We start from the raw sequence: 288,358 nt of genomic DNA on the forward strand, positions 1-288,358 counted from the left end.
AAAGAAATCTACACCACTGCTTCAAACACAAAATTGGTGGCACATGAAGTTTACCCAATGCATGCAATAAACTTTGGAAATGACTACATTTTGTTGGACCCTGAGGTACAGTCTACATGACTGAATGTCACTTGCATCCTTACTTGCTTACTTACTCAAAGGGGGATCCGATTTCTGGCATCTGGGCTAATTTTGGCCCTAAACTGGCCATAATTGCCATCCCAGAGGTCAAAGGTCATACGAAACAACATAATAAATATCAGGGGTCACCTTGGTGGTTGAGAACTGTCCTTGTATCACAGCAATGTGCTATTCTAGTTGAAATCATACACACTTGAATCGATGTAAGACATGAACTTAATTCTCCACACAGGGGGTGTAGATTTCAAATGGAGTCACTTTAATTTAAAGGAGGATTTCGTGCCGGATTTCGTGATCCTAGCATCCTCTTTTTATGACATTTTTTAGTAGATATCCTCAAAAAAAGATTATTCCCAAAATTTCAGTTGATTCCAATTTTGCGTTTGTGAGTTATGCATGATAATGTGTGTTACACTGCTCCCTAGGCCACTGTTGTAATTTCGTTCTGGTACACCAGAACGTAATTCAAATTTGACGATATTTTGACAAAACGAATTAATCTGCACGAAATTTTGGGCACATAAACATTATGTAGCCAGAGGTTTCCAGTGGTATAAAAATCTTAACTTTTTTGGGAAAAGTGGGGGGCAATATAAACTATCGGTCCATTTTTCCTATTCCACTCCGTATTAAACCAGATGACCTCTACAAACCCCTGCATGCTACGCTATAGGACCAGCAACAGCCGTCGGCGGTTTAGTGTTAAAATCGGGAAAATTGTAACAGTCACTATTTATGCAGAGGTCTATATGGATTTCATATATATTTGTACACTTCGTGTATTTTTTTCGTGAATTTTGATGGCTGTTATACACACCGACCGATTTTTTTTTGTACTAAAAATACTACAAAATCACCCATACCACAAAACACGCGACCTTGCATAGGACTGAGCTAGTCTCACAGTGCACCAGCAGCTCTCTGCAGAAAAACTGCCCTGGAAAAGGATTGCAGTGTCGCAGCAAATATGCTAAGGTGTCTGAACCTAGTTAACGGTTTATATTAACTAAATTTACCCTTTTTTACTTCAACAAGTATAAGCTCCGCCCATCAGTTTCAATTTGATAACGGTAAGATATTTCAGTAAGTTTTCAGGTCAAAATATCTCTGCTTGTCAGGTCACGTAAACTCAAGGTTATTGAACGCTGTTCTCCACATAGGATATTTTGGTTGATTCCAGTTTTCAGCGGGTATGATTTTATAATATTTTTACTACGTGGCATGATTATATATGCTGCTTTTTTGTTTATTTTAACAAATAGTGATTACTGTTACTTATATTTGTCTTTGGATGAACTACAGAAAACATATCAGTTACTATACTTTACGTTTCAGCGCATAAAAACTATTATATTGTTCCACTCTTTAAATACCAACCACCTACTCGTGTGAATAATGCTACAGTCTGAACTGATATGGTAAATGGTAGCAAGGTCGTCCTTCGGATAAGTTGCTGTTGAACCTGGTATATCATGGAAGGTCGTGGTTAACCCAAATTAATAGACGTTTGTGGGACAAAGGTCGCGCCTATGCACCACACAGTAGAAAGATTGAATTGGATAAGTAACCTCATATGAAATTCACACTCCCTGTGTGGAAGATTAGCAGGGGTGTAGCTGGGAAGGACAAACTGCCCCCAGAAAATTTTCAGGGGAAAAATGGGGATGGCAAAGAGTAAAGTGTGCTTAAATGACTAAAAATCGGACAAAAAATAGACAAATGGGTACAAAAATTTGGTCTTGCCCCTTCACACTAAAATCCTGGCTACGCTACTGAAGATTAGGGTCATGTATTCCATAGGGTGTATGGATTTTAACTGGAATAGTCCATTTAAAAATGTGAGATATGTAATAGATAGAAACAGGCAGGTTGAAATGGGGGGGTGAAAAATATTCTTGAAATATAGTGAATCCAGCACATTTTGACATATTTAATGTATGGCGCAAAAGTGGAACAAATTTGCACTTTGCACTTTTCAGGCTAAAATAATAGGCTATTCCACTTGAAATCCATAAACCCCCATGGAAGACATATGTTCTTAATCTTCCACACAGGGAGGTGAATTTCATAATTATATTGAAAAAAATCCATATAATAACTTAATAAGCTTGTTTGTGTCATATTTTGTATTTCCAAATAACCTCACCCTATATCCCAGCCCTGTGTGCTTATTTGACTACATGTATTTTCCTTCCATGCCAAAATGACAATTACATGAATATTATTATTGTGTGTTGAGTTTCATATGGCATGTATGGCTGGATAAGTAAGCGCAGCGGTTTGAAAAACCGGCCTCATCTGGCCTGAGTAGCTTGTATCGTCTCTCATACAAATATGTAAAACAATACAACTCATTTTTTGTTTAAAATATTACCGGTCTATATAAATCTGCATTTAACCTAACCTAATTAAAAAGCATCATTTAATTTCAATCAATCAATCAATCTTAGCGTAATATTAATCCACCCAACACGGGCTACTTGAGTTTGAAATTAGCTTGATGCCATGGACTCAACCGCATCGGATGCGCTGAGTCAAGAGGGCCACAGGAACCGTGACACGATTTCGGAACAAGATAAAAGTGACGTGAGTTACGAGCCGCGGCATGCCCAAATGGTTACCGAGGGTACTTGACATTTATTGGTGAAAAAGGTCCCCTGTAAGTATAGCATGACATACTGGCCTCATTTACTCTGTCTTGTTATACCTAACTTCTAGTTATTTCTTACACAACATAAGCTTATCATCTAAATTTGTAGGAACACCTTCCCAAGACTTGCCATGTTTGTTCTTGCATAAATTTGTATGCCTACATTATTGGCTTAACTGCAAACATGGTTCCAAATTGAATGTAGGGTCATTTTGTACAAGATTGGTTCCTGGTGTTTGTTATTGACAACTGCACATCAAAAGGGTTAAATAAAATGTGTGTGGAATAAATAATGAGAAAATACCTGGAAACCAGCTAAATTTCACTCCCAAGATCATCATTCAAAGAAGATATCTAAGCTATCCCAGAATCCTTTGCAACAAGATATTTCATCTCATTACATCAAATGACACTCCCATTACTTTTTGGACCGGGCCAGCATGAGCTGGCCTGGTACTTATTAGTGGGAAATAAAAAATTGTTGTTTCTAGAATATGAATAAGATAGAATTCGTAAAGAAAACAGGTGGACCTGGAGCAAGTTGTTTTGATAATGTTTAAACGTGTAAACATTAAAGTTGTATGTGAAGGGAATTTTTGTGTTGAAACAATGATGAAAAATTAACAGGTTGTTTAATTTTTTTAGGAATGAAATTAAACGTTGTTAAATTAATACAAGTCAGTCGCTCTGACAGTTACAGCATTCACCTTGAGTAATCTTTCATGTGTAGTTTCACTTGGGGTTACCAAGTTAAAGAGACTGCCATAGTCAAAGGTCACCATGGTCGAGGTCGGGACACGCTATTAGTATTACATGTACTACCCCCACTGGGTCACTTGCAGCTAGCATAGCAGTATGCGACTGTGAGTGAACCTGATAGATAGTGAGGGTCTAGTCTCCTTCACTATTTATACCATCGGACTACAAACTATCTTGGCAAAATTCACTTTAAAAGGGAAAGCCAGCCTCAATGTACAAGAGGTCTTGTAATTAGTTTGGGTCACCGTAAAAGGCATTTTTAGGATCACGCTTACATCCAATTTACATGACAGTCCTCCAAACCATCAATAATGAGAACATGCACACTGAAACAGCATGTTTCATTCATTACTCCAAATTGTTTCGTCTTTTTGTCTTTTCTGCTTTTTACCTATATGCCTATTATTAATATTAAGAAATACATTGCAGTTTTTAGTTTATTCGCTATATAAACCTCACCTTACGGACATTTATATTTTATATTAATTCGCAATGTATAGTTTACTACAGAATCAGAATCAGAATCAGAATCAGAATTTATTGACATTCACCATATAACAGGTATGGTCAAAATACAAGACAACACTAAACTACAACTAACACAATTTTTAAAATTACTATTATAAACTAGCACAATAATACTGTAACACTGAAAACTAATTAATCAATTTATTGATGATCGTAGATCAAATGCAGATTTAACATATTACACTTACACTTACACTTACAGGATTGATGGGATTAATTATAGGTTTAGGCCTTTCAGTACCCCATATCCATTTTCTTTCCAGTGCTGATCAATCTTTCCTTTAAACTGATTTGTAGTATTAACTCCAACAACATCTTCAGGAAGGTTATTCCACACATCTACCACTCGCTGGGAGAAGAAGAACTTCCTCAAATCCAAACCTTTCTTCAGCTGCCTTTTGAAGAGTTTGAATTTGTGACCCCTGGTGCCTGTGTTATGAGACATGGTGAAAAGCTGATCTGGGTGTATATCTTCCAAGCCGTTGAGAATTTTGAAGACCTCGATCAAGTCACCTCTCAGTCGCCTGATCTCCAAGGGATACAGGTTCAGTTCTTCAAGTCTTTCTTGGTAGGGCTTCTCCCTCAGGCTTGGAACCAGTTTGGTAGCTCTTCTTTGGATCTTCTCAATGGCTTTGATGTCTTTTACCAGGTAGGGGTTCCATGCCTGCACACAGTATTCTACGTGTGGGCGAATGTATGCCTTATACAAGATAGGGAAGCTCTCCTTGTCAATGTGCTTGAAAGTTCTCTTAATAATCCTCAGGCTAGTCATAGCTTTGTTGGCTGCCTTTGTGCATTGCAGACTTGGTGTGCAGTCGTCTGTAATGTATACACCTAGATCTTTCTCCTCTTTAGCTGTCATGATTTCTTCTTCCCCTAGAACATAGCTTCTCTCATTGTTGTTGATTCCCATGTGCATGCACTTGCATTTGGAGGCATTAAACCGGAGGAGCCACGTATCTGACCAATCTTTGAGATGGTTTAGGTCTTCCTGGATATCATCACCTCCTTTAGAGCTGTTCTTCTGGACCCTGTTGTAAAGCTTTGTGTCATCAGCAAACATCTTTGTTTTGGACGATACCACTTCTGGCAGATCATTGACATACAGGACGAAAAGGATTGGTCCCAATACTGAGCCCTGCGGTACGCCGCTTAGGACATCAGCCCACTCTGACGGTGCAAGCCTTTCCTTACTCCAACTTGTTGTTTCCTGTCTTGTAGGAAAGCTGCAATCCATTCAAGGATTTTGCCGGAGATACCATAGGCTCTCAGCTTTGACAAAAGCCTTTTGTGAGGGACTGTGTCAAAGGCTTTTGAGTAATCAAGGTATATAACATCAACTCCAAATCCTTCATCTAAGCTGTCTGTCACATCTTCTAAGGTGGTGAGCAAATTAGACATGCATGATCTTCCACTGGTGAACCCATGTTGATCCTCTGAAAGAAGGTTGTTCTGGTTTACATGCTTGAGTATAGCATCCCTCAGTAGTGACTCCATGATCTTGCAGGGTAATTAGCAACTACATGAACTGTATCATGATCGTTAGCACTCATAATTAAATGAAATTTGTTATTAACAAACATTGAATTGAAATCAAATATATCACTAAATTTATCAAACAAATTACCACGCAAGTCATTATAAAGCGAACAACGCATAACAAAATGGAATTCATCTTCAACCGTGTGAAAAAAAAAAAAAAAAGTACAAAGACGATTTTCAGGAGGAATTTTTGGTGAGGAATAACGGCCCTTTTCAATCATGAGTTGATGAGCGCTGATACGAAGTTTACAAAAAGCAGATCTTGCAGAGCGGTTCAAAAGCATAACATAATTCTCCATTGAAAATGTATCTTTGAACTGACAGTATGTTTGCAATTTAGGCGAGTGATTTAACCATAAGTTATCATACGTTGCTTTTAAACAAGAAACAATCACCGAATCAAAGTTATTCTTAGAAATAAGAATAGGTTTGTACCATATATCTTCTTTTTTAAGCAATCCCAAAATATTTTTAATTCCAGTAGACCAAGAAAATGACTCAATACTACATATAATAACTATTAGCTAGTGTCAAGCACATAAAGGACTGATAACTCACTACCATGACTACAAATACAATCTTCACTTTTAGACTGTATTTTTCTGATTGTGTTGATTGTTAGTCCGAAACTCCTGCGAAGCTATGGACACGGCATCTTACCTACTCCGTTTAAATAATAATCTACATTGTGTGTTTTCTCTTCAATCATTTTCATCATGTTGAATGTAATTTTATGAAGTGTCATTTTATTTATAATTAATAAATTAAGACAATAATTTGTTTATTTTCTATAAGTGCATGTCAAATGGGTACATTGTTCAATACTATAGGCCTATACATTTATAAATTATGCCCATATTATAGCTAGGACCTAAAAATGTTTATCCATAAAACGATACAGGATAGCATAGATAATTACTTGAACAATACTTGTAATTGTATATTCTAATTTCAAAACAATAACATCAACTGACCGCAGGTAATTGCGCAACTTGCAGAATATTAAAGGAAGATTACCGATATGTTTGCAGAATGATTTCTTTATCATCAATTACACGTACATCATTATATTTTATGTCCCAAATATAATTTCAGACCATCTCTTGCCATCAAATACTATCAAAGAAAAGAATATATCAAAAGCATTACTCATACTTCACACGGAATCAATACTGTCCCGGTCCATCCCTTTTTAAAGGGATTTTTATTACAGCTTGCCTTGAGAATCTAGACTGGCTAAACATGGGTCAATATAGTCAAGAATAATTTTGCAAGATCTGGATGTGCTCTGTTCATTGAGGTACATTTCCTCAATATGGACCCATGTTGCACAAGATAGCAAATCAGTACAGGAAATTGAAATGAAAAAAAAATGCATTGTGGGAAGTATAAGATATTTTCTCTGAACATCGAGGGATAGAATCTAGAGCGTTTTTTAATGTTTGCACAGCAAAAAGACGTCTTAAAGACCAATCATTATTGTATTCATAGTATTGTGAACAAATATATATGACACTTGGATCCATCACTTCAAACACGGGTGTGGTCAGTCAGAAATACACATATTATTGTTTGAAAACACATTACAAACAATATTCTTAAAATGTCATCAAAATGTTACTGTAAAATTTTTTTTTTTTTGCCAACATTTTTTGCCAAATATTTTGTCAACATTTAAATAACATAATAACAATACGTAAGAATATTTTACAGTAAGTTTTCAAAAAATGTTTTTGAATGCTATGAAAATGTTTTATTCCATTTATACACCCTTTATATAACCAGACATTTAAATGTTTTCTGGCAACCTTTTCTAACCCTTCGCAAGTAATGTTGAAAACGTTTTGTGTTTGCTGGGTAGTAATGTGTGAGGTGTCATTTTAAAGCCAAAAAATCAATCTAATTTCTATCTTGCACCTTGCTGCCATATAGGCTTCAACTTAAGTCCCAAATGTTTAGATATTTTCTGAAAGAGCTAGCAAGAACCACTGAACCAATACTGGGCTTGTTTGTACTCATTTTAATGCATTTTTCATGCTGATTCCAATTACGACCATGAAAATATAAAATTCTGACATTTTTGAATTTTTAAAGAAAATTTGGAATTTGTTGTGAGCAGTCCTCACCCTCAGGCCACACCCATGTTGAGATGGTTAAGCAATCTACATGTACATTTTTAATGCCAACTCCCATGTTGTAGTGGGTAATTCTAGGTAATTTTAAGTAATTCTTTTACATGTATAAGATATCTTTTGGAATTGAACACTTTGAAACCTATATTGTGTACACAGCTACATCATGACTTCAAATAATTAAAAGAATTCAGCTGTTTTCTCAGAACCATGCACCTACATTTTTGGTGAAAACGGTTGCGATTTGTTTGTCTTGACATGAGAATCAAGAAAAAAGTTGCCATTCCATTTGAAATTCATACTCCCTCTATGGAAGACTTGTACTTCAACACAGGAGCCTGCCCCCCAACTCAACTTCAAAGTTGGCAACCATGAGAGTTACCAAATCTTTCAAAGACCCCCTTTGCAATGATTTTTCATCAAATTTACCCCCCTTTTTCATACAAAATCAAGGACAAAATTTGGCTTTGGTAACTCTCATGGTTGCCAATTTTGGGTTGAGTTGGGGGGCTGGGCACAGGAGTGTGAATTTCAAATGAGGTTACCTGAACAAGTGACTCCATTTGAAAAACACACCCCCTGTGTGGGACATTAAGATCATGTCATCCATAGTGAGTATAGGGATTTCAACTGGAATGTCCCATTTTGGAGCAGACGACACTGAATGGGTGACTCCATTTGAAATTCACACTCCCTGTGTGTCAAGTCTTCCATAGGGGGTGTAGGGATTTCAACTGGAATAGCCCAATTAGCAGGCATCTATTGATATACACTCATTGCTGTCAAATTTGCTCTCATTTTTTTTTCTAGGATTCCATCTGCTCAAGTATTTTAGGATTCTAATAGCTGAAGTGCATTATACATTATATTGATATACATGTGAACTATGTTTTGAAAATTGATATAAAATTCATTCAAAACACTAACCCGTCAAGTAAATCTGAATTAATATAAACGTACTGTAATATTAAATACAAAATATGACATGTTTTAACAGATGCTGGATTCAACACAAATAAGGTCAACAGTACTCAACATTTGTTTTCTTTCCTCAAATAAGGCTAACAGCTTTTATACATATTTGGGTCCCATAATATTCACACATTATTTTCATATTTGTATATTGAAGTCCTCGTATTTTCAAGAGTGAAAGATTTTGTAATCGACCTTTGCAAAAGGACTTTTACAAAAAACACGGATCATCAAAACATATTCTGACAATAAATTCTGGCGATTCGAGTGTGTCTTCGACCACACAGTGGACACTGCATTCAATATGATGCATCAACTAAAGAGCAATGCGATAAATGATATTTGGTGTGAAAAATCATACCACCCACATGCACATCAAACGTGCGTTCCCAGTCCAGGGAGAAGGGTACTCGGTACAAATAACCATACAGGGACGTGCTGCAAACTTGGGTTGTATTTTTGGTCCATTCCATTTGTATATCAATGACACCTTCTAGGCCAATTTTGATATATGGCATATAAGGCATTTTTTCCCCAAAATTGTCTAAACTTTTTCGGAAAATGTTTGCCTCCCTGTAACTCATATGTCAGACAATATTGATATAAAATTGGATCGGTTGAGCCCATATTTATTGGTCGAGCTATGAGTTTTAAAATATTGGACGAGACGTAGTCGAGTCCAATATTTTACAACTCATAGCGAGACCAATAAATATTGGGCGTAAAGCATCCAATTTTATCATTATTATTTTTTGGATCCAATATTATCACAACTTGTTCAATTTGGCCTAAAATGATGGGTTAACATTTCTTGACAAATTGGTATTTCAAATAATCTCAGGGGCAAACTAGCCTCTACCCAAACCAAACTTGAGTACCCCCTAACCGAGAATGAACTAATTTTCAAAGATTTCTAGGTCTATTGGACTATTAAGCACTGCTATTCTAGTTGAAATCCATACACCACCTATGGAAGACATGACCATTATAGCCACCCACAAATTTCAAATGGGGTTACCTGAATGAGTGACTCCATTTGATATATGCACCCCCTGTATGGGAGATTCTATTACCCCCACGACCCATTATTCAAAATCGCGCACTGTGATTTGTTGAAACGCGTCACGTGACAGACCATTAATTAGCGATAAAGTGTCAAGGGCAATGAACTTTATGTTCTTCTCGCATCACAGCGCACTGCAAAGCGCGATGCAGTATATTAGCGTCGTTACGCATTCTACGCGAAGCATCACGCTTAGTTACGCGGTCACTTACGCTTTGGCTACGCGTAGGAGCTCCACCTTGATTTGCAGCATTATCCTTTACACGCAAATAATGTGTCCTCTGCAGTAAAACGTTTAAATAATGGGTTCGGCTGCGCCTCACCCATTATTTACGTTTTTACTGCCTTGGACACATTATTTTCGTAAAGGATAATGCATTACCCTTTATTTCTTAATTAAAGTCATGGCTTTATACTGGAATCTACCAAAAAAACGTTGACAACGTAAGGGGCTGTGCAATAATAATCAGCCCCGGGGTAAAATTTCGAACGGCTCGCCAAAAATCGCTTGCCCCCCCTCTTGGCCCGCCAAAAATCGCCCCCCTTCGCCCGCCAAAAATTCTTTTGCCCCCCCTTGAACATGCCAAATTTTGGGATCCCAAATTCCAAAATTTAAATGGTCTAGATGTATGTTGCGAGCGCAGCGAGCAGGAAAATTTGCATATTTAAGCGTTTCCGTACCGTTTTCCTAAGCCTTTTTAAAGCATTTTATTAAAAGGTGCCCGTGAATGCGTGCCAAAATCGCTGCCCCCCCCTCTCTCGGCTTGCCAAAATTGCTTGCCCCCCCTTTCGTCTCGCCAAAAATTTCTTGCCCCCCCAATTTTACCCTCCCCAGGGCTCATAATTATTGCACAGCCCTAAAGAAAGCAGCAAGTTTAAAAAGCCCCACCTCGGCTCACTTTTTGAAACTTGGTCCCATTTGTAAAACGTACTGATTTCCTGGGACTGATTTAAACTTTATCATAATATTATCAACTTCAAACATTTCCAGATGTGTATTGTGTCTTTAATGTCCCAATGCGATATTAATTTGTAAGATCAGAAAGGTTATAATCTTGCTCTTGCATGGTAAGCCAACATCCTATTATGTTTTGTTTTATAATATTAATTTCATGATTAATGATCGAATTAAATGAATAACAAGTAGGCATATAATGCCAGTCATGCTATTATTAAAACGTTATAACTTGTTGGAAACACTGTATTTTGTTTTAAAAAATAAAATAAAACGCCGATTTTCCTGTCGATGTTCAAAATGGGACCAAGTTTCAAAAATTGAGCCGAGGTGGGGCTTTTTAAACTTGCTGCTTTCTTTACGTTGTCAACGTTTTTTTGGTAGATTTCCTTTCTTTTTATGAATGAAGCCGAGTAGCTCCAAGCTTGAAAAGTCATCAGGTTACAAAGTACTCCATAAGACAAATAAAGCGAAAAATAGAAGTTTGAATAATATTATCCTTGATTTATGACAATAAAAATACGAGTAGGTCTATATGTAGCTAGACCTATAACTAAAATGTACGTGGTTCTTTGTAGCCCTGGGGCAATCTAGTTGGATATCCAAATTTCGCTGTTTGTGGTTCTTTGTAGCCCTGCAGGCAATCTAGTTGGATATCTCTATTGAGCGGCGGTTGTTGGCGGTCTTTCGCGGTTCGTGGTATTCCTTTATTCTTCAAGCCCTGTCCTCTATCGGGCTAATTTATTGTTTAAGCTTGTTGGATATCCATATTTCATGTGTGTGGTTCTTTTATTTCTTGGGCAATCTAGTTGGATATCCAAATTTCGCCGTTTGTGGTTCTTTTTTGTAGCCCTGCAGGCAATCTAGTTGGATATCTCTATTGAGCGGCGGTTGTTGGAGGTCTTTCGCGGTTCGTGGTTATAATTTTCCTTATCCTTCAAGCCTTGCCCTCTATCGAGGGCTAATTTATAGTAAAACTTGTTGGACATCCATATTTCGCGGTGTGTGGTTCTTTATAGCCCTGCGGGGCAATCTAGTTGGATATCCAAATTTCGCGGTTTGTGGTTCTTTGTATCCCTGCGGGGCAATCTAGTTGGATATTTCTATTGAGCGGCAGTTGTTGGCGGTTTTTCACGGTTTTAATTTGTAGGATATCCATATTTCAAGATTTGTGGTTCCTGAGTCCTGCGGGGCAATCTAGCTTTCGCGGTGTGTGGTTCTTTATAGCCCTGCGGGGCAATCTAGTTGGATATCCACATTTCGCGGTTTGTGGTTCTTTGTAGCCCTGCGGGGCAATCTAGTTGGATATTTCTATTGAGCGGCAGTTGTTGGCGGTTTAAATTTGTAGGATATCCATATTTCGCGGTGTGTGGTTCTTTATAGCCTAGTTGGATATCCAAATTTCGCGGTTTGTTGTTCTTTGTAGCCCTGCGGGGCAATATGGTTGAATATTTCTATTGAGCGCCAGTGTTTCTATTGAGCGCGGTTTGTGGTTTTAATTTGTAGGATATCCATATTTCAAGATTTGTGGTTCCTGAGTCCTGCTGGGCAATCTAGCTGGATATCCAAATTTCGCGGTTTGTGGTTCTTTGTAGCCCTGCGGGGCAATCTAGTTGGATATCCCTATTGAGCGGCGGTTGTCGGCGGTCTTTTGAGATTTAATTTTCCCTTTAATTTCGGGTGCCCCCTCCTCCACATCCCGAGGATGCTTTTCAATAATTTAAATTATACGGTGTCAAAAATTACTATTCCTTGGTATGATAATTTATCTTAACATGTTGACTTATATTGTTTGTTAAGTCAACTGGACGTGACAAAATATCCTGCTATGTAGACATTAATTTGTTGCTAAATTGACTTGGCATAATAAATTATTTCGCGAAGACGACATCCATTTTTTGTATGTCGACTTAGCATGATAATTTATCTTGCCATGTGGACTTGTTTGTTCAGTTGTCTTGGCGAGATATTTTATATCGTCATGTTGACATAATGCTGATAATAAGTCGACATGGCAAGATAATTATCTTGTCAAGTTGTGTCACATAGACACTTCCGTACTATATATGCTTGATAAATGTTATTTGGATATTATTTTTTCCTGCTGGCCTTCCATACTAGCGGAACAATTTTCCACACCTACAGAGTGTTTGTAATCAACCTACCGGGACGGTATGACAATTGTCATGTTCTACGATAGCTGAAGATGACAGAGAGTCAGGTCTCTAAATCGATTCAACAACCATTCATACATATCACAATCATGTTTTATTGGCCTTATCATGCGAATTTGCCCGTGGTAGGACACAATATATTTAAATGAGAATAACAATGAGTAACGTCGTATTGCATACCCTATAATACCTGATATAGTTTCTTGTGTTATTCAGATTTCTTTTAATCCTTGATGGTGTTGTATCACACTATGCTGTGTTTTTAAATAGGCCCTTAACACAATAAACAATTTCCCTGAGAATCAAACAACTTGCTTTAATAAAAATAATAATATCACAATAGGACTTGATGTTTAAAATTATGTTATCCTTGATTAATGACAATCAATTGTTTAATAAAACATTGAAAAAAAATCAGTTGGTCACCGGGTTTCGAACTCGGGATAGCGTATCTGGAGTCAAGCGCCCTAACCACTAGGCCACGGGCCTCTGCTGTAAATTACTGTGTCGAAATACAGCATTTATTATATAAATGGATGCGTCGTCCGATAAGAACAAAAGAATTGTGAAAAACTTGATTTTTTGGCGAATGGGGCTCAGAATTTGTATGTAGGGTATCTCAGAAACTGCTAGGGTATATTTGGAAGTGAATCTGAAAAAGTAGTGTGAAGGTGATAACCAGGTAGACCTGTAGCAGTGTCCAAAAATTCTGGATCCGTATGATTTGCAACTAATTTTCGCTATGAAATACCGCGTGAAATGGAAGCAAAAATATTTGTTTATTACGAACAATGATTGACTGTAGGATTGGTGGCCCTTTTGGAATTAATGAGTTGTCAAGATATTACACCTGGGACTGTAAATAACATTTACCATGGTTTTAGATACATTTTATCCCCAGCGAAAAATAACATCGAACAATAGAAGTCAAGTGTTTTAATGTTAGGTGTAAATATAGTCTCGCGGGAGCATCTGTTATTAGTCTTCTTTATCAGTCTTTTTTTTAAAAACTTGCTGGTCACGGCTACCGCGTGACTCTAATAGCCTGTTGAAGTTGACAATAATATGAAATTGTCAAATTGATCATTTCAATTAACTTGCAAAATTGGTATACAAAACAAACAAATAAATAATTAAACAGTTGCATTGAATATATGTGACGTCCCACTCCCATGTCAAAAGGAGACACTTTTGGGCAGGATCGTTACAATCGTAAATGGAGAAATAGCCAAAAATCTGCCCAGGGGCGATTTTTTTCACAATATGGGTTTTTTGCGAATTTGTGATGTTATTAATGTTTAAAATATTGTCTGATAGTTTCAGATCGGAATATAACTGGTATCTTGTATTTTTTGAGACATTTTTCAAGGTAAACCCTACTCTCAACATTGTCAATAATATTTTTAAAGGCCGATATCTCAATTTCCAATTTTATAATACCATAACTTACGAACTCAATATCTTCACTTAGGAATGTCCGATTTCATTGGGGAAAACGGCGTTGTGGAGCAAAATATCTCTATATTTAAGATATTTTCAATGTTTTTCATTTGTGACATAATCAGATTCAACTAGGTCAATGAGCAATTCCAATTGTAATCCTTACCCCTATGGATAACATGACCCTAATCTCATACACAAGGAGTGTAGATTTCAATTGGAGTCACCCATTATTCAGGTAACCCATTTAAATTTCACACTGCCTGTGTGGAAGGTTAAGAACATGTTTTCCATCTAAGGGGTGTATGGATTTCAACTGGAATAGCCGAAATGAAGGGGATTATCATCACCTTTACGCTGGCATGAGAATCGAACCCACAACCTTCCGTTTACTAGTTGGATGCCTTTGAATGATTACATTAGTACCCAATTCTAACCATTGTTTATCAGTGGAAGCTAGTAGCCTAATGGATAAGGCATCCAACTAGTCTACAAATCATATGCCGGTGCTGCATTTGCTGTCTTTTACTTCAGTTGTGTTGTGTGTCGGCCAAGTCTAGTTTAACACTTTGGGTTGGTCAACTATTTACTCTTTCCAGAATAAAATATACAGCAATTGTTCCACATTGGGCTCTTCCAGTTGAAATCCACACTACCCCTGTGGAAGATTTTGGAAATATGTTCCACAGGGGACGTATGAATTTCAAATGGAAATAGCACATTATAGGCAGCTCAATTTGAAACTCATGTTGAATCTTTCTGTGAGGGTGTATGAATTTTATATGAATGTATTTTTCTAAAATCTTCTACAGGGGGAGTGTGGATTTTACACGGAATAGCCCAATTTGTGCTTATGCAGGATGTGCAACCCCATTACCCATTATCAATACAAATTTAAACGCTGTTTTAAACCGAGGCCTAAAAAATTATATTGCTGAAAAAATAATAATCTGAAAAAATAGGGTCACATTTTTTTTTCTAATTTGATTTTTCGTTATGTGGTATAAAGTTTGCAATTCGTACTGCACAACTCTGATATATTTAATAGAATACAAGCCTGAAAAACCATATAAATGATTGTTTAAATTGGTATTTTGTGGTGAAATTGGGTTTTTTAAAATATTGTATGTGGCAAAATAATTAAAAAGAAAAAAAGTAAACCGACCGACTGACCCAAATTTAGGAACTTTAATGCAATACAAACTTTTTTTTTTCAGTCTAGGCCTTTTACAGAATGACCACATTATTCTTAAACAAATTGGTTAACTTTTGAGACTCAGTGTCCATAAATCTTTGGTCGACAAAAACAATCTTTTTGGCGAGTTTCTCTCAAATACAAAGGATGAAATTGCTTACAAGTAGTTGTATGAGTGGACAAGTATTTGTACGAGAAGCCATGTGGGAATTCTTACTACAATTCCAGGCCTCATTAAATCCACAATAATATTATTGTATAATTTTATCATCATACATATTATATAATATAAACACCTCAAATAAAGAAAGTACACTGTCATATAACTGTCCTACATCAAAACCTGATCTTGTTATGACAATTTAATTGATAAGACTGTGTGCAGAATCTTGTTATCTCCAATTTGATACCAAATTTGCTACCAAATACTCAAAATTGACCAAGTTTCTGAAAGTTGGTGCATTTTCAAAAGTTGTAAATCAAAATGATGCACACGGTTGAAATTACTAAGCGAGATCAAGCTTGCTTGCCCGGGATGGGCTCCTGCTGACTATCCCAAGTGCGGTACAATGCGTGGTTGATTCAACTGGATTCAACATGGATGAATGAAGGTTATGCACATCAAACTTGGGATGGTCCGAAGCCGGCACATCGTGGGCAAACAAATATGACTACCCTTAGCAATTTTGACCATGTGCATCGTTTTGATTTGCAACTTTTGAAAATGCACCAACTTTCATATATCGGTATCACTCTTTGGCAATAATGAAACTGAGAAAAAAACAAAACATAAGAAAATGGACATATAAAGGTTCATAACTTTGCAACCAAGTATTTATGAGAGCTAGGGATTCAACATCAGTAAGTGTAGGTACTGAGCAAGTTAGTAATTGTAGTAACTCATTTTTCAACATTTCCGACTTTGGCCTGAGTAGATCAGATCAGGTCACATCTGTATTATAATTAACCCCATGAGAACTACCTGCCGATTGGCCAAAATGAATATTGTGTCCAATTTTGAACCAATCAAGGAGAGTATTAATAAGATTGGATCATCTGCAAATGCAAATTTGCCAATAAATAGTTTAAAGCCTAGTCATAATTGGAATAAAATGTGCATTTCAAGTTATCAACCAACCAGAAATGCTGTTAGATGACCAGTAGAGTCTAGGGAGTTAAGCCTAGGTAAAAAGCTTTTGTATTGGTTGTATTTGTTTGTCAGGCACAGACAAGCACACAGAAGAGCAAGTTTTGTTGAATCCGGTCTGTGTTGAAATTATAACTCTAATAATAATACCATAGTCAATAGATGCTTATTAAAGTAGTTTTCAAATTCTAGTTAAAATTATTAAAAATCGGAAGTAAACAATTGTGATAAATATTGTGCATTTTGATATGTTCTATTTAAAATGTGCCATATTGTGGAAGATTTGAGGCAAGTTTCCCCATATCTAATGTACGGGTTGACATTGTGCACTATAATAATAATCAAATCAGGATATCCCACTGAACCACCAGCTTATGGATCACGAGACCAAGTCCCACAGGCAGCTCCGGGGAAGGGGGGGGGGTTGAATTTATAGCATTTCTCCATTGGCATTGACAACAGGTATTCATACTGGGCTATTCCTGGTGAAATCCATACACCCCTATGGAACATATGACCTTAATTTCACACACAGGGGGTGAAGATTACTACATTTGAAATCTACACTCCCTGTGTGGGATATTAAGGGCACGTCTTCCATAGGAGGTGTATGGATTTAAACTGGAATAGTCGAATACAACTGCATTTTGATTTCCTTATTAGTTTAAGGCAATTCAAAGACCAAACACAATTGCTTGGCGGGCTGTCTATAATTGAGAACCAGTGCCCTGTGGTAAACCCACTGAAACTCTTGTGTCCTGGTATGCAGCAGGTAAAAGTTACAGGATATGGTACAGCCATGATGCACTTGTTAACAAATGCACCCTATTTATCGCATAAAAATAACTGGGTCACAGGTTTATAGCTAGGCAAATTTTAGTGCCGGGTAAATTTATATGAAATGGTACAAAATTGAAATTTTGATAAGAATTGCTCATTTTTATACTGATTGTTCATTGATTTTGAAACATTTGAGACTGGAGTGCCGGGTATTTGGGCTCAAAATTAACTTGAGTGCCGGGTGGAAATTAAGAGTGCTGGGCAGGGCCGCCCGCCACCGCCCAGCGTAGCTACAACCCTGCTGGGTCACATTATGATATGTACGTCACAACTTATATTTCATGACATAATAATCAGCCAATCAAGACCCATAGTTTTGTGGTGTAAGTGGTACATGGGCAAAAATGTAAATGGGCTACTGTATACGCCAATATTTTCGCGTACAGATATTTTCGCGGTTTTAAGTATCACTGACAATTTCGCAGTTGTTGGCAACTTATATAGTAAAATACATAAGAAATTTCTTCATTTTAACATATTCGCAGGTTATTATTTTTGCGGGCACATATTAATCCGCGAAATTAAAAAACACCACGAAAATTACAGTATTCCATTTGAAATCTGCCATACCCATGTGGAAGATTTAAGAAAAGTTTTCCACAGAGGGAGTACGTTTTATAAATGGAATTTACTAAGGTTAATTACTTTGAAATCCATACTCCCCTGTATATGGTTTTACATATATTTTCTACAACTGGAGTGAGTATTTCAAATGGAAGTTACCCAATTGTCTATTCTATTTGAAATCCATACTCCCTCTGTAGACTTTAGCTAAATCTTCCACAGGGGAGGGTGGATTTCAAATGCAATAACCCAATACTGATGAGGAGTACAGTCAAATAAAAACATACAAAATGTGACATCTGTTGTGATCAATTTAGAATGTACCATTTTATTCTCTTAAATCCTTGTTGAATAAATACACAATATCATTCTTTTGAATGTAGTTTCCACAATTCAGCAAAATAATAAAAACATTTAACACTAGTACTTAAAAGGGTATTTCGTGATCCCCAGCCTCATTGCCCACTTTTCTCAAAAAAAAGTTGAGATTTTTATACCACTGGAAACCTCTGGGTACATGATGTTTATGTACCAAAAATTTCTTGCAGATAATTCGTTTAGCAAAAATATCGTCAAATTTGAATTTCGGAGCAGTGTAATACACATAATCATGCATAACTCGCAAACAAAAAATCGGAATCAACTGAAATTTGGAGAATAATCTTTTTTATAGCTACTGAAAAATGTCATAAAATGAGGATGCTAGGATCACAAAATCCTCCTTTAATACAGACAGCAAAAGAATTGAGTTATCAATTATGTTCACCCCTGTATATCATACAAAAAGACAAATATGTCAAAAATTAAAACCAACAGCCAATACCTGAACCCTTTAGCTCTAATTTAAGATCTCATTTGTTGAAATCGATTGAGCGTTAAAGAAATGGTGATCGAAAAACCAAGGAAGGAACAAAATCAAAAGTTGCACTTTCATGTTCTAATCAATGAAAGCACGGCGCTAGTTCTCTTATTTGAGAATGCGTACAAATCAATAGGGCATCCAATGGAGAAATCGGCAACTATCGAAACATCTTCCTTGGGATTTTGGATCACCGTGTCTTAATTTTTCTGACCAATTTCAATGAATGATGTCTTAAATCCAAGCTAAAAGATTATGACATACCTGTCTTTGTTTAGGATATAGCCTACAGGAGTGAAAATAAATGGTTCCCTTACTGTTTTGCTGTCTGTATGACCACATGATGAAATAGAGATACCTTTGAATATATCTCTTTGCCTCAATGAGGCAGAATCAAAGAGTACCAACTCTGCCATATTTGACTGTCGCTCATGGAGGGTAAATTACTAAATAATGTACCTCTGGATAATTTTGTTTTGTGTCAAGCAAAGTTTGCTTCAAAGTGTGTTGATACTTGCTATAATGTGCTGTGCCAAAATGCACGCTAATTGTTGAGTGCGTAAACCTTTGGAATGCTACGCAAATTATCATTCAATATCAGGCTCTTGTCAAGAAACGCTGTCAGTACACTATTTGCCCTCCAGGAGCGACAAACTAAAATGGCTGGTTTACCATAGCATTACACACTGGGAATTTTGAGTTGGTACCCTCTGGATCTAACCTCTATGATTTGCTTACACTACAAGACCAAAAGAATAATGGTGGGGCAAATGCTTTTAGTTAAAAAAAACCAGTATATTGAAATCATGATATCACAATTACTCTGAATTCGCCCTTTTTAAAAAAAAGCAAAACACAAAGTACAATAAATACACTTTCTTATTTTTGTATGGGAAATACGAAGCTAATAAAAATTAACTTGCCATGTCAGAATCCTTTACTGAAACTAACAATGTATAATTACAATGCTTTCTAACAAGCACACCACAACAACAATATATGAGGATTTTTCAATTTGGAAAAGACCCCCCCCCCAAAAAAAAAATTTCTTCACAAGCATGTGCAGCTGACAGTATAGGGAGTTATGGGCCCGGATGCCATGTTATTCTTTTAAGTTAAAACCCAAAAGTGTCAAATTGATTCATAGGAGCTCGAAGTATCAAATGTGCTATTCCAATTGAAATCCAGAAGATATAACCTTAATCTTACACACAAGGAGTGTGAATTTCAAATGGGATTACCTGAATGTGTTACTCCATTTGAAATCTACACTCCCTGTGTGGGAGATTAAGGTTGTGTCTTCCATAGGGGGTGTATGGGTTTCAACCAGAATAGCCCAATCTGAGAATTTTGAAAAAATCTCAAAATATTTCATCAACTAAGTTTAACCCTAGCACATATATGTGCTCTACTGCCTTTCTTACAGAGCCCCTGATTGGATAATCACATGATATAATCATCTGAGTAACCAATCAAAATTGAGCTTGTAGATCTCTGGGCAATTACAAGCTTAATCCCCTTTAGCTCTACTTACCATTCTTACCCTATCTCTGATTGGCTCAATACATCATGATATAGCTTGATTTATAACCAATCAAAATAGTTCTTAGAGGCCGATAAATTGTTCCATTCCAATAGTTTAAAACACTTAACAATGTACAACATTTACAAATTGACTTCAACAGATGAACCTTTTCTAAATACAGTCCAACCTCTTTTATCTGACCAAAATGAGGTATGCACAAAACAAGTTAGACCGGGTGTAACATTGGACTCGGTCTAACCATGGAGGTTAGAATTAGGGAGGGATCCTTTTACAATTTTTTTCCTCATTTACTCCTAGCAAAGTCCAAAAGTTGAACTGCAGCCATCTAATATTAATCTATGTGAATTTAACTTTAACTGGATCTACAATGATATAGAATAAGGTATGTAAACACCAAAAAATTCCTTCTTCATAGGACTAATCTCTAAAGTTACACCTGGTCTCATTTGTTTTATGCATACAGACCCAAGTGTTTAACCCCATGAGAACTACCTGCCGATTGGCCAAAAAGAAGTTTTCATTATCAATTGGCCCAATCAGCAACATTTGTTTGAATAATTTCACCACACAATAAAATTGGGATGAATTATTTGCAAATCTGCATTCTGATTGGTGACCAATGTTAGATTGGCAGGTAGTGCTCAGGAGGTTAAGTTCAATGTATGAAATGTTACAGTAACCACATATATTTAGATTATTTTATCAAGCTTATTATACATGATTTTGGATGTTATTATAATATAAAGAATGATATTCCGACTGACCGGCCCTACTGTGGTTTTGTGGACAAGCAAGCTACAATTTTGACCTTGGTCTGACCAGCCAGCCACCATCCTTGGGAACTACAGATTTTGTCAACTGCCCCAAGAATTGACAAACTGTCCATTCTGATCCTCAACATAGCTACATTTTACATTATTTTACATTACCTTTTGAAGGTCGAGGGGTAATGCACCAAATCTTTAAAAAATCATTCCAAATCAAATTTGTGCATTTTTGTATGGAGTATAGGTGTGCTAACATATACCCTGCCAGTGATAAGAACGAACAATTCATAATCATAATTCATCAAGTCCTCCATAGAACTCCATATTAAACAGCCAAAATAGCCAGTGTGTGTTCTTTTACATTCTATTGTTATTTCGGCTTTAAGCGGACAGAAACTTTTTCTGACAAATTGATATTATTTCATCATTTTCCACTTTGAGTAGAGAATAACAAAACTAAAATTTGATGGAAATCGTACAATATGACTTTAAGCATTCCTAAACAAATCATTTGTACTCCTTTGTAGTGGCCACTGACAGTGCATTTAATAACACCTTATATATTTATGGCTCTGATAAGGGTATCAAAGCTGACAAAAACAAATTCTTGAGGACTATAAACTGACTACTGCGGTTGCTTTTATGTCACCGGGATTCCAAGTCAACAATGTTTACTCTGATCTCATGTGCAAATTATTTCCCTATCATAACTTAATAATAATCTGAACCTAGCAGTACATGTACAACTGATATATTGGGCTATTCCAGTTGAAATCCATCCACCCCTTATGGAAGACATGACCTTAATCTCCCACACAGTGAGTGTAGATTTTAAATGGAGCTACCCATTCAGGTATCCCCATTTGAAATTCACACTCCCTGTGTGGAAAAGTAAGGTCATATCATCTGCAGATGGTGTGTGGATTTCAACTGGAATAGCCCATTGCTAGAAATCTGTCCAGCAAAGTTTGTTCGGCTTTTAATAGGTGAAAAAAAAAAAAAGATTCACAAAACCGTGTATTGATATAGAATGGTGTGCACGCAATTGTGTGCAGCACTTACGCTAGTTGTGTGTTGCGTAATGCGTGACTGCTAGAATCACAAAATACCTTTAAACTAACAAAAGTGACAGACATTGGTCAGATTTCTTTCCAGGAACTAAAATATGACATTTCTTGTAATTTTGTGAGGAAAATGTGGGAAAGTAAAATTAATGTTTTTTCCTCTTTAAGCTTTAAAATTGCCCTGACATCACAAAATGGCGCTGGTCATTTTCAATTGGGTAATGATAGTTTAAAGGTGCTTAATTAGGCTACTCTGCGGGTGTCATGATACAAACCCAACATGTTCATATTTCATGATTACATAACTACCACAAGATGTTTGTTTTCCTATCTTGGTTGCCATGACGATGACATAACTACCATGGGTTGTTGTAGTTGCGTTGTTGGTTGTGGGGCGGACGCGGATAGCCCTGTTGACCTTGTTGTTCATGACTCTGAAATGATTCAAAAGAAACAAATAAATGGTAAACTTAAAATAATTGAACTGGTAAAACAAAAAGACACAACATTTATTCATTCATTTCCAATATATTTGGATTTTAGGTATTGACCTTTTCGGTAAATCCCAGATGTCGTCATTTGATGTGACACCGATACGAACATCATTTAGTGAACATTGTTACTGCGCATTGCAAGTCGATCGGCATGACATCAAATGATAACATCTGGGGTCTAATGCAAGGAATTATGGGATTTACCAAAAAGGTCAATAGGTATGTACACATGACAGGGCTTCAAGCAAGCCTATGCAAAAATATAGCAATATTACAGGGACATTTTGAATGAAAATATAGGACAAACATAGGAACGGAAGTCAAATACAGTGGGTATCAGAGACCAGTAACTATTGTTAAGGGGAAAGTTCTGAATATACTTTATGTTTGCATGATGATGTGTACATCATTTTGGACTGGTATGACCATCTACATAATATATTGGGCCAAAAATAGAGGCTAGTAAAATATACCTGCTGTCATGCTGAATGTGTGGAAATTTTCAATCTTAAATAAAATTCACTAGTGCAAGTGAACAAAATTCATGTTAATTTCCTAAATTTGGAAAAAAATCTAGGAATTATAGGACATTTTGTAATATAGGAAACTCTGCTAGATCACAGGTACAATGGTCCACTTTCAAAAATTCTCAGAAGCAACCACTTTAAAAGTTACACTAAACTCAAACTTCTAAAAAGATTAGCCAGAGATTTCACACTTGCAGTTATGTAGTTGCTATACTTTTCAAAATAATTGCACTCAAATTAAATTATGCAGCTAAAACATAATTCTTATCAATTGTATTGCTTGTAATTCATTGTGTACAACTTACTACGACTCAAGACTGTGCAGATTTTCATTTGGGAGGTGTTTAATAGTTGAGCCATCATGGTTGGTGTGAAGTTCTGGTTAACAGGACTCTCAAGGTCTAACCTTTGTCACAAACCACTTTGAGATTGTTACTGTTATGATAGGAAACTCTAAGTACTTGTTGCACTTGATTTTGAGATAATATCCATAAAAGGACCTATTCAATCCATAAAAGGACCTATTCAATCCATGTAAGGACCTATTGAAATACCTCTTGCAAAATTAAAACACTGCTAAGAGTCAAGTAGGGTTAGTGTTGACTCCGCCAAAGACAACCCGCCTCAGAAGTTTTTTGCAGTCTTTTGTCCGGAAAGTGTGGCAGTAAAATCTAAACCCTTCAGGGCAATAGAGAGTTCAAGGTACTAGGGTTTTTGTGTATGAAGTGTGGTGCGGTGTAGAGTACACAGAAAATAAGTTTGAGTATAAGTAGTAAGAGTTGCATGTCGTCAAAAAGAGAAGAACAAACTTTTTTTGAGAGAAAGAACGCGAGGACAGTCCCAAAGGACAACCACGGAGAGATTCAAGATGATCGCTTCAAAAATGAGCCCCAATTATCTTGACAAGAGGCTTGTCAACAATACGGTCGTTGGCCAGCGTACGCACGCTCTCCAATATCAGTAGGTACCTCCACGCTTCGTCGACCACTAAACGGTCGATTAAAGATTGTATTCAATATGAATGCAAACATGGGGTTGCGTGTTGGCATACTGGATAACAGGGCCCTTGGGGTTTGAGCACGATGCAGGGTGTATGGTTACAGGTGCCTTGCCTAGCCACCAGAATCAACTACTGGTTTTATTGCCAGTTTGTTTGGCCGTGTCTAATTGATACCGAGCGATGGCGATGAATTTTTTTCTTTTGGAAACTGTTGAATATAAAATGATCAATTGTTGCATACATGTACAAATTTTAAAGATTTGAACTAAGAAACAACTAATGGTTCACTTGTGATTGAATTTGATCATGCCTAGTTGATGCTGAGCAGGGTGATAGGAGTTTTTTCTGGAAACTTGAATAGAGTTGTCAAGTGTTGCATAAACATGTACACATTTTGAAGATTTAAATGAACGAAAAAAGTAATTGTTTTCCTACAATTGTGTTTGGCCCCGGGGTTTGACCATGTCTAGTTGATGCCAAGTGATGGTGATGGTATATTCTTTCTGGAAACTGTTGCATATAAAATTGTCAATTGTTGTATACATGAACAAATTTTGACGATTTGAACGACTAAACAAGTGATGGTTACTTGCGCTTGAGTTTGGTCTACTTGATGCTGAGTTTAGTCATGTCGAGTTGATACAAAGCGGCGGTGATGGATTTTTATAGAAGGAAACTTCAATATAAAATTATCAATGATTGCATCATTGTACAAATTAGGTAGAAACAAGTCATGGTTTTCTTGCGATTGAGTTTAGTCATGCCTTGTTGATACCGAGCTATAGCAATGGAATTTTTGTGGAAACTGTTGAATATATAGATTTGTCACTTGCTGAATAAAACGACTGATTTTGAACACACACCAAAATACTGCTTTCTTGCCCCTATCCGCATGTTTATGTTACCACATAAGTTAACTGTAAAACGTATATTGAAAATTTTTTGGAAAATTTGGCTCTTCACCCCCCACCAAACTTTTTGGATTCTTGAGCGGACTGGGCAAAAACAATTAGGGTAAATAATTCACAACTTCAGTCAGCAAAAAATATTTAAGTCGAACATTAACAAGTTTGTGCCCCCAGTTCCAAAAACGTAGCTACACCACTGGATGTAACTGGTACAGATAGGGACAGTCATGGGTTAACACCCTACTCTTTTTGAAACCTGCTGTGATATACATGTCTGGGTATCTCTATACACAGGACTGACAGTTTAACATACCCTCCAAAAAACTTCTTTCTTTCTGCCGACCACTACATTTGCTCTAGCACTTACATGCTTACACCGATTTTGATTGAGCCCATATTTATTGGTCGAGCTATGAGTTTTAAAATATTGGACGAGACGTAGTCGAGTCCAATATTTTAAAACTCATAGCAAGACCAATAAATATTGGGCGTAAAGCATCCAATTTTATCATTATTATGTTTTGGATCCAATATTTTCACACACTTGGATTCATCAAAGCATAATAATGACCTAACTTGGTCACAACCATCATTGACCATGCCCCTACATGTCATATGAAACTCATGGGGTCAAAGGCAGGGGTCATAGGGGTCAAAAACGTGATTTCAACTCAAAATGCTTCTCTCACAGATTACGTAGGACAGTGACACCACGTGCACACATGCATTGTTATTATCCAGTGTCTATGGGGTCCTCACAGATTTGGGGTCAAAGGTCATTAAGGGGTCACTTCCGGTATAAAACGAAAAACCTTCAAAATTTTTATTTGCTAAGAAAAACATAGGACAGTAACGGTATGTTCACACATAAATTGGCTAACAGCTATAAGCCAAGTTCAAAAATCGAACAGCTATAGCTAAACTAGCTGTTCAAAAATTGTGAAGGCTAAATTATAGCTGTTCCAAGCATGTAGCAGCAAAGCTACTGGCTGTTCAAACTTACAACTGCTGAGTAACAGCCTAGTGAAGGCTTAATTAGCTGTTCACTTTGGTAAGGCCTCTACCGTGTGATAGATGACAGGCAGGTCCAATATTTTGAGTAGTGGATGCCGGTGCATATTTCTCATTCTAAGTCAGTTAATTATTATTTTGATAACTAAAACTAGTTTTATTTAGGAAAAAATAAAGTTACAAGACTTATGGTCACAAAAACTCCCCAAATTCTAAAATGAACGAAACCTGTTTACAAATTCAGTTGCGTGTAGTGTGTGGCATATTATGCACTACACTAAAGCTAGTGCGCACCTCTGTAACAATGCAGACCATATCCTCTACCGTGTGATAGACGACATGCAGGAACTAATGAAATTCATCGCTTACAAGCTAAACTACAGCTACTGACAAAGAATTCTAAATAAACCATAGGAGAGCAGAAGTCAGAATTTAATCTAGATGTTGCTAATTAAATTTAGACTTTGAAACCAAGTAACCACAGTCAGGACTTGAATCCGGGACCTCATGCACCAGAAGCTTGTACTCTAACCACTACGCCATGCTCTCCTGCAATTTTTTTTACAATGATTTTAATAATGTGACTTGGAATTGGCTCAGTTCCTATGATCAGGATGCTCTAAATAGTGGGCTCTGTGAAACAGCCACTGAGTCTGCCAGGGTGAGGGTGACTGGAGTGTAATTGGTATAGATGGTTCATCACATCCAGCAGTAATATAGGTCTATTGCCATTTGGTCTAATACCATTTTGTCTAATTCCCGTTTAGTCTATATTCAATTGGTCTATTACCAGAAAGGCTAATTGCCACTTAGTCTAATAATCATATAGTCTAATGTCCATTTAGTCTAACATTGTTTGGTCTAATAACCGGTATGTCTACTAACCATATAGTATAATAACCATTTGGTCTAATATTTCTTTAATAACCATTTGGTCTAATAACCGTTTGGTCTAATAACTGTTAGGTCTAATACTCGTATGGTCTAATAACCAGTTAGTCTAATACCATTTCGTCTATTTATTAATAAACTAAATGCCTGTAAGACTAAATGGTGTGTAGACCAAATGGGTATTAGACCAAATCGCTATTAGACTAATTGGTTATAGACCAAATGAGTATTAGACTAAATGGTTGTTAGACCAAATGGCTTTAGACTTATTGGTTATTAGACTAAATGGTTATCGGACCAAATGGTTATCGGACCAAATGGTTAAAGGACCAAATGATTATTGGACGTAGTGGATATAGACCTAATGGGTTTAGACGAAATGGATGTAGACGAAATGGATATTAGACCAAATGGTATTAGACCAAATGGCAAATCCCCGTAATATAAACCAGTGCTGATGTGACTGTGTTTTGTGTGAGCAAGAATGGAAGATTCGATTCTCTTTATATTATTACAAAAAATAGGTCTTTTTAATTGAAGAAAATATAGAAAGCACAGAATATTTGCACAGAACGGAGGAGCACACAATCAAGACGCCCACATTTTTGGTGATGGAGGAGCAGGTGATCACACCATTATTCCTGTGGTGTGATTAAGAGAGAGCCACCCTTGACAAGATAGGAACATTAAAGGGCAGAAAAACCTAACCTAATAAAAAAGACTCACAGAATGAATACTTTGCAATAGACAAATCCAACGAGCCAAGTGATGGTCAGAATTTAGTCGGCCATGACCATGACTGGGTCCCCGGCGCACCAAACTGGTGTATTGTGTTGTAAACTTTCATCATTCTATTGTCTATGTCTAACATGGGTGATGAAATGCAGTTTAAAATCCCCACCAAGGACGCATCATTTCATATTTCAGGTGGGATATACCCGACGGGGACCCAGCTTTGGCTGCCATTGAGGTGTAGGAATGTGTGAAATTGGATTCGTCTATACCCCCTTGGCTAAATAAAGGCAGGGGGGATAAAACTCGTCTAACTTCCTAATCACACACAAAAAAACCCAACAACAAACAAACAATTCCTGTGCCACCACTGGTTAGGACTTAATACATGTAAAGGCCTTGCTTTTGTATTTTAAAGAGTTTGATGCATGTTGTGGCTTCACTTTTTTCACTTGTATGAAATAATATAAATTTAAATCATTTATTTTTGAAAGACAATTTTGCTCTCGGCAAGCAATCCTATAAACATGATAAACCTATATTACTCTTTATGATTTATTATCAACTACATCCTCAATCTGTAAACATTAAATAATACACTACAAACAATCTTATAAACCTATATATATTTTTTTTTGTAAATTTACTCATTCCTTCAAGATGATTTCTCTCTGTTTTCTTTTTTTAAATATTTACAGCTTCTACATAATTTGCCTCAAAGCTACAGAAATACTTTCCCACCCCTCAATTAGCAAAGCCCAATTTACCAAATTCTTATCCAGGGTTGCCAAACCTGCAGTTTAATAGCCCAATTGGGCGACTTTTGAAGACTTTCCTCACGACTTATGACAATTTCATGTCCCACAGAAATGAATTGTTAAGAAAATAAATGGAGCAACTTTTCAACTTTGGCTTTCATATGATTTCCGATAGTTTCCTATCCCATACAAACCAATGGTTAAGACAAAAATTGGGTGACTTAAGTATTTGACCCGCGATTTGGGATGCAAGTTTTCTGTTCTTATCTAGGTTAGTAAGTCAACACACTAGTTCAACTGTTGTTTTCTTTAATCAAACTGTAAGTGTGTAAAATTAGTCCCTCAAGGCTTGCCATAACAGCTCCAAGAAAGAAAAAGGGCGGGAAGAAAAAACAAACTTTTCCCAACCTCCTCCAAATAAAATGCTGTCTATTTTACAGTCAAAAGAACTGTTAAGAAATAACCCATAGGGTATTCCACAAGTAGTGATGGGCTATTGTTATTATTGAGGGTGAGACCAACGCCTTGTATTTGTTGTAGGCAGGAGACCTATTTTATCACAATTTCCGCTCAATATTCTTGAAATCTGTTGGGATGATGGGAGGAGGAAAACACTTTCTGGTTCATTTTTCTTGAAGATGTGAGATGAGAATAAATTATCCACTTCAAGGAGGAGTTTGTTAGTTTAAGGTTATGTTACCCTTTGTTGTGCTATTTGCAAGCTGAAAGGCATCCACACATGGTGGTTGGCTGGTGTTTTTATATCGAGTCATATTCACCAAGGCAGACAATAATGGGAGTGGCCCAGGGGGTGTTGGATGGGTGTGAAATGGGGGAGGATGACCTGGTAGCCCTAGAGTAATTTTAAGGGCTAAATTTACAGCCATGAGAATAAATTTTGATGAAAAAGCAGTATGATTATGAAAAACACACAAAATATGGCCAGAATGCCCCAAACTGGCTCAAGATATATGGACATTGGATAACAAAAAACAGGAATTGTGAAATGGGGAGGATGACCCAGTAGCCCTACAGTAACTTTAAGGGCTAATTTGACAACCATGAGAATAAAATGTTAATAAAAAAGCAGTATGATTATGAAAAACACATACAATATGGCAAAAATGCTCCCAAACGGACTAAACATATATATAAAAACATGGGACATTTGGATAGCAAAAAACAGGAATTCCTGTTTAAACAGGAAAATTCTCATGCCGATTTTAGTTGTTTAGGGACAGAGTCCTGAAGAAAGCTGTAGATCTTTGGGATTCTTTCTGAAGGTTTATAGGAGTGCTGGGAGTGTAAGCGTAACCCCCTGGACACATAACTGGTCATCTAACAGCATTTGTGAATGGTTGATAACTTGAAATGCGCACTTCAATTGCCAATTATGACTAGGCTTTAAATGATTTATAGTCAAACTTGCATTTGCAGACGTTCTTTTTAGCACCCTCCTTGATTGGTTCAAAATTGGACATAATATTATTTTGACCGATTGGCAGGTAGTTCTCCTGGGGTTAAAGGTTCTGTTTTGCCAATATGTCACTGGTAATTTTACATTTACATGTAACCCCGCAGTACCCATGGGCTCTACATGCACCATCCGAATTATTATGATTTAACAAAAGACTATAAATCACCAAAATCTGTAATTAAATTGCAATATTTTTGATCCTCTGCTGGCATTTTTCAGTCAAATAATCTATACTACTGAAACAGCTGATTTTACATGTATACAGTAATTTCTGTCTCAAACTCAATCTACTTCTGGCCAAAATACTAGCCTATTTTACATGTATGTTCTGTAAATATATTAGTAAATAAAAAATAATCCCAAAATGGAAAATCAGGGTCGGCTGGGCCTGTAGAACAGTTTTTTTTTGTCTTAACCATTTTTGTTTATTTTACCTGAGAAAGTGAAAAAAATACAACAACAACAACAACAATAACATAGGGTTCTCCCAGACTATCAATAAAAACATTCCACTTTTCAATAACCAAATCACAAAACTTCAGACTGATAAATACAACAACATACTTGAAATCAACTACCCACCTACCTACCTACCCCTCATCAAACAAACCTTGCTCACACTACAAAATATATGGATATTGCATTCATTTTACAATTTAGCACGCTCACTTTCGTTTTGAAAAGAATTCAATGAATTTTTCATGACTTTTGACCGGTCTCTTAAATTCCATGACCAACATCAAATATTCAATGACAATTCTACTATATGTACATGTATTTTACATGAAATTCAGAGACAGAGAAAAATTCAATTTCTATATTGAAGTATTTTGTAGTAGTTCTAGTTAAAACCATGTATCCCTTCTAATAACTGACACAAGTTCCAATAAAGGTATCCATTCTAATTAGTGACCAGCAAGGCATCATTTCATGCATTCAATTCAGCTTATATTGTGTACAATGGTACGATTATTGGCCATTATGGAATATTAGCCGTGGTAATTGAATTCACTCGCGGATACAATTACATACCCGATACTAAACACAAGCGGAAACTCACTATGAAATTTCAAACGTCATCTATGGCAAAGCGAGGGGGTGAGTGAACTGGTTGTAACTGCCCAAATAAACCACCAGCTAACTATGCAGGAAGTCAGCGAAAGATTATGAAATTTTATCTTAAATCAAACACGGAAGACACCGATTTGTAGGAACGAGAAACCTCGCGGGACGAGGGTACAACCGGGTATGATGACAGGGCTTGCAAATTTGCATGCGTTTTCTCTCCCGTTTTGATTTTTACCTAGCCGCGAGGCAGGGGGAAATTTAACGTCGTCATGGTACACGGCAATTTGAAGTGCCATTACATCAGTTTGCGGGGATACGTTTACTAGTCTGAAAGCCTTCAAGTAGCTCCTCTTCAAATCATGTGACCCCTGGGCCTCGCCTGTCACGACTAATGCATTACCAACCCAATAGAAAACCCTGCTTGTTTTAAAATCATTGTCTGCTTCATACAAAAATCACATGATTTTGACAGTTTTTCCCCAAAATGACAGATTTTAACAAAATACTTAACCAAAACTTGTCATGTTCATTCTTGTTTGAAGAATGTTTAATTTTACACACATTTAATAAATAAACTTTGAAAATTTATACAAAAATGTGACTTTTTTCTTTTTTTTTTTGATAGCAGCCTACAAATGGTTAGCAAAACAAGAAAATGCACAGCACACTATGCTTGGCAGTAAAGCATCATGGGATATGTTGACAATTCTCGTTCCCGCAGCAGTTAAGTGAATAGTGGATCGCGTCTTGAAAACATACGCTAATGGAGAGTACAACAGCAAAAATACATGCTATCCCATAGTGCATTGCAAGAAATTGAGCGAATACACATGTACCTCAATATTCTTTACTTTAGAAAGTGGTCATTGTTCATATACATCAACAGGCATCGGCCATACATCTTGGGAGTATTATCTAAAACAACATAGGCTAAAGAATTGCCCTCAATTTGACCAAAGGACAGATTATGTGCTGAATTAAGACTTGGAAGCAATGCATTCTGGGAGCTCTGCTATGGAAGAGTACAGTAGTAACTTCAGTAAAGAAACAAGCCAAATTGTTTGGACTGTACAGTTAGGGGAAGGTATGACAATAGATGGCCTGCATATATAGAGTCGGTCATCAGGGCGGCCATTTTCTATCCCCTGTTTCACCCCAAGGCTTACTACTAAATATCTAGTGCAGGTACCGGGTACTCGAGTCATGAAATACAATGCTAGCTGGTCCTTCTATTCAATCGCTGCGCATGCTACACATACATGTGATGGGTAAATAACCCAATCACAGCTGTGCGTCATGCACGCACCGTCTGACTTGATTGTTGTGTTCCTTCTATGATTTACTTTTAAACTCTAAACATGCAGCCACCAATATTGTATATGCCACATTATGTTTTGTTACAGAAATAAGATCAAATCTTTAAAATGTCAATATGTTAACAAAATCAAAATGATAAGATGTACCCAAAAAGTACTAACATGCCTATTATTAGATCAGTGGCTTAACCCCACAAGAACTACCTGCCGATTGGCCTAAATGAATACAGTGTCCAATTTTGAACCAATCAAGGAGGATATTTAAAATAAAATCATCTGCAAAATAATGCAAGTATGACCATAAATAGTTTAAAGCTTAGTCATAATTGGCAATTGAAATGAGCATTTCAAGTTATCAACCAATCAGGAATGCTGTTAGATGACCAGTAGTGTCCAGGGGGTTAAGAACTGTTTCCAACCACTACAGAAAGAGTCTTACAACTTATGGAGTCTATGGAGCAAATTCTTACTACACATGCAAGGCATACTGCACTATGCTAATTCTCTATTGTTCAAAGTACGGAGACCTGTTTACTTTTTTAGCTCAAATTTCATGCTACATGAAGAATGACAGAGTTCAACTAAAACCATGCTTCTTTAAGGTTGGTATTAACCCTAGAATTTATGGAACTTTTGGGCCTCATAAATTCTGGGAATGGGAAAGATATGATGAATCCATTCTGTGATGTGATATATTTAAAAAATACTGAGGGAAAACCATAAAAAGCATGATTCTAACCAAAAAAAAACAAAAACAAAAAAACAAAACTGTAACAAAGAATTGACAACCCAGTTGGATATGTCATGTCAAATGTTTCCCATTCTAAATATGTATACTTTCAACAATTTAGCAGGTATGAGCCCAAAAGTTTCCTTAATTCCAGGGTTAAGACCAACCTTAACTGCGCCAGCCAAATTTGAATTGTTGAGTGACAAAGAACTCTAAGTGTATGTCATAAAAAAGTAGCAACATTGGGCTATAGCAGTAAATCCATACACCCCCTATGGAAGACATGATCTTTACTTCCTATGGGGGGGGGGGCAGATTTCAAACGGAGTCACCCAGTCATGTAACCTCATTTGAAATTCATGCTGTCTTCCATAGATGGTACGGATTTCAACTGGAATATAGAAGAGGGTGTTTAATAGAAGTGGACATTCAATAGAGTAAATATGTAGCTGTACAGATGTACTTGGAAAGAAGTGCTAAGACAGTTGATACTTGGAAAAATTCTGAAGGGGAGGAAGGCTGGTGGGGCGGGGGCACTCAACTTAAATTTTGATAAAAGTTTTGCACTGGGAAACTACTGAGAACTGATTTTTCGGGCAAAATAGGACTTCTGAACTGAAATTTCAACATATTTTTTTGGGCTAGTGAACTAAACTTGGGCAAAGTTATATGCCTAATTTGAGCTTGAGTTGAATTTTGTGAAAGTGAAGCTGAAGACCTATAGCATGATCCCCAAATGTGGGTTTTCGGAACTGCAAGAGAGCCTGAAACAGGATCCTTGTCCGCTGCAAATACCCGTACCACCAAGCCTGGAAAAAATAGGCAATTTGGCAATCTCCTTGCTTGGAAATTTGGTCATTTGGAGGGAAATTTTGCTTTTCTGGATAAAGAAATTACTAAGAAATGATGGGAAATTCTACTAAATTGGAGGGAAATTGATCTCTCTTGCCGTGAAATAAACATATTTTCCAGGTTTGCATGTGAGTTCCCCCTCTGAGAGCAAGGCTATATAGGTTGAGTACATGTTATGAAAAATATTTACAGACTAAAATAAAATGAAAATCTATGTTTTGATTGCACAAGTATGTTTTACATCCTGTCTGCAGTACATTAATGCAACACAAAATCATCAAACAAATATAATAACCAGCGATTGGTTAGTATCTTGTAGTGTTTGCATATCACAAAGTGCCCCTTTAAGGTTGGTCTGAACCCTGGAACTTTCAGGTCTCATAACTTCTAAATTGTTGGTCTTAAGTTAAAAAAGTATACATATTTAGAATGGCAAAGACTTGATAAGTTCATCTGTGAGGTCAAATTTGGGCCAAAATGCCATTTTTGGCCCAAAATCCCCAAAACAACGGTTTTTGGCCAACTTCTTTTTCGTGCATCCTAACAAAAAAATTCTTTTTTTATTAATTTTTAAAAACGAGATCAAAATATCTAGGACCTGTTTTTTTCATTTTTTTGAATTTTGACCAATTTCACCAAAAATATTTGAAATTTGGGCCAAAATCTGGCTTTTTATGATTTTTTTGAAAAATCAGCATTTTTTGACCATTTTTGGTGCAAATTTCTCAAAGAAGTATGAAATAGTTATCTACTACTGATATCATTATTGATGAAGTAGCTATCTACTGCTGATATCAGTATCGATAGAGTAATTATCTACAGTTGATATCAGTGTTGATGAAGTATCTATCTTGATGAAGTAGGTATCTACTGCTGATATCAATATTGATGAAACAGCTATCTACAGCTGATAACAGCATTGATGAAGTAGTTATCTACTGCTGATATCAGTATTGATAAAGTAGATATCTACTGCTGATAACAACATTGAAGAAGTAGCTATCTACTGCTGATATCAGTATTGGTGAAGTTGCTGATATCAATATTGATAAAGTAGCTATCTACTGCTGATAACAACATTGATGAAGTAGCTATCTACTACTGATATCAGTATTGATGGAGTAGCTATCTACTGCTGATAACAGCATTGATGAGGTAGCTTTCTACAGCTGATAACAGCATTGATGAGGTAGCTATCTACTGCTGATATCAGTATTGATGAAGTAGCTATCTACAGCTGATAACAGCATTGATGAGGTAGCTATCTACTGCTGATATCAGTATTGATGAAGTAGCTATCTACTGCTGATAACATCATTGATGAAGCAGCTATCTACTATTGATATCAGTATTAATGAAGTAGATATTTACAACTGATATAGGTATTGATGAAGTAGCTATCTGCTGTTGAAATAAGTGTTGACGAAGTAGCTATCTTCTGCTGATATCATTATTGATGACGTAGCTATCTACTGCTGATATCAGTATCGATAGAGTAACTATCTACAGCTGATATCAGTGTTGATGAAGTATCGATCTTGATGTAGGTATCTACTGCTGATATTGAGTTTATTGACAAAAAAATTGCTCATATCCTTTTGTTTCTTACTGTTTTTAACAGTAAGAAACCATCTCCTCCTGATATCTGTATTGATGAAGTAGCTATCTATTGCTGATATCATTGGCGATGAAGTAGCTATCTACTGCTGATATCAGTGGTGATGAAGTAGCTATATACTGCTGATATCGTATTGATGAAGTAGCTATCTACTGTTGATATCAGTATTGATTGTGATGTGCCCTGAGTAATTTAATTTGATGATTTATCTTTGTTTACAAAGTTACATGAGTGATGACATTTTGGGGGAATTCCCCTCTCAAAGTGAGCAAAACAAGTTGAATCATATCTAATTTGGAATATTTGGAAATCCCCTCAGGAAGTGATGTAATGGGATTTCCCCTCAGGAAGTGATGTAATGAGAAAGGTGAATGTTAATTTTATAATTAAGGCTTGGGGAATTCCCACAATTGGCTATTAATACTTGGGATTTCCCAGGGCCTGATATATAAGAAAAGGTAAACATATTTCTTCACAGTTTATAGTGTTGATCTGGGCTAGCTAGCTAATATGCTTACAGTCCAATCCCTTCAAAGAAAGGAAATTGCAAACCAGAAATATTTTATGTAGTCAAAGTACTACTATTTGCCAGTGTTGTCGGAGAAGATCTAGAATACGCCAAAGAACGTACTTCTTCCAAGAAAGGAAAATATATTCTTCTGTCGACTTGCTGAAGTCTGGTGTTTTGATTCAACGCAACTGTCAATACAAGTGGGGACAACTGCATCGCAGTCCTGCTTCCTGAAGATATTGTGTGAAAGGTGGAAATAGCACCAAGTTGGGAGAAATCAGCGCAAGGAGTTGAGTTTGGAGCAAGCAGCGCAAGGAGTTAAGTTTGGAGGAGAAAGCAACGCAAGGAGAAAGCAACGCCATTTTTGTGTGAGGATTTCATACGCAAGGATATTCATAAACTCAAGTGTTCACTGGACTTAGCTGATTTTCGCAGGACAAGTGAATAAGGATATATTACATCAGTCGTCCAGAACATTGCAGGAACTTTATGATCGCCAAGAAGAAGAATGCTGGCTAAGTACAAACTAGATAAAGAGTGATTATATTTGATTAGTGTATATGTGCATTTGTTGTCATTATATTGTACCAAACAAAACTTGCTTTCAATTAAAGACTTGGTTTTTGTTAGCTTAAACAAACAGTGTATTTGTGTTGTGCATTCGTGTGAGTTCGGGTAAAAGGTGATTTTGGCCTTGAGTCAAGTACGACTCGTAACATGATGAAGTAGCTATCTACTGTTGATATCAGTATTGTTGAAGTAGCTATCTACTGCTGATATCTGTATTGATGAAGTAGCTATCTACTGCAGATAGCAACATAGATGAAGTAGTTATCTACAGCTGATATCAGTATTGGTGAAGTAGCTATCACCTGCTGATAACAGTATTGATGAAGTAGCCATCTACTGCTTATATCAGTATTGATGAAGCAGCTATCTACAGCTGATAACAACATTGATGAAGTAGCTATCTACTGCTGATATCAGTATTGATGAAGTAGCAATCTACTGCTAATAACAACATTGATAACGTAGCTATCTACTGCTGATATCAGTATTGGTGAAGTTGCTGATATCAATATTGATTAAGTAGCTATCTACTGCTGATAACAGCATTGATGAAGTAGCTATCTTCTACTGATATCAGTATTGACAGAGTAGCTATCTACTGCTGATATCAATATTGATGAAACAGCTATCTACAGCTGATAAGAGCATTGATGAAGTAGCTATCTACTGCTGATATCAATATTGATGAAGCAGCTATCTACATCTGATAACAGCATTGATGAAGTAGCTATCTACTGCTGATATCATTATTGATAAAGTAGCTATCTACTGATGATATCTGTATTGATGAAGTATCTATCTACTGATGATACTGATAACAGCATTGATGAAGTAGCTATCTTCTACTGATATCAGTATTGACGGAGTAGCTATCTACTGCTGATATCAATATTGATGAAACAGCTATCTACAGCTGATAACAGCATTGATAAAGTAGCTATCTACTGCTGATATCAATATTGATGAAGCAGCTATCTACAGCTGATAACAGCATTGATGAAGTAGCTATCTACTGCTGATATCATTATTGATGAAGTAGCTATCTACTGATGATATCCGTATTGATGAAGTAGCTATCTACTGATGATATCCGTATTGATGAAGTAGCTATCTACTGCTGATATCAGTATTGATGAAGTATCTGGCTACTGCTGATCTCCATATTGATGAAGTAGCAATCGTAACATCATTTCTTTATTTAGGAAAACAAAGAGGTGCCTGGTATTCTACCCAGCCATGCACAAACATGACAAAATCAGGGGAATGAATCTAATGTTACTATATTGATTTTGAGTTTATAGGCAAAAATGTTGCTCATATTCTCTAGTTAAATTATTGTTTTTTATTAACTTATCACATGTAATTGCCTATAACCTGTAAACCAGAAACTTCATGGGGTTTGCATTAAAATGTAAGCATTTTTGAAGGGCTAGTACCTGATGTAAAAGAAATTCTTGAAATATATATATTATCTTAGTTTTTAGGCCAGAAATAACACAGAATAATGTGTTTTTACCTAGTGTGACTAAAGAAAGCCGCAGAATCAGACTAGCCAATGATGACGTCCATATGTGTGTCGCTTAAGGAGCCCGCTGGGACGTCATTGGCTGTATTTATTTTCTATTGAGCATTCCATACAAAATGAGCGATTCATGTGTGTGGAATATTCAATGAAATCACCTCCTTATATGTCTGAATCTACTTGCATTAACAAGGGGGTAAGGGGTGGGGGAAGAGAGCGATATGGACATGACAAGATTAGACACGACAGAGGCAGACAAAGACACAGACAAACAATTCAAACCAACAACCTGTTCCAGGTGTACCAGGGAAAATATCTTACCCTTCCCAGAATCCTTTACAACACGATGCAACACCACAATGAATTAAATGACACTCCTATTACTTTGAACAGGTTCCATTTGTTTTCAAGTTGAGCATAGACTGGCTATATTTGCAAGATCTGGATGTGCTCTGTTCATTGGGGTCACTTTTTGTCACTATCGACCCATGTTGCACTGGATATCATATTAGTACAGAAAACTGAAATAGAAGAAATGTATTGTGGGAAGTGTAAGGTATCCTCTCTGCAGGTGCACACTCCTAATTATTTTTAAAAAGAACACAGGTTGAATTCCAAGTTAAAGTTCCTCAAACAACTGGGATTTTAACTAACTGCTAATATTGCTTAAAATGTTGTCAGTATCAAAAAGGACGAGTGGAATACATGGATCCAGGGTTTCTCGACCAAAAGTCAGTTTGACCGACATTCCGTCCCACAAGGTAATAGGTGTATTGCATAACAATAGATACAGCTCAGAGGTTGATCCATCTTCTTTTGATATGCAGGGTTATGCAATATGCTTATTGCATTGTGGGAAGGAACTTGGGTCAACATGACTTCCGGTAGGGAAATCCAGTACCCATATATTGCTAACTGGGGCATCCCGTGCATATCTCTACTTAATTAGGCATGTGTCTTACACAAACTTGCCTGATACAATTTGAATACTTCACATTATCCACAGAAAAAACACAGCAACATAGAGAATTCAGATTAAAATTAAGTATCCATGAAAAAGTTCACACAACAGGCATGATGAAAGACATACAATATTTTCCCCCTGGGAATCACAAGAGAGTGTGCTTCTCATGTTAAAAATCAGATTGTTACCAAATAAAACCGTTATAATAGTGACAATAGTTACAATATTTCTTGCGGGAAGATATATTATGACATCAATATTGTAGGACTATTTAAGTTTTACACTAAGTCACCTAGCATAGGCTGATATCTTAATTTTGCCTATTTATAGCACTTCAAATTTTGACATAAATGCACTGATAGTTAGATAAAATATTAATTAAAGGTGCTTGACAGCCTCATCCCCCATCAAAAATGTAGATTTGGGTATAAGGTGAAAGCTCATATTTTCCTTATAACCCCAGTGAAATTTTAGGCCTGCAATATGTTTTATTTAGGCAGTATAAACATATCATAGAAATAGTTTGATGGTTACCATCCATGGAAGTCATGTACCATTCTATGGGCTACTGTGATACAAGTTCTTGCTTCTACAATCCAATTCGCTGCAGCAATTTATGTCAAAACTTGAATTAAGAATATCTGAGTGATGGGCCTCAATAATACGGTAGTAAACACAAATCGGGCTATTTCATTAAAAATCCACACTACCCCTGTGGACGATTTCACTAAAGTTTTCCACAGAGGGAGTATAAGTTTCAAATAGAATAGACATTTGGGTAAATTCCATTTGAAATACTCATTCTAGTTATGGAAGATATAGGCAAAGCCATAATACAGGGTGAGTATGGGTTTCAAAATGATTAACCCTGACCAATTACATTTGAAAAACATACTCCCCCTGTATAAGACATTTCCAAAATCTTCTAGAGGGGTAGTGTGGATTTTAAATGGAATAGCCCAATCAAACAGTTTGACTCAATATTTTTCAATTTATCTGGACAAATTTTGGGGCAAGATTGCCAGAAAAATGAGAAAAAGATGTCTGGTCAGAAACAGGATATGCGAAATAACATATTGTGCACAATTTTCCATAACACACGCTCAATAGCTTGAAGTCAAACTGTTTGATTATTAAAGGTGGCATTATATTCGGACCACAATCTAGTCATGCACCTTTAATTGGTATGCCATGTTACAAGTTCTACGTTATCATCTTACGGTATTTTGCTCAAGTTTGACACAAATGCACAAAACTATCTGTAATATAGGTATATAGGTTAGCTGTAGGTACTGAAAAGATAAATTTGATATAAATTGATCAGCCTCAAATACAAGTCTTTAATCTTCATTTTACACCCTGTTACAACTTGTCAGCTCTCTAATTATCAATTTTTGTCAGTTGCCAAGAACTGATGCACATTTTATCAACCAGTCGTATTTTTTGTCAGCTTTTCAATGTCATACTGTTTTGAAGAGGAGCCACTTCAACCCAAGCCATCTTCTTGGTTTACTCCTGTTATTCTCTGCATTAATACTTTGCTACCATGAACAACTTCACTGTTCTAAAATGATGTGTTTGGGTTCAAAACTAGACATATGACATGTGCTGCCGTATGTTAACCCAATGAGTACTACCTGCTGATTGGTTACAAGAAGACTATTATGATATATTGAGCCAATCAGCAACATGGTAATGGTGGTTGGGCTAAAGAATAAGCTTAAACATTTAGAAGCTGTAATTTTGTTGGTCAATTGTATGAATATTTTGCATAATAGGCCAATCAGAAATCTTGTAAAGTTCAAATATTATTAAGGATATCACCGTTACAAAGGTATCTCTTAACCCCCCCCTAGGCACTATTGGTCATCTAACAGCATTTCTGATTGGTTGACTAGGCTTTAAACTATTTATGGTCAAACTTGCATTTGAAGATGATCTTATTAATACCCTCCTTGATTGGTTCAAAATTGGACACAATATTCATTTTGGCCAATCAGCAGGTAGTTCTCATAGGGTTAACCATAAAATAACAACATTAATACTCTGCATGCTAGCCATAGGCTTCAACATAAAAAGTCCAAGTTTGAGATATTTTCTTTAAAGTTTCAATGAGCTATCTCAAAACCCGCTAAACCAATACTACGCTTGTTTGTACTCATTTTAATGCATTTTTCATGCTGATTTCAAATATGGTCATGAAGATTTAATATTCTTAAAATTTTTAATCAAAAAAAAATTGAAACTTGTCGTCTGCAGTCAGTCGGCACTAGAAACCCACAAAACACACGGCAGCCTTGGAATGGATGGATATATATATATCAAATTTTGCATTTAAACTCTTCAAATATTCCGGTTTGTTATTGATTTAAAAAAAAATCTCAAGAAGCACTGTACCAATACTATACATGTTTGTACATCTTCAATGAAATCCTTAATAATCATTAATTTATCGTATGGTCGAAATTTGAGTTAATTACAGTTTTGATACCTGATGTTGTTTTTGGGTTTAGCAAAACCCTAAGTGAGGGTTAAAAATGACAAGCTCGCATCCACGGTCGATCAAATCCACTTCACAACATTATCATTTGCTATCAAGTAGAACTAGCAACTAAAAAAAAAAATCCCTTTACTAGGCCTCTAGTTACCATAGCAACCTCAAGTATGCAAAGAAGTACTTGAGACTGTGTCTCCGCTAGGCCAGGCCTCGGGTTTGCAGAAACTTGATGCAGCGACGCCCGTCGTTTGCCGCCGAATCTCTGCGCGGAATTATTCATAACTTTTTTTCTTTTCTAGCTTCTCCAGAACTGTTATTGCTGAGCACTTGAGTTGTCATCCAAGACATCGTCATGACGACAAGTACCCACGATACCCTGGGCTTTTGCTTCATCAGCATGCATGAGCTGTTTTCTGCTCCATTTAGTGTGGCACTTTCGTGAATTATTTTGCGTGTTTCTTTAATTTATTATTACAACGAATTTGCCGCCCTGAATGACGAGTTTAGCACCTCGTGGCTTAACAGATATCGTTGAGAATTTTAAATGCAGATCTCTTTTTTTCTTATTATTTGTCTGCTAATTTACTGTAGAATATTCAGCACTAAGTCTGTTGATGTTATCTTAGCGCATTGCACAAAGGTATGTATTTTTATCATAAAATTACGCCATTTTTTAAATTCCTGGAAACAAAATGCAAGCCAAGCAAAACCCAGTACAAGATACTGTACTTCATTATAATCAGGCCAATTGCAATGCATTTGAAATAAAGAAAACAAATCAGAAATTATTTTGACAACTGATATTTTCAAAATGACCTTTGTAATCTGTGTTCAGCATCATAGGGTTAGGACACATATGAATATATATGCAAACATATGTAAATATGAATATGCAAATATACTGTGTAAATATTTTAGTTGTAGAGCTTACTGTCATGTGTTTTTGCTATTTACACTACCATCATGCCAAATGTATTTTTTCGTTCAAAATTCACCTTCAAAAATAATGAAATTCATAGATATTATGGAAAAATCTACATTTCCTAAAGACTAATACTTGTTTGGTAGAAAGTGTTAATGGTTGAAAAGAAGATGAAAAGAAAAGAAAAAGTAGAAGAAAAAAAACAAATAACCAAAACGATAAAAAGACTACTTGTTCAGTAAATCAAATTCATAGCATGAAGGGAAGAGTACAACTGTCAATTTCTTCTGCAGGGTCCCCAATATATGTAGGTCAGAAATAACAGGACAGTGGCCCAGATAGGTCATCCGCAGATATGGGTGGTGATTCATGTGAAAATTTTTTTTTCCATTTTTGTGAAAACCCTTTTTTTTTCTCCATTTTCAGCCAATTTTACAAGTTTACCTGAAATGACCTTTTACCTGTAGTATGTGACCTTGAACACCAAGATTACATGAAAGCTTTGGCTCAAGTTTGATATAAAATTGGATCGATTGAGCCCATATTTATTGGTCTCGCTATGAGTTTGAAAATATTGGATGAGACATGTCCAATATTTTAAAACTCATAGCGAGACCAATAAATATTGGGCATAAACATCCCATTTCAGCATTATTATGTTTTGGATCCAATATTTTCACACACTTAGATTCATCAAAACATAATAATGGTTGCAATTGGATGTGAACTGTTCATGTTCTTCAAAAGCCTTACATAATTGTTGATGGACAAAAACACATGTATGGACACACAATTCATGATCCCATTTAGTCTTTGTCAAAGACTACTCGTGATTGAGTGGGGTGGGGGGTGGTGGCAGCGCAGCCGCGACATCGAGTAGTTAGAACTAGCCACTATGGTTTCCAAGAGTGTGTAGTTCCCAGTAGTTTATCTCCCTATAGGTAATAAAAGTACATGGTCTTTAACACAGACTAGATGCCATTAGGTCTTTTCCTTCGGATAACCTAATTATCCAAGTCAAGTTTTCCAAAAATGTTTTTGGAACATTATTCAAAGATTTAAGGGTAGACGAGGTATTGTTGGTCGAAGCAACCTAAAAATCGATTTTCATTATCTAGATCAATATATTAGTGAAAATTAACACCTTGATGTTTTGCAAAAGTTCATTCTACAAATCGTATACTTTGCAAACTTGCTTAATTTATTGTTGTTAATTAGTTATATACGCTTTTACAAAAGTGTTGTTGTTTCAGCCCTCTTTACAACGTAACTCAAGAACCACAGCACCTTTAAAAGTATATCTGTGATATTTTAATTCTTCTACACGCTCGCTATGAATTGAGCAATGCAGTTTTTGCCAAAGCTCGCTACCATTCGTAAGATGCTGGGAACTACCAAATCACAACAGTTTAAAATAATTAATAACCTTAATATGTTCTTTATATAATCCGACAATAAAACTGTTTCTGTAAAACATTTTGTATTTGCTGTGTAAATACAGTATCTCATTGTCAAAATCTCTATTCCATTTAAAATCAACACTCTCCCTGATCTTCCACAGGGGGCGTATGAATTTCAAATAGAATGAACACATTAATCAACTTTAAGGGGGTACTACACCCCTGTCCAATTGTGTGCCTATTTTTGCATTTTTCTCAAAATTTATAGCGCATTGGTGACAAGTAAAATATGTATATTATAGGGGCAAGGACTACAACTACTGCACTGAAAATTCAGCAACTCAAGGCAAGTACTTATTGATTTATTGATCAAATAGGGGTTTTCCCTCATTTTCGACTGTAACTCCACAATTGTTGTCCGTACTGAAATAAAATATTCAGTGCAGTAGTTGTAGTCCTTGCCCCTATAATATACATATCTTACTTGTCATCAATGCGCTATCATTTTTGAGAAAAATGCAAAAATAGGCACAAAATTGGGCAGGGGTGTAGTACCCCATTAATTGAAACTCACCCTCCCTCTGTGGAAGGTCATGGTTGAATTTTTCTCAGAGGGTGTATGAACTGCTTAATGTGTTCATTTCATTTGAAATTTATACTCCCCCTGCGGAAGATATTCCCTAAATCTTCTACAGGAGTAGTGTGGATTTTAAATGGAATAGCCGAATAATAATCTAAAATCAAATCTGCAAAACTGTGTTGGTGTTTTATCTATTTCTTTTAAAGTAGAAATGATGTTTACTTTGTTTAATACCTAAATCTGCTTTAAATCTTGCTTATCGAGTCTTTTATTTTTTATTCATGCATGGCAAGAATTCTAATTTCTCCATTAAACAACAACCCCCTACTTTTACAAACTCTTGATTTAAGCATTGAGCACACTTAGTAGTAATAATTAACATTATATTAAACTGTCTGTACTGGCCTAGTTGTTATCACACTGGCCATTGCTAATAGCCAATTACCAATGATCAGAGGAAGCTTTTTAAATTGCAAAGCAACAGAAATCAAGCAATTCTCAGTTTGTTTTGTGCATGAACATTTGCTTACAATCAGTGGGAAAAAAGGATTTGTTGGGGTGGGTGGGGCAGAGGGAGAGGGGAGGGGCAGAGGGAGAGTGGAGGGCAAAATTTTGCATGATTTGCTTCAAAAAGAGGGACTTTCTTTGATTTTCTGATGGGGCGGGTCGTGATTAAAATCAATGCCTAATTTTGGAGGTAAAATGCCACTGCCTACAATAGTTTAAGTGTCCTGCTTTGACATGGCAATGATTTTAGTTAGCTTTATGAAGAAATCCAGGTTACTGAAATACTGTATCACTTGCATTGCATTTCCAGTCCATGTGACATTGCATGATAGGTTTGCAACCATGGTTTACCTGCTACTCTGAGGCTACTGTTCACTGCCTCATCTACCCTGTGTTGATTGGGCTTGTTGGGGGCATGTGTGTAGGGTCAGAGACTGCAGCAATTAACGGAGGCTGAGCAACATATGATATGCGTAATAAGTTCTTGGGTAATGCATATTTTAGCTGTGTACTTCATCTGACATGCGGTGGTAAGAGAGGAGAAGCTGTCCGCCATAATATTTGAAATTTTCAGGCACTTTTGTAGGCAATTATTGTGAAATCATGCCCTCAAGTTTTGTTGGAATATTATGTTTTGTTGGAATCTTAAAATGGAAGAATTTCTGATCAATTTCTATAGAGTTGAACTTGCAAAAAAGTGACCTGCTAAATTTAACCCTGCAAGTCAATGTTACCCCATTTTATGGTATGTGTAGCCATTTCAAACATAAGTTGAAAAAAAAATAGATTGATTTTGGCAGCCAATCTGTGCAAGCCTGCATTTCAGAATAAACTGGCCTATAAACTGGTTAAAACTACAGTAATGGCATAACCAGAAGTATTTAGAGGGGGTAAAGGTGACTATCAAGTGTGTGTGTGTGTGTGTGTGGGGGGTGAGTTTGTAATTACCTGCAAACATGGACCTATATTAAGATACATACATCACAAATGTGGACACACCTGCAACTGTGGTTGCTGGCTATAATCAGGACAACAATGCATTGAAAAGTGGTCCACGTTGAGGGGGTTCAGGACAGGTCACGGTTCGATAGGATGCTGTCGGGTGTGTGCGGTCCATGGGGTATCGATTGAAATCAGATGTGTGTGTCCTCTAGGATTTACAAACAGAGGGTGTGTGTGTGTGTATGGGGGAGGGGTTTAACAAGAAACAAACACTGATGATGATGTTTTACACTGCCACATAATGAACATTTTTGTTGCACCAAATGACTCAATATATCGATGACTGAAAAATAAAAGTCGGTTCATTTCAAAAGCTAGTAAAAACATGAACATCACTACACCAAAAGATGGAAATTCACTAAAGCACAAGCCAGTCATATAACACGCATAGCACACTTGGTGTACGTGCTGTGCCCAACTGCATGTATGCCGTTCTATATTATTCAACGATGTAATGAGTCGTGCCTTGAGTTGAATAGAATTAGAAAGCATACGCTTGCTGCTACACGGAACATGTAAAAAAAGTTGTACGGAGAAACAGAAATGGTAGAAATTTGAAAAGTTGTCATTTGGAGAGTTGCATACAATTAGCAATGGAGTTATGTAGTTACCTTCCTAACAGAGAATTATGATAGAAGGGGATTGTTGTTAATGTATTGGAAATGTTTGTACTTTTGGAGAGTTAAAATGTAGTGAGTTGTCACATTCAGAGTATTGGCAGAGTTAATTATTTGGAACATGTTTTGGGGATAGGCATTTTGCAACTTTTAAGATGTCTACGATTTCTGTTTTTCTGTTAATTACACCTGCCGTGCTAATTTTGCGTCAGTTTCCACAAAAATAAACTATTGGATTGACAGCCTATCCTCTATGACACGATCGAGGATGGTACAAACAAAATTCATAATGTTTATTCTCATTCCTAGTCAGCTAAATATTAGTACAATAACTAAAGATTTTATTTAGCAAAATTAAATTACCGCTATGAAAACTCCTCTATTCTAAAATGAACAAAACTTGTTTACAACTTCTATTGCTCGTACTGTATCATGTGCTCATATTAGCACAAGGTCTACACCTACAACGTGCTACATATATGCGTGCTTCGGTAGATGTGTTCCGCATTGACGTGGGCACTCTCCTCTATCGCCTCATAAATGACATCCAGAAACCAATGAAATGTAGCGCTTACAAGCTAACCCACACCCACTGACAAAATTATATGCTGATTTATCTATCTTGGCTGAAATGACTGGGGTTGATAGGGTATGCATGATGCATCAGTTACAGCAAGAAATGACTGGGGCTGATAGGGTATGCATGATGCATCAGTTACAGCAAGAAATGACTGGGGCTGATAGGGTATGCATGATGCATCAGTTACAGCAAGAAATGACTGGGGCTGATAGGGTATGCATGATGCATCAGTTACAGCAAGAACGAACTGGGGAAAACACAGTGAAGACATGATCAGAGTGACAGTATAATCAAGGATTCTCGAGTAATAATTTACTATATGATAAGCCCAGGCCTGGAAATAAGTCGGTCTGAACCAGGAGCCAAACATTTGGAAAAGCGGCTCCTGGTCCTGTAATTTTCTAGTGAACCAGGAGCCATTTTCAAAGAGCCAGGAGTCATTTTTCTTAAAGTATCAAAATGCTTATTTTTGTTATTTCTACAGCTTTCGATGCTCACCTGAGACTTTTAGATCCATGTTATTTGTTATTTAACTTATTATATTATTAATTATTGTCACAAGTTAACAAATAACAAGTTATACAATGAATGTTATTATATCTGAACAGACCAGTTGAGTCTTATTTTATTATTTTTTTTACTTATCAAAATGCTTATTTTTGTTATTTCTACAGCTTTCGATGCTCACCTGAGACTTTTAGATCCATGTTATTTGTTATTTAACTTATTATATTATTAATTATTGTCACAAGTTAACAAATAACAAGTTATACAATGAATGTTATTATATCTGAACAGACCAGTTGAGTCTTATTTTATTATTTTTTTTTACTTATTTTATTTTATTTTCTAATTTTATTTTATTTTATTTTATTTTATTAATTTATTTTATTTTATTTTATTTTATTTTATTTTATTTTATTTTATTTTATTTTATTTTATTTTATTCATTTTTTTTTTAATTCATTTTTTATTTTATTCAATTTGGCCTTTTATTTCGTGATTTTAGGAAAATTTTAAATATCTAGAAACAATGTCGCCAAAATTCAAGATGGCCGCCTTCATGTTTAGCGATCGTGGTGATCACCTAACCTGAAAACAAGGCAAAATACTGCCAAAATTATGAGCCCTGAGGGCAAATATCAAGGAAAATTGGTGAAATATTAGGTAAAAGATAAGTTTTGGCACTGCATTTTGTTGAAAATACATTGGAAATGGCTAATATTTTGAGCGGAAATGAACTTGCCTGACGAAGTTTTACTGGGCCATTTCCTGAGCACTGATACCTGGCGCAAAATACAGATTTTCTCTGGCGCCTGGGCGTGTAATTTTGGTTGGATCCAGGCGTTAAAACTCAGTAACCGTAGGGTAAAAATCGCTCGGCGCCTGCTTGTTTCCAGGTTTGGATGAGCCACACGTTTGCGCAAATGAAGTCAATCACACACTCAATGTGCGATCATACATGTGGTAGTATGTCCTGTGTAAGAGATTGATCTGTAGAAGAGGTGATGCATATTTTGGTCGTTCTGCAAAAAAAATCTCAATGGCAGAAAATGACAAACATTTGGCCATTTCTTTCCATTACTACAGCTCAACTGATCATACTTTTCCTACATTCGACCTTTCATGATTTTTGAGTTGACACAGTCATGAAAATAACTATAGATACTTGACAGACCATTAGTAGCCCAGTTCTGAACCTTTACATTGATCATTCATAACAATAGGTATCTGATGGATCAGTGAAGATAAGAAGGGATTATAATATATCCGTAACCTTGATATTATAGTATATCTCGAGGAAAAAGTGCAATGGACATGTTTTCATTTTATGTTTCAAATATTCCGCGCATGAAAATTGAGTATTTAACCCAAAATGGAAAATGGAACAATTTATTGGAAATCTGTTTAACAGATTTTTTGACATCTTTTTCTGCACTGTATTATACCTAAATTAAGAAATTTTTATAAATATTCGAAGAAAATATAGGTCATCCAAAAAATTCATCAAGTCATAACAAATGGCCTACATGCTTAATTTATTGATTTTCATGTTTTTTCTTGCAAATATGCTAATAATATGCAAATTATGAAATTGCAAAATAAAGTTTCTACATAGCATACATCTTTCAAGTGTGATGTTCAAAATGACAGACATCAAAAAGAGATTAGATGAAATGTAAAGGTGTAGTAACAATTTTGGCATGGACTGTCTGGTCAGGAAAAGTACGGTAAGTTGAGCAGTATCATATTTTGAAAAACCAAGTAGCTGAGGTTTTAGCTCAATATGCTAGGAAAATATTCAAACCGATGCCCCTATGTTGACTTTGGCTAAATAAGCTGTTTTTTTTGCTGGAAAGGGTTCGAATTAATGACAGTCAATGTGCACCATCTTGGAAAAGTTTGGTATACCAAACTGCCCAGCAACTGTCAATCAAACTACAGGCTAAGTCTGTTTCAGTTTCACTATTGAAGTAGTACACACAACATTGAGTTGAACACATGTACATAAACTTTTAGGCTAAGTGTTACTAGGTGTACCAAACTCCTTAGCAACTGTCAATCAAACTGCTGTGAAGTGACTTCACTTTTTATACAGGGGTTGAATACGGGTGTCATGACCCTGGTATAATTATAGTTATAGCAGCAATTTGCAGGAAAAAGGATCTCATATGTTTGCTTTGATTAAAGGTCCATGACCCGATCATCCCCCATTTTTATTCATTTAACTGAGATTTTATTATCAGAAGAAAGCTCATATTTTTCTCATTACCCCATTTTCTCATTAACGCCAGAGAGATGCTTCGTTTAAATTGTGTGAACAAAAAGATACTGATTTGTGGTTTCCGAACCGGAAGTGTATGTACTAGCCTATGGGGCACTGTTAAACACATTTCGGCTTCTCATATCAAAACTGCTGCAGCAATGCAACTCAAAATTTGGAAACATATTGTTTTAATAGTAGGTCTCAATCTAAACAAAACATGAACAATTGGACCACGCCTCTTTGAAGGTATGATTGTTGAAAATTACAGAAAAGTCATAAAAAAGCTTAAATCTGACATAAAATCCAAAATCATTTGTTAAAAAAGAAAAAGAAAACACCTTTCCATAAAGATTGTTTCTACTGATGTCAAAAAGTCTGCATTATAGTTGTATGGGCTATTCCAGTTGAAATACATACATCCCCTATTTAAAGCCTTAATGTACGATTATTTTTAATTGTTAGATTTTTCTTTTTTTCTTCCAAAATGATAATGCAATCATTATGAAAGTTCCCAATACATTGGGACGCGAAAAACATTGGGAATTTGCAAAGAAACAACATCATAAACTTCTCTATCACTTGAAATATCTCGCAATATTTGGATTAGGACGGCGAAAGTGCGGCCTCAGAGTTAGTCTCCACGCCCTCCAAACTGGCTTCAGAGGAGACTACGATTTATGATCGTTCTGACATATTATCATAATCTATAAATTATGATAATATGTTGGACCAACAGAAAATCATCCCGTTTTACTGCAAATAGGGCGAATTTAACAGTTTGCTCATGGATTTAAGTTGGAACATGTGTAATTATTACAAATTTGCCAAAAAATCGGTTTTGAAAAAAATAAAGGTATATTCTGAAAAAAGATCGTACATTAAGGCTTTAAGACATGACCTTAATCTCCCACATACGGGATGTAGATTTCAAATGTTCGAGTTACCCATTCAGGCAACCCCCATTTTGAAGGTCGTCTCTTCCATGGGGGTGGATGAATAGCCTTCCTCTCGCATTTGCCTACTATTACCCACAAAAAGAAGAAGAATGCTGGGGGTGACCCTGATAGAAACCGACAGGATTCCACATCCGTGTGCATACCAGCAGGGTGTTAGATAAACACCCGCCCACCCTTCATTTTGGACGGGCAGATTGCTCCTGGGACTGGCATAATGAATGGCAGTGACATATGATAAATTCTAAAAATAATATTTGAATATTTAAGTTATGTGAACTCAAAACAAGACAAAATAATAAATGAAGGCTATAGTATACAAATATTGACTGCTTTATTTGGGTCATGGTTAAAATTATAGGCCCAAGGTGATCTCAAAACCATGCTATGGTCATAGCATAGTTTTGAGATCACCCTGGGCCTATAATGTTAACCATGACCCAAATAAAGCAGTCAATATTTGTTTTATATACCTCATTAATATAGATTTTTGTCATCTGATTGGTTAAAAGGCCTATTTTATTGTTCATAGGCCATGGTAAAATTTACAAAGAAAGTTTTTCGTTATGAACCGATCGCGTCACCGCAACTAGCAGGCAGCGCGTTGGCGCCGCGTGCGTAATGTGAACACGCCATCGCGCGCGTAGAGTTTGATCGGGACGCACACCGATGATGTGAAAATGACTATGCCCGGGGGATAGTCTTTTTAAAAGACTATTGCCCGAGGAATAGTTCAATTTTTACTTAATTCTTAAAAAGGAGGGCATAGCTAATTCAATGACTGCAATTTTAACTTTTATGAGGTATATAATAATAAATATTTGAACTGACTGAACCCCCAGAAGGGGCAGAGGTCAGGTTTATGTTTCAGGGTCAGATTTTGAACAGTCAGTTTTGTGCAAATGATGGGCACTTGATAAATCCTAGCTAAGACCCTGTGTACCAGTGCACAACCATACACGTAAATGTACCAGTGACCTTCCTGTAATTATGCAAATAATGTCAACAATTGTTTCATGAGCAGGGGTAAAATTTCCAAATGGTGTGAAAAAATTGCTTGCTACTCCTCTCAGTCTGCCAAAAATCGCTTGCCCCCCCCCTCTTGGCCTGCCAAAATCTTTGCCCCCCCCCCTTTTGCACATGCCAAATTATTTGGATCCCAATTTGCAAGCCTTAAATGGTCTAGATATATGTTGCGAGCAGGAATATTTACATATTTAAGCGTTTCCGTAATGTTTTCCTTTTTGAATTTTTAGAGTGTTTTATTTAAAAGGTGCCCCATGAATGTGTGCCAAAAATTGCTTGCCCCCTCACCCTATAGGCTTGCCAAAAAACCTTGCCCCCCCAATTTTACTCTCCCCTCATATCCCACAACTTAGGAAAATAAACATGATCTTTGCTTGTTTAATAGACTATTTAAAATCAAGATCGAAAAATTTCGGAAAACTATGTGCAGTATTTATTCAGCGGTATTTATTCAGTAAGCTAGGGGGTCAAAACAGCAGACAAAACACCATTAATCACAGTACCCTTGTGTGCGAAAATACAGCTAATATAGCGAATGTCCAACACATTAAATGCCATTCTAGGAGTATACAGGCACATTGTCTTCATATGTTGGGATGCATCTACCATATTGACTCTATTAAACGCTACCTTCTATTAAATGCTCCCCCATCTTTTTTCAAAGAAAACATGATCAAAATGCATAAAATTTCCAAGCCATAGCATGTAAGCATCATAAGTAAGCATCACACAATTGATGGACAACTCCTATTCTAATGACATTTCCATCCAATTCATCATCACATTATAGTAGAATGTTCATATTACATCACATTCTTGCATAAAAATACACTTACAGATCTAATTTGGTAATATTTTCCTATAACATGTGCTTCCTGTATGGGCGCCGCCATGTTGAATTTCAATTCAAGCCCCACTTTTTGAGCCCCAGGGGCGTTTATAAAAATCGGTATGTATCATAGTCCATGGAAATAGATACAATAGAAAAGTCCACGGATTATTCCCCATTAGATACATGTGACATGATCAAGGGAATGAGTCACATGTCGGCAATTTTCAATTAAAACTTTTTTACATCATTTTCTGGCAGTTTACAAATGCTACATTTTGATGCAAACCCCAACAAAATCATACATCAGATTACCGAGTTATGAGCAATTTATCAATTGCTGAAAACAATATAAAACAAAATTTGAACACTGTTTTTGCCAATATCTCAAAAACAATATTAGTGACATCCGACTCATTTTCCTTGAACATTTCACATATATAAAATTCCGCAAGTATACTTTTCAAAAATATAATTTAATTGCAAGAAAGTATGTTTTAAATTGCATAATTACGTATTTACGAATTTGTCTAAAACTTGTAAAATATGTCTTTGAACATTCATTTGGGGCATCTATGTAAAGCAGCAAATACCCTGCCATTACATATCATGGAAAAAAGGTCATGTGCATTGCACTAAATGCTATACTCTTTAGCACCCATTTACCAAGATGGTAGCCCCCATACGTATGTCAAATTTCTGATTCCCAGCAGCTTGTTTTATGCAGACTCCATAGCATGCAATTGGTAACCAGCCACACACAGTCAGAGCCCTGGTACTAATCATTTTGAGACTATAGTTTGTAGTGATATCAAGTGTTACAAATATTAGCCTGAATCGCGGGTCAAATAATCAGAAAGTCGCCCAATTTTTCTCTTAACCTTTGGTTTCTATGGGACAGGACACTAACAGTTGTCTCAGGAGCCAATGTTGAAAAGTCACCCGATTATTATTCTTACCCATTTGTTTCTATGGGACAGGAAATTTTAGAAAGTCACTGAGAAAATCTTCAAATTAGCCCAATTGGGCTACCAAATTATGGATTCAGCAACTCTTTCAGAGACAGAGAGAGATATACAGAGGTCATGGAGGTTAGAGTATTTGCCTCTGCTATTATGTGGTTCTAGGTTTGTAACCTCCAGCGGTGGCAATTTGCCGAGGTATTATTAGCTGAGGAAAGGACAAATTGTAATCGACCAAATCTATAAATTAATTTTAGACATCAGCTTCATCCCTCATGTAACATTTAGAATTGGGTAAACCATGAGAGTGCCCCTTCCTATGTAGGGGACATTCAGCCACCTATCTCATGTACAAAGAGACATGTACATCTGCCGCACAGGCAGTTTCATAGAGAGTAGGTTATAACCTTAGACCGGTCGGGCTCAAAACAGTCAATATATGAAAATTGAGGCCCTGAATCTTCAGCCTAAAATAGCACCTAATACTTTTCATATCAAAAATTGAATTTGATCAGCAACATCGCTATTCTGACAAAAATGGTGCTACTACAAATATTGTACATTGTAAAAACTTACCCTGCGTTGTTGTTGGTTTCCTCCATACTGTTGCTGTGATCTCTCATTATATCCACCGGTTCGTCTTTGCTGTCCGCCGTATGACCCCCTTGTCGGGGTGCTCTGGTAGCCCCCGCTACCTTGGTATCTATCCTGCTGGTACGAAAGCGTTGCTGCGACGAATAACCGCCTCCATATCCACCAGGAGCACTGTGACACATCAAACAGAAGAAATCATGGCATGAGAACCGAATAAAAAGAACAAGAATTCATTCAATATATATATACACTCTCAGCGACTACTTGTTCCACTCCAGACTGAGCTCAAGAAGACGAAAGAGCTTGAGAGACTAAGAGAGAGAGAAAAGAGAGACAGAAAAAAAAGTGGAGCAACAATTTGAGCTGGATAGAATGAGTGGTACTACTACTCTCCATAAGTCAAGAGTAGTATATTGAGTGTTGCTGCCTATATACTTATACACAGAAGTACCAGCTCTCCAAAAAAACCTCTACGGAGGTCTAGCTACCCTGGCCACCTCCATCTGGGTTTACTGCCTCGTAGCTAGACTTTGCTTACAGGCATCAACCCGAGACGATCTCGAGAGTTGCATTTTTTTTGATAACCTGAGCGACCGCCATCCTCAACATAAGGACTCGTAGAATAAGAGAGAGAGAGTGAGAGAAAACAAGTGGATTTTTTATTTCTCTCTTCTCTCTCTCAAGTTGAGTTGGAACAGACTGGTTTGATAGTGCTGGTTTGAGTAGCTCTTACGACTCCAGACAAGAGGTCCTTACAACAACTAGAAGGACTCACGGTTTTCGGTTTAACCATTGACATTGTCGTTGAATTTCCATGTTAAGCTTAACGTAGTGTCACACGGGGGAAAGAACGCCGGGCCCAGACGAGCTGATGAATTTTGGAGTACTTGCTGAGATCCCATAAGGATGTTGACGACTCAAGAGACTGTGAAAATTTGAGCTCAAGAGAAGTTAAGCGCAATCATAAAAATATCTGAATAAATTTTGTTTTGCTGTGTTTCAATTTTTTAATAATTTAAAGGTATGAAGGATACTTGTGTGTGAATAGGCCACTTCACCACTCCTTCAGTCTTGATACTCTATATTATGATCGGAAAAAAAGCGGCATCAGACTTTGTAATGCATGGATATAGATTAGGCTTTTTGAAATGGAAAGCCTTAAACATGTACATAAGTGTAGTTGGGATAGATATCGTAGACGACGTATGGTACTTCACTATAGGAAACTTATAAGTGATACTTTTGACGGCAATGATGTTTGCAATGCTATGCACACACACACATAATTCAAAGGATATATAGGTTTATTGGTGGATGTATTTCAAAACTGTGTGTATAAACCTGCCCATGTTACAAAAGCTGGGTGATGATGACATGAGGGGAAATGGTTTGACAGACAGACAGACACACACACACACACACCCCCACCCATTAGACACACCCACCGACAAACAGCAACTTTTTTACATACAGACTAAACCACGGGCCAACAGCAAGCCAAACAAGACTTGAGCTAATCCAGTTGAAATCCATACTTGTATTTGCCAGATTGAAGACATGAACTTAATCTCTCACACAGGGGGACTTCAAATGGAGTCACACATTCAGGTAATTGAATTGAAATTAACACTCCGTGTGAGAGATTAAGGTCATGTCTTCCATAAAGAGTGTATGGATATCAAATGGAATAGCCACAAGTTGCATACAGCGGCCTACCAGGCAAAATTTCCAAAATGAAAAAGGCACCTTGTCATAACAAAAAGTCACAGAAAAAATCCTACTATTTTTGGGAAAAAGTCCAATATTTTCCTATTTTTGACCCCCCTCCCATTGCCCCTCTGGAGAAAATTCCTGGAGCTGCTACTACCAAGGGGGACACTGATCCACATCCAGAATGACTTCACTTGGACAAATGTGCGCTAAGTGCAAAGATTTGATGATAAAATGGGTCAAATGGGGGTTAATATCAAATGGTCTAAGACACACCAAAGAAATTTGGAAATGTTGTCCCAGTATTTCAATTTTGTCCCAGTAACTTGCTCCCTCTAGTGGCTGCAAGATATTCAGCAGGGGCAAATTTTCGATTGATTTCAAACACTTTAAATTAAAAAGCGAGAAATTGTAAAGACATGTGATGTTTAACTTGACTTATCCCAACTAGGCACTATTTTGACCTTATAACAGCCTTTACTAGAGTTAAATACCTCACTAACTCGACCTTTACCATGACCTTATCCTGACTGGGCACTATCTCAACCTTGTCACAACCTTTACTCAAGTTAAATACCTCACTAACTCGACCTTTACATGACCTTATCCCAACTGGGCACTATCTCAACCTTGTCACAACCTTTACTAGAGTTAAATACCTCACTAACTCGACCTTTATCATGACCTTATCCTGACTGGGCACTATCTCAACCTTGTCACAACCTTTACTCAAGTTAAATACCTCACTAACTCGACTTTTACCATGACCTTATCATGACTGGGCACTATCTTGACCTTGTCACAACCTTTACTAGAGTTAAATACCTCACTAACTCGACCTTTATCATGACCTTATCCTGACTGGGCACTATCTCAACCTTGTCACAACCTTTACTCGAGTTAAATACCTCACTAACTCGACCTTTACATGACCTTATCATGACTGGGCACTATCTCGACCTTGTCACAACGGTTACTAGAGTTAAATACAGGTCTCACTAACTCTACCTTTACCATGACATTATAACAGCCTTTACTAGAGTTAAATACCTCACTAACTCGACCTTTATCATGACCTTATCCTGACTGGTCACTATCTCAACCTTGTCACAACCTTTACTAGAGTTAAATACCTCACTAACTCGACCTTTACATGACCTTATCTTGACTGGGCATTATCTCGACCTTGTCACAACGGTTACTAGAGTTAAATACAGGTCTCACTAACTCGACCTTTACCATGACCTTATAACAGCCTTTACTAGAGTGAAATACCTCACTAACTCGACCTTTACATGACCTTATCCTGACTGGGCACTATCTCAACCTTGTCACAACCTTTACTAGAGTTAAATACCTCACTAACTCGACCTTTACCATATAATGACCTTATCCTGACTGGGCACTATCTTGACCTTATCACGACTGTTACTTGAGTTAAATACCTCACGTCTGAACATGGCTACTAAAACTCACAACACCCAAATAAACTTATTGATACAGTACAATATAAGTCAATTTCAACAATATTTACAGACATAAATTAACTTCAACAATATTTACACAGACTTAAACAAAAATCTGAAGTATTAATCTAGATGCATATTATGCATGCTTTTTTGAGGACACGTTTGATAGTTGGCTATTACCAGGTCACAGTTGTACACAGTGATGTCCACAGGTAGATAGATCTGTATGATTAGTGGCTTTGAATAGAACGATGTTGTATTAAACCTATGATTGCACACATACAAAGACATGACAGGTGGTAAGTGCAGCCTACTTATAGTGCAGGGCAATACATTCAAAAATTGTTTTCACCTATCCCTATGGTAATTAATCCTGTTACATCACTACATCTACAGGGAATTGAATTTGAAACTTAAGGGGGTACTACACCCATTGGATTTTTTTGCGGGTTTTCTGCATTTTGTGGAGAAATGAGAAAAAAAATTGGTCAAAGTGGTATGCAAAATGAAGGGGCAAATCTTCTCGTTCTATTGGTGGCATCGGTATCAATGTAGCTTACATGCTTTTAAAGGTAGAAGCTCGGAAGAGGTACATAGACCTCGATTCACAAAATCGAGTTTCTTTAGAATTTCAGAATTGATACCGTTAATCCAATCACTCACACTTGTTAAGCATTTGTGACAGACGTTAAAAGTATAAAAATTATTTTTTGGGGGAAATTAATTAATTATGCACAGCTTTGAAAACATTAATATGCATCAATTTCATGTTATCAATGAAATTAAACGTATTTCCCCCCCTTTTAGTTGACAATGATATGCAAAATTTGTGTTCGCAAGGCAGCATATTTGTTTCAGGTTTGATAAGGTTGAAATTAAAGAACAGTAAATGCCTTGGTTTTCAGTATTAGGTGAATTTTTGCTCAGTTTTCTGAGGAAATACGGAAGCTTACAAAACATGATTTATAATGCATTTGTAATGTGAATCGGTATGTTCACAATGATAACAGCTAAATGGGACACCCTACTAGTTCACGTGTATTAACAGTTTCGTCACTTACCTGTACCGCATGCTGAAATCATTCCACTTTAAGAAAATCCATTATAAATCCAGTATAAATCCATGAAACTCAATGTATTCGCTTGTCGAAAAGACTTGCATACATTTTTGTACAGACGCCATGATTTGGTTTTTTCTAGCGGTGGGCGATTCGATACCATTTTGGTATCGGTCAATTTCCGATACAATACTTTTATTTTTATGGAACGTAGGCCTATTGAAAACAAAAATAATTATTCGAAAATTGAAAACAAATATTAAATAAAAAATCTTTCATTCTCTATTAGCGACTTCAGGTAGCGAATAAATTGTGTGTGGTAGGCCTATAGGGACCGTCGACCGTTCACAAACACTTGCTGGAAGGAGGCTGAAGCAAAAAAAATTCATCACAAAAATTTTTCGGGGCCCCCTTTAGCCTACAGACCTCCTATCATTCACATTTAAAAGTGTATAGAAACTAGTTTACGCTAGAATCCTCATTTCATACAATTTTTAACAATGTTTCACACACCGAAGTTTTCGTGTTCTTGAGCATTGTAAAGTTGCAATGTTCGAATCCAATCAAAGTAGGCCTATTAAATTGCAAATCTTTTACAAAATATTTTACAAACACCACGGTTATATGTTATGAAAGATTTGAAACTATAGCCAATGTATTGGTTTTGTTTAATGTTTACAATTAATTTCAACACAAAAATTGCGTTAATAATGTTTTAAACTTAAATTGTCAACAGAAAGAGTCAGCTGATCATCAGGTTTTATGTCTTCTTTTAACATGAGTGGAAACAAAGGAACCCGAAGAATGTGCAAAGTTATTGACTTCGGCTAGCATCTTAAATTTAAATTCTGAGTCAAAAATATGCTTTGTTTCATTAATTAAAAAGAAAGTTGTAAAGTTGTTGTATCTTGTTGGTAAAGTGAAGTTTGCTACTGGTTTTATTATTACCTGTGTTTGCGATTGAAATCCCACAAAGAGTAAGTAAGTTCGTTATTAAATGTGGTAGGCCTCAGTACCCCCCTCCAATCCCCAACATAGGCCTACACATGGACTCAATTAAGTCGCGGATTCAGGTGGCTGGCGCCCCCCCCCAAATAAATAAATAAAGAGAAGAGAAGGGAAGAAAGGAGAAAAGAGAAGAGAAAATGGAGGAAAGGAGGAGAGAAACTAAATTGCACGTAATTGAGTAGGCCCATGTGTAAATAACCGCACAGTCGGGACGATTGGAAGTAGGTCCTATAGAGACCTGCGACTAGGCATTGGCATTGCTTGAAGGCGGGTCCTCGTCCTAAAAGCACGTGAAAAATTACTGCGGGTCCGCCGATATGCAGGGCCCCTCACATTTTGCCACCAAAGTCAAAAATTAAGACGGACTCCATAACGACTTCATCGATTTATGCATGCTTTAGTAATTGCCAATCTCAAGTTTTGCAAATTGATTTGGGCCCTTTTTCTGTTTAAAGCAATTGATTCAAATAGTAGTGTAAAAACAATGCATCGAATGGCTTCAATTCGACCTTCATTTTGCAAATTTTTCAAACTTCTCAGGGGGAACATCCCCTCAGACTCCCCCTCATGTAGTGGATAAACATATGATCATTTTCGCTCTTCTTCCAACATTTGCAAATTTAAGCCCAATTTGCGGTATAGGCTTACAGGAAAACTTGTCCAAGGAAGGTTTCATGGACCATCATTTTACAAATTTGCGGCTTTTTTCAAACTAAAATTTTACACACTAGTACCAAAATGGTCCACCAAATCACTTCAATTTAGTCTTCATTTTACCCTCCCCTGCGTAATCGATATAGGCCTACAAGTGGCCATTTTCGCTTCTGCTTTCGCCGATTTATGTTTAAAACAATTTATAGGCCTCACGATAATAGGGAATTGAAACTTGTCCACGAAAGGCTCTCACAAATTTTCGGCCCAAACTAAAATTTTACACTAGTATATAGGCCTTGGCATAATAGTGCCAAAATTGTCCACCAAATCGCTTCAATTAGATCTTCATTTTGCACACGCTTTTTTTTTTTTTTTTTTCTGAGGGGGAACACCTCCTCAGACAACCCCTCATGTCAAGCATAAGCGCGCTCCATGCCATTTTTTTTTTTCATTTTGTTTTATTTTTTCTACAAATTCGACCCAAACCCCCTGACTGCTCTAGTTCGACAATGGGTACCAAAAGCTGGTATCGCCCATCCCTATGAAGATTGACTACGTACTCTCGCTAAATAAAAAATCCCTTAAAAAGGGATGAATAAGCGTCCTTATCAACCAATCAACTTTTAAGACAAATAGGTGAAAACGATGTTTTTTCATAATTTTTAATTTCACATGATCCGTGCATATATCGCCTAGCTATAAATGAAAAAATATTTTTTTAGACCAATCAAACCAATATATGGGTGTAGTACGCCCTTAACAATAAGAGATTGACAGTGCATTTACTTAAAGATCACTGCTCTTTTCAAAAATTTTTGGGACACAACCATTTAGCATCAGTTAGAGACACAGCTTTACAAATAAGGTTTTAACCCCATGAGAACTACCTGCTGATTGGCCAAAATGACTATTGTGTCCAATTGTGAACCAATCAAGGAGGGTATTAATAAGATCATCTGCAAATTTCAGTTTGACCATAAGTAGTTTAAAGCCATTTCATAATTGGCCATTCAAGTTATCAACCAATCAAAAATGCTGTTAGATGTTCAGTAGGGTCCAGTGGGTTAAATGTGTAAACTCTCCTTTGTGTCATCTTTTACAGGTTAATGCCAACACACTGCCAATGTGCAAAGGTTTGGAATAATCTGTTAGGTAACAATTGGAAGATAATACACATAGTGTGCATCAAAGTCACCTCAATTCAAAGTGGAGAGCATTAAACAAGAGAAAATGCAGAAAATCTGATAATAGTATGCATCAAAATCACCTTGTTGAGATAACAAAGACAGGTCTCTGATCACCATAATAAGGCCTGCTATTCTCGCTCATCCAAATCAAAATATGTCTCTCACGTAATGTTATCATATGCCTCGTCTACAAATACACGCTTAAAATAAACTTGTGACCGAAATCAAAATATCGTTTACGGTAACGCGATCACTCCGAGCCATGCTAACTGGCTGCATGGGTTACGTTTCAAATCGTAGCGCTCGATGATTTAACATTTCAATCTTCTTTTCTCTACACTTATTCTAAATTTCAAGTGTGTTTGAACAAGCTACGTTATACTGTGTATTAAGATAAGTTTACTGATGTACCAGCTATGTATGAATGTTACCATACAGGGTGTCCCAATCATTACAGCTCCACACGTTTCATTTACACCACAGTACCATTTAACTCTAGACGTTGTTTCTTTCGCGAAATTGAGCATTTTTTACTATGTATTTTATCATGTTTTTTACAAATACATTACGAAAGAAATCCAGATTTGTAAACTCCAACTGCACTATTTTATGGATTTTATTTCCCTATTTCACTTGTGTTTGCAATTTAAAAGGAAAGAAAATCTTAATTGCACCAGCGGGGTACACGTGCGCAACAACACATCACGTTGCCTAGTCACGCAATTTGTTAACACACACATACGCTACGCATATGCGACCCGTATCTGCATGCGCGGCACATCCTATGGAAGCACTATAGAAGCACTGATTTCATACAAAAATAGCGGTCAAATGGCTCTGTTTTAACTGATAAAATGTGCGTTTCTTTTCCCAAGTTCTTTCCCCCGATTTAAATATCAAGTTATGAATGAATTTTGTTCAAACTTCTCAAGAACTGTGGATTTACCTGATGTTCACGTAATGTAAGGTATAAAAACGAGAACTGCCGCATTATCCTGTGAGATTTGATGAAAGTGCAAAATGTGACCACTTTAAACTTCAACAGCCATTATTTCAATGTTCATTTTCTCCAATGATTACAGCTCTAATAAATGTTCCGATGAACACCATGTGATACCATTTGTGCCTGGACACCTCGAATAAGCCGTAAAGTCCCCCTCTGGTCATTTGTACTTTTTTACATATTTGCAAAGAGCATGTTTCAGGGATTAAAATGACACCTCAATGAACTTCATATGACAATCAGAAGCGAAGTTATGGCTTGTTATAGGTTGTCATGAATCAAAACGCGAAACCAAGAAAAACGCGTTCAAAGTTAGGGAAGCAAAATGACCATTCATCAGATGGGCCTCAGAAAATGTAGATTATTTCATATTTCCACTTATTTCTTTAAAATAAAACTTTGTATGTGTTTAGAAGAAAGCTTAAACATTTCAAATCTGCAAAAATCTCAACTTCGCCAAAATACGAGATTTGCATATATTTTCACCTGTAGCTCGAAATGAAGTTTGCCGAGTTTACGGCTCATTCGCCGCGTCCAGCCACATTTGAGAAAAAATTGCCAGATACAGCCTATCATACAGGGTGTCCCAATGATTACAGCTCCCAATAAATGTTCCGCGTACACCACAATACCATTTTAGCAAAAACGCATGATATATGTACAATGCACAGGGTGTCCCAAAGATAACAGCAGCAATTAATGTTCCAACACACACCATGTAATACCATTTTAGCACAAATTGCCAGATACAGGGTGTCCCAATGAATGTTCAATAAATTTCATGTGTATACCACATAACTACTTACAGCTCCAACCAGCATCTGAAATAGGGAACAAATGGAAATTTTCCCGAGGACAACCTAAGCATATATTCTGCTTGTCCTCAAAATATTTAAGATGTCCCAAATATGCAAATATTTTTGGTATCAAAAATACAGTTTTTGATATTTTTACTCTGGAAAATCAGTGCTAGCTTCCAAATTATGATCATGCAGATCTTGGATCACAGGCACCATCAGGGAAATGGTTAATTAAAAATTAAAAAAGTGATCAAGCTGAAACAGTGGAAATCACAGCATTAGGTGTGCTGGTGGTGATCACTAGACATTTAAACATGAAAAGTAAAAAATTTATGTCCAGTTTAATCTTTAATTTGTTTTAAATTTACTTTTAAATTTTGGAGGTATTTAACATCTGGTAGTCCATCGGACAAGTGCATGGCTCATGCTTGTCCTCAGTGATTTTTGGACAAGGGGACAAGAGGACAACTCCTTATTTTGAACACTGGCTCCATTAAATATTCCACAAACACCGCAATACCATTTATGTAAAAATGGCTAGTGTCCCAAAAATCAGAGCTCAAATATCAGTTTGCATTATTTTGAACTCTTTAAATGTTAGATAAATTCTAAAAAATAATTGGCATAGTTAACACATGCTGCATTTTATTATTATTATTGTTATTATTATTACATTTCTATGATGCTAAACAATGCACAGAGCACCTAAATACAAAATCAGTTTGCTATGTACACTCGGTTTCAGAGAGGAATGGCAGTTCCTTGCTCAGATTGACACAAGCACCCTGCTAATGAGCGACATATGCAGAGCTTTGTGTTCCCTTCAAGAGCGCCGCTCTGCGTCGACCAATGTTTAAAAGCGTAATTGGCCAATCAGATTATCGATCTGTTGTTATGATTACTGGACGGTTGAATTAACCAATCAGAACCCCACTTCCGTATTTACGCTGTGCACGCTTTCATAATGTAAACAACTGCCGTACTTGGCCAGAAACTGTAAGGATAAACTTGAGCCAAGACAAACCCAACACACCACTCACTCCTATAATGTCCATTGTATAAGGTTGTGTAAAGTGAATAATATTAACAATGTACATACAGACTGCTTACATTCAACCAATAATATATGACCTACATTATACGCCAAAATTGCCCTATATTGGGCCAAATATCAACCAAAATATGGAATTTTTGCACCTCCCGAAATCTTGGCCCCATTGTTTACAGCCTGACACTATGTGATGGTCATTGAAGCAAGGTGACCAACGCTATGGCAAATTGAAGTAACATGTAAGTTTACTATATCAAATTGATTATCTGGTCAACTGGACTTACATTTTTTAACTGGCAACATTTTACATCCTATCCTAGATGTTTCTTTAATCTGTCTGTTTTTTCGGCGGCAATTGGTTAGTGACAGGGTTACAGAACCGAGTCGCTGAGGGACCTTTTGGATACCAGGACTGTAGGGCCACGCCAAGTTGTGGTGCAGACACAGAATTAGAGAAGGAGAACCAGGACACCCTATACCATCACGTACTATCGCGCCGTCAGCTATGGGGAGAACATTGGGGGTATTCGGGTCCTTGCCGACGGTGCGCGGAGAAGAACGAAAACAATTCTGCATCTCATCTAAAGCGTCTTGGTACTCGCGTGCAGGTTGCATTAAGTGCGTCTCTCAAATGCGCCCTTCATCCATGTTCCGCTTGCATGACAACGAATGCCTCGAGTGAATTACGAGGGAAATAGAATATCCCTAATTTTTGCTCCATGCCTGTATCAAGATGGCGGTCGAGTCCTGATTCTCTGTCTTTAATTCTGTGGGCGCAGACCTCCTCTATTCAGAGATGACTCCCACTGCCTCTTACAAACCACCGACTCGCCACTGTAAAATTAGATGGTTTGAAGAAACATCCATGATAGGATGGGATGTTGCCAGTTAAAAAATGTAAGTCCAGTTGACAAGATTTTATTCAATTTGATATTTTATATACATGGATGACTGAGAATATACACACTTTCTGCTGTATTAGAGCTGCCTTTTTTAGGAACAAAAATGTAATATAGGCCTATTGGTAATCATATTTTTGTATCCATCTTATTTTAATTCTAGTGCCATGATTTAAGTAAATATTGAATAATTTATGCAAAAACAGGATTATCTTACAAATACATGTATGTCTAATATACTTGAACCAAATAGTCTTATTTGATAAAAGAAATTGGTATAATTATTTTCATCAAACCTAATGCATTCATTCAACACAAATCACTATTTGGGCTATTCCATTTGAAATCCCAACACCCTCTGTGGAAGACTTAACCTTAATCTTCCACACAGGGTTTGTGAAGTTCAAATGGGGTTACCTGAACGGGTGACTCCATTTGAAATCTACACCTCCCATGTGGAAGATTGACGAGGAAGCCCTGCCAGAGCAGTTCTTCTGGGGTGAACCAAACCTGCCTGGTTATCAAATTAATCAGTTACAATTGACTATGTTTATACCATGCCAGGGTAATTTGTTTGGCAATTTTCTTAACACGATCAAAGATGTTTCACTCCCTGGAGGTTTGGAACTGGCAGGGCTTCCTCTTTAGGGTTGACTAACAATTGTTGGTCGAGGCAGCCAAAAAGATTGATTTTCATTATCTAAATCAACATATTATTGAAAAATAATACCTTGATGTTTTGCAAAAAAGTTCATTCTTCAAATCATATATCTGGAAATTCGCAAGATGCTGTGAACTACCAAATCGCAACAGTTCAAAGTATTTATTTTATTTTTATTTATAACATTCGGCCGAAGCCAGGCTAATCCCAATAGTGCTCAGAGGCTACTAAATTCAAGGGATGCCATCCGGATATGACGGGACAGGGATATGGAAAGAAGTCCGATTTTAGATGCAGGAGGAAAACCGGAGCCCCCGGAGAAAAACCTGCGAGGACGAGCATGGATCGGCAACCAAACTCACATGTGGCGCCGCGGGGAATTGAACCCCGGCCACAGCGGTGAGAAGCGAGTGAGAAGACCACTACACTAACCCGCCCTCCTAGTAGTTACTAACCTTTACACCATGTCTTCCATAGGGGTGTAAATTTCAAGTGGAATAGCCCACTTCTTTAATGCTGACAGTATAATTCCAATTAATGTACAAGAAATTCAATCCATTTTGTCTGTCATATTACAATACCGTAGAATTTATTTATGTGGAAATTATCATTTTCCCCCTTCTTCTCATACGACAAGTATATACTTGAAAACTTAGGCGTATTATAAGCGAGAAAGGTTTTAATGTTTTTGACTCATTCAGTTAGAATATGGCAGTGTATTTATCACTAAATATAGAGAAAGATATACAGTCTGTCCCAATAAAATATCACCAATAACCTTCCCTGTGTATAGAATGGAAGACCACTGTCTGCCAAACATCATTCTGTACTGCCTCAAGTCATCTCTGAAAGCCTGCAACACAGACCCCAGACACTGGTCTATCCAATGCCTGCTGACATACAATCCAGGAAGCTGTCTCTGCATGCCTTTGAAGTTACAAGAAGAACCCAGTTGGAAGACAAGAGAAAGAGACTGAAAGAGAGCAGCACCATTGATCAGGCTTTTACCTGCAACTACTGCAGTCGAACAACTGCCTTTAGATCTTCGTAAGTGAAGCCGAGAGAGACAGACTATGCTCTACCAACACATTGGAAAAATACTTCAGATTGAATTTATTCCTTGAAGCCAGAATATATCTTACACTTCCCATAATGCATTTCTTCCATTTCTGAACTGATTTGCTGTTTAGTACATCATGGGTCGAAAGTGACAACAAGTACCTCAATGAACAGAGCATCTAGAGCTTGCAAAGCATTTATTTCTTGACAATCGACCCATGCTTAGTCAGTCTACTCTAAATGAAATCAAAAGGAACCTGTATAAAGTAACAGGCATGCCATTAGATGTAATGAGGTGATGCATCATGGGAAGGGTAAGATATCTTCTCTGTCCTAAAGCAAACAAAATATGTTTAGGGGACTGCTTTTTGAGACACCCTTTAGATAAGGGAAAAAATATCTGGAAAAATTGGAAGGCACAAAATTCATAACTTGCATTCAGCAAAAACACAATATACACAAGTGATATACATAGAAGATATTGCATTATGAAAATGCTGGGATATATTATTCTGAAGTAGATAAGAAGTTGATGATTTGACAATTCAAGAGGGCTTCAATCAAGCAGTTAATAAACAAAAACTCCTCTCCTGGTGAATATATAATAGAAACACTACAAATATTTGTAATTTTAGAAAAATGAATATTGATGTTTCAGGCAAAAGGAAAAAAAAATTAAAGAAAAATATTCTGAAAGTTAAACAAAATTTCTGGTATTTTTTTCTTCCTTTTATCAATTTCCCCCAAATTGATAGCGACTGGGGCATTTCCATATTGCGCTATTCCAGCTGAAATCCATACACCCCCTATGGAAGACACAACCTTAATCTCACACACAGGGGGTGTAGATTTCAAATGGAGTCACCCATTCAAATAACCCTATTTTAAATTCCTACTCCCTGTGTGGAACATTAAAGTCATGTCTTCCATAGGGGGTGTATGGATTTCAACTGGATCATCCCACTGGGGGTACTTAAAACTTGAATGATAATTTGTGATATTTATACCAATACTTAATGCAGAATTGGCATCTCAAATGCTTCTGGATAAAATTCAGAAGCAAAAAATGCAAGTTAGAATAAAGAAAAAAATAAATACATATTATAAAACCTACATTAGCATGCCAATTTGCTTTATAATGTACATAGAGATATGTTGATTTTATATGCATACTTTCTTTAGAATAATACATGGCGTCAAGCCAGCCCTTGCAAAAATAGAGGAATAATATAGTCCTGAACATTTTTAATGAAAATGTATGACACAAGTATAAGACAGCGGAAGTCTAAAACAATGGATATCAGAGACGGAACTATTATTTTAACCTAGTCCTAGTTGCTTTTTGGCAAGGGGGAAGGAAAGAAGGAAGGAAGATTCAGAAAGAAAGAAAAAAGAAGAGGGGCTGTTTTTGAGCAACAGACCCCTCGGATGCCAGAGATGTGCACAGGCCTACTTTGCCACAGGGGTGTAGCTTGGCCTGACAAGTTTGCCGTCGCCATATGACTGTTTGCATGATGACGCTATCTCATTGCGTGGGATACCTGCCTGTGCATATGCTTTTGAAATTGAGGTTTTTTGATATTTGGTACGGTTAGGGTTAGGAAAAGTCCCACCAAAGATACTTTAGAAATTTATGAATAATATACTGGGCAAAAAAAAAAAAAAGAGCCCAGTAAAATCTACCCGCTACCCTTTACGACAATTGCACGCAAAGCGCAAAGAAATGTTCGATTCTAGATAAAATTCAAAAGTGCAAGTGAAAAAAACAAAACATGCTAATTTCCTAAATTTGGAAAAAAAAATAGAATTATTATTTTGTAACAATATAGGTAAAAAAATAGGAAGAGTTCAAAGATATAGGAAAGATTTAACTAAAAGGCTCTATGAGACCTCTTCTCACAAACTGAGTGGAAGATTTGCTGGGTAAGTAAAGGAGATATGGTTCATTGAATAAGTTTGATCAAGGCCTTATGTTCTCAGAAACTGGTGTGCTTCATTGTCATAAAGGCCGGCCAAAAAAATAAAGATGTTTGCTTGCCCCCAACCGACCGACCCTAATTTTGGAAATCAGAATTTTTTTTTCTTTTCTATTTACTGTACAAAAGAATACCGCCCTATTTTTGGAAATTCCTGAAAAAGGTTTTTTTTCTTTTCAAATTTTCGCATTCTGAAGATGTAAAAAAAAAAAGTATTTTAGAGCTTGTGTTCAACATTTTAGTTCAACATATTTTGAGCCTTAATTGATACAAACAGTAGGGTATGCTAGTAATTAAAAAAAAAAAAAAAAAAAAGAAATCCCGATCGACCGACCCAATTGTTAAAATTCATTTGAGGGCAAGCAAACAATTTTTTTCTTGGCCTAAGACCAGTTTGCAATTTGAAGACTTTTACAGTACAGCGTTTTTTTGATGGAGGCCATTACTATTTTCTTATGCTCAGGTTTCTCACCTGTTTGGGTACTGCTGTCGTCTTGTATCTTGATATGGTGTCCCTCCGTATCCACCTGAAATGACAAATTAACCAATCAAAAGCAAGATAAGAAACATGAGATAACAAATTAACCAATCACAAGCAAGATAAGAAATGAGACATGTTGCATCAAATCATAGAAGATAGCAAATATAACATAAGAAATCAAGCAAATTAAAGGTACAAATTTTATGGGGATAGTCAATTGAAATTGTTCTTTAAAAATTTTGATATCCAGCATTTTGGATTCTAGAAGCAAAAATGCATCACAATAGCCCAGAGAACAGTAGTCCAGAAATTGCTCCTGTGGTTTAAATTCTACAAGCAAACTGTATATGGCCCAGAGACCTGTAACAGAACCACCAAACTAGGTTTTTGTTCATACTGTATAAACGACACAAATTTCAAGTCTAAAATTTCACAAATCTGATTTTACCCCATTAAAATGCAGATTTTGGTATGAGATGAAAGCTTATAATATTTCTCATAAGACATGTTTGACAGTAAGGTTAGTACCAATGGATCCAATTATTAATCACTTTGCACAAACCGTTTTAAGACCCTAATACCATGACAAATAATGCTAGTCTATCCCGGGAGTCTATCTTGTTACCATGTTGCCTTAACAAAGATTAACAAATATTCAAACATATTTATACATTCTATAAAACACCAGTAATATAGGTTTACATACTAAGCGCATTTGACATCTTGCTAATATCCCGTCATATCAAACAATTACCCTCAGATTACACAACTAATCGCTCGTCTTGATCACCGCAAATTTAAACGATCGCATCTTTATTAAATTAAATCCACGGCTCATTTGTTCTCCCTAACAGGTCTAATATGCTTGCTAGTTTTAAATTACCAAGATCTGACATGTCGTACAACAAAGCCCCCCAGTGTAAACGCCATTTAATTTACTCTACCCCTTAAATCTGTAAGCTTACTACCCTGCGGAATTTGACACCCCTGTTCTGTCTCTAGGGATTACGGCGGAAAAAGTTTGACGGGTTGCCTCAGGGCGACATCAAAATGCAACATACCCTAATTGGTCACCATACATAACAACGGAATTGTGTGTTTGTATAGACGATATGCGGTGTCAGTGTAACAATAGTCTCAAGCCGTGAGTACGAGGGTAACACAAGAAATCAATAAAGCTCTTACAAAACTTGCCCCTGGGAATGTTTGATCTTGTGTAGTGTTACCGTGGCGATCTATTCAATTGTATACAATGATTTCGGACATTGAATTTGGTTGGTCAAACATGGGAAAATAAGGGGCAAAATGTGTAGAATTTATCGTGTGATTTTAAGCAAGTCCAAACAATTGGTTCCAATGTTAATGTTTTACATGCTGGACATGGGTGGGCTTCAACATAAAAAGTCCCAAGTTTTGAGATATTTTCTCAAAATATCAAGTGCTATCTCAAGAACCACTGAACCAATACTAGGCTTGTTCGTACTCATTTTCATGCAATTTTAATACTGATTTCAAATATGGTCATAAAATGTACAATTCTGAAAATTTTATGAATTCCTAAGAAATTTGTTTTCTTGTCGTCTGCAGTCTACACCCGTATGGAGAGGGTTGAGGTATAGGTAGATTCTATTTTGTCCAATATCGGAAGTTATGACAAACAAAACAAACAAATTAGTCAAAACTTTTTCCCCCAGATGTAACTGAATAAGAAGTGCTGTGGTCAGTGTTATTAGAACTGTATGTATCAGATGTCCCTTTCTTTCCATAGATTATTAGCATAACAAACAGATATTAGAATAACAAGCTCACTGATTTTGTTGAAAAAAAAATACATGTAGGCTTTGTTTCTGTAGCATGGTATTGCTAGTTCTGTTGACATTCAATGCACAGCTGACCACTGTAGACTGTTGCACTTTCAGTTGCTGATTTTTCAGTTACACCTCATTAATTCAAAGGTTCATAAGTGTGACAAACCCATCAGGGTTATTATGAATCGTAATCCTCACCCTACCCTATAAACTAAGCCCTATAAACCCTTATTCAACAACTCTTCCTATACATTGGTACAGGAGCCAAGCGTTGTTCATCTGTGATGAATCTACAGGCCAGTAGCATAATACACAAATGCAAGGTTATGCATTACGTGTGTGTGCGTAAAATTCGTCATGCCTGGAACTTATGCGTAAAACACTGTCTTATGTTGGATGTAGCAGCTAAACATTACCGCTTTATTCTTTAGCTTTATTGCTGATATCAACAGAGAAATCACCGATCTTCTTGTAAAGTTGAGTGGCAATGACAAACGGCCATTCGATTGTGAATTAGACAATCTTTAGCTTGTATTTTCCTTGTTGAAAGGGATTCAATCATGTTTCACAGTTGCTCATCACCGATTAACAACTATTCATACACTCTTAGATAGCGAGAACCAATCAGAGCAAGCGTTAGAAAAATCCAAACCATGCATTGATTGTGTCTAATTGCACTCCAGCGTACTACGTGCAGTATTTCGCTTCGCGTTCAAGCGTCGCGTAAGATTGATTCATTTTTCGGGCGGGTTGATGCATTTATATTTGGTTCTGTTTTCCAACATTTTTTAATTTGTTATATAAAAAAAGTAAAAATCATGTGTTTTTTCTTCTCGTGTATGAAATAGATTAATAAACTTGTAATTTCTCTCCCAATAAGTAATACGCGTTCATTAACCTATAAGCGTCCGGCGCGTCTAAGTGATTTACTTCACTCAGGCAGCTAAAGATGCCCTCGTGAAGTAGACGACGTACGGACGCATCATTGTTAATCGCTAATGAACAACGGTGAACCATGATTGAATTCCTAAACTTAACCTTACCCTTACACTAAGCTTAATCATAAACAAAATAATTATGATCTAAACTTTTGGGATTTAAATGACCCTTCGAACCAATGGGTGTTCCACGATATTTCAACTCAACTTTTTAAACTTTTTGAAGAATAGCAGACAAAACAGGAGCCTAGAGGGCGCCGTGCTGTTCAGATTGGGTAAAGCCTTTTGAAATTTTCCAAAATTTAAAAGGCTTTTACCCAAATATCTTAACATCACTTTGTGTTCAACATTCTTCAAAAAGGCTTATTGATATGCTTCCAAATCATCTCTGCTTCATTTGGTTCTATTGTTTTCAGTGCATGATTCTATGCTATTATTTACTTAATTTAAACTGAATGCCCTGATAATCACAGAGGGCCCACTTATGCTGGTTTCATACTACCCTGCCGCTTGCCGCTGAGCGGCGTGGCGCACGCGCATTGCAGACAAACGGACACAATAAAGGCTTGTCATTGGTTGAAACGCCCTGCCGCTTGCCGCAGCGGCAGGAAAGTATGCTGGAGGCTTTAGATGTCATACTGTGGGCCTAGAATGTTGACACTGCAGCAGACAGTGGCACATAAAAACTTGACATTCCCATTACATGTAGCAGCTGAAGGAAGGCTCACCCTAGGATCACTTTCTCATAGGCCTTTGCTCACAAAACTCATACCACATTGGAATGGCCAAATCATAATGTGCAATGACCTATTATGAAAAATGTTGAAAATGCATCAAGCAATTAAAAGAATTCTAGATACATCTACCCCATGATTTCAAACAAACTTTTAGCAGACAGAGTGGAGACTAAAACATCCAGTTATACAATACACAACAAAACATTTGCCTATTTGACTTTACCTATTTCAGGACCTCCCTTTCTTTTTAACCCATTACATACTACCCTACCACCAACCAACGGGTATGAGATACAGGCAATGGCTGCTATGTGGCAACTTTTCATTTCTTATTTATTTACTCCTTGTGTTTATATGTGACCTGATCTGATCCATGCAGGCTCAAGTCGAAAATGGTGAAAATTGAGTTTCTACCATTACTGACTTGCTCAGCACCAACACATACTGATGTTGAATTGCGTGCCAGGCCTCTTGCATACTTGGTTGCAAAATTATGAACCTTTTATATGTCCATTTTCGTATGTTTTTTATTGTTTTTCCTCCTCTCTTTTTGCCCATATCTCAGTTTCATTATTGCTGACTTTAGCCTGATTGGGTCTGATCTGGCCACATATAATTGCATCATATAGTACATCTCTTTAACAGTATAGATGCTACAATTCTTGTTGTCACATTGTTTTTTCTTACTGACACTAAGTTTAGGTTTGTATGGCATTTCTTCTACTTTACTATATGTTTTGATGTGAGGCAGCTATTACATTTAGAAAAACTTAATCCAAAGTACAGCTTCAAAATATCTATATTCTAAACAATATCACCAAACTTCAAGAAATCAATTTTAAAAAAAAAAAAAAAAAGGTTTGTCTCAAAGCTCACGAGTGTTTTGAAAACAAAGCGAAATGCATTTTTTTTTTTTTTTTTCCGACTTGGGTATTTTTATGGTATTTTGTGATTCTGATTTTTGCTAAATTTGTCCGGAAAAAATTAAAAAAACCTTTAAAAAATAATTTCTGCATTTCTTTATTTTCAAATCTTGCGATTTTACAAATGCGCGCGCAAGCTTTGAGACAAACCTTTTTTTTTTTGCCTAACTAGATTAATTTCAGTTCAGATTTGGTATATTCAATGTGAATTAAAAATATGTCATAAAAAAGTATAATAAAAAATAGCTATTACTGTAAGTTGACATATTGACTCTTGGAATTGGCTGTACAAGAATGTCTATCTTTACAGATGTGTTTTTAACATAGTCCCTCAGAGGCAATCTCAAGAACCACTGACCCAATACCAGACATGTTTAGACTCATTTTAATGCATTTTTCATGCTGATTTCAAATATAATAATAAATTTTAATAATTTTAAATTTTTGAACAATATTGTAAATTTTTTATGATCGTCGACTCCACTCGACATCTGTACACAATGGGTTAATGAATAATGGCAGTAGAAAGTTAAAAGGCAAAGTGGTCAATTGTGGGTGGACCTATAGGTTTGTTAACATACACAGCATAACAATGCCTGGCATTGTTTAGGTGACAATACACACAATAGTGGTGTGGTATTTAACCAGTGGTTTTACTCCCTTAATTTGTTGTAAAAACACTGGTTTAAGTTGCTGTCAAAATTGACTTAACCTACTGGTGAGAGACAGTGAAGAGGTCCTCCCATGTGTCAATCAAAGTGATGGACGGGGGAGTAAGCAAGGTGGCGGGGGGGGTTGGACCTAATGGGGTGGGGTACTCTATGGGTAGTGTGGGAGGAGTCCATAGAAGAAAATACACTGTAAAGCATGATTCCCAAACAAAGCAAGGAGTGTTTTTTTTTACAAATGTGTTTAGGGCCAGTCTTTGGGGTGTTAGGTCGGATTCAGATGCCACATCGCAGTGCAATGCAATCTTGCGATGCTTTTAAAATTGAAATCTGAGCCAGATTTTACAAGCTCAGCATTCTCCTCGTGCATGAAATTCAGGTTCCAAAGCATTAAAACATATTTTCCTATGAGGATCACATAGCCGGATATGTATAAAATAGGTCTAGATTTTATCTAGAGTTTGGTCTGTAGCTCAATCTTTCCACAAAAACAGACATTGATATGGCAAGATTGGAACTCATACCATCAAACACCAGAATTAAGCTAACAGGAGTAAAAAACCCAGTGATTTATAGTGCGTTATGTACTGTAGGCATAACCCACAAGCCTCTGCACACCAGTTGGGAGTACCCTAACCATTAGGCTATATACTCTCAACATCTTTTGTACAACTTAGAGGATGATTGAGTTAAATGAACTGAAAAAGCCCACTGATTTATAGTGTGCTATGCACTGTAAGCATAACCCACAGACCTCAGCACACCAGAGGCATGTATCCTAACCATTAGGCTACACTCTCAACATCTTGTGAGTACTTTGTACAACTTAGTGGTGATTAACATGAAACAATCATTCATTTGACAAGCAGCATGATAAAACACACTTGCCACTTATTAGAGTTAACAAGTACCTTCCAATTGAGGCTGACATCCTGACGTGTTTACTTTGGTACTGTGTAACACATCCAAGTGTTCAATATGGATTCTTCCTACACATAACTTAGAAATGTCAACAACATAAATTCTGCGTTGCAAGAAGGTCTATCAAACATAGAGTATACTCTAAATAAGCCAACATCTGCAAGGGGCCATTTGGGCCCTTGGGTTTCATTGAAATCCATAACTGCCAACCTTTGAAACTCAGAAATAGAAACACCTTAAGTCGGTGTCCACTTAAAGTGAAGCACCCAGTTAAAAAAGGTTACTTACCAAGTTTTGTTTTTTTGAAGCTGGATAAAGTTGTATGTTTTAATTACTATTGCTTCTTTTTAACTGACAGGGACACACTGAATTATTATGCATTGCTAGTTGTTCAATAGAAGCAAAAGTAATTCAAACATACAACTTTACCCAGCTTAAAAAATATCGTAAATAACCTCTTATTTTACCAGTATTTTTTTTCAGTTTCCGTACTTGAATAACTTCTACATATTCCAATTTTTGTGCCTCTTCCATTTTTTTGCGACTTTTGAACTTTTAAATCGGAACGGTTGGCAAACCTGGGAATGTACCGGCCCTAATCAGTTTTAGAGCATTAGGTCTGAACCCAAAGGTTACACTGGTCCGCCTTCATACAGCTTGTTCATAAGGAAACCCGACAATCTTATCTTCTCATATATACCAAGGGACAGACCAATCATCTAGAACCAAGACATGCCAAAGCACTGGGAATTTCATCTATATTCATGTATAGATCTACAAACCAGAACTGTTATTAAAGATTGTTTTACCCAAGAATTTTACCCACCTGAAATGCTTTAACCAACCATTTATGCCCAACTTAAATAACTTCAAGGACCAGCTACAGACAATCAACATTGACAAACTGCATAAACGTCCGAGTAGCAAATATTTTCCTTCCGCCTCCTTGAGATACTAAATTCTGTGTAGGATTTATCTTTACCAATATTTTATGCAGCAGCGAACAGATGCAGATGCACAAGTCATTTTATATTTTTTATGATGATGCACCCGCCATTTGAAAAGTGTATTATGATGAAAAAAATCAAACTGTAAGTGCACCGATATTTGTCACTTAAACTAATGTCTGCACAAAAAGTAACGCATGCTTAAAAGAACTAATGTTTCCACATATTTCTACATAAGAAGGATGATTTATTTACGTACATTTTGATACCCTATTTGTCAGATGTCATTCAATATTAATAACACAGCAGTATTTAGAAAGAAAAATACCCAAATTTAAAAGTTGCAGTTATTTGTATTGATTTGAAGTCAGCGCGAAGATAAATGGTGGGTTTTACGTGCCACAATGCTTGTGTAATAACCATTGATCGCTGTAAACTGCAACTGGTATTTTTCTTTAAAAGCACTAATGTGTTGTTAATATTGAACGACATTTGATAAATGGGGTATCAAAATGCACATAAATAAATCATCCTTCTTTCTATAATGTAGAAATATTGTGGAAACAATTCTTAGTTCTGAAGCTATAGGTAGGAAGGTTTTTTTTAATTTTTTTTATTTCAAACTCTAATGGTGACCCGCAGGTCAAATTGCTAGAATTGAACATTAAACACACCTAAACAGACACAATGCAATTTGCAGGCAGCAGCTTAATCAGCGCCAATATTGCAACATTGAAACATTGAAACAAACAACTATACAAACATCCAATCCAACCCAACCCAACCACATCCCCCAGTAGGCAATGAGGATAAAGTGCCTTGCCCAAGGACACAACACGTTGGCATGAGCGGGGCTCGAACTCACAACCTATGCATTATGAGTCGGGCGCCTTATCCACTCGGCCACACGTGCTCCCGCAAATTGTATCCCGCAAGGTGTATTTATAACAGCTGCGTTACTTTTTGTGCAGACTTTACAACAAAATCATACCTAGCCATTAACCTCTAAATAATGGTTATACACAAATATGAACATCAACGTCATAAACACTACTCTACAAATGGAAATCATAGAAAGTAAGGTAATTTATTTGTAGCAGATAGTGTAGATTATTTTCATGCCCCAATTTTCCCATTACATCAAGGGTAAGAGCAAGAAGGCCTAATCTGCTATAGCTGCCAGGTATCACAATATTAAATACATACACTCTTAGATTATTAAACTCCAGGTAGGAAAGTCCTGTGCCTGAGCATGCTTGAATTATGCTGACGACAGTATAGAGTGTTCAAACTGGGCGACCTTGCTCATGTGAGCATAAATAGAGTGCTCAACTTGTCAACGCTTATGCGCAAACTGCTTTTGTGTACGCTTGCGATATCTGCTCTACTTTCGAGTTCGCTAATTAACCCCACACTTATTGTTGACCCCCATTGACAGCAGGTATACCTTCCGCGGTATGTATACAATATGCAGAAGTTTCAAATGTTAATACGGCAGCTATTGCAGATAGGGTCTGCTTGCACTCCTCCATATCGTGAACAAAAATTTGTTTGTATGTAATGATCCGGATGCATTTTCATAAATGACACCAGTCTGATATTGGAGCCTATCAAGAAATGAATTCATTGTGGTGTGATTTGAGCAAACTAAAATCACTGGCAAATGTGACACGATCCGAAAAATGAGTTACCATCATCTGCATCACCTTGCAATGTAACCAAGTGTGATATTACTGAAATCATTGCATCCCTGGCGCATGGTATACTTGGTTGCATCAAAGATCCTAAAAATAAGGGATCTTTGGCTGCATAGTTATAAGATTTTACAATAACAATATACCAATTTGAGGGGTTCATTGCAAGGTCCTTTCAGTAACAGCTGCCCTATATACATTTAATAATTTCTGCATTTCAGTGTTATAGCCACACAGTGGCAACACTAGGAATTTTTTTCGGGTGAGCATGGGAGTGGGGGGGAGGGGTGGGGCAGCAAAGTGAATTTCAGGGGGGGGGGGGGACAAATCAACAAATTTTCTAACCAAGAGTTCTATTTTCTAAACAAGAGTTCTAACTGGGGGGCATTTCCCATATATATGCCCCCCAGTATATTTGGTATTATCAAATAAATATATTGGTCTCCGGCACAAAAAACCTTTGAAATCATAGAAAATTCACAAGTTACAACCAAGATGTTGTATTTTTACCTGAGAGAATAGTACAAGATGAATTTGTCTATGCAGGGAGATTAAGAGATGAAATCATCTGTGGTGTAACTATGCGTAAAGAGGGAGAACAACTACAGCACAGATGAATTCATTTCTTAATCTCCCTCCTTACACACTCAACAACTAAAATTAGCAGGCACTAAATAAAAACTGTGCTGGCTATAACTCTGCTGCATTCTATATTGTACATATCTACAATACATTACACATGGCAGCTATTGCAGACAGCACCATCTTGCACAGTCCCTCTAATTGTAGTTGATTGCATTTTACCTGTATCTCAATTTCATAACTGCTGCATTGGCCTATTTGGATCAGATTGCGTAATGGACTATTCCAGATGACATCCATACACCCCCATATGGAAGACATGACCTAAATCTTTCACACACGGGGTACAGATTTCAAATGGAGTCATCCATTCAGGTAACCCTACCTGAAATTCACACTCCCTGTGTGGCATATTAAGGTCAAGTCTTCCATAGGGAGTGTATGGATTTCAACTGGAATAGCCTAATAAATTCACAAAATAAAATCTAGTTAAAGCGAGCTGGACCTCATACATTCTCATCTGTCACTACACAGTTCTTTAACCCCAATAGACTTCTACATGCATAAAATGACCTTTGAGTGTGTTGGATACAAAAAACTCATACTCAACAAAGTGAGGTCAACTATTGAGCTATGCTTGTTAAATGGAAGTATTGAACTTTACCATTAGAGATGAGATACTTTTTGCTCAGAATGGGCTATTTAAGTAGAAAGCCATACACCCCCTATGGTAGACATGACCTCGATCTCCCACACAGGGGGTGTGAATTTCAAATGGAATCACCCAGTAACCCCAATAGAAATTCACACTCCCTGTGTGGAAGATTAAGGCCACATCTTCCATAGAGGGTGTATGGATTTTAACTAGAATGTCCCAATATGCAGCATGCATTGCTCATCTTATACAGTATCCACTCAACATGCTCAAGATGGGATAGGTTTGATTAGGCCTTTGGAGAAGCTCTCAGCTAATGCTTGAGTATGAGTGCTGTATTACCATAAATAAGAGCAAATTTGTAAAAGTAGAATTACTTTCAATGGATGAAAGATGGGTATTTTTACAGACGGTACAAAGCATGATCATTTTGCAGCACTACATCTTTGAGATATGAAAAGAACAATTATTTTGGCCATGTTAGTTTCACAAAATTGATATATTTTTTAGACGAAAAAGAAATATAGTGTGGGGTGCATTATATGCATCAACATCACGGTACAAGTGCATTATTTTGTTCAATATCTTGAGCAACAAGTATTAAATAAGCATTAACTTATTTCATGCGTAGGAGAAACAATTCTGAGCTTTTTGCTATTTTTATAATAACATTTTTACTAAAAATGTCGGAAAATTCAAGCAAAATATATATCCACCTCCAAGGAAAATTGATCAATCTTGCCGAGATGGAAAAGCACTGCGCTTAGTACAGTGATTGCGTGCAAATGCAATTACACACTATCAATCCACTTCGCATAGATCTAACAGCTTTTCTGATTGGCTGCTATTTGTAAAATTCTGTTTTTTTACACGATTGTAATGTACTTTAGTAAACTAAGATACACTACAAAAAATCAAAGACTTTAGGTGTTGTAGTTTTGTCAAAGTCCGAATAAACCATCTGAACAAGACAGTTTATTATTATGATGGAAATATTAGTCGGAATGCATATATATATATGCAATGTTCATAACACAGTACGTACATGGTGTGCGAGATGGTCATACACACACATCAAAGGGCCGTAACGTAGCACAACCGACGGAGTAACACGTATTGGCGCTGGTAGTAAATTACAATTTTCATTGCTTTACCTCAGTTGTTCGGCTCAAAATTAAAAGGAACATATCTGACAGTAAAAGCTAACATTTTATGGAAAAGAAAATACTAATTAATCTATTTTTATGGAAATGCTAAAATATGGCATTAACAGCTGAAATAGGGGAGATAACGTCAACGAAACTTCAGTCAGGCAAAATCACCTGGTGATGGGGGTTGCCATAGATGACGGGTTGGGGTATTTTTACAGGAAAGTGTAGCCGACAATCAGATGTTACCTTGATCAGAACCGTCTAACAAGGTCATCAGGGGTTATCTGCCTCAGCATATCCACATGAGTCACTGGAGCAGATTTGATATTTTCAGTGCAGATTTTGAACCGGGGACATCTCGCACCAAAGGTAAAGACCTTGATCTGTGTGCCAGTGCTCCTTCCTTTTTTTTCAATAATTCCTTTTTCTTTCTTTCTAGTGATGTAATAGAAGAATTCTTATCTTCTAAATATAATCAAACAAAATAAATAAGTCAAATTGATTTCAAAATGATAAAAACTGCGAACTAACAGTTTGAGTCCTGGATGACAAGTCCATGCATGCCCCTTTAAGCATTATTCAACCATTTCAATCTCTATCTTACTCATTTTCTAGTGTTTATTTTCATTTCTTACAGATTAAACACATTTACATCCTGTATGTCTAAATATGGTTTTAAAAGCAAAGAAAACAATCCTAATTCAATGTCTGATGTACATATTGGTGGGTCTCTCTCGCCAGGCAATGCAGACCATCATTTTTACCTCGCTAGTTCAACCAGCTGGAAACTGAAGTGCCCTCTTCAATTCATTCACTCAGAATGAGTGACATACTCAAGGAGCCTGGCTGATGATTTCAAGGGTCCATTTCACACCGCATAGTCCCCAGGAGAAGGGGCAAGAACCCCATCATGGCCTAAATTATGGGATACTGGGGATATCGCTTTACAGGTGTCTTAATTAATAACAATTAATGCCCTACTTGGTTTGAATAGACGGTATAGATTGATGAAAAGTGGGGTTTCATGTAACTATGATAACTGGATGGGGTGCTGCTACATGTACTGCAGACGATAATGAAAAATTGGCAAAATTAGGCTGATAAATTAGGGCATTATGATGGCTGATTGGTAAGACGTTTGTCAACATAGGGTTACTTTTAGTGTATAGCTTTTTTTGATTGGCTACTGGGAAAATGTAAATTTTGTAATGGTTACACATATTTTGTCATTGTTATGTCGGTTTTATCCCTTTGCAAGTTTTGTGCTGAACAAGTTTTGTATATACTAGGATATTTACTGAAGAGTTTGTAGCAAGTTAGGTGCTAGAGTGTATATACCATATCAGTGGCGTAACTAGGGGGCTCCGCGCGCAATTGTTTCAAGAATTGATATACATGTAAGAATAAGATATTTTCGGGTGGGGGGGGGGTAGGGGCACCAATTTTGTTTCTTGCCCCGGGCGCTACCAACCCTAGTTACGCCACTGTACCAAATTTGGTTTCTCTACTGGATTCTAAGTATTTTTTACAACTCCTACCAAACCAATATTCCAAGATGATTTGAATTATTCATAACACGATCTGGTCCATGGGGGCCAAAGGTGGGAAATTTGAAATTGAGATAAAGGCAAAAATATGGAATAAAAAAATAAGGAAATAGATATCACAAAACTTCAGAACTTTAGAACCAAGTATGCTAGACCTTGTTTGGATAAGGTAATGATGCTCGTAACTCAATTTTCAAAAATGCCTCATTTGGCCTCAAGGACATAGAGTTGCATTCACACAGTCTGTATTTTACTGCACACAAAAAGTACCCATTTTAAAATCAACATCTTAAACTCAGTAAACCTAAAATACCCAATGAAGTATCAATCAGTTACATTTATGTCTTTGCGTCAAAATCATTTCGAAATGTTCAATGGCGCTCATTAGACTACCCCGTAGTCCACTTGCCCATTGTGCATACTCTGGATATTGTATTTAAGCTTAAAACTCTGATTTAATTAATGTGTGCACAATTGATAGATTTTCACATCTGATCAGTCACCCTACTCCCTCTGTTTGTTAGCTTCCCAAGTGGACTACTGACATTGCCTTGCGGTTAAGATTTTTAACACGGGACTCTATGGAGAGTTAGGCCAATTTCTGGCCTAACTAAAATTGGCCATGATGTAATGCATCTTTAAATGGATCTGCCTTGTGATTGGTCGCCCATACCTCGCTATGGTTTAAATCGTCTGGGCCCGCGCCATTACCATTAACTACACCGTAAACAACTGTATGTGGTATTTGCGGCGCTTTTGAGTTGACGCGAAAGTTAATCTCTCATCAAACATCTAGCGCGTACTTGTGGTTAATGGTCTGAAAAACAAGTATGCTTGACAGTGTGTTTTTAGAGAGCAAAGTCCAGGGGGTTAAGTTCTGCTTACAATTCAAAGTTCATAGTCGAAATTTCGGGGTTCGCTATCAATAAACTGGTAGATTCCAAAATCAGAATTGTTCAGTATTAAAGTGAGCCGTTATAATTATGCAAGATAATGTTGCATTCAATTACTTTTATTGTCACTAATCGTCTGATATTTTTAACTCTTTATGACCATTTTACTATTGAATACTTTAATTTTAATAAACATCAGTATAATTTTGAGTTCAACGAAATGGGTTCATCATGACTAATAATAACATATTTTTAATAAAATTCGACTATGGCATAGTCTATGGCGCTCATTAGCTCATAAAACTAGTCAATATATTGAGAATTTTGTTCTGCATATTTTGATACCTCATTCAGCACATTGCAACTTAATTTTTCCAAATTATGCCAATTTGTATGCAAAAAGAGAGCATTTCAAAAGTGACAAAATTAACATCTGAAAACATGCTAATTATGTGCATGGAAAGTGAGTGTTGTTGGGCCTGTAAAAGTAGCGGGTGGGAATCGTCCTGAAAGAGGAAAGATCCCAAAATTGTCACTTTTGAAATGCCCTCATTTTCCATTCAAATCTGTATAACCTTGGGAAGTAAAGTTGCATTGTGTTGAATGAGGTTTCAAAATATGCATTTACAACATTCTCCATCCATCAACTTTTATTTTTAAATTTAGTTTTAGTGTGTATACTTTTTTGTATATTTGGTAAGCACATGTTGTAAACACAAACCCTTCTCCTCATGATTCCATCACTGTACCACTGTGACCACTGTACAGACTGCAATTTGCAAATTCCCTATCGTAGACATGACATCATATTGGTGACCCCGGGGTGTTACCATAGCGACTGGATCACGCTTTCATGAGAACCGTAATGGCGATATCAATGTATGGAATTTATTTATCAAATTTTTAAATTACCAGTCATATTTAAGACCTGAAACCTCATGATTTCAGAAGGAAAACATCTTGCAAAAAAGCTTACTAGGCAGTGAAACCCATAAGAAATGGCTAAAACTTGATTTTCAAACAGCAGAACATTGACGTGTACAGCGTAGATAGCGTCGTCATGCAACCGCTTGATCCATCACCACGGAAGTAGTTGTGACCTCGGCAGGAAGTGACGTCGGACTACAACAGCGAATAGCCTACTGCCAAGTCCAGTGAAGTCATTAAACTCATTCAGTGGAGACAAATTACAGATTTGCTACTGGAATCCTCATTCAAACAAACCTAGACCTACCACCCAAAATAAAGTGGCTCTGCTTTCAAATGTATCAATTGATGCGTAAATTTGATCAATTTGTGTCAATGATAAGAAAATAATTATGAATGACAGGTTAATTGGGTCATCAAGAAGTAAAATCTCCCTGATCATCCCTCTCTACTTTTAAGCTGGTTATAACACAAAACCAATTTGTTCCAAACTAATAACCTTTATCATATTGACCAAAGGTCCCTGATACCCCATGCTTTGGGAAAAAACTCCTTCAAAAGGGAGTCCATTTTGAACTTGAAAGGAATTTTGCTTCCCCCAAAAAAGTGTTTTTGGAACTTTTTGGGTTTTTGTGTTGTTGTTTAAAATTAAGCCCAATTAAGGTTACTGATAAGTTTATGTTTTAGGCCATGAACATGTTGGTTAAGTTTCAGGCATAAATTCTGAAAGACAAAACATGAAAATAACATAAAAATGCATTTGTAACATACAGCCATTTTCCTCTTACAGTAAAAAGAAAGAAATACGAAGAAACTGTAAAGGCTGTAATGTTTCTCCAGAATTGCTTGGCAAGAATTTCAGCAAAAACTTGCAAATTAATTCTTGCGAATGTGTGCGAATTGAACTTGATTCTTGTAAACGTTTGCAAGTTTGCTTCTCGCACTGTGCAACAAATTTCTACCCTTGGAACCGTACATCTGATTTGACCCGAATTTCAAAGCTTAAAGTTTGTTACATACTGCGAGAATCCATTCCGATTCTCGCTGAAGAATTTACAAGAATCAATTCATTCTCCTCAATATACAAAATTTATAAAGCAAATGTTTTTCACAAGAATTCACTTGGATCTTGCACGTCTACTCAGGTGCTTTGGTGCTAGAGGTCCTGGGTTCAATTCCCCATAAGAAAAAAAAAATCTCATCCGCTCTCCCATGGCTCATCTGGTAAAGGTGGGGCAGATGACCCATGAACCGTCTTACAGTAAGTTCTAATCAGGGTAAAAACCTGACTGTCGGTTACACTTGCCTTTCCTGTAAAAATGCCCAGAACAGCAATCTACAGCAACCCCCTTCACTGAATCACTTATGCCTGGCCAAAGTTTGGTTATCATTTATCTCTTAGAATTTCTGCAGTTAATGCCTGAATATGCTTGACTTAAAAAATCTCTGGACACAATGATGATGAGGTTATAATAAACAAAGTTTCAATCAAATTGATTTTGCTACCCACCTTAAACTAATAGTCCATGTAGGTATAACTCAAGGGTCTCAAGATATCTTAAGGACCTTCCACAGGTGTTACTGACCATTGTCTGGACAATCCTGAGGACACTTGAAGAGTGACCCTTCAGATGACCAAACCCAAACTATAGCTAATTGATCTCTATACAGGAAAAAGGTTTTATCTAATCCCAGATAATTGAATATCATACTTTCTTATACCTTTGTTTCTTTCATACATGGCTGGTAATGTTTGTATCGTTGAAGGATGTAGATTATTAAAAATTGGAAGACTAAGGACACTTATCTCTTCAGATAACTAAACCCAAACTATAGCTAATGATCTATATAGGAAAAATGTCTTATCTAATACACACTCATTGAATATCATACTTTTTTTTTATACATTAGTATGTATGTATGTTAACCCTATGGGCAACAAGTCTTTCTTACAATGCCCCTGATTGGTTAATTACGTGATATAATCATTTGAGTAACCAATAAAAATGGAGGTTTCAGATTTTATAGCAATTTTAAGCTAAAAACCTTCAGTATTTTATTCTTACCATATCTCTGATTGATGTTACGATATAGGCCTCTTTGTAACTGATCAAAATAGATTTTGGAGGCCGATTATCCGGCCTGTAGTGGCCATGGGGTTATGAGAAATTTGAAGTGCTGTACTTTCTTTTACTATTGTACAAGTAAAACAATAAATCAAAACAAATTTACAGAACACATAAATTATTTGCAATAGCCACCAATTAGTTACAACCTTCTTGTGTTCCAAGGGTAACATTCACTAGCATCTCAAACATCCTCATCTAGCAGTACACAATTCATTAACCCAAATAGGCTTCTACATGTATATAGGTGTCTTGGGTACAATAACTCATACTCCACAACTAGAGGTCAAATTTTGAGCTATGGTTATTGAATGGAGGTTAGAACTTTGCCATCAGAGATTATATCATTTTGGCTAGTATAAGTATAGATTTTTCTAGTCTATGGTAAATGGAAGTATGATACAGCAAACCTGGATGTAACATACAGCATTTTGTAACTCTCCTTTGCATGATTTCCTTCGCATGGATTTTGTGAAGTTAAAGCCAAGAACAAATAGTTGTTTTCTCCTTACAAAAGTGCACTCATGTGGTCCTCGAAAAAGTGCTTAGGTGGAATAGCCGAGGGCACAGATTTGGCTGATACAGTACATTTTTGTATGATACCTCAAAGCTTACGCTCTGGAGATGTAAAACTGCCTTTTTTACACAAAATTACACAAAATTTGGCAAATTTTCTCTAATTTATACAGCAGGGTTAATCCAAGAACCACTACACAAAACTGAACTGTTTCACTTCTCTTTAAATTTGGGACTCTAAGCTTCCGTATATTGAACTATACACAAAAGAAATATATTTGCGCATTCATATTTTCGCAGTATCGGCTTCAAACGCAAAAATAAATGTAGTCTGAAAATGTTCATTTGCTGTAAAAGTGGAAATTTGTGTGTGCAATGTTTCACACTTTGCAAGTTTTGAACAGGTTCACTTCTTTTTAAATTTGTGACTCTAAGCTTCCATACACTGAACTATACATAAAAGGAATATATTCATGTGATGTTATTTTCATGTTAGCTGCTTCAAACGCAAAAAGTACGAAAATAGACATAGCATGAAAATTATCACTTATACAGTATCTAGGAGCTCCAGGGTGTATTATAAAGACGATAAAAACTACAATTGAATATGAAAAGTAATTGATTCTTTTCAATTTAGGGTAAATAGTATCTAAGTCTTATTGTTCAACTTTGATAAAGAAATTTGTAACGCTGATAAAAAACTGTGTAAGTTATTATTTGACTACATCAATAGCCTAACCTCTTGTGGTAATTATAAGTTGTTTGGAGTGGACGGTTTCATAATGTATCTGTTTTTGGGAAACAATAAAACGCAGGTTACACAGCCACTGGCGTTAAATTAGCAGTAAAACACCAATGTGATATGATTGTTTACATTTTGAAGTGTTTTCTTGTTTTTACTCAAAATATACTGGGGCAGAAAAGTGCTTACAATTAAAGGTATAAATAGAAGAATGAAGTATATTTGGATTTATGACACCACTAAATGTATGAATGACAGCTATCAGAGAAAAAAAGTGCAGTCACCAAGACTGTTTTGTGTTGTTGTGGTGATGCAAAATAATAATAATAAAGATAATAAATATAATAATAATAATAATTTTATAAATGATCCAAAAACTAAATCAGTTAAGGGGTACTACACCCTTCGATAAATTTGTGACTATTTTTGCACTTTTCTCAAAAACTAATAACACACTGGTAACAAAAGTTATGTATATTATAGGGGCAAGGAATCCAGTTACTACACAGAAATTTCAGTGACCCAAGACAAATGGTTGGTTATTTATGATAAGAAATGAGGTACCGCTAGGATGTACCTCATTTCCTATCATATTTACTGAACCGCTTGTCTTGAGTCACTGAAATTTCAGTATAGTAATTGGATTCCTTGCCCCAATAATATACATAACTTTTGTTACCAGTGTGTTATTAGTCTTTGAGAAAAATACAAAAATAGTCATAAATTTACCACAGGGGTGTAGTACCCCCTTAAAAAGACTAATAATAAAGTAGAATTACACTTTTTTTTATAATTATGGTGGCTCCACAACAAATTTGTAAATACAAAGAATATATCTATGAAGTCATTAATATTCCAAAACATACACAAAAAATACCCCAAATTTGCTAGATGTAGACAAAATTTACAATATTTGTCAAAATTTTTTGGCAATTTGTTATTAGGCCCTTCGCACTTGATAATTAGTTTCCTGTTTACCGCCCGCGTCCAAAATTGAAAATCTCAAAATAATTAATTAATTATTTTATTTTTATTTCTAATTTTCTCCTTTAAAATAACTTTCAACTACCGGGGTACTTCTACTTGTTGACTTTAATAATATCAACAATAACGATGAATGAACAACTCCACCTTCACTTATTTATAAAATCAAATATTGTTGTGAAATAATTAAATGCCCGCTCTAGTCAAAACGAGTCAATAGTTGCTTGTAATAGTTCAAAATAAATAAAGAAAATAAAAGATAATTAATAATTAATAATTAAAAGTCACCTCGTTCCTTTTTCAAAATCTTTAACAGGAAACTAATAATCAAGTGCAAAGGGCCTTAAATTTGGTAGAAATAGCGATGGGTCAAAATTTTTTGGAAAAAGAAGTGGACGAGTCTACTTTATTCACACCCAAAGCAAACTTGAGTACCTTCCTGGTATTTAACCACAGGACTCCAGTCAAGACATCGCTGTTTTGCCTGGACATCTAAACCACATACTCTAGATAGTTCAAGCTTCATTTTCAACAGAATTATTAACATTAACCCAATTTGTTTCTTTATGCCAACATCACTTTCCTGTTCACTCCACCAGATAAGGACCAATATCAAGCCACTTACGTCAAACCGGGCATACTCACCAAAGGATTTCGCTGTAACAAATTATAACATTGTAAATACCCCATATGGGTTTATCTATTAGAAGCTGCCGCATGCAGAAAGACATGAAAATGCCCACCTTGAGATATGAAGTGTTCACTATTTTGGCTCATGATCAATTATCAATAAGCTCAATTATTTCATAAGCACAAACAGGGACTACATTAGGGCTCAAAATTGCATCACCACATGCCAATGTACCTGAGTCTAAGGCCTTTCTGATTGAACTTGACTGCTACTAAAGTTTGTTTGGCTTATAATAGGTGGAAATTATTCCTTTTTTTGTTACTGCATGTGTCAATAAAGTCTTAACTTACGCTCATATCAATTCACATAAACGCACGCCAGTCACATATTATGCAACACGCAACTAGCGTAGTGTTGCGCCCAACTGCGTGTACGCCATTCAATATCAATACATAATGTTATGAGGATAATAGCACATTAGTGTGGTTTTCTCAGTCCAAACTAGCACTAAGGATAAGGATAGGTTTTTAGTTACAGATGTCAAAATATAAATTTGGCTGAATGTCTGCTGACCATGCTATATTGCTATTATAGGCCGAACAAACTTTACATATAATGAAAGACAAAGATAAAGACAATTTATCGCGTCTGACGTCACCTGTCAATCAAACTCGAGCACGGTTTGTTTACAAGTGTCGTGATGATGACTTGCTGAACGCGGATTTATAACCGGGCGCCTTATTGTTGATTTTGCACCTTTCGACATGCAAACCATCTAAAAAGTTAGGGCTTTATAGTAAGAAACTTTCTTTGGTGAAGGCACCATGTCCACAATCCCTAGAAAAGCTGCTTTTTGCCTCGTAAAAGTACGAACTTTTTCGCCATTTGCTGCTATTCCTTTTCTCCGATCAGCACCAGATAGATCGGTCTTCCTTTTACGCGCTGATTAACCTGTGTAAACCAATCAAGGATCGTAATTGACAGTGACATCAGACGCGATAAATTGCATTTATCTCTGTCTTTAATTATAGCAACTATTTTAATTAGAGAACACCCATGTCCATAAAGCAGCTATACATCATCACCTTCTTATCAATATCAAACTAATAAACATCTTGACCTTCCCAAGCATCCCCATAGCTCCCTTGTACATATGAAGACAAGCGGTGGTATGACGAAGACTATGTCCAGAGAATATTTACACTATAAATCCTTCTTTTGAGTCAATATTGGAAGGCTGGAGGACCTGGCTTCCTCCATTCATGGTGAAGTACTCTCTCTTCCATTTACCTAACGAAAAGGATGCTAACTTGTAAGACCCTTAAGCTTACCATTCGACCGACCTAATTTTCAAATTGGCCAATTTCAATTTGAAGGTCATGAAGTGTGTGAAGGAAAATAAATGCAGTGTTTTGGCTATCACAAGCACCAACTGTTTCATAAAAATAAGTATGTCAATTTGTCAGCTTCATCTGGTTAAGAATTGGTGAGTTACCCAATTTTTATATTACAACACCCCATGGGCTACTGTGTTGTAATTTTGGGCAGTCAACAGCCCGAAAATACAAATGGATGATATCTTTGTCAAACGACTGATTTTGCAAGAAAGCTTAAATGCACACAATCATGATGTAGTCCCAGGTTTCTGATGGTATGAAAATCTTGACTTTTTTTAAGCAAGTTGGGGGATGAGGCTGTGGATTACTAAGTGCCCCTTTAAAGAACCGTGCCTTGAAATGTTTGATGTAATCAACTTGAGACGAAGTCGAGGAAAGTTCTGATGAAAATATAACTCTTGATTTTTCTGTAAATATTGGGAATCGGCATCAGTGAAGGCTAAGTGTATCAATGCAATTCACACAGGAATTTTAAGCCTCTGTAAATGCGTCACACAACAAAATAATACAAGTTAGCACTAGCATGGCCACATTTAATATTCCATTTTAATCCACCCCCACCCCCATGGAAGACATGAGGTTGACCTGAATGGTTAACTGAATGATTTGAAATCTACTGCCCCTGTGTGGGAGATTAAGGTCCTGTCTTTCATAGCAGGGTGTATAGAGATCAACAGCATTGGTGGACACTGCATCTCTAAAGTATGGTAATGGTGATGGGAGGGGCTTTCAAAAAGCACAATTTCAAGTAACGAAAATGATTTCTTTTTTCTACCGCTGTACTGGGAAAAAACACATAGTTCAACCTTACTCAGAATGAAAGGCTAAATATTTAGTCAATCAATGATGTAACTCCTTATTTTCCAGAATAAAACTTATAAAATCCGAAGAAGTTAAAACAAGAAATAGTGTTACATTTTGTAGAAATTGAGCGTAATTTGAAAACACTTCTTTGAAAATGCCGAAGCAAGACATGCTATCTTTCCAAGGCTTGACATGTCTGAACATCGCTATGTAATGCACAAGAGAGACTATCTGACAGGATGTTAGGTAATGCCATAGGCCATCATTCATGGTAAAACAACAACAGAGGGTCAAGTACACAGCTCAGTAGACTAAATTCTATAAACTAAATTGCCATAAAATCCCCATGAGCAATTGGCTGTTTTTCAAATAAGCCTCATGTTGTTGACTGTAAAATTAACTGTAACAAAAACCCACCAAACCCCAAAACCCAGATTTTCAACTAAAACTGCTACACAACAATTCCAATAAATGATGTTACAGTAGCGCTGAAGATGCTGGTGATGATGATGGTGATAATGATAACAGTGATGGCAGAGACAATATGATGATGATGATGATGATGGTGATGAAACAGCTGCTGCTGTTGACGATGATGATGATGATGGCAGTGATGGTGAAAATAATGGCAGTGAAGGTAACATGATGATGGTCATTGATGATGGTGATGACATTATAATAGAGATGATGATGATGCTGCTGCTAATAGCATTGGTGGTGACGACGATGACAATGGTCACAGTTATGGAGATGATGATGATGATGATGAAGTTAATGAAGATGGTAATAATGATGGTGTGATTGTGATGATGATGACAGTGGCAGTGAAGGCAACATGATGATGATGAAGACAATGATGATGATGATGGTGATGATGTTGATGCAAGCAGATATTTTCCACCTTAGAAACACTCATATCAAGAAAACCACAATTCCACAGAATGGACACAATGTCGTTTAAAATCAATAAGCTCTTAGGCGCAATTCAGAACGATTCAATCGCTGCACATCAAACAAAACTACGAGCGTGTTTTACTCTATTTGTGCCTACACAGACCCATCTCGAGTTTCCTACTTAAGAACTACTCAAATGCCAGGTGTTGGGCAAGTTTCAAATAAAGTAGTTGAGATTTCGTTGTCAAGGTGAATGTGGGGGTAGAAACCATGGCAACCAGTAATGGCTGCTTTCTGCTGAAATGTTGTTTACATGTTATCACATGAGTTAGCTAGATGGTTCAAACTATTTAATTTTAACACAAACCAAGGAATGATTAACAATCATACTAAAACCAATAAAAAACGGGTACAATTAACTTTGTAGAAATCTGCTGAAATGTTGTCTTCATGTCATCGTATGCGTGACATGGCCAGGACTGAAACCAGCAAATCGTAACTGGGCAGGAAAAAAATCTGAAGTAAATTGTCACTGTTATTCCATAAAATGTCCACAAAATGACAAATTTGAAGGTATTTTCATTTTGCAGGGGACATCAAACACAGTTACAGAAAACAACATCTTTGTACAGTTAGGCAGTTTATGTGTCCCTGCAAAATGAAAAATACTTTCAAATTTGACAATTTGTACTGTTCGATGTTTTGCCAACAGTAACAGTGAAAATTTACATAGGTTTTCCTGTCCAGTGACAAAATATTGTGACCACGAGTGAAAGTTGTCAAGTCCTCATAACAAGATAAAACTTGTCTGTCTGTCAGCAGACTTTGTGTTAAAGCAAGATATTCAGCAAAATAAGATTTCAATTTTGACATCTTAAAATGAAAACCAAACCTTAGTGCTTTGATGGACTGTAAGAGAAAACCACACAAATGAATGGGCTATTAGATTTGATATCCATACTCCCCCTGTGGAAGGCTTAGCTAGTCTTCCACAGAGGGAATGTGGATTTCAAATAAAATAAATAATTGGGCAACTTCCATTTGAAATACTCATTCCAGTTGTGAAATATACAGATAAAGCCATTTACAGGGGGAGGAGTATGGGTTAAAAAAAACCCTGTCCAATTCCACTTGAAAAACATACTCCCTCTGTTGAAGATTTCTCTTAAATCTTCCACAGGGGTATGACAGATTTCTAATGCAATAGCCCAAATGGGAGCTATTCACATATATCAGGACTATACGTGATACAGGAGTATGAAACAGCAACATTTCTATTATCATATTAAGAGTTTTTAGGTTGAGAATCTTGTTTGAACTTTCTAAAAACTGACATAAAAAGGATTCCTGCATCCCAACCCATTAATCTAAATAACGATATTTAGAATCAAATCATGATCTATGCTGATTTGCATAATGAGAATTAAAAAAAATCTGACTTGGGAACACTTTAAGATATCGTTGTGATCATGACATCAGCACATGAAGTGTTAAACTGCAATCAATTAAAGGCAATTAATTGTGAAATGCAGCCACCTCACCATGTGCTCCTTGACGCATCTTGAATGTGGCAGGTATCTGTCACATGGCCCATCAGTCGATACATAGACAGGGCATACTATCTGGCTTGCTTGGCTTCAAGAGGGTGAGTGAAGGAGGGAAGATGATATAGGCCTGTGTGTCTATTTCATGGGGTGATAACATATGGAAATGGACTGATGTGGAGATGGTTAGCTGATAAAATTTTCACCAGCATAAATCCCCCACCCAAACAAAGAAATCACATTATAGAGGCCCGGTGATCACACATGTGACCAAATATTTTAATAACACTCTCTATTGAGGATCACCTTGCAAGTAAAATCTATCTCCCTAACAAAGGCTTCATTCAGCCTTATAATTATTAAGTATGCCTGGATCAGGAGCTAAAATGAGCTCCTGGTCCCAAAGATGGCTACTGGACCAGGAGCTACTCCAGAGCTTAAATGAGCTCCTGGTCCCAAAGATGGCACCTGGTCCTATAGTTTGAAGTGTAAAATATTGGACACACCAGGAGCCAAAACTGAATAACCCTGGGGTAAAAAGAAAGCCTGTGTGCCTACTTAATATAAGCCTTGGGTTTCATACATTTTCATTGTAGGCACCAGGGAATCACATTCCAGCTCTCTAACAGAAGATTACATTGAAAAAAAGGCCAGTACCCCCTTGATCAGACTCTGAGCCTCTCTATCAGGACCAGAGCCCTATCACCTGATTAGAAGATTTATGCTACACCTCTAGTCAGCAACACGAATACCCACCACATTTTTAGCACAAAATGAATGCACCCTGTTAGGACACAATGTACAACTATATCATATGGGATGTGAGCAAGTCAAATGGGAACAATGTCAGGGATACTGATTTTGACTTTTATAGCCAATAATTCAGTATCGAAGTTACGTAATATCTTGGTGTACGTAATGTTACTATGCCAACGGGATCACGCGCCAGAGTAATGAACTACGATCGAAACAATCACCACACAAAGTATATGGTACTCGAAGGATATCAAAATAGCGTGATCCGGTAACCAAGAGAATTACGTAACCACTTCGATGCTGAATAGTATTCCACTTCCTTTCTATTTTATTGCTCTGAGCAACAAAATGGCCATATTTCTAGAAACTTAAGTCTAAGTATGATGGAGTTTTCAGCAAAATGAAGCTCTGAAAATGGCTCATGCAATGAAATTGAAAACCGAACTTTGATTTTAATCGACATCAGACTCATTTAGCTTGATGGTATCACATATATTCTGTCCCCCAAAAGGATGCAATTGGGCACACGGCACACGCAACGGTAAATAGCTTCACAGAAATTTAATATAATATTCAGAAAAACTTTTCCTGGTATTATGAGAAAGAAATGAGGTGTTTTCAGATTCCCAAACTACAGATTGAAGTAAGCTACCTCCCCACTCTACAGAAATTTCCCCCTCTCTGATTGGAAACTAGTTCTATATGAGATACATTTTGGGCCCTTCCTCCAAGTTCGCCAGGAATAATTGTAAAATGTCCTCAGGTCCCACTGCATGTGTGTACATACTTCAGATGGTCTTCATTTAGAATTTCCTGCACTCCATATTTGAAGTGCTACTTCCATTAACTATGCATGCATTATCAATAGTTAACTCTGGCATCACACACACACAATATTACTGTTCTCTACCATAGTTAGAGCGGGACAAAGTATACTTATAATGAATTAAAAGCTGAAATGAAGTTATTACAGAATTGGCCCTGGGGTTAATAAAACAGGGAAAGTGCTTCCAGTTTCTAATATTGAAAAAAAGGAAATCTTATACGTTTGAAAGTGAACCGAGTGAGGGCAGTATTCACTCCAACTATGTGGTCCCATACATATATCTTCATAGACTATGGGGGCAGCAGACATGGTAAGATGACGGTATAGGAAAGATTGTTGGAGATTGTGCCATGAGAAATTTAATCACCTTATACAGACGCTATTCATAATTAATTTCAGATTTCATACACTCTTAGATTTATATTATAATGAGAACCAATCAGAGCAAACGTTAGAAAGATGTCAGGAGTGCATTGATTTTGTATAAGTACTGTAAAAGTACTGTAATTTTTCACCATTTTCGGTGATTCTTTTTCGCCTATCGGCACCAGATGAATCAACCTTCCTTTTATGTACTAATAACCAATCAAGGGACACAGGGAGTTTGACTGACAGTGACATCAGTTTTAGTTCTACTGGATTTATGGGTAGACAACCAGCGTTGTATTGCACCTATCTTGTCCTCTTGAACCTAAAGGGTTGAGTGCAGATATCAGAACCGGGGATGGTCCCCCTTCTCATTTCGAATAGCTCTGACACTTTAACGTGCACAGGGATGAATCCTCCTGAACACATGACCAATGGCTTTATGTGACTTTCGAATCACGGATGTCGCACATACACTACCTATATCTGCATGTGCTAAGCAGTGTATGGGGGCGAGAAGAAATTCTACAATTAAATTCTTTGATGAAACTGGACTTAATTGAAGGATTCCCGACCATATAAGAACTTTTTGGGAGGGAAGAGAATTTTCACCTAAGGCAAGCCCAAGGCTTGAACTCTTGCCGATCGTATCTCCCGGCCGACAGCGCAACGCCTTAACCGCTCGGCTATCTGGCCCTCAGACGCAAATTAGTCTGTTTAATTTTGTCTCAGGCTATAGATGACAAAGGAGTCAGTCTACTTACCTCCCTGTGGGGTTCCTCCATAATTACTTCTTCCATAAGGTGAGGATCCTTGGGATTGTCCCCTACCGGCATATGAGCCCATGAGGCTGCCCCTGTGCATAATAAAACAATTGTTATGATTATTATTATCTCAGAGGGACTAGAAGACAAACACCAAAACACAAACAACAAGCAAACAAACAAAACAATAAACAATCCCTAAAAAATGTTTAAATCATTGATGTTTTTCCTACTCATATAAGTACGCAGTGGTTAAAATCCGCAGGTAGCAAGTGGCCTGATTCAAATACAGAGAAGATATCTGAAACTTCCTATAATGCATTTCTCCCATTTTAATTTCCTGTACTGATTTGCTATCTAGTGCAACATGTGTCGATGGTGACAAAATGTACCTCAATGAACAGAGCATATCCAGGTCTTGCAAAATATGTTCATTTCTTGACTATTGACCCATGCTTAGCCAGTCTACTCTCAAAATGAAAACAAAGGGAACTTGTACAAAGTAATTGAAGTGTCATTTGATGAAATGAGGTGTTATATCTTGTTGCAAAGGATTCTGGGAAGGGTAAGATATCTTCTAATTCAAATATGTATCTTTGTGATTTTTGAATGAAGGCTCAATCAAAATGATCTAAATCTAGGTATTATTTGGCTCTGATAAGGTTGTTGAATTTGGCAGCCTTGCACTAAACTTTTTCCCAAACTAGTGTCACATAAATGAAAGCAATCTGCATGTTCCTGCTGTTTTCTTAGTTTTGTGAGTTTGACACATTTTTCATTGGTTTAGCACATAAATGGGCTATTCCAGTTGCAATCCACACCCCCCCCCCCCCTATGGAAGACATGCCTGAAACCTCCCACACATGGAGTGTTAATTTCAAAGGGGTTACCTGAATGAGTGACTCTATTTAAAATCTACACCCCATGTGTGGATGATATGGCCATATGGGGGTATATGGATTTCAACTGGAATAGCCTACTGTTGTAAGGCTGTAGCAAACCACTGCCTCCAATCACTCTGGTATATTCTTCTCAGGTCGATTATATAATTGTGTACATCCATATCAAAATGAGGCACTTGTCGGCTGCTACATGTGTCTCTCTTTACATAATAGCAAGGAATAAATACCAGACTCATCTCAAGTGTAGGTCACTTCAAATCATCCCCAAGTTACATGGTTTAGGAATGTTCTCAGTATTCCTATACCATGTGATTTGGGGATGATTTTTCAGTGACCTCCACTTGAGATGAGTCTGGTATTTATTCCTAGCTATTATGTAAAAAGAGACACATGTAGAAGCCGACAAGTGCCTCATTTTGATATGAATATACACAATCATACTTGTTGCATCACTTTCATCACTTCCTTCATATACCGTCCTACCTTTCAGCAGCGTACAACTTGTGGTGCATCATGGGAAGGCATGGCAGAGTTGGGGACATGAAGCCTGACTGTTGGCAATGCATCATGGGACTATAAGGCATAGCTGGGGATATGGTATCAGGGGGGATCATGGGAGTGAGGAGCTGTGCACGCCAGCTTTTGGCTTGGAATCTTTGAGCTTGTTCCAGGCTTGAAATTGGACTAAAAGAACACACAGAATAGAAACATGGAAGCAAGTACATGCATTGGGTGAATATAACAACTATTAAATAACGCTTGAAAATATCTCTGTCGGTTGATTGGTAAATACTGAATTTCATGCCATAAAATATTCTGACTATTTCCGTCACAGTAAATAGTCAATTTTTAGTGAACTTTTTGTTCCGCTCGACATTGTGATCTCAGTGAATCAATCTGATACTGCTACTCATCAATCAGATAGTCTACTTGTTGTTAACTACTTTTTTTGAGGCTGTGATAGTTTCAAACGTTATTAAACAAATATTGGCTGCTCTTTATTTTCCGAAAATGCTCATTTCAGGAACGACCTCCAATTCACCTCTGTGCAATAGTTTGCACCATTTCCCTCATCATGAGCAGGCAACATTTGTGTACTAGTCATATTACATCACATATATTATAAACAGATTAGCATATGAAATAAAATCACATTAAAACCCAGATTTACCTGGCCACTAGTAGCTATAATACTTTAAGCTACCCTCAGATTTAGGATGTTTAGATCAAGGTTTGGTTAAGATATGGGTTAAGGAATAGGATTAGGTTTAGATTTATGGTTAACAATTCCTGCATACATCCCATCAATATTGCCAAGATGGTTGCCATGGCATGGTGGCCATCTTGCATGTGCAGTAAAGGTGAATTCAAAAACTCTTTCATGAGGAATGAGGAATAAACCTGTGAAATGTTCTAGTTTGCATATATGATGTCCTGTCAACCAGAACAAAAATGCTGTACTGCACAGGTCAGCAACAAATCAGGCCGTGCTTTTGCCTCAGACGCAAACTAGACTTTTTAATTCGGTCTTCAATTCTAATGGTAGTATAAGTTTTTCCTCACTCGCATATCCAAGATGGCTGCCATGAGCTTGTGCTATTGGTGCCTTTATGCACTGTGAGCAAGGATTGGGATCTTTCTGTTAGAGCATTTATACGGAGTGCGGAAGTGTTAAGGGTTTGGGGTTTAGTGTTCACAGTTAGTAGCTAGGATCAAGATTATGGCTAGTTTTGGGTAAGTGCTTAGCGATAAGAGATACAATTTCTTGAAATTTGTGAAATGTGACCCATCACATCGAAACAGACCACTTCGCGGCTAGCTTCATTGGCAGATAAATGAAAGAAGATGGAAAAATATAAAGAAAATAAAAAGAATTCTGAGCTTGTTTTGCCTCATAAAACATTTTTACTTTATCTGATTTCAACAAGTAAGGTGTCATTTTCAAGCTAAAAAGCAGCAGTTTATCCTATTGTTTAAATCTCCATTTTCATTACTGCCGCAAGGTGGTCTATTTCGATGTGCTGGGTCACAAATACATCTAAAAGAACCGGGGGTCCTTAAGGATTTTCTTAGTACCCATGCTAGATCTGAGGTGCCTGGAGGTAACCCCTACCAGGACTAGTAAGTAAAAATATACCTCTAACGGGCCAGATTTCTATAAAAACACCCCCCTAGCAAGACCAGATTTCTATAAAAACACACCCTAATGGGACTTGGAGACTAGAAGAGGTGAATTTGATATCCCCAGCAAGACTAGAAGAGGCTACAGTGAATTTGATACCCCTTTTGCAAGCCCCAAGAATAGTGCTAGCCTCCCTATTCTCAGATGGAGCATGGGTACCTGGCCAGAATTCAAAAATCCCCCCTCTGGAAAAGAACTGTATTTTTCATATTGCTTAGATTAGTGAGTCAGTACTCATAATAGCCCAGTGCATCCCAGTTAAATCTCCCATATTTGATTGTCGCACATGGAGACCAAAATAGCACCCTGGCATCACCCAAATCATTCTCACCTTATCATTCTGTTTGCTGAATCAGCCGACTTGTTGTCACGGTAACCACTATCAGGTGTGAAGCCCAGCTGTGGTCTCCATCCTCCTCTACCTCTATTTCCACCACGTCCACCACCACGTCCACGATAACCTCCACGACCACGACTTGCTCTTTCCATTTCCTCAAAATCTTGGGGCTTGAGAACTTTTCCTGGAGGCCTGTAAGAAGGGAAAATTGCAGTGATTTAAAGTATTCTGTAGTAAATACTAGCATGAAAAGTTCATCTGTGATGGTAGACTTCATAATTATATAAAACCAATAATCTCAGCACAAAATTAAGACGTACATCAAAATTTTTGGTCGCAACTTTGACATTCATCGGGAGACTGGCAACCCAAGTATACCGGAGGGGGAGGGGGGGGGGGGTGATACAAGTTATCAAGAGTGCACAAGCATGTTTTAGGGGTCAGGTGACTTAGCAGTCAAGTTAGCTCAATCGTTAAGGTGTTCAACTATGGTGCGAGAGGTTGCGGGCTCGAACCCTGGCGGTGCCTAGTATGCTCTCATGGAAAAATTGAGTTAGCTTGAAATTCCCCTGGACAAGGAACTTGCTGCTAATTGTCTCGTTGTAACCCGTACGAAACTCGAGGAGCTGATCCTGGTTGCGATGGTTAATTGTGGAATGTCTAGGGTGTGCGCTCTTGTAGCAGCAAAGTCCCTGATTTGTTGTTAAATGGTTTATGGAATGATGTGGGGCCGTTAGTGGTCAGTGACAACCTGTAAAGTGTGCTGAGGCTTGTGGATCAACATCTAGGCATTGTACCTGTGTGTAGCGCACTATAAATCACTGCGCTTTTTTTTTTTTTTTTGTCCAAAAAATTAAAAGGTTACTGATCCCAAACTTGGGTTGCCAGTCTCCTGACGAAGGCCAAAGTTGTGACCAAAACATTAGAGGTACATGTCTTAATATGTTGCGTTGAGATCTAAGTTTAATTAATTACTTAATATACTATAGGATATAAACACTTATTTGTGCAGCTTAAGACAACCTCTTATATGAATGACTCATGATCAGACATGTAGACGATACTAGACTTGAATTAACATGATGCTAGACTTGAATAAGGCTGATCTGAGTGTCGTAGTAATCTAAATTTACCTTGTCATGCCTAAATTAGCAAGACGCTTAACTTTTTGTGGCACTATTAACCAATTCTAAAAAGTTGTACTACACCAAATTTGTTTCGGAAAAATAACGTGATGGGCAGCATAATGTTTCAATAAATGTGAAAAAGAAAGGATTGTTATAAATATTGCTAATATTCAATTAAGAGGTGACTAACAAGGGGAATATCAAACAGTGGCTCTGCAAGAAGGGGGAAGGCATGCACCTAATGACACATATCCCATGGGATTGGGATGGAGTCACCCTATGCACAGATGGGACGGATTTCCTTCTCACTCCTAAAATATATATAACTTGACCCAAACAATTTAATAAATACACAAGAGAATCTAAGATAGAAGATTATCCTTGTGTCTTCCATAGGGTGTATGGAATTCAACTGGAATAGTCCAATTCATGGGGCTAACCACATAACAACTTACTTTGCTCCAGGGAGCTGCTTGGCTGAGAAAAGATGGTCATCACCATACTGAGGGTCCTTGTATGTCACACTGGAATAGATAAAACACATGCTTTCATTGCTTGTTGTATATTATGGAGACACAGTAATAATATAGATACCATGTGGTGCACTGTGAGGGCTTGGTGGAACAGTGGTAAAGCAACTAAACCCTACATTGAATAACCTATTTAAACTGTGTTGTCATGTCATCATTATCATCATCAGTCGGCTACAAGCTTTCTCCAACTATTGCGATCTTGGGCAAGCGAAACAACTTTGTTTGGCTTTGTTTTCATGTCATGAGACACAAATCTCAGAAAATATTGGGAATTCCCAGGGCAATATTTTGCTCCCCCAAAATTGGGAATTCTGAAAATGCTTTAAAAATTGAGAATTCCCAGCAGCATGGCAAAAACTGATAATTGTTTTTGGATTCCCACATCTTCTTTACATTTCTGAAGAAAAATCCTTTTTCTTGGAAATTCCCTCTGCAAAACTGACATTGGGGGGGTCCCATATCTTCTATAGGGGTGTACCATTAATTTTTCTGTAATAACCTAATTCCTGTGCAAATCCAATGGGGGGTATAATCTCAAGAGCAGGAGTTTTTTTGATATTTCTGAAAAGACCATGGTTCAAGGGTATTTTGCCTGACATATTGACTATTTTCAAGCGACTTTTACAGATTTTTTTGGTCCTTGACGGATCCGTAAAAGTCACTTGTTAATTAACTTACCATAATACTTGACTATCTGGAATGTCTTGACAGGCTGGCACGGGTGACCGGTGTAGTCTGTGAATAAACATATTGAGAATTAAAAACATTTAAGTAATATTGTAACATTTCCGTTTGTATTTCTGTCTCCTGTTAATTTTGTGCTGATCAAATGAGGTAAAACAAAGAGAATTGCTATATAATTCCTCCAACTCCAGTGTTGCCAATGTGTGTCATGCTGTTGGTCATGACAAGGGTCTGTTGATTTGTTGGACTGTGAACATCCCGTACACCATGTATGTACAGTGTTATGAACAAAAAGAATGCATTGAACCATTTATGCCTAATACCCAGTACAGACCACTGACTGTTGTTTTGAATCAGGGGATGGGATTTCAAATGAACTATTAGCGTAAAAGTCTTATATTTCAAGAGCAAAGTGGTCATTGGTAAAATTCAAAAAGTATATAAGCTGCTTTTTATGCAATTGCATAAATTATTCAATCTTGTTGGGGGGGGGGGGTCATGAATTAAAATACAAACAATTACAATTTCTATTGGGTACAGTTTTTTCAGGGACACTCTACTACTAAAAAATTACAGATTCAAAATTGCAATGCTATGGCAAATCCACCATCTTGGTTTGTTGCTCACGGTAGCTACTTAATGTACCTCTGGCATTCATCAGCAAGAACCCGAAATTAAACTGTAATTTGCGTCCTTTAGCGTGAGCGTTTCAAAGGTTTGGAAAAGGTGTGGACGATTTTTTGGAAATCCAAACAAAATTGTTAAATTTTAGGCCAACGTTGTACAAAAACTGGATTATAGGCATATAAATTTCAACAATTTTTAGCTAGAATTTGGATTTGGATTTACCACAAGGGGGTGATATGGTAGACAGCTTACCTTCCGGGCATTGTGACAAATTCATCTTCACCAATCAGACCTCTCATACCATGGGCTAGTTCTGCACTCATGTCTACATTCTGGGTAGTCTATGGGAGGAAAACAACAACAATGATACCTTTATTGTGGATACATGATACATGCATATATGTTGTTTCTAATGTATTATGTTCCGTGCAATACCAATTATTACCCAGCCAATTTATGTTTTATGGGGCGTGATATTTATCTCGTCGAGAGTGATGTGCTGGCAACCTCTCCTCTCCTGGGCTTTCTCAATTTTGTCGCATTTTCTCTCCTGTGCGGGTTTCGCGGAAAGGTGTGATATGCTCGATACGCTGTTTGAATGCTAGTATTATTCTGATTGTTATAATTATCTGTATATTTAAATTATATTGCTATATTGTATTTTGTGATAATAATTGCTTTGTGTATATTTAGTCAAACCCTGCCCATTTTTTTTTTCTATTTAGGGAGCAAGACATTTGAAATATTGCTGAGAGTGATGTGCTGGCAACCTCTCCTCTCTAGGGCTTTTACCAGGTTTTTCGTCTGTGCCGGTCACAGCTTTTTGATTGTTTTTATGCGGTGGTGTGCTCGAAATGCTGTTTTTTGGGTTGTAGTGCAATTCTATTTAAAACTCTGTGTATATTTACATTTATATTTGCTTATTATGTGCTTATTGATTTTATGAAATATGATGTTCTAAACTCATTCCCCTCGTCGCTTCATATGTGCCTTTTGTCGTGCCTCCTCGTTTGCTTTTTTTTTTTGGCTTATGGGAAGCGGCGTGGATTATGACACTTTCATTTTGTTTATATTGTTCTGTATAAAATTTTGTTTATTATTTAAAAAAAAAAAAAAATGTATTTGTTAGGCCCTTAAATTTTCTTTGTTTGTAGCTTAAGATATTTTAATCTGTTTCTGGTTGTGTAAAGCGCCTAGAGGCATTTGCATTAGGCGCTATATTAAATCTGTCTTTATTATTATTATTATTTATATAGATCCTAGTATGGTAAAAGAGTGCCCTAATATGATAAAATGGTGGGTAAATCTTATATTTACTTCACTGATATATTGCTTCCTTTTGCTGTAACTTTGGTCAACTTTTCTTTCAATGACCCTCACATTGTGAAAGATTAGGGTAGGTTTTAAGGTTCTTTATCATCCATCTCCATTGGAAAGCTTGGTAAGAATGTCCACGTTTAAGTGTGATTATGTATGCATCCCTACACATACACCCCACACACATACATATAACTTACCTTGTCTAAAGCTTGTGAATCGTAGAGTTCATTAAAGAAGGAAAACAATGCATTCTTCTTGCCAACAAACAACCTGTCTGGTCCTCGGCTATTTCTCTTCCCTGGGGAATAAAATAACATACACATATGTGACCTATTCTGACAAAGCCCACCATAAGTCGCACTCAGTCATTTCGAGAAACAGCGAGTCAAAGTTGAGAAAGGGGTGAAAAACCTTACAAATTTTGTTTTTCAGTTTTTATTATTTTTAGATTCCTTAATATGTTTACTTTAACCTACCACTGAAAATAAAATATTCTGTTACGTCTAAAGCACCCAAATCTAGCAATTTCTGAGCCAACATTTGCCTTTTCTTTTTGTGTGGCTTCCCCCCTTCCCATATTTGAAAGACTATAGAAAGATATAGGGGTGTATGGATTTAAACTGGAACAGCCCATGCTTTGCTTATAATACTTACTTTCTGACGGGGTTAGATTGGGGTAGACCTCAGCCAGTGTTGTTAATAACCTCTTCTCTTCTACAAAAGGTAGCAATGCTACACCTGTATATCAAATCAATAGACAAGAAATGAATTTAAAACAAAGATGTAATCATGATATGTAACTGTCCACCACTTATGGGCTGTACTGTAAGCATTTTTACTTTTCACTCAGGTATTGGAAAGGCAAATTCTCCCAAAAATAACCTTGACAATGAAATATTAGTGATAATATTACATGGTCATATTGCCTGTTTGCAAGGTAGTAAAACATCAGTAAGAGAGTTGAGAAATCCTTGTTTTCTATTATTTTTTTGAGAAGTTTAATGGACCATACCTTAATAAAAGCTCTGCCGACACTACTGGTCATTTGTGGTGGATGGTTACATATTTCAAATTTCATATTTTATTAACATTTATCAAAAGGTGACCCAAAGGTCAAATTACATGATAAAGATAAAAACAACAAACATACAAATTTTTTTTAAAGAATGACATCTATAAAACACTCAAAATGATATAAAATTTCATTTACAGAAACTAATATTACAGAAACCGGGGACATCCCCAGTTGGCGATGACTTTACAGACCTGTTAAGTACAGATCCAATTACATGTATGAAACGTCAATCGCCAAAAATTCACAAGAGTTCACACAAAAATGAACTTGTTTACAGGCCAGCTGGGGAGTTGTACACTTTCAAAGTTTTAAACACACAGAGACCAACTTGCACAGCTGTAAAGCACTAAATGGAACTGGGATATCCCCATTGACTGTGTGTCCCCAGTTACAGGCACATTACTAATGTCATTAGTGTCCCTGGTTGAACATGGGAAATAAGTGCAAACATGGTCCATATTTTACTCACCTTGCCAGGCAAATTTCTTGCCATTCAAATCAATCTTGAAATTTGACGGATAGAAGTCAATAATGGGAGAATCCTGAAAAAAGAAAAGCAAATAACAATATAATGCGATGAAAAAACATACTGTTCTGCGGGAGGATGGACCTTTCAAGTACGGCCGGTCGGTCTTTTTTTTTTAGCAAACAGTTACGTAGCTAGGGGTTGTATTTTCATAATTTATTTTTTTACTTTGGGGTTTACAGCTCCAACTGGAATGATATGAAGCATAATTTCTACCATGCACACACTCTCCTCTCATGCCACCCACCTTTCTTTCTTAATTTGTTGTGCTGAAATTTAATCTGACGCAGAGCAATTTGAAGTGCAGTTTCAGACAATTAATACATAAAGTAAGTACAATGTGGTGTCGCAATTTGCAACACACATGTAAAGTTGTATCGGAAAAGGCAAACTTTTGGGTACAAATTGCAATGCAGTAGCGCTTATTTTGAACGTTGGTTGTGGCGCCAAGGGGCAAGGATACATAATACTGCCACACCCCAATCTAGATACTTACTATGTCTGACATAAGCGTTCTCCATGATTCAGGTAGGAAATTGCCACTAGCTGCTGGAAATACACCCATCAACTGCTCAAGGGGTTCAAACTAAATGAAACAAAAAATAACATTGTTATACGCATGGCAAAGTACTCTAGCTGCTGGAAATACACCCATCAACTGCTCAAGGGGTTCAAACTAAATGAAACAAAAAATAACATTGTTATAAGCATGGCAAAGTACTCTACATGGAGCAATAACAAATTGGCAATTACAACACACTGGGCTATACCAGTTGCCATTCATCACACCTATGGAAGGGGTCTATGACCTTAATCTCCCACACAGGGAGTGGGAATTTCACGGGTGGCTCCATTTGAAATCATCACCCCCTGTTTTTTTTATAGTGGTTGCCATGAACATAAATTATACTTTGCATATTAAAAACACTGGGGCCTATTTTTCTTTTCTTTTTTTTCTTTCTTTTTTTTAAATGTCAACCAAGAATGATCCTAGCATTTTAAATTAGCTTTAGGTCCAAGGACACTCCAAAATCGAAAAAATAAATAACCAAGAATACTTACTGGCTTAGTCCCCTTAGGGAATCTATTTGGTATCCTGGCGATGTCAACAAAGTCTGATGCAAACGGTGCATAGTGGAAAGGAAAATACCAATTCCATGATGGACATCCCTGGTAATAGTACTGTAACACCCAGCATAGGCCGGTCACATAGGCTTCCACCTGAAATAGAATGGAGAAGATGGGGATTATCAACTTAGTTACCAATACAAAGTGGCCATATCAAGAAAGAATAGATATGATGGACAGTACTAGCCGTACAGCCACAAAATTAGAGAAGGAGAACCGGGACTCCCTATACCGCTACATACAATCACGCCGTTAGCTAAGGGGAGAAAATTGGGGGTATTCGGGTCTTTATCGACGGTGCGCGGAGACGAACGGAAGCAATTCTGCGTCTCAACTGAAGTGTCTTGGTACTCATGTGCAGGTCGCATCAAGTGCGTATCTCAAATGCGCCCATCATCAATGTCACACTTGCATAACAACAAATGTATCGAGCGCATTCAGAAGGAAACCGAATACCCCAATTTTTGCTCTTATACCATTCACCTTCCTTTCTTAATTTGTTCTCTCTTTGCTTTCTCTCTCCTTCCCTCCCTCTCTGGGTATACCCATAGCATGGCATTATGTTTCCATGCCTGTTTTAATCTCTCTCCTTCTATCACCTGTCCCCTTTTTGGTGGAAAATAAAACTGCATTGACATTTGTCATTTGAACATTGACAAAATGAAACATTGTCATTATAACCTCATTCAGTACTTTCCTGTTAAGAAGCTTAATATCATCCATTCAACACACAGAAATCCTCATTTATACTCTGATCAGCTAATATGCGGGACTCATAACATAATGGATTGGTACAGAATGGCGTTTACGCACCTGAGGGTGGGGGCAGCACCTACATGAACAGCTTTTTGTGTATTGTGTGACTAACACACGCTTTTGTGAATTTATGCAGGCGTAAGTTTGGACTTAATTGACTTAAGTAACAAAAACCGAATAATTCTCGCTTATTAAGAGCTCATTATAGGAGAGTAGCCGAAAATGTCTTTGCCTACCTTAGTAAAAGCCAGCTATTTTTGATTCATTACCTCGTGAATATTTTGATGTGTTTATGAATTAATTATTAGGTGTGGTTTGATACTTAGGGGTTCATTCATAGGATTGAGGGCATGATCGCTGTTTATGCCCGAGGCGAGAGCCGAGGGCATAAACAGCGATCATGCCCGCAATCCTATGAATGAACCCCGGTCATACATACCCAACATTCTTAGCAATTCAATACAGATACGGGGTTTACAAGTTTAAATTACATTTCGATACCGTTTTCCATCATAAATTGGAAGAAAATGAGTAGGCCTACTTGCAGGAAGCAGCTTGGCTCATGAGGTCAACGGCTGGGAGTCAACGCGTGATCGCGTCATCTTTTGCGCTCCGCGTGAGATGGGCGCGGTGACATGCGCGTGTCACGCAACACTAGCAAATCGTGGATCGTGTTAATTGGGTTCCAATGCTGCGTGACGCAGCTTGTTTATGCCCTGCGTACTGGTCATAAACGGTATTTATGACCAGCAAAAAAGGGCGCAAATCCAATCAGAAACGTTGTTATATCGTGAGTATGTATGAATGATATTTTATGGCTACTCACCACTTTATCTCTGAAGGTTATATCATCTGTCATCACATCAAATTTGTTCTCATAATACCTTTCCTTCCAGCCACTCTCCCATAACCTAAGAAAAAAGCATACAGCATGAAAGTTAAATTGTTCAAAAATACATAACAGATTTTGTTGGAAAGTTTTTGCGATGAAACAAAAGTGATAAATGGGCTACCAAGATCTGATACTAAGATAAGGCTTTCAAGTTACAATACTCTTACAGATTTAGGACTGAGCACAGATTTTGCTTTTAATTTTATGAGCAAGCATTCCCTTTCTAAAGAGTTCACAAGTCTCCCCTATGACTTTTTAAATAACTTGTGAAGTAAGAAATTGTAAAGAGTAAATTGGTAGCACAGTTTGTTTCACACAACTGGTCCAATTTCCGATGACACGCGTTGTTGTGTTCGATCACACAATGGCTCACATGTACGAAAAGATGCAGTTTTGAAAGGTCTACTTTGGCCCATTGGGCTATTCCACTTAAAATTCACACTACCCATGTGGAAGATTTTGGAAATATCTTCCACAGGGGGAGTATGTTTTTCAAATGTAATTGGTCAGGGTTAATCAATTTGAAACCCATACTCCCCCTGTATTATAGCTTTACCTATATTTTCCACTGGTTTGAGTATTACAAAGGGAAGTTACCCAATTGTCTATTCTATTCAAAACTCATACTCCCTCTGTAGAAGACTTTAGCTAAATCTTCCACAGAGGGATTGTGGGTTTTAAATGGAATAGCGCATTCAACTCTCAACCATACAGGCCATTGAGACTGTAGATTAATATCTGTATGTTGTGTGAGATTTGAATAAACAAGACTGCAACTTTCAAACCTGCATCTTACTTATGCAATAAGCCGTCTGTGTGAGAGATTAAGGTCACATTTTCCATAAGGGGTGTATTGACTTCATCTGGAATAGCCCATTTTGCCATCCATTAGCAATACATGGCAGAGTAGGTTCTCTTTGAATGGAACCCCTCTGGGCTGCATACAATTTCTATCAGTTTTCATGAGTGACAGTTCAACCTGCAATAGGTCTTAGTTTTATTCAGGTGCTGAGGAATTATTAAATCATAATTCTATTTACAATGCAGGTAGAGGTAATAATATGAGAATAATTTCGAATCATATTTCAATGCTACGTGTTTATTTCACTTTCCAGGAAGCGCTTTCGAGGAACTTCCTTGTCATCAGCTAATGCAGTAAGCTTTGATGTTTTCTTGGAAACAACATCCGCTGACAACAAGGAAGTTCCTTAAGGGATCTAAAACGAAGCGTTTATTGTGTTTGACAGTATTTTTTGTGGGACATGAGAGCACCTCAGACCTATCGATTGCATTCTGAATCTGAAGCATGTCTTTCTGATATCAAATAATTTTCATTTTTTGAAAATCACAATATAATACAAATTTTATGACAAATTATAAAAATTTGATATTTTTCAAATTTTGATATATAACAGTCCTCAGTAAATTATATAAATCTAATGACATATTCTTAAAGTGTATGTAGCAGGGAGGAAAATCGACGGTCAATTGAAAATTTTGACCTTTCATATTGAAGATATGGATTTTTTCCCAAAAAGACCTAATTTTTTTTTGGCGTTTTGGGAAAAAAATCCATATCTTCAATACAAAAGGTCAGAATTTTCAATTGATCGTCGGCTTTTATCCCACCTACATACACTTTAAGTATAAATCATCAGATTTATAAAGTTTACTTCAAGTACTGTTAAATATCAAAAATATCAATTTTAATGATTTGCCATAAAATGTGTATTAAATTGCGAATTTCAAAAAATCAAAATTATTTGATATCAGAATGACATTCTTCGTATTCAGAATGCAATTCGATATGTCTGATGTGCTCTAATGTCCCACAATAAATACTGTCCAAACGCTCATACCCCAGCCCTTAAAGCTCCTGGAAAGCGAAATAAACAAGTAGCGTTGAAGTATAATTTCAAATTACCTGACAGTATCAGTCTTGTCTGCTTCTTCATCTGGATCCGTCTCCTCATGCTTTCTCTTTGTGCCACGGCTTTCTTGAGATCCGAACCCAGGACCTCCCACACTGGAACGAAGGCTTGCTGCTGCATTCTATAAGGAACAATTCATAACAAAATTTAGATTGAAACAATTGAAAGAACAAATAAGGTTAACAAATAAGCTGTTTATGTTCTTGTTCTTTTTGCATTATCTGGCTGGTCATAAGTGTACCACTGATGATTTACAGTGATCGGAAACCCACGGAAGGAATGAAATTAAAAATTGCATTTTAATGTTCTAATCGATGGAAAGCACAGCGCTAGTTTGATTTTGGATCACTGTGTCTTTATTTCTTGAACGATTTCAACAAATGCGGTCTTACATTCGAGCTATAAGGTGCAGCTATTAGCTGCTGGTTCTAATTATGGCATATCTGTCTATTTAGAATATACAGGGGTTAAAATAAGTTACAAGACCTTAATTATTTTGCTGTTTGCATTTCCTCCTCCATGAGAAACATACAAACATGGATGATCCTAGACTTCTCCGTAGTGCACTTGTCATACAGTGTAGTCGATTTTTAATAAATGAAAAATGTGTTATTAATCATGTAATCATGACAAACACATTCAGTTGAACTCAAATTATTTATCACAAGTAAGTTTTCAATATATTATCATAAAAACGGTTTATATATGCCTAATTTACAGCAGCTGAAGGGAGTATTCTAGCATTCATTGCAGTCATGCTTGTGCCATAGCAAATACACACAAAAATATGTAAGAGCCGCTTAAATATTGAGAGCTATGTATGTTCTTACCATATTATCAGGTGTGCTTGAATGTCTGGCATTCCTGATATCTTGTGCACTTGATGCCGATGGTTTTTGACCTATTGCCTGTAAAGTAGATACAAAACAAACAATTCAGATCACAAATCAGGTATGTGAGTAACCAAACATAAAAAAACCCCAAGAAAACAGCATCCTACAAAAGGCTTAAATTTAAAATCTCCTATCCTTTACAACCAATTTTAATCTGTACCCAGAGCAGCCAGCTCACGTTAATGTTTTAAATAAAAGTGCATCTGGCCAGATTAGAAATGGCAACTGTCCCTCTAATCAACTGTGTAACAAAGTTTAGCTGGAAAATTGAAATCTACAGGTATTAGGATCAAATGGGCTATTCCAGTTGAAATCCACACAACCCCTGTGGAAAATTTAGCTGAAGTCTTCCAGAGAGGGAGTAAGAGTTTCAAAAGATATAAAAAAAAAAGGAAGGTTTTTATTTCAAACTCTAATCGTGACCCGCAGGTCAAATTGCTAGAATTGTACATTAAACACACCTAAACAGACACAATGCAATTTGCAGGCAGCAGCTTAATCAGCGCCAATATTGCAACATTGAAACAAACAACTATACAAACATCCAATCCAACCCAACCACATCCCCCCAAGTAGGCATTGAGGATAAAGTGCCTTGCCCAAGGACACAACACGTTGGCACGAGCGGGGCTCGAACTCACAACCTATGTATTATGAGTCGGGCGCCTTATCCACTCGGCCACACGTGCTCCCATATAGACAGTTGGGTAACTTCCATTTGAAATACTCACTCCAGTTGAGGAAGATATATATTAGTAAAACTATAATACAGGGGGACTATGGGTTTCAAGATGATCAACCCTGACCAATTACATTCAAAAAACATACTCCCCCTGTGAAAGATATTTCCAAAATCTTCCACAGGGGTAGTGTGGATTTTAAATGGAATAGCCCAATGATGTTCATCACATTCTTAATGGGAGATATCAGAACTGTATTTTTATAACAAATACACAAAGTGAATTTGTTACATTTGTAACATACAGAGAGACAGATGGATAAAACAAGGCGGTTTTCGAACCACGAGTCTCGCCTGCTTTTGTGACCGCCTGCTTTTGTGACCGCCTGCTTTTGTGACCGCCTGCTTTTGTGACCGCCTGCTTTTGCGATAACTGTTGGTAGAGAGGTAAATGAATTTGGCGGTTATTGGCTGGGCACGATTATCTGGCTGATGGTAACTGTACTGTACCCACCAAGTTTCATGCCCATGCAACAGTTTTTACTAATATGACCTCAGATGACCCCAGGTGGCCCTGAAATGACCTTCTAAAATTTTGGCTCTAAATGTTGACTGTACCCCTCGTGCTAAGTTTCATGCCCATACGACAGTTTTTACTAATTTGACCTCAGATGACCACTGGTGGCCTCGAAATGACCTTCCAAAAATTTGGCTATAAATGTTGACTGTACCCACCAAGTTTCGTGCCCATACGACAGTTTTCACTAATTTTACCTCAGTTGACCCCTGGTGACTCCGAAATTACCTTCCAAATATTTGGTTTTAAATATTGACTGTACCCTCCAAGTTTCATGCCCATACGACAGTTTTACTAATTTGACCTCAGATGACCCCTGGTGACCCCAAAATGACCTTCCAAAATTTGACTTTAAATGTTGACTGTACCCACCAAGTTTCATGCCCATACGACAGTTTTCACTAATTTGACCTCAGATGACCCTGGTGACCCCAAAATGACCTTCCAAAAATTTGGCTTTAAATGTTGACTGTACCCACCAAGTTTCATGCCCAGACGACAGTTTTTAATAATTTGACCTCAGATGACCCCTGGTGACCCCAAAATGAACTTCCAAAAATTTGGCTTGAAATGTTGACTGGACCCATCAAGTTTCATGCCCATACGACAGTTTTTAATAACTTGACCTCAGATGACCCCGTAATGACCTTCCAAAAATTTGGCAAAACCAAACAACTATTTCATCAAAGTAATAAATCAAAACAGAAAGATGCTTCCTTTACGAGTTATCACTCATTGAAAGTGCTACTTTGCTATACTTTACATGGAAAGCGACTATCTTAAAGTCGTCATATTTCGTTAATTATATGACCGATCAAGCTGTTATTTGGATATGTGATGCACAGTTGAAAGTTAATTATTAAAAGATTTGGTGACCTCAGTTGACCTTTGACCTTGTATGTGACCTTTGACCTCACGAAATTGGATAAAGTATGTTGCGCTGAAAAATCAAATTTGGCAATACCAAAGAACTATTTCATGAAATAAATCAAAACAGAAAGATGCTTCCTTTACGAGTTATCACTCATTGAAAGTGCTACTTTGCTATACTTTACATGGAAAGCGACTATCTTAAAGTCGTCATATTTCCTTAATTACATGATCGATCAAGCTGTTAGTTGGATATGTGATGCACAGTTGAAAATTAGTTATTAAAAGATTTGGTGACTTCAGTTGACCTTTGACCTTGTATGTGACCTTTGACCTCACGAAATTGGATAAAGTATGTTGCGCTGAAAATCTAATCAGGTCGAGTACCACTGGCCACGCAACTCCCCACCAAGTAACGTCACTGTACCCCCCCATACGGATCTCCAGATAATCTGTTCATAAGGTATTTTGCTTATTACGCATATATTATGCAAATTAGGTACTTAATTACCATATTTTACGCTCAAAATCTAATCAGGTCAAGAACCTCTGGCCCCACTACTCCTCACCAAGTTACGTCACTGTACCCCATACGGATCTCCAGATAAGCTGTTCACAAGGGTTTTTTGCTTGATACGCATCAAATACGCATAAATTATGCAACCGAGGTACTTAATTACCATATTTTGCGCTGAAAATCAAATCGGGTTGAGATCCTCTGGTCATACTACCCCCTACCACGTTATGTTGACCGTACCCACCAAGTTTCGTGCCCATACGACAGTTTTTAGTCATTTGACCTCAGATGACCCCTGGATGACCTCGACGCACTAACCAATACAAACTTGTTCTGTCTGAGGTGAAGATGCACCCACCCACCAAGTTTGAAGAACGTGCGACCCCTAGTCTCCGAGAAAATAGGTTTTTGCATTTTATGCATAAATTAGGTACTTAATTACCATATTTTGCGCTGAAAATCAAATCGGGTTGAGATCCTCTGGTCATACTACCCCCTACCACGTTTCATCATCATAGGGCTTATGGAACTTACGGATCCCCAGATACAGCTCCATAAGGCGGATTTCTTCAGATTTCCAACCATATTTGTAGAATCGTTCCGCATAAATTATGCAAATTAACAACTAAATGCGCATACTTTTCGCAAAAAAACTAAGCAGTTGCGCAGCAGGTGTGTATCATTCCTGTCACCAGGTTTCGTTACCATCGCCCGGACGGATCTTGAGATAGTCTGTCCACAAACTCCGCTATCAATTTGCGCTGATTTTTGCATAAATTATGCAAATTAGCTATGTTAATTTGCATATTTTTCACCGAAAACATACGATTACGGAGCAAACTTGGATACCCTTCCTCCCACCAAGTAGCGTCGCCGTAAGTCTTACGGTTCCCCAGATACAGCTCCGGACGGACACACATACATCCACACACACACCCCCTCTTGTAAATGCCGCCAAGTGTGGAGGTGTGTGTATATTCCAACTGGGGAGATTCACACACCCACATTCAAACTGGGGAGATTTTTTTACACAAATCTCACAGCAACCGCCATACTGTGGAGGTTGCTCTAATCAGAAAATGACAGGTGGTATACCCCCCTCTATGGCCCAAAAACCCCATTTTTGAGCTTATCTTCAACTGTGGAGCTCCACGGTTGTTAGCAGACTCCACAGTGTGAATGTGACAAGACACACACACCTCCACAGTTGGAGGCATTTACAAACGCACCCCCACACACACACGGACGGACGGACGGACGGACAGACAGAAATAGTGATTACTAAGTCCCATCCTGAACAAAGTTCAGGCGAGACAAAAATGGCTGTTTTCGATTTTCCTGAACCCATAGTCTATATATCGATCTCCAGTCACCGGCACTAGCTTTGCAGTTCTGTGCGTGCTACATTGGCTTAGCATGCTTCATGCAGGTACAAATGTGGCACACTGATCGTGCGCGTAAAGGAATGTACAAGCATAAGCTTACGCAGAACACGCTGAGCTTCAAAGCTAGTGGCAGTGACTTGAGGTAGATATATAGACTATATTTTTGTATGGCACACTTACCTGGGGTGACAAGAAGCCTCCTTGAACAAAAGTACCTTGCATTTGCTCCTGTGTAGAAAAAAACCCAGAACATATGGTATTTAAGTTAGCGTTGTCTCACCCTGTGTATTTATACCCGCATGCAATAGCATGCAGGGTATCTTCCCATCCTGTGGTTTCTTCTCCTCCTCCTTATATATGCCTGTGTAACAGGGCATATATATTCTCCTTATGCCCTTTAGTTATCTATGCCTGTGGAACAGGGCATAGATATTCTGCTTATGCTCTTTAGTCTTCTCCTTTTCCTTCTCCTTCTTCTCACGCTTCATATTAACAGGACTATCTCCAAAACTACAAGGGCCCCATGGCTCATATTTGGCACACTTAATGGCCCTACCCCATAGATGTGCCTTTTGCCCATTTTGGCCCCATAGGTCAAAGGTCACGGGCCCCAGGGGCCCAAATGTAAAAAATACCAATCGTGCCATTTCTCATCAAATAAAACAGCCTCATGGCCCTGAGTTGGTACACTGATAGCCCTAGGGGTACTCTATATTTACAAATATACAAGGCCCCATATGTTATATATTATGGGCCCCAGGGGCCCAAATGTTAAAATATGGTGCAACAGATTTACAAGCCCAGCTCTAAAAGTACAAGATCACTAGGGCTCATATGTGGCATATGTATGAGCCCTAAGTTGTAGATGTGCCTTTTGCCCGTTTTGGTCCCAGATGTACAGGGCTAGGGGCCCATGGGCCCAAATGTTAAAACAAAGGGCTGGCTGTTTTCTCAGTAAATAAAGCAGCTGCAATGCTCTATGTTGGTATACTGATAGCTGTTTTAGCATTAAACATATTACGGGGTGTCAGGGTGGGTTGAGAGTGTCATGGTGGGTGGGGGTGCGGGGTTGGGGGTTAGTGGGGGAAACACAGGCATAGATATTCGTGTTTGGTCAAACACAACTGTGCCATCTAGTCTTCTCCTTCTTCTTCTCCTCCTCACGCTTCATATTAACAGGGCTAGCTCCAAAACTACAAGGGCCCCAGGGCTCATACTTGGCACACTTAATGCCCCCACCCCAAAGATGTGCCTTTTAGGGGTCAAGGTCATGTCAAGGTCATCTACGTATATATTGTTGGATTGTCATTATATTTGGTGGATGTGATCACAATCGAATGCCGAAAAGGGTCAAGGTCATGTCAAGGTCATCCGAGTATAGTTTGTTGGATTATCATCAAACTTGGTGGATGAGATCACCATCGAATGCCAATTATTGTCAAGGTCATGTCAAGGTCATCAGAGCAAAAATTGTTGGATTGTCATCAAACTTGGTTGATGAGATCACCATCGAGTGCCGAAAATGGTCAAGGTCATATCAAGGTCATCCGAGAATAGATTATTAAATTGCCACCAGTCTTGGTGCATGGGATCACCATCGAATGACAAAAATGGTCAAGGTCATGTCAAGGTCATCAGAGTAAAGATTGTTAGATTGTAACCAAACTTGGTGAATAAGATCACCATCGAGCGCCATTAATGGTCAAGTTTATGTCAAGGTCATCCGACTATATATTGTTGGATTGTCACCAAACTTGGTGCATGGGATCACCATCGAATGCCAAAAATGAATACGGTCATGTCAAGGTCATCAGAGTAAAGACTGTTGGATTGTAACCAAACTTGGTGGATGATATCACCATCGAGTGCCAATAATGGTCAAGGTCATGTCAAGGTCATTGGGGGTTAGGGTGGGAATCACAGGCATATATATTCGTGTTTGCTCAAACACAACAGTGCCATCTAGTTTTCCTCCTTCTCCATCAAACACATCATTCTGTCAAGGCTAGCGCTAAAACTACAAAGGCCCTGGGGCCCATATGTGGTACACTTATGGGCCTTACCCCGTAGAAGTGCCTTTTGCCCATCTTGGCCCCAGAGGTCAAAGGTCACGGGCCCCAGGGGCCCAAATGTGAAATTACAAAGCACGCCATTTCTCAACAAATGAAGCAGCCTCAGGGCCCTGAGTTGGTACACTGATAGCCCTAGGGGTACTCTGTATTTACAAATATACAAGAGCCCCATATGTTATATATTATGGGCCCCAGGGGCCCAAATGTTAAAATATGGTGCAACAGATTGACAAGCCTAGCTCTAAAAGTACAAGATCACTAGGGCTATAATGTGGCATACGTATGGGCCCTAAGTTGTAGATGTGCCTTTTGCCCATGTTGGCCCCAGATGTACAAGTCTGGGGCCCCAGGGGCCCAAATTTTAAAACAAAGGGCCAGCCGTTTCTCAACAAATAAAGTAGCTACAGGGTTCAGATTTGGTACACAGATAGGTCTTTAGTATTATATTGTCATATATATATATAATCCCCATATGTCACATAATATGGGCCCCAGGGCCCCAAACGCTAAAACATAGGGCCGGTCGTTACTCAGTAAATAAAGCAGCTACAATGCCCAGCTTGAGTCTACTGATAGCACTTGAGAATCATACTTCAACATATGTACATGAGCCCCATAAGTCATATATATTGGGCCCCAGGGCCCAAATGTTAAAACAAAGGGCCGGCCGTTTCTCATTATTATAAAGCAGCTTTATGGCTCAGAGTTGGTACACAGTTTGCACCTGAGAACTACATTGTTATATGTACATATGAGCCCCATATATCACATAATATTGGCCCCAGGGCCCCAAACGCTAAAACATAGGGCCGGCCGTTACTCAGTAAATAAAGTAGCTACAGTGGCCAGCTTGAGTCTACTGATAGCACTAGGAAATTACACTTCAACATAATTATGTACATGGGCCTCATAAGTCAAATATTATGGGCCCCAGGGCCCCAAATGTTAAAACAAGGGCGGGCCGTTTCTCATCAAATAAGGCAGCTTCCGGGCTCAGAATTTGTACACAGATAGCACCTGAGAATTATATTGTTACTAACACCCACACACCCATCCACCCCACACACGGAGGACTAAACAGACAGATCGTATGATATCATAATTGGAAATACCAGCGTGATGCGTTAAGGCTGGTAAGGCTGTTCCATTTAATTTACATACTCCCTCTGGAATAATTTCCCCTGAATCATATTGCATAGCCTCACTGTGAGTAAGAGAGACTGACAACAGCACCCTATGGAGATAAGAGAGACGACTCCCCTGGGACTGGGAACTTTTTACAATATATTTATTTTAAGTGCCTCAGCAAAAAAGGACTGTAAGTTTGGGTACACCGATAACATGCGGGTATAGCCGTATTTGTGTACAAATATATAGCCTTCTAGTTTTTCTTCTCATTCTGTAAAAACTAAGACCAGATTATAAGCCCACCCACCATTTGATTTAAAAAAATCAGACATAGAAACAATGGATTATCCAAGTATAAATACAGGGGTCCATTTCACTAAACGTTACAAAGCTTTGAAAGTCTCAAAAATCAATCATATGACATTTCACTAAAATTACTTACGATAATGATCAGGACCTTTTGTAAGTAATAGGGATTTACTACATGGACCCCTTTTTTTTATTTCTATCTATTGATCAGATGGAATCCTTTGTGGAACTGTTTTCAACATTATTATTATCAAACTCTCATGAAAATGGCAATGTAGACCCTGGATGTCAAAAACTGGACTGCTGAAAACAACTGCTGGCGGTAGCATCATATTATGAATCGCAAGAAGTTCCTGCTGTTACTTACCCTAGCTAATCTCTGCTTCTTCTCCTTATTACGCCTTCTGAAGTTCATCTCTGTCTCTCTCCTCTTGCGGAAGATCTCATCCTCCGCCTCTCCCAGGTCTGACATCATTAGCTGTACTCTCTCCAGATTCACTATACCATTTTCTGTCAGGTAACCCTGTAAAACATTCACAGATATTGTCTTTATTAAAAGTGTATGTGGTTACATACCTCTAATTACCAGCCGTAACCCCATAAAATCTTACAAAGAAAATCACTGTGTGTGCATGCATTCCACGTGATGAGATGACGCAATCACCCGAAGTCATATATGCTCACAGAATCGCTGGTCAGGCCAGCTCCGTGGCATGAGGTGGGTGATCGTGTGCGAGACACAAGAGGGGTCCCAGGGTCAATTCCTGGGGATGCCAAGTGAAATATTTGGTCATCTTCTCTCTTTTTTCGTTCTTTCTCTGCCTTCCGATAGCAAAAAACCAGGGTCCATGTTAGGGTAAAAAGGTAAAGGAGGCAAACCTGTAAATAAACAGTTAATGGAGTGCCAATACCACTTTTATTAGCAATTGGGCTAGACAACACATGCACACAAATTGCCCATTACAAAGTTGTAAATGGGAAAATTATAATTTTGTTTAGGATTTTCTCATATATTCAGAACTCTCACAGTAAATGTCAGCAGTATCAGATACTTTACCTCAGATCCAAAAAGTCAACCTAGTGAAGTTTGATCCAAGAACTTTCTTGCTGTAAATGCCCTAAAATGGCAGTGTGCCCTTGAGACTGAAGGTTACACTTGGGCGCAAAATTGCTGATTTTACTTAATACCTATAGCAGGAATTAACACCTTCAATAACCTACCTTGGTCTTGTACACAGCCTTCTTATACAGCCTGATTAACCTGTCTATAGCGCCCTCTCTGGAAATGATACAAGGATATTGACGTAATGTTAGTAATACAGCGAGACAGATGGACAAACAACATATACCAGGGAAGGTAGAACTTAGCCCACAGTAATCAGCAATAATTCATCGCATTACACATGCATCCAGAAAAGCACATAATGGGTTGTGCCGGTAAAGCACAATAAGCACTCTATGCACAAAGCGTTGTGACATGCAGGCTTAGAGATGTCAATATCACTCTGGTTTACCGATAAATGTACACTATACGGGTTATAACATAGTATCATAGGAAGTTATAAAATAGTATTAGGCAAACATGTCACTTATTGATTGTATCAATTTATCATTATGGTAATTTCCTAAGCTACTACATAAGCTTTGTTTTAATAAAATTGGTGGTCTACAAGCAAAGATATGGCTAACGGTGTAAAGTAGTCGTAAAACAGATTGGGCTACTTCTGAGTCTTTGTGTAGCAAAAGTGACTATACTATGATCAGCTCTTAAATAGGCGGGAAATATTCAGTTTTTGTTACTGCGCGGGTCAATAAAGTTCCAACTTACACACGCGTAAATTCACAAAAGCACGCGTCATTCACGCAAAACGCAGTTCGCGTAGGTGCTGCGCCTAGCTATGTGTACGCCATTCTGTATCAATGCATGATGTTATGAGACCCGCCTATTTAGAGCTGATCAGAGTATAAATTGAGTTGAATCAGGAACCATCTGGTCGGTGTATAATATTTTTGTTATTCTGTACAGGTCTCCATGTGTGACATATCAACAGGGTAGATTTACCATAGACACAGACAAACACAAATATCATTATGACTCACCTGATTTCTAATGACGGTAAATGAGGTAAGAAATCATTGCCAACAAAGAAACACATGAACACCCAGTCATCTATGGCTCTCTGCAGTACAAAACAATCACATGTGATCCATTATAGCAAAATTAGGTCAAAGTTAAAGGAAAAAAAATCAAAAATAGATTTTAATGTTTCTATGCAGGCCTTGATATCTTTAGAGTAACTAGAGTTATGCGTAAATGATTATTAAGCTCGATATGCCCGTATGCATAACAGCAACATAGCCGGAGCCCACATGACCTGTGACCTCTGTTTGATGACCAAGCTCAATATGCGCATATGCATAACAGCAACATAGCCGGACCCACATGACCTTTGACCTGTTTGATGTCATTCATTCATTCATTCATTCATTCATTCATTCATTCATTCATTCATTCATTCATTTATTTATTTATTTATTTATTTATTTATTTATTTATTTATTTATTTATTTATTTATTTATTTATTTATTTATTTATTTAACTGACCATTTCTTACGTCAGTTAAAGAGTTAAAGGGTTAATATACAATCACCAGCATAAAGTGGTATAGTCTAATCCTGGAGACTTTTATTTACCATAGCCTGATTCCTTAGATTTATTTTACCAAGTTTAAGCCCAATCCAGCTGAGAGGGTACTGTTTCACCCGTTGACCCCTTATGACCTTTGACCCTGGATGACCTTTAGGATGACATTTGACCTCAGATGACATCACTTATTTACCGTAATTAATTAAATCAATTAATTTATATATTTTTATTGTTTTACTGACTACACTTTCTTTCTTCCTTCATTTAATGGGTTAATATAAAACCCACAGTGGAAGACATTGGCTTCATAGCAAGAGTTGGTATATTGTGCAAGGCCTATACATATATCAGCATGATCAGTGCATATGATCAGAGCTATTTATAGATTAACAGAGAGGACATTCAGGGTGCAATACCATACTGTGGATTTTGGATAAAACAAAAAAAAAAAATCACATTTTCGCCGATTTTGAGCCCAATTCTTTACCGATCTCAACCAAATGTGACCCCTGCATTCACCTCACATCCAGGATTCCACCCACCGAGTTACAGCCCAATCGGACCAAGTTTAAAATTTGACCTTTGACCTTCGACCTCCGATTTCGACCCGAAGGTAGCTTACGACACTCCCGTATTTTTCTGCATCCCCGTGCGGATTTGGCGAGGCTGGGATCAAAACTGACGGAGCCTTTTACACACATACACACATACATACACGCATACAACATTAGGCAAATTATAGTAAGATGGCAAAGGCATGTAACATTGCGTGTATGTGACTTTTTAATGGGGCGATGGAACAATCGGCCCTCATGAATATTGTCACAGACGATGGTAGCCTATGTCTGTAGAAACGTTCAACAAAGTAATCTGCATCATACTTGTTCAAGCTTTTAATTTCACTCAGCCTTGCCGAGATTCAAATCCACGTTCTCATAGTTAAAAGGTGAGCGTGCTAGTGCATAGAGCACTTCCCCTTTTGGTCTATGACGCAAATGCACTTACAGTATACCTCAGTGACATTATGTGAGCATTCTCATAGCATACAGAGCACAGAGAAATACATTGTGTTATTTTTCAAAAGTAAATCTGGTTGTTAATTTCCAGCTTATTTACAAATCTTTACATTTCCATCAAATATCAGATTTTGCATTTTGGGGAGCGGGCTGTAGCCAGCCTTTTACTGTGGATGGGCAAAGCCAAATTTTTGTTCCAATTTGTCAATTTTTCGTCCCATTTCAGTTCATTTTAATGGCACTTTGCTTGTTGCCATCCTTATTTTAACCCTGAAAATTTCCCCCAGCTCCCCTAGCAATGCACCAGGGGGGAGAGTCACAGCTAAATTGCTTAAACTAATCCTGGCATTTTTTCACATGATTTAAGCTTACTTCCATATCAAATGTGAAAGGTAGGCCTGTCATCCACAGTTCCCTTTCAAGGTATTCCCGTAGGATATTCAGACGTAAGAAGATAAACTGTGTCTCTTCTCCACTAGGTGCTGCACTTGCCATCTCATCATGCTGTTGGGTAACAAACAAGTTATGGAATTTTATTATGACAGTGTGCATGATTGGTCAATAGCCAAGCATAAACAACATTAATGTGTTGAAATATGTTTTCTACATTATGATTTAAAAAGTGATGCATACGCCATTTAGGGTTTTAAATGTTAACAGTTTCTCCCTTTAGTTACGCCATTTAGAGTAATGTTTTGAGGGTTGATTAACGAGCATGGGTAGCACTATTACATTTGAGTGACTCGCCTGGGGCAAAAGTGTTCCATTTCATGTGATGGCAGCAATATGGTGACATTATACTTTTAAATGCTAATTTGACTGACAGTGACATCTCCTAAATTCACTACTCCTTAAAACATGGTCTAAATCCATGATACAAGAAATAGCACAGCTACCACATCCTTCACAGGTCAAAGATAGCCAGAGCATGACACAGTATGTACTTGAATTGAATAATATTGCACCGTGTCATAGGTCAGAGGTTAGCTACAATCTTGGCAGAAAATCTTGGAACACTTGCATGTAAAGAACAGCAAACTGTCACTCCCTCTCCCCTGTGCAATGTTAAGGAATGCCAATGTCTTCAGCAGTTTCCCAAAGGGTAAAAAATATATTGTAGATATCATGTTTGTTCCCAAACACAATGTACGTCATTTCTATGATCATAACAAATTCTGCACAGAATTTCGACAGAGTGTGCCAAGTGTTCCAAGTACTTTTTCCAAGATTGTAGGCTTTTTTGTGGCTACAATCCACAACAATATATATTGGACCCATCTATCATCAGAACAATTATCTATTATTCTTGAATTAGTTACTCAATACTATGGTGTCACATTACCATGGAAACCTACCTCCCCTATCTTATCTCTAGGCAACCCTTCACATTCCTTCAATTCATGACCTGTACAAAATCAAACAAACAAGCAAATTATTCAATCATCTTTATTAATCACATCATAAAAAACATCAAAAATAACAATTGTATCATTTATTAATTTTTCTAATAAAACATTATAAAATGTTCAATTCTTGATCTGAATAATACCAACAGCTATTACACTAATAAACTATATACACATTATATTTTGTAGCAATTTTTAACATAAATATTTGTTTCTATCTCAAATTATTCATCTTTTCTGCATTTTTGTGGTAATTTTTATTCTATAAACTGTACAAATTGAGGGTGCTATTTACATATATTTTAAATTTAAATTAGCCAAATAGTACGATTTATACTTAACATTTCATGATAAAAAGTTTTTTTGAAAATTCCCTTTTCATTTGCTACTCTATTTGCTGATGTTCTAATATCATTATAAACACCTCAAAAGAAATAAGTCCCCCTCTGAACATGTCGTCATAACATCGTAAGGTTTCGTTTTGTACCAACAAAACTAACTTTGAAATAATTATATGACTGTTTACTAAGTGCTGTGTGAAAATGAGAGATTTCCATGACTTCAGGGCTGAATGAGCCTAAATTGAAGGCAAAAACTGCCCTTTTCAAAAGTCACAAAGTAGGCCTATGCTTGTCACAAAAGTTGATTCATGGCTTGCTACTAATGGAAAACCCCATGATGTGTTTGAGTGCAGTTTAAAATCCTCACCAAGTGAACATTTACTGTAATGTGTATCGATTCTTGATCATTCAGCCATGCAAATCCCCTTGGTGCAGAGTTCAGCACAGTGAGTTGTAAGATGATCAGTTCCATTCCTTGTCCCAATACGCCTTGCAGTTATTAAGCATAGGCCTACTTTGTGACTTTTGGGAAGGGCACTTTTTGTCTTCAATTTAGGCTCATTCAGCCCTGAAGTCATGGAAATCTCTCATTTTTACACAGCACTTAGTAAACAGTCATATAATTATTTCAAAGTTAGTTTTGTTGGTACAAAACGAAACCTTACGATGTTATGACGACATGTTCAGAGGGGACTTATTTCTTTTGAGGTGTTTACAAGTGTCTACCCCTTGTAAAGATGCAAACAAGATCTAAGATATATAGCACCATCATTGTTTAACTTTTTTTTAAATGACTCTGTTTTACATACCATCAAAGAACCGTGTTGAAGATGCTGACGGATACTTAGCTGCTGAGTCTTTCCCAACAAAAAATGCATGCCGTAATAGCTTAGCATCTACAGGTATCACACTCACTGAGGAGGAAGAAGAGTTACTTACCTATTTGATTGCACAGTTCACAAGGTCTCTTCTGGTTTGGTTTGAATTCCTCTCTGATGATTGTGAAGTAAGGCTCATGTGTGGCCAGACCTGCAAGTCATTGAATACAAATATCATGGCTTGTTAAAACACAGCAGTTAATAAGGTGCTAGACCAGCGATCCCCAAATTTTTACCCGACTTATTTGTCGCAACCCACAAACTAATATAGCACGGTTGAGACCAGTTGTCCCATTAAACTAATAAATTTATCAGTACAAGTAGATTTGTTAGTGGCGGATATAAATTGCGCCACCTAATCCTGCAGGGCGTATACAATGCATAGAAGTGCATTTTGTCTGTACGCTTGCGACACAACCGTGTAAAGACACTGATTTAAATCACTTTTTTTATTTTCATATAATTGTGACAGTTCAATGCATAATTTTACCCTGCTGTTAAACTACTTAAATACTTACCCAGCATAATCAAATCAGCTGAAAAAAAAGGAAAAAGAAACCATTTAGTGATCAAATTCAAATACTTTACAATCATAAATATAGATGTGTAATAAAAAATAATTATTGGTTCATGCCATCATATGACAAGCGACATCGCTCGGGAGTTGAGATTTCTTTAATTTGCAAAAGCAACATCGTTTTTGCCTCAGCGATTTGTGTTGATTGATCGTCTTGACGTTCTGATATACATGTACACGTATAAATTCAGCTTAATGCTGTAAGGGTTGCCTACTCCCACCTACATACACTTTAAGGTTGGTCTGAACCCTGGAAATATGGAAACTTTCGGGCCTCATCACTTCTAAATTGTTGGTCCAAAGTATATAAAAGTATACATATTTAGAATGGCAAAGACTTGATAAGTTGATCTGTGAGGTCAAATTTGGGCCAAAATGGCACTTTTGGCCCAAAATCCCAAAAATAACATTTTTTTGGTCCACTTCTTTTTCGGCCACCGTAACAAAAAAATTCTTGGGCCAAAAATTTTTTTTTATTAATTTTTAAAAACTAGATCAAAATATCTAGGACCCGTTTTTTCATTTTTTTGAATTTCGACCAACTTTGAGAAATTTGCACCAAAAATGGTAAAAAAATGCTGATTTTCAAAAAAATCATAAAAAAGCCAGATTTTGGCCCAAATTTCAAATATTTTTGGTGAAATTGGTCAAAATTCAAAAAAATGAAAAAACAGGTCCTAGATATTTTGATCTAGTTAAAAAAAAAATTAAGAACAAAATAAATTTGGCCCAAGAATTTTTTTGTTACGATGCACGAAAAAGAAGTGGGCCAAAAACCATTATTTTTGAGATTTTGGGCCAAAAGTGCCATTTTGGCCCAAATTTGACCTCACAGATGAACTTATCAAGTCTTTGCCATTCTAAATATGTATACTTTTATATACTTTAGACCAACAATTTAGAAGTTATGAGGCCCGAAAGTTTCCATGATTCCAGGGTTCAGACCAACCTTAAGTATAAATCATCAGATTTACAAAGTTTACTTTGAGTACTGTTAAATATCAAAAATATCAATTTTAATCATTTGCCATAAAATGTGTATTACATTGCGAATTTCAAAAGTCAAAATTATTTGATATCAGAAGGACATTCTTCAGTATTCAGAATGCAATTCGATATGTCTGATGTGCTCTAATGTCCCACAATAAATACTGTCCAACGTTCATACCCCACCCCTTAATTGGAACTAAATCGGGGTGTGAGTCAATATTAATGTAATTCAATTTATTTTTGAATTTTGTTTTGTCTTATTTGGGAAGAAGGGTTAGTGTTGGTTACTTATGATAATTTTCATTTGAATTACTACTTGCAAAATACTGAAATAACAACAAATAACAGTATATAGCTCTACGAAAAAGGAATACAAATCAAAACCACTAATCCCTCCAATTATCCCCTGCTGATCCCCTATTATAGAGCTTTCAACATGGTGTGAAAAGTGTGCCAACAGGTTCCATAAAGCCATTATTACATTTTCTATCTATTGGTTTGTCCACCGTGATTTATCATTGGGGTGGGCTTGGCCAGCTGGGAGTGAAATTGGCCAAAGGGGTAATTACAAGTAATTGGGCCCGGATTTATATCCTTTTTTGTAGAGCAACTGGACTATACATAAGTTTACACTGAAGTTGTAATAAATTACAAAAGCAAGTAATTGAGGCAGAGTGAATGGGCTTAAAGCCCAAACACACAGAGGTGTCCCACTCATCCTTTACATAATGAATACTAAAAAAACTTACCATCAGCTCCACACAGGCAATGATGGGTGTTGGGGTCATGGTCTGGTTGAGCTGCAAAAGAAAAACACAAAAATAGCACAATAACAACTATCAGAGGCTTTTAACTTTATTTGTTTGAGGCTAACCAAGGGGGAAAAAAGTGATTTATAATGCGTTACGCACACGCACAACGCCTAGACGTTGATCCACAAGCCTCAGCACACTTTACAGGTTGTCGCTGATCACTACGGTCCCACATCATTCCATAAATCATTTAACAACAACACAGGCACTTTGCTGCTTCAAGAGTGCACACCCTAGACATTCCTCAAATAGCCATCGCAACCAGGATCAGCTCCCCGAGTTTTGTACAGGTTACAACAAGACAATTGGCAGTAAGTTCCTTGTCCAGGGGAATTTTAAGTTAACTCAATTTTCCGCGAAAGCGTACTTTACCACCGCCAGGGTTCGAACCCGCAACCTCTTGCACCATAGTCAAACGCCTTATCGGTTGAACTAACTTGACTGCGAACACATTTAATACATACATGCTTGAGGGCCTTTTATAACCTCCAAAATCAGGGTCAATACAAGCAATACAAGTTAGCTGGTACATATAAAATTACTTACCTCTCTGCCTCCTGATGTAGTCCATGATCTTGTGTTCTCCCTCTCCTGGAGCATTTGCATCTGATAAGATAACCTGAAAAAAAAAAAAAACCATACATTTTTATTATTTCACCAAGTTTCACATGAAAATCCAATAATCTTTAATAATTTGACCATCGATGACCTCTGATGATCCTGAAAAAATTCCAAGTACATTGTAGAAGTACAAGTTTCATGAAAATCCAACAATCATTACTAATTTGACCTCGGATTTAATCCAAACTTTAATATTTAATGTCACATACAGACGACAGAAAGAAAAGTGATTACATAGCGTTGTTGGGCAGGAAAAACTTCCTATGTGTCATTGGCTCCTGAACATGTTTAAAGCAAAGCCTCCCATGTAACTGGTTGGCAGTTTTATTTTAAACATGTTCAGGGGCCACAAACACATAGGAGGTTTTTCCTGCTCAACGACGATAGTCTCCACCATTCAGACAAGACAAAAACACAATCAAATTACAAATACCAAAGATGGAAATTAAAAATTGTGATATGTGAGTGGCTTCCTACCTTAAGATTGGCCCATCCCGGGTTGTTGTTGAGTCTCTCCGTCACGTAGTAGCGAAGACAGTCAGCCAATCGGAACATAAATTCAGTTCCCTGAAAATCATAAAGAAAACATGAAATAATTGACAATTATGATGGTAATACTCTTTACTTCAGCTATTTTGATTGGGGGGAAGAACTGCTTTCTCCAAACAATAATTGCAGAAATAGAGTTTTGGAATTAAATCAAATACTGGAACTTACTTTTTGCAACTTCGCAACTGGAACCACCAGACTTCATCAGGCAACTGACCCGCTGAGCTGGTCATGTGATAGATGGCTAGGTATCGTCCCGATCCCATGTATGAGATAAGTTAAAGCGTCTATCACATCTAAGTCTGTCACATGACCTGCCCAGTAGCTCAGTTGCCTGATATAAGTTGCAAAAAATAAGTTCCAGTATTTGATTTAATTGCAAAACTCTATTTGAAACTACTGGATGACTAAGAACATTCACTCAATTGCAGAAATATTTTTTGCCAGATATGTGACATAGTCAAGGGAAATATGCTATTCCAGTTGAAATCAATCCATACTTTCCACTATGGATGGGGGAATATGAATTTCAAATGTAATTAGCACCTTAACCAACTTTATCTGCTACTCACCTTCCCTCTGTGGACGTTTCAGGTTGAACATTTCTCAGAGGGTGTAAGAAATTCAAACTGAGCCGCCTTATGTGTTCATTCCATTTGAAATTAATTATACTCCCCCTGTGGAAGATATTTCTAACATCTTCCATAGGGGTAGTGTGGATTTTAAATGGAATATTCCAACAAGTCTAATGTTATGTAATTACACTTTATAAATCTGTGTCCCCCCGCCTACTTACAGGTGTAATACAGTTGCTATCAAAGTGACTTGATGCCGGTTTGGGTGGTGGCAGGTTGCCGCCTCGAGACAAAATCTCCTCACGTATACGTGTCATAGTCTCCTTGTTTTCTCTGTAAAAGTAAAGTGAATAGTTGCTACTTTTTACATTATGTCATATATACTCAGGGATTTTTTTGAAAAAAACCAACAACACCTGAATTTGTGCAAGTGATCATGCCAGGTACTTCCTCAGGGCACATGCATGTGTATGAAACAAGGCCTGTAGCCTGCTTATTTTCACCATTGTATATGTTATTTCTTATTTTTAAAAAGGACATTGAAATAAACTAAGTCTATTTTATGAAATAATTTTATACATAAATATGCAGAGCTCATTGTAAAAATCAATGGGTTTACACATTTATGCCTGGACAAAAATAAATAGATTTCCAAGTTTTTTTAGTTAGGCCTCAAAAAATGAATGTTTGATTGGCGTATATTAAACAAAATTGGGGTAGGTAGGTCCGGATTTATATTTTTTACTTTTGCTCTGTAAACTGTGTTTCATACAGGCATTGGAACTTTTGTTCTTCTTTTTAATTTTTAAAAAAATTTCTTAATTTTTTTATTACCGTACTTCGCGAGTATAGTCACACCCCGTTTTGGGTGAACATTTTTCAAAACTGGGGGTGGGACTATACTCAATTCAAAAAAAAAAAAAATAAATAAAATTTTTATTTTTTTATAAGTTTTTATTTTTCGGTTTTGTAGTGTCCCTGGACCTAAACCTAAATGCTAGGATCATTCATGGTTGACCTAAAAAAAATTTGTATTCATGTCATACTCTATTAATGATTTCAAAATGCATTGAATTTGAATGCATTTTGATATCATTAATAGAGTATGACATGAAAACAAAGTATCAATTTTCATATTAAAAATACAAAACATCTTGAAATTTTTTATTTTTTTTAGGTCAACCATGAATGATCCTAGCATTTAGGTCTAGGTCCTGGGACACTCAAAGTCGAAAAAATAAATAACTTCAAAAAAAAGAAAAAGAAAATTTGGGGGTGGGACTTTACTCGAAGGTGGGACTATACTCGCATCAGTACGGTATTTTTTTTGCAAAAAAAAAGTCTACATGTAGGGTCGGGCATACTTTTAGGGTTGGTCAGTTACGCCAATCAGGCCTTAAGTTAAATGGCATTTAATGGTCTTGGAAATCAACTTGAAAGAATTTACTGATACAGTACCGGCTTTCTTTTGATGCTCGGAATCGTCTGGATCGCTGTTGGTTCATCTTGGCTCTGGGCGCTACACCATCGATGGCCATGTAGAGCAGCTTACGAGGGCGTACAATGGCCATGAGTCTATCGATGTACTCAAAGATGAGCACCATCATTTCATCTTCATTTTTTGGTGCAGGTCTGTTGAGATAAAACAAGTATTTGGTCAGTGTAAACATTGGGCAATTCCAGTTGAAATCCACACTACCCCTGTGGAGGATTTTGGAAATATCTTCCACAGGGGGACTATGTTTTTCAAATGTAATTGGTCAGCGTTTGAAAAGTTTTTGAAAGCCATACTCCCCCTGTATTATGGCTTTACATATATCTTCCACAACTGGAGTATTTCAAATGGAAGTTACCCAATTGTCTATTCTATTCTATTCAATACTCATACTCCCTTTGTGGAAGACTAGCTAAATCTTCCACAGGGGTAGTGTGGATATCAAATGGAATGGCCCATACCACATGAGAGAATCAATTCTCAGATTCTTGCTGAAATTCTGACCCTGAGCCGTTAGGAATATTGTCCACTGAGCGCCGGCCTTTAATTGTCCATTGAGCACTGGCCTTATTTGGCAGAGCTATGACATATTGTAACAACAGCGGAATAAATGTAAAGCGCTTTGATACGTGTGAAAGGCGCTGTATAACTGCCAACATTTATTATTATTTCATACACTCCTAGTGCGAACCAATCAGAGCAAACGTTAGTAAACTACCAGAGCCGTGCATAAATCTATACTAATAAAATAATAAGCGGGCTGTATCTGTCTGTCTGTCTGTCTATCTATCTGTCTGTCCGGCTATGCGTTTCGCCGTGCTTCGACGCATCGCGCTGAAATTTCGCATATAGATAGGTATCGGGAAAAGCATGTTGGCCATGTGGTTTTCAAGGTCATCGGAGGTCAAGGTCAAAGGTCAAATGGGGGAAAATACCCCACGTGGATACAAAGCAGCAAGTGGATAAAAAGAATCCAGTAGACAATCTACAACAAGTTTCAAGCTGCCCAAGCGTGTCATTCAGCTTTTGGCTATCTGCCCAATTTGAAATGCACTGTAATGTCTACCCAGAATGCATTGCTGCAAATGATTTGTACATTTCAAACTTTGTCCGATCGGGCCCAAACTTGCTGCCAATGAATTCTATAAGCACCCATACGCCAATAAGTGCCCACACCCCAATAAGTGCCCATACCCCAATAAGCGCCCATACCCCAATAAGCGCCCATACCCCAATAAGTGCTCTCACAGCATCAGGGCTCTCACAGCCGCAGGTGCACTAGTATTGTATAATTGCACAGGTGCGCACTCCGTGTAAATGCTTTTGGACACATTCATTTTTCTTGCAGGTGGATGCATTAAATATTTGTTTGCATTTTCCAACAATTTTGTTATAAAAATAACAAAAATCACAGGATTTTTTCGTGTATGAAATAGGTTAATAAATGCGTATAACTTGTTACTCAAGAAATTGAACAAAATAATGCACTTGTACTGAGAAGTTGATGTGTCTAATAGATGCATCAACATCTCAGTACGTGTGCATTATTTTGTACAATTTCACTCTCAACAAGTGATACGCATGTATTAAGCTATAATTATTGACAAGTTGAGTATTCTCTTACTTATTTTCTGGATGACAGCACGGGTGAATAATTCCATTCATATCTAAGTAGAGGTTGTCAAATTCCACATCATTTGGGTTTGGTTTCGAGATATCAATGGGTACGTGGGTTCCATCTATGCTCTTATCCTGCAATGTACAAAATGGAAATTATTAGTTTCGAACTGAAATGACTTTTGTCTACCGATATCCGATCTGATCCTTGATATTTTTTCTTACAAAAATTGAAAAAAAAAACAAAAGAATTTATACAGTGTAACTAGTGGTGTAATTGTAATCAGTAGACAAGGGGCGGTCTACATGTCTCATTCTTAGGTACGGTACCGTACTTCGTCCTGAAGAAGTCAGAGCTACTCCTGACGAAAGCTTGACAGTTCTAAACTTGTCCGACGGCGAACCCGCTAAAAACCCACTACCCACTGTAATTGTTATTCATATCGTGTTGCTTAGATATCAATGGATAGCTACAATACTCCCCTTTACAATGACACCCCATTTGAAACAATAACATTTTTCACGGCTGAGTACACGCCTTGTGAATGTAGTGAGGTCTCAAACAGAATTATTCTGTGCAGCAAGCTGCAATCCCATATCTTCACAATCTGGGACTTAATGCAATCCTCCAAGATGACACCGCTCGCCCCACAGAGCCACGGTAGTCAACGACTACCTACAGAATATGAGAGTAGAGCCAAAATGGCCTGCCATCAGGCCAGACATGAACATGTTCTGCCAGTGCCATTAGTTACTTGTCAACCTCATCTGACACTGCACTACCGGTACTCAACTTTAGTATTGAAAAAAAAAAATACAAAGGAAGTGAAAAAAAATTGAAAAAAAATTACAAATTCTTAAAGGATCATAGAGTTGATTAAAATTAAGTAGTACCGTAACATAAATAATATCACTTGAATTAAGTGTGCATTTTGCATTTTACCACATATGCCATGACCCGATATTCAGTTTTTGCCTGGTTTAAACCGGCAAAAATTGGCAAAAACTCACATACAGTCACTCAAATATTATAAAGTAACAAAGAAAGCTCATAAAGAGTAACACAAAACTTTTAATGAATCATTCAACATATTTTTTGTTTTATCAAGTCCTTAAAATGAAAAAGTTTTGAATTTGAAATATAATGATACATTTTGGTTAAATGCACTTGCGCTTATTATGAAAACGCATGCCTTTAATTTCTTAATATGTTACTCAGGGTTCATAGTGTCAAGACCACAGTGAAATCAATGACTTTTAATGACTTTCAAATACACTTTTCAATGACTTTTTTTTAATTAAATCTCATACCTCGGATGTGTTGAACAGTATTGTTTGTACATCTTAATATAAGTACCAGTTATGTTTGTACCTCTTAATATAAGTACCAGTTAGTTTTACCCTATACAAATATACATTGATACTACAGCCTGCCGGTTCAGCTGCTGAATTCGGAAGGGTTACTCAACTAATCTACTGTTCTAATTTATCTAACGGGAAAGTATAAAGTAATACATGTACATAATAATCACATACCTGCCAACCCCAGAAACCCCAAAAGTGGAACACATATTGCGTGGGAGCACTTGTGCGACCGAGCATATAACAGCGGGGGTTCAGGGGCAAAGCCCCGGTGGGGGTCGAGTGGATGAAGCCCCCCGAAAGCCAGAGGGTTTTTACACCATTTTTGACCTGTTTTAGACTTTTTTGAAAAAATGCTTCCTTCATCCTTTTTTTGCCTGTATAACATGGCCTACATGACCGAAATTGATATATATAATCATAATATAAAAGCGATGATTCATTAAATTTTGCCCCCACCCCCTCCTTCAGGTATGTGGGAGGGGGCACTAATGTGTATTTCAAAGCTCCTGGCTTGTTTTACACTTTTAATAAAAAGTGCTTCCTTCTTCCAGAAAACATGCTTTAAAGTTTTCAGTTTCCTATACTTTTGTACATGAGAGACATTCTTCAAAGTTTTTTTTTTTTTAATAACATGGCCTACATGACTAAAATTGATATAATGCGCAATATAAAAACAATGATTCATCAAATTTTGACCCCCCCCACATCTTCGGGTATGTGGGAGGGGGCCCAAATGGGGGGTACTAATGTGCATGAAGAATACATTGTATGATAAAAGTAATTTGTAAAATTCAGTATGTTAAACATACAGAGTGATGTCACTACAAATTGGGACTAAAATAGTAGGCCTATCCCAAGGGAAATACATACACACACTTACCCACCCCCACCCAACCTCCCCCCAAGTCCACCCCGAATGACGGCCACACAAAGCCAAAGGATACAGCTAAAAGGTTCATATCAAACCTTTGACCCAAGTTTGCTTCAATTTAATTTAGACTTAAACATGACTTGATATTAGAGTACATACATATAGGCCTACAGGACATCAGTCCAGCATCATCTCAAACGTCATCGTTCATTATTCACATTACATACTTCTTATTAAGGTAATATTCATTGAGGAAAAAGAGATGAGTTTTTGAACGCAAAACCTGATAACATGCAGGTCCGATAATCGACCAAAATGCATCAATTTTGGGAGTCTTTTGGGCATGAAAAGGTGACCACATGCATGTTAAATGAGTACCATTATCTAGCCTAGTCATCCAGTCAGGGTTATAAGGAATTTTCATTTTAAAATTGGAAATATATGTGTCCAGAAAGAATCATCATTAATATTTCTTTTTTCTTGGGAAAAGCGGAACATTCCGCTTTTTACCGACTTTGAGGTTTAAAAAGTGTAACAGTTCCGCCAAAAGCGGAACGGTTGGCAGGTATGTAATCATAAATTAAATAAAATAATTATTAAAATACATCGTATTTTTATTTTTTCCTTCATACAAATATATTTCAAAGACTTTTAATGACTTTTTTTACTTTTCTACAAAATTTAATGACTTTTAATGACCTTGCTTCAAATTCACTGACTTTTAAGGAATTTATTGACCGCTACGAACCCTGTTACTTATAATTACAAAATCTGATCTTGTTACACTCCGGAAATTATTTTTGTAACTTAATAATTTGTTTTGAGATGAAAAAACTGAACTATAAATCACTTTTTAGTTTTTCCCATTTTTGCCGGCAAAAAAGCGGTTAAAACCGCGGTTTAAACCACGTTTTTTTTACACCGGCGGCAAAAACCTGCGAACCCTGCGATATGTGCTACATCTCCCACCCCGGCGTCAGCCCGATCATGTGCACCGCCACCTCACCACTTCTCCCCGTATTGTCGTATTTTCATGGCCAATTGCAAATACAGGTCATCACAGTAATTCCTTTGCGCATCTATGCGCGATGGATTTCTGCAGAAGAATGACCACAAACATCTTCAAAATACTCTAAAATTTCATATTATATGGGTGTAATTAGAGAATAAACGATAGGAATTTTTATTTTGCCTATCCTCTACCTATGATAGGTCCAATATTTTTATCGTAGTGGATACCGGCTGCGTAGTGGATGCCGGCGCAGCCGGTATCCACTACGATAAAAATATTGGACCTGCCTGTCGTCTATCATAGGTAGAGGATAGGCAAAATAAAAATTCCTGTCGTTCTCATTCTCATTCTTAGTCGGTTAAATTTTTTTTTTAATAACTGTAAACAAATTTTTGAAGCAAAAACTAAGTTATCGTCATAAAAACTCCCCTCATTATAAAATGAACAAAACTTGTTTACAACTTCACGTATTCTGTAGCGGCGTATTGCTAGCAGCGTTCGCGATTCCGCACTAGTCTACGCATCCAGCGCGATACATACGCGCACCTCTACTCGCGTGTTACGCATTATCAAGACGCATGATGACGGGGTCATCTACGGCCTGATGGACGGCACCCAAAATCATGTGATTGTCCAATCAGAAATGTGTCTACGAACTAGACCACTCCCACTGACTAAGAATATAGGTGTAATGACCTCCTTCTGCTCCATTTCAACAACTTTTTACGCCAAAAACCATGAAAATCTTACCTAAAAAATAGACCTCAAAAAACTGAAAAATTAGGGGCTTTCCCCAAAACAAAGCCAGTCGTGTTTGGTATGAGTGCAAAGGTCACAAAATTACCCACAAAATGATGACATCATCCAGGTAAGTCTCGTGGATAAATCCTAATCGAGATTTCGTGAATTTCAAGCAGACGAAAAAATGGCGGTGGTAACTCCTGAACTTCAACAAGTTCATGACATTAAATAACATGCTTAATGTTCTTTTTTTGTGGAAAACTTTACATAATCGGAAAATTTCATCTTTAAACTCTGTAAAAATAATTTCCTATTGTACCGGGGTATTTGGAGTTTTGAAAGGATGAGAAATGGTGAGTTGTTTTCACTAAGTTTCACACACAAACAGATACAAATGCGTAAATCATCGTATGCGCCGATTTCGCTACAAGTATTGTCAAATATTGAGCTCTCATGATCGAGAAAATAGTATTTTAGCTATAAGAACTAGAGCGATAACCGCACCATAGCTGAACCATGTGGCTTCGGCAGTGTATTGTGGTAGGCCTATACCTACAAATGAAGCATTTTGAACACTTGACCTTTGACCCCTTTATTGCCCCGTAATTTACGTGAATTTTAAAATATTTGCAACATGTTTAGAATGTCATAAGAATCATTGTGTTTAAATTTCAGCTCAATCGGAACAATTGTAAAATTTGAACTTTGACCCCTTTATGACCCCTTAATGACCTTAAATGAATCTTAAAATGTTTTTAAAATGTTTAGCATGTCATAAGGATCATTGCATATACATTTCAGCTCAATTGAAGCAATTTGAAAAACTTGACCTTTGACCCCTTTATGACCCCAATGACCTTAAATGAATTTTAAAATATTTGCAACATATTTAGAATGTCACAAGGATCATTGCGTTTAAATTTCAGCTCAATTGGAGCATTTTTGGTTAAAATGACCTTTTTTGACCCCTGTGACCCCTGGATGACCTCTGACGTTTGGAAATATTTTTATTATATTCTTTATGTTTTCCTCTTTCATATGACACCACTCATGGGGTCATACCTTCGTGGCATTTAGAGATATGTCCATTTCAGACCAAATGGTTAGTTAGGGACCTAGTAACCTAGTAAGTTAGTAACATACACAGTTATAGGCTGATACCATTTCATGGTTCAGCAAAAACTGCTGATCAGCATGTGATGTCAGACATTTTGAGAGTTTCAATTTTGATTATTTCCATCCAGGGTTTGATTTACTTTGAAAAATGTGCGTAGCAAATTTTTAGCGAAAACCTTATTTAGGTGATGTTCTTATAATATTAGCATATGTTTACATTGTAAAAAATTGCTATACAAGCTGAAATTTGTGTAGCAGGTTGTCCAAAATGGGGAGCATTTTGCTCCATGACACAAGTTAAATCGAACCCTGTTTCCATCTCAATTTTTATGTAAATAATGAAGTTTTGATCAAATTGAAAAGGTGATGCTGGCGGGTGACAGGAAACTAATATAATATACTAAATTAAGCACTGGGAGAATTTGTGACCGCAAAAAACTCCAAAATTCATGAAAGTTGGTTACGTGACCCTGGAGCTATGTCACTTCCGGTCAGGAGCCATTGAAAACAAAGCATAGCGTGGCGCAAAACCCAAACAAGTGAACAACAACACAGTCACAACATCGGCATTACTATTGTTTGTTGTCAACGGCATATAACCCGGATCATGTTAACATCTTACCCGGATGTCCATGGTACCGTAACCTATACTCACAAATTTTATGTTCGGTTGCGAATTTTAAGATTTTTCAAAATATCCATTTTTAAAGTATTCATTTTCCAAAAAAAACTTCACTAAAATTGAAAGAAGTCACAGTAGGTATGCTAGGTGAATTTAAATTTGCCATCAAACTGCATCATTTTATATATCAAATTAAAGCCCTTGAGTAAACAAAGCCAAAACTGAAAACCATTTTTTCATAGCACTTTCCGTAGCAAAGTTACATCTTGTCAAAGATTGACTTTCATCAAAAAGTTTCAGCTAGCAAAATTCCCCAAAACGGCATTTCGGGGTGTTTCTAGATCTTAGTCTCATTATGATAGAAGCTTTTTTTAATGGAAATGCTATCCAAATCCCTCTAAAATTCCATGTGCGGGTGACTTATCACCATAAAAATCATATATTTGGGTCAAGTGAAGTATAGAAAACATATTTATGTAGGTTTCTTTCTTCGGGCACTTGTTTTAAATTTCTATGTAAAAATGCATTGACATTGTCGGCGAATTTGACTGACTAGCAAATGTGTTAACTAAGGTTTGCCTGGGTTACCTAGTCACAGGCTGGCGATCTGCAATACAACATGTACATTATGCAGAAAATTGATCAATTGATGCAACACGCCGGGGGAAAAATATTTAAAAAATTTTAAAGCTGAAATTTTGAACTTTTTTGGGGCAATGCGCATTTTGGCAATATTACATGACTATACTAAAATGCAGCAAACCTTTGACGAGCGCGACTACCGTGATGTTGCAAATTCGGCGCTAACAGTAAACAACGCGTACGGCGCACAGTTCATTCATAGATTTCCACTCAGCAACAACAGATCGCCTCAGCAGCCAATCAGAGACAAGTGCGTGCAACGCAGTAAATACGCGATGTATCCTTACAATACGCGCTCGTCAAAGGTTTTCTGCATTTTAGTATATTTTAGTATTTTATTTTAATAATGGACAAATCGTGCAAATCACAAATTTGACAAAAGTCAAAACTACCGTCATGACCGTGCAAAATTTGCTCTCAAATATCGCGCATTTTCCCGGTGATTATACTAAATGTGGTGATATAATTACAATACATCGTGAACTTAGTGTATGGATTATAGAGGCAGGCTGCCAAGCACCGGTACTTGCAAGGCTCAAGTACCGGTACTTGCAAGGCTCAAGTACCGGTACCAAGCCTGTACAAAAAGCATGCGAGTCTTCCAAATTCGGAAGTGTTACAAACAAATAAAATCAACCATTTACCATGTTCTCATACCTTTTCCTCGAAGCAGTGAACTACGATCGCCGCATACTTCTTACTCAACCATCGAAAGAATGCTGGAACTCCCATCCTGAAAAATTTGTAGCGTAAAAGCTACAAATACGGTCACAAAAAACAATTTTAAAACTGAGAATTTTGAAGCGTTTTTGTTTGCACGACACCGGAAGTAGACTGCAACACATTCACGAGGATAAGGTCAACTGAGGTCAATTGATAAATGACATCGGCAGAGATTTGTAAACAAACCAACAAGATCAATGTGGTGAGTGAGTGAGTTGTGCTGAGAATTTGCACATGTTATGTGATAGAATGATTAACTTGCTTACAAAAATGAAGCAACTAAGTACTAGTAAAAGTATAGGTCATGCACAAACAATACATGACATGAAATAGGCTAGTATCCGTGGCCAGCCCATGTGATGTGGGTATAAAGCATGAAAGCTTTAAAAAAACTCAATGTCATGAATTTGCTACTAAAGTCTTATTCAGATTTCCTTTGACAGCTTAACCATCGTGTATACGTGCGCGATGTTAAGCGTGTGCATTGGACCTTGTGCAAATAATACGCGCTGGTTAGCAGTACGCTTAAAGCCATATTATAACATTATCATACAAAATAGATTAGCAATGCTAGTATTAGTATTAGCATTTCTTTGCCATAAAATGTTAGTTTTACTGTCAGATGTATCCCTTTTATTTTTGAGCCGAACAACTACGGCAAAGCAAAAGAAAATTGGAATTTACTATCAGCGCAGATATGTCGCCAATACGCACCGCTCCTTCGGTCATGTTATGGTACGACCCTTTGTTGTGTAGATCACCGTCCCGCACGCCGTGTACGTACTGTGACTGTGTGTTATGAGCATCGTGTATGCGTTCGACTAATAATTCCATCGTAATAATAAGACGCTGGTTCCGGCGCTTTATTCAAAATCTCGGATTTTGACAAAACTACAGCACCCAGAGTCTTGATTTTTGCAGGGTATATTGGTTTTGTAATAATCCTTCATATAATAAGAAGTACCTGGATAGACAGTTCATACACAGTTCAGATTCGAAGGAAAATGATGTGTCAACAATTATTACCCTTAGCCTCTAGTAGCTAAGTCCACGTGCTTTCAGTGGTACTGCCCTCTCCTTAGAAAATATGCCATTCAAAAGTAGGATGCACAGACAGTAAGAGGGGAGTCGTCTGTTGCTATTCAAGTAGCGAACTAGGGAGTGAGCTAGCACCATCACTTAGAAGTGAGTTGGTAATTGGAGCTGATAGTTAACTATGTAGAATTATTGTAGATGTTAACAGGTTTCAATATGGCATGATTTTCCTTAGGCAGGAGAAGTAACACTGAGAACTCGTCTTATTAAACATTAAGGCTCGGGCCAGGATGATTTGCACATCAATCTTGAATGCCCACCGAAATAAAAGAGTGGTATCTCGACAGTCGTAACTAAAAGAATGTTGTCTTAACGTCTTTCGATCAAGTGTGTTTCTCCAGATCAAGAAGAACCGAACCCAGAAGGGATGTAGGCCCCGTTCGCGTATTCTTAATAAACATAATGAACGTACTTCCATTCTCCACAGAATAAGAGGATTCGTACAAATTCCTACAGTTTAATAAAGTACAATATAATCGTGTAAAAAAATGAATTTGAAAAAATCAGTGAGGGTGTCCTCAACAGCAAATATGTTATAATATGGCTTTAATTTGTAAAAGGAAATCTGAATAAAACTTAATAAAAAGGGCATTTCGTGATCCACAGCCTCATCCCCCCCACTTTTCTAAAAAAAAGTTGAGATTTTTATATCACTGGAAACCTCTGGCTACATAATGTTTATGTACAAAATATTTCTTGCAGATTAATTAGTTTAGCAAAGATATCGTGAAATTTGAATTTCGTTCTGGTGCACCAGAACAAAATTACAACATATTGTCTATGGAGCAGTGTAATACACATAATCATGCATAACTCGCAATTATGCAATATCGGAATCAACTGAAATTTTAGGAATATGCTTTTTTCGTGGATACCCTTACCATAAGTCGAGGCTAAATAAGCCTTACCTTAGCCTCAACTTGGCCTCGATATCTTTTGAGGCTAAAAATTAACCTCAACTTAGCCATCGAGGCTAAGAAATTAACCTTATCGGTGACAAGGCTAAGAAATTAACCTCGTCTTAGCCTGAAATGTTTTTGAGGCTAAAAATTAACCTCGTCTTGGCCTGCTTTAATTTTGAGGCTAAAATTAACCTCAACTTTTTGAGGCTATTATTAGCCTCAAAAATATGGTCACATGATAGGTCAGAGGTCACCAACTGTCAGGGAGCAGACTACTGTATGCTGCTCAGAATTGCCAATAATTTTGAAAAATTAACAGTTTAAAGGGTATTTTAGGCTTTTTTACTGGTGCCTAGTTCATGGGGAACATGGCAACCATGTCTCTGGAAGAAACATCAGCTTGTTCGTAAGTTTCAAAGTATGTATTTTATTGCTTCTTTTTCATCAGGAAATATGGCCTTTTTGAGGTTGTCGAATTCAGCAGACATGCATGTATTGTAGTCTGCAGACATGTATACTGCAGTTTGATGCTGGCTGATCCTGGTGAAAACGTGTTACTGCACTGATGTTGTTAGGGTGTTATGTTAATTGATGTTTGGGGATGTTTGTACTTTAAATTGGGGTGGGTTATTTAGAGAGTTCAAATATGGTGAGTTAATGTTGTTGGGAAAGTTCAAATAATGAAATATGATAGGTTGTCATATATTGGAAGTGTATTATGTTAAGATGGGATGAAGTGGTGCAATATATGTCAATGTATTGGAGATGTTTCTACTTTGAAGTGGGGGAGGGTCATCTGGAGAGTTCAAGTGTGGTGAGTTTTCACCTACACCCGATTTGAAAGAGTTATATCTTGGGAGTTCTATTTGGTAAAAGTTGAGATGTGGACATGTGGTATATGGGGATGTTTGTACTTTTAAGTGGGGGATGGTCATTTTGAGAGTTCTTATGGTGAGTTGTCACCTTCAGCATATTAAAAGAGTTGTTTGGTGACATTGGGATATGGTGTACGTGATAAAGATAAACTCTTCCAATACGCTAAAGGTGACAACTCTACAAATTACCCCCTCCCCACTTCAAAATACAACTGTCCCGTAACATTGACAGCACACCATATCCCAACTTTACAAATAAAACTTTCCAATACTAGTATGCTCAAGGTGACAACTTGCACCATATTGGAACTCTTACCAAATGACAACTCACCATAGTTGGATTTTCCAATTGACAACTCACCATATTGGAACTCTCCAAATGCAACTCACCAAATAACCCTACCCCCACTTCATAACACCCCAAAAATATCAGTAACACTTATCACCTAGCTGGATCAATAAATAGCCCAACCGTCCCTGCATGCATGTAATGTTTAGCCTCGTAAAATAGCCTCAAATTATTAGCCTTGTCTTAGCTTAGCCTCTAAATATTGCGAGGCTTAACTAATTTAAATAATTAGGCTAATTTTCAGGCTAAGACGAGGCAAGATAAGGCTAAGACGAGGCTAGTTATTTACGAGGCTAATATTAGGAGGCTAATTATTTGAGGCTAATTATTTGAGGCTTATCTAATTTGCATAATTAGGCTAATTTTCAGGCTAAGGTGAGGCTAAGGTAAGGCTAAGACGAGGCTAGTTATTTACTGAGGCTAATATTACGAGGCTAATAATGCGAGGCTAATGATTTGAGGCTAATTATTTGAGGCTAATTATTTGAGGCTTATCTAATTTGCATAATTAGGCTAATTTTCAGGCTAAGGTGAGGCTAAGGTAAGGCTAAGACGAGGCTAAGGATATGAGGCTATTCATGAGGCTTATTTTCTGAGGCTAAGTCGAGGCTTAGATAAGGCCTCGACCTTTGGTAAGGGTATGTACTGAAAAATGTCATAAAATGTGGATGCTAGGATCACGAAATACTCCTTTAATCGAATGCAGTAAACCTTTGACGAGCGCGTATTGTAAGTATACATCGCGTATTTACTTCGTTGGACGCACTTGTCTCTGATTGGCTGCTGAGGCAATCTGCTGTTGCCGAGTGGAAATTTATGATTGAACTGTGCGCTGTACGCGTTGTTAGCGCCGAATTTGCAACATCACGGTAGTCACACTCGTCAAAGGTTTGCTGCATTTGACTATATCATGACTATTCTGTTATTTTTAATTTTTTTTACTTCTCATGCATGTAACTGCTGATGAATCTCAACAAGCATTTGAATTTGTTTTCAAAAAAATGAAAATAAATTGGCAATTTTTGTAAATTTCATTTTTGACTACATTCTGTACTATAAAGTTTCCCAAATTTCCTTTTACAAATTAAACATATTGCTAGCCGTCCATCGAATATTATTTTGCCCAATGTCCAATGCACACACTTCACGTTGCGCATATACCCGATGGTGAATGCTGAAAAGGAACCTTGGAAAAAATTATACAGTTAAGAAAATTTGCTGAAGTGATAAGCAGTGCATGTCAGATATTTTGAGAGTTTCAATCTTGAATACAGTTTTTCTATCTCAATTTTCAGATAAATGACTTTTTCATGAAAATAATAAAAGTTTTGGGCAAAATGAAAAGGTGATGTGAGTGGGTGATTGGAAACTTGGAATCAACTTTCATTAAAGGTTTATTCAGATTTCCTTTTACAAATTAAGCGTACTGCTAGCCATCCAGCGCGTATTATTTGCACAAGGTCCAATGCACACGCTTGACGTCGCGCACGTATACCCGATGGTTAAGCTGTCAAAGGAAATCTGAATAAAACTTTAGCCTTAATTATTTCAGGCCTAAAATTGTACTTGCAGTAAATTTCTATTCATTTCTACCCTAACTATTTTGTTCCCTTTACTATTATATATTCTTGACAGGATAAGAACCACTGGCTAATAAATGAATATGCCTCGTCCAAACAGATGGAAATATAAGAACAAATCAAAATCCACACATAGTCAGTCTAGTTCTCAGGGATATGGAGACACAACAACTCACAGAGATGGTAACCATGGACACAGTAGTCAAGGATACTATTCCGGGAATGCAACTCAGGAAAGTTATGATAAAAGATATGATAATAGGTTTGGAAGAGAACGGTCTAGATGGAATGAAAGTGAGGAAAGGCCTAGTGAGTTTAGAAGAGATACATTCAGAACTAAAGGCCAATTTAGAAAAAGGCACTCGCATACATCACCCTCATCAGGACATTTGGTGCAATATCAGTCTCATTCAGAGTCATCATCCTTGACATCTGGTACTACCCAATCAGGAGGTAGAACTTTGAGTAGCAGTAGCCAATCAGGATGCAAAGCTTCAAGCAGTAGCCAATCAGGGTGTAGTACTACTTCAAGTAGCAGCCAATCACAGGATTCCACTTCCAGCAATAGCCAATCAAAAGTGAAACATATCCTTTTACTTCATGTCATGTGTATATAACCAAATTGATGTGAACATTTTATGCAAAATATATACAGGCTATCCAAATGCTTGGTACCATTCAGTGATTATAGACAATCTTAGTGCTGGTCCAGTGCTGGATGTGACCGACCCTCCCTGGCTGGGTCTTAGCTAGGATTTGACAAGTGCCCATCATTTCCACAAAACTCCCTATCCAAAATTTCACTCTGAAAACATAAACCAGACCTAACTCTTATAAATGCACATTTTGGGGGTTCGGTCAGCTCAAGTAGCTAAATTGCTATTATAAATAAATTACTTTAGGCTATAATAGCCTCAAGTAATTTATTAACCTGGTCTTATTATGAGTTAACAGAACTAATTATTCAAGCATTATTTTTAGAATTTATGCATCTGCCAGAGGCATTAATCTTGCCTGCCCTAGCGGATTTGATTCATAGCCATGCACGCTCCGTTCGTAGGGAATCACGATCAGAAGATATGAGCCAGTTCCCGGTGTTGTCACTTCCTATTCAAAGGCGTAACGCATGATCGCTCCCAAAGTCAAAATACCCCCTATTTTGCACGGTTTCAAGAACATTTTCAGCATTTGTTACCCCTATTTTACACACAAATGGGTACAAATTAGCCTTAAAAATTACCCCTATTTTTTGCATTTCAAGTACACTTTTACAAAAGCACCCCTTTTTTAACATTTCTAGAACACATACCAAAGAACACAGCGGCCAAACTGGGAAGTGAGTTCCTGAATATTACTTGGAATGCACAAAAGTTTCACAAAAGTGAAATCCGGGAGTAAATTGAGCAAGAAATGGTATAATGATTTCAACATCAGGATTCACAAAAATATACCTTACCCTATTTTTTAATTTCGAGTACACGTCGTCAAAAACAACCCTATTTTTTAAATATCGCTAACATTTTATGTTCGCGAACATAGTTTAAACATAACCCCTTTTTTCTTGAAATTGGGAACGATCATGCGTACACATAGTCAATGTTAAGTGATAACACCGGGAGCCAGTTCTAGACTGCCCATCTGAAAATGTATTATTATATGCACCTACATTGTAGTGTGTTATAAAAACTAGGTCACAAAACTATGTATAAATCTAAATTTGTACCAATCAATTTGATAGCCTGTATGGGCATTATTTCTGAGTATTTCCAAATTGTTTGTGAAACATATTTTTTTACAAAAATTAGGAAAGTACCCAGTATACAAATAGCTAGTATTTTAACTAGTAAACCATTTCTGTGTGCTGCTCTACAATGCATCTCTATACTTTACAACCATATGCTTTCCTTTCCTTAACCAAATAATACACATCTCCCAGGTTTTTATTATGATCCTGAGAAGAAGAAATATTTCCGGCTTCTGTCAGGAAATAATAACTACAATCCTCTCACTAAAGATGGCCTCCAACTCAAAGCAGCAGAAGAGACGAGGGTCAAAATGATACAAGGAAAAGAACCTACACCACCAAAGGTAAGACTAAGTTAAAGCCATATTATAACATTTGCTGAGGAAGACGCCCTCACTGAATTTTTAAAATTCCCTTTTTTACACGATTAAATTATACTTTATTAAACCAATGTACCCTGCAACAATCGAGACTCTAGGTGCTGTAGTTTTGTCAAAATATTGAGATTTTGAATAAAACGCCGGAACTGGCGTTTTATTATTACGATGGAATTATTAGTCGAACACATACACGATGTTCATAACACACAGTACGTACACGGCGTGCGGGACAGTGATATACACAACAACGGGTCATACCACAACATGACCGAATGAGTGGTACGTATTGGCAACATGTGCGCTGGTAGTAAATTCCAATTTTCTTTGCTTTGCCATGGTTGTTCGGCTCAAAAATAAAGGGGATATATCTGACAGTAAAAGCTAACATTTTATGGCAAAGAAAAGCTAATCTATTTTGTTTGCAAATGTTATAATTTAATCTGTCCTGCATCCAATGGTATAGCCGAGGGAGGGCAAAGGTGGCAGCTGCCTTCCTGTGATAATCCTTGCCCCCTGTGAGATACTGGCCACCCTGGTATGATCATTTTTATGCCTTTTTGTACTTTTTACCCCATTTGTGACCATTTTCTGTCAAATTTAACCCCTTTGCTTTCACCCCTCACCACTCCCCTCCCCTTCCTACTCCCCTCCCCCCACACAAAACATCATGGCTACGCCACTGAGTGCATCCAAAGTAAAAAGCTAACATATAGTGTTTTACCTGGGAGGTAGGTGTTATTAAAAAATCCATGTTTCCACAAAAAAAATCCATTATCAGTTTATTCCAGAAGAATAACAGTTTAATTATGTCAATGCTTGTTATATTTATGTTAAAAGCCTGCAGCACAGACAGCTGCAAACTCCAGAACTATGATGTTACTACAGAGAAATAGAGAACAAGGTCAGCTTACATATCAACAGTTTGCTAGGTAAGTCAATCACCTGAGTCAATCATGTTCATTAAGTTACATAGTCACTCACTCAATCAATCATGCTCTAATTACTGACTTGCTCACCTCCATTTTGATGAGATGATGCTAAATAAAGTAATTGAAACTTTATTAATATATATTCATGCATTTACTAAACATGCTAAATATAGGTCCGATTTTGTGGTGAAATCAATTTCACCCCTATTCCATTTTGGGGTTTGGGGCAACAGTGTTAGGCTAGTTAGGCTTGGGTGGGTTTGTATATTATGTAGTAAGGTTTGGGGGAGGGTTAGAGTTTGTTTATGGGTAGGAAAAACATCAAAAAACTTGTGAAAAAAATTTAAATTTTTTTTTTTTTAAATCGATTTTTTTTGTTTTTTTGTTTTTGAAAAACCGATTTTTCGGTTTATATCGGTTTTACACAGACGGTTTATCGGTTTTCAGTTTTTACAATACCGATTATGCCTACCTCCTAGCGTGCCCAACCACATGCACATGTCCATTCACTTTCTCACTCTTGCCCTCATTTCCTCTGATCACCAAGTATCCACCCACTCACTATCTTTCTCACACGACCACTTGCTAAGCCAGCCTCACCGATACAAATATCCACTCCATTCCCCCCTCACTCACCCGCTCACTCACTCAACCACCCACTCACTCACTCAACCATTTATTCACTCTCTCATTCACTTGCTAACTCACTCAAGCATCTGACAGATGCCCTTTTCAAATTACAAAAGCCCCAACTGCTGTCACTTTTTGGTGTATGTAGTGCATTATCACTTACCTTCAGATAAATCAACTTAAAAAATCTTCATTTTATCAATCTCAGTCCCACCCTGGCTTGTGCACCTTGTGCTGGGACTGAGACTATTCAACTTACTATTAATACATACAGTTGAGTAAAATATTTGATTTCTTGCATTTATCGTAGATTTGCCCATGAGCATTGTGTGACGATGTTACCAATGCAACCAACCCATGAGCTGACGCCATTTCCAGATACATACTTTAATGGAGAGGCAGGATCCATACAATTTTTAAAGGTACTGAATTACAGTAGGAATTTCAATTGAATGAACACGGTTTTCAACAGCTGTACTCGATCCAACGGCGATCGTATATCCCATATGTCAAACTACAACACGAACGCAAGATCTTGGATACAATACTAATCAATCAGGAGTGTGTTGGCATGGTTGGATTCACTTTGGCATTACGCAAGCACAGTCGCACACGCTAGTGTACATCTAAGTGTACGCAAAAAATCGTCATGCTGTGTCAGGTTGTGTTTGAAATTTCCACTGTAGATTATGCTGGTTGTTAACACTCTCCACACAGGTGTCGACTGCAGACAACAAGTTCCAAATTTTCATTAAAAATGTCAGAATTGTACATTTACAGGACTATATTTGGAACCAGAATAAAAAATGCATCAAAATGAGTACAAACAATCCTGGTATTGGTTCAGTGGTTCTTTAGATAGCTCTTAATAATTTTAGCAAAACTTGACCTGACCTTTTATTTTGAAGCCTATGGCCAGAAGCAGAACATTAAGTTTATTGAGCCAGTATCTCACAACATGCCCTTACAAATAATGCTTACAGAAAGAAAATAACACAATAATCTAAGCAGTCTTTAACACTACTCTCATTCCAACTATACTGTACCAAAAGTATCCTTACACTTAGAAAAAAATACCAATTTTAAAACTAAGCCATATTCTCTAATCCTGCACATTATGACATCCCATGTGACCCCAAGAAGTAAAGCCATGGTCACACAGCACTTCCCATTCCTTATTATTATTACGGTATTAAAATTTGCTGTTCATTTGCTGATGCCTTTCTTTACTCTTTATCCCTTATAGGTGGATCAACATCAAGACAGGGTACTAATGGTCATCCATGATTCATTTCTTAGCAGGTGTGTTGTTTAATATTGGGATATACCAGTTGAAATCCATGCATCCCCTATGGAAGACATGACCTTCCACACAGGGAGAGTGAATTTCAACTGGTGTTAATGAATGAGTGACTCCATTTGACTGTGTGGGAGATTATAGTCATGTCTACCTCAGGGGAGTGTGGATTTTAAATGGAATATCTCATTTTGATGTGATCAATTAAAATGAGTGACAAGTTTGAAATTCAAGTTTGCAGATACCATATCAACAATAAATGAAGCAGGATTTATCCCTGCTTTCCTGCACATTTCCTTTCTGTTAAAATCCTCCCTCTTTCCTGCTCAAATTTTGGAACAAATTCACTGATAAAACTTGGAAAAAACCAGGAAAAAACAGGATGAATAGGGAAAAAAGGGGGAAAGAAGAAAAAAACAAAACAGGTGACAAACCAGAAATCATTTGTAAGGCAATTATAATTACCGTATTCGTTCCATTAACTGCCCAGAGCGCTTAAAGAAATCAAAATCATTTTGGGTGGGCGCTTATTTTTCACATTGTTTAGGCCAACAAGGTGTTAAAAAGGCCCAAAATATTCATTTATCATCATCATCAGTGTGTCATATGTTTAAGACCATGATTCAGATTTGCATGGGGAGTTAATACACTAATATCAGTTTGCTTGTTGTAAAGTTACTGGGTGGGCGCTTATAGGGGCATGGGTGGTTAACCCTAATACGCCTGAGTACTACAAAATACTACATGATTTTAATTGAATCATCTTTTCCTTATTTTTCATTTTTATATTAGAATATGGCAAGGTTCTGTGAATCGTGATGACAACAATAATGATGCGGTTGCTATTGACAACTGGGGTACAGTTAATGTGTTAGGGACAAGGAGTAACAAGGTAATGTATATGGTGCATTACAATGAAATTAAAATGTACCTTCATAGGTTTGTGGCAGCATACAAATCATTTTGTCAGGGACACCCAAAACTATATTTTTGATCCTACAATAAATGTGTAAGGTAAGGTAAAGTCATGCTGGAGCAGTGCTCATGTGCCAAAGTGCCCATCTCATTTTTGTACTTTTTTGAACAATTTAATATGAAAAAGTGGTCCCTTTGTTGATTAGTCTAATTTGACCCTTCTTTGAAATGTTTACATTGTTTTTGGTTGCACCCCCTGCATACAGGCCTGACTTTACTAACTCTGTTAGAGGGTGTTTTATAGGCTGTTGATTTGTAGGCTGCTGGTAGGCGATACATACCGCTATATGTGTGTTGCTTACAGATACCACTGCCAAGTGATATGGAGCAGCAACTAAATGACATCATTACTTGAAATGAGATATCGCCTGGTTTAAGTATGCCCCTAACACTGTGTATACTCTCGTCCATCTGGAAATATGTTCAAATTGGTATTAATTAAATCTGGTCAACCAGTTTTTTTAGATAGAAACATTGATGTTGTGGCTAAAATCTTTGGTCATCCAAGGTTAACCAGAATTGAGCTAATCCAGTTGAAATCCATACACATTACACTCCCTGTGGAAGGTATGACCTTTATCTCCCACACACAGGGGGTGTATATTTAAAATTGAGTCATCCATTCAAGTAACTCCATTTAAAATTTATACTCCTTGTGTGGGTGATTAAGGTCATATCTTCCATTAGAGGTGTATATATGGATTTCAACTGGAATAGCCCAGTTTCCACTAACTTTGGTATAATTTTCACATTTTGTGACCTAATTTATTTAATTCATTTACTTATTTCAGATAACTAATGTGGAATGGGCCACCTCAGATAGGGATGACGGTTTACAAGTCTTGTATCCTTTTATGATTGACCAAGGCTCGCAGAATGCCTGGCCTGCATTGCTGCTTGTGGCAACTAAGATTTGATGCCGGGCAACGAAAGACACAGACTGATATGCCCAGCTAAAGTTTGTTCGGCTTATATAAGGCGGAACAAATAAGACTCATAACACGGTGTATTGATATAGAATGGCGTGTACACAGTTGGGCGCTATGCTTATGCTAGTTGTGTATTGCGAAATGTGTGATTTATTGTGCAAGGTTTACCCTTTATCTGAGATTTTCTAATTTTAGATACCTAGGGGACTTATGTACAGTACGTTCCTGAAAAAGAACATTTTCATGTCAATCTTTGGTCACACATGATACCCCCTCAATGACCAGGCCTATTAAGAATCTCTACTTTATACAGTCTGTCCACCTAGAAGTACAAAGTAAATAGACCTCGGAAACGGGAGGTACGAGAATAATTATTTCAGTGCAATGCTTCTTTGGGCGCGCCAACTGCTGCGCGATTTGTGCACCACACTCTTTACGTGTCGCGCTCGCGTGTGACGCAAAGCATCGACCCCCGATGCCACAGATTTGGTTTGTACTTCTAAGTGGACAGACTGTAGATGAGTTGGCTTTATGATGCTTCATGGATACTGTATAGCAGTGCAGCCAGGAAATATATGCCTTGAGTGCCAGCATATATGTCTGTCTCACCTGTCTTGTCATGTCTTGTCCTCACATCTCTGGTGTCTCTGTCTTTGCACCGTCTATTGTATTGTAATTATCTATTTATTTATCCAAAGGGGTGGTCATAGTTCATTCGAGCTTTGCTCTGTTATGGCCATCCTTCCATCTTATTGATAAATTTAATGAACTGTATATTGATTATGTCATGGAAAATAAAATCTGAATCTGAATCTGGAAAAACACAAGTCCATAAGTTTCAGTTTTGTTTGCTCAACCTGGATCATCGGCAACATTCACATATATATTTTTCATAATAATTTTTCCTTTGTAATACATTCTTTCCTTAACCGCATCACATTCAGATATACTGTGTCAGGAGGTCAAACCAGTAGTGCGCAATTATTTAAGATTTACAGAGGTAAAACAGTAGTAAGAATTGTTTGAAGCACCTAACATTTAGGTGGATATGATAGATGAGTATATTTTGTGCTGGGTGTACTGACACACAAAGCGCACAGACATTTTTTAAGTTCAGACTATTTTAGCAAATGATGAAAAAATGTTGGTATTTGATAGGCCAAGGCGTGTGAAGAGTGCAAAATTTTGCAATTTTTTCGTCATTCTGGCCCAAAACATGGTTTTCATGCTAAAAAAGTTATTGCACCCGTCAATTGTTGCTTTCCTTTTTGTTCTGTTAAAATTTTTCGGGGGGACATCCCCCTCATGGAAAAAGTTAGTTAGCACCCCCAATATGATAGATTAGGTCAAATCGGTATATAATTAGAAATCTCTGACAGTCCATCATTCCACATACAGCCCATATCCCAGGAAATGTGAAACAGTTTTGATGCTGAAAGCAGCTATCTAGGTGCCAACCTGCCAATTTTTACCAGAATGATAAAAGGTATTAATGCCTTGGTATGTCTTGATAAAAAAATCAGCTAGATCTGGGCGTTAGATCACAAGGCAAAATTTCTATGAAAAACAGGCAAAATGTCTGAGAAAGGGACAATTTCTGAAAATTGTCTTTCTTTTCTCAAATTGTCATCATATGTAAGGCACCAGGAACAAATTTGTTCGATCTTTGGATCGACCGTCGATGCTGCTTCGATGCTTGTTATTAATGAATTATCAACTAATTAATCAGTGTTATAGCTAAATATTTATTGGCCAATGTCACTACAGGTACAAATTACTATTTTGTCACAATTAACAACATTAAATTAACTGATTTCATAAATAACAAGGATCGATCAAGCATCGATGGTCGATCGAAAGATCGAACTAATTTGTTTCTATTGCCTAACATGATCAAGGGGAATGAGTCACATGGCGGCAATTTTCAATTAGAAGTTTTTTACATCATTTTCTTGCAGTTTACGAATACTTCATTTTGATGCAAACCCCATCAGAATCGGACATTTAGTTACTGAGTTATGAGCAATAACAATGACCGAAAACAATATAAAACAAAAGAATTTGAAGGCTGTTTTTGCCAATATCTCAAAAACAATATTAGCGACATCCGACTCATTCCCCTTGATCATGATTTGAATGAGATAATGATGAAGTGATAATGATTATGTATTTGAAAATGTATATCAGGGATCAGTTGTCAAGGGGAAGGAGCAGGCAAAGACAAAATTGTGTTGGTGTGCATCATTTAATGGCCCAGTATCTGTAGTACATATTTAATTTGAATGAATGCAGCTGCCATCATCCATGGGTCATGACTGACCTGTTGTGACCCTTTTGATGATGTTGTTCCAACTCTGCCTGTCCAATGCAAGATGATGATAGTCCAGTGGATTATTATTAAGTTGTCACCATTTCTTCTTGAGATGTGACCAAAGTATTTGTTGCGATCAATCTTCTGTCACACTGAACATTTGACATGCTCACCAAGTTGACTTCTGACAAATTCATTTGTTTTGTGATCTAAGAAATTCTAAGCATCTTTCGCCAGCACCACATTTCAAAATCTGTCTATCCTTCTGACAACCCATGTTTCAGAGCCATATATAGGAGAGGGCATTCATGATGCTTATTTTGGTTGCTCTAGAAACTCCTCTGTCTTTCCAAATGTCCAGTACACTGTGCGATGAAGGCCTGTGTGTGCGTAATGCATATAATGCGGAAGTTAAAAAAAAAAGAAAAGCGCAGTGATTTATAGTGCAATACGCACAGGCACAACGCCTAGATGTTGATCCACAAGCCTCAGCACACTTCACAGATTGTCGCTGACCACTACAGCCCCACATCATTTCATAAACCATTTAACAACAAATCAGGGACTTTGCTGCTACAAGAGCGCACACCCTAGACATTCCACAAATAACCATCACAACCAGGATCAGCTCCACGAGTTTTGTATGGGTTACAACGAGACAATTAGCAGTATGTTCCTTGTCCAGGGAAATTTCAAGCTAACTCAATTTTCCACGAGTGCATACGAGGCACCGCCAGGGTTTGAACCCGCAACCTCTCGCACCATAGTTAACCCAAATCACTTGTGATTGGTTAATATTTTCATTTAGTAGCAAGGATGTGTGTCCGCATTGTATTTTGAAACAAAGATCACATAAAGCTTTTGGCAGCTGTGTTCATTCAAATGAAATTTTTAATGCAAATGCAAAATTCTTAAATGGTGATGTCTTATTTGTCTCTTTCTCATTTTTTAAAGATTCATCTGGACGTTGGAAGAAAGAATTTGTCTTCAGTACGGAATCAATGGAAAAAATGTGTTGGACTTGTGCATGGAATCACAACCCACTGATGCAGCCACAGATTAGCATTGGTAAGTATTGTGCTGTTCCATGTGTGGGAGATTAAGGTCATATCTGCCATAGAGGGTGTATGGATTTCAACTGGAATAGCCCATTATTAAAGTACTTACCTGTTACCTCACTCCAGGGAGAGCATGTCATGTCATTTGGTGCATGAGGTCTTGGTTTCAATTGGTAACATCACCCTCTATTATAGAATTATGATAACACAAAGGAATTGTTTATATTGCTGTCTGGTCAAATTTTGACTCAAAGTACATACATGTATATTGTTTGCAGTCTGCATGTAATGTGTTGTGGCTATAACAGGCTGTTGTAAGGCTGAAGCATGAAGACGCGAATTATCATACGATACGGGCATTTGCGAATAAAGCCAGAGGGCGTAATATGCCTTCATGGGATACATTGGTTCAAATTACGCACATATTTTGTATGGACAGGATATAGTGTATATATCTACCTCCAGTAGTGGCACTAGCTTAGCATTACTTGTTTCATTTATATACTTTTACGCACACGATTGAAGTGATGCATATGTACACACAAGGATCAATGTTAAGCCAATGCAGCACGCGCTGAACTTCAAAGCTACTGACTGGAGGTAGATATAATAGACTATTATAGTGATCATGAAAGCAGAGAGCCACACAGTATTTGTTTGCTTACAGTACCTTCCTCCTGTTCCATTTGACACAGGTTCAAGCAGGTGTGCTGTTATCTTTGATATAGCTACAGCAAACAGAAAGGAATTATATTCTGGCCACAGTGATGTATTAGCACAGGTTTATTCTCGACATGTAAGTATAACAGTAAACAATGGAATTGTAAACTGGCCTAGGCCTCCGTGCTTATTGTATTTTCTCATCAAGAGTATGAGAAGAAAGCTCTTATTTTCCACATTACACCAGAAAATTTTAACGCCTGAGATTTGTTTTAGATGGTCTGAACAAAACGCAGAGTGTGGTAATGACCACTGGAAGTATGAACAAATTACAAACATTTACTGCTCATGAGGGATCTGGTGGAATCTATTGGTCCCTGAGGTGAACTGAAAACTGTGTACCTACTATTTTCCCAAGACTGCCAGGTTTGCTCCTCATTGTTCCAACTATGGAAAAAAATAATTTGGCCAACCTTTTCAGGCTGTTGAAGGGGGGCGGTAAAATTCACCTTTTTCTCCAGCAGCCTCCCGGGTAGGAGCGGCCTGGGTACACCACTGTTCATGGGACGTACAACTTTTCTACCAAATGCCTTGCATAAATTTGTTTCCCTTTTCTGAAATTTCCTGAATTTAGTATACCATAAAGGGAAACATGTCAGCAAGAAGAGAAGCATGGGACAAGTAACATTACAATTAGTGCTATTATTTCATAAAACAAGCACTAATTTGTAATTATTGTAAAGATAAGAGAGCTAGAAGTTGCCAATTCAGAATGTTTATCAAAGTGTCAATCAACTTTCAGCATCAATCAACTTTCTGGGTCAAACGTCCATCAAGGTTTCTTTCTTCGGATTTAAGCTTACTAAGATAGAAAACAATAAAAACTGGGAAAAAATAGGGAGACATCCGTGACGTAGGCTCAGGGCATTTCACTATTATTAAAAATTTGTTGATGTTGTTGTTGCAGAGACCAATTCTATTCAATGGCACAAGACGCGGAGAAATCTTAGGATGTGATCTACGGGTTGATCTTCGAGAGCCCCAGCTCTATCGAGAAGGGAAAACTGTTGCATGTAAATTAAAGCACAGAGTATGTGTGTGTAGTCTAAAACTACTCAAGGATGAGAACTATATATTGGCAAGCGATATTAGTGGCAAGGTATTTATATAAATGTGACCCATCATATCAAAACCGAGCAAGTCGCTGTCGTAAAGTGCATGTTAGTAACCATTGGTTACTGCTCCAAGCCTGGGCTCATACACCTGTTCTGAATTTTGATATGCCATAGGCTTTGTGTTGTGATCATTTCGATCAGTGGTTTGTAACAAAGAAAGTGTGATCCAGTTGACCTAGCAACAGTCATATTCTAACATGCACTAAGACAGCGAGTTGTCGGCTGGCTTCATTTGTGGATAATAATGAAAAAAGAGAAGAAAATATAAAGAAAATAAAAAGAAATTTGAGCTTGTTTCACCTCATAAACCATTTTTTGGTAACTGATTTCCACAAGTAAGGTGTAATTTTAAAGCTAAAAAATAGCAGTTTTTAAATCTCAATTTTCATTTCTGAAGACAACTGCTAGGTTTTGATGTGATGGATTGTATGCGTTCACTAGGTGGCTTACTGGTGTTGCAATGTCAGGCTGTTTAAACCTCCATCCATCAGTCTGGATGCCCAATTGATTTTGGATATTCTAGGATATATAGCATTATAACATTATTGTTATGGTGATGAGCTAATTTGCATATTTTGGACTGAAATTAGTCCTCTTTACATTCGAATGCTCTATCTATTGAATGGATAGGGGAATTGGTGTCAGAATTTCTAAAATAGGTAGGCCACAGTTAGAAAATTGGCTACTTTTATTGGGGCTTAATTTACACAGTATTCATTATTATATGATAATTTTTTTCAAAATTGTGTTTTTCAATTTTTTTCAAAATTGTGTTTTTCAATTTTTTTCCAAATATGTATAGTGTATAGATTTCATATAGAATCGCTCATTAGATTGAAAGTTTTGTAATGTAATTTGTCATTGCAGATAAGGCTTTGGGACATGCGTATGGGTCGTCACATTTATTCTTACCAAGGACTGGCCAACAAACACTCTCAACTGACAGTCTCTGTGGATTCATCAGAAACATTAGTGTATGGAGGTGAGTGCTTAGATCTTAATCATGGTAACACTATTCTTTGGCTCACCTCAAGTTTGGTACTGAAATATGTGCATATTTTGCTGGTTGTAGTATTAAATCACACACAGAGACCAGGGGCGTAGCAAGAGCCTTGGGGGCCCATGGACCAGAAACAGTGTGGGGCCCTTTTAGCAATACAATAATGCTATAAAGTTGCAAAAAAACAACAAATTTGCTAGAAAATTTGGACATACATCTGTGTTTCCAATTTCCACTGTGCCAGAGGTCACTTTTCCAGACTTCCTGTCTACAAGCTATAATGTCAGCACCCATGTGGTCACATGGGCATTAAATTAAGTGCCTTTATTTTAACAGCCTAAGATGACTGTACACCCAATGGGCTATTCCATTTCAAATCCACACCAGCCCTATGGAAGATTTTGGAAATATATTTTGCAGGAGGAGTATTAATTTTAAATGTCACTCTGTGTGTTAGTCTTGTCCATTCACATGAGACATTCACATATTACCCCCATTAAAAGTAAGGTAAGCTTATAAATGTGTTTTTCTTACACTTCATACAGGGTGAGGTCTGCTGTAATACTAATACTTTGTAATCCTCGCTGAGTCCTCGCTTTGTAATTTTTCATATCTATCCTCTTAACTGGCTGTCTCATACTTATCTACTTTATTCATCTGGTTTCAGCTGGTATTGATAAATGCACCAAATTCTGGAGCCTTCAAGATGGCCGTCTGCTTCACACAGTACCAAGTCCACTGCCCATGAGTACCGATGGGCTACCTGTTCCTGCCTACTCTAGACAATGGCACGGGGGTGCTACACCAGGGTTAATTCTGGGAATGGAAAGACAACTCTTTTGGTATTCATTAGCTTTATGATATACATTATAAGCTGACCTAGCATTAACACAACTTACCGGCACTGGTGACAGCATGCAGCATATACATGTTTAACAGTTAGAAGATTGTAATGTTAAACTGTCCACATTCTGTGACACTTTGTAAGACTTCAGCCAAGTTAGTATTTGTCCGTGTTGGAGACTTTTGACAACACAATTTCATGGTTTCTGTGGGCCCACATAATACCGTATCAGCAGGACAGCAATAATACCTTTTAGTCCAAGGGTCTGCCATATTACTAGTAAAAATTTAAATTCAGTGTGTGCAATGGTAAATGGTAAGACTTCAGGCAAGTAAGTCAGTATTTGTCCATTTTGCAGACTTATGTAACATAATTTCATTGTATCTCTAGGCCCACACGATAGCATATTAGCAGGACAGCAATGATTTTTGAAGGCGGGTTGCTAACAATTATTTTTATGCCTCCACCAGAGGTATTATGTTTCCTGGTTGTCCATCCGTCCGTACGTTGTCCATCTGTCCGTCCATCGGCATCTGTCCGAGCTTGCAAGTGCAATTTCTCGGAACCGGTAAGGCGTATTGTGATGCAATTTGGTGGAGGGGTGGCAATTGGTGGTCTCGTCGCAAAATATGGTAATTAAGTACCTAATTTGCATAATTTATGCATATCAAGCAAAATAACCTTGTATAATGGTTGTATAGATGACGACACCTATGAATACTTAATTCCTGAGCACCCGACTGCTGGTAGATTCTATACCCTTCCTAAAATCCACAAACCTAGTGTTGACAGCTTTGGCCACATCATGCAGCATATATGTGACACTATCTGGTCCATGGGGGCCAAATGCGACAAATTTGAAGTTGAGATAAAGGCAAAAATATGGAGTAAAAAACAATAAAATACTAGGCTTGTATAAGGTAATAAGTATAGTAACTGAATTTTCAAAAATGTCTCCTTTGGCCCCCATGGAGCAGATCGTGTCACATATATGTTTAACAGTAAGAAGGCTTTAACACCCTGGACTGTTGATCTAACAGCATTTCTGATGATAGCTTGAACTGCTCATTTTAATTGCCAATTATGACTAGGCTTTAAACTATATATGGTCAAACTTGCATTTGCAGATGATCTTATTAATGCTCTCCTTGATTGGTTCAAAATTGGGCACAATTTTAATTTTGGCCAATCGGCAGGTAGTTCTCTTGGGGTTAATGTTACAATGGTCCACATTATGTGACACTTTGTAAGTCTTCAGCCAAGTTTGTATTTTTCCATTAGGCTACAGAAACAAACCCTGTTATACGGGCAGACGCACCTTTTCTAGCAGGGTCGGCCGTTTGGGCGTGATTTTTTTTTCTGGAAGCTAAAATTACCCTAAAATTTCACCGAAATCTAACAAATCTGAAAAAAAAATCTTAATTTTTTGTAAACATTATTTTCTATATATTTTACATGATTTTAGCAAAATAAAAAAAGAACTTCTCCAAAACACAAATTCTGGGTTGGTTGTTCCTGTAGAAATGGGTTTTTTTTATTGCATATCAGCAGGATAGCAATGATTTTCACTGGGCCTGCTGTATTGCTAACATGGCTAACAATTTAAACTCAGTGTGTGTAATTTTAAGTGGAGCCAGTGTGTTGTGGCCAGGCTAGATAATTTTAAAAATACCAGCCCAGTTGGTTAGTGACCAGAAGCTGCAAAAAGGAACTCCTCCCGGCATCACCAGGATGACACAGACATTGTACACATTGACGTATATGGGCTATTCCAGTTGACTTATAGAAGACATGGCCTTAATTTTCCACACAGGAAGTGTGGATTTCAAATAGAGCACACCTGAATAAGCGACTCTTTTTGGAATACACACCCTCTGTGGGGAAGATTAAGGTAATGTCTTCCATAGGGCTTAATAGATTTCAACTGGAGTAGTCCAGTATGGGATATTGCAATTTCTTATACCAAACATGCCTAAGAAATGGCGACATCATTTAATAGATTGAATATGTCACAGTCACGTTGACAGCCAGGATTTTTTTTTGGGGGGGAGGAGAGGGTGGAGTTTCCAAAATGTAGGTGTCCCCCAAAAAAGTCCCGAGTTGGATTTGAGGGAGTTGAGTTGCACCTCCCTGGCTACGGGTTTGGTCACAGTAAAGTTTTCAACTGATTTTTCATAAAATGAAGACCAACACATGCATCTACAAACTTTGTAACAAACATATGCTGCAATTTGTAATAAAATCATATCAAATGTAATGTGAAGTCTGCTTGATTGTTCAATGTTTTCATGTAAAGCCTTCACCAAAACTTAACAGCCATTACATTATTACATCTCAATATTAACAATACAGCAGTATTTTTTATGAAAAAACGTATATGTGACATCATCAAGAGGAATGATTCGGATGTTGCTAATATTGTTTTTGAGATATTGGCAAAAATAGTGTTCAAATTCTTTTGTTTTATATTGTTTTTAGCCATTGATAAATGCTCATAACTCGGTAACCAGATGTCCTTTTTTAATGGGGTTTGCATCAAAATGTAGCATTCATAAACTGCCAGAAAATGATGAAAAAAGCTTCTAATTGAAAATTGTCGACATGTGATTCATTCCCTTTGATCATGTCAAATATTTAAAAGTCTCGGTATATTGGATTGATTTGAATCCAGTGCAAAGATAATAGCAGGTTTACATGCCATGATGCTTGGGTTTATTAAGCAACCTGTAAGTGCAACTTTTAAATTCACTTTTTATTTCTTTGCAAAAACTGCTGTGTTATTAATATTGTACAACATTGGGATACGCAGTACAACAGTACAACATTCAGTATGCAGGTTGAGAACCGCGAAATTCTAGTTAAGCTCAGTTTGTGTAATGTTAAGTGGAGCCAGTGTGTGTTGTACTCAGATAGTGAACAGTGGCTTAAAGTTTCATGTCATGTGCAGCCTTGGTACTAGGCACTACATACTTGGTTGATATCCTCCTGAGAATGCCATAAACAGTCCCAGAACAACGCCAAATATGGATTAAAAGACCTTTGACCTTTGACCTTGGATGTACAACAGCATGTTATGATCTAATGGGAAACTGTGCACATCAACAAACACCATTTCTATCAAAAAGGCAACAGCCGATATAATTTGAAACCACATAAATTACTAGAGTTGGTTCTTCTCTTGGATTTGGACCAAGCTTTAGAATATCGAATGTTGCGTTTTGAAATAAAACAAACCAGAAATTTATCACCCATTGTAAAAGATATGGCGACTACATGTACATACATTGGCTGACCTTGTGGATTTCCTGGCCCAGCCATGCTAACCACATAAGGAGATTATACGATTAACCTAGTGCAGCTATTGTCATAGCAGGGTATTATTATGTAATACTCCTGATCCATATTTGGCGCTCTCTTGGACTGATAAATGTCCTCATGAGAAGGCTTGAGTGTTACATTAGCATTTATCCTACATGTAGCTGCAAAAAGACAACTCCTCCAGGCACCACCAGGATGACAAGCACAATGTACATATTGGAGTAAAGATCTGTTCATACTACGCCGCAATTGTTTTGCGATGCGATGTGTTGCCGCATTGCATCGAACTGCAAATTACTGCATTGCGGTATCACAATAAAGTTAAATACATTTTACCTTGGAAATGCGATGAGTTGCGTTCAGTTGGGGTAAAAAGTAATAGATATATCGTCAATGCACCGCAAAGCAAATGTGGCAAAATATGAACAAACCTTCAGAGGATTACTCCATTTGAAATCCATTAACCTTATGGAAGACATGACCTTAATCTTCCACATAGGGCGTGTGAATTACGAATAGGATTACCTGTGACAATGGGTGCTACACCAGGGTTAATTCTACGAATAGGAAGACAACTCTTTTGGTATTCATTAGCTTCATGATAATAATTGGCCACAACAAATGGTTATAAAAGGTTTAAATGTTGGGTTATATAAAGGGTATATTAAGGGTATAAACCGTTTTCATGACATAAAAACATTTTTGATAATCTACTGCCCAGCAAACACAAAATGTTTTACAGAAAGCGTTTAAATGTTAAGTTATTTTGGGGTTGAAAAAATATTTTGCGAAAAAATATTTGCCCATAAGTTTATATAACCTGACATTTAAATGTTATTAAAACGTTTTGAAAAAAACATCTTAAGAACATTTCTGTGTTTGCTGGGTGCAAATATTTCAACATGTTAATTAAAGGAAGTGTCCGGCAATCATAACATTATGCCTTATATGTTAGAAAAATAATTATCAAGCACGAATCACATGGTTTTATTTAAATTCATATTAACTATAAAAATGAATAAAAACAGCAATCTCTCAACACGTGATATTCAAAATTCCTAAGCCGAAATGTTCTAGAGCAATGACGTCATGGTTATTTGTGCTCATCTAGAGATTTTCGGCGCGGGAATTTTCAATATCGTGTGTTGAGAGATGGCTGTTTTTATTCGTTTTTATGGTTAATATTAGTTTGTTTTAAGTAAAACCATGTGATTCATGATTGATAATTATTTTCTAACATATAAGACATAATGTTGTGATTGCCAGACGCTTCCTTTAAGAGATCTAAAATGAGCGTTTATTGCGTTTCGACAGTATTTTTTGTGGGACATGAGAGCACCTCAGACCTATCGAATTGCATTCTGAATACTGAAGCATGTCTTTCTGATATCAAATAATTTTCATTTTTGAAAATCACAATATAATACAAATTTTATGACAAATTATAAAAATTTGATATTTGTCAAATTTTGATATATAACAGTCCTCGAAGTAAATTATATAAATCTAATGACATATTCTTAAAGTGTATGTAGCAGGGAGGAAAAGCCGACGGTCAATTGAAAATTTTGACCTTTCATATTGAAGATATCTTCAATACGAAAGGTCAAAATTTTCAATTGATCGTCGACTTTTCATCCCACCTACATACACTTTAAGTATAAATCATCAGATTTATAAAGTTTACTTCAAGTACTGTTAAATATCAAAAATATCAATTTTAATGATTTGCCATAAAATGTGTATTAAATTGCAAATTTCAAAAATCAAAATTATTTGATATCAGAATGACATTCTTCGTATTCAGAATGCAATTCGATATGTCTGATGTGCTCTAATGTCCCACAATAAATACTGTCCAAATGTTCATACCCCAGTGTTGACAAAATATTTGGCAAAAAATGTTTGCGAAAATAGTTTACAATAACATTTTGAATACATTTAAAAAATAATGTTGTAGTGTCCTCTTCATGACCTTTATATAACCCTACGTTTTAATGCTATTAAAACATTTTTACCTAAACCAAAAGCCAAAATATAACTTATTTGAAATGTTTTTGTGTTTGCTGGGGAAATGTTACACTGGTCCACATTTTGTGACACTTTGTTACACTTCAGCCAAGTTTGTTTTCCGTTAGGCAACAGAACAAAAAAAACCCTCTTCTACGGGCAAACTGACTTTTCTAATAGGGTCGGTTGGGCATTTTTGTTGTTGTTTATCTGGAGGCTAAAATTACCCTAAAATTTCACCGAAATCTGACAAATCGGAAAAACAAAATTTTAGACATATTATTTTCTAAATATTTTTCTCCAAAATCAATAAATTGTGTCCCCAGAACGGCTAATTTTACATGATTTTAGCAAAATAAAAAAAGAAATTCTCCAAAACCCAAATTCTGGGTCAGTCGGACCTGTAGATTTTTGTGTGTGTGTATCAGCAGGACAGCAATGATTTTCACTGGCTTTTAGTCAAAGGGCCTGCTGTATTGGTAACACTGTAAAGTGTGCTGAGGCTTGTGGATCAACGTCTAGATGTTGTGCCTGTGTGTAGCGCACTATAAGTCACTGCGCTTTTTAACATAGGTAATGATAAGCTCAGTGTGTGTAATGTTAAGTGGAGCCAGTGTGTTGTGGCTAGGCTAGATAATTTCAAAAATTACCAGCCCAGTTGGTCAGTGACTAGTACCTGCAAAAGGCATAAAAAGAAAAAAAAAGACATTGTGTATATTGGCTATTCCATTTGAAATTCATACACCCTTATAAAAGACATGACCTTAATTCTTCAAATAGAAGATATCTGAATGAGTGACTCTATTTGGAATACATACCCCCTGTTTGGAAGATTAAAGTCATGTCTTCAATAGAGGTTAATAGATTTTAACTGGAATAGTCCAATATGAGATATTGCAATTTCTTATACCAACATTAAAGCAATATTATAATATTTCTGTAAAAATAGATTAGTATTTATTTTTCATAAAATGTTAGCTTTTACTGTCAGATATGTCCCCTTTTAATTTTGAGCCGAACAAGTGAGGTAAAGCATAGAAAATTGGAATTTACTACTAGCGCCCATGCATGTTACTCCCGCGGTTGTTATACGGTACGATCCTCTGGGTGTGTGTGTCCCGCACGCCGTGTACGTACTGTGCATACGTGTTCGACTTATATTTCCATCGTAATAATAAAACGCCGGTTCCATCGTTATATTCAAAATTTCGAATTTAAGTCTTGATTTTTGCAGAGTATCTTTATTGACTAAAGTACATTACAATCGTGTAAAAACCAGAATTTAAAATTTTTTTGAGGGCGTTCTCCTAAGCAAATGTTATAATATGGCTTTAATTTATTTGCCAATTATATCTATTCAAAATTACTTTAGTCTACTGTGACTGGTTTTCAGTTGATTTACACGCCACATGCCTAAGAAATGGCAACATCATTTAATAGATCAAGTATGTCACATTCACGCTGATAGCCAGGATTTTTTGCGGGAAGGGAGGGAGGGGGGGGGGGGGAGTTTCCAAAATGTAGGCCTCCCCAAAAACGGTTACTGTTGGATTTGAGATTTGAGGGAGTTGAGTCGCACCTCCCTAGCTACGGGTTTGGTCACAGTGCAGCTTTTAACTGATATTTCATAATGAAGACAAAAAGACTTAAATCTACAAACTTTGTAATATTCAAACATATGCTGCATTTTTATAATAAAATCATATTAAATGTAATGAGTAGTCTACTTGATTGTTTACTTGCCCAGTAGCAAATAAGATTCTTGTCTTGCTGATTGTGATTCCACTTAAACAAGAAGAAGGAAAAATGGTGCAAAACTTATTTCACAATGCAATACATGTAAATAATGGAGGGTTCAAAATGGATAGGAAAAGTTATTGCCGAGAATTGATTCCAGGCTGCAAGAGTGGGAGTCTATTTCGTTAAACATCATACAAATTACAAAAATGCGAATAAGAGTCAAGAATTCCTTATTTTCACCACCACGATGTGAATAACCACTTCAAAGCTGACTCTTATCGCCGGAGAAATGATGTAATAAATTGGATTAACTACCATAGCAATAGGTGAAACAGTTTTGAATATATCTCGCTGCACTACAAGCAGGTTGCACTCATCACCTGTGCATATCTGCAATCATAGTATTGAATACAATACAACCGCTCTTTTCAAAGATACTATAAATCTTACAGGTGCGAGTGATCAGCATGATATGGTTCAATGTACCGTGTGAATATACTAGTGCAGCGCGGTATAATCAAAAATTGTTTTCACCTATTGCTATGGTAGTTAATCTGATTATTATGTCACTTCGCCAGCGAATTGCCTGTGCGTGTTAGCACCACATAATCTGGTCACAGTTGATCAATTCATTTTGATTACAATTTATAATGGGTCACATGGAAATTTGGTATATCCACTCCAGTCATTATTCCTTCATGCCTATGCCATGGAGTAATAATGGCTGGAAAGGACAGTTTAATTTGTATGTGAGCAATTGTTATTAAAATGGATTGATTTTGTTTTGTCCTAGCATGACTGTCACATTCAAACAGAAACTCTGAATTACACCAAAAATACCTGACACATTGGACATCATGTTACACGCCGTCAAGAATACTATATTTTCGGTATCACTTATGAACCAAAAAGTATATTTTAAATGAAAGCATTTTTTGTGGTACACCCTGTACTTCCTTTATGAACGATATTGTAACATTATGGTGCTAAAGTTATGGTGATATACCTTTAATCAAATATGTTGCAATATATCAGAAAACATAATATATTGTATAATGATACACATCTTAGAAATATAGTATAATTCGTTTCATTCCATATTTCTTTAAGAATAATAATATAATATAATAGTGTATTACAAAAGATGAAGTGAATTAGATGCAAAAACTTAACAATCTCAAAACAAAAAAAGATTCGAAATATTTTCACTTAACACACCATGATAAGATTACAGTATAGTATTAGTAATACACCATCATACAGACAGGGCAACAGTTTATATACAGGGTGTCCCAGAATGATTTATACCGTATGAACAAAATATCAAAAATATAATAGTCAACAGTGTATCTAATTTTAATAAGTGCAATACAATGACACATAATGATATGTCTCTTACTTATTGTCAAATTTTCATGGAAATAGCATGATTCGTTTTGACGTGATGTTGCTATTACTGAAAAAAGACGAAAACGGCATGTGTGAATGTACAGCGCAAAGGCTTCATAACACATGGATCCCATATCACCATCGTTCAGCCGCACTGTGCAATATATTGGAGAAATCCTACATTCTTTAAAATACACCAAATTTGGCACAGATGTTGAGCTTACGACGCTCAATAATTCTTGATATGGGATTAAGTACAACATTTCAATATGACTTTAGATTTTAAGGTTGAAAAGCATACTTTTTATGTGATTTTTACCCCAATTTTTACCCAAAAATGTCATTATTACAGAGGAATATGAACCTCCACAGTAAATGTTAATCTTCTCCGTTACGTAGCTGTGGGTTTGCCAATATACTGTGGACATAAATACATGCTGTGACACTAAGGACGAACCTTCTCTATACGATCCATCTCTGTTGGCATATCAAATGATGAAACTCACACACCTCAATAATTGTCTTCAAAACTGCCGCCAAAGAAAGAATAGTTTAGGGTCGCTTGAGCGTAACAAATCCTTTATTCCATACAAGGATTGCTTCGTAACATCATAAATAATCATATGTAGAGAGGGCGGCCTATCTGCTGTGTCCTGGCAGGGCATCAGTCAATACGAAACATTAAATATTAAATGCGAGGATCCAGAGGATGCGTGCCTGAAAAATCGTTGGCCGTGAGACATTTTCGAGAGAATAAAATCATTACATGTTCAATTTGCGGCAGATCCGCCATGAGTTGTTATGGCGTGTGGTGGTGAAACTCAACAACATGTAATCGTGGAGTCTTGGCGCTGGTTCGAATCCAAGCGGTTCGATTTTTCTCTCCTTTATTATAATGCCAGTTTGTCTGAGCTCCATTTCCTTATTTATCATAAATAATCGATAGATATCGACTATTTAGTAGAAGTAAGAACAGGACACAACAACTACTGCATAAGATTTTCCAAATAACTTGGCAACTTTTAGTACTTTTACAGGTTTTCAAAATAGGCAGTTTTGTCGAAACTTAGAATTCACCATTTTTACATAATATCCTGTAACTTCTATTAGAAACGTCCAATTTCAAAAATTCCTAAGAAAGCTAAATGTCTGTTAATTAAAAAATTTAAAACAATATTATCACCAATAGTAATGCCCTTCATACCTAAAAAATACAACTTTCCTGGTATAAATCATTTTGGGACACCCTGAATAATTTTCAATTCCAGACCTGAACAATACCAACAATAAGTACAGATACGTTGTAGCTATTTTTAACATTGATTTTTCTTTCTTTATAAATTTATGCAAATTTTTTCTGTTTTTTTTTGTGTGTGTGATAATTTTTATTCAATAAACTGTACATTTGTGTGAAAATTGTGGGCGCTATTTACAGCATAAGCAATTTCTAATGAACGATGACGTTAGATGAGTAAGCGATTTCGATAGCTATATAATTATGTATGTACATCTCCTCTGAGTCACCTTCATGCACAGTGGCGTAGCTGGTATTTTTTCCAGGGGGGGGGGGCAAGCCTGTATGGGGCGGGGCCAAAATCCACAAAACGAAAATGGGGGGTAGGTGCGAGTGGTGCGACGCACCCCATCGAAAAGAAAGTGTACACTTTCAAATATATCAAAGAAAAAAAAAAGGTTAATACGTTTAAATTTGGCAATACAGTGGCCCAAGAGAGAAAATGGTAAACCGGGTTAATACTGAGAATTAATTACTAATTTGGTCATAATAGAAATGAATTTTGGCCATAATTCTTGCTAATTTCCTGGTTAAAGTGCGCTCTCGCGCGCTAAAAGTGTCCAATTTCAGACAATTTTAGCCCAAAATGAAGGTAAATTTTACGTAAAGGCCAGTGCGAGCGAAGCGCGCAAAATTTAGCAATGTTACCATATTTCGGTCCAAAACATGGTGTTTTGGGGAACATACCTTAGGCTCTTTTAGGGGCCTGGAAATCCGGCCCCAAGTTTGAAATAGCTCAATGGTAAATGACTTAATCGGCCAATTTTGTGTCGATACTGAAAATTTTCGGTTGGGGCATGCTACAAGAAACATGTCGGACACAGCCTTCTTGACCACCTTTTTCGACTTTTCTTTTGGGTTGACCATTTTATTGTTTTAGTCAATATACTGTTCCTATAGGTGCTTTTGTGCAATTAGCATTTCAAAAGATTTATATTTCTTTGTCTTCAAGAAGTCATTACAAGTATATTGTCGAGTATAGGGATATTGATAATAATCGTATGGTCCTACATATCGTAGGCCTCTTTCTATTTCCCTTCTCTTCCCCATCTTTTTCCTCTCTCTCCATGCTTTCTCTTTTTCCCCCGCACTACGGGGGCGGGGACCCAAATAGACAGGCTTATTGACAATTATCGTATGGTATTGCATATCGTATGGATTTCCCATCTCTTTTCCCCCCTCCTCTCCCTATCTCCCCCTCTCTTTTCCCCTTCTCTCCCTCTCTTTTTCCTCTCTCTCTCCTTTTTTCCTTTGCTAGGGGGCGGGGGCCCAAATAGCGCTAGGGGGCGCAGGGTCTGAGGGGGCGGGGGCCCAAATAGGCAATTTTTGCCAGGGGAAATTGCTCCCCCCTACCCCCCGGCAGCTACGCCACTGCAGGATGCACCTGTTCATACGTTAGACTCAGCCATAGTTGACGTACCAGGAATGTTTGATCCCTTCTCGACATTGCTGTGCTGAACCCTAGAGATGGTCTGTAGTCGGGTACCTTGAGTATTTGGTACCATTTCTTGCGGGGATATCTGTGCCTGTTTACGACGCTTACCAATAAGAGCTGCGATAGTGTAAAGATATGGGTTGATTGCAGAATTTATGGGTAAAATAACCGTCACAGTCCAAGCGAATACAGAAGGGGGCAAGGTCAGTACACCAGCTTGCACCAAGATACCAAGCACAATTACTGGCGCCCAGCAAAAGAAGTCTGTCAGAACAATTGCTGCAACTTTTGTGGTCATTCTGATCTGCTCTTTGAAATCTTTGTTAAGTCCTGCGCGTTTTGATGACTTGTAAACAAATCGTATAATTTCTCCATAACTAAATATCATGAAAATGTAGCAGATGCTGTTAAGACCTAAAAAGATTGCTGATGAATAGTACAAACCAGAGAAATGACCGAGAGAGTTAGACTTGACCACGTACCTCTGATAGTACCATTTAAGATTTATATTATATCCTTCCTTTACAGTTATAGTTTCCACTGAAACGTTCTTATAGAAAAACTCAACTTGAACTAGAGGAAGTCCAATGCACACGTGAGAGTTATCATAAAATTTATAGTTTGTTCCAGCTAAAACAGACGGAATAATCGCTAATGAAAGAGAAACCAGCCATATTAATGCAACTATTACAGCCGATGCAGTTTTCCCCAACTTGTAATGAGAATAAGGAAATCGAATGTTAATGAATCTGTCAATGCTGATCAAAGTCACAAAGAACACAGAAGCTTCACTCGATAGTATTGACATTGCACCAGCAATTCTGCAGGTAATACCAGACCTCCAGGTTTCGGCTTGCATCGGAAAAAAGTCCCCGAAGTAAATATCAGCAGATGCAATGATTAACATATAGATACTGTCACGTCAGAACTCGCAATTTTTTTAAAATATTATTTCTGTAAATGTCCAGCGCCGTCTGATTCACTTGATCATTCAGTTTTCAGGCATAGCGCCACACGCGGCCAATATTTTCGTATTTCCTTTGTAGGTTAATCGGACCACCTGGATTTATACCGGGATTTTTAAATCACAATGGAAGTATTGTGACCCGATTTTAACGTGCGCATTGGAAGAGCGTTTTCATTGACTTTCGATATAATTTCTGCGGTGTAAAGTCGTGGGTTCATCGCCACCGCCTTGGTGGTTCACCTTTATTAATGGGCGCGGTCACAGTACCTCTGTGAAATTAATTACTCAGTTGGCAATTGCAGGCGTAGTATGAGCAATTGAGGTCAATTATGTATTTGACGATGAGTAAAGTTTCCTGGTTTTGAGGTTAGACCGGCGCGGGTATTTAAAGACACTTGAGACTGTGATGGCAGTCCTGGACGTGGGTGTTCTCAAGAGACTACCAGAGCGATGCATGCAACGCCGCATAAACTATATCTGAAGTCAACGTAAGTAAAATATATTGTTTTGTATATGTAATTAATTTGGGCCTAATTATGGAGAAATATTTAATTTGGAAATTTGGAAAGTTTCTTTTAGCATGTTTGATCTCAAACGTTTGTGTTGGAAAATTTTAACCAATTTTTGGAAAGGTAATTATTTGATTCATCAATTTACCAATTCTTGAACTTGAAAGAATTTCCCACGTTTAAAGAAATGAATGGCTGGGAATGTCCAAAATGTGGGTTGGAAGAAAAATTCATCTAAAGAAATTGTAATTGAATGAATTAGAAAAAACGGTTTTGTGAGAATAGTTCTTCCCGTAAAATGTTGGGAGTCTATAATATCGTTGCTGTGTTTATATTATTGTTTGTATTATTTGTATATATGTAGGCCCTAATTTACAATCGTGAAATAAGAATTTACGACATTGAGAAATATTTATATAATTTTGGTAAATTGCGAAAGCAACTGTTTTGGAAAGAAAATGTATTGTTGTGCAAATAAGGAAACAAAAGAGATGCACCTGTATGCAAATTAGATGACGTCAGTGCCACGCCCTTGTTAATTAAATGGGGTTTAAAAGTGGTCGTGTGCATCAATTTAAAAATGAAAGTGCGTATTTTATTGTTTTGATATTTTATATTAAAAATCTATTCAACTTGCGCACGTATTTTCAAATTTTGGGTTGTTTGTTTGTTTATATTCCAGTCCATATTTTCATTTGAGGAACTGGATGGGTTAAGGGGTTTTCACCATATTTTCGTTTGCTACTGGTTACCAACGACTGGAATCACTTTCACCACTTGAACTTCACCTCGCACACAACTTCCGTCAACAACAACGACCCGATCTTCAATTGGATATAGAACATCATTGTCTACCGGTTTATGAACTTTCGCGATCAGCGTTTGGCATTTTACATCGTCATTTACGCATGAACTTATCGCGAATACATTATCGGTACCAATTCTTCGGATCAGCTTCAATTGAACGGCCGTGGGTTTGTGTATACTTTTGTGAGGTTGTGTATTATATTTAATATACAGGTTTATACATATGAATTTTGATATTTCAAAACACAGCTAAATTGCAAGAACCTTAGATTATAAATCGGTCAAATCAATTTATATTAAATTTTGGATTTCACTTTCAACATGGCGCTTGGTTGAAGCGAGCATTGATTGACCGTTACATTTGGAAGCCCTTTGTGATTAATCATACACTTGGACTTTATTGAAATTTATTGTTGATTATTATTATTATTATTAAATTCAAATCTGAGTGGATGATTTTCAAATTCAAATCCAAATAGAATACTATTGTGTCATATACTTAATATAACCACTAGTGTTATAGAAATAGATTATAATATTTTTGTACTCGAATTATTTGTATTGGAGTTGGAATCAGGTTGGAAAAAAATAAAATAAATCTGATACATTTATTTATGATAGATTACGTATATACTTTGTCTGGAGTACTCATTGTATAGATCTAGTGTCTACCGCATCCCAATAACTTGCTTTTGTTTCAGTAATCCGGTCATTGTGATCTTCAATTCGGGTTTTGGTCACAATTTGTGGGGGCTCGTCCGGGAATTTACGAAAGCAGGGGTGCAAGGTTATTCTAGGTTTGTAGACACGAGTGATCCGTACGATGGGTTGGTTCAGACATTGTTATATTGGGTGAAAAATAATTGTACTCATAATTTATTTATTACATTTTCTCTCTAGGTAGCCTCTTGACACCATCCAGTATCCCGTTCTGCCAATACAGATTTCAAGGCTTGTCTTTGCGGTGTTTCGCCACGGTCTGGTGAGTCCGAATTGCTACAAACGGTAGTAATTCGATTTTAAATTGCCTCATTGTCATTTTATTTCACCGTCAAATACAATTGCCTCTTTATAAGCGTATGTTAGCTGAATCTGTTTGCTTTGTTGTGTTTTCATTGGCAGAGGTTATCAGCAGCGTTGAGAGCGCGTATGAAAATTATTCTTTTGAAATATATGATGGCGGCTAGCGTATTCAAGTTCAATTAAATTTTAGGAGTTCTCTCGTGACAAAATAGTATTTGTTTATTTAGTGTTCATGGTTATTATATTGATGTTATGATTGTATATTGTGTAGTGTAAGTCACAGGCCTAATTTTAGATAGGCCTTATTTTGTATATATATTGTATGTTTATTCATGGCCAAGTGCATGACAGTAGAAATGGAAATCGAGAAGCTTGTAGAATTGGGAAAAGAATTGGGTTTTGAAGGCGCTGAGTTAAGAGAATGGGTCAAAAGTGAAAGGGTTAATTTAAAGGAGCAGCAGGATCAGGAGCGACAAGTTAGCGCTGAAGAGAAAAAAAAAAAAAAACAGCAGCAAGAGCTACTTTTAGTGCAGCAAAAAGCAGCGCATGGAACAAGAGCAGCAGCGTATAGATCATGACCAACAAAGGGCAGATATTGAGCGTCAACGCGAACGAGAAACAGCAGATATTGAACGTCAACGCGAACGAGAAACAGCAGAAATTGAGCGCCAGCGCGAACGAGAGACAGCAGAAATGGAGCGTAAGAAGGAACACGAAATGGCAGAAATTGAGCGTCAACGCAAAGAGCAGGAAGCGTCAATTGAAGAAAAGCGCATGCAGTTTGAATTACAATGCAAAAAGGAGGAAACGGAGACGATGGGAGATGTTGACGAAAAGGCTGTGCAACGCGAAGAACGCAGAGTTACTATGGAAATTCATTTGGAAAATACCAAATTCAAGCGTTTAGAATTGCAAACGGCTAATCCTAATGGTGCGCAAGGTAAAGGTAGCGGCAAATTTGGAAATTATAAAGCGCCAAAATTGCAAAAGTTTGATGAGACTAAAGACAACATGGACGCGTTTATAGTAAGATTTGAAAGGCATGCAACTTCACAAGGTTGGGACCCACAATTTTGGGCCCTTAATTTAGGGACTTTGTTAACAGGCAAAGGTCTTGAGGCGTACTATAATCTAAATGTGGAGGAGGTTAATGACTACAAGTCACTGAAAAAGACATTGTTGAAACGTTATGACCTCACAGAGGAAGGCTTTCGTAATAAGTTCAAGGACTCAAAGCCTGAACCCAGTGAGACTGCCACTCAATATATCACTAGAGTATCAAAGTACTTACAAAGGTGGTTTGATCTTTCTGAGATTGAACAGACACTTGAAGGCCTAATTTATTTATTAGTGCAGGACCAATTTGTTCATAGCTGCCCTAAGGAGTTAGGTCTATATGTCAAGGAGCATGATCCAAAGAGTAGTAAGGAGTTGGCTAAAATTGCCGATAGGTATATTGAAGCACACCATGGTTGGTGGGCCTTTCCCAAGAAGAATCTGGACAACAGGAATAGGCCTAAGTACAATACGCAGTATGGAAACCAAGGTAATAGGCCTACTCAGCATCAAGCACAACGGACGAATACAAGGTACCAAGGTCAAGGTAATCGTAATTTCAGTAATAGGCCTACAGCGAGTCAATCATTTAGGTCTAGTATAACTTGTTACGTATGTGGTAAGCAAGGACATCGTGCACGCGACTGTACCAGCAAGAGTACTTTAGCAGCATTAGTCGACAATGCTAGCATAGCTAATGCAACTCAACCGAATTTTGGAAATAGACCTGTAACTACAGATATGCCCCGCAGTTTAAGTAGTCAGGATGGAGAGAGAGTCAACTATAATAGCCAGTGCGGTGCAGTGACCTTCGGCAACCAAAGCAATTTAGGCCTAAATTTCAACTCTCAGAGTAGGCCTACTAGTATGTCTAATGCTATGACCAGTGGTCATATTGGAGATCAAAATATTGACTCCCATGTGTTGGGTTATATAGCAACAGAGGATGATCCTCATATAGTTTGTGCATGTCAAAAAGGTTATCTAACTCTGGACTGTGGACATCATCTAAAATTGATGACAGCAGCTTGTCAGCAAAGCAAAAGTCGTAAAAGATACTTGCGTATGGGAATGATCGACAATCATCGCGTACTCTCCATGCGTGACAGTGGATGTGATGGGGTTGTCGTAAAAGCAGGGTATTTAAAACCAGAACAGTACACCGGTAGACACAGGGTTTGCATCCTCATCGATAAAACCGTTCGGGTGTATCCCATCGCAGAGGTATACATTGATACCCCTTCTTCGTCGGCAAAGTATTTGCGTCAGTTATGAAGGATCCAATCCGCGATCTCGTTGTAGGAAATATTCCCGGCGTTAAAGATCCAAAGGAAATCCAGTGTCAACCAGATGCGCGAGAGAAAGCGGAGATTGAGCGTGAACTGAACATCAATCCCTTTCTTACACCAAACCAGGTTACTACTAAGGACAGACATTCAACTGAAGTTACTACTAAAGCTGCAGTGGAAACGAGAGCGCAACTAAGAGCCAATGCGAAGCCCTTCAAACCGCTTATCGTAACTTTACCAGATGACAAAGTAGTCACACCAGAGATTTTGCGACAGAAGCAACAAAATGACCCTACACTTCGTCGAATTAGAGAACGGATGGAGTCTGGTGAACAAAGTCAAGGACGAGGAGGAAGTATACAAAGACTAGTCAAAGAAGAAGGCATTATCTACCGTGAATTTGAAGCACCTAACGTGGAGTTCGGAGACAAGTTCAAACAAGTTTTAGTGCCAAAGGACTACAGAATTCAAGTCATGAAATTAGCACACGAGTCAATACTTGGTGGACATCAAGGAGTAAAGAAAACATGCGACAAGATCCTAACCAATTTTTACTGGCCAGGTCTAGGCGCAGATGTACACCGTTACTGTCAATCCTGTGACATATGCCAAAGGACTATATCAAAAGGAAGAATCACCAAAGTTCCATTGGGAGAGACACCTCTTATTGAAGCTCCCTTTGAAAGGATAGCCGTGGATCTTGTAGGACCGATAAAGCCAGTCACTGACAGGGGACACAGATACATCATAGTGTTAGTGGATTACGCTACACGTTATCCGGAAGCAACACCGCTGAAGTCGATTGACACGGAAACAGTAGCAGAAGCATTGCTTACCATATACAGTCGTCTCGGCATACCCAAAGAAGTATTAACCGACTTGGGCACTCAATTTGTGTCAAATTTGATGAAGGAAGTGAATCGACTACTATCCATTCGTAACCTCACAACAACTCCGTACCATGCCATGGCCAATGGACTTGTGGAAAGATACAACGGTACACTTAAACAGATGCTGAAGAGAATGTGTCAGGAACGCCCAAAAGATTGGGATCGTTACATAGCACCGTTGCTGTTCGCATATCGCGAGACGCCACAAGAGAGTACCGGGTTTTCACCGTTCGAACTTCTATATGGCCGAACCGTTCGAGGACCCATGACTATACTGAAGGAATTATGGACAGGACATGGTCAAGAGCCAGAAACGAAGACAACATACCAATACATATTGGATCTTCAACAGAGACTTGAAGGAACATGCCAAGTAGCAAGAGAGGAGTTGAAAAGAGCAAAGATGAAACAGAGAATACAGTACAACCGGAAAGCGAGACACAGAAGTTTTGAGGTCGGGGATGAAGTACTTCTATTAATACCTACCGACAACAACAAGATATTGATGCAGTGGAAGGGACCATTCAAGGTGAAAGAGAAGTTAAACTCTATGAATTACCGGGTGGACTTCGGCCATCGCACTCAGACATTCCATGCAAACATGCTGAAGAAATACCACCGTAGAGAAGACACAGCAGCTTTACGCACACAAGACACCACATTCGAATTTTCAGCTTTGTGCATTCAAGAGTCAAGATTCGAACTCGCAGCAGCTGCAGTCATTGAAGAGGACGAAGATAGTTCCGATCAAGATCAACCATACTTCGGCATTGAAGACATGCACATCCCATCAATGAAAGCAAAGGAAAGTGTGAAAGATGTACACATCAGCTCAAGCTTAGATGAATTTCAGAAGACGCAGGTGAAACGCATTCTGGGTAATTTCAAGGACACTTTGACAGATGTACCAGGCAGAACAAACCTAGGGAAACACACCATAGTCGTCACTGATGAAACTCCAATTAGAAGACGTCCATACCCGATACCACATGCCCTTCGTGAAGAAGTTCAACGTGATATCGAGAGCATGCTGGAAATGGGAGTGATTTCCAAGAGCAACAGTCCGTATGCATTTCCCTTAGTGGCCATACGCAAAGGAGATGGCACACTTAGAAGTTGTGTGGACATGAGATTGCTGAATCAAGTAACCGTTTTCGATGCAGAACCGGTTCCGGATCAGGAGGAGATATTCTCCAAGTTATCGGAAGATCAGTATTTCACCAAAATCGATTTGTGCAAAGAGTATTGGCAAATACCCATGGATGAAGCGTCAAAGAAATACACTACGTTCATAACTCACAATGGATTGTACACTTTCAATTCAATGCCTTTCGGGTTAGTAAACGCTGGCGCGACATTCTCGAGGGTGATGAGAACCTTACTGAGCGGACTGAAGAAGGTCGATAATTACATCGATGACATCCTCATACATACAGTCACATGGGAAGAGCATCTCGAAAGGCTGACTCAGGTTTTCAAGAGATTGAAACAGGCGAACTTGACAGCAAAGCCATCCAAATGTTTCGTCGCTTGTCGAGAAGTAGAATTCCTTGGACACGTTGTAGGAGGTGGAAAAGTTCGACCGAAACCAGACAAGATTGAAGCAATAAGCCAAGCAAAGCAGCCGGAGACGAAGACCCAACTTCGATCATTTCTAGGACTAGCTGGTTATTACCGGAAATTCATCCCGGATTTTGCAGCAATCGCTTGCCCGCTTACCGACGGAACAAAGAAAGGAAAACCGAACAAAATAGAGTGGGGAGATAGCCAGGCAAGAGCATTTCAGACTTTGAAGACCAAGCTCACAAGATCACCTATCTTACCGCTACCGGACCTAAAGAAAGAGTTCGTCATTCGAACAGATGCATCCGACAATGGAATCGGAGCAGTCCTGATGCAAGAGTGCATGGGAATTCTATTTCCGGTCTACTATATCAGTAAGAAATTAAAGAAGTGTGAGCGCGCCTACTCTACTATGGAGAAAGAGTGCCTAGCAATAGTATGGGCCGTGCAAAAGCTCAGTACATATTTGTATGGTAAGGAATTCACCGTACAAACTGATCATCAGCCATTATCATGCATCAAACGGTCTAAGATAGCAAATGGCAGAATCATGCGCTGGGCTCTGACTCTACAGCCATATCGGTACCGTGTGGAAGTTATCAAGGGAAGTCAGAACATAGGTGCTGATTACATGAGTAGAGCAATACCGATAGCAGGATAAAATAAGAAGGTGAGTGACCGTGCATTTCAGCTTCTTACTAAAAGCTCATTAATAGGCCGTAGTGAAAATATTTAAGACGGTCAAATGTTTGACCTCAAGTTGGCCTATTATTGACATGTAGCCTTAAAATGTATGTGTACAATTTAAGATATTGTAGATTAAGTTGCATCAAGTACTTATTAACAAATGTATTAAGTGCTTGTTAGTAAATGTATTACATACATTTCCTTCGAAAGGAGGGAGTGAATTGTCACGTCAGAACTCGCAATTTTTTTAAAATATTATTTCTGTAAATGTCCAGCGCCGTCTGATTCACTTGATCATTCAGTTTTCAGGCATAGCGCCACACGCGGCCAATATTTTCGTATTTCCTTTGTAGGTTAATCGGACCACCTGGATTTATACCGGGATTTTTAAATCACAATGGAAGTATTGTGACCCGATTTTAACGTGCGCATTGGAAGAGCGTTTTCATTGACTTTCGATATAATTTCTGCGGTGTAAAGTCGTGGGTTCATCGCCACCGCCTTGGTGGTTCACCTTTATTAATGGGCGCGGTCACAGTACCTCTGTGAAATTAATTACTCAGTTGGCAATTGCAGGCGTAGTATGAGCAATTGAGGTCAATTATGTATTTGACGATGAGTAAAGTTTCCTGGTTTTGAGGTTAGACCGGCGCGGGTATTTAAAGACACTTGAGACTGTGATGGCAGTCCTGGACGTGGGTGTTCTCAAGAGACTACCAGAGCGATGCATGCAACGCCGCATAAACTATATCTGAAGTCAACGTAAGTAAAATATATTGTTTTGTATATGTAATTAATTTGGGCCTAATTATGGAGAAATATTTAATTTGGAAATTTGGAAAGTTTCTTTTAGCATGTTTGATCTCAAACGTTTGTGTTGGAAAATTTTAACCAATTTTTGGAAAGGTAATTATTTGATTCATCAATTTACCAATTCTTGAACTTGAAAGAATTTCCCACGTTTAAAGAAATGAATGGCTGGGAATGTCCAAAATGTGGGTTGGAAGAAAAATTCATCTAAAGAAATTGTAATTGAATGAATTAGAAAAAACGGTTTTGTGAGAATAGTTCTTCCCGTAAAATGTTGGGAGTCTATAATATCGTTGCTGTGTTTATATTATTGTTTGTATTATTTGTATATATGTAGGCCCTAATTTACAATCGTGAAATAAGAATTTACGACATTGAGAAATATTTATATAATTTTGGTAAATTGCGAAAGCAACTGTTTTGGAAAGAAAATGTATTGTTGTGCAAATAAGGAAACAAAAGAGATGCACCTGTATGCAAATTAGATGACGTCAGTGCCACGCCCTTGTTAATTAAATGGGGTTTAAAAGTGGTCGTGTGCATCAATTTAAAAATGAAAGTGCGTATTTTATTGTTTTGATATTTTGTATTAAAAATCTATTCAACTTGCGCACGTATTTTCAAATTTTGGGTTGTTTGTTTGTTTATATTCCAGTCCATATTTTCATTTGAGGAACTGGATGGGTTAAGGGGTTTTCACCATATTTTCGTTTGCTACTGGTTACCAACGACTGGAATCACTTTCACCACTTGAACTTCACCTCGCACACAACTTCCGTCAACAACAACGACCCGATCTTCAATTGGATATAGAACATCATTTTCTACCGGTTTATGAACTTTCGCGATCAGCGTTTGGCATTTTTACATCGTCATTTACGCATGAACTTATCGCGAATACATTATCGGTACCAATTCTTCGGATCAGCTTCAATTGAACGGCCGTGGGTTTGTGTATACTTTTGTGAGGTTGTGTATTATATTTAATATACAGGTTTATACATATGAATTTTGATATTTCAAAACACAGCTAAATTGCAAGAACCTTAGATTATAAATCGGTCAAATCAATTTATATTAAATTTTGGATTTCACTTTCAACATGGCGCTTGGTTGAAGCGAGCATTGATTGACCGTTACATTTGGAAGCCCTTTGTGATTAATCATACACTTGGACTTTATTGAAATTTATTGTTGATTATTATTATTATTATTAAATTCAAATCTGAGTGGATGATTTTCAAATTCAAATCCAAATAGAATACTATTGTGTCATATACTTAATATAACCACTAGTGTTATAGAAATAGATTATAATATTTTTGTACTCGAATTATTTGTATTGGAGTTGGAATCAGGTTGGAAAAAAATAAAATAAATCTGATACATTTATTTATGATAGATTACGTATATACTTTGTCTGGAGTACTCATTGTATAGATCTAGTGTCTACCGCATCCCAATAACTTGCTTTTGTTTCAGTAATCCGGTCATTGTGATCTTCAATTCGGGTTTTGGTCACAGATACCCATTAATAAATCAGACATTGCCAGATTATTGAGTAGGAGAGTTTGAACTTTGTTCTTTTCATTTCTTGCTTTCGTGCGGATCAACACAAACAAGTTCCCGCCCAGAGCATTTAAACCAATAAGCCACATCATAACCATCAATACTCTATCTGACAATATTCTATCGCATGTCAGATATGGGGATCGCACATCTAAAGCACTACAGTTAATATCACTTGGTACATAACATTCACAAATCTCTGTTTGGCTGACGATTATTTCGACCTGTTTTGAGACGCCAATAAATGTACGCTTATCTATCAAAGTCAATCTGTTTTCTCGTAAGCCGATAAGGGTAACTTGATTCAAGTTGTTAATATTTGGAATGTTTGTTAACTGGTTACCAGACAAATCTAGTAAACGGAGATTTATCGTATCTTTAAAATGTGAAGATCTAACTCATAAATATGGTTATAATCCAAATACAACAATTGTAAATTTTTTAATCCTTCAAATACTCTGGGATTCAACTGTGTAAGATAGTTGTAACCTAAATTAAGATATATCAAATTTCCCATTCCCCAAAATAAATCGTAATTTACATTCCTCCACTTATTTCCGTTCACCACGAGTTGCTGTAAATCAGACATTGCATTGAAAAATTGCCTTGGTAGATGTTGCAACAAGTTTGCATTCAGATGAAGTTGTTTCAACTGACTGGTTGCATTCAACAAATTCTCATCTAATGAAATAAGCTGGTTGTTATCCAGCCGCAGGACAGTCAATTTACTGGTTTCGGTCAAAACTTTCGCATCTATTGAAGAAAGCTGGTTGTTGTTGAGAGTCAGGTAAGTCAGCTCACTAGTTGCCTTCAAGAAATTCTCATCTAATGAATTAAGCTGGTTGTTATGTAGATGAAGAATAGTCAGCTTACTGGTATACTTCAAGAAATTCGCATCTAATGAAGTAAGCTGGTTGTTATCCAGACTCAGACGTTCCTGGTCATGGGTTTTCTTGAACAGATTCGCATCTAATGAAGTCAGCTGGTTGTTACTCAGAATCATCTCAGTCAGTTCACTCGTTTCATTCAATAAATTCGCATCCAATGAAGCAATCCGGTTGTTATTCAGATCCAGGAGAGTCAACTTTCTGGTTTCCTTCAACAAATTCGCATCTAACGAAGTAAGTTGGTTGTCACGCAGATTCAGGCGAGTCAGTTTACTGGTTTTCTTCAACAACTTTGCATCTATTGAAGTAAGCTGGTTGTAATCGAGTTTCAAGAGTTTCAGCTTACCGGTTTCTTTTAAAAGATTCGCATCTAAGGAAGTGATGTGGTTGTTATGCAGATACAGATAAATCAGTTCACTCGTTTCATTCAGTAAATTCGCATCTAACGAAGTAATTTGGTTTTTATTCAGATACAAGTGAGTCAGCTTACCAGTTTTCTTCAACAATTTTGCATCTATTGAAGTGAGCAGGTTGTTATTCAGATGCAGGTGTTTGAGCTTACTGGTTTCCTTGAAAAGGTTCGCATCTAATGAAGTAAGTTGGTTGTTACTTAGAAACAGGTAAGCCAGTTCACTTGTTTCATGCAGTAAATTCACACCTAATGAATTAATCTGGTTGTTACTCAGATACAGGTGAGTCAGCTTACTGGTTTTCCTCAACAATTTTGCATCTATTGAAGTAAGCTGGTTGTCATTCAGTTGCAGGATAGTCAGTTCACTCGTTTCATTCAATAAATTCGCATCTAATGAACTAATCTGGTTGTTATTCAGATACAAATGAGTCAGCTTAATGGTTTTCTTCAACAATTTTGCATCTATTGAAGTAAGCTGGTTGTCATTCAGTTGCAGACGATTCAGTTCACTCGCTTCATTAAGTAAAATCGCATCTAATGAATTTAGCTGGTTTCTTTGAATATACAAACGTTGTAGGTTTCCCAAACTGCTAAACAAACCATTTGGCAAAATTACGAACATGTTGTAACTTAGATATAAATCCATTAGACCAGATAAATCATCAAATGCATGAGAATCAATCGTGTTTAACTGATTATGATCCAGGTGCAGTTCTTTGAGAGATTGCAAACCTGTGAAAGCTTTGGAGTGTATTCTAGATATTATGTTACGACCAAAATTAACCTTTTCTAAAAGTTTCAGATATGCAAAGGCATGTTCTGCAATTTCTGCAATATTTTGCTTTTGAAAGTCCAATTCAATGACATCGTCAGGGTAGATGATAAGAGATGTACGGTCTGAATGGATAATGTCCTCATGATACTTGAAGTCCACAAATCCTTTCCCAAGTGTGCTAGTGCAATCAGTTGGAAATTTCTCAAATGAGCATTTATGACCAGGGGATGGGTAACAAGAAATAGTATGGTTGAATTGAGTCATAGGACAATGATTTATTTCAGAAACTGCTTGCGCTTGTTCATTATGGCAAACAGGCAAAGACCGATTTATTACTACATCTTTGATGAGGATACTGGTATTACCTTGCAAAAAAAGCTGCAACTTTGGGTGCGTAAATGTAGTGAAGCACGGGTTGTTCGCTGCAATAACCGCATATCTATTTTGACAATTCAGGAGATCGCCTTGTTTTTCTACGTACAAGAATGTGTCAGCAGATATTGCTTCGGGTATTTGTATTATAGTTCCTGATCCGAGAGATGTTGTTAATTGGATACTGCAAGTGTCACCACCCGAGTTACCGGTTAGAGTGGCCGAGTTATACCCATCATTGCTGTCAAATATCAGAAGGCATGAGTCTGAGGTGCTTTGAGTAGTAGTAACATTCCAAAGAGGAACAACTTCTATCTCTGCACTGGCATACCATTCCAGATTACAGAGGATTAATGGAAACACCAAAATGATAGCGGAATATTTAGAAACTCTATGGCTAAGTTCCATATTTTGGTTTCCTTTCAGTCTAAAACATGCGTTAAAAACATTTATACGGTGCCCAGTTGATCAGTTAATAATATTTTCAAGTTGCAATCTTACCAAATAAGTACGATTTAAGGCAGGCCCCCGAGACTACAGAATGTAAGCTTGTCCTTTTGGGGTAAGTATTTGAAAGTAATTCAAAATTTTACTTTCTGGATAAGGCGGTTTACACCAACATGTTAACAACGAACACAAAATGATTGGTTTATTAGGCGTGCGAGCTCGCCTTTGGTGTTCACAAAATGTCTACATATTGATATAGCATCTGCGTACAGTGTTTACGATTCTTTCTCTACATCGGTACATCTCAATTTGGCTTAAAAAAATGTATCATTCAAATTGAACCAAAATAGTATCCTTTTCTGTACCAAACACAAACACGAAGGCGATGTTCTTTGAGTTTACACGTATACTGGTGTACAAATAAACTATGTACTGATAGATGAGCATGTTGTATATTCTAGTGACTTCTCAGTCAATTAAAATGTTGGGTCCATGCTGACTGCTGAAGGGCGGCAAGGAGGATTACGATAAGTTGCCCCTTCACAGGCCACAGAAGATATCTGACGAGAAAAATGCAAAGAGGTAATGCAATTTTGACTATGTTGTACATTGTTATAGCATAGGTATTAATACTGACGAAACGGTTACAATTAAATTATGTGCGAAATGTTGAAGCCTTACATGTGTTACTTTATGAAAAATGTTTTTGATGACTGGGATGTCCGAAACGCCGGCTTCCCTAGCGATATTTTCGGTTATGTTTATTTAACCATAGATAAAAAAACAGAAGAATCCTTTAACAAAGAGCCGTCTTTAAAGCCAAATTGTAACATTTGTTGGGAAGGGCGCCCTCAACATTTGTCAAAATTCTGTTTTTACACGATTGCAATGCACTTCATTAAACTAACATACACTGCAAAAATCACTTTAGGTGCTGTAGTTTTGTCAAAATCTGAGATTTTGAATAAAGCGCAGGAATCGTCGTTTAATTACTATAATGGAAATATTAGTCAAACACGTACGCGATGTTCATAACACAGTACGTACACGGCGTGCGGGACGGTCATACACACACCAAAGGACCGTGCCGTAGCATGACCGACGATGTGATACGCATTGGTGACATTGGCGCTGGTAGTTAATTCCAATTTAATGAAGCCTACTTGCGTCGCTAAGTAGGGCCTATCGGTACAACACGGTGTTTTAAAAAAGAGTACAAAGATTCGAAATTGGGTACAAACAAAATATTTAGAAAAAGGGTGTCATTTGGTATATAATTAAAAAAAGGGGTCATCGGAGAACAAAATGTTAAAAACAATTGAGCAAAATTCTATTTCTTGTGCCAATTGTCCCAAATTTACAATCCAAATTTGCTGAAATAAGAGAATAAAAGTTTCCGCACTATTTTGTGGCATTTTGACACAATTCCTTAAAAAGGGGTCAATGGGTAGCCACACCTAAAAAAGAGGGCCATGACTATGTTTACAAGAGGGATCATCGGGTATATTTGACTTCAAAAAGGGGGCCTATTGACAGGCACATACCTTCACTTCGAAAGTTGAGTGCCCCCCGCCTAAGGGGGCTGGCATCTTCTTCGGAAGGGGGGGGGGCAAATTAACACAAAATCGCGACCCCCCCTTATTTTGGCAACAAAAAATTTATGACCCCCACAACCGATACACCTAAACAGGCTAAAATTGTATTGAAATCAGCCCATTTTTAATAAAATAAACACACTATCTGTGGTCATCTTGTGACTCCCTACATTTTAGTCATCAAAATTTTATAACCCCCCTATTTTTCTTTCCAAAAATTTATGACCAATTGTTTCCGCTTAGACTGCTGACATATTGGAAATTGTTGCCAATCAATATTCGTGAGGGGGTACATTCAACGCCCAGTTTTTGAAATTGGGTGACTTGTGTTTGGCAGGTGTGAAATACATCTGGCTATGTGTTTTAATTTCGTAACGAATAAAGGATTTGGTATCATTGAATGGCTGCCAAGTGCTGTTATGTGTTTAGTTTAGTTCACCCCCTCGACCCTCCTTCACTCCGTCACTTGCCCGTGGCTTTTAAAATGGATATTCGTGATATTATGAAACTTATTTGACTTTATTGAATAGCCCCATGATAACAACATAAACTGCGAAATAATTAATTGATAGAAAATTACTGGTAATCGATCAGCAACTCTATTCAATTTATATAAATGAAGCGCCTAAATTAAGGTGGGTGGTAAATAACTGTACATCGACGGTAAAGTGTGCTTTTGTATGCTGGCGAAGACTCAATCACACCGTGGGCTGTATGAGAAGAAAAGGTACCTTTCGCTCAAGTGAGCGCTTTCACTAATGTAAAGCGTTAATACGCTGTCAGGTCAGTTACCGATTTAATGGCGGAACCCTTTTGTCCTTTTGAATAGCTTGTCGGCAAATCAAATCGCACAAAGGAACAATGCGTTACATAACCTATTGCCTCTCCACGTTATAAATAAGCTCCTTGATTTTACCTGCCTACCTTTCAATCCGGACTTTCAATGACCTTCAATGGAACAAAGAAGAAAACAATCCCGACCCACTGTGTTCAAAATACAACAGAAACAATTTGCAATTCCAACACCAGTCTACGTCCGACGTCAGATTGGTAACATTCAGACTGATAAGTAGTACAGAGTTATGCAAACCAGAATCATCACTTAAGCTACGTCAGATTGAAGGCAGTACAGAGTTATGCAAACCAGAATCATCACTAATTCAGTTTATGGACCCATACAATAGTCATGATAGTTTAACAGTCTCACCAAATACTCTCAACATCACGAATATTTAATCTTTAAAGGCATATGTGTGATTTCCAGTTTATGTTATATTTAATTATTGTGTCTCTACGTATAATGTGTATTTTCCATTTAATGCAACCATGGCAACCGCACAGTTTTTCTCAATTATATTGCTTCGTTTTGAGCATAGATGTAGATAGAAACGTAGTAAATAGATAATATATTTTTTCCCAATATCTATAGTAACATATATTATATAACAAATATTGAATTACTTTAACCTTGATCATCAGTCTAGCATGTCTTTTTTGAATTACTTTTATCTTGATCATCAATCTAGCATGCCTTTTTGTATCCTGTCATGGTCGTGTAGCCAACTCAATTGTTCTATTTCTCAGAAAGCAGAAATAAAATATTAATCATTCAAAATGTATATTTTTGTTTTTTCTTATTACATGTACTGTTTTCATTTACTGAGCACATATCCGAGTTGTATATCAACGTCATGGGTACAGTCTTAGCTCTCAAATACCGTTTGTTCTGTTCAATTTGCTCTTTTTAATCTCGATATATGTTTAGTTAACAACGAAAGTGTAAAATCACAATTGTGCCACTTTTACTATAGGGAATAGGGCTGTACATGTAAATCAATGATAGCTGATGTTGATGCGTCTAATGCACTACCCCTTCGGGGCTCGTGCATTAGACGCATATGTCACAACGGTATTTTCTAATTGGCACAGAGGGCGCTTTTCACTTGCACAATTTTTTGAGACAGACTGTAGTACAACGGAGTCGACAGTTTACATGAGCTCAATATTTTTATTATTCGACTTCCGATTGATTTTGCTTGACATATTACGATTCACCTTAAATGATATTTTTACAATCCATTGGGAATGCATGAATTATAACACCAGAAATTTCAAATACCCATGCAGAGGAGAAAAAATACCAACAATCAGAGATTAAGAAACATTTAATTTCAGTTTTCTTTTCTTTTTTTACATTCCCAAAGTAAATATATTTAGAAATTTTACCTTGGTGCACTATCTTGAATGTTTCTTTTTATATTTACAGTGTATCCTGTTATGGTCGATTAGCCAATATATTTGTACTCTGTTCTCATACAGCAGAAATAAAATATTCACATTTACTTACTTTATTTATTTTATTATTCCTGCTTGACCATTCTTCTCAATTCTAAAATAAACAATTCTTATTTCACATCATTTGAGGTCCTTCAAACATCAAATCTAGTGATCTAGTTGTATGGATGCATACAACAAATTTGTCACTGACTTAGATAACAATCAGTACAGTGTTGGTATCTTCCTGGACCTCTTGAAGGCATTTGACACGCTAAACCATGACATTCTTCTATCTAAACTAACTCATTACGGTGTACGCGGCGTTGCCTTCAGGTGGTTCAGGAACTACCTCATGGATAGGCCACAATATGTTTCATTTAATAACGTCAAATCATCATTAATTCATTCAACTTGCGGCGTTCCTCAAGGCTCAATTTTAGGTCCTTTACTTTTCATCCTATATTTGAACGATATTGTTTACGCCTCAAAGTTTTTCAAATTTATAATTTTCGCAGATGACACTAATCTCTTGGCTTCCCATAAAGACTTCACCTATCTTATCAACACAATAAATCAAGAATTATGCAACATTTCCAACTGGCTTAAGGCAAATAAATTATCACTCAACATAAATAAAACAAAATAAATACCTAATTTTAAAAAACAGATTTAGCAATCGAAGGTATCACAATTCAGCCATATATGTTGACAATGTATCAATTTCAAAGGTTTCTTCTATTAAATTCCTTGGAATCACACTGGATGAGTCCTTACTTGGAACCACCACACAACATATATAACTAATATTGTGTCCAAATATTCTGGTATTTTATTTCGGCTCAAACATGTCCTACCTTTAAAAACATTGTTTACATTATATCGTTATGAATTCGGCAGACGGCCGAATCCGGATTCGGCTTTTGGTAAATTCATTTGATGCATTCATTACTTTTGAATTAGAGAACAAGGGATCAATCATTTACCTATAGAGGGCAGCATATCGATTTTTTAACGGTTATCGTCTTTGGCCGTACTGCGAGTCACCGTTAGCTAACCCTGTATGCCGCCCTCTTTTGAATACTTGCTATGCTGTTATCATCTGATCTCCGTTAAAAAATTGATATGCTGCCCTCTATTATGTACAGCATGCATTGATCCCTTATTCTCAAATTTAAAAGTAATGCATGCGTAAAATGAATTTACCAAATGCCGAATCCGGATTCGGCCGTCTGCCGAATTCATAACGATATATAAGTTTAGGTTTTGCCTCACATTAATTATTGTAATATTATTTGGGCTGATCAAAATAACTGTAACTTAAACAAAATTCACATTAAGCAAAAGCGAATAATTCGATTGTGTTCAAATTCTCACTTTCTTGCCCACACGCCGCCCCTTTTTACTTCATTCAATAATCTCACAGTTTATGATATCCACAAACTGCAGAAAGCAATTTTCATGTATAAATTTTATAATGATCTTCTACCAGATATTTTTGCAAATTATTTTATTAAAGCTAGTACGATCCATTCATATAATACTAGGTCATCGGAAATGTATGGAGCTCATCATTTTAAATATGATTTAGCCCGTAACACTGTTAGACGACAAGGGCCTATACTATGGAACAATATTAGTTTAAATACCAAAAATTTACTTACTCTGACAAGCTTTAAAAATAAGTACAAATCTGAGTTATTATCTCATTATAAATAATCTTGTTAGTTTGTGTAATGTTTTCATGTCATTTCAAAATTATCATTACTATTATGTATAATAGGTAAATCTTAAACCATAGCCAACATTGTCTGTCTCACGTGTCCTGTCCGGTCTTTGTCTGCACATAATTATGTCCTGATACGTCTTTTGATTGTGTTTCGTCCTGAATGGTTAACTTAATACTGTAAAGGGTGGCCAAAAATGTTCGAGCTCTGCTCTGTTTGGTCTCCTACCATATGATTTTGCTTTACTTTGTAATAATTATTTAAAGGTGAAATAAACTGAAACTAAACTGAAACTAATCAAATGTATATTACACACATATTTATTATGTCATTATATGTTTGTTTTATGTTTGTTTTATTTACCAATTCTTCAATATAAGTACACCGTTAATATCATTTAAAGCCATAACCCTGGCGCCATAACGTACGATTCGCCCTTCCATTTTAGGAGTAAGTTGGAACATGTGTTAACATTGCAAATATGCTAAAGTGGTGGTGGTGGGGGGACTTGCATCGCGTACTAAAACATTGAATTATAAATTCACATAATAGCCGGGTAAAACTGATTCTGAGTGTATTTGGGCATGACTTGCATTTTTTGTTTTTCATTTGATGTGTAAGGTGTATAGAATACTAATTTAACACTTATTGGTATTTGGGTTCAGAACATATCACCTCAACTTCAATAAATTTGATGATATCAAAATAATGTTCAGAAATTCTGAAATTTTACCCCCACAAAACTCAAATTCAGTCTCCATGAACCTGCCATTTTAGGCTAATTCATTACATTGTGAGCACCATAATGTAAACTCATAGGCAGCACATTTTCTATCAAAATTATTTTGAAAAATTTCAAAGTTTTAGGGGCTTGAGCTTTCGATCCAGCAGGATCTTTATCAAATTGCCTTTGATAAAAATCCTGTTAGGATCGAAAGCTCAGGCCCCTAAAACTTTGAAATTTTACTTAAACAGGCTATTTGTGTGGTTAAGCAGTTAACAACAGCTCACCTTTTAACCCAAAAAATTATATTGGTAACACAACAGACGAAGGTTAGTCCAATTGATGCTGACGTACATTGTATTTTCCCGCTATACCTCGGTAACAAATTGTCGTTCATAGTAAAAACTATTATTTCAGAATTATATATATATTTTATATTCATATATATATTTTCAGAATTATTTATAATATACATAATATAACAAGACAAACAATTTGAGACCATTTTTAAAATCAAAATCGGATACATTTTCTGTGTTTAACCATGTTTACCCCAAATTTTAACCGTTGACCTTTTCGCTTATAACCTCAGACTGATTGGTCGTAGGTAGGTCAAACTACTAGTATATGTTTTCTAAATCCTTGCGACCTGAAGAGCTTTTTACCAACCTGGAGCAACTTTAAGTTTTGACACCTGCATGACCTCATATTTGACCTCATATTTATTTCATTGCACAAGGGTACCCACTGGGCACCTGTGAGATTTGTACTCACAACATGTAAGGCATCAACTTTAAACAAAGAAATACGCAACTTTATACTAAAAGGGTGAAGAACAAAAGGCTACAACATGCACACTTGAACAGACCCCGGAAAAATCTTGAGAATATCACCCATGCCGCCGACAGTTTGAACCTGTGACCTTGTGCTTGCAGGGCATATGCTCTAACCAATGAGTTATTTTTGACCTCGCAATAAAACCGCATATAAACCCATCTTTATGTCAGTCAGTGTTGCCGATAAGCAGTGAAAGCACAAAGGCGTGGCGAAACAACAATCGACCTTCCAGTTAGCACACTTAATGTCCTTAGGTTAAAAAATGTTACACTTAGCCAATGAAGGAACCTCAGAAGGTAGTGTATTTTAATTTACTTCTATATAGGCCTACGCCAAAATATTTTTTTTTTTTAGTGAAAATGAAGACTGAAACGCTGTTGAAAAATCTATATAAAATTATAAATATATTTAAAAAAAAATCTGTTTGGATGTGAATTTTGGTCCAGAAAAGTGTTCCATGTCAGTGCATTTTGCTGTTGTGTCAGTTGGACAACTGCTTGGTTACTGACATGTGTTTAGAGTAGAGTATTGAAGTAATCCTGTGTGCAATTTTTGTTCATTTTTATGGAGAGGATTTTAAGATATGACCTTGTGAAAAATTATAAGTTTCTTTTTGAGGCCAGTTTTAGTAGCTAGTCGCATTTGCACTGATATTCTGTACACATTAATGTTTTTAAGCAGGTAAAGTCCCAAAATATGGCACGTTTTCTGTCTTTAATAATAATATAATATAATAATAATAATATTGATTCTATACCCGGTATGTTGAGTATATAGCTTTAAATTTCACGATGACTGCTTAAGAATCGGTGGGCGGGTGGTCTAGCGCATTGGTACTATAATATTATACTGACGTTAATTAGATAGCCATGATAGCGGCAAATTGCGGCATGGGTTTGAGACCCTCATCTTCCACACTATAGTTTCCTCCAGACATCCAAACATGGTATCTTTGATGGGACTCATAATGGATGGATAGTCGAACAGAGATTGAACACAGCTTCACCAGAATATGTTAAGTGAAATGAAATAATAAACTAAAAATCCATTACAACCTCTGCTTTAAAGTTTAATATCTGATTGAGTATTTTTACATCAATTCAATAGAGTGAAGTACACGTATGATGATGCTGAACCACCTTCTACGTCCATCGACCTACAAGACTCTTGAACTGCTAGCTTTCAAAAATTCGAACCAATCTCCAATGAGACAGTGCGTAAGATCATTATGGATTCTTCGAAATCGTCTTGTGCTCTTGATCCTATGCCAATTCGCGTGCTTGCTTCACCGGAACTTTTAGATGCCATTGTGCCTATTATCACGAAGATCATCAACGCATCTCTCTGTAATGGTGATATTCCATCTGTGCTGAAAGAAGCTCTCGTTAGACCTCTGCTGAAGAAGCCCAACCTCGATAGAGACGAACTCAATAACTATTGTCCCATTTACAACTTACCGTTCTTATTCAAGACTCTTGAACGGGTTGCTGTCCAACAACTTCAACACAATGTTGCTGAAAATGGACTTCATGCTAAGCATCAGTCGGCCTATCGCAAGCATCATAGTGTTGAAACTGCTCTTATGCGTGTTACCAACGACATTCTGCGGGCCGTGGATTCACATAAACATGTCGTCGTTGCACTCTTAGATCTATCGGCGGCATTTGACACGCTGGACCATGCAGTTCTTCTATCTCGCTTCAAAGAACGATTTGGTATAAACGGAACTGCTTTCCGTTGGTTAACATCGTACTTCTGAACTCCAAGCTCTTGGAGAATCCACTCATTTGTTTTCCTCGCAGTCCATGGAATCCTCAGGATTCGTCGATAGCACCACAGCTCAAAAGAATCCAGCCTCTCCCTGTCAGATAGTTTCATCGTCCAGGATTCAGATCCATATGATGCCACAACAAATGCTGTTGATTTTAGCAAACGAACCTTAAGGGATGAAGGAAGTTTACTTTTCCACAGTTTGGTCAGGTTTGAGACTACACCTCGAGCTATTGCCAATCTTCGTTTTATCTCCTGGGTGCCGTCACTTTTGGTGTTAATGATGGAACCAAAAAATTCAAAGCTTTTCACCTCTTCAATGAAATCACCCTCTAAGGAAAAGTTTGCATCTGTGTCATTTCTACCTACGTCTACAATCATGACTTTCGTTTTCTTTGTGTTCAAGATCAGTCCCCTCTTTTCACTTGCCGATTTTTTTGCTTCCAATAGATCCATCAATTCCTCTTTGCTACTGCAAACCAGGGTTGTGTCGTCTGCATATCTGAGATTTGTGATCCGCCGACCACCTGTGGTAACACCTCCTCCAAAGTCTTCCAAAACATCTCTCATGATGCTCTCAGCATAGATGTTGAAGAGCTGAGGAGACAAAATGCACCCTTGTCTCACACCTCTGCCAATTTGGAACCACTCTGAGTCACCTCTACTCGTCCTGACTGAAGATTCCTGATCCTGGTATCGTACTTCACCGGACGCAAACAGTGCATTGTTGTAAATGGAGTGCGTTCGATCCCACGGACAGTTATTCATGGAGCACCACAAGGCTCAGTAATAGGACCGATGAGTTTCTCGTTCTATTCGTCCCCCATTGATGATATTATTGAAGCACATGATCTTCAGAGCATGATGTACGCTGATGACACCTTACCTTCAGATCTGATGAGTCAAACGCCAGCATCGCCCGCATCGAACGTTGTATTAGTGACATCAAAAGTTGGATGATCACCAACAAGCTCATGCTTAATGACAACAAAACCGAGATCTTACACCTCACTTCTCGGTTTATTCATGATACCGACAGCGTCACAGTGTGTGCGGGTGATGCAAATGTACCTGCTTCTTCTACTGCACGGAATCTGGGCGTCATCATTGATGATCACATGACTCTGTCCCAGCATGTAAGCAACATCTGCCGTAGTGCCTCGTTTGCTCTCTACATGATGCACTTATGGTCCACGGCAAGCACGAATCGACCTTTGTGGCATTAAACCCAGTTAACAGGAAATTAATCCAGTAAATCGATTCAGTAAAGCAAATACGCTCATGCTATCGACCACTAATGGCAATCAGCTTCGATCGATTACCCCAGCTGCAGTGTGTGTAAACTCTAATTTGCATAGAGGCCGTACGTGAAATTATTGATTGGCTCCAAACAAAGGATTTGAACCGGTGCATCGTAATCATGGCGCAGTGTGCCAGTCCATTCAGTCAAATGTTGTCATCAACCTATTTGATCGCAGTGCATTGTTATGTGTGTGAGACGAACTGTCGCGGTTGATTGCAATCAAACAAACGATGTTTTATGTATTACTTTGTTCCGTGATGAAAATCGTGATGTTTTTTAATCACTCTCGAAAAATGTATTTCTTTTGTAGGCTTATTACTTTGTTTTGTGACGAAAATCGTGATGTTTTATTTCATCACGCTCTAAACAAACGATTTCTTATGTATTACTTTGTTCGTGATGAAAATCGTGATGTTTTATTTCATCACTCACGAAAAATTGATTTCTTATGTATTACTTTGTTTCGCGATGAAAACCGTGATGTTTTATTACATCATCACGCTCTAAAACAAACGGTTTCTTATGTATTATATTTGTTTTATGATGAAATTCGTGATGTTTTATTTTATCACGCTCTAAACAATAATTATAGTTACATGCATTTTAAGAAAAAAATCTTATTAAAACAGTATGTTGTTTAGAAAAAATGTAGAAAGTGATGTAGCTTGTACCGTTTTCGTGTGGTATTCTTCAGAAGTGAGCGGTCCGTTTACCAAAATTTTCGGTCAAATCTCCATTCAATTAACACGGGAGCCTTGCTAGCTATGCCTTGCCCTCACTCACTATTTAACCAAATTTCTGAACATCTAACCTAGCTGTAATTTTAGGCCATGTTAGAGAAATATATTTGCTAGAAGTTTTTGAGAGTACTTTTAATATTAGCCGGTTAATTTTTACACATTGACGTTAACTAGGCAAATGCCTATACTTCTAACATGGCACGATTTGTACAGGTCACAGCTCAATGGTGAGAGCACTGTGTATTGTGTATAGGAAAACGGACAGTAACTGCAGTATGACAACATCGGCAAGTTATGATAATACCTCGATCAGGCGTCTGTTGAAACACTTGTTCACTCATTTGTAACTTCGCGTTTAGATAGCTGCAACAGCTTGTTATATGGTCTTCCTCAATTCGAACTTGATAGGTTACAGAGAATCCAAAACGCCGCAGCTCGGCTAGTCACCTGTGTTAGGGGTCGCGTCCACATGAGTCCTATTCGTTGCCAACTCCATTGGTTGCCGGTACGCAAACGGATAAGGCCAAATTGCCAAACAAAATAAAAAAATCACCATGAAATTGGGTGAAGTAGCCATTTCTCGTCTGATATGTGAGATATTTATTGAAATGTAGAATGTAACACGTTTTCAATTTAAAATGCCTGTCATTATTCAAAATGGCCGCCATATCGACTAATTTTACCATGAAATATACATTAAAATCAGATATCAGGAATGTGCACAAGTTTGCTTACTTGCTTGCTTAAGATGAGTGGTGTCCTCGAACTACAACAGCACGCCAAACCCTTCTGTCCTGCATGGCCGTTCCCAAATCCATATCATCCAGTACAGTGTCCTGTTTCAATACATCCACGTATGTTAGAGGGGGTCTACCATGTTTTCTGTTTCCATGTTTTGGTGTCCAATGGATCAGCTTGGCTACAGGCTCATTTTTGCTTCTGTATGCATGCCCAGCGAAACGTGTCCTCCTCTCTCTGATCTTCTGTGAAAGTTTCGGTAGGTCCCCATACAGCTCTTTGTTTGTGATGTGCTGCTTCCAATTGATGTTGTAAACTGCTCTAAGCATTCTTGCGTATCAACCATCAAGTTCTTTACATAGTCTAGGAGACATGGTCCATGCTTCACATCCATAGGTTAGTACAGATTCGACGGTAGCAGAAAATAAACGAGGCTTGAATTTCCTTGGGAGAGTTGACCTCCAGATTTTGTTGAGGCTGTTACATGCTCTCCATGCAGCTGCTTTGCGTGTTTTTACGTCTTTTTCCGTGCTAGCCATCCATGCACCCAGATACTTGAAGTCGCTAACCTCTTCTAGTTTGGTGCCATTGTTTGTCTGAATAGATATCTCTTGACTATGGTTGAAAGACATGAACTTTGTTTTTTGAAGCATTCATTTTGAGGCCAACTTTTCCAACAGATGATTCAACCCTTTGCAGTAGCTCTTGTGCTTGGTGGATTTCCTCTGAAAGTAGGACTATGTCGTCTGCAAAGTCTAAATCTGTTAGCACTTCAGGTCCTATTCGTCTGCTTCTTCTCTTTTCCAACTGGAATCCAAGCTGCTCTTCTCTGCCTTAGACTGCCTCCCTCAATGCGTAGTCCAAAACCACCACAAAGAGGTATGGGGCACGGGTGTCTCCTTGTAGTACACCAGCAAGTATATCAATCAGATCAGTTTCTCCATCTGGAGAAACTACTTTTGCCTTGGTATCTTCATACATTCTTGCTATACCTTCCACAAGTTGATTAGGGATTCCATAGGCTTTGAGAATTTGCAGCATCTTTCCTCTATGAATGGTATCAAAGGCTTTCCTGAAGTCTATGAAACTTATTATTGCAGGCAGGTAGCGTGTTAATTTGTATGCCACAACATATGCAGCCCATGCATAAACCACATGCACATACACAACCCCTACACCCACCATACACATACCCCATATCACACATCCATATCAAAATGCTAATCCATTACTTATCACTATAAAATGAATTGACTTCAGTTAATATTCTAAAAGAATCAATGAACCTTAAACAGCAACAAATAGCATATCATTTAATTAAGTCATGTCAACAATAATTTTTAAGGCCCTTATGGGTATCCATGAAAATTTGGAGAACTGTCGGTGGCGCTATTTATGTGGTACAGGCTGTATTTACAACATCCTCAAGCACATGGTATTGGCAAAGGCACTAGTAGTAGAATCTGATATAACATCACCAGCAACAGCAGACTCCTTCCTCAAAGCATCGCATATGGCAAGACCTAGACATGCTCACCAGGTCACAGCTTGTAGTTTGTATATACTAATGCAGAGATCATATGAAAAGTATACAACAAGCTTATCACCGGATGAAGTACCAGAATAATTTGATACATGGCGTAGCAGACGTATGCAAGAAAGCCCACAATTCCATTACTGGTGGATCACATTGGAATTTGAGTTAGTTATCTTCAGCTTTGTGAGGTCACATCGGGACGCCAACTTCCAGCTCTACATTGAAGCTCTAGATCGGCTAATGCCTTGGTTTTTCGCCCTTGACCACCCGTATGAGCAAAATAACAGTATTGTAAAGGGTGACGGTGGAGCTATTGGACTCACAAAAAACACATCACAGCTAATGCGGTGGATGGTTGCATGACCAGAACTTGCCCGAGTCATTGGTGAGTTCAAGATCAAGGGACCTGATGTCAAACACCATGAGCAAGTGAAGTCAGTGCAGGTCACATTTGCCAAACAAGTGAAGTCTCTCTGCCATACCATAGAAGAGATGGGTACCCCTTTGATAAGGCATTCCAATGATCTGTTGGTTCTTGACACCAGGGATATTGTTGGAGAGGAAGTAGTCTCCACAGTTCGCAATATCCAAAAGCTAGGAGAGGAACAGTATACCTGCTTTGTAGAAGAGCGCCTTAACAAGAGAACAAAGTCTCTGTTTTACACATTGAAACGTAACAAGTTGCCACTGTTCAGCTGCCCTGCACCTGTAGTGAAGTCGAATTAGAAGCTGCAGATAGCGTCCCTGAAGAAGACATGCACCCTGTTCTCCAGGTTGTGTCTTGTCAAGCTCGTGATGGAAACATTGAGTAGTTTTCTGTCATGAGAATCAGAGTTATCATCCGTCATTATATCACTCATACATAAATTCTAGACAGTTCATTGGTTGATTACCATTTATCATTGTTTACCATCAGCCTCTCCATGTGATAGTTTTTACCATCATAGTGCTGCGCCGTAGTGCGCCTGCGCCAAGCCGTGCGCTGACTCTCTTTCCTAGACAGTTAATATTTGTATACTATCACGTTTAGGAGAGCTTCGCCCGGTACAAAGGCAGATCTTGTTGAATGTTTCAAGGATACATATGCCACCCCACCACAAGATGTCCCAGAGGTTGATGCTATTCTCCTTGATGGTGCTGCTGTTATTAACATACTGAAGCCTGCTGCCGCCAAAACTTTCAGCGAGTACTCAGAGCTCATATTCTTGCCCTATATTCGGTCCCAGCTCATGAAAGCCAGTAGAGTCGATATTATCTGGGACGAATACATTCCAGATAGTCTTAAAGCAGCAACACGAAAGAAGCGTGGAAAGGGAACAAGGAGACGTGTACAGCTAAACACCAAGATATCCGGTAACTGGCAGGCTTTCCTAAGAATCGATGAGAATAAGGTGGAACTCTCTGCTTTTCTGGCACAACAGTCACATTTCACACAGAAGGGAAGGTCATCTCTACATTTGGCAAATCGGTTTTGCTGAATTCCCAAGCAGAGAATATCAGTCGCCTATCACCGTGTACACATGAAGAAGCTGATACTAGTAGGCTGCTATTACATGCAGTGGATGCTGCTGCTTCTGGATACCAGCGAGTCAGGGTTCGTACCGTAGACACAGATACCATAGCCGAGACATTGGGACCAGAGAAAGCTATATGTCTCTGCTGATGTTCCATGCCTTTACTGGGTGTGATCAGACATCATATTTTCTAAACAGAGGAAAGAAAACAGCATGGGAAGCAAGCAAAGTCTTCACAGATGCAGTATAAACATTTGCAGCACTTAGTAGAGTGCCTCCTACAGAGCAGATTCAGCAGATGTTGAAGCAGTATATGGCAACAATTGAACGATTCGTTGATGTCATGTAAAACAGAACAAGCTGCTGTGATAGTGTTGACAATTGTCGTAGAGAACTTTTCACCGAGAAGGGAAGGTCAATGGAATTAATTCCACCAACCTCAGCAGCACTCTTTCCAGCATGCCAAAAGAGCATCATATCAGGCTGCATATGTCTGGGGACAAGCGTTACTGCGAGCTCCAGAATTGCCAGACCCGGCTGATTGGGGATGGACAAAGAAGAATTCATCTGTGTGGCAAACTTTGTGGATAACGCTGCCCGAAGCTTGCAGATCTTGCCAAGAACTTCTCAGGTGTGGTTGCAAAATAAACAGAGAGTGCCTTGGTTCGCTGCAAATGTGTAAAAGCTGGACTAGCATGTACAACATACTGCGCATGCCAAGGGGACTGCGAGCGCCAATAAATTGATGATCAGGCAACTGTCTGGATTCTGGAACTTATGTTCATTTGGAAGGAATTTGTGATGTCTCATGCCAAAAGGAGGGACTTTGCTGATGATTTTAATTTTGATTATCATCATTTTATATGTTAGTGCAATTTATAAGCTTTAAAATGACATCTTATTTATTGAAATTGGTCAAGGCAATCAGGTTTTATAACAGAAAATCTGTTGGAAATTCTTATATTTGTTTTACTTTTTTGCTGCTTATTTAGTTTCTTGAAAAGTGTTCTGCCACAAAGTCCCCCTTTCGACGTGCAACATCAACTCTATAACATGGACAATAAACAAAGAATCACCAATGAACAATTTAAAAGTAATGATGCATATACTTGCAGAATTAAGCGCAATTTAAGATTGTAAACGTAAAATTAAGTATTGTTTCTCTGAAATGGCGGCCATTTTGAATTTAGCGGCCATTTTGGATTCTTTTTGAGTTGAATAATTAATAACCAACCAGACATGGGCTATTTACCCGTTTTCAGCTACATACATATGCAGAAAAATACCACTACAGGTTGTTAACATGAACTTATGTTGTATTTCTATGGTTGTAGCGGCCATTTTGAATTTTGGCGGCCATCTTGGATTCTAAGCCGAAATAATTTTGGCCCTCTATCAAGATATGTTTAGTATATGATCCCCGATATCTGTTCCAATTTTTACACTTTTCACAACAATTTAACAATTTTTTTGTATTGGGCACCATTCTGCAGCACTACGAGTGAGTACAGCTAGCCTATACTACGCTGCGCTATAGTTCGGCAAATATAAAATCAGAAGTTTGGTCAGTTTTCGAGTTCAAGATGCACGTTTCTTTCTCAATACTCAAGCTAACGACTATCATATCCTTTCAACACATATATTCAATTGCAAGGAAATAAATATGGCTTCTTTAGAACAAAACAAATATGGGAGATATTCATCATTTTCTATCCCGGTATCAAAAGATTTATCGCCTGAATATCAAATTGTACATAGCACATTCACGTGTATCGATTCTGTGTCTCTGCTGTACAATGTAATTATTAACCAGGCGATGTCGGTGTGTACCATGCATTAAACACATGTTATATACATAAATTAGCCGTGGAACAGTATAGTAACTAATAATAATTATGAAAATGTAGATCTTGGCAATAGGCAAAAATACATTATAATTATATGTGACCTGTCACGGCGAATGAGCCGTAAATTCCTCCCCCGGTCAAAATTGTTTTATTTTGTGTTAAAGGAAGTGTCCGGTAATCACAACATTAAGCCTTATATATTAGAAAAATAATTATCAAGCACGAATCACATGGTTTTATTTCAAACAAACTCATATTAACCATAAAAACAAATAAAACAGCCATCTCTCAACACGCGATATTCAAAATTCTCGCGCCGAAATTGTCTAGAGCAGTGACGTCCCAATAGTTCAATGAAGCCTGTCGACAAATGAGCACAAATAACCATGACGTCACTGCTCTAGAACATTTCGGCGCGGGAATTTTGAATATCGCGTGTTGAGAGACGGCTGTTTCTATTAGTTTTTATGGTTAATATGAGTTTGATTGAAATAAAACCATGTGATTCGTGCTTGATAATTATTTTTCTAACATATAAGACCTAATGTTGTGATTGCCGGACACTTCCTTTAAGAAAATATACATCATAAACTTTAAAATGGTATATTATTTAACTTCAAACGATATCCAGTAACGGGGTTATGGTTTGTTGAACTTTGCTCCTTCAACAAAATGGTAGCTTTTTTCGTTTCTACGTGTGTCTCTTTTTCCACATTGCTGGCAATAAATATCAAACAGTCATAATTGGTGGTCATATCAAATCATCCCCAAGTCAACGAGGTTCAAGAAAGTTCTCGCATTGTTAATTGTTGGTTATACATACCTATACAAAATACAATGCCTGGTAACCCACCACTTGAACAGGATTTAGCTAAAGCAAACAAAGACCAGAGCTATTAAAAATTCTATTGCCATCTAAGGTAGAAGCTCATTATCCTCTTCAATAATAGGATTATTGATTGGTGTTTGACTATCAAAATGAGATGGATGTCGCGCCAGCTAGAGATGCCGATGAATACGACCTGCATACGCATTTTACACTCAGAATTAAAAACCCAGAATACAATTTAGGGAATTTACGGCTCATTCGAGCTGTACGGTCACATATAAAAACGATGCAGCGCCCTCAACATCAAAGCATCCTATCCATTCAAGCACGGACTATACTATAGAGAGCGCTAGATCGAGATATGTCATCCAAGCATAGCCCTGTATATTTATAGTCCATATTTCCTGTGATCTTGCGGGGCACCATATCCAGTTCATAATTGAACTATAAATCAAAGATGTCAGGGTTTACTGCTATGGTCGTGGACATGGTTTTTGGTTGTATTTTCCAAAGTAAATTGTCAATTATAATCCAATGCCATAAATGCCATAATGGGTGACCACACCCTTTGTTACATAAACTAAGTCCATTATGCACAGTTTACACAAGAACTCTATTGCTGGAAATTTATTTCCAGCAAGGGAAAGTCCTCGTGTATATTGGTAATTTTGCCAGGCAATACCCCTGGACCTCTGATCTTTCATAGTTTCCTCAAAATAGAACCGGGCTATTTTGTCAAGACAGTACTACACTCTCCAGAGAGTTTTTCTGGAATGTTGATGACTTTTGCACACTTTTGTTATATATTTACCTGGTTATGGTTTTATAGGTCACATAGGGGGCCCCAGATATAGTTGATTCAGATCATATTGCTGGAAACAAATGTCCCCATGTAAATTGCATCGCCAGGGCAAGTCATCCATCAAAATCAAATTTATGGTTATTATGTAGGCAAGGGTAAAGTCCTCATGTAAATAGGCTTTTATGAATTGGAAGGAAGTTCAGTGAGAAGAAAATCAATAATTAATATCACTGGTTCAATAGTCAGCACAAAAAGTATCACAGCTGTTGTAAATACGCCTATATCTTCAGAATTAATTTTTGGTTTCACAATATTTCAACATAGAAAGAAGGATGATTTATTTACGCGCATTTTGATACCCCATTTGTCAATGGTTGTTAAATATTCACAACACAGTAGTGCTTTTAAAGAAAAATACCCAAATTCAAAAGTGGTAGTTTCAAGCGATCAATGGTTATTACTCAATCATTGTGGCATGTAAAACCCTCCACAATCTACGCACTGACTTCAAATCAATACAAATAGCTGCAACTTTTAAATTCGGGTATTTTTCTTTCAAAACACTGCTGTATCTATTATAATAATACGCATCGTCTATCTGCGTGTGTGTCCGTCCGCCTATTTTCTCGGAGACTGTGGGTCACACGTTCCTCAAAATTGGTGGGTGGGTGCATCTTGACCCGAGACAGAACAAGTTTGTATTAGTTAGTGGGTCAATGTCACCCGAGGTCATCCAGGGGTCATCTGAGGTCAAATTAGTAAAACACTGTCATATGGCATGACACTTTGTTGGTGGGTGCGACTTAACCCGAGACGGAACAAGTTTGTCTTGGTTAGTTGGTCAAGGTCATTTGATGTCATCCAGAGGTCATCTGTCATATGGGCATTAAACTTGGTGGGTGGGTGCATCTTGACCCAAGACAGAACAAGTGTGTATTGGTTAGTGGGTCAAGGTCACCGAGGTCATTCAGGATCATCTGAGGTCATATTAGCAAAAGCTTTTTCTCAGAGACTAGCAGTGTCCAGGCGTGTCCAGGATATTTTCCTGCGTGGGGCTCAGCTCCTCTTTCAGATTTACGCGGGGGGCCTGAGGGCTAAAATCGCCAACAAACGGCTGATATATGATTATTAACAAAGTACGGGGGCTTTAACACCCAAAGCCCCCTCTGGACACGCCACTGAACTTGGTGGGTACAGTCACCATCTGCCAGGTAATCGCGACAGCCGAGAATCAAATATGGGTGACCGCCTAGTTGTTAATATTGAACAAAAATGGGACAAATTGGGTATCGAAATTCGCGTAAATAAATCATCCTTCTTTTTATGTTGAAATATTGTCAAAATAATTATTAGTTCTGAAGCCATAAGCGTATATATAGCCCAGGGGGGGGCACTTCAATTTGAAATGGATATAGGTGTAGGGCTGGCGCTTTCGCACTAAGGGGCATTCGGTGAGAGCAACATGTAAAAAATATGGGGTCATTGGGTGAGAGCATGATTTTTGGGCATTCGGTGAGAGCAAAATGTAAAAAATATGGGGTCATTGGGTGAGAACATGACCTTTTTTTTAAATGGAATCTTTGGGTGAGAACCAAAACAGCGCCACAAAAACCTCGAAAATCGAATTTCTAGTTCTAAATGGCTTCAAATTTCTTAAATTTTTTCAGAATAAGTAACAAAATCAGTGATAAATGAAAGTTGTTGTTCAAATTGGAAACAATAGGGGGTCTTCGGGTGACAGAGCGCGGAGCGAGCATGTGTTCGTAAAAAATATCGGGTCTTTGGGTGACAGCGATGCTGAAAAGGGGGTCTTAACAGCCCTACATACGCGTCTACCTCCAAAGTTGGAGTGCCCCCGGGATATATAGCAGCTGCGTTACTTTTTGTAAAGACTTTAGTTCAAAAACAACAGCAGATATTCAAATGAAATCAGGCGGCGGTTGACATGATCGAGCTGGCAACTTGTGAAACCGCCCGGCTGTATGGCATTTTCCAATATAGTCGGTTAGTTTTTTGGGGTTCATTATCGAACCCCAACGGTTTTAGCTTGTATTTATATTATTTATCAACATATGCCTATTTGTTTGTGATATTTCAAGCGTTTTAAAATTTCAAAATAATCCCATTCAATTACACGGTTGACGATGAAAATTTACTGAATTTAGAGAATGTAATGCGGCCACCACCTGAATGAAATATCACAAAATACATAAAAATGATGACGAAATCCATAAAACAAAGTAGCTCAAAATGATCCTGGCAAAACAAGGTTTTGAAGCAATATGATCACATTTCATATCAAGAAGTATAATTATTCTTTGTCGTCTAGTTCAACTTTATGCATAATAATTATTACAGTGATCAAATAATTGCATCGCCAAACACTCCTTGCCATTCAAAATAAAAACGAACTTCATAAGGAAATAGCCCTATAGTTAATATGAAGTATATTATGTATCATTGTCGATTTCTATGTTGGCGTCGTAATGTCTGATAGAAAATATCAAAATAAAGACAGAATTTAATTTTAGAGTTTTAAAAGAAGATTGAACAATGTGCCAAGTTTAAGTTCGTCACCCACGCATCAGGTACACAATATATTGAAGTAGATCGACCATTTAGTTTAGCATTTTGACATCGCGTGTCAAATGCCATTATGCCTCAATAATTGCAAATTCCAGCAAAATCTGTAATATGTATGAATGAAATAAATTCATGGTCTGCTTGCTTCAAATTAACCACTTATTCGCTCGTGAAATTATATTCATATCAAAAGTACCATTAATTATTGCTTTCTTGTTGTTGCAAAAACATGTATCATACCAGCAATCTGATACATCGATGTGTGCCCACTGCTAAGCATGAAAAAGAAAACAACAAAACAAAAACGATAAGAAACCTACAACTTAAGACACCAAGGTGTTTGGCTTTGTTGACATAGGACAGCTTCTTAGAAGCAATCATTAAGTTAGCATGAATGTGTAAGTCTTAATATTTCCCGTGCCTCGCACTTCGATGGATTTATCCGGTCAATATTCGTGTTTTCATGAAAAGTGAGGTCATCCACATACTTCCAGTATTGAGGATGGGAACGGAAAAGAGGTGTGAGGTCAGGAAACATAAAAGCGACTAGGCTGTTATAAAAATGACCTACAAGGTCATGTTTATTTTCTCAAAACCTAATGGTCTCTGACCAAAACATATCAAGTCAGCTTGTAGTGTGCAAGTAGAGCTAGATCATCGAACTTCAGGGTCCAGTACTGATCTATGCTAATTTTACTATCTCTTGGAGCAGTATATCTTTTCACATAAAATCTCATACTGTCTGTTTGCAGAGCAAAGCAATCACCTCTTGTTGTACACAAGTTTTGACATCACATGATGATGACATTTTAATTTCATGGATTGATAGTTGTGAAGAATATGACTTTGTGAATATTGTATACTTGGTTGCTTTTGTTGTTTTGTCGGCTTGTAATCAGTCATTTTCTACATCAGGTAAACATGGTAAACAAAAAGTAACCAACCCCCCTTAAATAATGACCATTATTCAAAAAGGGGCTATTGTATTACAAATCTGTAAAAGGCGTTGGAAGCAGAATTTATTTCTGCGCATTTTGACACCTCATTTGATACGATAGCCTAGAAAACAATAAATCACCGGTCAATTTAATGTAGGGAGGTCCAGATTTGAAAGTTGCACTTACATACAAATTTTACAATACAAAAACACTCGGATATCATTACACAGATGTCCTTCCATTACACTGAATGCAAAATCAATAGAATTTACTGCAACTTTTAAATCTTGGGCTACATTGATTTAAATGTACGCTGTGACGTCAATATTTAGTCAATTCCTACAAATGAGGGGTCAAAATGTGCAGAAATTAATTCTGCTTCCAACGCATTTTAAAGATTTGTAATACAATCACCCGTTTTTATTTAAGGGGGTTTGGTTACTTTTCTTGATATGTTTATATAAAGAGTAAGGCAATCACTTCTTTCTTGTTGTGGACATGTTTATACATCAAATGATGAATGACTTTAATTATGTGAATATGAACCAGGCTCAAAAAGGCTGAAAATTGAAAATGGTATATTTTGTTGCTTATTACAGTGTTTGTTTAGACAAGAAACCAAGAACATTTGGATGAGTAATAATTGGTTGATATCGTTGATATGAAAGAACGCGCAGTTTGGTCGGGAAAATGGGAGTTAAAATTTTAGCTCCCCGCATCTGCAAATGCAGGTATATATTCTTTAAAGATATATGGCCACAGCCTTGTCATATTTATATCTATATATCTAATATGTTTTCCAATGAGCATTTATTTGATGATTTACATTCATATATATGCACATATGTTTATGTTAGCAATATGTAAGCTTTTGGTAGGAATACAATTGTCATGAAAATGCAGTCTATGCATCAATCGAGAGTAGGCCTACATTATTTCATCGTTTTCACCGGTAATTTCTGTTTTTGTTTGTTTTGTTTTTAAATTTATAGTTTATGTCGCAATAGAACAAACAACAAAGTAGTCTGCTCTGTTCTTAATAAATATCATAAAAATCACATCACATTAATAATAAAAAAAACCAATTCATAACCTTCCACGATTCTAATCCAGTCATATAATTCATGACAATTTCACCACATTGTTTAGATGCATTCCTCATCGTTCAAGTGTGAAATTCTAGACCAGGTCACTGCCAACTACAATAAGATGTTCCAATTGAAATCCATACACCCCCTATGGAAGTCACGACAGTATTCCACACAAGGAGAGTGAATTTCAAATCAGGTTGCCTGAATGTTGACTCCATTTGAAATCTACACCCGTCGTGTAGATATCAAGACCGTGTCTTCTATAGGGGTGTATGGATTTCAACTGGAATAGCTTATTTTATAGGTGAAAGATACATAATAATAGTGGAATTTGGCAAACATTCAACAGGAACCAAAATTAACAAAGTAAACAAAGTTAAACTTGCTTGTTCGTTGCAGCTGAAATGCGATCTTTATCACGATTTACCATAGAGCCACATGCCCGGCAATATATTTGGCATTAAATTATTGGTGAGATGAGTCTCCAAATTATTATTCATGAGATTGATTCATTGAGTTTGTTTTTACATTTCACCACATGATTCTTTTTATTGCTACGTTCAAATTGACAAAATACGTAAATATTGTTGAAAGCAATAACATGCACTTTGTCATGGTTTACAAAAATGTAGTATTGATCTGTAATATTTCTTGACCATTCTTGTAGTTTATTGTCAGTTAATAACTATATTAATTCGTGAACTCAGTTTTTGACTTATTATTGTATTTTTTAAACACCACACCATTGTTTGTTTGCTTGTCTTTTTTTCACTATCATTGTGTATTATTTTGAATAGTTTTCGTCTATTTGGCTTTTTTGTAAGGTTCACCGCTTTGTATTTTACTATCTGAGCTTTAAAACGAAAAATTTCGGTGAAAACATACAGGAAAAACATGATAAATTATACAGATATCAGTCAAATTATTTCCCTAAAATATTTCCCTTTCTTTCATCTCCTGTTTACTGTCTACCAAATTTGCAATTACCAGTAAATGTTACCCATTTGATTTAAATGAGTGAACCTTTTTAGATTAGAATCTTATTTCAAAACCTTAATCGTCGTTATATTTTAAGATTTATATTTTTGTTACATTTTCTGCAGATCACGTAGACATAGTATTAAACTATTCAAAATCATAACAATTCATGAATTGTTCCAATAAGATAGATTGTGAAAATACTCAGTGCGTGAATGTATTGTTTGTTGCTACATTTTGGAATGTCAGGCATCGTCTGCATTTACCTTTTCGATACCTAGGCCTCATTTAATATTATTTACAGAAATTGAATTTCTATATAATTATCAATAATATGTCGATCTGCAAACTTTAGTCAAGAACAAAGCCATCGGGAGGTACCCAAGTTAACCTACATACCATTGTGGGAGAAAACACGAAAATCAAGAGATTGTTGTGTAATGTGCAAGCCATGTGAATACTCAGTCGCGCATTAGACCTGCTGAACTTCAAAATTAAACGTGCAATCGCCCGGTCAAATAATTTAGGGCAAGTCAGCAACAAAACATTCATTCATTCATTCATTCATTCATTCATTCATTCATTCATTCATTCATTCATTCATTCATTCATTCATTCATTCATTCATTCATTCATCATCCATTCATCATCATTCATTCATTCATTCATTCATTCATTCATTCATTCATTCATTCATTCATTCATTCATTCATTCATTCATTCATTCATTCATTCATTCATTCATTTCATTCATTCATTCATTCATTCATTCATTCATTCATTCATTCATTCATTCATTCATTCAATCATTCATTCATTCATTCATTCATTCATTCATTCATTCATTCATTCATTCATTCATTCATTAAATCGATCAATCAATCAATCCAACAATCAATCAATCAATCAATCAATCAATCAATTTTATTTTATCTGTTCATCTACAATATCATAATTATGATACAACAATGAGTTAACACAGGGGGTCACACTGTTTTTGATTGACAAAAAGGGGATCCATACAGCTTGAGTTCAAATGGCTTTTTGTTGAAGGGTTGCTCATGTGGACAACAAATTTGCGCACTGATAACAGGCCGTATTTGTGTGCAAATAAGTCTATGAAAGTTAGATACATTTGTCTTTAAATTTGAAATACAGAATAGCCTATTACCATTCGGTTAATAAATTTAGTTTTAAGACCATAAAGTCAATTGTTTCAGGTGTTAATGTCGTTACATTTGATGTTTTATGTTTATATCCTTGTAAATATTAGAAGAGAATTGTATTATATCTTGTGTAAATTTTCAGGCGAATAATTAAAATGCATTTAACATTTCAGACTTCGGTATATTTATTCTCCGCTGGTAATGAGCGAACGGTTTCGACGTACTATTACTGCTGATAACAGGATCATTTTTGCAATAATATCAAATGTAAGAAGTAAAAACACATTCATTCCCATTGCCAGGCGCCGATAAACAAGCTCTCAGTAATATTACACAGATATCAATGTGTAATGTTGACATTTCATGGATGATTTAGTTTAGTTAATTCGATTTTATTATCCAACGTGTTAAGATAATTTTGTATAGTACATGACACAAGTAAAGCCTGCGAGGTTATGGAGTCAAATCTGAAATGATCAATCAATATTTTTCTGAACCAGAATTATGACATTTAATTTTGACATCTAAAACCGACGTGACTTTATGTATATCAACCCGACTCAATTATACCACGCGTAATTCGAATGTCCAAAAATGGTGTCAAATAACTCCAGGACACGTGATCAATAGGTTGAAATTCGCCCAAATAACCAAGTCCAAAAACGGTCTCAAATTACTCTAGTACTAGTAGTTAGAGTTAGATGGGGCATATTTCTTATCTTGGTAGAGCTGAGTTAAGCTGGTGTTGAAGTGATAGCATCCAATGCTGCCAGTTCATTGTCAGCTATTGATCCTGGCAAAACAATGTTTGAAGCAGTAAGATCACAATAAGAATAATAATTATTATTCTTTGTCCTCTAGTTCAACTTTATGCACAATAATTATTTAAGTGATCAAATAATTACATCGCGAAACCAGTCCTTGCAATTCAAAATAAAGAAGAAATTAAGAAATAACCCTATCATCAATTGCAAAGTGTCAAACTAAGTTCATAATTCGGCATTAGGCGTCTGAAGGAAAAGATCAAACTAAAGACACAATTTATTTTTAGATGTTCAAAAGAAGATTTAACAATGTTCCAAGTTTTAGTTCGTCACGTACGTATTAGGTAGACAATAGAGAGATTGCGAAATTTACGTGAAACGTGATACGGGAACGCCAACGGCAAACTACATTGGTCAAAAATAGGTTAGTGTGCCCTCTAGAGGGTGAAATCTGTTGTGAATTGGTCAATCGTGGAATTACCGTAAGGCGATTACGTTGCGGTTGGTAGCAAAAATGACGTTCCAATATGACAAAAAAGACGCATTATAAAATGCAGAAAAATTTTATGTTTGTCTTGTTATGAAGCGAATCAAAGTATCCTAATAGAGCAAGTAGAGTCCGACATGTAATAAAATCCATTTTGGGGGTTACAATTTGACCTAGTATAGACCAGAAGAAGTGAATAAATTTCGATTTTTTTCGACGCGAATTCGAACGGAAAGATTACCTATTCATTTGTGTGTGGAAAATACCGTCCAAAAATCATCTTGCGAAGAGGCGTTTTAGGCAAGATCGAGTCGTGTTACGGCAAATTTGCCGTTGAATTTTGTTTTTGGACGGGGGACAGAAGTTCATGCAACGCCATTTTTCGCCTTGCTTTTCCATTGTTTTAAACATGTTAAACAGCTGTCAAAGTGTTTTGCTTATGGGATTGAGATTTGGCTATAGCCAGGGCCTATATAGGGTAAGCACAGATTTGAGGTCAAAGGTCATTAAGGGTGTAATTCCAGTACATAACAAAGAGCTTCAAAATGCTTCTTTTTCTGCAGATTACATGGTATACAGAGGTGCGACTGACACATAAGCATTGACATTAGCTGGTGTCTATATTGTAACAGATTTTGAGTTCAAGATCATGTAGGGTCAAACATAGTTTATTACTGAAAACAACTTTGAAATTCCCTTTTGCATATTAAGTGCTGTGATCATCAGAACAATGGCATCATGTGCATAGGGTTATAATTACAGTTGGCTTAAACACGGGGAGGGGTCTGTTTTGGGGGAAATTCTAAAAGTTTATCCAATTTGAATGAAATTAGTATTATGTGATGTTGATATGATTCAAAACACGATGGATGTCATTTTAAGGTCATCAGAGGTCAAGTCAAGATCAAATTGTTTTTATTAGATTGTCATTAAACTTAGTGCCTATATTTTTTCACAAAAAGAAAATGTTGACCAAAGCCATTTCAATGTCATCAGAGGTCATTTCAAGGTCACGACTGGACTTCGCGGTCTTACAAGACCGCAACATATCTATCTCTATGTCTTTCTTTTCGATCAGTGTTCCGGGGGAATTCATTGTGACGACGAGTCATAAACTCATAATCGATGCATGATGCACGAAGCAGTAAGCGAGCACGGAAAAGAGCAATGATGAACAGAAGAAAAAGATTCACCCGTTCACTCAATCATGAACAAACGCAATATATCATGTCTAGAGTTGAAAATGATATAAGAATAATAATAGTAGTAAATCAATAATAAATATGAAGTATAAATAAATTAAATTAAAGTAATAAAAGTATTTAATGGAGGATATTTATAGATAGAAGAGAAATATAATTGTACAAAGTGCAAATAAATTAATTGATCCATGGATAAGTAGTGTAATAATCAGCATGGTAAAAAGAAGATGGTCTCACAAACAGAGAGTTTGTCTGAAAAAAAATCAGTGAATGGATGGTACAGCTAGCAGGTGAAACGGGCAGTTAGACCAAACAAAAAGGGGTGCCATTTCCATTGTTCTTTGCCCTACAGTGTGCGTATGCATCGTAGTTTGCTCAGGGCACGTGCATTTTAAATCGCCTACCGCATTTCATATACAAGAAAGCCATTGAACAGTGTAGCGGCTCGTTCATGCATATCGATAGACGATGTCAAGTGGTCTATAAATAAAACCATGAATGAAATAAGATTGTATAACTATTTATCTATAAATAAAACCATGAATGAAATAAGATTGTATAACTATTTGCCGTCGTAGTGTGATGTCAAAATCGATCGATGCCAAGTTAACTGGTTTACTCACGGAACCACGATCAAAACGAACACAACACAAAGCCAGTGGATTTAAATTGGCACAAATTCGTACAAACTGTATAAACTCTCTTTTTTACTGATCATACTCCCTTCGCCATCCGACACCAAACTCTTGTTTTGGTTATTTAGACAACTAATGACATACACCTGTTAAAAAATACTCGTTTAAAAAAAGCCCGCAAAACATCGATGCTATGATCTAAACTGGACTGAATACAGCCAATCGTATTTCATACCAATACAAATGTGGGTTCGATACACCCAAGGGTGAAATGGTGATTCATATCTCTTTATTGAGGTTGTGTATATAACGTATCATACCGTGAATATGACGGACTACTCAAATGCATTCAACAAAAGCCTAATCCAATCTATACACAAAGCAAATGCACTACGATCATATAGGTTGATGACAACATTTGATTGAATGGACTGGACTGCGCCATGATTACGGTGAAGGACACCGGTTAAAATCCTTTGTTTGGAGCCAATCGATAAAAGCATGCAGGGCATATATAGATATATGTGACGTGTCATGTCAAAAGGAGACACTTTTGGGCAGGATCGCAAATGGAGAAATAGCCAAAAATCTGCCCGGGGAGATTTTTTTCACAATTTGGGTTTGTTGCGAATTTGTAATGTTATTAATGTAAAATATTGTCTGATAGTTTCACACCGGAATATAACTGGCATCTTGTATTTTTTGACACATTTTTCTAGGTAATGCCTACTCTTAACATTGTCAATAATATTTTTAAAGGCCGATATCTCAATTTCCAATTTTATAATACCATAACTTACGAACTCAATATCTTCGCTTAGAAATGTCCGATTTCATTGGGAAAAACGGCATTGTGGAGCAAAATATCTCTATATTTAAGATATGTAAAAACCTCAAAATTGATAACCTGCCCCAAAGTGTCTCCTTTTGACATGACACGTCACATATTTGTTTCAGCATAGCGCCACCATAAATTTATTGTAGTTAAGTTTCGAGGCGAACGGCATTATGAGGTCCGCCCGCACATTGCCGTAACAGGTAACCCGTATGGCGTTTCCAGTGAACGCCTCTTCGCAATCTCTCTAATATGTTAAAGTAGATCGACCGGGCATGCTGACATCGCGTGTCAAATTGCCATTATGCCTCAATAATTACAAATTCTAGCATATGTATGAATGGAATAAATCTATGGCCTGCTTGCTTCAAATTAACCACTTATTTGCTCGTGAAATTATATTAATATCAAAAGTACCGTTAGTTATTGCTTTTTTGTTGTTGCAAAAAACATTTATCATAACAGCAATCTGATACATCGATGTGTGTCCAGCATGAAAAAAGAACAACAAAACAAAAGCAAATGCGATATGAAACCTACAACTTATATCTTAAATCTCCAGTAAGTCAATACTAAACAATGTATTACACTTCTAAAGTGTTTAATGCTACTCATTAGTGTATGTGTTTAATATAAAAAAAGATGAATACCATCTATATAGAGCCTCAAAGTTACAATTTCTGATGTACTTTCTACCTTGGATCATTTTAGCCTGCTTCTGCATTTCACTACTATATAATAAAATATATTGTAGTCTGTATTGGTCTATATCAGTCAACTGTGATTGCTGAATTTGTTATTTTGATGAGAAACCCTGATCGAATTTAGGATTTCCTTTAAGATTACAGGAGCATGAAATGGACACGTAAAATGTTAACTTTTCATGGTTTAATGAGTTTTCATAGTTATCGTTGGTTACGTGACATTGATTACTTATGACTTTAGGCGATTTATACTTATTCACAAAAACTAACATAACGATAAGACTTTCCGCTGGTAAAGTAAATCGTATCAATGGTTTTTGCTGTGTAATAATTATGCACTTTATCTCAATTACGTGACTTCGATAAGGAAATAAGATTGCAGTATTATATTACAGCGGGGAGACAAGAAGCCAAGAATATTTGGATCAATAATGTTTAGTTAATATCGTTAATTTAAGAGAATGCACAGTTTGGTCCGCAAAATGCGAGTTTAAAATTTAGTTCCCCACAGCTTAGTTAGGTTTTGATATAAAAGTCTTATAATAATAAATAGCGTTGGCAAATTTATATCATCTGATATGTATATTTAGAATTTATTTGTTGATTTACATTCATATTTATCCCCATCTTTTCAAGCAGGACAAATTATTAAAGTAAGTCAATCACCTCTTGTTGTACACAAGTTTTGACATTTGATGAATGAATTTAATTATTTGAAAGGGACATTTTAATTTCATGGATTGATAGCTACGAAGAATATGACTTTGTGCATATAAGCCAGGCTCAAAAAGACTGAAAATTGTAGATTTTATTGCTTTTGTTTTTAAAATTTTTGTCAGCTTGTAATCAGTCATTTTCTACATCATGTATATGAAATTACTTTAAAGGATAAAACTAGATTGTTTGCACCACAAACGATTAACATTATTGTATTTCGGTTTGTTCATATATACATGCATGTCTGACATGTGTATTTTAAAGTTCTCAAAATTTTACTGATGAAATCAACGATACACCTAACAAAAATTCACGAGTCCAGTTATCGCAACTAAGTCCAATTTGTTTTCTATCTCTTATATATCATATATCATTGTATATTAATCGAGACTACGTTTCTCTTTTCACTTTCTGACGTCATCGGAGGGGCAAGAACTCACTCAACCGTGACGAAGGTGCACACTTTCTAGATCATGTCCCACTGCTAAAATCAACATCACTACAAGTTCCGGGTAACGAGGATTCGTTAGCAACCAAGTCTCGCGGGAAAAGCAGTGGACCAGTTCATCTGTGATCAAGCCATCTGGCGAAAGCTCAGATTCGTGAGTAGTATTTTCTTGGATTCGGCTAACAAAAGTATTAGTTTATGATCTCATCAATCCTACCAAATGAATCTCTTTACTAAAGTTAGAAATCGTTTCTGTCAACACGCAGTAAAGACTAAAGGTGAACTAGAAAGTACTGAAAGGAAACTTGTTCGTCACTGTCAACACCTCACATTTACCCACCGTTGCAAAGATAATGGAGTTACACCTTCCAGTTTGAAAATACGCTGCCCGATTAATACGGAAAAGGCGAGAAACATCATCCGTAAAGCGGAGAAAGATAACAAAATCAAATCGCTAAAACAAACACAGGAAATTAAAGTCCACAATCTAGAAACACTGAACATCGATGATGAGTCGCGCCGCCATGTTGATTCGTTTCTCGAAAGAAAATGTAAACAAGAGGAAGTTAAGACCAAGGAAAGACAGAAACAGAAGCTAGAATGTCTTGTATTAAAGAAAGAAACCAAAACACGTAATAAAGCCTCCAGCATACTTTCCTGCCGCTTGCCGCTGCGGCAAGCGGCAGGGCGTTTCAACCAATGACAAGCCTTTATTGTGTCCGTTTGTCTGCAATGCGCGTGCGCCACGCCGCTCAGCGGCAAGCGGCAGGGTAGTATGAAACCAGCATAAGGAAAACACAGAATTGGACCTCAGCGGCACTCGACTCAAGAAATGGAGAAAGAAACATACTGCAGTTATTGTCCGTTTTCCTATACGCAATACACAGAGCTCTCACAATTCACGCGTGACCTCTACAAGTAGTGTATGTTAGAAGTATAGGCAATTGCCTAGTTAACGCCACTGTGTGAAAAATAGGAATTTTGCGGAGTGGTAGGTTTTGCTGTCGAGTTGCTTCCCTTTTTCTGTTTTCTTTTTCTAATTCATTTCGGGTCGACACATTGGCAGGGATAAACGAAGGCCGGGCAGGTCCTGGACTACTAACCCGTGGGACTACTAGACGTGAGCGGTATAAATAATGAACACGTCTGGCGATTAAAAACTTGGGATAGAAAGATATATAATATGTCTAGAGCATTATTTCGACAATTTCTCCCACATCAAACGAAAAGATAGCCAGAACTAATGGCATGCAGGTGGAGACAAAGTGGGATGCATGAATGAAATTGATGACTCCAATCTGGATTTTCACGAAACTGGTTTTAAATTGCATTTAAGGTTGAATCAACATGTCGATGCTGACACGTCGAACTAATAGACGTGGGTGATATAAACAATGGACATGTTTGGCAATTAAAAAATATCAAATATAGACAGGGATAGAAGGGGCCTATATAATATATCTAATGATATATTCGCCCGGTATATTTAAAGCAAGCTTATGGCAGGACAAGACAAAGTGGGATGCGAGCACTTTTATTTGTATGTGGTCAATATGGGTTACGGTAATTATCATTATGGTTTAATTGCCAATAATTTGTCCGACAACATCATTCCTTGGGAACAAATGATAGATATGTATGCAAGATGGGTCGGATTGACAACCAAAGCAAAGCCAGGAGGTGCCATATTGGTGTTGTAATTATCGAGTTAGGCACCGCAGGTAGCCTAACTTGCTATGTTTCTTGCCATTTCTTTCTTTTATTATATGACTATTATGCATGAATGCTCTACACAACGATCACAGGGTAATGGGGACATGAGTTAATTTGCTTTTACCAAAGTTGCGTTAAATCCTGGGCAGTATTATATTTGTCCAGCTAAATTATAGTCAGTCTGCTCACTTCAGAATTTTATAATTAGTGGATAAAATATATATCCCTTTGGAGCGCCTTCTGCGAATTGGCTGTAAAGGTAATTTGCTTGTTACATCATTAGAAATGGGTTGTGTGGGGCTCTGATACATGGTCAAAATGACAGTGGTCAATTCAGGTCGGTTTGCACTTCAGAGCAGACTAACCAATGCCGGGAACCAATTTAAACAGTTCAAATAAAAACATCAACTTGAGGAAAAGCTTTTGTGTCAGCTTTCAAGTTGCCTTCTATAAGGGTGTCGGCAGTCCAGGGCAGGGAACCGGGTGTCGTTTCCTAGTAGGAAGAATTCAATCACCAGGGTGCCATGGGGTAGTAAGCCAGGGGTCATCCTACGTTCTCAATTTTTATTTTCTCCTAAAAAATAAATAATGATAATAAATAGAGGAGTTTTCGAGTTTTCGTAGCCCGCTGCTACCAGGATTGTTTTCTTTAGGCTCAAGGCCTTAACAATCTTAACCATGGTAGACATGTAAGACTATTCAAAATCATAACAATTATTATAGTTCCAACAAGACTGATTGTAAAAATATCCCGTGAATGAATGTATTGTTTGTTGCTACGTTTTGGAATGTCAGGCATAGTCTGCATTTACCTTTTCGATACCTAAATTAAATATTATTTACAGAAATTGAATTTCTATAACATGTCTGCAAAATTTTGTCAACAACAAAACACGAAAATCACGAGATTGCTGTGCAATGTTCAGTACAAAAGAAACACTTAATGCCATATTAGGCCTGCTGAACACCAAAAAAAAAAATAAAATAAAATAAAATAAATCGCCCAGTAAAATAATTTAGAGCAAGTCAACAAGAAGACCTTTAAGCCCCCAAACTTTGCCAAGTATTATACATATACTCATGATAATGTAAATTCCAATAATATGAGCATTCCGAAATACACATCTAGAAGTAGATATTTTCCTCCCACCTTCTTGAAATTCCACAAATGTATGACATTCTTTATATATTATATCTACAAATAAACAAGTTGGGTCATATTCAGCTAACTCCATAAAAAGAGGGGCGGGGGTAAATCCATTATTACAGGGCTCAAAATGAAAAAAAAATGTTTGGATTGAGGTAAAATCCATATCAAACTATCCGTATTGCCTCAAGGATTAAACAATGTGTAGTTTCTACTTTATGACAAAGGGTGTTAAATTTCAAAAGGTCAATCATACCATGTAAAAGTTATAAAATGCCCAAATTTCTTTCAAAATAGACTCAAATTTTTCAAATAGTCACATTGAATCAAAATAATTTGCAGTGCTATTATAATCTGCTTACAGAGATACATGACAAACTCTGCTGACCTTTGACTTTGGTTCTATTAACTTGGTAAAGGAAAAACTAATTTTGTTCTAATCTTTGTGGCAAGATAAACAAAATCAGAAAAGAAATCGTAGCATTTTAAAATTAATACCCTGTGTGATTGACATTTGACACCTATTGTCTTATATCTCCGTAACCATATGTCACGGATAGTAGAAACTATACTTTGTTTTGATCCTTGTGACAAGACGGATTGTCATTTTACAGTAACCCAACCATTTTTCATTTTGATCCCTTTATTATGTGGATTTACCCCTCCCCTTGACTTAACCCACTCTTTTTTAAAGGGACATATGAGCTTATTTTATTCTAATTATCTCAAAGACTAAATTTCAGCTGTAATCCCTCCTCTGCTCTCGCGGTCGACCGGTCATGAAAACCCTAATGACCCTACAATAATTGTTGGATTATGACTTGTAACTTGATCGAAACTAGCGGGATATCCGCGCTCTGCGCGAGCCATCGTTATGTATTAGATAAAGGGTGAGAAAGGGGTTGAGCCTTCCGAGCGACTAACATGCGGACCATACCTCAACAAGACACCGATTACTTACGGTATTGGTCTGTTTTGAACCGTTTATCTTACATATACGGCGAGCCAAAATAAACGAATTTGTTGTAATAGTTTCCAAAAGACAAAATGCAAAAACTGATCTTGTAAAAGTTTAGGGTTTTTCCCAAAATAAAAATACCCCGAGACAGTGTAATATTCTTGACATGTGTCCTGCGTTCGAATCTATGAGTCTTATCTAGTGACAAATGCAAGTGATTTAATCAAATCATGTAGAATTGATTCAATTGAATTTATGGGAGATTCTATTCAATTCACTTGTGGTCCTATCCCACTCGAGAGCATTATTAATTCCTTGTTAATTCATAATATTAATAATGAATATGTAAATAGTTCAATGGTCAAATTACCAAAGTGGGTGGGTTTTACCTAGGCATAAAGGTAACTCTTTTAACACCATAGAAAATATATATTTATCGTTAATATACTTATAGAATAAATGTCCTGAACCAAATTAACGCATATTCCTGGGTACCCTCCTCGACCTATTTTGGTTGGGCCTGTAATGTACTGCATTTTAGATGCACAAAATATCCTTGGTTGAATTGATGTAAGACCGCATGGCTCTTGTTTTGTAAGCTAATTTCTCGGAATCTGTGTTTTGTTGGTAGAGGGGGGACAACGGTAGATTGACACCCTCGTCCTAATTATGCAGGCTTAAGTTAAGAGACATATAATACACACTAATTTGCATTATTCAATAGAGGTGTGCTTGGTGTCATTCAATATACACAAATATTGTTTACCATCTTCATTTAAATATAATATGCATAAACTTGCATAATAATTTATGCTGATCGTGTAAAATATATAAATTCAAAATTAGAGCCCTCTATAGTTTTCTAAAGTCAAATAATGTGGCCAGTGTTTCTAAATACGAACATGTACTTCTCTTTTTCAAAATTTATTGACCTGACCAAGATTATCTTGACCTGACCAGGATTATCTTGACCTGACCAAGATTATCTAGACCTGTCCATATTACGTGATATAATAATAAATCAGCATGGATTAGACTTTTACAATAGATGATGGAACAAAAGAAGAGGCCCAGACGTATATAGCTGAGTAAACGGGAGCGATCACTAAAACAGGACGAATCACCGAATTGGTCACTCACAATTATGACAATGGATATCATACCGAATTGATATTTTATCGTTCCCCTAAGCCCCCCCCCCACACACACACCAAGATTTAAGTGAGTTAAGGCCAAGAATAATATGGACCATACAACTGCAAAATAATGTAAATTTTATCGATGCTCTTATAACCTTGAAGGGGGGCAAGATGGCCATTTCCCAAAAATGCAATTTTTGATGCCAGCTTTGACTTGAGTATTCTGAGTTCAAGGTCATGTCACATTCAAACTTGACATTTGTAAGTATTGTTTACACGTGAGTCCATATTTTGATAAACAGGCGACATCATGTTTATTTTATAAATCATCGAGCAATAACCGGACAAAAGCAACATTACAAATTCGGAACCCTTATGCCCCCTCCTGGGACACATTTTGGTCTGCGGGTCACTTTGGCGCCCGTATTGTGAACAAGTGTTGCAAAGTAAATTGTAACAACATCTGTACGGCCAAGAACCATACAAAGTCACTTTTCTTTGCATAATTGGGTAAAATGTTTTTGGAAGAGACAGTGCATTTTCGATAGGGGTTTTGTTTCTAGAGGAATAACTCATGCGTGACACACATTAATATTTAGTCGGCTTTGTCATGTGTATTTGCTTCTTGTTTACTTTCTTCAATCCTTCTACTTCCGTCTTTTTCCTCAGTCTCCCGATAGCCCTTTTCGCCAGCCCATCGGGCTGGTACCTATTTCTGGGATGGGGTCAGTTTGCTCAAGAGATTATTTTTATTGGTATTGGAATGACTTTTGTTTAAAACTTTTTGTGGTTGAATTTTTTAAAAATATTTTAATTCGATTTGTAAGGAAAAGTAGTATGTTTTGCCGTTTCAACGAACGAAAACGAGTGAGTATTACCAAAGTTATGTTTGAACTAATTATGACTTTAAAAGTTCTAGGTATACAATGGTATAGGCCTAAATGTAACAATAATAGTTAATATATAGCATCATATGGTCAGCAGAAGAAAATCTGACATCACCTATGATGTCATATCAGTGTCCTTGACCTGGGGTCCTTACTCCTTGACCACTGAACAGCTTGATATCATGTTGATAACAGATCTATAGAATCAAAATCTTCATCATATCCCCGGATCATATCACAGATTCTCAACAATCTGTGATCATATGGACCATATTGATGTTAAAGTAGTTATCTATCATATCCTGTGTCGTTTTATGGATAAAAATGACTCAAAATGTTATTGATGAAATGGTTGCTATCATAAACATCAGTTTTGTCTTTTCAACGGGAAAAATCCGATGCAAAATAAAGTTTTTAGGGCCTAGCTATAATATGGGCATAATTTATGCATGTTGGCCTATAGTATTGAACAATGTACCCCATTTGACATGCACTTATAGATAAATAAATTGTCTTACTTTATTAATTTAATAACTTCTTTATTATAAATAAAATGACACATAACTAGGGCCTATTTGATTCATAAAATTACATTCAACAAAATGATTGAAGAGAAAACACACAAGGCACTAGGCAGACTGTTATAGAATGGAGTATGTAAGATGCCATGTCCATAGCTTCGCAGGAGTTTCCGACTAGCAATCAACATGATCAGCACATTCAGAAAAACACAGTTTAAGAGTGAAGATTGTAGTGAGTAACCAGTCCTTTATAAATGTGCTGGCCACTATCTATTATAATATAGTAGGCTTAAACTATACATTGCGAATTAATTAAGTTATTTTAAAATAAAATGTACATGTAAGTTAACTCAAACCGGCAGTGTAGGCCTATATATCGAAAGCAGTGAAATCGGACATTCCTAAGCGAAGATATTGAGTTCGTAAGTTCTGGTATTACAAAATTGGAAATTGAGATATCGTGGGTAAAAAGCTGAAAAGACAAAAAAACCCAACAACAACAACAACAACAAAACAAACAGACCAGAACAATTTGGAGTAATGAATTAAAAGAGTTGACATGAGATTAATAGGAATTAATGTTTTCTGCTGTTTCAGTGTGCATGTTCTCATCGTTGATGGTTTGGTGGACTGTCATGTAGATGTAAGCGTGATCCTAAAAATGCCTTTCACATTGACCAAAACTAATTACAAGACCTCTTCTACATTGAGGCTGGCTTTCCCTTTTAAAGGAATTTGTATTATCCTTTTGTCGCTGGCGTACCAGATACCAGGGGTAAGACATAAAGAAATGCTTTTTACCGGTCAAGTTTATATTACGGGGACATGCGCGTATTGTTCACACTATTTTAGCCCCCAATCACGGTGAATTTGAAGGTGATTTGAGTTTGATGAAGTGCTAAGCCGACTAAATAATAAATCAGCATGGATTAATTCGTTGACCTTTAAAAAAAAAAAAAAAAAAAGTAAAAGAAATATTCTTTTTTCTTAGTTCTGTTTAAATACGCACACTTTCGGTAAACACCTTGATTAGGTATAAAATAGTGTAAAATTGCACTATTTTTTTTGCGCGATTTGCGGGAAATGAACCCAATGTGTATCAATTTTCACTTCAAATAGTATGAAACTGAAAATTTAACCCTGGAAAATTGGGTCAGAATAAACCTCCATGGTCCATTTTTTTATTGACACAATAATAGTGTAAAAAGTGTCCACCAAATTTAGCGGCTCATTTTGTACAATTTTCCAACGACTGAGGAGCCACACTCAGACTCAGACACCCCACCCACTACACTTCCGGATCATATTTCACAAACATTGTGTCCCCCCCCGCGATCAACTTCGGATTGACGCCCTTGAAGAAATTTAATTAGAAACAAGAAGAAAAAATATAGCTCCAATTTCATAACGCGAATATATTTAACTTATATTTTATTATGTAGGAAAGGAGCCGGGGAACGGAGTAAAAAATAGACGAGTAATGGACTGGTAATAGTTGAGACAAGTAGTGAATTCTTTCCGATCTTCTGCAATCAAGGTGTTAATCATGTTGACATACAATTTAATATTGACAGTTTTACTATAGTTGTTCCAATGTATTTGAATTCAACTGATCGTAAAATCAACAGTGCGTGGATTAATTCATTCATTGCTGATAACGTTTTGCAACTTTAACCCATTGACATAATGTGCATTTACTTTAAATCGTGTATCGTACTATCCCGGTAGAAATTGAAGCATAAGTTGAGAGATTAGAGAGATTGCGAAGAGGCGTTCACTGGAAACGCCATACGGGTTACCTGTTACGGCAATGTGCGGGCGGACCTCATAATGCCGTTCGCCTCGAAACTTAACTACAATAAATTTATGGTGGCGCTATGCTGAAACAAATATGTGACGTGTCATGTCAAAAGGAGACACTTTTGGGCAGGTTATCAATTTTGAGGTTTTTACATATCTTAAATATAGAGATATTTTGCTCCACAATGCCGTTTTTCCCAATGAAATCGGACATTTCTAAGCGAAGATATTGAGTTCGTAAGTTATGGTATTATAAAATTGGAAATTGAGATATCGGCCTTTAAAAATATTATTGACAATGTTAAGAGTAGGCATTACCTAGAAAAATGTGTCAAAAAATACAAGATGCCAGTTATATTCCGGTGTGAAACTATCAGACAATATTTTACACATTAATAACATTACAAATTCGCAACAAACCCAAATTGTGAAAAAATCTCCCCGGGCAGATTTTTGGCTATTTCTCCATTTGCGATCCTGCCCAAAAGTGTCTCCTTTTGACATGACACGTCACATATATCTATATATGCCCTGCATGCTTTTATCGATTGGCTCCAAACAAAGGATTTTAACCGGTATCCTTCACCGTAATCATGGCGCAGTCCAGTCCATTCAATCAAATGTTGTCATCAACCTATATGATCGTAGTGCATTTGCTTTGTGTATAGATTGGATTAGGCTTTTGTTGAATGCATTTGAGTAGTCCGTCATATTCACGGTATGATACGTTATATACACAACCTCAATAAAGAGATATGAATCACCATTTCACCCTTGGGTGTATCGAACCCACATTTGTATTGGTATGAAATACGATTGGCTGTATTCAGTCCAGTTTAGATCATAGCATCGATGTTTTGCGGGCTTTTTTTAAACGAGTATTTTTAACAGGTGTATGTCATTAGTTGTCTAAATAACCAAAACAAGAGTTTGGTGTCGGATGGCGAAGGAGTATGATCAGTAAAAAGAGAGTTTATACAGTTTGTACGAATTTGTGCCAATTTAAATCCACTGGCTTTGTGTTGTGTTCGTTTTGATCGTGGTTCCGTGAGTAAACCAGTTAACTTGGCATCGATCGATTTTGACATCACACTACGACGGCAAATAGTTATACAATCTTATTTCATTCATGGTTTTATTTATAGATAAATAGTTATACAATCTTATTTCATTCATGGTTTTATTTATAGACCACTTGACATCGTCTATCGATATGCATGAACGAGCCGCTACACTGTTCAATGGCTTTCTTGTATATGAAATGCGGTAGGCGATTTAAAATGCACGTGCCCTGAGCAAACTACGATGCATACGCACACTGTAGGGCAAAGAACAATGGAAATGGCACCCCTTTTTGTTTGGTCTAACTGCCCGTTTCACCTGCTAGCTGTACCATCCATTCACTGATTTTTTTTCAGACAAACTCTCTGTTTGTGAGACCATCTTCTTTTTACCATGCTGATTATTACACTACTTATCCATGGATCAATTAATTTATTTGCACTTTGTACAATTATATTTCTCTTCTATCTATAAATATCCTCCATTAAATACTTTTATTACTTTAATTTAATTTATTTATACTTCATATTTATTATTGATTTACTACTATTATTATTCTTATATCATTTTCAACTCTAGACATGATATATTGCGTTTGTTCATGATTGAGTGAACGGGTGAATCTGTTTCTTCTGTTCATCATTGCTCTTTTTCGTGCTCGCTTACTGCTTCGTGCATCATGCATCGATTATGAGTTTATGACTCGTCGTCACAATGAATTCCCCCGGAACACTGATCGAAAAGAAAGACATAGAGATAGATATGTTGCGGTCTTGTAAGACCGCGAAGTCCAGTCGTGACCTTGAAATGACCTCTGATGACATTGAAATGGCTTTGGTCAACATTTTCTTTTTGTGAAAAAATATAGGCACTAAGTTTAATGACAATCTAATAAAAACAATTTGATCTTGACTTGACCTCTGATGACCTTAAAATGACATCCATCGTGTTTTGAATCATATCAACATCACATAATACTAATTTCATTCAAATTGGATAAACTTTTAGAATTTCCCCCAAAACAGACCCCTCCCCGTGTTTAAGCCAACTGTAATTATAACCCTATGCACATGATGCCATTGTTCTGATGATCACAGCACTTAATATGCAAAAGGGAATTTCAAAGTTGTTTTCAGTAATAAACTATGTTTGACCCCTACATGATCTTGAACTCAAAATCTGTTACAATATAGACACCAGCTAATGTCAATGCTTATGTGTCAGTCGCACCTCTGTATACCATGTAATCTGCAGAAAAAGAAGCATTTTGAAGCTCTTTGTTATGTACTGGAATTACACCCTTAATGACCTTTGACCTCAAATCTGTGCTTACCCTATATAGGCCCTGGCTATAGCCAAATCTCAATCCCATAAGCAAAACACTTTGACAGCTGTTTAACATGTTTAAAACAATGGAAAAGCAAGGCGAAAAATGGCGTTGCATGAACTTCTGTCCCCCGTCCAAAAACAAAATTCAACGGCAAATTTGCCGTAACACGACTCGATCTTGCCTAAAACGCCTCTTCGCAAGATGATTTTTGGACGGCATTTTCCACACACAAATGAATAGGTAATCTTCCCGTTCGAATTCGCGTCAAAAAAAATCGAAATTTATTCACTTCTTCTGGTCTATACTAGGTCAAATTGTAACCCCAAAATGGATTTTATTACATGTCGGACTCTACTTGCTCTATTAGGATACTTTGATTCGCTTCATAACAAGACAAACATAAAATTTTTCTGCATTTTATAATGCGTCTTTTTGTCATATTGGAACGTCATTTTTTGCTACCAACCGCAACGTAATCGCCTTACGGTAATTCCACGATTGACCAATTCACAACAGATTTCACCCTCTAGAGGGCACACTAACCTATTTTTGACCAATGTAGTTTGCCGTTGGCGTTCCCGTATCACGTTTCACGTAAATTTCGCAATCTCTCTATTGTTATATGGCGAATGAAGTTAAACCTTAAGTTAAGAATATTTCCAATAATTATTGTCAAAAACAAAGAAGTTTAGGAAGTGCTCAAGTTAAGTGAACCTATATACTTTATATGTAACAATAAATATTAAATCATTAACAGCGATTGTAGTGTAAAGGACATGTCGACGATATTGATAGATTACAGATAACATCAAAATAATTAAACTTGAGCGACAAATAGACATGAAATTTCAATTTGTTGCGCGCTTAATTATCTCAGTGAAGTAGACGTATAATCCCGCTCACAATCACATACCTTGATTTTGAAGATGACATTACTTTTGCAGCTAACAACCTAAACAACGCAGGCTAACTGTTACATGTTGTCGAAGCTGCTGGACAGAAAGTTGGACTATAATAGGTGCGAATGCCAAGAAAAGACAAATAATGCTGCATAAGGAAACTTCATCTTAAATAAAAAAAAAATATATACTGGACGGACATGAATTAGAAATAGTGCAGGACTTCAAATATGTAGGTGGGACATGACATCAATAATTGTAAGCTGGATAGATTATTAGAGAACCATTCCGTGAGTCCGACTTTAAGAGTCGCATAGCAGTCAATATTTGTATAATATCATCCTGTACTATAGGGCGAATTTCTGAAATACAACTATACAACATACATCAATGTTGAAGGCTCTTTAAAAGAAATGGGCTGGGGTTGATATTAAAGATCAGATACTACCTTATCAAGCTGATGTTAGTTGGTAAATGTGAAAACTCTCTTTATCTCCGTCCCTCTCATTTTCCTTTCTCATAATCTCTCTCCCTCTCCCATCTACCTCCTCCCTCCTTTCTCCATGTCCATTCCTTACTTACACATACTCTCTCTCTCTCTCTCTCTCTCTCTCTCTCTTGTTCTCTCTCCCTGCATATTGATACATTACGTAGATAACGAAACATGTTTGTGCAATGCAATGTTTATTTGAATTGTTGTATCAAAACATTTTGACATTTCTTTTTGTTAAAATCGGAGCACTTTTACGTTTTTGACCCCCCATAGAGCCATAAACATGACCTTTGACCTTTCCCATAATAACTCAAGAACGGTACGACCTAGATAGGTCAAACTGTACATGTTCTGAATCCTTATGACTAGAGGAATACATAATTGGTATGGTTGTTAACACAAAGTGGGCAAGTTTTAAGCAAGTTCGATGACCATTTCCCGTCAAAATCTATCATGCATTTTTGTGTGCCCCATGATATTAACTATCTCTGGTAGTAGTGCAGCTTTGCCCCCCACACACCATCTGAGGGGTGGTGCTCATAAACGATTTACGCTTTTTAAACTTCACACTTCCCTTCACACGAATGTAGAATATTAATTTATTTGTGACCAATAGTAAAAATTCCTTATTATTCTTTTTAAATGAAGATCTGAGCTGCAGAAGTGCCTAGTCCATTTTAGTAATTTTGAGATATAAGAATTGTATGTTTTTAATATTTGTGGCAAGCAATGGAACAAGTTAATTAAATTGAAATCCAAAATGCATTATGGAAATATCTCTAGCAATGTGTTGGCACAGGAGTTTGTTCTTGAACATGTTGAAGGTTATTGATATAGTCATTTATATCATTTATTTTTGTCTTAGCAACATTTGCAGCTCGGATCAATGATGCTACCAAATTAGACCCCCGGCAGTACGGCAGTATCAAAACTGTTAATAACTTAATCTTGCCCCAAACTGTAGGCCTACATGTACAAAAAGCCGTGTAACCACATCATGTTTTGAATATTGAGAATATTGTTAAGCCAACTATACAATATGCAAAGGCAAGAGTGTCAGTTGGGTTTAAAATTCAAGTGTAGGGGTGGGGGGGGTTAGCGGTCACTGGGTTTAGCAGTTTCCACTGGGTTTAGCAGTTCTCTGGATATAACGTGGCTTTTGTGGGATTGCCACAGTCGAAAGGCCCTATAGTAGGGCTATGTCTTGATTTGACGTTATGGGTCACATAATTGTTTGTTATCGCCATGATCATGATCACTGCACTGCTGTTTTCACCAGCCAATAGGATATGCCTACAAAAATACGCATATGATGTTCCTTGTTCACGGGTAAAACAGTTTGTCTAGTAGGTGAACGAATCAAAAATGTTATCCGAGCGGAACAGTCACGAAAGGGCCTAGTGGCACTTCCCTGGCATAACGGAATGCATACCACAGATCACACTGGTCGTGGAAACTAAAGAGAACCTAGCCATGTTGGGACAATATAAATTGATATTACTTGGCATATTCACATTGATTCTACATGATGTGTATGCTGTCGGTAGGTAATTTGTTATTCGGGGTGATCGGTGTGTGCTGTGGTGAAGGGATACGTATGTAGACATGCTGGTTCATGCTAGTTCCAGTGGCGGATCTAGAGCGGTCCGAGGGGGAGGGGCAATGTTTGAAAAAAAAAGAATAAAGTTTTAAAAATGGCCTTCGCGTCGCGCTTGCTCGACGCAGGGGTGGGTGTCCCCCTCTCGTAAAGTTTTAGTTTGAAAAAGCCTAAAATTTGCGCCACGCAAGGGGTGTCTGATGAGGGATATGCCCCCTGAGATGTGAGAAAGTTTGGCAAAATGAAGACCTAATTGAAGCCATTTGGTGGATCGTTTAGGCACTATTATTGTGTAAAATATAAATATAAAATTTGCGAAATGGCAGGCCAATTGAAGACATTTTTTCACTGTTATTGTGGGAATTATTGGTTAAAACATCAAGTGCTGGGTGTTAAATACAGAAGCAAAAAGTGGCAGCTGTTTACGCAGGGGCGTCTGAGATGGATGTTCCCCCTGAGAAGTTTGAAAATTTTACAAAATGAAGGTCCAATTGAAGCCATTGTGGTCCATTATTTTTATACTAAAGGGGGCCTATATCATTGCTTTTTAAAACAAAAAAGGGCCCGAACTCAATTTGCAAAAATTTCCATAGGCCTAAGGCTTGAGATTCGCAATTAAAAGATCGATGTTGAATTGAAGGCAGCGTGGAGTCCGTCTTAAGTCCTACTGACTTTGGTGGCAAAATGTGACGGGCCCTGCATATCGGCGGCCCCGCCGTACATTTCACATTCTTTTGGGCGGACGACCCGCGTACCCGCCTTGAAGCAATGCCTAAAATAATCACATGCTATTGACCCGACTGCGGTTTAGGCATGGGCCTACTTATACGTGCAATTTAACCGCCGCCGCCCCCTCCCCTGAATCCGCGCCTGGCTAGTTCTATGATTGGCAAATTAGTAATGTCCATCGGCAAATTAATGGTTGAAAAGTATGTTCAGCGGTAAATTAAATACAGATATGCCATTGAGAGTGGTTGGAAAAATACCTTCAGCAAAAGATTTATTTACAATGTTGGTAATGTGAGGAACAAAGTCAGTGGTGAAATTGGGCGTCATTGACAGCGAAAAAGTCAGACTTTCTTCTAAGGTGTCATTCAGCACAGTTGGTGTGCGTTATGATTTACAGGAATAACTCGTATGGCACGTTATTTTGTCCAATAAAATAAAAGACTGATTCCGCGGGGAAGAGCCTGCCCAATAAGCACAAAAATGTTTTAAACACGTTTTAATTAAAACTTTTAAACAAGTTAAATGTCGTAGAAAAGAAAACGTTTTAAAACGTTTTGTATGGAAACACACTGTAACAATATTTTTATAATGTTTTCTAATTGGTACCGTTAACTAATGTTTGCAAACATTTATGGCCAAATATTTTGTCAACACTTAAGGGATCTGGAATGAGCGTTTTGAGCGTTTCGACAGTATTTTTTGTGGGACATGAGAGCACATCAGACATATCAAATTGCATTCTGAATACGAAGAATGTCTTTCTGATATCAAATAATTTTCATTTTTGAAACTCACGATATAATACAAATTTTATGACAAATTATTAAAATTTGATATTTTTCACATTTTTGATATATAACAGTCCTCGAAGTAAATTTTATAAATCTAATGATATATTCTTAAAGTGTATGTAGCTGGGAGGAAAAGCCGACGATCAATTGAAAATATTGAAGATATGGATTTTTTCCCAAAAGACCTAATTTTTTTGGTGTTTTGGGAAAAAATCCATATCTTCAATACGAAAGGTCAAAATTTTCAATTGATCGTCGGCTTTTTATCCCACCTAGATACACTTTAAGTACATATTATCAGATTTATAAAGTTAACTTCGAGTACTGTTAAATATCAAAAATATCAATTTTAATGATTTGCCATAAAATGTGTATTACATTGCGAATTTCAAAAATCAAAATTATTTGATACCAGAAGGACATTCTTCGTATTCAGCATGCAATTCGATATGTCTGATGTGCTCTAATGCCCCACAATAAATACTGTCCAAAGGTTCATACCCCACCCCTTAAATAACATTATGTAAAATATTTGTAGGTTTTCAAAATGTTATGAAAACGTTTTATACCCTTTATAACCCTTTATACAACCCGACTTTTACATGTTTTCTGACAACCTTTAATAACATTTTGCGAATGATGTCGAAAAGGTTTTGTGTCTGCTGGGTGGTGTCTTGATTAAAAGAAAACTGATTTCTTGATCCAAAAAGCTGCCATGTCGATCAAGGAATCAATAATTTGATCGATAAACATGGTTTCTTGTTTAAAAAAGCCAGGGATGGTCTCATATCCCTGGAAAAACTAGCGCGGTATATGGACCTATTGGCTTTCTCTATATTGATGTACTAGCCATGCGCATTGAGTGATCGGATGCTAGCCAACACGGCGCATTTAAAACTGATGTGACTCTCGCCCAGTAATTATTAAATTTGCACTGTATTTAATTAATTTGAAGGTTAGTTTTGTGGAGTTCATTATCGAACCCCAAAGGTTTAGCTTGTATTCATATCATCGTTGTAAAATAGAGCGTTAGGCTAGGTAATATGGGACTGCACATATGCAGAGTATACACTGATAAATACTGTCGTTGTAAAAAAGAGCGTCAGGTAACATAGGACTTAACATATGCAGAGTATACACTGATAATTACTATCGTTGTAAAATAGAGCGTCAGATAATACAGGTCTTAACATCATATGCATTGTATTCCCTGATAATTACTATTTTTAATTTTTTGTCACGAATTTTGGCTTTTTGGTCTTATTTCCCAATGGTTGGATCAACGTTGGCTAATGGTTAGCTGTTACAACGTCGAAATGGACACGTTAAATTTGTTTGCATTTGTAACCATACCACAACGTTAACCAGACGTCAACATAGGATGTTATGTTGACGTCAATATTTCACATAGCTATTAACGTCGTAATCCACAAGTTAAATTCATTTACATTTGTAACCATGTAAGGACGTTTGTGTACGTTAACAAATGATGTTATATTGACATTATACCAACCATTTGTGCCCAGTGGGTTAATTTGATATTTAAACCTATTTTTTGTTACAAACAGATGTTATATATGAATGCATTGATCCCATGGATGGTACACCAACTGTGATAACGGACCTAACTACTGAGTTTTGTGAGGTTTCAGAGGGTGACAAGTATGCTATTATAGCTGTCACAGTCACACAGAGTATTGGGGATGGTGACAATGAATATACAAGTAAGATTTATGCAAGTAATTTGGGAAAAAATCAGGCTTTTTATGACTTTTTTTAAATTAAGCATTTTTTGACCATTTTTGGTGCAAATTTCTCAAAGTTGGTCAAAATAAAAAAAAATAAAAAATTGGCCCAAAATTTTTTGCTACGTTGAACGAAAATATTTGGGCCAAAAATATACCTTTTTTTTATTTTGGGCCAAAAATAAGCATTTTGGCCCAAATTTGATCTCACAGATAAATTTATCAAGTCTTTGAAATTCTAAATATGCATACTTTTATATAAATTAGAACAACAATTTAGCAGTTATGAGGCCCAAAAGTTTCCATAATTCCAGGGTTAAAACCACCCTTAAGTAGTTACTTTCTTCTACTTCTTGTCCATCTTCTGAACGTTCATTTAAAATGAACAGGACCATGGTCTGAAGTACCTGGTCTTGCATGTACTGTGCAGGTGGCATCAAGATCAGTGATGACCAAGTCTGGAATCTAATCTTCCCGGGTAGGCTCCTTGACAAATTGTCTTAGACCAAGTACATTACACATCTCAGGTGTGCGACGTCCAGCAGCACTATGTTGTAGGCTGCTAAGCTATTCCTTGTGGTGGACATTGAAGTCACCAAGAATAACTACTGATAGTGCATTGAATTAAGAAATTTTTGACAAGATGGTTGATTTCAGAAAGCTGATGATATCACTGTTAGCACTACGTGGTCTATAGACAGCAGAAAATAGTGTTTAATGAAGCTTGAGAATGAGCCACATCAGCTCAATGTCCACTGGATAAAGAGCACAGTCATGAAATATATCAATAACCTCCAGGCAATAGTTATGTAGGCAGACCCATCATTCACAGTAGCATCCAAGAAGGTTTCCACGATGACAATAATGGATAGCTTTAGTTCATGGTACAAATTGGACAGCTCACCTATGTTTGAACGTAGTCATCTGATGTTCACTTCTAGTTAAGTCAGGTTCATTTCACGTAGTAGTTGGCCAGGCATGGGTCGTTACCGTTTTGATCCGGTCATTCGAGGCTTCTTTAACTTACTTGTATAGCGAGAGAAATTGAAGAGTAGGGGGGGGGGTGCTGGCCCCAGTTTAGTTTGTAATTAGCCCGTAAGCTAAGTAAAGATTTGTTCCAAGTCTACCACATTATAATAAAAATAACAAAGAACTTTTTAGACTGCGACAAGTTTGTGCTACAACATTGTTTCTGCATGGATATTAATTATTTGTTAATTCAAAATCAAATTTGCAACACACTGTGTTTTTTCTAGAAACGTTTTCTAGAAATATGGACTTAATGTTGTCCAGAATATAATAAAAGTGCACAGTGTTGAAAGGTATTTGGCCCAAGGCTTGGATAGCAGTTATCCACGTTGTTTGGCTAATGAGTACATGGATAACCATAGCGAAATGGGCATAGATTGGATAGCTCTTTAAATTTCAAATCGATTTCAGTGATCAGTCTACTATTACACCTCTTTCAGAACATTCCAATATCATTGTCTCCACTAGGAATATAACCATACCATTTACCGGAGCTCCTTAACATTGTGATTATTTACTAACAGGTTGCACAATAATAATAAACTTCGCTATACTTTGTGTACAAAATGGGCTCTATCACAGAAGCTCGATTCAGTTTTGGAATTTATAAAGACAAAACATATGCAAGAAAACAACCAAAACTAGATATATTGCAGCCTACGAAGGCTACGAAGTCCAGCCGTGACCTTGAAGTGACCTCTGATGACCTTGAAAATATTTGGAGTACAATTGCATTTTCGTGAAAGTTAAGTTAAATAACAATCTAGCTTATAAAATAATTTGATCTTTGTTGACCTCTAATGACCTTGAAATTACCTCCATTTTGTTTTAAATCATATCAATATTACATATTCTAATTTAGATATAAATTGGACGAATTTTGGAATGTTACCCCTTTTGACCTTTGGTTGACCCCTGGTGACCTTGAAATGACCTCCATATTTTGAATCATATCGTGATCACATAATTATACTAATTTTCATTCGAATTGGACAAATTTTAGAATTTTACCCCTTTTGACCCCAAAACAGACCCCTCCCCATGTCCAAGCCAAATTTGATTATAACTCTATGCACCCAATGCTATAGTCATTTTGGCATTATTCTGAAGATCACTGCACTTAATATGCAGCAAATAGTGAAGTTTAAGATGATTTTCAGTAATCAACCTATTTAACCCCTGCATGACCTTGTAGTCCAAATCTGTGTTTACCCTATAGACAGTAGCTTGTGTCAATGTATATGTGTAAGTCGTATCTCTGTACCATGTAATCTGTAGGAAAAGTAGCATTTTGAAGGTATTTGGTTATGTGCCGGAAATACCCCTTAATGACCTTTGACCCCAAATATGTGTTTATCCCATAGCCCATAGACCCCAACTATAGCCGATGCCGATGACCAAGTTTCACTACTCTACCATGTAATCTGTAGAAGAAGAAGCATTTCAGGTAAAAATCGCATTTTTGGCCAAAATTAACTCATGCGTGACAAATGTAAAAACTGGGATAGTGGAGCTTTTGCCTAAGTTTGGTTATAATCGGTCAAATAATGAAGGAACTAGAGCTAATAATGTCAAGGTTGACAGAAGAAATAAAGAACTAGATATATTGCAACCTACGAAGGCTACGAAGTCCAGCCGTGACCTTGAAGTGACCTCTGATGACCTTGAAAAGATTTGGAAAACTTTTGCATTTTCGTGAAAGATGTAGGCATTAAGTTTAATAACAATATAGCTAATAAAATAATTTGACCTTTGTTGACCTCTGATGACCTTGAAATGACCACCATTTTGTTTTAAATCATATCAATATTACATATTCTAATTTAGATTTAAATTGGACGAATTTTGGAATGTTACCCCTTTTGACCTTTGGTTGACCCTTGGTGACCTTGAAATGACCTCCATCATATTTTGAATCATATCGTGATCACATAAACTAATTTTCATTCGAATTGGACACATTTGAGAATTTTACCCCTTTTGACCACAATTTTTTTTTTGATTTGATTTGATTTGATTTGTTCGGGTTTTGACAACCCTGGATAACCCAAGAAAGCCTCTATTGAAGCTTATTTCCATTGGGGTCCATTTGAACACCGGGGCGGGTTGGGAACAGTCAGGGGTTAACACCCTACTCTTTTCGAAACTGGCTGCGAGATACATGTACAGGTATGGCTCTCTGTACACGGGACCGACGGCTTAACGTCCCCTCCGACGGACGGAGTACTTTCATGATTCATTTACCCAATTCTAAATGAACCATGGGGAGAGCGGAAGTCTGAATTTAATCTACAGAAGTTGCCAATTAATTTCAGACTTTTTTTTCCAAGTCAATATCCCAGCAAATCGCCACCGCCGGGAATCGAACCCGGGACCTCATGCACTAAAGGCAAGTACCCTAACCATTGCGCCACGCTCTCCCGGTAAACAGACCCCTCCCCATGTTCAAGCCATGTTCAAGCCAAATCTGATTATAACCCTTTATGCACTTAATGCTATAGTCATTTTGGCATTATTTTGATGATCACAGCGCTTAATATGCAGCAAATAGTGAATTTTAAGATGATTTTCAGTAATCAACCATTTTGACCCCTGCATGACCTTGAACTCGAAATCCGTGTTTACCTTATAGACACCAGCTAATGTCAGTGCATATCTGTCAATCTCATCTCTGTACTATGTAATCTGTAGGAAAAGAAGCATTTTGAAGGTATTTGGTTATGCGCCAAAAATCCCCTTAATGACCTTTGACCCCAAATCCGTGTTTACCAAATATACCCCAACTATTATAGTCGATGCCGATGACCAAGTCTCATTACTCTACCATGTAATCTGTAGAAGAAGAAGCATTTTGGGTAAAAATCGCATTTTAGCCAAAATTACTCATGCGTGACGTTTGACCCCAAGTGGTTAATGTCAACTGTAAAGACTGGGGTAGTGGAGCTTTTGCGTAAGTTTGGTTATAATCGGTCAAATAATGAAGGAGCTAGAGCTAATTATGTCAAGGTTGACAGAAGAAATAAAAAACAGATATATTGCAGCATACGAAGGCAAGAAGTCCAGCCGTGATCTTGAAGTGACCTCTGATGACCTTGAAAAGATTTGGAAAACTTTTGCATTTTCGTGAAAGATGTAGGCATTAAGTTTAATAACAATGTAGCTAATAAAATAATTTGACCTTTGTTGACCTCTGATGACCTTGAAATGACCTCCATTTTGTTTTAAATCATATCAATATTACATATTCTAATTTAGATTTAAATTGGACGAATTTTGGAATGTTACCCTTTTGACCTTTGGTTGACCCCTGGTGACCTTGAAATGACCTCCATCATATTTTGAATCATATCGTGATCACATATACAAATTTTCATTCGAATTGGACAAATTTTAGAATTGTACCCCTTTTGACCACAAAACAGACCCTTCCCCATGTTCAAGCCAAAACTGATCATTATAACCTTATAAGCACCCAATGCTATAGTCATTTTGGCACAGCACTTAATATGCAGCAAATAGTGAATTTTAAAGTGATTTTCAGTGATCAACCCTATTTGATGACCCCTGCATGACCTTGAAATCCAAATCTGTGTTTACCCCATAGACACCAACTAATGGCAATGCATATTTGTTAGTCGTATCTCTGTACCATGTAATCTGTAGGAAATAAGCATTTTGAAGTTATTTGGTTATGTGCCAGAAATACTCCCTTAATGACATTTGACCCCTAATCGGCCGTGTGTACCCCATAGACCCCAACTTTAGCTAATGCCGATTACCAAGTCTCATTACGCTACCATGTAATCTGTAGAAGAAGCAGTTTGGGTAAAAATCGCATTTATGTCCAAAATTACTCATGCGTGATGTTTGACTTCAAATGGGTCATGTCAAAAGTACAGGCTGGGGTAGTGGAGCTGTTACCCATGTTTGATATAAAATTGGATCGGTTGAGCCCATATTTATTGGTCGAGCTATGAGTTTTAAAATATTGGACGAGACGTAGTCGAGTTCAATATTTTACAACTCATAGCGAGACCAATAAATATTGGGCGTAAAGCATCAATTTTATCATTATTATATTTTGGATCCAATATTATCACAACTTGGATCCATCAAAACATAATAATGGTTATAATCGGTCAAATAATAAAGGAGCTAGAGCCAATTATGTCAAATGTTGACAGAAGAAAGAAAGAAAGAAAGAAACAGAAACTCCTGAAATACAAGATACAAATACTAAAGAAAGAAGAAGAAGAAGAAGAAGAAACCGCTGGGATGCAAGAGTCCAGCCGTTTACCCCTTTTGACCCCAAAACAGACCCCTCCCCATGTTCAAGCCAAATTTGATTACAATCGTATAAGCACCCAATGCTTTAGTCATTTTGGCATTGTTCTGATGATCACAGCACTTCATATGCAGCAAATAGTGAAGTTTAAGTTGATTTTTAGTAATCAACCCTATTTGACCCCTGCATGACCTTGTAGTCCAAATGTTTACCCTATAGACACCAGCTAATGTCAGTGCATATGTGTCAATCTCATCACTGTACTATGTAATCTGTAGGAAAAGAAGCATTTTGAAGGTATTTTTAGCCAAAATTACTCATGCGTGACGTTTGACCCCAAATAGGTCATTTCAAATACAAAGGCTGGTGTAGTGGAGCTTGTGCCTGAGTTTGATATAAAATTGATCAATTGAGCCCATATTTATTGGTCGAGCTATGAGTTTTTAAATTCATAGCGATGAGTTTTTAAATTCATAGCGAGACCAATAAATATAGGGCGTAAAGCATCCAATTTTATCATTATTATGTTTTGCATCCAATATTTGCACACACTTGGATTCGTCAAAACATAATAATGGTTATAATCGGTCAAATAATTAAGGAGCTAGAGCCAATTATGTCAAGGTTGACAGAAGAAAGAAGAACTAGATATATTGCAGCCTACGAAGGCTACGAAGTCCAGCCGTGACCTTGAAGTGACCTCTGATGACCTTGAAAAGATTTGGAACACAATTGCAATTTCCTGAAAGATGTAGGCAGTAAGTTTAATAACAATCTGGCTAATAATATAATTTGACCTTAGTTGACCTCTAATGACCTTGAAATGATCTACATTTTGTTTTAAATCATATCAATATTACATATTCTAATTTAAATTTAAATTTGTCGACTCCAATTGGCTTCAAAGTTAAAATCTAAAAATCTTAGATGTAGTATGTTGATGTCACTTGTACAGTAATTCCCGATTGTCGACAAGCATGGACCAATTGTTGACAAAACACTAGTAATTAAAAATATTAGAGATAAGCTTAACATTTCCATTACTTGCCATGAAATTCCCGATTGTCAACAAGCACGGACCAATTATCGACAAAACACTAGTAATTAAAAATATTAGAGATAAGCTTAATATTGTCATTATTTGCCATGAAATAGCTGCATCAGTTTGCTATTTTCATTTGCAGAATACCTTTCTATTAAGGTTGGTCTGAACCCTGGAATTATGGAAACTTTCGGGCCTCATAACTGCTAAATTGTTGGTCTAAAGTATATAAAAGTATACATATTTAGAATGGCAAAGACTTGATAAGTTCATCTGTAAGGTCAAATTTGGACCAAAATGCTCATTTATGGCCCAAAATCCCAAAAACCTTTTGGCCCACTTTTTTTTTTATGCAACGTAAAAAAAATTCTTGTGCCCCAATTTTTTTTTTTATTAATTTTTAAAAACTAGATAAAAATATCTAGGAGCCATTTTTTCATTTGTTTGAATTTTGACCAACTTTACCAAAAATATTTGAAATTTGGGCGAAAATCGGGCTTTTTTATGATTTTTTGACCATTTTTGGTGCAAATTTCTCTAAGTTGGTCGAAATTCAAAAAAATGAAAAAACAGGACCTAGATATTTTTTATCTATTTTTTAAAAATTAATAAAAAAAATATTTTGGCCCAAGAATTTTTTTTACGTTACACGAAAAAAAGTGGGCCAAAACCTGTTTTTTAGATTTTGGGCCAAAATGAGCATTTTGGCCCAAATTTGACCTCACAGATGAACTTATCAAGTCTTTGCCATTCTAAATATGTATACTTTTATATACTTTAGACCAACAATTTAGCAGTTATGAGGCCCGAAAGTTTCCATAATTCCTGGGTTCAGATCAATCAATAGATGAATAAAGTAGAATTGAAATTTTTTGAACATTGTCATGTGAAAAAATAAAATGGTATAAACCGGATGTGCAGTTTCCTTGGCTTTTTAAACATAAAGTTAAATTTCGTTACAAATATTTTTTTCAGATGTACACACAAAATGGATACCTGACGCTGATGCAGCAACGGAGGGTGAAGATTACTACCCTTATGTAACTCTAACACCGATCCCAAGTACCGCAAGTGCTACTTTCCGTTCGTATGTATATATCCCAATTATTGATGATAACGTGATTGAAGAAACGGAACGGTTTACCTTGAACGATATCTCATTCACGACCATGGGCAATAATGAAGTGGCATGTATGGCTACCTGCACTCTCTACATTCATATCATCGATAATGACAGTAAGCGCTTATCACAGTTCCGTAGACTTATTGCCCTTTAATTATAATATTTGTAAATCATATTTGTTCATTTATTTATTTGTACGTTTCGTTCTTGGCAGTGAAAATATAAACACTCGAACTGTAACAAGTCGATTTTCGGCTATAAATCATACTAGAAACAAACGATATTCAAACTGTTGGTTAAATATAATCCCGGGAATATAATAAGGAATCACTATTCTGATCTAAATACTAAGTTTGAAATCAAGATACCCTAAAACTAAAAGCAAAACTAAAAAGCAAAACCCAAATTATTCTAGGGTTGCATCAATTCCCCACCCTCTGGGGTCAGGTGAGGGGTATTTAGTTTTTTTTCTGCTTTTTTGTTTACACTACTAAAAGTGGGTCAATATCCTGGAGTCAATAAACCTTTTTCTATTGCGTTGATGGCTAATTAGGTATACATTAGGTGGGGGCGAAAAACACCTTTTTTCTCGAATCGACTTGGAAGTCTCGGAGAATATTACTGGGGGTACATACTAGTATTGTGCTGAAATATCAGTAAGATCGACGCATGTTTCACCCAGGCAGTAGATTTTTACAAAATCCCTACTTTATTGCTATTTCTAGAGAACAAAGATCACTTCCTAGTCTTTTAATGGTACTCTAGTGTGTACAAAGAACAAGACCACTTTCGGGAAAAGACCAAAAACTACCAGCAATGCTAATTTCAAAATAAATCTCTCATGAAAATCCTCCGGACGAGAACCAAATTATTAATTTTATGCGGCCTAAATTATTTTTTTTTGACCCGACCTTATTTCTCATTAACACATCATGCGATATTTTCGTATTTCATTAACCGTTTTTGAGGGGTAATTAAAAAAATATCCAAATAAAAACATACGTCTGCGCGTTTTTTTCAGTCGGGTCAAAACCGATAAATCTGCAGTACTTGGAATGGAAAAATCGGCAAAAATAAAGTGTCACAAACTACTAATTTTTATTCATAAATTAAAGGCAGTCTTTCTAAGTTTCATTTTCTTTGTAGGATGTAAGTTGCAGATAGCTAACGACCTGTATATAAATACGTGAATATTTTGTTGTTTTTATCTGTTTATAGTGCCGTGTGTTTCATTTGATAACTCCGTCTACATAGTACCAGAAGATGGGACGCCGACCCCATAGGCCTTGTAATTCCCAATCTAGACTCTGGAGACCCCACAGGGATAATTCCTGTTAATATAGGTAAGTTTTTAATCAATGCTCGACGACGAAACTGATAAAATTTTGTCATAGTTTGCTTTATCCCGTCGAAAAAAGCCACTGCTTTTCATGTTATGTCCCTATACAGTGAAGAGGGCTTTATTTACGCTTGTCAAGTCCAGCCACATTGGGATGACTTGCACGAAGCAGGTAGGGTTAAGTGACCGCTTATAGGTTGAATTCCCAGTCTGCCTAACCATGAAGCTCCCGTGGCCAAGTGGTCAAGGCGATGGTCTCCTAAACAGAGGTCCTGGGTTCAATTCCCGGGCGGGATCACTTTGCCTATTTCCTCCTTTAAACATTGCTCGACGGCGAAACTGATAAAATCGCATTATAGTTTGCTTATTCCCGTCGAAAAAAGCCACTGTTTTTCATGTTATGTCCCTCCACAATGAGGACGGCTTTATTTACGCTTGTCAAGCCCGAGCCACATTGGGATGACTTGCACGAAGGAGGTAGGGTTAAGTGACTGTTTATAGGTTGAATTCCCAGTCTGCCTAATCATGAAGCTCCCGTGGCCAAGTGGTTAAGGCGCTGGTCTCGTAAACCAGAGGTACTGGGTCCAATTCCCGTTACCACACAAAAGTATTATTATTATTATTATCATTATTATTATTGTAACGGTAACGCTAAATGATTTGAATATTTCTCTTCCTTTTGGATAGGCTTTACCTGCACAGACATATCTGCCACCATTACGACAGACTACACATTAGAAACTCCAGTTGATTTTACGGGCCCCACTGGAATTACTTCAATCACAGCTGTGGTCGATGACCTTAATGAAGGTGTGGAATGTTGTGTATTATCTATCAATCCACCTGAAGCACCGACCGACTACAAATTAGTCACTCCGTCGACAGCCAAAGTATGCATTATAGATGCTCCAAGTACCCCAGGTACTCCAGGTAAGTACACCTTGTACCTATTCAGCTTCATATCAACAAATAACAACGGTGTACCGTTTTGCTTTTACTACAATGTCCATACTACGCGTGTTACTTAGGGGATGGGGAACTTATAAAAAATGGGTAGAAATGGGAGGAGTCTGCTATGTTTACTGTAATGTTGGTGCATATCAATGACAAAACTCTTTAGTTTTATATTTGAGGGTCACAGGAAAGTATGTAAATAGGCTTGTATATTTGATGTTGCATTTCAGCTCACGCCCTTGTTTTGCAGCCACGATTTCATCAATTTCCTGTACGGCGATTTCCTTTTTCTTTGGTTTGGCGTGCTGAAATAATTATGGTACTTACTTACAACTTTGGAGAACGGCATATGCCTTAATGAATCTCGTCAATGCAGACAATTCGACGTGATTTTGCAAGCTTCTACTTGCTATTTTTTCAATCAAAATCAAGTTGTCCAAATCATGCTGATCACTCGCACCTGTAAGATTAGTATCTTTGAAAAGAGCGGTATTGTATTCAATCTATGATTGCAGATATACACAGGATGAGTGCAACCTGCTTGTAGTGCAAGGCGATATAGTCAAAATTGTATTCATTAATTGCTATGGTAGTTAATCCGATTTATTAGTTACTTCTACAGCGAATTGTCGGTATCCATCCATATCTTTTTTAAGCAGTGTTACTGTGCAATTATGTGCTAGTAAATAATTTGCGTATTTCACAGTTGGATTGATTTTTAAATTATATTTTTATTTTGCTTGATGATGTATATAATTATGTGTGTAGTATTTTAAAACCTATTCAATCGTTATACTGAATTCGTTGTATTTTGATGTAACATAATTTTGTTATTGTAAAGCCCATTGAGGAATATGCGATTCACAATGCGCTATATAAATGCTGTTTTATTATTCTAATATATTTATATTTAACAGCCATTGGGACCGAAATGGGACTTTGTGATTCAAGTGCGTCATGGATTTTCTTTAAAAAAATAGGATGATGCTTCATCAGTCCCAGACACTACCCCCAAAATCTTAGCTTCCTCGCTCATTACGTTTGTCCGAAAAAAATTAAACATAAACAATGTTAAATGGTTTACCAATTAGCAGCCACTAGAAAATTGTGCGCCAACGTTGGCCCAGTGATAAGAAAACAGTTTTTGAATCCTTCTATGGGTGTCATTACAATGATACAAAAAATTGTTGGGTTACCATTGGCGCATCGTAATAATCAAGTTTAAAATATTAGTGAAAAGCGCCCTCGTGCTGTTTTCTGTGGCTTTAAACTCATTGCGCCATTAAGTACCCACAAAAAAGCAAGTTGAAATGGATAAACTAGTTATTTAGAATCAAATGCAAATGCAAAATTGATGGGTGCTCGTTGGCGCAAGAAGAAAATGGAGGTCAAAGGTCAAATTTTCTAATTTTGAGCCATTTTCACGCCTCATTAATTTCGTGCGCCAAGGTCAAAGAACAGAAAAATTTGTGTTCAGTGGTAAACAAACTGTAACTCTACTAAAAGAAGCAGTAAATAGCTTGAGAAACTCCAGTTGATTTTACGGGCCCCACTGGAATTACTTCAATCACAGCTGTGGTCGATGACCTTAATGAAGGTGTGGAATGTTGTGTATTATCTATCAATCCACCTGAAGCACCGACCGACTACAAATTAGTCACTCCGTCGACAGCCAAAGTATGCATTATAGATGCTCCAAGTACCCCAGGTACTCCAGGTAAGTACACCTTGTACCTATTCAGCTTCATATCAACAAATAACAACGGTGTACCGTTTTGCTTTTACTACAATGTCCATACTACGCGTGTTACTTAGGGGATGGGGGAACTTATAAAAAAATGGGTAGAAATGGGAGGAGTCTGCTATGTTTACTGTAATGTTGGTGCATATCAATGACAAAACTCTTTAGTTTTATATTTGAGGGTCACAGGAAAGTATGTAAATAGGCTTGTATATTTGATGTTGCATTTCAGCTCACGCCCTTGTTTTGCAGCCACGATTTCATCAATTTCCTGTACGGCGATTTCCTATTACTTCGCGTTAGTATTTTGAACACTTTAAAGAAATAATTATGGTACTTACTTACAACTTTGGAGAACGGCATATGCCTTAATGAATCTCGTCAATGCAGACAATTCGACGTGATTTTGCAAGCTTCTACTTGCTATTTTTTCAATCAAAATCAAGTTGTCCAAATCATGCTGATCACTCGCACCTGTAAGATTAGTATCTTTGAAAAGAGCGGTATTGTATTCAATCTATGATTGCAGATATACACAGGATGAGTGCAACCTGCTTGTAGTGCAAGGCGATATAGTCAAAATTGTATTCATTAATTGCTATGGTAGTTAATCCGATTTATTAGTTACTTCTACAGCGAATTGTCGGTATCCATCCATATCTTTTTTAAGCAGTGTTACTGTGCAATTATGTGCTAGTAAATAATTTGCGTATTTCACAGTTGGATTGATTTTTAAATTATATTTTTATTTTGCTTGATGATGTATATAATTATGTGTGTAGTATTTTAAAACCTATTCAATCGTTATACTGAATTCGTTGTATTTTGATGTAACATAATTTTGTTATTGTAAAGCCCATTGAGGAATATGCGATTCACAATGCGCTATATAAATGCTGTTTTATTATTCTAATATATTTATATTTAACAGCCATTGGGACCGAAATGGGACTTTGTGATTCAAGTGCGTCATGGATTTTCTTTAAAAAAATAGGATGATGCTTCATCAGTCCCAGACACTACCCCCAAAATCTTAGCTTCCTCGCTCATTACGTTTGTCCGAAAAAAATTAAACATAAACAATGTTAAATGGTTTACCAATTAGCAGCCACTAGAAAATTGTGCGCCAACGTTGGCCCAGTGATAAGAAAACAGTTTTTGAATCCTTCTATGGGTGTCATTACAATGATACAAAAAATTGTTGGGTTACCATTGGCGCATCGTAATAATCAAGTTTAAAATATTAGTGAAAAGCGCCCTCGTGCTGTTTTCTGTGGCTTTAAACTCATTGCGCCATTAAGTACCCACAAAAAAGCAAGTTGAAATGGATAAACTAGTTATTTAGAATCAAATGCAAATGCAAAATTGATGGGTGCTCGTTGGCGCAAGAAGAAAATGGAGGTCAAAGGTCAAATTTTCTAATTTTGAGCCATTTTCACGCCTCATTAATTTCGTGCGCCAAGGTCAAAGAACAGAAAAATTTGTGTTCAGTGGTAAACAAACTGTAACTCTACTAAAAGAAGCAGTAAATAGCTTGAGTCCTGTTGGTTAATTTTTTAAAATGATTTTCTAAATATCATCTTAAGGCAAGTAAACAGTAAATAATATGCCATGCCGTTCTATATGCGAACTTTAAGCGTCCTCTACTAGATATGCCAACAAGTACCCATGGTGTTTTAAACTTTAGTTAGTGTATTCAAGTGCTGTTGCTTGCATTTCTGTGGAAATAGATGTGGGATCATGTTGGCGCAAGGATATTTTAAGGGTCAAAGGTCACTTCAAAATCACAAAATGCTACTTTTATGTTAGTTTGTGCGACCATATGCAATCTTCAAGTATCCATTTCTCAATGCGCCAACAAGTACCCATGGTGTTATAACTTCATTTAGTTTATCCAAGTTCTGTTACTTGCGTATCTGTAGGAATATGTTTGGGCTTATGTTGGCGCAATGATATTCTGAGGGTCAAAGGTCAATACAAAAATCTCAAAATATGACAAATTGCATTCTTTGAGTGTTGGTAATTTCAATGGCAACAAGATCCCATAATTTTTTCACTACCTATAACCTATGCTAACTCGATTTATTACATTTTTTCATAAAAATCCTTGGGATAATATTGACATATGAATATTTAAAGAGCCAAATATTACAAGTATGTGACCAACATCTGCATTTTTATTTAAAATGCAGAAGTTACACGATTATATTATTATATGAATGAAGATCAATATTGCATTTTGACTGCAATGAATCAATATATACTTGTAACATGTGCAGGCTTATAATATTTTGCAGTTCCTAAATATTTTTGTAAACCATGAAAACTTAACATGTGTACCTTCCACTTGGTTTGTTGTGGATGGTCACATGATCTGAAAATGCAGGGTAAGTTTCGATTTATACACATTCTGCATTCAACAAAATTAAGGTGTTACATTCTTAAATATCACTGTGCCATGAGCATCCCATTGTTATGACTTCAACAAGCAAATATACACTCCATTTGAGGTAGAAATTGGAACAATGTTTGCACACATTTTCACAGTTGCACAAACTGGCAAAAAGTTGCTCTTTGTGTTTTAGGATTGACCTTTGACCCTTAAAATATCCTTGCGCCAACATGAACCCAAATTAATTTCTACATAAATGCAGGTAACCGCACTTAGATAAACTGATTGAAGTAAAATCGTTATGGGTACTTTTTGGCACATCTAGTAGTTGACGCTTGAAGATTGCGTATTAGTTGCAGGAACTATCAAAAAGTAGCATTTTATGGTTTTGGATTAATCTTTGACCTTAAAAATATCCTTGCGCCAACATGAACCCATACTAATTTCTACATAAATGCAATTAACAGCACTTAGATAAACTGATTGAAGTAAAAACATTATGGGTACTCTTTGGCACATCTAGTAGTGGATGCTTGAAGATTGCATATTGCGAACTATCATAAAGCAGCACTTTATGGTTTTGGATTAACCTTTGACCCCTAAAATATCCTTGCGCCAACATGAGCCCAAACTAATTTCTACATGAATGCAAATAACAGCACTTAAATATGGTTAATGAAGTAAAAACACCATGGGTACCTGTTGGCACGTCCTGTTGTGGATGCTTGAATATTGATGGAACCCCTATTTGGTCTATTATTTACTATTTACTAGGCTTTAGGATGATATTTAGAAAATCATTAAAATACTAAACCAACAGGACCCAAGCTTGTTTCTGTTTCTTTTATTAGAGTTATAGTTTCTTTACTACTGAACACCACTTTTAATGTTCTTTGACCTTGGCGCACAAAATTAACGAGGCGTGAAAATGGCGCAAAATAAGAAAATTTGACATTTGACCCCAATTTTCTTATAGCGCCAACGAGCACCCATCAATTTTGCATTTGCATTTGCTTCTATTTTTTGCCTATTTCAACTGATTTCGTCTCGTTTTCTGTATAAACTGCTGTGTGATTGGATTTTGTATTATACTGTGCCAATTATGACCTACATTTGATTGTGGATTTATGTGTCATTTTCGTGTGATTTTTGAAACAAATATTCATCTTTTGCACTGGATTCATCGTGAGTACTATGTACAGTATCAGTATAGTAAACGCCATGTATGCTATAATGTGTTGATTTCGTATCGACTTCGTGTCGACTTCATATCGACTTATCGACTTTCACCTGATTAGCTTCGATCACAATGAGACCGTTCTGCTTTAACACACATGTGTCATCATCTCCATTAAAAACTGTGACTAATAATGCAATCACGATTATTCGACCTAAGATTAGAGGATATAGAGGTGGTCGTCATAAAAAGAAATCTATTAAGACTTGTGTTAAAACCAGAAAATCAAAATGCAATGCTCGCCGTGCCCCAAAACCAAACTTCAGTAACCTGGTGTTGCTGGATTTTTCTAGTGCATTTGACACTATTGACCATGCTATTTTACATCGTCGTTTGTCGCTAAGATATGGAATTACGGGCAAAGCCTTAGAGTGGTTTAAGTCGTACTTAACGGAACGCACTCAGTCTGTCGTCATCGGCGATTCTCCTTCAAATAGAGCCAATCTCAAGTGGGGAGTCCCCCAGGGCTCTGTAGCCGGACCCATGTTGTTCTCACTCTACAGTGCCCCACTTCAGGATGTCATCACTAGTCATGGAGTTGGCACAATTGTGTATGCTGACGACACCCAGCTGTTCCTTACTTTTGATCCTAAAGATAGGGATGAAGCCTTACATCGTATTGAGAAATGCATCGAGGATGTTAAACGCTGGGCAGTGGAAAATAAACTTGTTCTTAATGACGCTAAAACAGAGCTTGTCCACTTTACCTCGCGATTCTCTACGTCCTACCTTCCACCTCCGCGTATCACCATTGGTGACTCAGAGATTGTCGCTTCTTCATCCGCTAGGAATCTCGGTGTCAAAGTTGATCACAATCTGTCCATGAGTGACCACATCTCCAGCGTATGCCAGAGTGCTCATGCTGCTCTCCGCCGAATTGGACAAATTCGTCCTTTCTTGAACTCTGCTACTTGTGCTAGGCTTGTGCACGCCCTCGTAACGTCTCGCCTTGATTCTTGCAACTCCATCCTGTTTGGCTTACCATTGCACGAGATCAACAGGCTCCAGCGAGTGCAAAACACTGCCGCTAGACTTGTTGCCAGGATATCGCGTCATGAACACATCACTCCTGTTCTCAAAACACTCCATTGGCTCCCTATACATGAAAGAACAATATACAAACTGCTTCTCCTCACCTATAAGGCTGTTCACGGCATGTCGCCTGTTTACATCGTTGAAAACATCTTGCTTTACAAGCCTAGTTACAATACCCGGTCGTCATCCAAACTGCTTCTAGATTATACTCGCAAGTCATCCACCAAATACTATGGTGATAGAGCCTTCGCTACTGCTGCTCCCACCCTTTGGAACAATCTGCCTTTCACTGTTCGCTCTTCACCAACTGTGACTGTCTTCAAGACGCGGCTAAAAACTCATTTATTTTCTGTGAAATACCTGCAAGTTTAATTCATGTGTTTTTTTGAGTGCAATTGTGTCGATGCTGGCCATCTGGACTCTGACTTTTTATCTGTTTTTAGCTTGTGTTTTGTTATGTTCTTACTTGCATGACTTATGTATATATTGCTCTTGCGTATTTTATCACTTTTGTCTAGGATAAATTCCTGTAGTGTAAGATTTTAAAAATGCTTTCTGTGTATTTTATATATCTTTTTTGCTGTTGTAGAGTAAGAGTTTACTGTAAAGCGCACTGAGACCTTGTTACTTGCGCTCTATAAATGCCTTATTATTATTATTATTATTATTATTATTATTCTAAATAATTAGTTTATCCATTTCAGCTTGCTTTTTATATGGGTGCTTAATGGCGCAACGAGTTTCAAGCCACAGAAAACAACATGAGGGCGCTTTTCACTAATATTTTAAACTTGTTTATTACGACGCGCCAATGGTAACCCAACCATTTTGTGTGTAATTGTAATGACACCCATAGAAGGATTCAAAAACTGTTTCTATTTACTGGGCCAATGTTGGCGCACAATTTTGTAGTCATTACTAAATGATAAACCATTTAACGGTGTTTTTGGGGCCAAAATTTCATTATTTTTTTTGCGGACAAACGAAATGAGCGAGGAAGCTAAAACTTTGGAGTTATTTTTTTGGACCAATGTTGCATCACCCTATTTTTTTTTAAAGAAAATTTATGATGCACTTGAATCACAAGAGTCTGAATCTTAAATGGTTTTAACTTGATTTGATCAACTCGAAAATTTGACCTCTCCATGAGAATGATGACCCTTACCTGCTTAAAAGCTACTCCGACTCATTTACGCATTTATACACAATATATACGACAATGGTCTAGCTCAGTCACTCTAACCCATTTTAAAGAGTTAACTAATATGATTCCTTTTCAACTTTTCAGCGATGTAATAATCTGTTCCCACGTATTTCTGAAATTCTAAAATACTCGATTTCTGACTCTTGGATTATCGCCATAATCAAACATTTGTCTTGTGAAAGTCGTAATCTAGTTCAATTCGCTGTAGAAGTGATGTAATAATGGGATTAACTACCATGGCAATAGGGTAAAACACATTTTGAATATATCACGCTGCACTGTAAGCAGGTTGCACTCATCACCTGTGTATGTCTGCAGTCATGGATTGAAGACAATACCTGTCTTTTCAAAGATACTAATCATACAGATGCGAGTTCAATGCAGAGGTACCGCGTGAACGTACTAGTGTAGTGCGATATATTCAAAAAATGTTTACCCTACAGCTATGGGAGTTAATCCGATTATTACATCACGTCTACGGCGAATAGAGGACCTTGTGCACGAGACAAAGAATGACATTGGAATGTGTTGTGTACAAACAATAATGTGGGGTCTCATAAAACATGAGCCCAAACGCATGTTGTGCTATTTTGAAATGTGTTTTCAACAAGCATTTAGTATTGACACATGCGAAAGCCACATCCTTTAGCTATCATTTGCAACCCTCCCTGAAAAAAAAACCTTATTTGATGAAACACGCTCGAAGATATGATCTTGATATGATTATAAAATGGTTGTAGGACCAATTTTATAATTTTCTTGTGGGCGCAGGCTGAATTTGAATTTGTTTGAATTTTGAGAATAATAAGACAGAAACGAACGCTCGTAAGCTTCAAAACTCTCCATTGGGTTGTGTGTTGTACTCTCTTAAATTGCCCGATATTAAATCAAAAAGATTGAATAGAAAGCAAAATTATACTTCTACGCTATGAATATACATATACATCATTAGAGACAAATCGTTTTCGACTTTATAATTCAGCCCAGTGATTTATTTGTTTTCAATCAAAAGGAGCGATTCTCAATCGTTTAGTAATTAACATTAGTGCCAAATCTTTGTTGAATTTTTAGTAGAAAGAATTGATTTTCATTGTTTTCTCAATATTTCAGTAGCACATAATTGGATAGTGAAATCAGTCTACAAAATGATTAAGAGTAAAAAAAAATTTCAATCTATTTAGATTTATTCCTATCATCAACTTTTAAAGATTTTAAGAGAGTACGTACGCAATTAACCAGTACGGTACGACTTGAAGTCAATAGAATGTTGCAAAAGTATTCCTGCAACAAAATGTTTTACTAATGAGCTCTTGCAAGTGATGGCTAAAAGATGTGAAAATTGAATGATTTGTGAAAACACATTTTAAAATATCACAACATTCGCTGGGACTGCATTATCCGGAAACACCCCTTGTAAATAGGGCCTACGTCAAGAAATTAAAACAATATTTCAAAGCAATAAAAGTTGGTTTTTCGTGCTTGAATATTCACCCATAAATATTAATTTAATACATAGACAAATGTAAGTGAAAAGGGGATCATTAATTTTATTAAAAAGCTCATGAATGTTGAAGAGAATAATATGTCACCATATTTGAGGTTGAATATTAAGAAAAAAATTGCGCTGAACACATCAGTCTGCTTAACTTTGTCCCAAATGAACCAAAATATTTTCTTAGCTATTTTTGTCCTAGTAGAAACGCAGTCCACTCATTTACCCAGATTCTTGTTACACAAGGTTGCAGAAAACACGATTTGATCATGAACACGATTTGATTAAGAAATACGTTTTATTGGCTTCAGCTCCCTTTTAAGTCCTATAAAGTGCAAAAACTTAACTCATCATAATAATCATAACCGGGAAGGGTTTGAGAAGTCACTACGTGCATCAACTATATCCTTCCTTTGTTTTATTTTATAGTGCCGTGCCTTTCATTTGGTAGATCTACTTATGTAGCATTAGAAGGCGGTGATCCTGCAATTGTAGAAGTAAGAGCATCTGATATTACGACGGACCCCACGACTACCGTAGGTGAGCATAATAATATTTTGATGCAGTTTTTCAAGAGACACAAGAGGCAACAAAGAACAAATTAGTCAGAAAAGCTCCTCGTAAATCTTTGGTCCAGTTGTTCAAATGATCAATACCCATTAAACGGTAAAATTCGCATTAACTGTTTACATAATATTGCAGAATAAATCACGTTGTCCTTGTTTCGACAGCCTTTGCTACAAATGACGTTTCCACCAGTACTACCGATTACGCAGTGGACCCAACAGGAACACTTCCACTAACATTTGATGCTGCTACTGCCACCATCTCTGCCACAATTTCACTAACATGCGAGACTGATGGTCTTGCGGAAAGTGTAGAAGCCTTAGAAATATCAATTGCACCTGATGCAGCAGGGGTTCCCACCTACAGTCTTTGCACTCCTTCAACGGCAACACTATTATGCTTAGACCAACCCGCAGCAACTGATACCGGTATGTTTGCAATATCAGAGGTGGGATAATCAGGGTATTATGACTGTACTATACAAATCAGTTTATGCAAGTAGGCTGATTGGTCTTCATGTGCAAAGTATACAATATTATATAGAACATGAGTGAAATATTTTGTTACTATCTCTATATCGTCAAAATTCATTGATCACACGGTGACGGCTGATTCTGTCAAGCATATATTACCTCAACAATCACCGGTCATATTCCATTAATTTATTATAGAATATATTGCATAATCTACTAATAATTTTAAGTGTTGACAAGTGTGTTTTTATATCTAAGTATTACAACACAGGAATAATATTATGTTGGTAACAAAATGAAATGGTGATATAGATATATGTACAAAAAAGTACACTGCTGAGCAGTGGTGCGCCTGAAAATAGGCGGGAAATCCTAAAATCCAATCCAATCCAATGACACCTATGCCGGTCATGACTGACCAATGTAATTTCAGGTCATAGAAATAATGTACTACTTATGGACACGTGACTTTGTGTGACCTTGAGTGACTGGCAGTTCCCGAAAAGCAATAATAGATTCCCTGGTGACGGACGTTACAGTGTGAAAGTGCTTGAGGATTAACAAGAACGAGTGACACGAAATTACCCATGCCGAATACGCGCTAATATTAATTAGAGAAGCAGGGAATTTTTATGCGATGATGAATTATCATCACATAAATTGTGCTTAAAACAAGAAATGAAGAAAATGATTTCAAGGCAATATACATGTAATTTGGTTTTTCATGCTTAAATTTGCATAGGTAAATGTAAATTTTGTGCAATGGCAAATGTTATTGAAAAGGGAATCATTCATTTATCTAAAAAAACCAATGGATGCTTGACAGAATAAAACTGCCACCAACTTTAGTGTTTAAAATATTTAGCCATAATTATGGCATTATTTTCAAGCTATTCTTGTAGAAACGCAGTCCATCCATTTACACTAATATTTGTTACACAATACTGCAAAAAACACAAGAAAACGAGAAAACACGATTTCATTAAGAACTAAGTTTTATTGAGGTTTCCAGTGATATAAAAATCTCAACTTTTTTTGAGAAAAGTGGGGGGATGAGGCTCTGGATCACGAAATGCCCTTTTAATTCACAATAATTGTATATAATAATGCTATAATGTTTGTATGAGATTGATGAAAAATAAAGATTGATTACTTTTGAGTCCTATAAAGTGTAAAATCTCAACTCACTATAATTGGAAAATTAATTTACTCATCACCCGGAAGGGTTTGAGAGTCACCACGTGCATTGACCAATCCTTCCTTTGTTTTATGTTATAGTGCCGTGCGTTTCATTTGATAGATCTACTTACGTAGCATTAGAAGGCGGTGATCCTGCATTAGTAGAAGTAAGGGCATCTGGTATTACGGCGGACCCCGGGACTACTGTAGGTGAGCACTTAAATACGATTTGTAAGCTCGAAATGAAGTACTCGTGTAGACCCTTTTTTTTACAAATTTATTTCAGATGTTCCACGTATATCAAAATTACATTATTCATGTTATTTACAAAGTAATAAAACTCGTTTTATTTCTATCTTATAATATTTTTAGTGTAGTTATTAAAGAGACGCAAGACGCAACAAAGAACAAATTAGTCAGAAAAGCTCCTTGTAAACCTTTGGTCCAAATGTTCACATGAGCTATACCTATTAAACGGTAAAATTCTCATTAACTGTTTACATAATATTACAGAATAAATCACGTTGTCCTTGTTTCGACAGCCTTTGCTACAAATGACGTTTCCACCAGTACTTCCGATTACACAGTGGACCCAACAGGAACACTTTTACTAACATTTGATGCTGCTACTGCCACCATCTCTGCCACAATTTCACTAACATGCGAGACTGAAGGTCTTGCAGAAGGTTCAGAAGCCTTAGAAATATCAATTACACCTGATGCAGCAGCCTATAGTCTATGCACTCCTTCAACGGCTACACTATTATGCTTAGACCCACCCGCAGCTACTGATACCGGTATGTTAGCAATATCAGAGGTGGGATAATCAGGGTATTATGTGCTATACAAATCAGTTTATGCAAGTAGATTGTTTGGTCTTCATGTGAAAAGTAAAGACGTGACGGCAGGAGGATTAGAGTTCATAAGAGCAATGCGGAACTTACGTTCACAGGAAGTGAACAGACATAATATACCACCTCCGCTGCCACGTTTCTAGTACATTTTAAACTAATTTTAATGTTCAACCCACGGCAAAAAGAGTCACCGACGTATATGAACATGATTGCAATGATGTATTAGTTGTAGGCTACTGCACAACAATTATAGAACATGAGTGAAATATTTTGTTACTATCTCTATATCGTCAAGATCCATTGATCACATATGAGGGCTGATTCTGTCAAGCATATAATTAGGCATATCACCTCAAAAATAAGCGCAGCAAAAACACGTTATTTAATGCTTCTACATGAATAAGCTTTATTAAAGCATAAAAAAACCATAATTGAAATCGGTCAATGCATTGTGGTGTAGTGTCAATTTTAGGATGCTCATAAATGGAATGCAAATCTGCCACAACATTACTTGTCGAGACACGATAGATCGCCAAATAAATAACTTAGAAAATATTCTTGATGTCCTTTAACATGTTTCCATAGTTAGCCTTGGAAGGCTCATGGATATATTTTGTAGATTTAGGTCATTGATTGAGGTCATTGACCCATTGTTGAGGAGTTAAGAAGATCAGAGAAGATAAGAAAGAGGAGATCGCTCGAACGTACATATAATCCGATTACCCACAGTTAACCTCCATTCACTTTTCTTTGTTTGGGGTACTTAAAACACCACTTGAAACTTTATTTACAAAAGTTCTGGTGTACAAATCCAAAAGTATTTCGGTATAAAAGATGTTATAAACATACCTCAATGACGTTTCGTACTACATCGTAGTACTTTCTCAAATTGACTGATCAATTCTCCCACTCCTCGTCTGTTTACTGCTGGAACTCGACGTTGGTGGCGTTTTGGAGTGGGGTAATTGGTCGTAAATGTGGGGTAGGAAGTGGTTGCCCTCGTCTCGGTTGAATGTGTTGGCCCCCCTTTTCCGGATCAAGATGGCTTCCTTGATGTGTCTTCGGTTTCTGGTTTGCTCTCTGTCTCTGATTTTTGCATCATCCCATCCTATGACATGGTTTTCCTCCGCTACGTGGTCTGTTATGGCCGATTTATTTACCTCTCCTGTGACCGAGGCTTTTCTCTGTGATCTTGTGAAAGCCTTATTTGAGGCTTTGTCAGCTTCTGTCTTATGCTCTTTAAGACGTATTCCGAATACTCTCGCAGTTTCCCCTACATAAGATTTTTCACAGTTCAAACAAGGAATTTCATAGCACATTCAGCTGTTTGTAAAATGTCACGCTTGTCTTTGGGGTGTACTAGAATGTTCCTGAGAGTCTGATGTGGCTTGAATGATGTTTGGATGCCATGTTTCCTGAAAACACGTCTCGCTCGCTGAGAAAGTCCCTCTTTGTAAGGGAGTACAACCATGCCTCTGGTGGTTGTCTGCGACTTGTCTGTTTTCTGAGGTGTCTTCTTGTTAATGTCTTTAAATGCCCATTCAGGGTAACCGCATAACTTCAGCGCTTCTTTGATCTTATTCTCTTCAACTAGCTTGTCTGCTTCTTCTGTGATAACTTTGTCCTTTCTGTCCATAAGCGTGCGGATGACACTGAGTTTGTGTTGTGGGTGGTGGGATTTGAAGTGAAGGTATTGATCTGTGTGTGTGTTTTTTCCGGTAGACTAAGAGTTTGACTGAACCGTCCTGCTTTTTAACAATGAGCGTGTCAAGAAAAGCGATTTGTCCGTTTTCTTCTTTTTCGTATGTAAACTTGATGTTGCCCACTTGAAACTTCCTGCCACACGCTCGACTGATTCGGTAATGCTCTTAGTGGAAAAAAATATTCCACACACGAAAGTACATCGTTAAATTCCCAATTTCGTAGTCAAATCATGCTTTTTTTCTTTAAAAATAATTATCATAACGGCAGGGTGACCATGATTTTTAAAGGAGTGAAAAAGCATTAAATATATTGCAACGCACATTAAAAAAGTTTTGTTAAGTTATGGAAAGTCAAGCATAATTTATTTTCCAGTAAAATTAATATAAGGTCAAAGGAAAAGAAATTTAAATGATAACCAGTTGAATATTTGCGGCAGTTTACGGAAACTTAAAACTAGTGTAATCAGTAATTCAAACTCGTGTCAGTTTCTCCATATACTCCTGTTTGAAAGTTATTATCTGTGATTGGATTAAACACATCATGTACATTAATGAGGTTATGAATTTTAAATGGTAAATATGTTGACAAGTGACAGGCAATTCCCGAATAGTAATAATAGATTCCATGGTAACGGACGTTACAGTTTGAAAGTTCTTGAGGATTAACAAGAACGAGTGACACGAAATACCTATGACGAATACGCGGCGTGTAATAATGTAATGCAGTATTTTTAGATCATTTCGCATGACACACCTAATATTAATTAGAGAAGCAGGAAATACTTATGCGGTGATGATTTGCTTAAAACAAGAAATGAAGAAAATTATTTCAAGGCAATATACATGTAATTTGGTTTTTCATGCTTAAATTTGCATCGGTAAATGTAAATTTTGTGCAAAGGCAAATATTATTGAAAAGGGAATCATTCAATTATCTAAAAAACCCAATGGATGCTTGACAGAATAAAACTGTCACCAACTTTAGTGTTTAAAATTTATATGCCATTATTTTCAAGCTATTCTTGAAGAAACGCAGTCCACCCATTTACCCAGATATTTGTTACACATGCTGCAAAAAGTACAAGAAAACGAGAAAACACGATTTCATTAAGTTTTATTGGTGTCAGCTTACTTTTGAGTCCTATAAAGTGTAAAATCTCAACTCGCTATAATTGGAAAATTAATTTACTCATCACCCGGAAGGGTTTGAGAGTCACCACGTCCATTGACCAATCCTTCCTTTGTTTTATGTTATAGTGCCGTGCGTTTCATTTGATAGATCTACTTACGTAGCATTAGAAGGCGGTGATCCTGCATTAGTAGAAGTAAGGGCATCTGGTATTACGACGGACCCCGGGACTACTGTAGGTGAGCACTTAATACGATTTGTAAGCTCGAAATTAAGTACTTGTGTATGCCCAATAGTTTAAAACTTAATTCAGATTTAGGTATATCAGAATAACATTATTCAAGACATGTTATTTACAAGGTAATAAATAAAACTCGTTTTTTACAATATTTTTGGTGCAAGAGATACAAAATTAGAACAGAAAAGCTTCTTTTAATCTTTGGTCCAAATGTTCAAATGAGCTATACTCATTAAACGGTGTAATTCGCATTAACTGTTTACACAATATTACATAATAAAACACGTTGTCCTTGTTTCGATAGCCTTTGCTACAAATGACGTTACAACTAGTACTACCGATTACACAGTGGACGCAACAGGAACAATTCCACTAACATTTGATGCTGCTACTGCCACCATCTCTGCCTTGATTTCAGTAACATGCGAGACTGATGATCTTGTGGAAGTTGTGGAAGCCTTAGAAATATCAATTGCACCTGCAAGTCCTTGCACTCCTTCAACGGCTACAGTAATATGCTTAGATCCACCACCAGCAACTGATACCGGTACCGGTAAGTGAACATTATCGGTGCGATAATCAGGGTATTATATGCTATACAAATCAGATAGCCTGATTTTTCTTCATGTGTTAAGTAATACTTGACGGACGTTAGAGTTTGAAGGTGCTCGAGGGTTAACAAGAAGTGACACAATATGCACAAAATTATCCATGCCAAATTCGCGACGTGTAATAATGGACATGTAGCTTTTTTGGATCATTTAACATGACGCACATAATCGCCGTGTTCATATTCTGAGCTACACTTAGCATAAACTTACGCTAACATTGCCACACCTAGCCTACGACTAGCACTGCGTCGACCAGTTCCACGGAGCATTCACTTCTGGTCGGGTAAACAGTGGTCCCATGACCTTTCCGACCAAAAACAAAAAAAGTCAAACCGTACACCGAGTGCCAGGCGTAGGGAATTTATATGCGGTGATGAATTATGACATATGATTATGATCACATAAGTCGGGTTAAGTTGGTTATTTCGCTTAAATTTGCACACGTAAATATGAATTTTGTACGTAGGTAAATGTAAGTAAAAAGGGGAGTATTCATTTAATTAAAAAGCTCATGAATTTAGGAGAGTATAAAAGTGTCATCAACTTGCTGCCTACAGGCATTTTGTGATGTTTGCTAGGTAACGAAGCATCCTAGACAATGATATATATTCCTTATTTGACTTGACGAATAATTTGAGACCATTTAGTTGAAATCGGACAAAAAATTGCAAAAAATAAGACCACCCCTGGCTTAGGAATATTTCGCAGATATGTCAAAGTATTCTTTGTCTGAATTCTTCAAATTTAACACTATGTTAACCTTTGACCTTTGGATCAGATCATTTTACAAAATAACTAAGATTTCATTTCAAACTGTAATGGTGACCCGCAGGTCAAATTGCTAGAATTTACATTAATTACACCTAAACAGAAACAATGCAATATACAGGCAGCAGCTTAATCAGTGCCAATATTGCAACTATACAAACATCCAACCCCATCCCACCCTACGTAGGCAATGAGGATAAAGTGCCTTGCCCAAGGACACAACACGTTGGCACAAGTGAGGTTCGAACTCGCTACCTTATGGATTATGAGTCGGGCGCTTTATCCACTCGGCCACACGTGCTCCACAATTCCCTCTCTATCTATTTCTCCCTCTCCCTCTAGGTACGTCCCCTTTAGCAACCTACTGGATTGAGTTCTGTGACTACAAAGCTGATGAATCACAATCACCATTCACGTTTGTCATCAAGAGATCGACTACAGGAGATGTAGCCACTATAAGTAAGTCACTATTTCCACTTGACGAGTTAAGCTGCAGAAGTCCAGTTTTGGCTTTTTGAGATTTAAAATCTTCAAAATAGTGTAGCAAAAGAATGAATCAAGGTATACAATTTTGAAATGTCTTAAAGCAATGTTTTGGCAAGGGAGTTTGTTCTTGAATATTGGTTATTGATAACATCAATAGCTCGGTTCAATGATGATAGCAAACTCGACTCCCTAAAAGCATTTAAAATGATGAATTTGACATTAAAAGGTTTCCTGGTAACATATTAACTGCTGATAATTCGATTTCGCCAAACACTGTCTCTGTAAAAACACATGCAACCACACTATGCTTTGGCATTGGTAAATCGGTAAAACTGCAGAGTAAATAAAAGAGAGTGTTTCTAGATTTTTTCAAATATTATTTCTCATTTCCTTGTTTATTGGTTTAATTGCACACCCTAAAGACAGTTTGTTTTGTTGTTAAAATCAGTATAAATATTTTTAAATTAAAATTATTTATTGCCACAATTGATTTTTTTAATAGTTGAAATGAATAGGAACTAAGGTTTTTAGAATAATAAAAATTCCCTTTAAAAGGGAAAGCCAGCCTCAATGTAGAAGAGGTCTTGTAATTAGTTTTGGTCAATGTGAAAGGCATTTTTAGGTTCACGCTTACATCTACATGACAGTTCACCAAACCATCAACGATGAGAACATGCACACTGAAACAGCAGAAAACATTAATTCCTAATCTCATGTCAACTCTTTTAATTCATTACTCCAAATTGTTCTGGTCTGTTTTTTGTTGTTGTTGTTGTTGTTGTTGTTGTTGTTGTTGTTGTTTTTGTCTTTTCAGCTTTTTACCCACGATATCTCAATTTCCAATTTTGTAATACCAGAACTTACGAACTCAATATCTTCGCTTAGGAATGTCCGATTTCACTGCTTTCGATATACCACTTCACAAATACACTGCCGGTTTGAGTTAACTTACATGTACATTTTATTTTAAAATAACTTAATTAATTCGCAATGTATAGTTTAAGCCTACTATATTATAATAGATAGTGGCCAGCACATTTATAAAGGACTGGTTACTCACTACAATCTTCACTCTTAAACTGTGTTTTTCTGAATGTGCTGATCATGTTGATTGCTAGTCGGAAACTCCTGCAAAGCTATGGACATGGCATCTTACATACTCCATTCTATAACAGTCTGCCTATAGTGCCTTGTGTGTTTTCTCTTCAATCATTTTGTTGAATGTAATTTTATGAATCAAATAGTTATGTGTCATTTTATTTATAATAAAGAAGTTATTAAATTAATAAAGTAAGACAATTTATTTATCTATAAGTGCATGTCAAATGGGGTACATTGTTCAATACTATAGGCCTACATGCATAAATTATGCCCATATTATAGCTAGGCCCTAAAAACTTTATTTTGCATCGGATTTTTCCCGTTGAAAAGACAAAACTGATGTTTATGATAGCAACCATTTCATCAATAACATTTTGAGTCATTTTTATCCATAAAACGACACAGGATATGATAGATAACTACTTTCACATCAATATGGTCCATATGATCACAGATTGTTGAGAATCTGTGATATGATCCGGGATATGATGAAGATTTTGATTCTATAGATCTGTTATCAACATGATATCACGCTCTTCAGTGGTCAAGGAGTAAGGACCCCCGGTCAAGGACACTGCTATGACATCATAGGTGATGTCAGATTTTCTTCTGCTGACCATATGATGCTATATATTAACTATTATTGTTACATTTAGGCCTATACCTAGAACTTTTAAAGTCATAATTAGTTCAAACATAACTTTGGTAATACTCACTCGTTTTCGTTCGTTGAAACGGCAAAACATACTTACTTTTCCTTACAAATCGAATTAAAATATTTTTAAAAAAATTCAACCACAAAAAGTTTTAAACAAAAGTCATTCCAATACCAATAAAAATAATCTCTTGAGCATACAAACACCATCCCAGAAATAGGTACCAGCCCGATGGGCTGGCGAAAACACTGATTGACCTAGGTACTTTTGCAGCTCAGATCAGTGATGATACCACATCTCCCCTAATAAAGCATTTAAAATCATGAATTTAGTTTTTTCTGACCACAAGCAACATCAAAAACGCTAACAGGCTAATAACTGTAGCGCAGGTCTTCACTTCCCAGCAAACACAAAAATTGTATTAAAACGTTATAAACATGAGAAACACGTTTGGTTCTACTCAAAACATTTCAATAACTTTTAAATGTCTGGTTAAATAAAGGTCATGAAAACGTTTTATATGAAAAAGTACTATAACAACATGTTAACATTTTTTTTCAGAATGTCATTAAAAAATAATTTAGGAAAAACGGTTTTACAGAATAATTTGTTATCAGCTAAAATAACATTGTGTTAAAATGTTTTGAATCACATTTTCAAAAATGATATTTAAACATTTTATACCTTTTATATAACCCGACATTCAAAGGTTTTCTGTTTTCGTTTGTGTTGTTGGGTTAATAAGTGGCACAAGACTTATCTTATTTGACCGTGCTTCATCCTTCATTTCACTATATAGCTATTGTTGTAACAAAGCTGGCAGATGGTAACCCCGTCTTTTTATTTTACAAAATAAGTGTCATTTGTCATATAGTTATCAGGGCATAGCTCTATTGTGTCTTCGTTAACAAAAAAAAGGCCGCATTATGCAACTTGAAAATATCCTGGTCTCAACCACTACAAGGTGATATACTGGAGCAATAAGCTGTTCTAAGCACCTCCTATGGAAGACATAACCTTATTCTCCCACATCTTTTGGTGATGTGTGTATCTTAAATGCAAATGGAATTGCCTAATGGCGTGCGCTTGTGTTCATGTTCAACAGTGAAGTGGGAGGGCTTTCGATTCTCCAGACTCCTCACAATTTTTCTGCTCGGTTCGCACGCCGTAATTGGTACCTCAGAGTAGATGATTTTCTACCGACTGAATAATAAAATCGGGTGGCCGAGCGGCGTGTTTCGATTCTTAATTTACCATGCTTAAACATGGAAAGTAGCAAATACAGATGTGTCATAAAAAATACATCATTACTTGAAGTTACTATATTATTATACACTTTTAAGTACTTCCTGAGACTGGACTTCGGGTAACTGGTAAGGATAATCAATACTTTAATATTTTTAAGTTTCCGTCATTTGTTACAGCGTGTTCTACCCGCGACGTTAGTGCTACAGGAAGTTTGGACTTCGAACCTCTAGATGGCCAGACAGTGACGTTTGCTGCCGGATCTGATTCTACCACTTGCAGTGTGATTATACTACCTGATGTATCGCAGGAAGATCCTGAAGTCTTTGAGATTGCCATCAGCAGTCCAAGTACCGGTGAGCTTGGAGACGTTAACAAGGCAACAGTGACTATTTACGATTCTTCTTCTTCCCGTGAGTATTTGAGAGAGATAATAACTGAAATGTAAACAAAATTTATTTAATTATTTCCCTGAGTGTCCCAATGAACACTAAGTACTACAATGTTACAAGTACACATATTCTAATATATATTGTGAATGAACTTTGGATACCTATTAGGTATAATCTACCTGGCCCTGGAATATTGATAATATTGATGTGTTTAATACTATATGGCCACCTAGGATGGCACAACAACAAAATAATGTTTTAAATGTTTTACCGAGAGGTTCCACTTGTTTCCACGTTTTGCCAAGAGGATACTCTGTGGTGACGTATAGGTTACGAGCTCGTTGGGTGTTTTTCATTTCACATTGAAGGGATCCTTCAGTGACGCTACACATATTTTAAGGTATTGCACAATACGGAAATATTGCTATTATTTTTAATTTATAGAGAGCAAGTTCTGTCTTACTAGTTCATTTTACCCAGTCTTGGAGTCAAGTTCTGCTGTGAACATAAGGATTTGCAGGAAAGGTGACGTCAGTCAGGAAGGAAGTGTTGGTATGTATACGTATGCGACGTATGTATAATATCCCTTTTCTAACACCTTCTCCTTTACTTTGAGTGAATCAGGGAACTCAAACATATGGCAATAAAATTATACCATCGTCTAGACGTTTAAAATATGGATCCTTCTAGACGAGTCTAGCGTATTACAATTATTTTGAAAACAACAAATCATTTGACATTTTTCACCAGTTGTAACGACATTCAATGTAGATGCCATAGCCCCTAATGATTACGAATTGACCAATCAACGTGTCACCTTTATTCCTAATGAACTCTGTAAGACGCAAGAAGTGGCCATTGTGGATGACGAGCTGCTAGAACCAGCAGAATGTTTCCAAGTATCACTTTCTCAGCCATCAGGCGGCTTGCTTTGCATACACAGCAGTGCTACTGTCAGTATCAAAGATGATGACGGTAAGTATCCTTTTTCTATGTTTATTTTCCAATCATCATACTGTCTTAAAACAAGCTTATTTTACTGCACTACCCCCGGAACATCAGAAGACAATAATGCTTATTCAAATTTTTTGAAATCCATTCGGGGACACAACTACCCTGCATAATACAAAAGTGATCTTTGTCTGCTCAAGATACCAGGCTTCTCAGTGTTCCTCTCACTAAATCTGCAACCGGTGCCAATAACTTCTTCACTATTGGACCAATATTGTGGGAAAAACTCCCTACATGTCATGCTCACACACTAGCAACCTTCAAATAATCTCTCAAGATTCATTTTGTTTGATAGATTGATGTTTCATTCTTGTTTTATCCACTTTGGTTTTAAAGCGCTGTTATTTATATGGGCAATATACAACTACATTGAGTTCGTAATAATTATTGTGATTCTTTTTGTCAGTGAATTGTACTCCCCTCTGCCAGAATAATGGAGTTTGCACCGGACCAAACCGGTGTATGTGTCCTGCCGAGTACACTGGACCAACGTGTGAAACAGGTAGGTGTGGGCATTAAGCAACAATCTAAACACCAAAAATACCCCACAAAATCCAGCACCCTGGATAAAAAATACTTCAGCGGTTTTCCTCACTTAAAGATAGTACCGGATAATTAATAATTAATGTTAAAGGTTAAATGTGAATAGAATGTATAAAGGCTGCATACAGCCATATTAACTGCATGTTTGATTTTATTTATAGTAAGATGTCCAATTAGCTACTGTTTGAACGGAGGGACATGTGGAAACAATGGGAACAACGGTTACGAATGCCAGTAAGTACCACTGTTCACTTTCGTTTTCGTATAAGAAGAGAATTAACAAGAGAAATAACAAACAAGTTTATACAGTAATCAGATATCGATGTGAATGTTGTCGTAGGACTCCAAAGGTGTAAAATGGTCGAAATATCAAGGAGTACTTTTCACCGATGAGCAGTGCTGTCGAGACTCATTTACGGGCCGGAGGTAATGAGCATATGGCTCCCAGCCCTTTTGATTCACCATGACGTGCATGATTTTATAATCCCTCTTAGAGGCGGTGCTGCCGATGGGTACTCTTTAAAACCCATTTGCTTGCATGTGACACGAAAAAAGGTGTCGTTTGGGATTATATTTGGTATAGTAAAGTTCATAACAAACATAATGTAGAACAATTTAAACTTATTCACACGAGCAATAGTAAAATTTCACTTACGAGTGGAATTTTTGTGTCTCATCCGAGATCACTTCTTCAGCACTGAGTTGGCGTAGTACTAGGAGACGTGCCGCTACTCGGACACGTGATCTGGGCAAATAATTGAAGACCTGAGCGCAAGAAGGCCGTAACTCCACTTGGCCCCTCAACATGTATACACTAAAGTTACGTATAGTTTCTTAGACTGCTGCCCTCAGTCGTCAACCGTCTGGATTGACGACTGAGAAAACTACGTGGAAAAAAAGTGACGGATTTTGCAACAGGATTCCTGTGGCATAGAGCATGCGCATTTGTGTCCTAATTGACCTTTTGACCGAGTTTGTTGTTTTTAGAAGTTCAGAGCGCGATCTTGTCACAGCGACGCGGTACACGGGCGCCGCTAGTCAGTCGCGCTACGGCGCCCAACTAAAGTCGCATTGAACAGTAAGATAATCAGTCGTCACTACGAAGCATACACAGTACATGCGAAGTGTAGACGGCTGATTGGAATTAGTCTAATAGTTTCTTAGGGTTTTGTAATGTTTAATACATGTTCCAGGGTGTAACATCGTGAAAGGTTTCTTTTGGCCCCTTAACATGTATAATACATTACCAAGCTATACGAAACTATACGCAACTTTAATGTATACATGTTGAGGGGCCAAGTGGACTAACGGTCTTCTTGCGCTCAGGTCTTCAATTATTAGGTCTCTTTCACACCAAAGGCATAAAGATGATTTTACTGAATGATTGGATAAATAATTAGGAAGCAATTGATAGGAATTAGATTCCTTAACCGTGTAATAGGTGTTTGGTAATGGCGAGAGCTTATAACCTTATAGGAAACTTTGAATAAGACGGGAAGAAATAAATTCAAAGTAGCAAAGTAAGTTTAAACAGTCATTTAACACAACAATTATCGCGACTAACCTCAATATTTCGACATGTAACACATGTCTTCATCAGGAGAACTCCAAGGATGTTGTGAAGGAGTTGACTTCACGATTGACCTGAGATGACCTTAGGTCTAATCAATGAAGTGTACAGTGTCGGGATCTCGAGGCCCCTGTCACGGTTGAGTTACGGCGTGTGTCTTCTGATTTGTATGATTCCCTCACTAAGCGTGGGTACTCTCTGTCTTCTCTGTCAAGCACTGCGGGAATTAAAGCAAATTAAGCTTAAACTTTCGAGTTCGATAGCGGCTTAGTATGATTATTAAAAGAGTCACTACAGTAATACTTGCACGCATCGTTGTTGTTATTTACTTCATAATTTTTGTTATGTTCATTATCCTTATCATTATTGCCATTTAAGCTATAAGTAGGGATGACTATGAAAATTTGAAGTTTCTCCTGTATTGTAGAATCATACTTTATATTAAAAAGCTCATTAAATGGAGCATTTCAGTCTTTAAATGACCTCAATAGGATAAATAGTTCTGAAGTTATGGCCAATTTTATATGCGTGTTTTGAATAGGCAGTTTGGACAGATTATGGACACCAAGGAAAAATGGCACAAAATTTAATAATTTCAAGTTTCAAATTCAGTATTTTCAAAAAACACCTTTTCAGTAACCCTTGAAAATGGATTACATGATTTATACAAATACTCACAAGAAGAAATCACTTATAAATACGGGTTTTTATAAATGCATTTGGAGATCTGGTCTTGTGAAATTGCCTTTTTGTTCTACATTTCTTTGTACAAATCCAAGATGGCAGTCATGGAAAAAAAGCCCTAAATTTTGACAACTTGTTATTTAAGTCACAAAACATGTAATAAAGTTGATTTGTAGTGACGATTTGTTTGTGCGAGGTTTCCGAATTTTACATCCAAGGCCCCAAAATAATCGAAGTCCAAAAAAGTGCAAAATTCGGAAACCTTGCATAAAAATTCGTCACTACAGATCAACTGAATTACATGTTTTTCTACTTAAATAACAAGTTGTCAAAATTTGGTGATACATTTTTTACACATGAGACTCATCCATGTGCTAAGTTTCTCATGGGGTGTTAGACATAATGAACTATGTGACTGTTAATGACCGCTAGCTGAAGTGAAATCTACAGTATATCTGCATCAATATTTGATTTTACTGCAAATTTTCTCTAAAATCCAAGTTATATTGGATGAGTCAAGTTTTGTATATTATAATAATAATATTGAAACAATTTCATGTGCAATGTTACGATATTACCATGGTCATTGCAGAGTACATTGTGCATGTAGGCCTACGGTACTGCATAATTCTGAATCCGATTAAAAATAGGGTCTAAATTTCATTATCCAATATGCACCCCTAAATAGTAATGAAATGTTATGAAATTGCACATGGAATTAGATAAATATATATAGTATAGTATGCAAAAAGTTTACTTACCTAATATATCTTGGAATTTGGAGAAAATTTACAGTAAAATCACTGTATATTTCACTTTAGCTAGCTGTGGACGAAAAATATGGGTAGTTGAAAGCATAAACTCAGCTTTACCAGAGGGGGACTTCTTGTCAGCTGATTGGCCAAGTTATAGATATATTAATTGATATTTAGGGGGCTGGCATTTTCTTCGGAAGTGGGGGTCACAAAAATACTGGGGGGTCATAGAATTTTCAGACCAAAAATAGGGGGTTATAATTTTTTAGCACCCAAAAAGGGGGGGGTAATATAGAATTATTAAGGGCTGGTGACTTAAAAGTTTCGCGCGCTGCGCGCGCATTATGTAACTTATGTAACTTTTGTGCGTACAATCTATGCAAAATTTTTACACGCTCCGCGCGCCTTCTTTACACTTACAATAAAAATTTTACCGCGCTCCACACACTTTCTTCACTTTTAAGTTTTGACGCGCTCCGCGCCTTAGTTCCGGCAATGAATAATTTTTCTTGAGTCTGTGTAGTTGGAAGGGGGGTCATAAAATTTTTCGACCCGCGATAGGGGGGGTCGTAAAAAATTTTTGCCCGCGATAGGGGGGTCATAAAAAAAATTGACTCCGGTCACCGACATATTTGTGACCCCCCTTCCGAAGAAAATGCCAGCCCCCTTAGGGGTGCATATTGGGACTTTTTCAAAACATGTTTTTGCCTATCTGACAAACAGCCTGATAATAATACAACTGATGCATTGTGTGTGCACTCAAGCCTAGATCCATTGGTCAATGCACTGAGTCTCTGCATGGACAGCCCCATTGAGATATTGTGTCAGTGCTGCATGTTAAACACAAAAGATGTCCAAATGAGTTAGCTGTTGTGCTGGTCATCCCTGATGATTTATGCATAGATGAACTCCTGGATGCGGCAGCTTTAATTAGCATGAGGCCGCATTGATATGTAAATAGCGTATTGTTATTTAAATTTGTGCCCAGACGTATTGAGGGCGACAGTCATGTTATCCAGACGGAGAATGGCTGCATATGCCGGGCATGTCAATTTGCTGAGTGAAGGCTGATAATCACCTTTCTGTATAGGTAATAAGCTAGTAGGGGGGGGGGGGGCTATATTTCGTGTACCAGTTGGTTATAACAAAAAATTAGTATCATATTAAACATATTAAATGTATAAACTTTGAAATTTACATGAATTTGAAGAGCAGAGCTTCGAAATCTAGCTAAGTCAGGTGATGTGAAATTCTGCTGCGTGACCCACCTCTGCGTGGTAGAATTATATTCATAAAACATTGAATTTAACAGATATCATGGGCAGCCAACCACGATTTATCAGCATTTAAAATATATGTAAATTAACAAAGATAAATAATAAAGAGTACAAATGGCAATTAACTAGTAAACAAGCCTGAAATCTTACATCAACATATGACCACTATTCAGATTTACCGTAAATATTTGGAGTATGCTTGCACATCATGCACATACACTGTTCATTTCTTTACCTCCGTATAAAATCATTAATTCATGCTGGGAGCCAAGTAACATTGTCTGCTCAGTGCAGATTGGTATTTTATTTTACTTGAGAGCATAATAGAAATACATAAGACGAATAAGGCGCCATGATGGAAGGTCAGGTCGGGTATCAAAGGTTATTATAACTGAAATACTACTTGTATTTCACACCTTATGCCTCTGTCACATATTTCCTTCATATTATTGACAGCAAGTCCTAATTTTGACTTTGCTATTGCAAAATGTCATTTCATATCAAATTAGTAGACTTCCTTTGAAAAAACATATCACTGGTGCCTGATGAGAATACCCGTCCGCCATTTCATTAAACTGGATCGTTTTCGCCTGGTTTGTGCCCAGATGTATTGGGGGCGCGCTATACTCTCATTGAACAGGCAATGTTCGCAAAACTAACAACGTTGTTATTTGCCAAACTCAATCAATATGATCCAAGTGGTCGAACATGAATTATTCATAACGAGCTATAACGAATCGATAACTGGCCTCACTTTCTAGCTAGTAAACCAGCTGAATTTTTCATAGATTTTGAAGATCTATAAAAGATATAATTTGAATGTTATTTAGTTGGTTAATTTCATGCATGAATTCATCATCATCAATAATATGATTAAAGGGAAGATTCGATCCTATACAATATTTACAATAATATGGTTTAGGGATGAGAGTGTCAATCTCATCAGAGCTAACATCCAAGCAGTGATCGTGAATTGACTGTTTGCAGATCGCACAATTTGTGAATGACTTATCTTTCAAACGTTTACAGCAGTAATAAAATCGCATTGTCAAACATAGAAACACTTAACAATAATATTAGATATACTTTTAACACAAGTTTAACTAAATTGGTATATAGAACAAAAGAATGTCACTTAATAATAATACTTTTACGATAGCTAACTCGTAAGCACATATCCGAAACAATGTTACATAACTGAGACAACATAACATATTAAATTACGAGAATTGATGTGAATAACAGATTTGATGTCCAGGGCAGTATGAGATGCGCAATATGGTAATTACAAGCTACCATCTATAATAGATGTGAGAGGGTATCAGGGAAGGAGGACAGATTTCTACATTACCACAAACCTCCCTTTTTGAGTAATATGCCTTTATTAGAATATCAAATCAACTCTGCGCATCTCGATACTGTATAATTATGCTACAATCTACATACATTATGGTCTGAGGTTTTAGAGTTCGATTTATGAAATAAAAAAACTATCCTTTGTACCCAAATTGTCCTTATCGAGCTATATGAGTTATTGTTTATCCCTGTTACTACAGGGTGAGTCAAAAAAACTGCAATAGAGCAAAGAATCGATATTTATGTAAGAACCAAGTCGAAATTTCCCAATATTGAAACATTCTATAAATGCCACACTCAATGGCCACCTTCTATGAAAATATGAAGTAAATCACGACTACCGTTTAATTTTTATGAGTCCTTTTGACGCGATACCCAATTTCGTTCTTTGTCCACGAGGTGTCATGTATTTTGAATGAGAGCACACATTGCACGGTAAAGGCACCAGATCTGAAACTGACTTTAACTTTAATAAGGTTGATTTTGTGTTATTTTAATTTCTTTTTTCTGTTCAAACAAACTTTCTAACATTAGTTTGAGTCCTTCATAACTCACTCGACTCCAACTCCAGTTTTTTTAATCCCAATATGTCTAACTTCCTGGATATTAATTGTAATTCACTCCACTTCAATTTGCGCGCATTTAATTTTGACATTTGAAAAACTCGCCTACAAATTTGTATGTTTTTTGATAGAGAATAAACATCTTTAAAGTAAAGGTAAAATGAAAATAACAACAAATAATGTTTCTTCTCCTTAAACAAGAACGAGGACAATAACACTTTGGGTGCTCCATTTTATTTCAATGTCAATGAGGTTAAGAAAATGGCAGTTGTTCCAAATCTACCTTACACAGAGTGGGCTGACATTCAAATTTGAGATGTCTCTTGGAAAAACATTAAAATTGGGTAGCGCTATAAAATGTGTCATAAAAACAAAACGGTAAATGCTAATTCCTTAATTTTTTCACACAAGGTCACGGATGGATATACTTTGTATAAAATGTTTTAAAACCAAAAAGGTTCAACTCGGTTCTTAAATAAAAATGGATTATTTTCTCTATTGCACTTTTTTTGACTCACCCTGTAGTTAAACATGGCAATGCGAAGAGAAACATTAAGTTCATACCTGGTGTACACCGCACGTCATACTGCATATTTATATTCTCAGGAAAAATCCAATAGACCAACGCACTCAAATCTGTCCATAAATCCTCTCCATAAAAGTATTGTAAACCAAATTCTAAAGCATTATCATTGAACACATCTGTTATTGTTTTATCAACTAGATGTTCTGAAAGATTTGAAGGCCTTCGATGTGAGACACGAGTTCCTACAGGTATGTAAATATCGTTCAGCTTACATGTAAAAGCGTCTGAGACGTTTAATATAATATCACATAGCTTTCATTATCATGTATAGGACTTTTCAATTGAATTATATTTGTACATATTCATATTGTATAGTAGACTTCTCCGTAGTCCACTTGCCCATTTTGCATACTCTGGCTATTACATTTAAGCATAAAACTCTGATTTATATTGATTTGTGTGCAACTGATAGATTTTCACATCTGTATCTGATCTTTTCAGTCACCGTACTCCCTCTGTTAGCTTCCCAAGTGGACTACTGACTTTGCCTTGCGGTTAAGATTTTTAACACGGGACTCTATGGAGAGTTAGGCCAATTTCTGGCCTAACTAAAATTGGCCATGATGTAATGCATCTTTAAATGGATCTGCCTTGTGATTGGTCGCCCATATCTCGCTATGGTTTTAAAATCTTCCGGGCCCGCGCCATTACCATTAACTACACCGTCCACAACTATCTGTGGTATTTGCGGCGCTTTTGTGTTGACGCGAAAGTTAATCTCTCATCATACACCTAGCGCGTCTTGTACTATACCATGCTTAGTACTTGTGGTTAATGGACTGATAAACAAGTATGCTTGACAGTGTGTTTTTAGAGAGCAAAGTCCTGGGGGCAAAGTTCTGCTTAAAATTCAAAGTCCATAGTCGGATTTTCGTGGTTCGCTATCAATAAACTGGTAGATTCCAAAATTAGAATTGTTCAGTATTAAAGTGAGCCATTATAATTATACAAGATAATGTTGCATTCAATTACTTTTATTGTCACTAATCATCAGATATTCTTAATTCTTTATGACCATTCTACTATTGAATACTTTAATTTTAATAATGGCATAGTCTAACTGTATAGCAACAGTCATTTTATAGAATTTAGTCTTGATATTACAAAAAATAGGTTGTTTTGTCAAAGCTAAATCGCAGGTGTATGTTCTTACAACTTTCAAGGTATCCATACTTCAAACTCCCAAAACGCAAGTCATAACAGGGGCTAAGTTCTCTATATAGGCTTAGAAACTGGGGTCCTGGCGTAGCCCCTAATAATACAAAATATCATTTTATGAAACAGGTGAACAGACTAGTCAACGATAAATACTCCGAAATAGTTTTTGTTAAAATAAACATACAAAAAGTTTCTGTACTGCACCGGCTCCCGCATACCCACTCTCGGCACTTCACGCTAAGTAAGTAGTCCATTGAAACGCGTCTCTTGGGAAATGCCCAGAAGGAACCCCAATGCCATGTTGTCTCAAAACCTAACAAAGCGCACATAAGGCTATTAATACACTATGAGGCCTATTTCATTAAATTGGCTGTAAATAAAGTCAATAAGAACATCAATAAAAAAACAGTGATACTAACAATAACTATACTAAACTTATTTAGAACTTTGGTTTTACAAAATATGTGCTGATTATTACTGTTGTTTAAATGCTATGAATTGAGACCATACATCAAGATATGTACTGGCAATAATAACCATGCGATGACCGTGACGGGTTTCGATTTTTGTAGGGGAAATATATTGGAATAATGTCCTATCGTGGTTAGATCTGAGGCACGTAGTACAAACCTATTGTTTTTTATGTCAACAATAACCTACGTGCAGTCATGCAATACAATAATCGATTTATCGATCGATTTATATTGATTAATTGATTGCTTTATTGATTTATATATCGATTATTAATTTATCAAACGATTCTTATTTAGGGAGGACAGTTTTTATGGTCTACTTAGCTCAGCAATGCTTTGCTGTCTTCGATAATGGTTCATGTACGCTTGAGCGTTCGATAGGAACAAGCGAACAGTATACGAGTTTGCTGATATCTATCGGAGCGCTCAGCAGAGCAGCAGGATTATAAACACGGTCGATGGTAAAACCATAATCAATTTCCTTTGTGTTCAGTAAGTACATAACGACCCACTCATCACCTTCTCAAGTGGTCATTAAAGAAGCATGTCTGGGGTCGTGTCTCCGGTCAATAGAAAGTCAATAATGTGTGTAAGTTTATGTTTACACAAAGTGGTGTAATTGGGTTTCAAGTGGTTGTTAATTCAAGCATGGTCGTAAAATTGATTCAATCGATATTTTGGTCAAAGCGTGGTATCGGAGCATAGTGTACAATTGAGCGGAGTCTGACAGAGTTTGCTACAGGCTTTTATGGGTTTGGGCTTCGATAAAAGCCAGGTACCTCTCCGATACAATGCGCTATCGAAGACAGCAGAGCATTGCTGAGCTAAGTAGACCATAAAAACTGTCCTCCCTTATCGATCGTTTATTGATTTTCCGATTTATCGATGGATTCTTTGTTGATTGATTGGAAGTGACCTTTGAGCTCATGACCCGTGACCCGCAAGCAAACGCTAAAACATACGGGGGCAATATGTTCCTATATCATATCTCGATCTAGAGATTATTATTAGAATGATCTTTCTTTTATCCAACGACAGGCCTATCGGGTGGCGCCATTGCTGGTATTGTTGTTGGTGCCATTGTCGGGTTGGTCACTCTCGGTATCATCTCATGTGTCATCTTTATGCTTCTACGACCTAGACCAAGCTTCCAACCTCCCCCTGTTGGTCTCCAACCTGGTCTGCCTGCAAATGGTTTTGGCAATAACTTTATGTTAACAGACGGTACAACGGTGGGTGAAATAATATTTCCTCAATTTATTATCTATTTCACTGTAGGCAATGTAGCTCGCTACCTAGAGCCAAGGCTCATTATCACACGTATGCCTATTAAACAATCAATATTACCAGTCTATAGTGTGTAACGGCTTGAATCCGTCATTTAAGCAGGTGCATAGCCAGTTTACTTGGGTTGGGGGGGGGGACCCCCTGAATTAATTTGCACGCCACTATGATGCACTCTAGCCATTAATGTTGGTGTACATGAAATCTTGAAAACGATTTTTATCATTATTTTCTTTCAGAGCCAATACCTCAACCAGCCCTCTGCGTTCCCGACTAATATCTTCTAAGACTAATACCATCCGATGTGTGAGTTGTATACAACTGTCTCAATAATCGGTCTATTCCAGCTAAAATCCATACACCCCTATGGAAGACACGACCTTAATCATAATAATTACCATGTCAATTTCGTTTTTAGCCTGAAAAACACGTGTTTTGGCCAAAAAAGGTAAAATACCAATTTTTTTGCGCATTTCGCGCGCACTGGACCATCAAATACCACCATTCACAAAACACTGCCCCTTCTCCCTAAGTTTTAATGCTTCGGCCGCCACTGTCCGCAATCTCCCACACAGGGGGTGTAGATTTCAAAGTGTGTCATCCATTCTGGTAGCAACATTTGAAATCCACATTCCTTGTATATACAATTAATGTCATGACTTTCATGGGGTGTATGGATTTTATGGAATAGCTCATTGTCACCATTGCTTTATTATTAAGCACTGAAGGATGTCCCAGAAAAAACCCCGTGTAAATAAAGATGAACGTGAGTCGAGAAGCAGACATCAGAATCAAACAATTTAAAATGTAGCGCATAGCCAATTTTATTGTGCATCACATATGAAAACTTTATTTGATTCGGTTGACTGGTTGCGAAGAAATTAATGATTACATAATGCGCGCATCAATGCAGTTCATTCCAAGTTTGATCAACATGCGCTTTCATACTCACTCATCACCGCTTTCTAAAGTTTGTGTATCTCATTAAATTCAGTCCAAATTATCCATTTTATAATCCGATGGTGTTAGGTTATTCATGCTTTCACTGAAAATGAATAACAGTTTGTCCAAGAAAACTTTGATTGCTGCAATTTGAAGCTTTCCAACTTTTTTAGGTTGTGCAAATATGTTATATTTTAACTTTCCATAGAACAAGAGCCAAGAATGACAATGATCAAATGCTTACAGCTTTACGTGTGATGTTTGATACCATGCACCATTAATGTTGAAGTTTTGAAAGATTTAAATTTTGCATTTCTTGGAAATATTTCAAAAACATGAATGTATATGAGAAATACTTTTAAGCCAGCTGGAATTCTTTATGCAATAATTCTTTATGCAACAGTTATATCAACATTAACGAAAAATGATATTTACAAGTACCGAGCATTATCTTACAGGCAAGCTTTCATTTTCAATACCGTGCAGGTTTTCCAATTTGAACAAAGGCTACAGATTGTTTAAAAAGAACGAAAAGGATTTCACAGAACAAAATATGAAGCCCATTGACAGTTAACCACTAGTGTTGAATAATATGTCTTTCAAACTTTGATTGAAGTGAATTGACGCATGCGTTATGTAATCGCTCATTTCTGCGCAATCAGTCAACCGATTCCAGTACAATTCGTCGGTTGCAACACATAGTGGTGTTCGTGAAGTACAAAATACGTCTCCGAGCAAAACCTTTTTGAACGATATGCTACTAGTAACGGAGTCGATACTCCTCCACTGTTATCTCTCAGTGGTTCGATTCCATTTGAAATTGAAGTTTAAAGTTCAACCTATTATACTGTATCTTTAATAGTTAACCAGGAATAACTATTATAGGATAATAGCTAGCTCTAAACCCATACGCCACTATCTGAAACGGAAAATTTGGAAAATCACTCTACGCCACTATGTGTTGCGACCGACAAATTATTGGCATATAAGGTGCAGAATAAGACGGGCTGCACGCTGATATTTAGATTTTTGGATTCTGATGACTACTTCTCGACTTACGTCCAAATTTATTTGCTCGGTAATATTTTCTGAGACACCCTGTAGTATGACCAATCCACATCGGTAGTTGTCAACAATTTCGCCAGTTATTTTAATCAATAAAAGTGAAAAAGGTGGAAAGGAACCGCCTGGAATCAACTCTCCAATGCGCATCACGTCTTTAGTATGTTTATGTTAAACAAGCCAGGTATTACAGTTATGGGTTTATTTTCTTATATTTCTTAATAATATCTTTACAACATAATTGATGTTATCCTTTGAACTTTCTTTTTCAAAATTGTTATATTTAACATTAATGTTTAAGTGGAAGTTAAATAAAGCGATTTGGTCATAAGTCGTTAGTTAAAAAGGGTCTGGAAATATCAAAGAAATAACGAGTGTAAAATGCCTCATTTCTTCAACATAATGTTTAAGATTGTATTCTTTTTTTCAACTATAATCTTACCCAAAACTTTTTATGTACTTCTTAATTTACCATTTCGTAAGACTGAACATTAGCATATTCTAACTATTCTAACTAACCCTTGGTATTTTTGAAATCGTCATTTTTGTTTTAAAATGATACATGATTCGATTAGTTTTGAAAAGAATTTACTTGTTTGAAGACCTCATTGCCGGTTAAATTTTTTGTAGGCTTAAAGCGGCTGTACAATGTATTTTGAAAACACCAAATGTGTGTTAGAACTTTCTGAGTTTGATAGTCTGATACAGATTATGAACGACACCACTCTAACCCCGGCTAGAGTAAATGTCAAAGTCTTGCAATAAGTATTGTGAGGCCGATCTGAGAGTCCGAGATGGCTGATATGTTTTTATAAGGTCCGAAATGTAAACAGGAGCCTCGCCGTTCACTGCCTTGTATGTTAAAAGCATGAGCTTGAAAACGATTCTCTGTCGGATCGGCAGCCAGTGTAATTGAACCATTACATGTGTAATTACACGGGTCGTGTGGCGCAGTGGTTAGAGCATTGGACTCATGATCGTAAGGTTGTGGGTTCGAACCCCATCGCCTCTACTCAAAAGACCCTAGAGTAATCATTGTACCGTCCAAAAAATGGACCATCAGGCTATGATGTTTCCAAATAGACGTAAAAATTTGTAGAAATTGACCCTGTGTCAGCTTGGTGAAATGGTGATGGAAATCGCCCCTGCCGAGTTCCTCCGGGAGTTTCCGATTAGACAGACAGACAGTAATATGATCGTGCTTTCTGCTTAAGGTGACAACTCTAACAGCGGTGTTTTGGATTCTTTGTAGTGTATTGAGTTCTCTGTCAGGGAGTCCATATAGGATGCTATTGCAATTATCAATCCTGGATGTGACAAACGAGTGAATGAGTTTCTCAGTGTTCTCCTTGTCCAAGTAGCGTCTCAATTTGCCGCTTCTATAGATGGCATAAGAAGCATTTTTACTGAGAATGCGTGGTACAAAACGTACAATTTGAAACACTTTCCAAAACAGAGAGAATAATTATTTTGGGCTAGTATTGAAGAGATTCATCAGGAATACAATATTCAGATTTCAAAGTTTTTCTTAGCAAAATTCCAATAAAAAACTCCCGCGATATTGATTATGGGAGCTGATAAGGGTCGCGCTGTTGTAATCATGGACAAAGAAGACTATGAAAAGAAAGTGCAATCATTACTTGATGATGAAAAGACCTATGAAAAACTTGATAAAGACCCAACTCCTAGATTTAAGCGCAAATTAATTGGTATGCTTTCAGAGCTTAAGAAAGAGAAAAAGATCACGGAAGAGCATGTATACCCAACAACAGAAAACACCCCCGGGTATACGCTACTCCTAAAATAATCCGAATGTGCAGCTCCGTCCAATAGTGGATTATACGGGTCTATCGGGTATGCGACTTCACGAGCATTAGCGGACACCCTGTCCCCCTTCTAGGAAATACCCCTCAGCATGTTAAAAAATCGCAATATGAAGTGTTCGTATTACGTGACGTTGTATCACTATTTTACTAACGTTCGGGTCTATACCATTTCTGGACACCCTTATAGTGCGTAAGCCAGACGGCAGTGTCAAACTCCTGGTTTACAGAAAAGCGACGCACACAGATCACTATCTGCACTTCAATTCCGCCCAACCATTACATCAAAAACTAGAGGTTGTGAGGACTTTATTGGACAGAAAAGACAAAATTGTAACTGAACAGGAGGACAAGAAAATAGAGGAAGAACACATAAGGAAAGCGCTTAATACACGTGGCTACCCCAACTGGTCAATTGATAAGGTTAAAAAAGAGAAACAGCAACCCAAGAAAAAGACCACCAATAAAGCTCCTGGGAATAAAACCAGGGCCAGTGTTACGCTCCCTTACATTGAGGGTATCACAGAGCGTGTTCAACGAATCTTGCGCAACCACAACATCGCGTCGTCAGTGAAACCTCACACTAGTTTAAGACGGCTTTTGGTCCATCCTATGGACAAGGTTGCTACGGACGACAAAACTGGCGTCATATATGAAATCCCTTGCCACAATTGCCAAAAAACAAACAAAAAACGGGCCGCCGCTTCGGTACTTGAAAAAAAGAGCACAGAGTTGAATCCGAAAAATGATGGCTCAAAACTTCACCAGAGCGACACGTAAGGACTCGCAGTCAATTGAAATGAAATCATTAATTGCTGAACACACAAGCAAAGAAAAACATATCATAAACTGGGACAATCCAAAAATCCTTGCCATTAACGACACCAGAAAAACCAGATGGATAAGGGAGCCGATCTGGATTAGGAGGAAATCACAGCCAAGTATGAAAGAGAACATAATGAACGGCGACGAGGGGGCCTACCAACTGAGTGACGTTTATGACCAATTAATTCAGAGGGCGTCGTCATCTTCCGATGACGTCATACCATCCACCAAAGGATCGTTGGCATACACCATTGATAAAGGCAACATACTGGATTGCCGAAACTGTCTGGAAAACGTGAGTTTTTTTATTGGAATTTTGCTAAGAAAAACTTTGAAATCTATTTTGGGCTAGGTTATAAAAACTTACAAATAAGTAATAGTCATAAATGTAAACGGTGTATATTAAGATGGTTGCACAGTGGTGCAGTTAAGGCATGTTGAGTATAAACGCATTATATGTATAATTCTGTGAATTATGTTTTCGGCTTGATTGTATCCCAGCAAACACAAAAATGTTCTTAAAACGTTTAATCAATTTAAATTTCGGGTTATATAAATATAAAACGTAAACTATTTTGAGCAAACATTTGAGCAAAATATTTTGTCAACAGTTAAATAACATTCTGTTAAAATGTTTTGCATCACGTTTTCAAAAATGTTTCATGAATGTTATTAAAACGTTTTCATACCCTATATATAACCCGATATTTAAAGCTTTTTCTATAAAACGTTGTGTGTTTGCTGGGATATCATACATCTTTATATTTTCAACAAAAAGAACAAAATATCAAATTTGTTATGTTTAAATCGCTTCGATGATTTCAACCGCGTTGTAATGAAACAGACAATTTCATCCATCAATTTTCACTCTGACTGCGCCACATTAATACATCGTGATTCAATAACAGGTATAAAAGAGTTTCTTTATTGTATTGCTAATTGTACAAAAGTAATACAATGTATACCTGTTGAACAAATTGTACGTTTTCGAAAAAAATTTTTTTCCACATTTCAATCATTTTTGTAAATAGCTTCATTTTTTCTGCGAACCCTCGTCTTTTTTTTTTTATTTTCACTACTTTGAGCTAAATCCATGAACAAAGGGCGTCACATTGCCCGAAGAATTTGGTCATTTTTTTACAACAAAAGCGAATTATACCACCCTACCTGGGGCTTGAGTATAAACTGCATGTGCTTAATTACTTTCCTTTAACTAATTATATACTTTCTGCTTATTCAAGAATTGTTAAAGAAAAATAAGTACAAGTTTGATGTTTATTAAATCTTCGGCAAAAACAAATCCTATTTGGCTTTATTAGCTACAGGAACAGTACAATGTGTACAATGAGGAATTCGAAATATCGATGTGGTATGACTATGAAATCATAGTACCGTTTTGGTGCTTATTGTGGTGTGAATATCCTACAGACAGTCATATTTAAGACATTAATTTACGAAAATTAAGAGAAGATCAATTGTGTTAAGATGAGGGAACAAACAGTTTTTTGTTATCTTCATTATATTATTCAGGATTATTTTGAAAACGTATATTATTCTGAAAAATTAATAGTTTGTCTTATAACCCCCTCGCGCATTACATTCATGCTGCGTGTTTTGTCTTGCAAAATTGCAAAACTAAAATTTTATTTATTTTTTATTAGTTTTTTCCTCAAGTTAATTGGCAGATAATTTTCAGTTTCAAATGAGTTTGCAATTGAATTGCCAAATTTAAATTAATGTAGCCCGCATGAGGCAAAAAATTAATTTTATTTGGCCTTATCTATTAACTAGCAAACCCTTATTTTTGGTTCATGATTGATAACTACTTGTACATTATCGTATCCACAGTTAAGGTTTAAAAAATACCTTTAAACTCATACAATAGCTACCGATCATAAACAACAGATTAAGGATCGTTTAGGCCAACTCTCTCTCTCTCTCTCTCTCTCTGTGTGGGGGGGTATGTGTTTAAGCCCATCTTGTCTTGTTTGTTGCCGTTACACGGTTACTTTTTTCATTCTTTTTTAATAACAATAGAGCATGTAAAAAGGCCAAACGCATAGGGCTACGCTCATAGGTTTCTGCTTATTATCGAATAGTTTCTTAAATGTATTACTACTAGTTTATTATTTAAAAAGTAAGACTTAGTATATAAAGACTTGAGCTGCTGAAGTGCCTAGTCTGATTTTGGCAAAAATGAGTTATCAGACGTTCTGAAGTTGCTAAGGGTCAGAAAATATAATGCAAACCTTATTAAACCTAATTTGTAAATGCTTTTTAGGGGGAGGGAGGATCAAATATGGTGTCTTCATTGCTTCGAGTTGAAAAAGTGCTTAAGTCCATTAGTGTTTTTATTTTGTAAATCTAAGTGCCTATTAATTTTAATTGAAAAACACATTAGTAATGGATATAATATTATATAATTAATAAGATATATTGAAACTGATTTTAAATAACAAAATAAGCTGTTTCAAGGGTATGAAAATACTTCACAATGTAATGAAAAATAATCTTTGAGAAGGTCTACAAAACTTTTACAATCACTTTTATTAACTCTGCAGCTTAGATACCGTTTTACCATTACCAAGCCGTAGTGTGTTAGCATGGGTTTTGGTAGAGAGAGACCAACAAGCTACAACACATGTGATAATTATGTCGCTTATATTTTATGGTGTTAATTTTAACGTAATAGTATCTTTTACAAAGGGTTCTGATCTAAACATCAATATAAGAGAATGTAATCATTGACACGTTCATTGCTCAGAGCTGCAAAAGTAGCCAAGTTCAAAATCAATAGTATTGATCTATCAAGAACCAACTCTTGTTCTATTCCTAAAGACATTTCCGATGTTCATGCCAAATGTTATTTTCATACCTTGATCCATTGTTTTGATACCGTATTGTGAAAACTTAAAATACTTATTTCTAAATGTCAAAATTGGACTTGGGCACCCCAGCAGCTGAGGTCTCCATAATAGAATGAATTAGACATTGAAGCTTAATCTGGTCATTGAAAGATAATGATACATAATTCGTCGTGAACACCGAATTAATCCGATATTACTATAAATCGTCCCTACATTAACCGTGGAGTGCATTCAGCGATTCGCCGAGCGGAGGTAGCGAGCGAGTCAAACCTTCATTGCTAAATACTTAGCATCGTCCTCTGTCAGAATTAAGTATGCAAAGGATTGTTTTCTATTCGAGAGTATTCGGTATTCATAACGATATGAAGCATTTGTGAATGATTTTTGTGACCAGTTTGTTTTGACCTTATAATAGTGTTAGTATCATTAATGTTGTGATTGGTGTTTGTACGGGTGCGGTGTCTGTCTGTGTGTGAGTTTGCTAATGTGGGTGATGTTTAAAGTAATGTAATTGTTAAGAAATCAATTTAGGGGAGGCATTAATTTCAAAAGTGATTTTACAAAAGAAACATACCATTAGGTTTGAATTGTGATACCCTGCAGGGTGATTTAAAATGAACTGTACCCAACTTCACTAATTTTTGTATATATATTTGCGGCGATAGTACATATCAAAAAACTATCATAGAAAGCAGTGATAAGAGTTCTGTAGTAGAAATTTTGAATTTTGACAATAAGTGGTTTTAGTCAGAAGATACTGCATTTTCAAGTTATCATCCCATTTTTAGATCAACACACGGAACTACGTTAACCGTTTTCTCTACCGCAGTAACCAAATGCAACTACCATGACTACGTACATGTACAGCAAACCCAAAACAAATGTTATTTCGTATTATTAAATCAATAATATTGATATTCAATTACAATGTCAGGTTTGCAAAGATTACATGTTAGATAATACATGTAGAACAAAGGACCCATTGACTTTGAGATTGTAGAGGGAAATTTGAATTCAAATAATGGTGCTGGTGCAATATCCATAGGCTTCCATACATTCGTAACCTGATTTATTCACCAATAATAGGAAACATAGCCTACTACCCTATTGCAGCTTGCAATATAAAATTATTCACATGTCGGTAAGTATTTAATTTTAATTGTATTTATTTATCAATTCATTTTATTTTCATTTTTAACAAACATGCACAATTTATGTTGAACTGAAAGTGTCTAGGGCAGTTGAGCGAGCAAAATGCTGTAGAACAGATAGTTTGAATAAAATACTCATCCGTGTGCAACATCGTTTTTGGTGTGTTTTCTAAGAATGTACTTTTCTTCAAAACCATTAGAGGTAAAGAAATGATTTTTTCACCAATAATAGGAAACATACTATCCTGTTAAAGCTGATAAACACAAATTATTTAAATGTCGGTAAGTATTTTATTTTAATTCTTGAAGTTGGGTACAGTTCATTTTAAATCACCCTGTATGTATACTAAGGTCACGATGAAATGCAATTAATTTTTACCATTGCTGCGGCACCCGGTCATATTGGATTTTAAAGGATATGTTTGCGCGGAATTTTTAAGTGTTTTCTGATTGGTCATTTTACATAAATTTTGGTTTGCATGATCTTGAATACTTGTTCTATGATGCAAAAACTTGTGATTTCATTTAGGTAGGGGCGCTTCAGAAACGAACAATTAAAATGATCCCGTAATTTTAATTATAAATTAACGCAATTGTGACATTTCAAAAAAGTAAACTAAAATTTTTAAATTTCTCTTCATAGAATTTCAGATAAATATTCAACCTTTATGCAAAATGTTGAATTTTGTAATAAAATATAGGAGAAAATTATTTCGCTTAACTTATTTCGGACCAATTGATCTAATTTTAGATTCTTCGGCTTGTAAATGGTTTTACTATTTGAGTAGCAATTATTCACTTAATGACATTAATGCCACCCCTTAACATAATAAGACATACATGTATTCATTTAAAGCCATAATGTACGATCTTTTAATATGAAATTGGTTAATCTTTTTCAAACTTAATTTTTTGGCATATTTGTAATATATATAATAAATTGCACCTAAATGGAATCAGACAAATTTGTTGTGTTTGTAGGTCAACAGAGCAAAGTTCGACATAAAGCCATAATTTATGAATTATGACTTTATGTTCTCCTATAAAACTGCATGTTAAACGGCCAAAATAAGCAGTAGGGTTTCTTTCATTTTACCTTGTTATTTCAGCTCAAACTGGACAGAAACCCTTCCCGACAATTATTACTAGTATTATTTCAGCACTTTGAGTACAGAATAACAAATTTAGAATTTGAAGGAAATCTTGCATTAAGGCTTTAAATGATGAGAAAATGAGTTTGTCTCGAAGCTTCCCATAAAAGTACGTATTAGATATCTTTATATACTTATTTATCTATTATTCATTAAAATTCTCTAACATTTTCCGGATATTTATGCTGTTACTATTTAAAGCCCAGTGTACCAGATTGGTTAAGAAACACGTGTAAAACAATAATTTATAATTCTGTGACATATATTTTTAACAATGATAAAAAAGTAAACTTCCAACCACTCAGGAGCTTTGAGACAAACTGATTTGTATCTTAGCTTATTAGAAAGCTTGTAGAGAATAATATATAATAAACAGGGCACAGAATATATACGTGATATTGTTTGCCGTCTATTTATTCGTGTGAATTTGTTTAATGTTTAATTTATAAAGGACAATTATTGTACATTGTTGTTCAAACAGAGGAAACAAAGTGTTGACATTATTTTTTACCTCTTTCCAAAGTTGTTTCAAAATTGCATATGCACATCCCCTATTGGGTTTGAAAAAAAGAAAAGAAATCTATACTGTCCAGTAATCCTATGAGGGGGCACCGACCATGATTGGGGTGGGCACCGGGCCAGATTGAGATGCACAAGCCATGTTTCGACAATTTTGCTGTGGGATTTTCCAAGTTTTCATATCGGTTGGGAGACACGTGCCCCTATGACGCTCACGCCACTTATCATATTGCCTACACTTATATGTAAATAAAGCTTGAAATAATTCTGGCAAGTAGATTAAAATTTCAATCTGTAAAATGTGGGTTCCTTATTTTTTGATGTTTGGTCCCCCTGTACAAATAACAAAGTAAGGGTAAATCTGATAAATATGGTTTGATTTTGATTTCTTAAACTGAATGTACTTACTGCACTTAAAGGCTTAATGTACGATTTCCTTCAAATTTTAAATTTGTCATTATATACTCAAAATGCTGAAATAATACTAGTAATAATGATCGGGAATGGTTTCTGTCCATTTTGAGCTGAAATAACGAGGTAACGTGAAAGAAACACTGCTTGTTATTTTGGCCGTTTAACACGCAGTATGATGGGCGGACATAAAGTCATAATTTCTTGAATTATGACTTTATGTCGAACTTTGCTCTGTTTACCTACAAACACAAATTTGGCTGATTCCATTTTGGTGCAAATTGTGACAGGTGTAAACATTACTAATATGCCAAAACATCAGGTTTAAAAAAAAATAACCAAATTCATATTATAAGATCGTACATTATGACTTTAATGCTATGATGACAGGAGAGGGGTTGAGTAAAAGTGGTTGACATATCGGGAAAATGTGTTTTTTTGTGTGTGGGGGTGTGTGTGTCTCCAAAAAATTGCGATTTGGTGTAAGAATCGTTTTTTTACACAAAAAGCGAGACTACACCCCCTGAATGAAATCAACCAAATTAAGTAATGTAGTTATTAAAAGTTGAGTGGAAAATATCTCGATTCTCTTGTGTATATCTACATGCGCTGAACATGTGATTATTAGTTTCCCAAGCTTTGTACGCTCGATTAGAGATGTAGTATACTGAAATGGTTCGGCGATATTAAAATGGCATTCAGGTATTATTGTCTGAATAATGTCAATGATAGGCTGAACGTTTTGGAATATTCTACCTATTGAGACGCATTAGAGTGTAAAAAGTCACTGTCATAATTTCTATTCATGTTAATATTAATAACGTCAAGCAATTGTCTTGGAGTAGGTTTAAGTTCAATGTCAGGGTAAATCGGCACGTGACCTATTATGTCTACTTTTGTTTCCATTGGGCTATTCCATTTAAAATCCACCTTCCCCTGCCGAAGATTTTGGTAATATCTTCCACAGGGGGAGTATGAATTTCTAATGGACATATTAAGCAGCTCCATTTGAATTTCATACCAGAAAGATTCAACCTGAATCTTCCACTAAGGAAGGGTGAGTTTCAAATAGAGCTGCCTAATTTGTTAATTTCATTTAAAATTCATACCCTCCCTGTGGAAGATATTTCCACAATCTTCCACAGGGTTAGTGTGGATTTTAAATGGAATAGTCCATTGCAAACATTCTTATACCAATTACATACCAAATGAAAACCAACTAAGTAGACCTTTCTTGTGCAATTTTTAAATGTATCCAAAGCTATTGGCTCTGATGGCATATCTCCCAGGGTCTTGAAAAAATGTACTCATGAAATTGTTCTCCTTTGTGTCACATTTTAACTTATCTTAGATACGTTTGTGAAGGTTGTCATTCATCCAGGTTTAGTAAATATAAAATTGGAATATAAAACTGATAGGAATGTAGGAATGTTCCTAAGAAGTTTGACTCAAGATCTACGACCTCTGACAACACCACCTTATCACAGGTCAACGACCTTTTGCCGCCAGATTATCAGACAGCCTGAAGACCTTGGATACGGTGTAACTTCTCAAATAAAATGGGTCCAGTTGATCAGTTTTATATTCCAATTTAATATTTAATACTTATCGTAGAGTTCTGGTATTTATGCTTGAGATGTTGTTCCTGTTTTTAAAATATCTGCCAGACCTGTGTCATTATGCACTTTAGGTGCTAAAGTTTACACGCAATGAATTTATTTCTCCATTCGAGTCGTTCTATGTGTCATTATTGTGTATGTGGGAAAGTGATGGATAGAGCTATTTTTGATCACGTGTTTCCCGCAATTAATGCTGTCCCCTCGGGAGTGGTACCTGAAAGCGCATCATCTAGTCAGCGTTATCTCCTCGATTGATTTAAGCTGTTCTGCATAGATATGCTTGACAGAAATAAATATCAGTTACGTAATCAGTCAATATACATTCGGTTCCGATCAGTGTAATAAGTCCGATTGTTGGATACACTTTCCTGTCTTGTAAAAACGCCCCTCTCTACGGCGACCCCCTTCACCAAGTCACTTGTGCCTGACTGAAGTTTCGTCAGCGTTATATCCTAATTGATTTCAAACAGCCCTTGTCTACCTTTTCAGATACCGAAATCACAGCTGATGGTTCAAATGATATCGACTCGTAGCTGCTCGTACTAAAGTCTGCACAAAAAGAAACTCAACTGTTATAAATACGCCTATAGCTTCAGAACTAATAATTGTTTTCACAATATTTTAACATAAAAAAGAGGAGAATTTATTTACGCGCAGTTTGATACCCCATTTGTTCAATTTGATTCAATATTAAGAACACAGCATCGTTTTGAAAGAAGAATACCCGAATTTAAAAGTTGCAGCTGTTTGTATTGATTTGAGAAGTCAGCGCGAAGATAATGGCGGGTTTTACGTGCCACATGCTTGTGTAATAACCATTGATGGCTGTAAACTGCAATTTTTAAATTTGGGTATTTTTCTTTAAAAGCTCTGCTGTGTTGTCAATATTGAACGGCATTGGACAAATGGGGTATCAAAATGCGTGTAAATAAATCATCCTTCTCACTATGTTGAAATATTGTGAAAACAATTCATAGTTCTGAATCTATAGGCGTATTTATAACAGCTGAGTTTCTTTTTGTGCAGACTTTAGTTGGATACGTTTAGGATTCTAGACCATGCATAAAACGCATGTTAATATACATACATAAGTCGTGGAACAGCATAGCAACTAATATTCAACTACAGATCTTAGCAATAGGCAAAACTACATTATATATAAAAACTATACAGCACCCTCAATATTAAATAAAAGATCCCGTATTTAGTTGTACGGACTATAGAGAGGGCTAGAACTATATAGTTATGTGACATATGTCATTCAGACATAGAACGACTCGAATGGAGATATCAAGTCACAATTTTTCTACGATGGCTTGAGTGCGTATGTAATTTAATTTCGATCTAAATTAAATTATTAAAGTGTCATTAATAAATTCATTGCGTGTAAACTTTAGCACCTAAAGTGCCGAGTTCGGGTGAAGTCTAATGAAATTCTGCTGCATCTCTTTCTGCCTGAATGCTATTCTGACAAATAGCTGTGCAGCAAACCAGGCTTTCACTGCATTTGATAGATATGTTAAATAAGCAAAATAAGTCTTCGAGTATACAAATGATATTAACCCAAATGAAAGAGCACACTTATATTGTCCATATAATAGATTCATTTCAATGAGCAATGGCCAATTCTCTTTTAAGGGGATACTACACTCCTATGATAAATTCGTGACTATTTTTGCATTTTTCTCAAAAAATAATAACACACTGGTAACAAAAGTTATGTATATTATTGGGGCAAGGAATCCCATTATTACACTGATTACATAATAGAATATCTCCTTCAATTTTTGAAAGTCACAACTAATCACTGACATAACAGCCTCATTTACTACAAATCGTGGCTGCAGCCCAACAACTTCAACCCCAATTCACGTTGGAAGAGCGTATTTTTATGGTTTTGACATTCGGTAGCACAAGGAGTCAAGCAGAAACCATGCGATTGTACAGGGTGAGTAAAAAAAAGTGCAATAGAGCAAAGAATCGATATTTATGTAAGAACCAAGTTAAACTTTCCCATTGTTGAAAGTTTCTATAAATGCCATACTCAATAGTCACCTTCTGTGAAAAAATTAAGTGACTCACTATTACCGTTTAATTTATATGAATCTTTTTACTGCGATACCCAATTTCATTATTTGTCCACAAGGTACCATGTATTTTGAATGAGAGCACACAATGCACGATAAAGGCACCAGCTCTGAAACTGACTTTAACTTAAATAAGGTTGATTTTTGCGTTATTTTAATTTCTTTTTTCTGTTCAAACAAACTTTCTAACATTACTTTAAGTCCTTCATACCTCCCTCGACTCCAACTTCAGTTTTTTTAATCCCAATATGTTCAACTTACTAGATATTTTGTAATTCACTATACTTCAATTTGCGCGCATTTTATTTTGACATTATTGAAAAACCCGCCTACAAATTTATGTTTTTGATAGAGAATAAACATCTTTAAAATAAAGGGGAAATGAAAATAACAACAAATATTGTTTCTTCTCCTTAAACAAAACCAAAGGCAATAACACTTTGGGTGCTCTTTTTTTATTTCAATGCCAATGAGGTTAAAAAAAATGGCAGTTGTTCCAAATCTACCTTACACAGAGTGGGCTGACATTCAAATTTTAGATGTCTCTTGGACAAACATTAAAATGATATCGACTCGTAGCTGCTCGTACTAAAGTCTGCACAAAAAATGTGTCATAAAAACAAAACGATAAATGCTAATTCCTTGATTTTTACACACAAGATCACTAATGGATATGTAATTTATAAAATGTTTAAAAACCTAAAACTGTCAGATTGGTTCTTAAATAAAAATGGATTCTTTTCTCTATTGCACTTTTTTTGACTCACCCTGTATATAGCTCATTTTCCAAACTCATTTCTCCATCAAGGCATACAATTACATATACCTATGAGAAGTATCTAGAATTTGTTAACAGAAATGCTGGCAATAGTGATCCAGAACAGCTAGAAGCTGAACTTAATTTCAAATAATGTTATTGTTTTGTACTTATGGATGCAAAAACTAATCTCAATTTTACCAATGATATCTAAGGGATATGAGAAATTACTTTATTTATGAGATAATTTGAAAGAAATTTCATGACTTCATTTATAGATTTTAAAGACATATCATATCATTATTAAGTTCATCTTGATTAAATGAAGAAACACCACTTGTAATTCTTTTGTATCCGTTCTTTGAATGTTTAATGCACGACAAGCATATCTACGCGGTTCAAACTTGATATGCGCAAACATGGCAAAAGTGGCCCAACACGTTTTATGGACGATTTAATTAATCGCATGTAACTTTTTAACCCAAGCTAGTAAATACACCAGCTAAACGTCTTCTTCTAGCCAGGATATTACTGATCATATTGCATATAACATTTGTGCCATAACTATTTTAGTTCGTCCCTGAGAAGTCAAAATGCAATTGTATAAATTTTATTGTTACACCCTGTATGCCTACAGTTTATTTATTTCCAATAGATGATTTGGATGATACTTGTTAAAGGGGT

At 36.9% G+C, this 288,358-nt stretch overlaps 8 protein-coding genes and 1 long non-coding RNA gene across 9 annotated transcripts; 6 read left to right on the top strand and 3 right to left on the bottom strand.

Annotated features, from left to right (window-relative positions):
- Window positions 1–4,295: 4,295 nt before the first annotated feature.
- Window positions 4,296–5,141, bottom strand: LOC140137853 (uncharacterized). The gene has a single exon (XM_072159654.1). It carries the CDS (start codon window positions 5,139–5,141, stop codon window positions 4,296–4,298), a length of 846 nt encoding a protein of 281 aa, XP_072015755.1.
- Window positions 5,142–5,230: 89 nt separating this feature from the next.
- LOC140137862 (uncharacterized) lies at window positions 5,231–5,575 on the bottom strand. The gene has a single exon (XM_072159667.1). It carries the CDS (start codon window positions 5,573–5,575, stop codon window positions 5,231–5,233), a length of 345 nt encoding a protein of 114 aa, XP_072015768.1.
- Window positions 5,576–19,805: 14,230 nt separating this feature from the next.
- On the bottom strand, window positions 19,806–139,453 carry LOC140145814 (5'-3' exoribonuclease 2-like). The gene is made up of 31 exons (XM_072167493.1): window positions 139,282–139,453; window positions 132,263–132,390; window positions 130,602–130,775; window positions 129,365–129,476; window positions 128,497–128,586; window positions 127,945–128,017; window positions 127,336–127,386; window positions 125,538–125,555; window positions 125,081–125,170; window positions 123,750–123,799; window positions 122,767–122,898; window positions 120,831–120,910; window positions 119,952–120,009; window positions 119,098–119,253; window positions 115,402–115,449; window positions 111,131–111,208; window positions 110,294–110,421; window positions 108,304–108,388; window positions 106,656–106,814; window positions 106,090–106,179; window positions 105,537–105,609; window positions 104,647–104,730; window positions 104,190–104,290; window positions 102,925–103,013; window positions 102,040–102,096; window positions 101,284–101,352; window positions 99,696–99,893; window positions 96,281–96,372; window positions 69,531–69,585; window positions 54,506–54,694; window positions 19,806–22,772 (listed from the first exon to the last, which is right to left on the bottom strand). The coding sequence occupies exons 1-31, from the start codon at window positions 139,354–139,356 to the stop codon at window positions 22,601–22,603; spliced, it is 3,054 nt and encodes a 1,017-aa protein (XP_072023594.1). The 5' UTR covers window positions 139,357–139,453; the 3' UTR covers window positions 19,806–22,600.
- A 6,612-nt stretch (window positions 139,454–146,065) lies between these two features.
- LOC140137872 (DDB1- and CUL4-associated factor 4-like) lies at window positions 146,066–161,075 on the top strand (the record flags this gene model as incomplete). Its single annotated transcript, XM_072159677.1, has 12 exons — window positions 146,066–146,236; window positions 147,110–147,201; window positions 148,142–148,253; window positions 149,078–149,133; window positions 149,921–150,020; window positions 150,895–150,947; window positions 151,977–152,032; window positions 154,298–154,411; window positions 155,097–155,197; window positions 156,029–156,220; window positions 157,104–157,218; window positions 157,904–161,075. Coding segments are annotated over 12 exons (1,356 nt in total), but the record flags the coding sequence as incomplete, so codon positions are not given.
- Window positions 161,076–174,899: 13,824 nt separating this feature from the next.
- On the top strand, window positions 174,900–178,031 carry LOC140137880 (uncharacterized). The gene has a single exon (XM_072159688.1). It carries the CDS (start codon window positions 174,900–174,902, stop codon window positions 178,029–178,031), a length of 3,132 nt encoding a protein of 1,043 aa, XP_072015789.1.
- Window positions 178,032–227,453: 49,422 nt separating this feature from the next.
- LOC140172659 (uncharacterized) lies at window positions 227,454–240,655 on the top strand. Its single transcript, XM_072195795.1, has 5 exons — window positions 227,454–227,606; window positions 230,749–230,904; window positions 238,257–238,517; window positions 239,623–239,747; window positions 240,431–240,655. Exons 1-4 carry the CDS (start codon window positions 227,537–227,539, stop codon window positions 239,685–239,687), a joined length of 552 nt encoding a protein of 183 aa, XP_072051896.1. The 5' UTR covers window positions 227,454–227,536; the 3' UTR covers window positions 239,688–239,747; window positions 240,431–240,655.
- Window positions 240,157–261,256, top strand: LOC140137900 (uncharacterized). Its single transcript, XM_072159709.1, has 11 exons — window positions 240,157–240,220; window positions 240,431–240,673; window positions 242,271–242,414; window positions 250,228–250,338; window positions 250,530–250,793; window positions 252,117–252,227; window positions 252,560–252,814; window positions 255,832–255,942; window positions 256,246–256,494; window positions 257,663–257,779; window positions 260,988–261,256. Exons 1-11 carry the CDS (start codon window positions 240,157–240,159, stop codon window positions 261,254–261,256), a joined length of 1,938 nt encoding a protein of 645 aa, XP_072015810.1.
- A 394-nt stretch (window positions 261,257–261,650) lies between these two features.
- On the top strand, window positions 261,651–262,704 carry LOC140172670 (uncharacterized). The gene is made up of 3 exons (XR_011861747.1): window positions 261,651–261,752; window positions 261,951–262,175; window positions 262,618–262,704. It is a non-coding gene; the product is annotated as an uncharacterized lncRNA (long non-coding RNA).
- A 132-nt stretch (window positions 262,705–262,836) lies between these two features.
- LOC140137908 (uncharacterized) lies at window positions 262,837–273,195 on the top strand. Its single transcript, XM_072159717.1, has 5 exons — window positions 262,837–262,852; window positions 262,916–262,988; window positions 269,684–269,733; window positions 272,215–272,408; window positions 272,700–273,195. Exons 1-5 carry the CDS (start codon window positions 262,837–262,839, stop codon window positions 272,745–272,747), a joined length of 381 nt encoding a protein of 126 aa, XP_072015818.1. The 3' UTR covers window positions 272,748–273,195.
- The last annotated feature ends 15,163 nt before the right edge of the window (window positions 273,196–288,358 follow it).

Source organism: Amphiura filiformis, chromosome 2 (assembly GCF_039555335.1).
Source record: "Amphiura filiformis chromosome 2, Afil_fr2py, whole genome shotgun sequence".
NCBI classification, from domain to species: domain Eukaryota; kingdom Metazoa; phylum Echinodermata; class Ophiuroidea; order Amphilepidida; family Amphiuridae; genus Amphiura; species Amphiura filiformis.

Coding starts and splice junctions, on each gene's coding strand:
- LOC140145814 (XM_072167493.1), bottom strand. CDS start 139,356: ATGGGAGTTCCAGCATTCTTTCGATGGTTGAGTAAGAAGTATGCGGCG. Junction 105,610..106,089: donor GAACGCTTATGTCAGACATA/GTAAGTATCTAG, acceptor TTCTTTTTTCAG/GATTCTCCCATTATTGACTT. Junction 54,695..69,530: donor CGACAGCAGTACCCAAACAG/GTGAGAAACCTG, acceptor GATGTGTCACAG/TGCTCCTGGTGGATATGGAG.
- LOC140137900 (XM_072159709.1), top strand. CDS start 240,157: ATGAGGACGGCTTTATTTACGCTTGTCAAGCCCGAGCCACATTGGGAT. Junction 240,674..242,270: donor AAGTACCCCAGGTACTCCAG/GTAAGTACACCT, acceptor CTTCAATCACAG/CTGTGGTCGATGACCTTAAT. Junction 252,815..255,831: donor ACCCGCAGCTACTGATACCG/GTATGTTAGCAA, acceptor TTTATGTTATAG/TGCCGTGCGTTTCATTTGAT.
- LOC140137908 (XM_072159717.1), top strand. Junction 262,989..269,683: donor AACAACGGTTACGAATGCCA/GTAAGTACCACT, acceptor TTTATCAACTAG/ATGTTCTGAAAGATTTGAAG. Junction 272,409..272,699: donor TGTTAACAGACGGTACAACG/GTGGGTGAAATA, acceptor ATTTTCTTTCAG/AGCCAATACCTCAACCAGCC.
- LOC140172659 (XM_072195795.1), top strand. CDS start 227,537: ATGTTGGGACAATATAAATTGATATTACTTGGCATATTCACATTGATT. Junction 230,905..238,256: donor TGGTGACAATGAATATACAA/GTAAGATTTATG, acceptor TATTTTTTTCAG/ATGTACACACAAAATGGATA. Junction 238,518..239,622: donor TCATATCATCGATAATGACA/GTAAGCGCTTAT, acceptor ATCTGTTTATAG/TGCCGTGTGTTTCATTTGAT.
- LOC140137862 (XM_072159667.1), bottom strand. CDS start 5,575: ATGGAGTCACTACTGAGGGATGCTATACTCAAGCATGTAAACCAGAAC.
- LOC140137853 (XM_072159654.1), bottom strand. CDS start 5,141: ATGTTTGCTGATGACACAAAGCTTTACAACAGGGTCCAGAAGAACAGC.
- LOC140137880 (XM_072159688.1), top strand. CDS start 174,900: ATGAAGGATCCAATCCGCGATCTCGTTGTAGGAAATATTCCCGGCGTT.